We start from the raw sequence: 288,358 nt of genomic DNA, 5'->3' as shown, positions 1-288,358 counted from the left end.
AAATAATGCTATAGTAACCTGAAATGCTTGTACTTAGATAAGTATAAGTTCAATGATGGTGTATATCCATCCATGGGATTTGGTTAAGTGCTCCATATGACCCAATTTCTCTTTTGAGTGCTGGGGGATGTGAAATCTTTATGTAACTGACTTTCCGGAGGATATATCAAGAACGAAATTGATTGACACATGTGGTGCGAGCTCCTACCTTGTCTTTATTTGCAGTATGTAAGTGTAATATTAAGAAATATAACTACCATTTCATGTATTAAAGGAAGACCTTTACGAGAAATTAATGCAAGAAGAGCACATTTTTAAGTATATAACATAGAACACAATACCAAAATGTGTTGTTTTAGCGTATTGACAAAATTAAAATAAATATTTATGGTGGATTAGCTTATGAATAAATAATTAAATAAATTACCTACATACCTTGGACCAAAGATGTAAAATATATTGTTATATCAATCAACTCGACCTATGAAATTAGAACTAATAACGTAAAGGAGTAAAATAGCCCAATTGTTTTACGATGAAAATAGAGGATTTATATGTCAAAACATCCAATATACATTCTAATCGTGGTATTAATTATGCTTCATCAACCGACCGTCACTAATCCCTCATTATCTGTGAGGTTATTTCCAGCATCAATATTTCTGACTGCTTCATTATTCCAAGCGTTTAGTCAATACCGCTGTGATAACAGATCATATAAACCTCAATATAGATTCACCTAAAATACTCCGTTGTATCGACTCCAAAGTATCGTTGTAATAGTAATCTATGGGTCGCCATTACAGAACTGCCTATTTTCATAGATAAAATTGTTCTGTTAAAAATATCACAATGAGTTGATTTACATTTCTCTTGACAAACCAATACATTATCAGGATCTTTAAGTTAGGAAACTTACTTAGTGTTCATAAATATATCTTTACTAATATTAAGTTTATTACCTTTTCAAGTTCCGCTGGCACAATAAATTACGTAGACTTTAAAGTTCCCTACTCCGTTAGTTGCCACTGAAGCTCTAGCAGGCTTTCATTCAAGGCTAGAAATACTAATGTAGCTTGAAACAACAAGATGCTGCCTTACAGAAAGAATGCTTTAAGGCAATTAGTTCTTACGATTTTAACAACACGATTGGCCAGTATTTTGAAAATCTTTACTGGTTCTTATTGGTCCACTTAATTTTCTAAATGTATGAAAATCTCATGATCAGTACAGTTTGAATTATTCTAATAAACACTCTTGGATTTTCCATATTGCAAAATGCTACTTCACTGAACCATATTATCCATGCTAATGAACTTATCCAAGGAATGGACTGGAACTATTTTTAGAATTTAAATTGATTTTTTATGCTATATAAGTATACGTGTGAAATTAATTAAATCCAGTTGCAATTGACGAATCATTTCTTAACTAACCTAATAGGAACTTGAGATACTATCTGATAAATTCAGATTTTTCTTTTTATTTATCTGATACTATTCTAACTGTCGTTGATTGTATTTTATGTTTACGCATGTCACTTACTATTTATCTTTTTTGCATGTTGCTGGTTAAATATTCTAATTTTTGCATATGGTTATTCATAAAAATTTGTTATCACTTTTATGATATTTGTTTCTAATCACAAATGTATTACTGTGTCTCGTTTTTATATTTAACTATCTGTTAATGTCTTTGCCTTTTTTGCCTTTTTTGATTGACGAAAAAACTTATATTTCTTACTTATTCATTGTTTTGATGATTATTTATTTTTAACATTGTTTGTTATTCAATTATATAAGTAAATATTATTGGTGTTATTAATCGTCGTTACTCTTTTTTAAACTTATTATTGTACTAATGGTGTAGTTCCATTGGAAGAATTAATAAATAAATTGCCTTGATAAATGTGTTCGTATCGTAATCCTTAAAGATACAGCTAAGAACGTGCAATGAGTAAATTGACCGGAAAATATTTTACCTTGACACGTTCTAACTGTGAGCCTGCGTCTTCCCCGTGTGTTGTTTTAAGCTACTTAGTATTTCTAATCTGGTATAAAAGTCTGTTAGAGCTTTAGTGGGAACCAACAGTTGGGAAATTTAAGTGCTGTATAATTGTGGCTAAAGTACTTAAAGAGTTAGTACATTCCCCAACGGTATATTTCACTAATTAAAAGTTTTTTATTACCTTTAACTGGACACAGTAGCCTTTAAATACTCTCAACTTATTGGTTAAACATGAAGCTAGAAAAAGAACTCATTGGGATATTTCTATCCTCACAAAAAATATCTTTAAAATTAGGCAGTTCCTTAAGTCTACATGCAGACTTATACAAGTATTACTGTATTGTAGGCAGGATTGTAATATTGAGGATTCAATTAAAAAAATGGTGTTGACAAACGTTTAGAATAATGAAGCAGTCACAAATGTTGACACTGAAAATTAATCTCCCAGATATTGATGAATTATTGACGGTCTGGTAATGAAGCGAATTGAAAAGAAGGATTAATATTTATACTGGATGTTTTTAAATTTTAAATCCTTTAATTGTATCGTAAAACAATAGTGCATTCAACTAAACTTACGTAATTATCTGATGATAATATAATAATTGTTTTATTATAACTTACTGGTCGAATATTTGATAAATATTCTCAACATTTGCTATTTTGTATACATTATACAGATTTTTTATAATAAATAAATAGTGTATACTGAAATAGAGTGTTAAAAATAATTTAGTAAATACTGTAATTTTGATGCCAAATTAAATATTGTATAATAGTGATTCTAGTATTCACCAATACAGCTTAACATTTGTTGTAAACAAAACAATACCAATAAAAAATAACGTACATTAAAATTTTAGTTAAAAAATATTCTTTTACATTGAAAAAACTTCAAATGTTTTCTAGCTAATATGGCAATCGACCGTATGGAAAAATATTAATTGGACAGTTACTTATTAACGTGGTATTTAAAAAGATTACCGTCATTAGTCTATAGAAAGACTATATTAGTTTGTAATTTGGCAGGTTTACACATTTTTATGTTTCATATTCACCACTTTGTCTGCAGTTTTCTGAGTTACTAGAATGTATTATAAAAAAAAGTTTTAAAGTTGGTTCGAGAAATGGTTACTAGTTTGAATAGTTTGTTATATAATAACATGTAAAAAAAGCGTAAATTTTGTAAAAGGCGGAACATATGTCGATAAAGATAATCGACAGGTAAAAGTTCTGCATGAGACCTCATTTATACATTTACAAGAATAAGTTCTATGATGGATGCACATTTATGAAATTTGGCTCAGTTTCAAAGAAGGACTTTGAAGGCTAACACTATTTCGTTTTTGTCTGCCGGGGTAGGTACAAATTTCTTTTTTTACGATGTATCTCTATCTAATCATAGGACATCTCGAGAATGACATGAGGTATAAGCTTGAAATTTTGAATGAAACCTCAGGGAAGTCTGTTATGTGACATGTGGTGTGACCTACTCCCTATCTTGTTTAATTAATTATATTTCATTTCATGGGACTTATTCGTCCTAGAGTCGGTAAGTGCACATTAGGTATTCAGTAAATAAAATGTAATTTTATTAATTAGATAATCCTATTATTTAATTCTGCTGCAAGGTGGCCTCTATGATATAAACATCGATAATATAAAAAAGTGGTAAGATGGGAGAAATTAGTAATTAAGAAAACATTCCCGTTACACTACGATTTCTCTCTAACCAGTTAGGATGTAATAGGACAGTAATGGGGAATCGTTATTAATTGATATATTACCGTTATTATATCAGTTGGGCGATAGGTGGCGCCACTGGAAAATAAGTCTGTGCCAAATCGGCTAGTGATTTTATACCAAATTTAGTAGTTAAAATTTAAAATAAAACTGTAAGTAACAAGTGAAACTTGCAGACTCGTCAAGCGCTGAGACAGTGGACAGTGAGTGACATTTTGGAACATTTGAGTGAGTAAAGGCGATAGTCGTAGATACGACATAACCTCAATACAAGCTAACCAAGGCAAGCACATGTCAATAAGCACGTCCCATCGCTCGCTGTTCGAACATCTGCGCGGCTCAAGTACCAGTGTCTTCAGTACCTCCTGCAAGCACTGATAGCTCAGTGACATCGCTTCAGATTGTGACATATCAGCAACAACGGACCTTGGATCGGATCCACGGCAGGGCGTATACTTTTTTGCTTCCGCAAGTAATAAATAAATTGATTGTTTTAAAAATAAAACAATCAAAGGAAACGTTTATTTAATCTGTTTTTAACCCGAATTTTAAACCTTGTTATATTTATTATTTTTAATAGTTGTTGACCTGAATTTTAAGTATGTTATATTATAGTTTTTAACCTGAATTTTAAATTTGTTATATTTATTATTCTTTATAGTTTTTAATCCGAATTTTTAAACACTGTAATATTTATTATTTTTAATAGTTGTTGACCTGAATTTTAATTTTGTTATATTTATAGTTTTTAACCTGAATTTTAAATTTGTTATATTTACTGTAATATATATTACTCAGAGGAGAATTGTTGTTACGATACGTCAAAGTGTTGTGTCAATACAATAAAATGGTGTTAACGCGGGGCAGGTCTAATTATGCATCCAATCAAATTGAGGAGGCGTTTGCCAACACAAACAATCTGGACGTTGACACAGAAACTCTTCTCACAAATATCTGCCTCGTTTTGAAAAAGTTAGAGGCTAATCACCCTCACATCACTTTGTCAGACCTTCAGCTAAATATCTCCAGCTTACTTCAGCGTTTGGACAACGCTTTAGCTTCTGAAAAGAATTCTGGGGCAGTTATTAAGGACCTTCAGTGCAACATCTTGACTCTCGAATCCCGACTGGAACGAGGAAAAACAACAGCGGCAATCTGATCTCAACGCTTCATTTAACGAACTGGATATCATCCGTAAAGAAAAAAGACGTTGTTTTAAAAAATAACTGTGGAATGCTCTCTAGCCTTACTGATGCAAAAAGTAAGTTAAAAAATAAGTCTGATGAATGTCTATCAATTGCAGTCTTTAGTTGGCGAGAATGATTCAATTATTGCTAAACTTAAGTCAGACCTTGCGGTTAGTAATAATCAAAAACTAGAATTGACTAGATTTGTAACTGATCTAAAATCCTCAGTTAAAAAGCTGAGGAAAAGTCCTGGCTTAAAAGTAGATGGGTGGATGACACAATTCTCGATACTTTCTTTCAGTCTTTTAGTAGTAATAACAAAAAACAGCTTATCCAGGATAATTTTTATGGGTCCCTCTGTAACTCAGGTTGTAAACCATGGTACTTGTAATGATGTAAAAGCTCTTTTAGGTGAGCTTATGTTTAACAGCTTTGATTATGCGTTTTTGTGTGTTAGTAGTAATAACACAGCTACTTTACAGCAAGATACTGGTTCGCACTTGAGCTTGCTGTTTGTTGACATTTCTAGTCACTTGGTTTACCATCTGGAATTCATTGCTTGGCATAAACTCAGTAGTTGCAAAAGCAGTAACAATTAAACTGGGCTTCAAGGCAAACAGTTTCCATGAGTTGAGTTGCACTCAACAAAACAATAGTTATGAATGTGGCCTAAGTGTACTGGTCAATGCAAAGTTTCATAAACGAGGGCTTTTGCCAAAAAAACTATGCCAAGTGCTGGGAGTTCGTTCAGTAACTGGTATGCACTGTTTGTCGATGGCCCCTAGTGGCTTTTTTTGATAAGAAATAAGTCTGAGGTAGCTCCATCTGAGCCAACCAGTGCAAGGCCCAATCATGTTCCAAATTGTTCACCATCCGCTGTCAATGTTCGTAATATAGACCAAGTTTTAAGTTCTAGCAATATCAATTGTGATGGTGCTCCACCAACTAAAAAATCAGGGAAATGGGTAAAAGTAAAACCTAAGGGTATACGTACCAAAAATACAAATGTTAATTCCCTCCCAAGTAACCACATTGTAAAATGTACAAACCGTTTTCAAGCCCTTGAGTTGGAGAGTACCTGTATTAATGATACAAAAAATTTGCAATTCATCTGGTAAATGGCAACAAAAGTCGTTCATACGACAAACAAACAAACCTAGGGTTTTCTGTAAATGTACCAAATCAAAGTAGTTCTAAAGTGGGTAAAGAAACCTTTACTCATCGCAATGTCCTGCACTTAGATGTAAGAGTAAAGGTTTCTAGTGACATAAGCGGTCCAAAGTATACAATACAAGCAAATGAGAAGATTCAGGAAACTCCTATGTCTAATGTTTTGTTGATTGGGGACTTCTGCGTTACTCAGGGAAGAGATGTGCAGATGGTGGGGCTATCGTGGATATTAACCCGGGAGCTAAAATTTCTCATATTAAAGATAAGCTTGGAAATATAAATCTGCACAACTAAAATAATATATCTACTTGTTGGTACAAACAACCTTGTTCATGGTTATAATGGGGGGCCTGGGTATAATGGTGGTTGGGGTAAGCGCACGGTGCTTCACTCTATGGCTGACCTGTTGAGTACAGCAAAACAAGAATTCCCAAACTCTATATCATAATTGTAAATAGTGTTCTGACAAGAAAGGATATCAATCAGAAAGCCCTTTTTTATTTTAAATGAGCAGCTAATGCTGATGTGCAATAATTTCAACGTAGAGTTCCTTGACACTAGCGCTGTGGTTAAATATCATTATCTAGCGCGTGATGGGACACACTTGAATCGGAAGGGAAATGACTGTTTTGGTGATCTTATTTTTCACTCATTGAAAATAATTTATGAGGCTGTGTCTTGCTGAGCCAAAAGGTGTGTGTCCCAGCCCTCAGATATCCCATACTGATGATTCAGTTTCCCCTTCTTTAATTAGTAACCTGTCGGGAAAACGGCACCGAGACTTTACCAACAGTTGTAGAGTAGCGCAAGTTAATATTAGATCACTGAATACAGGCTTTGAGGAGCTGTGTTCGGTGATTGACGACTTCCAGTTTGACCTGTTGGGAATCACAGAGTCATGGTTATCTTCGGAGACCCCCTCTCATGTTTTTTATGTCCCTTGCTATTCACTCCATCGTTGTGATAGACCCACTGGTTTGGGAGATGGTGGTGGAGGTATAGTTCTCTATGTAAAACAAGAAATTAAGTTTGTTCGTCTTTATCTTCAAAATGTTGACAACCTTATTGAATACATCAGCGGTGTGGTTAATCTTAAAGGTTTGAAGCTACTTATCTGCATTGTATACAGGCCCCCAGACGTTCCTTATTCGACCTTGAGCTCCTTAATCCACGCTCTGTACATCGACGAGTCACCAGGTGTTGATTCAATGATTTTGCTGGGTGATTTGAATGTGATCTCCTGAATCAAAAAGAGGGCAGATGTAAAATATCTCGAAAGAATTTTTCAATCAATGGCCTTTCTCAGATTATTAAGGAGCCCACACGTGTCACAGAAAGTTCATTTTCTCTTATTGATTTGATAATTGTAGACAAGACCCATTACCTTGACCGTAGGAATGGTTGATACCTCCAACATTTTTACTCACAATGGTAGACGGATCACCGACCACAGGTTGACTTACTGTGACGTGCCTTGCAAAAAATCCAAATCCAAAGAAAAGTTTATTACATATAGGAATTTTAGAGATTTTTTGACGGTGATACGTTTATTGATGTTGCTTCCAATATACACTGGGATAACATAATGACTCATCGAAACGTGGATGATATCGCTAATGTGTTAAAAACAAAAATAGTCCAAGTGTTTTATGAATGTGCACCCTTGGTGAGAAAAAGAATAACAAGAAAGAAAGCTCCTTGGAGAGATTCAAACATAGCATACCTTACAAAAAATAAGAATAATTGTAAACATACTTATTTGTCTCTGAAAACACAGGTTTCTAGGAATGCATACTGCAGGGGCTCGTAACGCACTCAATGTGGCTATACGATCAGCGAAAAGGAAGAATTTTACTGATACTTTGAATACAAAAAACTCTAAAACTTTCTGGGCTACTTTAAGAGATGATGGTTTGATGAGGTCAGTTGAAGAAAAGGACCATTCTGTTGAACTAGAAGATTTAAATCATTACTTCTCAAACTATGGGTTGTAACGGGACAGTGAGCACAGAAAAACTGAAATTCTTTAACAGTAACAAATGTGCAGGGATAGATTCTACTTTCACTTTTTCTCCTGTATCCGAAAGTAAGGTAAAGGAGTTGATGAACAGTATCACAAGTACTGCATTTGGTGTGGATGGAATAATCCATAAAAATGGTTAGAGGCCTGAGTCCCTTTTGCATTGGAGCAGTTTCTCACCTGGTCAATGTATCATTGAAAAACTGGCAACTTCCCTTCTAGTTGGAAGCAAGAGCGTGGTGGTTCCTCTGCCAAAGAATCTCAATCCTACCTTAGTTTCAGACTTTCGACCTATCTCAATCCTTACTGTCATCTCCAAAATACTGGAAAAAAAGTTGTGGCAGAACAACTAGTCTTATATTTAGAATCTGAAGGATTACTTCCTGAAATACACAGTCAGGATTTAGGCAGGGTTTTAGCACTTTCTCAATGTTATTGATGAAATTATTTCAGCTAAAGATAAGGGCCTAGAGAGTGTGATTACTTCCCTTGACTTCTCCCAAGCCTTTGACTCGGTGAATTTTGATTTGTTGCTAGCAAAGCGAAGATTTTACCAGTTTGATGATATCTCAGTTAGATGGTTTTCATCTTATTTGTCTGGCGTACGCAACGTACAAAGGTAAACAGGAAGGAAGTTATCGAAAGCACTTCCTAGGTTCGTCGGTGTTCCTCAAGGCAGTTGCTTAGGACCGATTCTCTTTCTTATATACACAGCAGATTTGAAAGATCACTTAAGTCACTGTTCTTTGCATTTCCTACGCGGATGATTCACAGCTATTGATTTCTTTTAAACCTCTGAAACGGCTGAGGCTGTCCGTCATGTCAATACTGATTTAGTGAATGTAAAGAAATGGTCAGACGATCATGGTTTGCTATTGAATTCTATTAAATGTTCTGTGATGCTTGTAGACCGGTTATCTTCGAGTAGTCAGTCTGTGAATAGCTGCGCTGAAATGTGTATATTTGTGGACGGTAAGCTTTTGATGGCAAGTAATAGTCTAAAGATTCTTGGTGTTACTATTGACCCCCAACTCGATTTTTCCAATCATGTCAAAGCTATATGTTAAAACAGTGACAATGAGATTAAAGGCCCTTTACAGATTAAGCACAATTTTGCCAGAATCTTCCAAGCTGGAAATTGTTCGGTCAACAATATTTCCTGCTATACATTATGCTCTTCCAGCTTTTGCTTGTTGTATGACTCAGGAAAACTTGATGATACTTACTCTTCTGCAGAACAGAGCACTGAGATTCGTTTACAATCTGAAAAAAATTCGACCACATCAGCGAGTACAGATTAAATTCTAAGGTGTTGTCTATCACGGATGTCTCCGACTTGTAAACCGTCAATCTGGTCCACAAAATTCTTCAGACGGGAAAACCTGAATACCTCAGGAATAAGCTGGTATTCAGGCAAGAAATTAATGTGCGTAGTACCCGTCAGAACAGCCTATTGCACCTACCAAAGACAAAGCTGGAAACGGGGAAAAAGGGTTTTAGTTTACTTTGGACCAAAGAAATACAATGCTTTGCCACCCACTTTAAAAAGTTACAGCTGTAAGAAATTTAAGGGGAGTGTGAAGGTGGTGTTTGCCTGACCCATGCATATGCATCAGGTTAGTTTAGTTTTTATAGTTTACTGTTTTACGTTTATTTTATGGTTTTACGTTATTGTTCTCCATGTATTCTATATGTCTGACAAGAGTTTTCATGAAAAAACAGTTTTTTTGTACTGATGGACGCTTGCTAAATAAAGACCTTATTTATTTATTTATTACACCACATATTATTTTACCTTATCACAAAGGTCGATGGCTTTAAGAAATTTTAATCGATATTAGTACTGTTAATCGATTAAATTTCTTTATATAACTTTCTCCTTCTTTGAAACCTAAACTCTTGAAAAAAGTGTTTTTTTTTAAATACTGATTTAAAAACCAATTTTGATAGAAACATTGATACAGAAATTTTGTAATGTCTGACTCTCCGCACGATATCTTAATAATGTCCTAAAAATTTGCATTAAGCTTCATTTTTATGTACGCAATATCGCGTTAGATGATGGTGAGCGTCATTTATAGGATTTGTCTGAGTGTCGGCGACATTTAGAGAGCCTTATTACATACATTTTTAACGTATAACGCTGGAAAACTCCGAAATCCTGTTATCCTTTTATATCATTCAATATTAAACAAAGAATCTCAGCTATAACGGATCCTGAAAGTAATAGTTGCCTTGCAGCCATAATTAATTTAATATAAGAGAGTTACAAAACATCAATTAACAGCGGGTAGAGGAGTATTGACTAACTATATCAGTGAAAGACGTGTAAATAAATTACTTACCTTCAATTAGAAGATTACTACCTCAATTTTAAAATTATTCCCCAAGAAAACTTTTTAAAAATTGTATGTTGACGATTACGGAACGTTTTATCATAGTTATGAAATCATTCATTAATAAATATGATTTAGTGTTACATTTATATATTTTAAATAAATGTTGTTGGGAAAAACTAGTATTGTAATATTTATTTATTTTTTTATTTATTTTCAATTTTACATGACAGCTACAGGACATGATATAGCACAAACAAAGTACAAAACCTTCACTTATTCCCAAAAAAGCTATCCTAACTAAAATTAATGTACTCTTAATATGAACTTTACATAACAAACTAAACTAAACTAAACTGCTGGCAGTTACACAATTTTTATTAAAAATTTCCTTACACAAACATAAATAAATGAACTCTATACAATTTAAAAAATAACACTTGCTTCATTGTACACATACACTTCTACAATGAACAATAAATTAAATCAAAATAAAAGGTTGCTGCATATCTTTAAAAATATTTTCCACAATTATCATTAAAAATATCTATGTTTGATTGGTTTAAATTAAGAAACCGTTAGAGTCTTGTACAAAGGAAAGTTATAATGAGAAACTGTTATACATGTAGGTAAAGCAAATAAATTAAATTCTCTAAATATATGATGTGGTACATGCAAACCTATGTGACTTAACAAATACGAACTATCAACTGAATTATTAAGCAACTTACATAAAAACTTATTGAGGCTAGTTCCCTTCTTATGGACAATTTTTTAATCTCAAAACATTTCCCTTAAATTAGAAGTGGACATGTCGTAAGGACATACATAATTATGTTGTTTGTAAAATAAAAATTTAAGCAATTTGTTTTGTATTATCTCTAAATTGCTATATTCTAACACATTTATTGAATTCCAGATAACAGAAACAATACTCTAATTTACTTCTTATCATATTTTTATACAAAGTCATAATTGTCTCAGTATTGCGAAAAATATCTTGAATTTCTCTTGACAAAGCCAGAAGTTTGTATGCAATCGACACCAGCATGTGGACATGATCATTAAAAACAGAATGAAGAACTAAAAATTACACCTAAATCTTTTAATTTTAGAAACATTTTTAAAGCTTTATTATTTATGAAGTAAATGTTAAAATCAGGAATCCTCCTCCGTGAGTATGGACATGGCAAAACACTTATTTACATTCAATTCCAACTTATTAGTCCAAACATACAACTGGTCTAAAGAATTTTGTAATAAGTTAACATCAAAATCATCTTTTATAGGCCTGTATAATTTAAGACCATCAGCCAATAATAGACATTTACAGTCAGAGAAGCAACGGGGGAGATCATTAATGAGAATATTAAAAACAAGAGAGGTCCTAAATTTGAGCCCTGAGGAACACCCGAGGAGCTTGTATAAACACAAGAAGATTTGTTTAACATTTACACAAACTGAGTTCGGTTTTGTAAATATGACGCCATAAATATACAAATATGTATGTTTATCATAAAAAAATTAGCTTTAATTCGTCAACTAAAAAACCACACTGCTTAGTATGTATGAAGAAATAATTTTCGACACTGTGAACTATGGCAAAAGCTACAAGGCTTTTATAATTATAATAATTACAGAGAGTAGTTTTTATCCATATTATTGATATGAAGTTTTAACATTTTTAAACAGGCTTAAATTTTCTACAATATTAGATTTTCTGTTCTATGTCATATAATTTCGAATTACAAAAGAGTAATCGGATATCAAGTAAAGGTGTTACACTCAAAAAGGTAGATTATTTTATATTATTCGTGTTATTCAGGTTTCTTTCCATTCATTGGCTGAGTGTCATTGAAGCCTATCAGTTGAGGGGTCAAAATGTTATTTCTGTCTGCCTCCCTGCACCATTACTCGAGTTTGATGATTGTGCACATGATTCCATGGGATCTGGCTACGCACTACCCTTGTATCTGTAACGTCAAATATAAAGCATATAATTATGTAAACGATCTCTTTCCTTGGGGGTAAAAAAGGTTTAATGGAAGTGAAGTAGTTAATCTTAGGCAATCTTACAATTAGTTAGCAGCAAAGTCTGTACTTTCTTATCATTATTATTTATAATGCACTATTAATATGTCGGTCAGTATGTGCGTCAATGGTAAAATCCATTTATTTCCATTCAAAATAAACTGGTAACGATAGGAACCCACGCTTAAAATAATACGAATATTGCGTTACTGAATGTACCTTTTCCCCAGTGTTCATGTGATAACGGCTTAACGGACTGAGTCAACAGCTTAAAAATAGCTGAACAAAATGTGAATCAAATTTCGGGTATTATACTTTAAATGTAAGGAAACAAATAATACTATGAAAATAAAGCTAACAAAAATATAAAATTGTACTATTTTCTTCTCATTTGCTAATGAAAATAGGTTTGTAATACTAAAATTTCGAATACATTTACAAAATATGAGGTGCGTTTTTGAATTTTCTATTGATTACCTCAAACTTGATTTTATTATTTAAGGATTTTACTTACCAAGTCCATTCAAAACACTTATTTATACAAGAACTGATTCATTTAATCATATTTAGATTATAAATATTGCCACACTCTTAAAACTGCAACAAATAACTTTGCTTAAAGGCAAACATATTTTGTAACCTAATATCATGAATTTGTTGGAGTCCTTGGGTGCAACGGTATTTAAAATCTTTTATGATTTAGATTGAATAAATATTAGTTACATAGTTACATATATTTGTATGTAAATGTTAAATATATTTTAATATATATACATTAAATATAAGCAAGTACATATTGGTTACATTTGACTACCATTAACAAATTTTAATAAATAGAATATTATACTTTGCTTGCTAATTATAAGTAAACATGGTATTATACCATAACCTTTGAATTAACTATGTAACTAATAAATCTGAACTCATATTCGTAGTTAAATTAATAAAATAAATTTGAGCCATACTTTTTGGGAAAGTTGTGAATAGGTAAAAGTAACAATGAACATGAAAATATAGTCAGGACTAAATAAATATTGCTTCGACCCTTGGCATAAAACAAGAATAATAGCTTCTAAGTTAGGAGTAGTTAAGATATTAATTACAAAGTGTGGGTCACAAAAAATAATTTGTAAGCACAACAGACGATTGAATTATAGGAACTCGTTAGCTGATCTAGATTAAAATGTTCACTGAAACATCTCCACCTAGCTTTAATTAGCAATTATCTTCACTTTCATTTTCCAGATTCTTGCTCACATTTACAGTTTTATTGCTCTTATTATTTATTATGGTTACCTGTATATTGTTTGATTTATTTTAGTTCTAAAACAAACAATAGTTTGTTTTTAACTATTGTAAAAAAATTTTTAAACCACAACACATGTTTCTAATAATAAAATATAATTTTAATCATTTATATCCAGAAAAGCAATTAATTCCTGATTAACTGGACTTGACCAATCCTCTGCCTTCAATGACAGAAATGTTTCTGCCTTCGGAGACATTAGATCAACTAGCGATAAATGTATAAGTTGCACAGTCAATTATTCCTTATGTATTTATTATGTGTTAATCACGCAAATCTATAATTTCTCTATTTAGGACCAAAAAAATTTGAAATATAAAAATCCCCCCCCCCGCTCTTTAATACTTGTGGGAAGAGAAATTCAGTGGGATACTCAATGTGCCTTTCATAAATCGTATGTTTACCTAGTATGAGTTGAAATCTCACATTAAAAAGTAAACAATTTTAACAAAACTTTTCACAATTGGAGACCTGAAAATAAGAATAATTCAAAGAACCCAGCCAATTTAGTCTCGGCAATATTGTCAGAATACAAAATATGACTATGACTATGGCAACCACGAAAACGTAAAGATGTGGACGAACGCGAGGACTATAAATATAACGGAGCTGGATATTTGCAAAAGACGAGATACATATTCATGAGTGGAAATGAGGTGAGTTACAAAGAAGAAGACTTTAGCATTTTGGGTTTATCATAAGCGAAATCAATTACTGAGCATTATCGAAGCGTATAACTTGAGAGGCTGGAGAAGGTTCATTTCTGTCTGTTTATATTTATGTCTTCTTCATTATCTTTAAAACGAAATGGCCTGTAGAGCTTTGATATATGTTGAATTTATTTCCATTTCCATACACCCAACATCAAATGAGATGATAATGCATGTCACTGTGTAGAATTTGGCTGAGCGTTACTGAACAGAGTATAACAGTATAGAATGTAACATAGTAACTATGTAGTTATGGAATTGAAAGTTTTTATATAACTTCAGTGAAATCTGTTACAAATAATGTATAAATTATTTTATTCCAACAGAATCAGGGTACTCCTACTATATTTGTCTAACACAAGTTGGTTTGGCCTTAGGCGTTAAACACATACAAGTATATACATAAAAAAGCATGGATAAATATTTTGTAGAATATGACTATTAATTTGTCTCTGATATTTCTAAAATAAAGTCTACTGTATAAAATATTCTTTATCATATTTTAAATTCTTTATCTACCTTTTACCATATAAAGGGCCTATGTATAGGTAACAAAGAAACCTTCATTTGTTGTTAATCACGTGACTAACATTATGTTGGAGTGAAAGTAATGATCTCCACCACTCTTTATGAGGGCGGTAACTATTTGTTACCTGTAACATGTCGATAAAGCACAATCTGGTGAGAGGCAATAAACCGGCACCTTTAACACTCTATACTCGTGGTTGAGTAAAACGATTTATTTAGATTTTATCCACTATATTCCACTCAAATTAATAAATGTTCCTCACAATAAACTAACGAGAATCGTTATATTTCTTAATTATGTCACCATATTCAATTTCAGTACAACTGACAGGTTAACTTCAAGAATAGACACACTACGGTTAATGAACTAGTGAGACTCATATGAAGGGTAAACAATTATTACAGAAGTAACAACAATGAATTAACACATGGTTCCTAATCGTAGTAAATATTATTTGCTAACTGTGGTATTATTTACTTTACAAATTAAAACAATTTAAATTTATTTTTATTTGGCTGTAGTTAGGTTCAAGGTGTCGCATAACACTCCTGTACCGTGGCGTCATATATTTATTTATTCTGTGTTATCTAGTTGGAACTATGGGTACATTTTAGAAATATAGGTACTATATGAAAGCTCGCCATTACGTAAGCTAATGTTTAAAAAGAATAATTTGCTTTCGACACATTTCCTGTCATCATATGCGACAATACGTTTATAGGATATGGTCTTCTTCAGGTGATAAAAACTCCAGACTGGATAGAATGAGCACAAGCGATATCACTGCACCAGGCCACGAGCACAAGTAACATGTCTAACGCTCTAACAAAGTTGGAACTCTCATGAGAAAATAAATCTTGACACTCCCTGTGCTTTCTTAGTGAGTGCGTCATCTGAAACAAAGGAGTGATTGGGAGGTTGGGGAAGGGCTAAGAACGATCAGCTTTGGCCTGAAGTTTGATTCCTGGTGTTTAATTTCCTGTTGTGAGTATAAACATTGTGTTTTAGGTTTTTATTTCATCGTTTAAATCCAGCTGCAAAGTGGTTGTAACTAAAGGAATTTTCCTAATGGTAAACTATGTAGCATTCATCTCATTGCATGTGATTATTTTCAGACAAGCAGTGTTGAACAATGTCATACTTCTCCACTAGGCGCTTTTTGAACACTTTTTTAATAAAACCCTCTACCATCAAGCTAACAGTCGTTGGAAACGATTAACGAAAGTAAAGTCATTTTGGAGAGCAAACACTATTGTGGTCTTAGATAAAGAAATTATCAGACTCTTTTGATTACGATTAAAATTCTATTAGCCTTGGATAATAGAATCTTCTTCAACAAAATGTACTACTCCCTCACTTACTCACTCCTCACTATATTCTTCCACTTATTTATATTCCAGAAAGTTTATATTAGAATACGTATGCTTCATAGGAAATAGAAGACCTGAAATAGAAAAACTAATTTTCACAAATATTAAATGCATTATGATTTTCAAAAGATTAAAAGAATAATATCTATAGGGATTGAAATGGGGTTGCAAACCCTAGAAGAACTATACTTTTCTTTTTCCAAGTCCTAAATGTTTTTGAGAGATTTTACACACGCAAAAACATTTCATTTCAAACAAAACTAAATTGAATTTCTTAACTGCCAAACGTGTTTTTTTTTTAACAACGATAAAATTTGAGATATACTCTCAAATTTAGCTCTCAAAACACAAATAAGATTTTTTTAAAGATAAATATCCCATAGGGATAGAATAAGGATTGTAATCCTTGGAAGACTACATATTATTTTAACATCGAGTTGTCCTAGTAAGGTGAAATTGGCCACGTAAGGATATTGTGCCTTCTACGGACTACTGGTACCTGAAATACCTTAAGCCGGAAATATGATATAATGGCCGGCAGTATTCAATTTTTGACCGAAGTAATTTTAGACCAAATAAATATATTTTTTTTACCAGAAAACACTATCATACCGCCGAAAATCCATTGCATCCATAGAAGATTATTTTAAATGCGTTTACTATCTTTGATGAAGAGTTTCTTTTACCTACTGTATATACCTATGAGTGTATGTATATTCTTAATCGGGACCATAACGGTAACGTTGCTACACCTAAAATACGCCTTACAGTGGAGTTAATTAAAATGACCAGAAGTAGTTGCTTTTCACAATTGTATACTTTTGAAACAAATGTATTATATTATTATTATAATATATATACAGGGTGGAAAAAAAGTATGGAAACGCTTTCACTAATTTTGTATGGCTTCACTTATACAAATTAAAATTTTGTACATCACCACTTGTATTAAGAACCTACTTTTTGAGACCAGTGGGGACATTTCATCTTTTCAGGGGGACGGCCCGTGAGGAGTCGGACGAAAATCTTAAATGTAAGCATAGGCCGAGATTTGGTATCAAAATTAAAGTCTAGTAAAGAGAAACTCATTACCGCAAACCGCACTTAAAAAGATTGACCCTATCCAGAGTACGGGCCGTTTGAATTTCATAAGTAACGTTTGATTAATTATTATTTCTCCGCAATTTCACAGTCTCAAGTAAACTGTTCTGACTGAAAATGACACTTTATGGAACACAATTATCCAAAAGAATTAAATAAAAAATTATCTATGTATTACAAAAAATATCTATACCTTTTAAATGAGGTGCTCAAACCTGCTCTCCGAACACTTGTTGGCAATGAGCTAGTCTATTATAAAAACCTACTGCAGTTCACAATTTTTGAAGCATCTCGGGTGTAATTCTTCTTGCTTCTTTCTAATAAAACGATTTGTCAGCTCCTCAATCTTGGCTGGTTTAGTTTTTATACACATTATCTTTTAAGAAGCCCCACAAAAAGAAATCTAGTGGATTAAGATCCGGTGACCTAGCCGGCCACTTAACGGTACCCCTGCGACCAATCCAACGGTTAGGAAACACTTCATCTAACAGATTGCGCACCCGCAAATAGTAATGGGGCGGTGCTCCATCTTGCTGAAACCATACTGCATTAAAATTTGCCCCAAGAAGAGCACGCACTGCTGGCAAAATGTTATTTGTCAACATATTGAAATAAATTTCACCTGTTAGAATTTCCATCTATCATAAACGGTCCTACAATGTTATTGTTTATTATTCCAGCCCACATATTCACTTTCTGAGGCCTTTGTGTGTGGCCTTCTATCATCCAGTATGGATTATGGTCGGCCCAGTAACGGCAATTATGCCTATTAAACTTGTCCATTAACAAAGAATGTAGCTTCATCTGAAAACAATATCGAACTTAAAAAATTTTGAATTTCGTCACACTTTCTCATCATAATTTCGCAAAATTCAGTCCTTCGATCAAAATCATCCTCTGCAAGTTCTTGGGTCAGGCTTACTTTAAAAGGGTCATACTTGTTTTTGTGTAAAACATTCAACACTGAGGTATGGCTCATATCAAGATCTTCTGCAGCCACTCTGGCCGAGGTGCTGGGATTTTCAACAAATGTTTGGAGTACATCCAAAGAGTTTTGTTCATTTGTTGCCGATTTAGGCCTGCCACTTCTTTCGCGATCTTTGACTGTTCTAGTTTCTTCAAATCTTTTTACTGTCTTAAACACTGTTGACTTACTAATTGGGGGTCTATCAAGAAAAGTGTCATTAAACAAATGCGTTGTTTCTTCATAGGGACGAACTAGATATCCATACCCACGGATCATAAACAGTGTGATTCTCTCAAACTCACTAAGTGACATTGCTTTTAAAACTAATAGAATAAAATGTAAACACTTAAATAAAAAAATTTATAAACTATCGCAGTACCTTCTAGTGAAGACTTTCAACTTTATGTTACGTGGACGAAATTATAACGAAATTATAACGTAGACTAAAAACCAAGCTGATATTAAAAATACAAAACTGTGGAGTTTTGCTGTGACAGTATTGTTTGTATGCCTAAACCAGTTTATGTTTGCCTGAGATAAAAGGACTGGAGGGACTGGACCCTTGACCTCATGTTGATAAGAAGTTACGTGGTATTATTGAATACTCTCAGTTTCTTGAAGACAAGACAGAAAAAACCCCATTTACTGTTATCCAACAAATGTAGAGGTAAAAAAAATAATTTTTTGTTGGAAATTGTTTTTCTAATTTACATAACCGACATAAAACATACTACTGAAAGTAAATTAGTTACTTCACAAGACAAAATTACTAAATTTTCTTTGTCATGAAATTCATACGGCCCGTACTCTGGATAGGGTCAACCTTTTTAAAGTGCGGTTTGCGGTAATGAGTTTCTCTTTACTAGACCTTTTAATTTGATACCAAACTCGGCCTATGCTTACATTTAAGATTTTCGTCCGACTCCTCACGGGCCGTCCCCCCTGAAAAGATAAAATGTCCCCACTGGTCTCAAAAACTAGGTTCTTAATACAAGTGGGTGATGTACAAAATTTAATTTGTATAAGTGAAGCCATACAAAATTAGTGAAAGCGTTTCCATACTTTTTTTTTTCCACCCTGTATATATATATATATATCGGAGAAAAAATTTAAAACCTTCACATGGCGCTAAAAATACTTTGGACTACAAGTAGATTACATTGGCCGGAAGTAGACGCTTTTTTACCGAAGTAAACTTTTCAGAATAACATGCGGATGTCCGGTAACTCTCCGGACAAAGGTATATCACAATATTGCTGAGGGCAAGAAACACACATTTCACCACATAAACTTGGGTATCAAATGCTTAGTTTCCCATCTGTATAACTGCTTACGTTTTTTATACAAATTAATGTCTTATAATTAATATATTAAATCATACCAAGTTTGGCTCAAATGTCCAAGGCCATTTACTACAAAAATATTATTATTTCCTGTTCAATATTTTCAAAATGGCAGTCATTAAAACTTTTTAACTTTAAATACCTTAAAAACTAGCAACTTTACTCAAGAATTACAAAAATAAGTCTTTTTATAGGATTTAATCAAACATCTAATAACAACAAAACTATGTAAATCCAATAATAAATTACTGATTTAGAGCAAATGTGCTATGAACAGACATAGCCTACATTGAAGTTTTCTTTCTCAAATCTGATCTGAGTTTTATTATTTAAAGCGATGACATACATACATGACCTGTTGCTAAGTAACTTTTGTTTATCAAAATAAATATTTAAAAAACCAACTATGGAATTATAAAAAAGTATTACAACCAATACTAGTTATCGTCTTTATAAACAATAATATAGAATATTAATTAATGTTCTTAGTTTTAAGATACTTTTCGGTGGCATTAGGTTTTTGATAAACATCTTATGTTCAAACTGTCACTCTCATAGCTATTGAGTAAAATTGCTGGTTTTTAAGATATTCAAAGTAAAATAAATTAATGGTCGTCATTTTACAATATTAAGGATAGAAATTTTAAAATTCCTAAAATTTGTTGTAGTAATTGGCCAGTAAAAGTGTTTTAATACAAATTTGAACCTAATTCTGAATTATTTTGTTTTATTTTTAAGATTTTTTGTATAAAAAACATATAGACAGACAGGTACCAAACTAAGCACCCATGTTCGTGTGGTGAAATGGAATTATCTTGACTTGAGAAATGATGCGATATACCTTTGTCCAGGAAGTTCAGGAATATTCCGAGTATATTTTCTTGATTGCGCCATCCAAGCAAACGTACTACAGCACGGAAAATTACAAGGGCCGGAATTACACTTTTGTGACAAACATAATGAAGAAAAACCAGAAGAACTCTAATTTAGAATGTATTTAATGTATGTTATGAGTCAAAATTCTTCAAATTTTAAATCTGTACCAATAGCCGTTAGAATTTTTTTTACCTTTTAAATCTCCTAGCATAAAAATAGAATGAATTAAAATTGTTATAGGCACCATCACACAACATTATATCTGATTCCACTAAGATTTCAACGTATTTAGTATTTCAGCATTAAGGCCTTAAATATTTCAAGTTTTACTGACATTGTTGTAACTGTCCATTCAAACATTATGAAATGTTGCAGGTAAACTTCTATATTTAATTGATAATAATAAAAATTTATTCACTCTCCGGCTTAAGGGCATTAAACATTGTTCCTTACATTTAAATTTAAGTTATTCTCTAGTTGAACAGGAATATTTTTTAATGGAATAATATCTTTCTGCCATTGATATTCCCATGACGTGTCTATTTAAACACTATATAGCTTGCACAGACACGGGTAACTGCTATTTATTCATAAAAAGTAAAAATTTCTGAAAATGGTAAGTAAGTAATACAATAGTAAAAGTACATCAGACTTCATATATTAATTGAACTTTTTTATCTAATTCGATAATTCCCTAATCTTAATGAACAACATCACTTTCAATAATAGATTTAATCATCAGAAATAAGTTAGTTTACATGCAATCATTATATTTACAAATTTTCTGATACAAGACGATTGACATGATAGCAGAATTTCTGACATTTGCCATCGTTATGGTTACAAAGGGTATAGCACAACGTTTCGAGGATTTGAATCATCTTCGTCAGGTGGGGGAGGTAATATTACATACAAAAATAAATGATAGAAAGAAAAATAGGAGGGAAGGAAAAGGTTCGAACACACCCAAAAGCTGCATGGAGTCTAGTCCAGGCGTTGTCACTACAGAGAGTGCAAGTCCCGAGACTTCCCGGGAAGTGCCCCACAGTACTCTTTTCTTGTATGTACTAACACTTCCACCACCTGAAGGAGAGAATAGATTCCAATCCTCGAAACGTTGTGTTATAAATTTTGCAACCATAACCATGGCAAATTTTAGAAATTCTGCTATCCTGTCAAACCTTCCATCGTCAACAACAAACTTAAAAAAAAAACAAGAAGATTGCTTTGACAATTTTTTACTTATGCACTATAATATCTTGTTACGATATGACTAAAAAGATATGCAATCCTGCAAGAAATATTCTTTTATAAATAAAATATGGTATGGGTATGCCTCCTAACGTGACTGGTAACAGTCATAGCTAAAGATGCATTAAACATGTTTAATATATGACTAAATTTATTGTGATTGTGAGGCTATATATGTCAAAATTAATATTATTGTGTTCGATATACTTAAATATAAATTCATTCTGTGGTTATCTCGTCACCATCATAGCTACCCTTAACACAAATATAAAAATGTCCACTAAAGCTTAGCTATGTTGCATAAGAAACATGTACCATAATTAAACAGGATGTTGCTTATATAAAAATGAAGCTTCATACAACATTTAAATTATCTATGTCAGCTCATTCTCGAGATATCGTGGGGATGGATTGACATAGAAAAAAGTAGGTAGTCAGACGAAGGAACCATTTTATGTTGGTCATATTATGAAACTAGTTTCTGTTCACAGACACGCTGAAAAGACGGAATAATTGTGACGTCATAATGATTTATTTTTAAAATATGTAAGAACTTGTCCATGTTTTGTAATCTAAATGCAAATGCTCACAACATAGGCTGGTTCAAATCACATCTCCCTCGTTATATTTCTTACATTTGTCTTTCTTAAAACTACAACCGAGATAATAACATTTATGTCTTTTTCAATAATTGGATTTGTTTGTGACATGGCCTAAGTAAGGTATCCGTCTTTTATTTATCATAAATACAATGCAAATCACTTATATATATATAATAATATAAACAAAGTTTACATATTATTGAAGGACGAGCTCCTCTTATTTGAAACAAATAATGTTCTAAAACAACACACGCACCTCGCAAATGGTTTTTAATTTATTACGCAAGACCTTTCAGCACCTTACGATGGCGTTTTGGATGTCGAAAAGCCTTTTGTAATAAATGAAAATATTAGTGAATTTTGTGTGTGTTTTTTTTATAACTTTTACATTATTAATTTTTATGTTAATACAGATTTATTCTTAGTTAATTACGTTTATGTTAAATTAATCTTATGTTCATCCAAGACATCATCACATTCTTAATTGTAATCAGTGTAATTTAAAATATAATATTTTTTTAATAAATGTATTTCCCATACCAAAAATAAGTTTCGGTTTATGAAAAATATTCAAAATTCCTTCGGAATAACTTACTCTCAAAATTTTATCTAACCAATATAATGATGAACGTTAAGACTACATATTAAAAGGCTGTAAATAAAAACATTGATGATAACTCCTCCGTTTGATTGGCTAGTAAATAGGCTTAAATTTGGGCAGTGACTTAAAATCTGCTTTACTCCCCTTAAAACTAGCGCTTAGACACCAACCGTCAAACTTTTTCTAGGCTGCAAGAGCATCAGAGTCAGTATTCCTCTATCTGAAACCACTTTTGATAAATTCTCAGCAATGAAAACCAATAATTTTTGGTGAGACTAACTAAGCCTTTACTACTTCATCAAAATTAAAAGCCATAGACTTTCAACTTTTCCAATTTTAATTTTTGATGAATGCTATCAGTGTTTAACCTACATTTTACTGTTAAAGAGATACATTTCTTAGTTATTAATTTAAAATTAATAATCTGAACATTTCAAATTTTATGAACGTTAGTAAATTTATTGGAATATACAAGATAGCCGGCAACCACCCCGTGAAGGAAGATCAAACTACTACCTACTAGCAGACATATCACCATTGAAACAATAATTTAGTTCTAAATTTATAATTTATCCTTATTTCTCTATTCCCTCATTTCAGTATTGTACCGGCAACCTCAAAATTATAATTTTAACATTTCATATTTTTTTAATTCACCATAATTAACTATAAACATTTAAATAAAATAAATATTCACCGATCATTCTATAAAAAAGAACATCTGTTTATTTCTTTAGATACGTTTTCTAGTATTTAATCTATAGTTATGTATAATATGAACCATAAATTGAACATTTTATTATCAAAAGGGTATATACATCTATTACTCAAGTGAACTACCATTTTTGTATAGGACCAACGTGTATAACTTAGTGAATACACTAGATACTAGGATGTATGTTATTAAAAGTCTGTAAACGTCAAAACCGTACGATACTCTTAATATTGTATAAGTAAAATTAGTATAAACTTATTATGTGATATACACAAATTTTAATATGTAAAGATGAAAATTTGAAAGAAACAAACATTTGAATTTGTAACTGTCATATGTTTTTTTGCAGTGTAATAATTAATACCTCTCGCTTGTTTTACCAAGTACGAGGACTGGTTGTATTGTAATATCCGTTAGGATATTATTTCCAGGTCATTAAACTGGTGAAGTAAATTAAACTTACGCATACGTGTTTGGTTTTAAATGAGACTTCTTATTATTTTAAATTCCAAAAAGATTCTAAAATTTAAAACGCGACATAAAACTACTATTTCTGAAAACACTGTAATGTAAACTACTAAGATTTAAGATTTAAATATGTCACAGATAATACGGTTTTGTATCCGTTGGAAATATTATTTATTTGTAAAATGAGGTTTTAAGCAAACTGGAGTGAATGTGTAGTTATTATACAAAGGTACAATTTTATATTAATATACAGAAAAATGAATACTGCTACATACTAATGCACGGAATTGATTATGCCGCGCTGCGTACAAGAAACACCATTGAGTGAGAAATCATGTATTGTATTTATGTGATGCGCAATCACGCAATATCTGCATCAAGCATAGTTCTTATGCGATTGAATTGACGTGTAATCGTGCAAATCGTTCTGATTTTACTATTAGACAATTTTAAAATACAAAAACGTGTAGGTTACATTATTTTGTGGCATGAAACATTTGATAAAACGTAAATTTCTGAAATATCGTTGTGCTTATAATTTATCAGCCTGGTGCAATAAATCTCTAGGTAATTCTGTTAAACATTTTAACAAGTCTAGAGCTATTTAAAACCACAAATAGCTACTGAATCCCACTTCAAAGTTTTTGGAACTCAAATAAAATCGTGATATTTGAGATGAGAATTATGTGTGCTGGGAAATGTTCAGTCTCTATCAATATTTTGTGGCTGGGAATCGTTCTGGGCGTAGCAGTGTTATTACAACACTGTTCTATATGGTCACATTATTAAAAACAGGTTTAAAATGTGTTCTTCTTTAGTTAATAAATAATGTAAAATGACAAAAATCTTATTAGGATGTTCTCTTAGGAATGCTTTTTACATTTAACTGAAGTTCCAGTACCACAAATAGGATAATTTAGTGGATAATACACGTTTTAGTCATCTTTTACTTTTTACGAAAACTTAACGTGGAGCGTCACTCACTTTTTAACCAGTGAAGAACTTCAGTATTTGTATTGTGATATTATGTAGCTATGTTTGTTAATATTTTATTGGGTAATCATGTAATAATTAAGAAATATCAGCACATTTCCTTTACGATCCTAAATATTTTACTGTATTGCATCAGATATGGTTCAATCATGAAGATCGTGTGAAAATTGCTTACCATTCTAAGTATTTTACTATAGTAAAATACTGAAATAATAATAACTGGAAAGAATAATACTGGAATAATAATAAAAGCTCGCCTGTTTAAACATTGTAAAATTAAAAGCTATAATGTCACTACAGTCCATAACCTCCACTACGTAGTCATATACATAGGACGCATGCCAGCATATCCGCTGAGGGTCACCTAGTCGTAAACAAACGTCGTGTAATCTTAGATCTTAGACTTAGGTGGTAGGTGTTAAAGCGATCTTGTAAATTTTTTGGCTCGCAACTCATACAAACAATACTAATACCATTTCCATATTGATATTAAAGTTATAAACTGAATCAGGCGAGAATTTCCTTTCAATGTTGCACATTTTAATAAACGCGGTTGTCTTTGAGATCGAAATATGTAACGATAGAAATTGTATTATAATTGATTGGAGTGGTGTGACGCGGAAAATCGTTAAAGGTAATAAAAACTTTCCGTAACTTTATTATTCAGGCAATGGAGTATCGAAGTTATTACAGAACACACGTAACTTATTCTAGGATTAGTGAACTTCCAGGACTTATATTTCCTGTCCTGTAAGTGTTGATACACGAATTATTACAAATATTTCTTAAACAAGGCGGAATCTGTGTTTCAAGTCAGTTACACTTTTATATTAAGAGTTATAGAGAAACAGACAGAAGGAATGCAGACAATTACAAAGTTTTTAGGATTGTCAGATGTTTAATAACATACAACATTTTATTGTAAAAACAATTTCCCTAACACAGAATATAAAAAACAATTTCAAAACAAACAATGTTATATTCATTTTAAATGCTTTACTAAGGAAGTAGAGAGTCGATAAAGATAACCACAATGTGACTGAAAGCAATTTTAAAATCACTATAGGCTATACATGAGTTTGGGCTGAATAAATAAACATCTTACCTACTAAAGAGGTTGCTCTTCTCCAAACTCTTAGTTTTTTTTTCTGCCAGTATAATGTATCATAGTTCTCCATCAACAAACTGTTTCATATACATATTATGTATCCATACGCCAAAACATACAAATTATTGTGAATTTATTATAATTGGTATAAATTTACAATATTAGAAGTATAATAGTTTTAAGTGTATAGTTTTATTGTTTTGGAGTTCCATAATGATAGAGAAGTAATTTGGTTTAGAATTTTATTCTTAAGTACCAATAATAATTACCCAAACACTTAGGCATGATTATACAAATGGTTCATACAACATAATTCAGAATATATCAAGCAAATTTTAAGAGAATCAAAGATTTGTAATTTTCAAGGTTTCGAATGACAAAAAATTTTAATATGAAAGATTTGTAATTATTACTAGTATTATTTTGGCCTTTCCGTTGAATTTTACATATTAATTCAAAACTCCAACAATTATTACAGATCTGACAGGCAAAACTTCTCCATGAAGGATCCCTCCGTGAGATAAATCTTCATAGAAAAGTGCTAGAGACTCTGAAATTTAAACACAGATTCCTCTTATTCTATGGAAAGTCTCTTAGTTTCAGTAAGTAAAGTTTAGAAGTGAGAGAAATCTTAATCAAAATGTATACAACTTCACTCAGAACATCTAAAATAATACTTAACATGGAAGAATGGAGAATATTGACAATATTTAGGATTTTTATTTTTAATATTATTTTCATTACTAGTATTTTAATTTTTTAATACTATTTTCATTACTAGTATTTTAATTTTATTTTAAAATCTCAATTATTTAAAATAAACTCGAAAACGTTTGTAAAATCGTTCACCCTTTCTTTATGTTAGACCATTCTAAACAAGAAAATCTTGATAGGAAGGTTCTAAAAACATGAAAGGTCCTGGTAAGTAGGATTTTTGTAGTGCAAAGAACTTGGTGGCCAAAATTTAAAATTTAAAGATTGTATTTGTAACACTGCTACGTTCAGTCTCGTTGGTAACCATGATCGCAACCAGAAAATCATATAATTAACAAAGCTGCCAACAAACTTAAGTTGAATCAAATGACATATTACAATGTGACATGGTTATTCAGGTACTTCGATACTATGCTGTATCGATTTTCTTCATTTTTCATTTTATTATATTTAAATTGTACATTTTTGTTCTACGTGGCCAATGTCATCTCATTTTTGGTGTTGATATTTTTCTACATACATCCAATATTTTCACTTCTGATTTTGTGGCACTGTTATTTTCACAGTTAGATAGGTGACAACTCATCTATAGTTGAAATAATTATGTATTTAAATATTAATAACATTCAAACTTCCGCGTAATGCTGAACACAGTTGTATTAATGTACTGTAAAGAACACTGGACTCCCTTTGTATGTATGCCACAGGAACAGTGTTCCGGACATGTTTATAACTCAACACTCACCCTCGCGACTTTACTTTGGGAACTACTATAAATTAGTTACTTTCGTGCATTTAGAAAATATAATAATATTTTTAAATGTGAAAATTGTTTTTTAATTCTCGTACTCTATGCTTAATGGTCATAACTATTAAATTTTAAATATATTCTTTATTCGTTCGAACTGCTGTTTTTAAGATAAGTTACATGACAACATTTAAGCAATCACAATTTCATGATTTTAGAGCCGTTCACAACTCTAATCCTACACAAAGTGACACCCTTTTAATGGAATTATCGAAAAACTAAGTGTATAAAACAGCCTTATTTTCAAAACAATTGTACATTAAAAATAGCCTCTTTTAACTGACTGCGAGAATAGGTTTTACAGTAACGCCTCAGAAATGATAACTCTATTCAGCTCAGGAAACGTCTGTACTATCTTCAATAGGAGCTTTTACAAGTTGGTATTCTTTCATAACCAATTCATTCGTTTTTGGATACATTACATAATCTGTATCTCGCCGGGTAAAGTTAATGTAAAATCTCACTTAAGAGTAGGTATTTACCAACTGTTTTATACACATTAAAAGACCAAAATAAAGAAAAGTTCTTTCCAATGCCTAGTTTTCATAACGTACTTAATAATGATGCGCTTAAAATAAATTGATCGTAATATTACAAAACGGCATTTCAAAATTTCAGAACTTCTTAGTTATAAATACATTTCGTGATTGTTTAAAACTTTAAAATCGAACCACTTTTTTACTTCAGTTATGTGGGTCTGATAATGTTTTCCTTAAAGATGAAAGGCATCACAAAAATAAAATTCAATATTTACATAGAATACCTAAGAATTTCAGGAATATTAGAAGTATTAAATGTAAAATACATTAAATACAACACTTTTTTATACATTTAATCAATTATTTAATGGGTTCAATTTACATTAAATTTATGGAGTTGTTTACATTTAATTTCTCATAGATTAACATGTCCCGAGAGAATTATTTCTGAAATGTTTATAACTGTGGACTGTCACAATTTTTAAACTTTAAGAGTGGTTGATATTTGCTTATGAACTATTTTAAATAATGTGTAATCATCTCATAACTATCCAGGTTTGAATTATTCCCTAAAACTCGGTGACATTTTGAAAAATATTAAACGAACCCTATTTTAGTGGTTCATAAAATGGCTAATACAACTAATTAAGCAATCTTATGATACATATGAACATATTCTGTTCCGACATAACATAAACAATCTTTCAGATTTTATTTCATTATAACAAATTAATTAGTCTAATAGTTTTTGTTAAACCACCTAATAAGAGTATACTGTTATAAGTGCACGGTTTAATAATAAGTATTTCATAAAGTAAAAGACCGTTAGATGTTAGCTTATACTTACCAGGATCAGTGTGATGGTATCGTGATGTACAAAAAGCTGCTGAGTGTGCAAAATGAGTAAACTTTCTGGAACTAATTCCCTTGACACGTTCTACTTGTAAGAGAGCGTCTTGCCCGTTTCTTGTTTTAAACTGCAATATCCTGTCTGACTTTCTAAGTCACCTATAGCTTCATTGGGAATCAAAAAGTTCGGGATAAGTTCCATAATAGTAATTTGCACTGATTGTAAATTTTACAGTTTATTGGTTATGAGACATACATCATCAACTCACTGTGATATTTGCAACCACACATCAAATATCTGTAAAAGAGTTCAATAATGTGGTTTTGTAATATAACGATTACCGTATTTTAGACTAATCTCCATTGAGGTTACTATGAACACACATTTTTGACATAGCCTTTAAAATAAATAAGAAACTAGAAATGATGCTGAAAATTAATGTCTCGGATATTGAACGATCAATTTTGGTCGGTTAATCAATCGTAGTTAAGACCATGAATATAATTTACATTAGATCTTTTGACGTATTGAATTATGTTCTTCTCTTCTAAAAATACTCCTTTATATCACATTTACGTAATTATTTTGTTATATCACGATTTTTTAATACACAAAGATCGAGCAGACGATTACAGTTATTATTACTTTTAGTTGACTTTATTTTAAATATTGGAAAATCTTTTTGAATAAAAAATATTCTACATTGAAATATATTGCTAACAATAAGTTCCGTACATGATTTTATTATTTTTCTACATTTATTAATATAACATATGTTATATTGTAGTGTCTAGTATTACTAATGCAAATAAACATTTATAGAAAAGCAATACTAAACTGAACATATAATATTTATATGATAATATTTAGTTAAAATTATAATTTTTGTGTGGAAAAAGGTAACTTATGGGTACATATGGACAGACAGTTAGATATATAGTTGGTTTAAATAGATAGACAGACAAATTAAAATTTTCCAACTTGTCGAGTGATAGGCTTTGCCAACACTCAGCTAAAAATATGTTTACGTTAAAAAGTTGTTACATTTAATTTAAGCGTATAAACTATTGTAGAAACATTGTTAGGTATAATTATTTATATTACTTGTTATTATGTACAGGTGCTTAAAAACTGATGTAAATTTGGGGAACATTTATGATGTAGAAATGATTTCCTTTTAAAACATTTTAAAACTTTCATATCTTAAGCAATCTAAATGCAAATGCTTACAAGGCAGGCTGGTTCAGATTCACTTGTCTTATGTTTATTTGTGTGCAGCACAATTCTTAAAATAGTATTTCAATATTTATCAATACTTTTATTTCTTATCCACAAAATGTATTGTGTATTTATTACTCACCAGAAAACCCATCATCATTTTAGACCAACTAATACATCCCAGTGAATACACGAGATTCATGGATTTCTTAGATTCTCGTATTTATTGATAATTAAATTTACAAAGCCGATAAATTATTAATCTGTTAGATGTTAAATTAAAAAAAATAAAAATAATATGTACAAATTTTAGTATGTATAAAATTTGAATTTGTACAATATGTAAATTTATAATAAGCAATAAATATTTTATGTTAGTTTCTTTTTATGTTTTGTTTATCAAACACAATTTCAAACCCTTTTCAAAGCCGTTTAATCTTTAAGCAATCATCCGTAGTCGCTGGATGATATACGTTTATTAATAAAATGTACGCAAAAGTAAATTTACAGTGCCACTTTGCTCTTAGTATTTTCAATTATGAAATTATTATCACATTAAAAAATAATTAAAAAATAACCTTCCAAAAGACTGTGTAACGTGAGCCCCTGGTTTTAACAGATTGAATAAAGCAAAAACTATATAGTATTGATTTTTATCACATGTTATTGATTACTTTAATATTCCATTTCACCTAAATTAGAATTTGTTAAAGTACATTCGGGAGCAACTATTGTTTTTACATACATTTATTAATGCATTTTAAAAGTACGAAAAACAAACACAGTCATATACAGATGGGAATAATTGAGTATTCCGTGTTATTCGAAGAATATAGGTAGTGGGAAATCATGTATTATTTTCATTTCTGTACACGCGATTGCATAAGGCATAATTTCTGTAAAATTTAAATTACATGTCATAATGGATATTGTCCTGAAAATATCATCACACAATTATCATAACTTTTTAATATTTCATAATACTGAAAAGCGGCTAAAACGTACATTTCTGAGAAATTCTACAATATTTTACTAAAATATGAAAGTTTATGAATTTATCATAATCATATTTATAATTTAAAATTAAATTTCTTTTGTTTTCACGTGTAAACTATTAATCCGATCGCATTGAAATTTAATGTAGACATTCTTAGGATCTCTGGTAGAAGTGTAAACTCTTTATTAATCCGCAAGTCATCCCGCATCGCCTCAAAGATCTCAAAAATTGCAAAAACGCCATCTTGGCCTCCAAAGCTGCAAAATGTTTAATTAATTATAAACTGAAAGAACAAGTTTAATTAATTTAACTACAATTTTTAATTTGTTTACATTTATAAAAAGCATAGAGTAAGCTTGTAATAAGAACATGTCTTATGTTAACCTTTTCTGAAACCACTTTTAAGGAAAGTGTAAGATAAGAAAATTAAAAGTTTAATTCAAATATAATTTTAAATGTACATTTTCAGCAAATATTATGTATTACGTAGGTATAGAAGGCAATTTTACTACCAAACTGTTACTATAAATTTTAGAGACTGTAATGAAACCCATTTTAGCTGTATTTTGACAGAAGTAAGCTTCTCATACCAGTGCATTTATCTATATTTTGTCGATTGAGACATTTTTTTAACGGGGAGAAAAGATGTTAAAATTCAATGAGAAAGTATGTATGAAGACGCAAATTGTCAGAACTGTAAGACTCTTTTACAGGAACAAGTATTTTAATATAATTTATAGCAAGATCATTTTCTGAAGGTTGTCAGCAAAGTCTGCCATGTTTTTGTTTGGTAATATCAGAGTTTGTTTTTTGCCTATTTTTCCGTACTAGAATACCAAAACGGATAGCTCTCCAGACTTGCAAGTTAACACTTAAGTTCCTAGGCGGCACAATGTCTAATAGTTTACTAGGCATAAACGTCATACGGTTTTGATTACTTTTGCTGAAAAGGAAGGTATAATTTTTACAGTGAAAACCTTTAAAATAGAACAGACCAAATTTCGAAATTTATACTGTCACTGCGACACTACTCGGTTACCGGCTTGAGCTCATTAGGAATACGGGTCTGCGGTAGTCATTGTGTAACTGAATTTATCTATGTAAAAATATTAAGTGGAACAATGAACTGCAATATTATAAATAGCAATTAAATTCGTTATTATTATGTATAAATGCAGGATAGACTATCCAAGAAAGTAAGTTATAATATAGTGATTTGTAAATTTAAAAAATATTTTTTATACTTCAAATAGGTAGGAAACCGTAAATTTCATGCTCTTCTAATATTTGCAGATTTAATATTGGTTTTAACGGTTAGTGTTATAACGTAAATATACTTAAAAATATACTTTGTAAGTTTTAGCTCCTTATAACACAAAGCTATATTTTAAATAGAGACAAGTAGTTAATATGACAAATTTAACTAAAGCCCAATTTAGTCTTGTTTCATCGTAGTCTAAAGTTTATAAGCACAGCACGAGTGAATAAAGGTTGTAAAAGTTATAAGCTATATTGTCTACTTCACGTCATGAGCTCCACTACGCAGCTATAAACTCAGGAGGCGTGCCAGCAGTTGAGGACGAGCTGGTCGTAAATAAACTTACATCTTAAACTACGGCAGTAAGTGCACTGACCATCTTGTAAGTTTTGTAGCTCACCCGGCAAAAACAATACTAATACCATTACCATGTTGAAATGACGGTACTGAACACTTTGAAAATATTTCAATGTAGCACTTGTAAATTACTAATGTTTTCCACTAAAGTGATCGAAATATCTCAAGATAACAATTATATTACAAATATTTTGGCGTTTTGAGAACCGGAAAATTTAGACGTCAACTTTCCATCAATTTTTTTAAAACAAAGGAGTATAGATGAACCTGCCAGAAAGTAACAAAGTTTTGACCGAATTGATTGTAAATATCTTTCAGTATAAGTGTTTTACCCGGCCTTGAACTTATCTGCCATTTAAATTTTAACCCAAAAATTAAAGAATCGTTCCATGAAGAAGAAGAAATATTTGTTTTAAAGTATTAAGACTTTTCTATTAAGAGTTGTATTAAAGTACAAACAGACGAAGAAACACAGGGAAAACAAAAATAAAAGACACAATTTTGTAAGATATGTTGTTAAGATTTTCTTAGAATCAGTCAGGTCCTTCGATACTATGTTGTAACGGTTTCTTCGTTTTATTATTTTTGTATTCTATTTTTATATTATGGTATGTGGCAAAAGTATGGTGTTGAAATTTGTCTACATGCATCCACTATTTTCGCCAAAGCTTTTGCGGCACTATAATTTTAACAGTTAGATAGATGACAATACGGATATTTAGGTTTTATATATTTCGTAATCCATATTATTTTACGCGGGTAGTATTATTTTCCGTAAAATACACGGGGATGCCTTTGTATGTATGCCTCAGGGACAGTGTTTTTTATATCTCAGAAATTGTCTTTCACACTACATCTCTCAATATCTCAATCTCATTTCGATTTTACTTTCGGAACTTCAACGACTTTATTTATACACAATTTTAATTGAGATATAAGTTATTTTCCATTCATTTGGAACAATTGATAAAATTTTAACTCTTAAATTCCTTTGCTACTGTTTATACTGTATAATTTTTCACCTTAAACCAAAATAAACAGTAAGAACTATTATATTTTAAATGTATTCTATGAATTATATATTCAGTGTAAAATATTTCAAGGGGAATAAGAGATAATGTTCAATGAAAATGGTAACTGATAATTACTTATTAAATAGAGAACAAAAATTAAAATACTTTTTTAACCGCAATTTAAAATAGGTATCATTAAATTTGTTCGAAAATGGATGTAAAATCGTTCTACTGTAAACTAACATACTTAAAGAGTAGGCTAATTATCTTAGTATTGATGGCCAACTTTCAGTATCAGATTAAAAATACAATAGAGACAATTTACACTTAATGTCTTTCTAAATAATAGACTAATAATTATGTCACGTGTGCCAACTTTACACGTTTAATTTGAACTTAAAAACGTTCGTCTTTATAAGAGGTTTCTTATTTAAACTGCCTCAAATTTTGCAGTGACAATAAGTCTCGTTTTAACACATATGAATTGAATCTATGACTGCTATCCACTATTTAGATTTCACCAGATTCGCAGTTCCTTTTCTGGACAAAGGGAACAGAGCCAATATAATTCTAAAACTCGTTCTACAAAGGAAAAATAATTAATGGAGCCAGGATAGAATTTCTTTCAACGTGCTATGTCACTTATAAACATCTGTGAACTTTTCTATTAATAACCTTAACTTGTAGAGCATTGTACATAGAGTATCATACCCAGTATATTAAAACATGACTTGCTGAACCAAATCAGAAGTAAAAGCAGAAAAGAATTATTAATTGAAATTCAATTACTAATGTTATTTTTAATTTCAGATAATCCTACGAACTGCAGCGTTTCTGGTAAGTTTGATGTTTTAAAAATTAACCTATGTTAATTTCATCATTTTACATTGTGGTGTTTCTTTTTATAACAACTCCACCTTAGTCTTAAACGTTTCTAATTGATTATTAAAAATAAGCCCTAAAGTTAGCTGAACGTGAGCATACGTCTGTTCTACTTTTTTCAGCTGAGCAGACTTGTATACTGTTTTATAGAAGTTTTCGTTTGCTGTATTTGTATAACTTCTTTCCGTATTCCTGATAACATTATGTAATCTGTACCTCTTCATCCGATAAAATCTAAAAGTTCGTACAATATTCCGTTTAAACAACTTTGCTATTCAAATTAAAAGACCAAAATCACATGTCCTTTCTTAATAACTGCTTAAAGACCTTTACATAACGGAATTTTCAACGTCTTAGAACGTCTGTGAACTTCTCTGAACGTGCTAATTCAAACTGCATGTGAACGGATGTGTAGTTTTTGTGCTGATTTCCATTTCCATTTCCCCCTAGGTGATCCATTTAATGTGGACTGGAAAGATGTCCGCGGATTTTACCCGACGTCTATTAACGTAAGTATGGCTGGTTCTATTAAAATACACGCTGCTTTCTATTATATTCGTAGACTTACATGGATGGCGGTATGAAATAACATGGAGTAATAAACACAAAAATAATAGATTGTTAACTATTTAATATAGAAAATGTATCAATTTAGTATCACAAAAAAAATTAGTAATGTATTTTGAGGATCTAAACCTCTAAATAATATAAACCTCTTTATTTGAGGATCTAAACCATACTACTTCACCGACTCGATTTTTTAGTTTAAGACACTTAAATCTACCATAGTACATTGGTACCATCAGATAGTAGACTATGTGTAGTATAATTGGCATAGAATGTCATGGCAGAAATGGAGGATTCAACATGTCTAAAGATCCAATATAAATTAAAATCTTCCTTTTAATTATTCTTCAAATGACTGACATTAATCGTTCAATGTCCGTTGGATTAATTTCCAGCACCATCATATGTGGCTGCTTCATTATTCAAAACGTTTTGTTAATACAGTGTTTTAATAGTATCATTAATAGTAATTACACATTTACATGTTGACTTTACAGAACTGCCTATATATACAGAAATTTCTTTGTCATCAAACTATTATATTAAGTTGTTGTTGAAGATTCGTGTTAAATCGATAAGCTGTAAGGATATCTTAAGCAATAGAGTGCTAATTTGTCCCCAATTTAAAAAGATAGTTGTAAATAGTGTCGAAAAATACATAAAAAATGTTTAATTCTGTCAAGAAAATGGAATTTTATTGAACGTCGTTTACCCATTTCACACTCCGAGCAGGTTCTTTGTAGATAACGGTACAAAAAATAGGTCATCCAACTTTCTTTTACCATATGAAACTTAAACTTATAATAAAACTGTTTACCATTGTTGAAGTTCATATTTTGGTACTTTTTAAGAAATTATTCGTCTATTGTAATTGTTATCACAACAAAATTTCCGAAAGAGTGTTGACGTTATCACAGATTAGAATCTCTTGATTACAAAATTTTGCCAATACCTACGATTCCTCAGATATGCCCGTATCAGCCAATGTAATATGGTTCAAGGTAGTTGCCTTTAATATTTAAAAAAATTTCATGATTTTTAATTGGATCATCCAAACCAATTATGTCCAGATATGCTTTGCGTATTCGTTACGAGAGCTCGTAAGCCAATATCAACTACTAATAAACAGGTTCAAAATTGAGGCCATCCAGAAAGAGACAGATTAAGACAAATGCAGCAACAATCACATACAACCTAACAAAAGTCTTTATTGAAACAATTTAACTTAATCTTAAAGCTAGTAATAGCTTTAGCTATAACATAAAAGTTGATAAATTAAGAGTCTCCATAAATGTGGCAGAGGTATTTGGAGGCTTAATAAATTCCATAGGTGTAAATTTAACAGATTGCAAGCTATAAATTTTAAAATTTATTGGTTACAGTACATTAGACCTACAAAACAAATTATTAAGATATTTTTTACTACACGAAACATATCTGTAAAAATATGCTGTTATGTGCTATAAACAGTTAGATTAGTACTATTATGATTACTGTATTCTAGGCCCTAGTGAATATGTCTTGAAATCACGCCGTTGACAAAACATATGAATAATAAAGCAGTCGGAAATGAAATGATCAAAATTAATCTCACGGATATTGAACGAATAATTACGGGATCGGTTGATGAAGCATAATTAATAGCAGGATTATAATTTATGTATGGGATGTTTTGACACGTTAGGTCCTCTTTTTCCATCGTAAAACAATAGCTCCACTGTACTTCATTTAACTTATCATTTAATGTTTATTATAACCTTTATTGTTATTTTTTATACTCACAGGTACTGTAGGTGGTCACGATTACTTGTCTTTCTCAATATTTTTCTCCATTCAAAGTAATGAACTCGTACACTATTTAAAGAGTAATGTATATTGAAATAGGTTGCTTACAACAATTATACATGCTGTCATAATATTGCCACACTGTATAATGTATACGTAAGTGATTGTTATAGTGTCAAGTAAGCTTATATTTAAAACAGTTAAATATTTGTTGGCTGAGCGTTAGCGAAGCCTATTATTCGTAGGAATGGAAAATTTAATTTCTCTGTCTGTCTATCTGTCTTTCAGTCTTATCTCAAATATATCGAAAACTAACAGGCATAAAACACTTGAAAGTGTGCACGAAGCTTAATTTCGATTTAAGGAACATTGAGTTTGATTATGGTGAATGCCACTCTTCGAAATTAGCTTACCCTTAGCAAATATTTATGCTGAGAGTTATGGGCAACCAGGATGATAACGATAAAATATCAGGATAAGTAAAATTGTAAACAAACTGAGTACAGTAACATGAGGTTCTATTATTTGCATATTAAAACATGTAGTTTAACTAGTCTGACACATACAATTACATTTATGGTGATTTTGTGTCGATACCTATTTGCTATTTAAAGACTGCTATCAAAATCAACCAAATGAAAAATGTGAATGCATAATGTGGCTAGATATCTTGGGAAATATTTCATCTTCAGTTTTACATTTTGTATGAGAGTTCATTTCTACATGGAAATGATGAACTCTATGATTGTGTTTATTCACCGAGGAATTTGACTGAGCGTCACCACGCATTAAGTGGTAACCTACGTTGTTTACTTTGACTGAGCGTCACCACGCATTAAGTGGTAACCTACGTTGTTTACTTTGACTGAGCGTCACCACGCATTAAGTGGTAACCTACGTTGTTTACTTTGACTGAGCGTCACCACGCATTAAGTGGTAACCTACGTTGTTTACTTTGACTGAGCGTCACCACGCATTAAGTGGTAACCTACGTTGTTCACTCTAAGTATTAAGTACAATTGTAATATTCTTGACACAATAGAACAGAATAAGTCGACAGGTATTTTAAAGGATCGTCGCCATTAGTCATATTAAAAGACTTTTAATCTGAGATTTGCAAATTGTTTTGCATGGGCAATACTTAGCTCTTTGTCTGTAGATGTACGATTTATTATGTGAATATGTTATACAATGGAAAACATTTTTTATTTGTGATTATATTAGTCACACTTGAGATTGACTCGTCGTTGATTTTAAATATAGCAATAGTAGTCTAAAAAAGTACAACGGAATAACATTTTAACAATATTCCAAAAAATATTATTGATTTTAATTATTTAAAAATACTCTTGCAGCATAAGTTTCTAGAAAAATATCTCATTGTCTATTAGATACCCTTTAGTGCCCACCACTTCCATCAAAAACACGTTAGAGTTATAGTTTGTTTCCTGATGGTTTACCAATAATTACTGTACTCCTGACCAAAACCAATATTACACTTGCGCCAGGTGCAAGAAATTACCGTTAATATCTAATCGCCGAAAGGCTGAAACTTTGAGTTTGTTAATTACTACTAAAGTTCTAATCGTTAAACAACTCTGGGTTCATGAATTAGATAATATCAGTTATGAGTCTCCGATTTGCTTGTTAACATTATAAAACTGCATTTCAGTGCTGTTTAATTACGGTAATGTTTCTAATCAATGGGTCCAAATAGCCTATGCTTCGTAGTTATCACTCTGTACGGGGCATTACAAGTTATCTTTATGTAGACAATCTTTGTTTATAATTAAAATTTCATTCAGTAGAACTTTTCAGTAATTTATATCGTTGTTGCCTAATGGATAAGATAAGGATAAAATTTCCCTTTAAAGAACCTTAATCAATACAGAAATACTGGTATACGGTAGAGTACCTGAAAAGTATAGTGATAAAATTATTATTAGTTATTGATTTTTAAACATCTGGCACATGATTTGTACTTTTTTAAACTTGTAATTGCCGATGGAGAAGAATTGGTGAAGGAATCTCGATTTTGGTGTTTTGATCTAACGACTTTTTCTTTTTTATCCAATTTATTTAGATGTGGTGCTGCAAATTTGCAAATTAAGTTGCAAATTTGAGAAAATCGTCGAAAATAGTTACAACATTTCGTAATATTGTCATTGATCCTACGGATTATGGAAGAACCTGCAAGAACTTGACAAAGATTTTACCGAACTGACTGTATCATCTTCAAGGATAAACGAGTTTTCTTCACTTTAACATTTTTCTAGATTTTTTTAACAAACCATTAATAGGTTTGTCTCTTTAACGAGGAAAAATCTACGTTTTTAATATTTTAGCGTTTTAAATTAAGAGTTAGTATATTAAAGAAAAGGCAGAGGTAAAATAGACGTTTAACGACACAATGTTTTGAATTTCTGAAATGTAATTAAATGCATTTTTTATATAATATAAATGATGTTGAACAAACTATAAACTAAAATGGGATACAAAATATCACATGTAGAACAAACATTGAACACTATCCGTCAAAATACAACTTATTTCAACTTTATATTTATGTTCAATTGATTTTTAACTGAAGGAGCGGAGAGCCAATAAAGATAAACGCAATGTAACTCAAAGCCGCTGAGATCCCCTTCTACAGAGGCTTGGGCTGAATAAATAAACATCTGTCCTACTAAAGTAGTGACCTCTTTCCCAACCGTAGTATTTTACACCAGTATACCCTGTTGTCGTTACCGGTTAGTTAATTTACATTGTATATATATATATATATATATATAAAAGATCTGCTAGTGAGACCACATGTAGTGAGAGGCTAGCAGTAAATGCAAATCTACAAATAAACAACAGGCGTGAAAGGATGGACTTTGTTATGGGAGGAAACATGCACGAATGTACATAACACACACCATTACACGAGTATTGAAGCATGAGCCACACCCTGCTAACTCTGGCCTTGTTGTCCCTTTCATACTGTTACACTAATTACAAGTTCATTCCAAACATAACAGGTACGCACTCTAAAATAACTAAATGGATTGGAAAATTACGCATAGCTGTTAATTTATTGTAAGTTAAGCTTCTGTTTTCGTACAACTCTATTCATAATACAAGTGTGTGAAAATATAGAATGTAATATTAGTGCTTCTTATTGGATACGCTCTCAGTCACTAGAAGGTAACGGCTTAATGGACTGAGTCAACAGCTTCGTGTTTAACAAAAATCTTTTCTTTACGAAAAAGTTAATGATTTTCGTTTTTGGAAATCAAAGAAAGGACCATAGTTATATCAAATGAATAAAATACTACGAAAACAATTATTTAAATATTCCTTGTATTTACCAAAATATAATATTTGTGTTGGTAATGAAATGATTACATTAATTCTTGATAAACGTTTTAAACCTCATGTATCACTACCTACACCACCACTTTCTTCAACACATTTATTTACATACGCAATATTCACATTTTACTAAAACTTCAACAAATTATATAACAGACATTGATATGCCCTTACTATTAACAATTATGTCACCACAATCTCTAAAAGAAGGGCAGCGACATTTTATTGTTCGTACACAAAATGTGCAGTCCACACGTTTAAGAATTTTTGTGCGGATTTACAGTCACTAGGTAAGAGAATTGTCAAATTCCAGTAAATAAGACATTATGTGATCCTTACTGAATATAGGTCGATATCGACACATAACTGCTTCTGAAAAGTGTAAATAGGTACAGGTAAGAATAAATAATAATAAAAAAGTAATTATTTCTTCGGTCCATGTCAAAAAATAAAAACAATACCCTCTGTGTGATGAGAAGTTTGAAATTACAAAGAACGTTTCTCTCAAAGCAATTAGTACAACAAACGTTTGGAACAAAGGAAACCTTTAGGTAGGCAAGATTAAAATATTCACTGAAACATCGCCGCCCTACATTAACCACCAATTATAAAGTTTCATTTTCCGGCCTCTGCCTTATTTATATTGTTTTATGATAAATGGTACCTCGTAAGTCAATATCATTGTACGTGTTAGTAGAAGTCTTGTAATTAAAAAGTAGGTTTTTTACCTAGTATTGAATTGTTAAGTAGTTTTTTCTAAAACATTACGACAGCTTGAAGGTTTATTTTTTTTAACTCATTTGTATCCATTCATAGTTCCAATATTAGCACAGCAGGGTACTCCAAAAAGTGATTCATCGCCGGTAAAGTTCTTTAGGTCTCATATAAGATGGTATAAAAAGAGTGTTATAATTTGTTTCTAACTAATTTGTAAATACTATATTTAATCTACTTTGAACGGATCTAAAAGACTTTCAGATTGAAAACTATGACCTTCATCCTGAAAAATAATGAGATTTTACTTGTAGGGGTCATTATAGGGGCTATAAAAATACAGAGACCTGGAGATGTGGGACTGTGTGGGAATCATATATACCTTTATAAAAGAGGAAATGTAACAAAACTCGTATATCATGGATTGATGAAAAGTGTGATGAGCTTTAGATTAGCGTATGTAGCGTATGTACCTATTGATTTGAACATTTTTATAAATCCTCAGTGAAGCCTGGGCCACGACACTAATGTATCGTTCTTGTACTTGTAAGTATTTGACTATAACATAATCCGGGGCTCAAGCTAAATTGTCTAATCCGTCTGTAACTTTTTTCCCGGGCGTTATACATCCAAAAATATATAAATACACAAGTAAGTTTTGGTATGTTCTATAAAATCACAATTATTGTCGTTGGTGGTTCCTAAATAGTCGTTTCTCTGAAGTACACGATGTAATTATTTTGCCATAGAAAACACGTTCTTATACATCACATGTAGGTAAAGAAGAAAACGTCAGACATTTAGTGTTAATCACGTGACTAACATTATTTTGGTGTGAAAGTAATGATCTGCACCACTCTTTATGAGGGCGGTAACTATTTGTTACCTGTAACATGTCGATAAAGCACAATCTGGTGAGAGGCAATGAACCGGCACCTTTAACACTCTATAAAGGGGATAGAGTAAAACGATTTATTTAGATAATAGTGATCATATGAATTTCAGTTTATACGTGTTCTTGTGGTTAAATATAGGTAACAATTAAATTTCTGAATCACGTAATCATATTCAATTTCAATTTAAACAACAGGGTTAATTCAAGAATCCACATACTACATGTACGGAGCTGGAACTTATCACATGTGTGGTAGACAATTATTATAGATATAATTAATACTAACATAGAAAACAGACGATTACACCACGTGTTTTTGTTATTGTCTGTTCTGTGGTAGCACTTTACAAATTTAAACAATGCACATTTAGTAGTATATATCTAATTTCAGTAGGCTAGATGTGTTACTATAGAGCATGTTCAAATGTGATATGATTTTACTCAGTTTGTTTTCAAACATGTTTATTCTACAATGTTGCAGTTGCAAGTAAGAACAAACATGACTTAAAAAAATACAAATTTAATCTTTAATTTATCGATATATGTGGAAAAAAAGTACTTAAAAGCTCTGTAATGCATAAATACGTGGTACGCAATACAATTGGTACACTACACAACTTATAGCACCTTATTTCGATGATAGACGGTCCGTTTCAGGACAAATAATCTTAATATGTATCGAAATAACTTATCATTAAAGGAGCAACTATAGACTGCCATAATTTAACTTAGCTTATTTACGATATAGCAGAGTTAAAAATAGTTAATATGTAAATTTAATCATTAATATATATCTTAATCGAAATATATTTGTTTGTTTTTAAAATTCGTCATATGAGTATAAAGTAAGGAAATCATTGTCGTGCCATATCACAATGATGAGCTATTACAATCTGTAAGGTGTTTTTTTCCATATTTTACAATCTAAATGCAAATGCTTAAAACAGAAGTTGGTTCAGTATCACCTGTTCCTCGTGCCCTTCCTCATACATATTTGTCATCCTTAAAGTACAGTAGGCATACTAATATTCATGTGCTTATTAATACCTGGTTTTATAATTACTAAATATATATATATATATACAAGTGTATATATATATATATATATATAAATATATATATATATATATATACTAAAAATTCATTTTTTATTTTATTAATGTTATATGCTTTTGTACATTTTACGTGCAAGAAATATCAAAATCTTTGTTTTTGCCAGGCGCAAGTTCTGGTTGTATTTTAAATTAACTCCTAGAATATTATTATTATTATTAGTGTTTTGAAACTTGAACACTATCGACGAAACTAGTTGGAAGCTAAAAGTTTCTTCGATGGTTTCTTCGATTTACAAAACAACTTCGATTTTAAATTGAGACTTCCTTATATAATTTTAACAGATTCAAAAAAAGATTAAACCAATAGGAAGAATAGGTTATTATATTATATAGTTATATTCGATGGAACTAATTCCTTAAAAATTTAATATTACATCAGAAAGGATTAACACCAACTGCGTTAAAGTATTAATTTTAGTTATCAAATATACGTAAACATAACGAAAAAACAAATATAGTCATATATAAATGCGATTGTTTTAATATCCTGTGCTTCATACAGGAAATACCAGTGAGTGAAAAATCGTGTATTGTTTTTATGCTATACACAATCACGCAATATGTGCATTAAATAGAATAATCGTATCATGACGGATATCGTTCTGGAATTATCATAAGATAACTGTCCGGCATAAACAACTATAGACGGTTTTAAATGTATCTTAACAGTAAAATTTTGATAAACCATAAATATCTGGAAAACTCTAAATAATATTTCCGGAAATATGCTCATTTTTTGAAATTGTATCTAAACACATTTAAATAATTGAATTAGACATTTTAATAATTCGAGAGATATTACCAACCATAAATAATTTATATGATCCGTTTTAAATGTTTACGAAACACAAAAGCAATCGTGCTGATCAAGATGTTGTGATGAGGATTATCCGCGCTGATTAATTTACAGTTTCCATCAATATTTGATGGTTAATAATTTACACTGGGGGCAGCACTGTCATTAGCGAACTCCTCTGCATGGTCTCGTCTGCGTTTCTTTGTAAAAACCAGACAGAAAATATGTTATGCTTTCGTCAATAAGTTATGCTTTCGTCAAGGGATTACGTAACATGACAAAAATGTTATGCTAGGGTAAAAATATTTATTAAAGGCACCTGAATTTTTAGTAAGCAACGACATAACTTATCGAATGATTCTCAGCAGACTAGATACGATTTCTTGTTAGGCAAGACCAGCGTTTGTTTCCATGTCCCATATTCGTATGAGAATAGGAAAAAACGGATCGCTTTGGAGGCTTTTAAGTAAAAAGTTTGATTCCCAGACACCACAAAATTCTAATTGTGTACTAACCAAAAGACAGTATGGTTAAACTCTGGACTTCAATGTGTAAAGAATTATGTTTGACAGAAAAGAATCGAAATTTTCTTTTATAAATTTGTTGAAGGGAAGAGGTAGGTATTTATAAGGAAATTGCCGTTTATTTTAAATTTAAAATAAAATTAAAATTTCTTAATGTTGTAAACATATAACATTTCAAGGTTGGGTGAATTTCTTTATACGTAAAATATTAATAAAATATATTATTCCTCGTGAAAATATAATTTAGCTATGGAATAAAAGTAATTTGATTGTCTAAGGGAAGTGTGGACTAAGCAAGAAAATATGCTCTGGTACAACAAGCTGTAAATTTGAATCATCCTTTATTTTTAATAAAAAAGAGAATAAACTGTTACTGTTTTGTTCTTGTAATGTAGTTTTTTTGTGAAGGATTACGTAGTAATAGTTAGACTTATCATTTAAATAAATAAAAATATTCGTACGTTAAAAAAAAATAATTCGTTTAAATAGTATGGCTGTTCATAACTGAAAGGTGTATTTTAGTTAAAAACAATAAAAGTCACAAAACATTCTTCATTCAAAAAAATTCAAACTGTGTCTTGGAAGCAAAATTTGCACTGCATATGTTCCCAACCTTATTTTTCTTGAAATCGATAGACGAATTTTCCATATGACAGAAATAGATAGTTAGCCATGTTAGTATCGTTGGAAGGTGAAATCGGAGGGTATAGAAACGGTCAAAAATATTACACGATAATTTTCTCAGCTTTATTTTTTTAGCTTAACTTTGAAACCAACCATTATACACATAAATAATAACAACATCACTCTCAGAATACAAAACAAACGTAAAATCTAATGGGAAGTTGCCTGTCTAAAGATTATTATACAGTATAGTTACCTGACGTTGATATATTATTTATTTAATAACATAACTAACGGTTGGTTTTAGCTGTGGGTGAGGAAAAAACATGATCAGAGAATAAATTATCAGTTAATACTTTTCAATCTTACGATACCCCTACCGAAAATAGTGCGGCTGAAAATCTGTTTCTTTCTAAGGAGAACTGTATATATATATATAAAAACAATAAAAACGGCGTTTTAAATGAACGGGGTCTCGTCTCCGATTAATCTTCTTTTATATCATTTCAAGTAAATTAAAATTGTGCTTAACGTGGATGTGGAACATCTGTTGTAGAAATTATTAAAACATTAGTTTTACCATACGGCAACAAGGTTTTACAATTTTTAAGTACTATTGTTTATTAAGGCAAGTCCTAAACTCCTCTATGCAGCTTTACACATAAGAGGCGTGGTACCAGATATAAGAGGGTGAGCTGGTCGTAAATAAACTTCGTGTAATCTTAGATCTTAGACTTTAAGTGGTAGGTGTAAAGCCCATCTTGTAAGTTATTTTTAGCTCATACCTCATATAGGCTAGACTAATATTATTACCATATTAAATAATAAACCATTTTGAAAATGGTTTAGTATAACACCTCTGAAATGAATATTATTTTGAGATCAAAATATTAAAAGATAGTAATTATGTTGAAATTTGAGAGAATCGTCGAAAATAATTAACTCTATTAGTAATATTATCATTGAGCCTACGGATTATCGAAGACCCTACAAGAACTTGACGAAGATTTTACCGAACTGACTGTAACATCTACAAGGATAAATGAATTCTCTGTACTTTAACTTTGCTTTCTCTAGAATTGTTTAAGAAATCACTAATATTTTTCTCTCTCTTATCAAGGAAAAGTCTAAGTTTTAACATTTTACTGTTTTTAAATAAAGAGTTAGTATATACAAGAGCAGACATACGAAAAAATTAACACTTTATGACACGGTTTTAGGAATTTCGGAAGTGTGATAAAATGCAGTCTTTTGTATAATATAAAAGATGTTGAAACAATCTATAAACTAAAATAAGATACAAAACATCACATCAAGAACAAAAATTGAACACGATCCGTAAAAAGAAAATTGATTTCAAATTTATATTTATGTTCAATATATTTTTAACTGAAGGAGCGGAGAGCCAATAAAGATAAACGCAATGTAACTCAAAGCCGTTGAGATCCCCTTCTACAGAGGCTTGGGCTGAATAAATAAACATCTGTCCTACTAAAGTAGTGACCTCTCTTCCAAACGAAGTACTTTATACCAGTATAACCTGTTGCCGTTACCGGTTAGTTAATCATTTAATATGCATTAATAAACTTTTACGTATGTACACACACACACACACATTTAAGTTTTTAGCTATATATTTTATATTCATATCATTGAAATTTTTTTTTAATATATATGTTTATACCGATTTTTTGCAATGTAAGTTTCCAAGAGCTTACGTATGAGTTTTAAAAATAGTTGAAAGTTTCACTATTATTTTTACATGCCAACGTTGGGAGTTGTTTTACAAAGAGTGGTGTAAAATGAAACTTTTAAATCAATAATGCATGAAATGTTTTCAAGACGACCTTTTTGCGACAGACCAGGCTCTTCCTGGCTCCTTAATAAATATAACAAAGTTGCAGTTGGAATTGTATAATTTGACCGTTTGGGAGTTTCTAATAGAGAAGTACTTTAAATTCAAAATATTCTTTAAATCTTCAAACGCCCAAACACTGAGAAATTGTTTTATAAATCTTGATTCTTAAAATCTAAATCAACGCTTTAGAAGCCTAAAAGACAAATCAGTCAATCCTAAAGGACCGTTTTCAGTTGGTTGCGATATCTCTTGTCGTTTAAAAGTTATAAAGTCGTCCTAAGACTTAATTGTCACCCTGTATAAGGTTTAAATAAAGTTCTTATGTTGGATTTGATTTATCAAGAACTCGATTGAGAGGTTTTTGGTTAATAAGGACTGTTTATATAATTTGTACCTAAATGAGAACAAACCTCATAAGTATGTATTACAATTGCAATTCTTTTATGGAAAAATTTATGTAATAAATCATTTGCTGTGAGTTTTTGAAAGACTATCGCCCAGAAGGCTTGAAAAAATTTATTTCTGTCTGGTTGACCGTCGGTAAATTTGTTTTTGAGAACGAAGTGACTTATAGACTTGATATTTTGCATTAAACTTAATTTTTATGAAAGCAACATCGAGTTCGATTATGGCCAGTGCCCCTCCATGGGATTTGGTTAAAATTTTAGTGATCATTTTTACATAGGTCTGGAATCATTATAGTAACGATAAAATTACAGAATAAATACATTTGTCGAAACAATGAGTACACTTGACACATTAAAACTGAAATAGTAACATTAATAACATATTTAGTCTAATAAAATGAGCTGTAGACTTAACATTTTGCACGTAACTTTAACGAAATCTATTAAGCATGCTGTGGCGTATTCCTACCTTGTAATAATAAGTAAGTTCAAAACCAAAAACGCTTACTTTTCGTAATATAAACTTAAAATTGGCATTTTAGGTTTTTATTGACGTGTATTCAAACTATCGTTAAACACATTTAACCCTATTTCTTTCAGTCAGATGAGAATGTGATAAAAATAGTTTCATAGCAGCAAATTCTCTACAAACCGTAAGCAATTTCCAATTACAACAGCAGGAAAAATTGTTAAAACAGGGTATATTCTAGTAAATAAATTTAATTTCATTACACTAATCAACACACATGTTGATACATCCAAATACACTTATTAATTGGATAAACACATTATATTTTTAAATAAAAACGTATTCTAATGTGCAGAGTATAACGTAGTCCACTATACGTTTAGAGGTTTTGCACATTTTCAAGTTCAAACCGGTGGGTGAGATTTATGTCGGGGGATGACAAATAAAGCCTATAGTGGACTACGGTTAACAGAGAGTTATTGTGCTATACTCTAGAGAATGTACACAACAACAACTGTGATAAAAAATTTACGTTTTACATATTGTCTGTATTTTATATAATTCTTAGCATGGGTAATCTACCATAGGTTACTAGTGTAATATTACCACTGATTACACTAGTAACCTATCCAATTGTTTAAATTGAGGCACGGAAATTTGAGCGCTCTATAACGTGATACTTCCTTTTGTGGTTGTGATGTGACGGTAGTATCGTAGCGCACTCAGGCTGCCATGAAGTGAAAGTATCGTCTTTCGGACCCGTTCCTTTAATGAGTTCATTTATCTGTTCGTGTCGACTCAGTAGTCATAAATACAGCACACTTTCCGCTGATAGTGCTGGTGACGACTGCAGAGCAATGGAGGGATTAATCACTATGGTAGCTCTGTCACTCTGTATAACTATAAACAGAATGGTGGTAGGGTGGTAAGACTTGGAATATCTTGGAAGGATTTAAAAGAATTTGCAACTGGTCATAACGTCCCGTACCATAGCACACACCACACATGTATGAATTATTTACATCCTCTATAGTTAATACAATCAAATTTATCATACAATCAGTTATTCTAGAAACAAGTTTATTAAAATGTGTACAGCGTTCATAAATATGATAAAAAAAGTACCAAACGCTATTTTCTTTGCCAATATTTTGCCAAGGCAAACGTATACACAATGATACATGTCATAGATAAAATTAAATATTTTTATGTATTACAGCGTTGGTGGTAGTGCATTACTATCTTATCTTTTGCTTTATTGATATACTCAGAAGTATCATTAGTTGGGGAGGACTTAGTGAGTAGACGGTGAAACAAAGACGAGTCAGTGTTTTACAGAGATCTTACGATTAGTATGGACAGTGAAGAGGAATCGTAATTTTCTTGGAACCAGATGTTGAAGTTGTTGTAACTATAGTGTATTATTTTAATTATTTTTATTAATGGCGACACTCCTTGTTAGTTGTGGCGATGGTAATAATTCAAGTTTTGAATTAAGTTAAATACATATATTGTATGTCCGACTTTCTAAACATCTGCCGGATACAATGCTCGGGCACCTGTATTGTGGGTAACGTATTTATCGTACAAATCAAACAATGATTGTGGTTTTATTCAAACGAAGATTAAATTTTGTATGGACACTCTACCCTAATGCACAATAATGCAGCTGTCAGTTCACATGATGGTGAAAACTAAGTTACAATACGTTATGAGTGTTATACCCATCTAAATTACTCTATGTGTCTTTACATAAAATGAAAAATATTCCTTCCCTCCGATAATAACAAGGTTATATTAGAAGTACTTTTCTGTTTTCCAAGCTGTATTTTTTACTTTTAACTTTGGATACATGCATTTATATTCCATTATATTAATCATATTCTGTTTTTATTTGTGGACTTTATATTTCATTTATATATATATATATAATATAATATATATATATATTATATATATATACATATTATATTTCATTGAGATATTGAGATATATATATATATATATATATATATCTCAACTAAATTTAAGTACACAAATAAAAACAGAATAAGGTTAATGTAATGGAATATAAATTCATGTATCCAAAGTATATATATATATATATATATATATATATATATATATATATAATCTCCTGGTGGACGATTATTTATCTAGGTTTATATTTGGTAAACTAATTAAATTATTCTAATATTTTAGCATAGTCTAACTTCTGTTTAAAGATACTAATTCCAATTTTCTTTAACTATCGCAACTTACCACGTAATTAATAAACTTATTATCAAATTAAAAACAGTAATGATATGCTTTTTGCAAATATAAAACTAATGTTCTAAACCATCAGTCAGCCAAATTTTGTATATGATGATTGAAAATCTAATACTATCTTTCCTATTCATGAAGGGTGTGAAAACATTACGAAACTTACCGATAAATTGAAAACATAACTTCATCAGTATGTTACCATGTCAGATTTTGAAAAATTCAAATTACTGAAATCAACTTGTTAACAGATTTATTCATTGATTTCTATAATTTTTACTCGATATATAAAAGGAAATATGTTATGACTATATTAAAGTGTTACTTATTAAAACAGTTCAAGTATATAGGCAATATCGGTATCTCTATATAGAGTATACTGATACATACAGATATGAAACTATACAAGCCCTCTGAACTTCAGGCTTAGTTAACGCTCAGCTAATGACAAAAGTGAAGTTATATTTATAATAAAATGTTCAATATTCTATTACTTGCATATAACATTTATATTAAAGATTAGCTTCAGTGCTTGTAAAACTCACAAACAGATCTGGAGACAAGGAGTTCAACTGTGGCAACCCGCAGCTCGATTTCCACAGTGGTGATGTGTTTAGTTTGCCGCTCTGATACTCTCTGAAATAAGAGAGCCACTGCTATCTACTTCCAAAGAGTATTACATTTCATCTATGGCTTAACTAAATAGTTAGTAGAATAACATGGCATTAATCTTGAAACTATTTTTTTAATCCTGGTTGGTGTTTCACATATAGAAGAGACGTTTCGGTTATTTCTTCTAAAACGCTACTGTTATTAGTTAATTTCAATCCACGGTACTAACGACCTTAAACTTAGATTCAAAGCTATAAATATCGTACAGGGCTACATGCTTACTAAAATAAAAAAATACATTAGCTAATTTATTAAATTATTTCCAAAAGCGCATTTATTCACAAGAAGAGTAAAATTATTAACCTATTATTACTTTCGGAAAAACCTAAATACATAGGTACGAAATAGGTAAAGGACCATGTGCACCCATATGATTTTAGCAACTTAAGTACACAAGAGTTTTTTGTGAACATTACATATCTTTTTAAAATAGAAATCTGTTAGAAATATTAAATGATAATTGCAAATAAATGTGGAAGTACGATTGTATATAAAATTTATAAGATTAGATGTTAAAAGGCAGTAAGTCTATAAATATTGTACCATAGGTTAGAGGAAAATATGTTCATATAATTATTGTTACAAAACATTAATTATTAAAGTTGAAACTAAGTATGATTACGATTAGTTTCTAACATGGAATAAGCCTTATTATCAACACCTATAAAATCATTAAACTTCGGTTATATATTTAAAACTGTAGGTATTACCAGTTCTTGATGAATAAAAATATGCCAGGAACTAGAACTGTCTTTGTAGGAGGTTTTGGTGATTTAAGTTAAATTCCAATATTTAAATTACGGTTAATCCAGTAGGAGTTTTACATTTTAGTAGGACAGATGTTTATTTATTCAGGTTAAGGTATTACCGAAGGGGATTGTGGAGGCTTTGGGTTACATTGCGTTGACCTTTACTTATTGACCTGGTTAAACTTCACTCTATCATCTATAGTAGCAAAATTAAGTATATACGTGTAATGTAGAATACAAATAATGGTAATTTTAGTTTCTCACTGGATCCATAACTGCCAATGTTTGTGCCTCCAACGGCCGTATAATTAAAAAACCTTGCAGTACCTGCAAAACCAGCATAACAGGCTTCACTGAATTAATTTTATACAGATTGAAGTACAGCTTTTACCTGTTACGTTTCCATATGTTAAACGTCATATGATCGTACTCAGTTCCTTTACAGGTTTATTTATCCTGCTATGTCCTCCTTTCTGTTATTGTTAGATATAACAAAAATATATCATTTTTAATAACGTTGAGTCAAATCCCGTCAAATTTCGTGCTCCATAATCATATTCAGAGTTGCCTATATAAAGATGAACCAAAAGTTTCAGCCTATAAGTTACTTTCGTTTTCCAGACATTGTGCTGACAGAAAGGTATAAATTAATATTTCCAGCTCTTCCATTGAGAAGCTTCGTAATGCCTAGCCAATTATATTTTTATATTTAATTTTTTTGTAAGTATTTTCAGACTTGTTACAGTATATAAAAATAATTCAAATGTCTGTCGGAATTTCAAAATTTAATACAAGTTCGACCTTGCACTAAAGGATAATGCACTAATTATAGAGTTAAAACTCAAGACAATACCAAATGATCACATGTTAATAGACTGCCTTATTAATGTAAATTGATCAGCATACGTAATTCGAATGGCAAATATCTTGATTGGTACATTACAAGGGTCAATTACGTTACATAGGACAGTATATACCACAATACGTAATAAATGTAATGGTAAATGTACTGAACAGTCTGTGTTAAATTATAACCCACCCACAACTTACACCCACCCACCCACCCACTTACAACTTTGAATTTCTTAACTCTAAGCATAATGTAACAGTTTAAGGAGTTTCAAGGGACCACGTAAATTCAAACTTTTAGGGACTATAACATAATATATATGTTTTGTTTTATTGATTGTAAACCATCAAAATAATACATGTATTACACTTTATTTAATTGGATGAAGAAGATAAAAGCCAATTATTCGTAAATACAGCATATTTCAATACTCAGAATACTTTAATGTACGGATATAGATTGACTTTGAACTCTTTGTCATGTAAACAGCTTTTTACTATGGTGAGCATTTAACTAATTAAAAACAAGTATTTTGAAAAGACTTTAAAGGAATAAGTAAATCAAGTTAAAAATAACCTAAATATTGTATCTTTTGTGTATGTATCAAACGCGCTCGTTAACCACTCGAGCCAGTTTCCCAGTGCAACAATTAGATAACAGTATATTAACTATCAATAATGATTAGTGGCTCCTGTAACTATGGAGAGCATGTCCTAAACTTACAAAACTTACAATAATATATATGTATATATATATTGCAATAAATAGTTATTTCCAAACATAAAAATACACAACGGGTTTACTTGAAACGCTTTCTACTTGAAAAAATAACCTCAATTCCGTTAATATTTTACGGTTGTGATATTTCTCTATTCCTTGTACCGTTTTATAGCAATATTTAATAAATGCACGGGTAACATGTACACCATGGTATAGTAATCCTGTTATTTAGCATTTTCAAAACAGCATATTTTATTAAAAAAAAAACAACCTATGTAAATCTCAGCAATAGTATTTAGGTTGGTTTTAACACACATTTTCAGCTTAAAATCTGTTTTCATTATAATCCCTTTAAATTTTTTTACATAAACCTTTTACTTGGCAAAATTTTGAGTGTCACTCTATAACCTCCTGTGTTTTTATACACAGTGAATTTTAAACGCAGGCCGTGGGTTCTATCATTTTGATAGAAAAAAAACTCACATTGTTTTTGCATTTTCACCAATCCTCCAGTTCTCATTAAATAGCATGCATTGTCAGGAAGAGTACAATAATGAAATTTTTTAATAAAATTAAATTAAGATGGTAACATTGGGCACCGTATAATAATTTTATATTAGATGGTTATATCTTGGTTGTATTATTATTGAAGTAAAGATCAGTTGTTATGGAATAAAAATTTTAATCATCAATTAATTGTAAAGAAAATAACTAAAACTGACCAAATGACCAGACATGCTTTATTGTTGATAGCCACGAGTTTATTGTTTAACACAAATCCAACACATAATATTTTCTGGTTTTTTAACAATTTTACTATTTCAACCTAGAAAAAAGTATTCCCAGGAATCGAATCGTGGCAACACAAAACTGCATTGTTAGAGCGTGAGATTTTGAGTTTCATTAAGGCGAATTTTAAAATCCAGCGCCTGTCTGCGCCAAACCATATCTAAAAAATCAATCTTTTTCACCTGATCAGTTGGCACATTTTATAAACAGCTTGTGTAATTTGCTATATAAAAGTGTAACTTGATCTTTGTGCTCAACCTCTTTAAGCTCTTTATAAATTCAATACCCAAGAACCTTTTCTCATTAAAAAGAAAAGCACACCGTTAGAATTGTACAAGTAATTAAAGTTGTGCAATGTACAATATTCCTTTTAAATACTTGGTTGTTACTGTTTTCGGTGAAATACCCGCAAACCTAAAGGTTTCGAGGAGAGATTCTAATACGGACAAATGATTATGAATAGTCAGAAGTGGTGAGTAAATAATGAAAGGTTTTCAATTAATTGAAAATTTCGTATTTGTGTAAGTTTTATAGTCGCTTTAAAAAACATTTTTTAAGTAATAACACGCTTATTGGCTAAAATTTAACAAAACCAATCATCTCTCGCGGAAATATATCTTTAATATCTTTAATATATCTTAAATATCTTTCTATGTATATGTATGTCTGTCCAATCGATAACTCTAAAAGGACCAGTTATAGGTAATACTGAGTTTGATGATAATGCTCTCATTCCATGGAATTTGACTGAGGGTTAGTAAAAAAATTACATGTAACTTAAGGATAACCGTGACGCAAAGAAATTGCAGGATAAATAAAATTGTATAACAGCCCAAAGTGCAATCATATAACATTTTAACGTGTAATGTAGTAACACATGTAGCCTAATGAAATAAGATGTTAGCGAAGCCTGATACGTGGCACGTGGTGCGCATACTCTTATAGCAATGGTTGAAGTCATATAAAATTAACTCCAGGGAAATACTGTATATCATATAAAAAGATTAAACGAGGTCTTATTTCGAATAAAGAGAGAACTTATTGGCTTCCAAAATAATTGGGCAAATCAACTAATATAGCAATGCTTTACAAAATTTAATAAAAACTTAATCCAAAAGTATACTTTAAGCATAAACAAACAAATAGTACAGTTCAAAAGGCTAATAACACCACTACTCCCAAGCTTTATAATTACGAAACCTAACGCATTACTTAAACATATGGATATTTAAATTTTTAACTCGAGACTTCTGAGGCTTTTAAATGTATGTAATTTATTTTTGATAGGTAGAAAGATGGAACCTGTCAACCTTCTCTTCTTGGATCTAATTGTGAACCTGGTAGGGGACAGCTTCCTAGAATAGAAGTAGTGGATGTGAGAGATCTGTTATGTATATTTTTGGCAGCTCTCTGAGTCTCAATCAACTACAGCAAGTAAACTGTTATTGCACACATCATTGTTTAAACAATGCTATTGAGAAAGAGCAAGAATCAGATCAGGTGAGATTGAGAGTCAAGTTGGGACTGACCCTTTGTTGAAGGGCTGAAGTCAACACAAAGAATTCATTAATATTTATAAAATATTTCCAGAAATGAAACTAGGCCACTTACATCGATTAAATGTTTAAAGTTATCAATACGAGTAACATGTAGTTCGTTAAATCAAAGCTAGATATTTTCCTTTAGGTTTTAAGGTAACATAAACATTTATTTCTCGGTTGCTTGATGCAATTCAATCATATAAGCAATTTTATATCATATTGAATAAATAATAATGAGCAAAATCAGGGCCATATACGGTCCGATCCACTTTTATATTTAACCTGAAACATAACATTTTTGTATGTAAGTTTATGGGTTAAGTAAAACTTGATTCTTATTCTTAAAACCTTCACTAATACTCATATTTAATCCCTTTGATAGTTTATAGGAAAAAAGTTACTATTAAACACATATGTTAAGTACATTAAACTTAATACTATATAATAAAATTGCTGTTTACAGTATACATATTGTGTCAATAACTTTATACTTTCCGATGTGTAAGTAATATATCAAAAGAATATGCGTTTGAGAATAAACAAAATTTAACAGTATTTATTCCATTGACAGTAAATAACTTTTTAATTGTTTATATAAGTGTACTAAAACTAAATACACCGTTACAATAATTTACACTAGAAGTATTGTAGAAAATAACATTAACATTCTACATAATAATTAATAATAAGTAATGTCAAAAGTATATTTAATGTATATTAAAATGAAAATGAAATTGCATCAAGTTAAAATGAACTTGTATAGTGTAGTTTATTCTTCAAAGATATTATTTAGAAAATCTCTTAAAGCAAACTCTCACCTTTACAGAAGTTGTACATTTTCTGAACAGTGGGCTAAGAAACAAAGGATAACTCAGTAACTTTTTCGTCAAAGGATATTCTTATTCTTCACTACTGTTTTCAAGCTACAACAATGCAGATTGTGAGTGAAATGTTTTACCAATGACACGGTAAGACATTATATTTACTTGCACAATAGATTATATTATATTAATTCAATCACATATGGATTATTATATATAATTTTAGGGATATGTATTATATAAAATTTGATTGAACGAGACCCCTGTTACCAACACTGAGATATTTTTATTGTTTTTACCAAATAAATAAAATAAATTACCATTATAGGAGCAATATTTTCACAAAATTTATCAAGAAAATTCAAAACAATGTTTTTAAAACATTTAAATAATTACTATAAAATTTAAATTCTTTAACACCACTAACCCTAATCGACCTTGTTGTCTAAAATGTACCTCTATCATAATCTGCAACTTATTCCAATTAAACCTCGAATCGAACTATCAGAATTTATACATACTTTAAAATAAGATTTACATCAATAAGTATTCTAGATGGCTGGCGAAACACATTTGTAACATTTTGAATCGCAGAATTTAGATGCCCTACTTGAATAACATTCGTGAATTAACTTTATAAATATAAATTTCTTTTGGAATTCGACAGTAAGGAAAAAAATTCCCAGAAACCACAATAAGCAGAAGAACACATAGGTCATATCATACTCCTAACTGAAGTCATGATAAAATAAATAAGTTTCTCATATACATTATCTCAGAAGTAAAATCAGGTGAACTTTAATATAAATCTCGTTATTTCCTCTCTTTTGAATAGTTTCAAATTATTTTCAAATTTGGGTATATAAAATTCTGTAGTTTGCTACTAGAGTTTAATGTAATAAATCGATTTGTAAAATTTAAATCAGGAAAATTTATTTGTCTTTGACATTACCCGCCCCCTTGAAGATAGAAAGGTTTTATTACTGTTTTTCGATATCTCTTTACAATTCGAGGATTTATAGGCATTTAAAGAAGGAATATTTCGGCTATCTTGTGGTTACTAGTTTAGGGCATGCCGTGAGTAAAATAATTTGTTATGGAATTTAGCTATGTTCATAAAATGTAATAGATTTTTTATTCGTATATTTTATTTATGTGATAAACAAATTATATATAATGGTTATTTTTTTACACACATATATATATATATAAAACATAGAGTATAATATATATATATATATATTCACAGTCTTTAAGAGCTAAAAAAAATACCTAATAACACACAAACACATTGGGGTGGGGGGGGGGGGGGGTGGGGGGGGGGGGGGGTGGGGGGGGGGGGGGGTGGGGGGGGGGGGGGGTGGGGGGGGGGGGGGGTGGGGGGGGGGGGGGAAAGAAATATCCACTGCAAAGGTATTGTATTAGGGTTTTACGATAATAAGAAAAATAAAAAAAAAATCCATCGATTATCTGATTATGACGTGGATCTTGGATTATTGAAGCCTTCATCCACAAGTCCTGTAGGTCACTTTGTTTTTTGAGATGATATCTGGTATAGTAGTTATACAGGACAGGACTTACAAGGAGGAAGAATGACATTTTTTTCAGTCGCCAGTAATAGTTTGTTATTGGTCTTTGCTAACACCTCCAGCCAATCAAGTAGAAACCTTATAACCAAGTGTAGCTTACTCCTAAAGAAATATCCACTTTGCAAAGTTGTATGGTTTTTACGATAATAAAGATTCATCATTATCTGATATGACGTGATCTGATATAAAGCTTATCATCCGAGCAAGCCTGTAGGTCACTTGTTGTTTTTCGAGATTGATATCTGTATATAGATACTACAGACCAGACATACAAAGAGTACAATGAACGTTTTTTTCCAGCGCAGTATTGGTTTGTGATTGGCTTTGCTAAACCTCAGCCAATACAAGGTTGAACCTTTTAACCAAGTGTAGGCTTACTCCTTAAAATGAAAATATCCAACCTGCAAAGTTGTATGGGGTTTTACGAATAAAAATGATTCATCATTATCTGATAATGAAGTAATCTGATATGAAGCTTCATCCCAACAAGACTCCTGTAAGGGTCTTTGGTCACTTTGGTTGTTCGATGATGGATATCTGTATATAGAATACAACAGACACACAACCGACATTACAAGGAGAAATTGACCGTTTTTTTCACAGCGCACGTATAGTTTTGTGATTGGCCTTTGCTAAACCTCAGCCAATCAAGTTGAACTTTTAACAAGTGTTAGGCTTGACTCTAAAAGAAATATCCACTTGCAAAAGTTGTATGGGTTTTTACGAATAAAAAGGATTCATAATTAATCTGATATGAAGCTTCATCCCACAAGCCTGTAGGTCACTTTGTTTTCCGAGATGATATCTTGTAAGTATAGTATATAACAGACAGGGGTCATACAAAGAGAAATGCGACAATTTTTTTCCATGCGCAGTATAAGTATTGTGATTGGCTTTGCTAAACCTCAGCCATTTAAGTTGAACTTTTAAACCAAGTGTAACTTACTGTCAACGTGCGAAGTAAATATCCACTGCGGCGTGAAGTTGTATGAGGTTTATAGCCTGCGATAATAAGCGAGTGAGTTCATCATTAATCTGTGATATGACGTTGATCTGTATATATGAAGCTTCATCCACAAGCCTGTAGGTCACTTTGTTTTTGAGATAGATATCATGTATTATAGATATACAGACAGTAGCTTACAAGGAGAAATGAGTCCATTTTTTTCAAGACGCAAGTCAGTTAGTTTTGTCTATTGGCTTTGCTAAACCTCAGCCAATCAAGTTGAACTTTTAACAAGTGTGTAGCTTAACTCTAAAGAAATATCGCACTGACAATAGATTTGGTTATGGGTTTTTAACGTATAATAAGAGTTTCATCATTATCTTGATATGACGTGTATTCTGATATAAAGCTTCATCCACAAGCCTGTAAGTCACTTTGTTTTCGAGATGATATCTGTATATAGATACACAGACAGACATACAAGGAGAAATGACATTTTTTTCAGCGCAGTATAGTTTGTGATTGGCTTTGCTAAACCTCAGCCAATTAAGTTGAACTTTTAACAAGTGTAACTTTACTCAAAAGAAATATCCACTGCAAAGTTGTATGGGTTTTACGATAATAAGATTCATCATTTATCTGATATGACGTGATCTGATATAAAGCTTCATCCACAAGCCTGTAGGTCACTTTGTTTTCGAGATGATATCTGTATATAGATATACAGACAGACTTACAAGGAGAAATGACATTTTTTCCAGCGCAGTATAGTTTTTGATTGGCTTTGCTAAACCTCAGCCAATCAAGTTGAAACTTTTAACAAGTGTAGCTTACTCTAAAGAAATATCCACTGCCAAAGTTGTATGGGTTTTTACGATAATAAGATTCATCATTATCTGATATGACGTGATCTGATATGAAGCTTCATCCACAAGCCTGTAGGTCACTTTGTTTTCGAAATGATATCTGTATATAGTTATACAGACAGACTTACAAGGAGAAATGACGTTTTTTTCCAGCGCAGTATAGTTTTGTGAATGGCTTTGCTAAACCTCAGCCAATCAAGTTGAACTTTTAACAAGTGTAGCTTACTCTAAAGAAATATCCACTGCAAAGTTGTAAGGGTTTTACGATAAAAAGATTCATCATTATCTGATATGAAGTGATCTGATATGAAGCTTCATCCACAAGCCTGTAGGTCACTTTGTTTTCGAGATGATATCTGTATATAGATATACAGACAGACTTACAAGGAGAAATGACATTTTTTTCCAGCGCAGTATTGTTTGTGATTGGCTTTGCTAAAACCTCAAGCCAATCAAGTTGACCTTTTAACAAGTGTAGCTTACTCTAAAGAAATATCCACTGCAAAGTTGTATGGGTTTTTACGATAATAAGATTCATCATTATCTGATATGACGTGATCTGATATGAAGCTTCATCCACAAGCCTGTAGGTCACTTTGTTTTCGAGATGATATCTGTATATAGATATACAGACAGACATACAAGGAGAAATGACGTTTTTTTCAGCGCAGTAATATAGTTTTGTGATTAGGCTTTGCTAAACCTCAGCCAATCAAGTTGAACTTTTAACAAGTGTAGCTTACTCTAAAGAAATATCCACTGCAAAGTTGTATGGGTTTTACGATAAAAAGATTCATCATTATCTGATATGAAGCTTCATCCACAAGCCTGTAGGTCACTTTGTTTTCGAGATGATATCTGTATATAGATATACAGACAGACATACAAAGAGAAATGACGTTTTTTCCAGCGCAGTATAGTTTGTGATTGGCTTTGCTAAACCTCAGCCAATCAAGTTGAACTTTTAACAAGTGTAACTTACTCAAAAGAAATATCCACTGCAAAGTTGTATGGGTTTTACGATAATAAGATTCATCATTATCTGATATGACGTGATCTGATATAAAGCTTCATCCACAAGCCTGTAGGTCACTTTGTTTTCGAGATGATATCTGTATATAGATATACAGACAGACTTACAAGGAGAAATGACATTTTTTTCAGCGCAGTATAGTTTGTTATTGGCTTTGCTAAACCTCAGCCAATCAAGTTGAACTTTTAACAAGTGTAGCTTACTCTAAAGAAATATCCACTGCAAAGTTGTATGGGTTTTACGATAATAAGATTCATCATTATCTGATATGACGTGATCTGATATGAAGCTTCATCCACAAGCCTGTAGGTCACTTTGTTTTCGAGATGATATCTGTATATAGATATACAGACAGACTTACAAGGAGAAATGACATTTTTTTCAGCGCAGTATAGTTTGTTATTGGCTTTGCTAAACCTCAGCCAATCAAGTTGAACTTTTAACAAGTGTAGCTTACTCTAAAGAAATATCCACTGCAAAGTTGTATGGGTTTTTACGATAATAAGATTCATCATTATCTGATATGACGTGATCTGATATAAAGCTTCATCCACAAGCCTGTAGGTCACATTGTTTTCGAGATGATATCTCGTGATATGACGTGATTTGCTTTTTGCAGATGGTGAAATAAAAAGTCTCATAAGTTTATTCAGTGCTAGATTAAGTAAATTTAATGAACTGCATTTACTGATTACGAGTGTACGTTTGAATTTGAATAATATACTCCCAGAATAATTATATTTCATTGTAATGGAATACAAAAAAAAAAGGTTTAGCTTCAGACGTCACCTCATATACCAAAGAATTAAAATTTGAAAGTCTCCAATTAACAATAATATATTTGCAAACGCCAACGATACTCTACTATAAAGTGAAGTAGTTAGTGTCAGTATATATTAGAGACACATTGAAATCTCTGCCGTGTTATCCGAAATAGATTTCTGCATTATTTCCATCTTATACCTTAATGCGACCACTCAGCTAATGCTTTGTCAATTGTTTTAGATAAGGCTTGATGAGTATGGGTTTCACGTATTTTACAGATAAGCATATTGACACGAATCTCAATTATTTCTAGGAAATCCTGATACTACGCTTCGATAAAATGTTCCTTGTGTAGAAAAGCAAAATTGTAAAAGCAACTTAAAACTTTTACTGCATGGTTAAAATTATGTTCATGTGTTAACAATGAATGCAGTACGTATAATAACAAATCTACTCTCAAATTGAAATATGTGTATAAAATGTAGAGTCAACAAAATCACTAATCTGCGTGGACCACTTTAGCTGCCATAACGTTTTTCAAAATTATATAACCTGTAAATAACTAGTATACATGGGGTTTTGCGAATTTTGGAACACTTCCGGATCGAAGGAATCATATTTCCGTTGTACGTTGAGTTTTCTTTGTCGCCCCATTCAAGATCATGTATATATAGATCTCGGAAACCTACTTTGGCCAAAAGAATCTACCTCCGTGGATTGTAATCTACTTTGGGTGTAAGGAGAAGATTAGGAAATTAGTTACTAACCTCGTACAAGTTTAAGTCCAAAAATACTGTTTATAACAGATTTTGAGTGATATAAGACTTTAATTTTTTCGAAAAGACAGGCTCATTGTGGCATCTAATATACTATACAGTCGCATGTGAAACTGACTGACTGACTGATATATGTATACAAATTCTAACCTACTTCTAGAAGTGCTAGAAACTTGAAATTTTCCACGCAGGTACCTTTTGCCGCATAACCAACAGGAACAGATTGCACTTGCTTTGCTAGTTTGACGAGTGAATACAATCCCACATTAGAAATTGGCTGAGCGTTAGTTAAGCGTCAATAGTAGATAGGGATAGAGTGAATTTTGATTATATTCACAGAATAAACACCCTCTACAATAGGCCCAAGTGTGTCATTAACACCCGGTACTATTAACCCCCCCCCCCCGGGAATTTCCCGGTTTGACCAGATAACCTCCTGAGTAAATTAAACCCTCTGATGTGTTAACCCCCCCAGGGAATTTCCTGGCACGACCTCATGTCCGATTTTTACCAATCACCAAATCTCTTAAACCCCCCTAGGGAAGTTCCTGGTATGACCAGATAACCCCCTGATGTCTAACCCCTGGTAACATTAAACCCCCCCCCCAGGGAATTTCCTTGCATGACCTCATGTTCGAATTTTACCAATCACCAAATCTCTCTTACCCCGTATTTGCAAGGGTACACTATGGGGGCCTGGGGGCGTAGCCCCCAGCGAGTCGAAGGCGAGTCCTATTGTTACGAAAGCGAAATCATGCCACATCACAATTTCAAGACAGACAGCAGTTCCGAGTATCTAGTGTGCAAACATTCACAGCTTTGTTTGCTGGGTTTTTAAGCGGTGTTGCAATAGTGTTTTCAATGTACTAAGTGGTTTAAATTAGCCATTATTTCAATCAGGAGTAAAAGGAGGATATTAACTTTTACTACTTTTCTACCTGCATTATATTACTGATCATCTATCGTATTGTATAAAACTCTAATTTATATCTTTTGCTGTGGGTGTGTGTTATTTGATCACGTAAAAAATAATTGAGCGATTGTAATAACATTTTACTTGAGTATACTTAGGGTCTCTGGTTAGCATATAGTCTTATTCATATTTTAAACATCCCAATGGACTACGCCCTCTTACCCTTCAAAACCCCCAATCTTGGTGTCTGAAGATGCAATACTGCAGACAATTATTATGAATTAAAAAGCATGTGTTTTTATGTTTTATGAAAACACTGCTATATGTTTAATTACTAAATGTTCAATATTTTGTTAACATTTACAGTCTTTAAAGCATGGAGTAAGCTTTATAGTAACAAAACTCCATATTTCAACGTTATCTGCAACCACTGTTGAACATAGAGTATGAGAATGTCCAGATAAGAAAATTAAGTTTTAATAAAAACATACTATTAGCTGTATATTTCAGGAAATATTAAGTATGCTGTGCTTGGTCAGTAATGTGTAGTAAAGTACATTCTTTGAAATACTTTCTTTATCGTGGCAAACAAGACAAACTAAACATTAGCATTGGAAATATAATTCACTCGAACCGGAAGTGCCCATACATGTACAAAGCCTACGAAATCACTCGAAGAGCAGCGGGTAACTGCTAGTGTTTTATAAAACTAAAATATAAACAGATGATTCAGCCTCTCAGCCAGCGTCTGCTAAAAGTATCGAGGGCTGTTTTAAGGCAAGGTAAATTCATCTCTCAACGATACTGTGTCATAAAAATTTCAATTTTGTGTCTAGTGTATTGCTTTGTTATTCCACTTGCTATAATCACGGTCTCACTGTGCCTGTAGCGAATGGTTGAAGACAATAATACCCTACGTTTTTGTTCTTTCAGCTACTGTAAATATGCCGTCCCACAACGGAACCCAGATTCAATACCTTACATGTACACATTCACAATTTTGTTCATTGAGTAAACTGCAGAATAAGCTAATTGGTTCCATCTCGCTACTGCTGCCCTGTGCAATAAATATTAGATAATACTATTTGTCCTTACTTATACACATCACACAACGGAACCCAGATTCAATACCTTACATGTACACATTCACAATTTTGTTCATTGAGTAAACTGCAGAATAAGCTAATTGGTTCCATCTCGCTACTGCTGCCCTGTATAATAAAAGTTAGATAATACTATTTGTCCTTACTTATACACATCACACAACGGAACCCAGATTCAATACCTTACATGTACACATTCACAATTTTGTTCATTGAGTAAACTGCAGAATAAGCTGATTGGTTCCATCTCGCTACTGCTGCCCTGTATAATAAAAGTTAGATAATACTATTTGTCCTTACTTATACACATCACACAACGGAACCCAGATTCAATACCTTATATGTACACATTCACAATTTTGTTCATTGAGTAAACTGCAGAATAAGCTAATTGGTTCCATCTCGCTACTGCTGCCCTGTATAATAATAAAAGTTAGATAATACTATTTGTCCTTACTTATACACATCACACAACGGAACCCAGATTCAATACCTTACATGTACACATTCACAATTTTGTTCATTGAGTAAACTGCAGAATAAGCTAATTGGTTCCATCTCGCTACTGCTGCCCTGTATAATAAAAGTTAGATAATACTATTTGTCCTTACTTATACACATCACACAACGGAACCCAGATTCAATACCTTACATGTACACATTCACAATTTTGTTCATTGAGTAAACTGCAGAATAAGCTAATTGGTTCCATCTCGCTACTGCTGCCCTGTATAATAAAAGTTAGATAATACTATTTGTCCTTACTTATACACATCACACAACGGAACCCAGATTCAATACCTTACATGTACACATTCACAATTTTGTTCATTGAGTAAACTGCAGAATAAGCTAATTGGTTCCATCTCGCTACTGCTGCCCTGTATAATAATAAAAGTTAGATAATACTATTTGTCCTTACTTATACACATCACACAATGGAACCCAAATTCAATACCTTACATGTACACATTCACAATTTTGTTCATTGAGTAAACTGCAGAATAAGCTAATTGGTTTTATCTCGCTACTGCTGCCCTGTATAATAATAAAAGTTAGATAATACTATTTGTCCTTACTTATACACATCACACAATGGAACCCAAATTCAATACCTTACATGTACACATTCACAATTTTGTTCATTGAGTAAACTGCAGAATAAGCTGATTGGTTCCATCTCGCTACTGCTGCCCTGTATAATAATAAAAGTTAGATAATACTATTTGTCCTTACTTATACACATCACACAACGGAACCCAGATTCAATACCTTACATGTACACATTCACAATTTTGTTCATTGAGTAAACTGCAGAATAAGCTGATTGGTTCCATCTCGCTACTGCTGCCCTGTATAATAATAAAAGTTAGATAATTTACTATTTATTTGTCCTTACTTATACGCATCACACAACGGCAGCTGTTGTTTATTCATGCAAATAAAAAACATTGCGTAACGCGACATTGGATGTTCGTGAATGGATATTTTTCACAGCTGATGTGGATCAGCTGTCAAGAATTTCTTCTAACACTTACAATAAATGGTTTTGAAAACAAAGTGAAACAGGTGACGTGTGGTGTTCATTTAAAAAATTAATATTATTTTTGTTCAGACAATAAATTATAGCTCATCGTTGAACTAGCATAATATGGGTTATGTGTAAGATATAAGATCGACGTTTGTGTTAGTGAGATTAACTTGTGGTTGCCAACTATCGTTATCCATACCTAACCTCACAGACCGTTATCCAAATATTTATATTTCTAGTATTTTAGTTTTATGTTTACATTGTAACTTTCTTCTTCCATAGTTTACTTTCGTTAACCTTCTTTCATTATTTTAGAAACATTGTTATAATCTAATCCTGTCCACCCAAATTTAACCTATAGAATAGTTTATTCCGCGCACGTTTAGGCTGGACCTGAGATGTCCGAATCAGGTCCAGCCAATCCAAGCCAAATGGCTACTAATGATTTGGAGCTTGAAAAAGCCGTGGAATCTATTATGAATCCAAATGACCCCATTAATATGGATTTAGATCACACTTATTGTAGTAATGCTAACATTGACAGTAAAGAGTTAAAACGGAAAAGAGATCAGGCCAATGAAGAGTATAATTCTAATAAAAATGGGTTAGCTGCCAAAACTAATGCTAAAAAAAGTTTTATCAAAAGGTACTATACAGCTAAAAATAAAGGACCATATGAAATAATTATTCAACATAAAGATAAACACAAACTAAATCCATTTCAAGAGGGAAAAATAATCAAACAACACCACAATGATATAGATTTTATTACACGTGCTGGTAATAATCTATCAGTCATTTGCAAAAATTACACTGCTGCAAATAACTTAATTGATTCACATCAATTAATGAACTACAATGTTTTTTGTACCCACCATCAGAATTTATTCTGTAGGAGTTGTATATGTAGAACCTGAAGTAAGCGAGGATGAAATACTAAATGAATCTGTAAGTGAACACCCTCTAATTCAAGTTCATAGAATTAAAAGAAGGGTAAACAATAATTTGGTTGATACAAACTTTGTAAAAATAACATTTGAATCAGATAATCTTCCAGATTTTATTAAACTTAATTATGTTCGTATGAAGGTTGAAACTTTTGTTATTCCTGTTAAACAGTGCTACAGATGCTTTTCATACGGACACGTGGCTAATTCACCATGTAAAAATGAAAGATTATGCAGAGATTGTGGAGACAAATTCCATTCGGAATCTGAACCTTGTTCACAACCTAAGAAATGTGTACATTGTTATGGTCCACATAGTAGTTCATCGAAGTTTTGTCCGGAGTTCAAAAGGCAGAAACTTATTAAAAACAGAATGAGCGTCAATAGGGAAGATTATTTTACTGCTAGTGCACACTATCCTATAACCTATAAAATAACAAGAGATAACCGTTTTATAAAACAATCTTATGCAGAAAAAATTAAAACAAACAATGATTCGGATTATCCAGAACTACCTGTAACTGGCAATAACAAACCATCTTACTACCATCCTAATAATAGATTTTCACCTCTGAGTAATTTAGTTGAAAATGATAATAGTGCTAGTTATAGTGCCTACACATACAGAAAACCTAAATCTAAAGTAAATACCTTCAGTTACAGTAGTAACATGAACTCCAGACAAATCCCTTCAAATAGATTTGGTAACACAAACAAGCCAAATCAAGGTACAGGTTCAGACAACATCGAAGAAACATACTCTACGCTATCAACAGACAATGAAAGTAATAGAGAGCAATTAAAAACCCTTTTGCAGGATAAAATTTACGAGTTAAGGGGTAAATGCCTTAAAATTAACCTATCAAATACTAACACAGCAAAAAAAACAAATTGAAGAGATCTTTTCTTCTTACCTTATAGGCATAAATAAAGATAACACAAGCAAAGGTGAAAATGTAAGACCTCCTGAAAAACCGAACAAATTAGGTATAAATAGTAAAGGCAATAGCTTTACTAAAAATAAATAATGTCATCCTTACTTAACCTTCATCAATCTATTTTGAGATCACTGAAACTAAATTATTAAAACTAACAATATTAGCAACAATGGAAATACATAATTTAAAAGTATTTCAGTGGAATGCCTGGTCATTGAAACATAAATGGCCTGAGGTAATGCAATTCTTTTCCAATCAGGGCATTCATATTGGTGCGGTACAAGAAACTTGGCTAACCAATCATGACAAGTTGATTGACAACAATTATTATCTACTAAGACTAGACAGATTTGATGGATATGGTGGCATAGCACTAATAGTACACAAAGCCATAACTACTCAAGTAGTTAGAGAAATTAATACAGAATCTACCCAACTCCTTAGTATTACCACCACCAATTTGAAGTATCCAATTAAAATCATAAACTTGTATAGCACCAAGAAGAAAATAAACAAGGAATTTTGGTTTGAAAATTTATTTTCTGATGATAAAGGGTATACTCTAGTGTGCGGTGATTTCAATGCCCACCACCCTTTTTGGGGTTGCAATAAAGCTAACAGTAGAGGTAATGATATATACAACCATTACAATAACTCCCTATTCATACTTGCAAACTCAAATAATCCAACCACAGCTCCAGCTTTATACCATCAACAGTCTATAATAGATTTAACATTTGTTTCACCTAAGTTATACTCAACGATGCTCAGTTGGGATGTATTGCATGATCCAATGGGGAGTGAACATTTTCCAATTACAATCAGCTTTCAAATTAGTCAATTGTATTCTAACATAAATCTAAACAAGAATTATACTAGAAATGTTAAGAGAGCTAATTGGGAAGTGTATACAAACTACATAGAGCAGGTGTTAGCAGATATCCCTGACCATTCATCGGTAGATTTAAATAAATTTTATAACTTAATGACGGAGGCAATAAATATGGCAACTCCTTGTGCAAGAAAGGCAAACATTGCTGAAAAGTTAGGTTTTGTTCCTAAAACTTGGTGGACTGAACAGTGTTCTCTGGCAGTTGCTCAGAGGAGGCTGTCTTTTAAAATATTTAAACAAAATATGACTGCACTTACATATAGAAATTATCAAATTGCTCAACACAAAGCTCAGGTAGTAATTCAACAAGCGAAAAAACAGGGTTGGTCTAATCTATGCAATCAGATTAGTGACAGAAAGTCATCAACCTATGCTTGGAAAATTATTAACAAACTAAGGAACAACACAATGGCCCACAATCATGAATTTGATAATAATACTGAATTGGCAGAAAATTTTATGAGTCATATTGTTCCAGATTATGTAGCTCAAGTCAATGAAATTAACTACCCCATAATCAATATTACCAGTCAAGGAAGCTTTCTTGAAGATAGTTTTAATATGAAAGAACTTCATAATGCTATTTATTCTAAGAAAAAGGATACATCCCCAGGATTAGATGGAGTCACATATAGTATGATAAAGAACCTCCCAATGAGTGCACTCTGTATTCTGCTAAATTGTTATAATAATATATGGAACTATAAAGTGGAATTACCTAAACAATGGAAAGAAATTAAAATAATAGCTATTCTTAAACCTAATAAAAATAAAGGTAATGAACAGTCATATAGGCCTATCTCATTAATCTCCTGTCTAATGAAGATCATGAATACAATGATCAAGAATAGGTTTGAGTGGCTAATTAACAAACAAAAATTAATTCCTGAAAATCAATTTGGATTTCGGAAGAAGCGTGGCTGCTCAGATTATTTACTTACCTTAACCACAGATATACAGGTTGCGCTAACTCAAAGAGAAAATGTTATTGTTGCAGCACTTGACATTTCAGGTGCTTATGATAATGTAGCTATTCCACTCCTACTGAGAAAATTATACATGCAAGGTATACCAACAAAGTTTATACATCATTTTAGTAAATGGCTCATAGGAAGAAGTCTACATCTGATTCTTCCAAATGAAACAATTACCAGACATGCCTACAAAGGTTTGCCTCAAGGAAGTGTAATAAGTCCTCTTCTTTTTTCATTGTACGTCTCTGATTTAAAGAACATCCTACCTGAAGAAATACAGACAGTACAGTTTGCTGATGATATATCTCTTTACACTTGTCATAAGAACTATGACACAGCATTCAACAATATGCAAATTGCACTCAACAACATTGTTAAAAGCTTTGATAAACTATATCTTGAGCTTAATGCCACCAAAAGTAATATTACAGTATTTTCAAGTAAAAGAAATAATGATAATGAACAGTACGGATATTTTTATGTTAATGGTCACAAAGTAACACCTAAAAATACTATCAAACTGTTAGGTGTGACAATAGATAATAAACTGTCATTTTCAGATCATATAAATAACCTATGCAACCAATGTCAAAAAGACTTAAATATCCTTAAACTGTTAGCATGTGGAAGACAGGGATCTCATCCGGACTTCATAATTAAAGTATACAGAGGTCTCATACTGGCTAAACTGGATTATTGTAGTTTTTTGTTTGGTCATGTATCTGCAAAGTTACTAAATAAACTTGAAGTTATACAAAATCAAGCCTTGAGGATAACCATGGATGCATTTAAATCTACACCTATCATAGCTTTACAAACCGAAACCTTTACATTACCATTAAGTATGAGGCGTACTGCCATTGCAGAAAGAGTCATATACAAAATAATATATGATGAAGAACATCCAGCACACCATAAAATTAATTATCTCAATCTATTAATCAGCATGTCAAGTTATTGGAAGAATAGGAAAATCCCTCTGTATATAAAAGCCATACATAAGATTGGTGAAGTGGATCATAATTACTTTGACCATAAACTTAAAATACCAAACCACTGGGATTTGGACTGTCCAATTTTATTGACTAATCCAAATGTAGTATTTAATACATTCAAATCAAATCAAATCAAATCAAATATCCTTTATTTCCATCAGACATGTAACATGCATTGGATTGCGTCATAAATATAAAAAAAAAAAAAAAACACATGTACAGTTTTGTATCTATAAAACTATTATTAATCAATTATTAATATTTATATATTATAAATAATCAATTATTAAAACTAATTAATTTTACATCATACAGACTATTTATTTCCAATAAATTCACTGAGGGTGTAGAAACATTTTTCTATTAAAAAAGCCTTCAGTGTTCTCTCTTAAAGACCATTATATCATTTACATTCTTTAGGTCCACAGGAAGAGAATTATAAAAAATTACGGCATTATAAAAACAGTGATGTTTGAAAAAAGAGGTTGCATGGGGGGGAATATTTAATTTGTTGCTATTTCTGAGACAGTGTCCGGACTGCGGAATTAGTGACTCGAAAATGCCCTGGTTTTGCTTAAAAAAGACCAATGTGTGGTAAATATATATACTTGGAAAAGTAAGCAGATTGAAGTTCTTAAAGTGTGATTTGCAGGATTCTGATTGACGGATGCCAGCAATAGCTCTCACCGCTTTCTTCTGCAAAAGAAAGACATGGTTTGTTCTGCAATTTTCAAAACCCCAAATTTCAACAGCGTATCAAAGGTAGGGATAAACTAATGCAAAATATGAAGTTAGAAGCACATCGGTGCCCGTGAAAGATGAAAGTCTACGAAGAACAAAAATACCAGCACAGACTTTACGTGCGACATGATTTACATGAAAGGAGAAGCTAAGATTCCTATCGACAATTAGGCCTAAAAACTTGACCATTTGCTCAGAACAAACCTCTGTATCGCCAACCCAAACACTCAAAGAGTCATTGCGTCTTGATGAAATTGAAAAATCTAGCAATGTAGTTTTATCAGTATTCACGGCCAAACCATTACTCTGAAACCACTGGACTATTGAATTACACTGAACAAACGTATTTATCTCCATATTGAAACGACAAGACTCATCAATTACAAGTGATGTGTCGTCAGCAAACAAACACAACAAGCCCCTCGAAACACAACTGCTGAGGTCATTCACATACAAAATAAAGAGGAAGGGTCCAAGTATGGAGCCCTGTGGCACACCCGTCTTGACAATCTGCTCGTCAGAAAAGCATCTTTTCCTAGTATTTACGTCAACGTATGGAATTTCCACAACTTGTCTACGCTGACTCAAGAAAGATGACAGCCATTGATTTGCCAAGCCACGCACACCCACTCTGTCAAGCTTTTGCAAAAGAAGTTCATGCGAAACCATGTCAAATGCTTTTCTCAAATCAAAAAAGATACCAGTAGAAAACTGTCCTTAATAGATAATGAAAGTTACAGTAAAAAGACCTGTAATGCGGCGGTAATCCATCAGGGAATAAATAGAATGTTTGTAACAAAATATAAAGATTGTTTGGCAGTTTTCACAGATGGTTCAAAATGCAATGAAAAGGTTGGAGCTGCTGTTTATATTCCATCACTACAAATAGAACACAAATTTAAGCTAAGCCAGTATATGTCGAGTTACTCTGCAGAAATATATGCAATTTATTTAGCAGTTGAGTTTGTTCTACCATTAAATGAAGTCAGCATAGTTATATGCACTGACTCTTTATCAGCCATCATGGCATTGGAAAACTGCAGTAAGGGACATAAAGAAAATGGTATTATCATGATGATTTTTAAACTGTTGGTGGAAACACAGAAAAGAATATATATTCAGTGGATACCTGGACATATAGGAATCCATTATAATGAAAGGGTGGATAAATTAGCTAAGGAAGCAGCTAATGATGGAGTGGAAACACAATACCTGCCAGTACCTATTGATGATTTTAAAGCCTTCCAGAAAAAATTTTATGGTTTACAATTTACAAACCTCTTACAACAATCCTCAAAAGCTGGGTGGTTTAAACAGATACAGAGCCAATTTACAAAATACCCATGGTTTAAATCATGTAATTTTAGCAGGTGGGAAATCATTAATATCAGTAGATTGAGGCTTGGTCATGGCAATGTAAATTCATGTCTATACAGAATAAAAAAATACTTCACTCCGCTATGCCTAAACTGCACAATGGCTAAGATAGAGACAATGGAACATGTTTTGCTGGAATGTCCCAAGTACTCTTATGCCAGGCAACTTAGTTACAAGAAAGTAAATCAATCAAGATACAAAGCCAATCAACAGAATTCGAATATTATATTAATCGATTTGCTGCGAAAAGCAGACACTCAAATTTATAAAGAAATTAATGATTTTAAAAAAAATAGTAAGTAGAACCATGTAAATTTGATTAGGTTGTGGAACACTTAGAATACATGCAGTGGCAGTGAAAAATATCAAAATCACTATCATATAATCCAATCAAAGAGATTTCCTTAGTTTTTCCTTCTCCTAACTAACCATAAAATTACACAGAACATGTTAGAAATTATGGTTCTAGGGTATGGATTTTACTCTACATAACCTTCATAGAAAACAAACAAAATGAAATAAACATCTGATAAGCTAATAGCAATATAGTAAATTACAAAAAAAGAAGAAAAAAAAACACATGAATTGGAAAATGCAAAGACTAACTAATTGTTCATAGCTTGGCCGGCAACCACAAGGTTCATATGTAAAAAGTGAATACGGCAAATAACTAGAAAGAAGACATAACAAGTGTACTACGAGGCCGCATTATAAGATTATAAAGGCCAGCCAACAGGCAAAAAAAAAAAAAAAAAAAAAGAAAAAAAAAATCAATTTTTTCAAAGATTTCAAAACATATGTGGAGAGTATTTAGAAATACAAATATTGGTGCATGTGAGGGTACGGTCCAATAAGCGGACCCGGTTTTTTTATATCGAAATTGGCAAACGATATTACTTAATCATAACCATCGATATAATCAATCGATACTGATGAATTATTTTTAACAACTTAAATAATCTATATGAACAGCTGTAAACACTTTCAAATAATACAAGGTAATTTTTTTAATTTCACGTAACATTGTGTATTAATATGGCCGTCAATCTTAGGAAGCTTCACTAAATTGCTTTAAAAGACGATAAAATATGTTTTTTATGGCTTCAGGATGTTGGGTTAGTACCTAAGAATCCATTATGTGATATTTGTGGAAAGGTAACAAATGTAACTGTCAGAGGAGCTAACATGGTCGTCTTCAGATGCAAAAAAAGAAGGTAATGGTGGACACAACTTTAGTAAAAACGTTTTCGTTCTGTTTCATTTAGTTAAAGTTATGAGTTTCCCTGATGATTTTGGTTATGTTCATTTATTATTTGTTATCATTAAATTCACATTTTAATATTTAAACATATGATTGTTATTACTTTTATATCGATTGATAGTCTATGATTCGATATGCGAATATTAGGTATCGATGATTATATTCTTCGATATAAAAAACCGGGTCCGCTTATTGGACCCTACCCCATGTGATTCCTTTGTGTAAGTAATACTGATGGCATATGCCCGCCGTTGTAGCAAAAAGTAAGTCTAGAAGACATGAATTTGAATTAGTAGGCCTACTGGAAGTACTCGAAGAAGTACTTCAGGACTAATTTATGCATGTACATTCGAAGTAAGACTGAAACTGGCGGGCAACGCGCGCCAGGTCTTCCTCAGCAACTAATTGGTCAGCTAAAAAGTCCAAGAGAAAAAGATTACTACGCGTGCCAATTACTAACGCCAAGAATTTAGTTCCAAAAACATCGGAAGAAAATAATACTAACCCGTAACTTGTACTGGGGTTGCGAAATTATATATAATACAACTAAATAAAGATACAGTATTAATAACACAAAGTTTTGCATAAGAAATAAAACTTTACTTAATCTCACCTTGTTATTTTTAATTATTATTTGTGTACTTTACTATTTATTCCTTTAGTCTGTACTTGTTCATGAAATGTATGGGCTACTGGGCCTCAGAAGTAACTTTCCCGATTACTTATACGTAACCGTATAATGTAGAGATGGTAAGTCCACTCACTCTAAGAGACAGCAGTGGCAGCAGTTTTGTTTGAGATCTTCGATTGCCGTCTCCTCCTTTTGAACTGCATATAACGTGTATATGTGTCTCTTTAGAGGAAAACACAAGGTTTTATTTTTCAAATTCAAGTTCTCATAAAGACGTGTTGAAAAATAACAATTATTGGCCCAAGAAGAGGTTAAGTAATTAAACCAGATGTAAATAACTTCAGTACAGTTAATTACCTATTACTAAACGTCCAGATTTGGCTCGGGCGTTAAGGAAACCAAATTCAATACCTTACATGTAAACATTCATAATTTTGTTCATTTAGGAAATTCAGAATAAGCTAATTGGTTTTACGTCGCTACTGCGGCCGTCTATAATAAATGTCTCTATAATTTGTACAGTTATTAGGTACTTCACGAAGAAATATTTTGGTTGATTAGCCCCGTGTTTTTGTCACGCTCCACGCAAGAATGGCCCCTAATGGGGAAGTTGATTGCCATTCTGTATAGCTTCAGAAATCATTGTGGAGCATTCAAATCTTTTGCATGACTCACCTGTAACTAAACACTGATTTCTGATACGTTTACTTGCATCAGTCACTTGTTATGTTGTTTTAACCTCTTGGCCAACTTGGATGACACATTGTAATCTTCTTGGAAATCACTTGACCTATTGGATAGAACCTAAAACAACTCAACACAAACTCATCTCCAGATTACGCTCAGGAATAAACCGACCCTGAGTTTATTTGATCGTTCTTTCTCGGTTAAACATGGGCTATACTCTCTCTCCTTCGATATAAAGCTTATTCATGAAATTTTAAGAGACTTTGATCGGCTTTTTCCTGTTTTAATACTGTTGTGACATTAAATAATCAGCATACCAAAATTTATATTTTTTCTACTCATTCTCTGTACCCTTATATTGTGCTTTATAATTGAGTTATAAAAAGTATACGTTTTTCATGTACGAGAGGCTCTTTTTTTCCTTAGAATACTGCTAACTGGGTTGCGTATTTACAATAAATTATTATAAATTTATTAATTATCGGCTGAAATACTGGCATGCACCATTTCACCTTCAAAAAACTCCGTTGTATTATGCGTTTGTAAACAAAAAGGTATTTAATTAGGAGAACCAATTGCTAAATTAATAATTTCCGGTATGAAATTAGTTTCTATTCTACAACTTTAGGGGGGGGGGGTAACTTCAAGACTGTCAAGATAGCTGTTTATGTTATTTCAAACAGTATCTCTCACCTAATACCCAGTTTTCCTTGGTTCAATGGGATCCTCAACTCCTCAAAAGATATCAAAGAATTTGGGTTCATACTTAGAGCAATTCAAATAGTTTTCCAAAGTGAATCCATTATATATTCAGGCTAATGTTTAGTACAGAAAATGCAACATTAATTGCAACAATACAACATTAGATTTTATGTAGTGAATTAATAATAAAACTTAATGAGGGTTAACCTAGAATATTCAGTGTAAAATTCTGTTAACTAAGTCAGTTTGATTTCTAACCACTAATCATAACTAATAATAATAAATGTTCTTCATCGTTCTGTTATATATCTTGGAGTAATATTGCAAGTCGTAACAAAGTAATGGTAATGGTAATGGAAAAATATTTTATTTTTACTGCCTTGACAAGACAGGAAAGTATGTCCCTTCAATTCTTGTTGAGTTTATGATAAAAGGTAAACAATCACAAAGTGCACATGCAAGCTCTTGTGAAATAGTTGTGCTTCAAAGAGAAATGCAGCAGGAATTTCCTAAATAAATTTAACATTTCTATGAAGCAACTTCAGATGTATGCATTAATATTATTGCATGAGTCCCATGAGCGCGTTAAATTCCACTACAGTTCACTATTTTTCTAAATCTAGTGGTTGACTATTTCAGGAATAATTTGGAGTTATTGCTTTCTATTTATAAATGTTGTGTTCTACTTATTTGTTTTTCCTCATTTTAACCAAAGACATTTCCACGGTGTTTTTTTAGTTATATCCATGAGCCAAGGGTCAATTTGTGTTCGATAGGTACACAACCTAGTTTTTAATTCAATATGTTGAAGAATTTCCTTAATAATGAAATGGAACCTCAGTCGCATTATTATTGGTAGGGGTGGAATCGGTAGATTAGCGTAATTGGTAACATATCTAATACCACGTATAAGGTAGGAGGATTTCGCTGTCGTTGAATACAGAATTTCCCAAAATTCCGGCAGCGGAATTCCAAATAACCAAGAAATAATCGATTACGGGAAGGAAGTAAGACAAATCTAAACTTATCTGTTAAAAATACTCAACGCAGATAAATACATACATTTTCGAATACAAGGGTGCTTTTGAATACACCGTATTCGATTCTTTTAGTATTAAATTTTCCTATCACTTACTCGTTGCGGGAACTAAAATTTCAGCAGTTATACCTAGCGCCCCATACGGCGCTCGCTGAAACTAATGTCCAACACACTGTATAGAAAAGTCTAGTGTATGCTGCTACTTACTGAGTTTTGTGCCCGAGAGACCCCTATTGTATTAAAGAAACCTTTTTATTCGATACATTCTTATCTTTAGATGAACTCAAAAGTATTGATTTTTATAATTTTGACTATAGAGTTCTGAATATAATTCTTTACTAGTATAGTACTAACGGTACTTTACTTTCTGATTAAACGGAGGCCACCGATAATAAACGGGAATTAGCAACTTTGGGTGGGCAGTTACACAATAAATACTGTGGAACGTATTTATCATCCGTACACAATTATCACTTTATAGGAATTGTTATCTGCTCGGACAGTCAAATCAGTGAAAGTATGTCAAGTCGAAGGTCATTAACTGCATTGCTCTTATCAGATTCGTGTCTCGATTTTATCATACATAACCTAACTCTGTAGCTCATTGTTGTCTTTGTTTTCCTATTGTACACTTGTTCTAGTAATTTGTAGATAGTACAATGAAAGATGTTGTTTTAATTTGGAATTTTCCAAAAAGCGAGGAAGATTCCGTATCGTATACAGTAAAGGAGTTTGCCGTCGCTGAAACAATGTGTAAATGGTCGTAACATGAAATTGTATTGTACTGTTAATAATCCATTTTGGCAATTTAACACTAGACCGTGCTGAAAAAATCGAACTTCATTGGTATTTAGACTTAGTAGGCTGCCATTTGTCACAATGGTCAGATTTCTATGTTGTTGGTGCGAGCAACAGCGCTTTCGTCACACTTTTCGTCGACATTGCCGAGTTTTTGAATACTCAAATATAAATTTTGTAAAGTCCTTAATAAAGGTATAGTCTTTATATTCATAATAGAATTCTACTTATATACGTACTTTTTTGTCGTTAAACAGGTGGCCTCCTTTTAATTAGAAAGTACCGTTTTAACTAGGAACTCACTGTTCAGAGAACAGGACTGGATGTATCCTATAGTCATGTTTTCTAATACTAAAGTATTAAACACGTTGACTCTTAATGTCATCAATGTAGAGAGGAAGGATGAATGCGTATCTTCATGTGTTAGTAGACGAAGCCTCAGGTTGAATGCATATCTTCATGTGGTAGTGAACGAAGCCTCGGGTGAATGCATATCTTCATGTGATAGTGGACGAAGCCTCGGGTTGAATCCATACCTACTTGTGGTAGTGGACGAAGCCTCGGGTTGAATGCATATCTTCATGTGGTAGTGGACGAAGCCTCGGGTTCAATCCATATCTTCTTGTGGTAGTGGACGAAGCCTCGGGTTGAATGCATATCTTTATGTGGTAACGAACGAAGCCTCGGGTTGAATGCATATCTTCTTGTGGTAGTGGACGAAGCCTCGGATTAAATGCATATCTTCATGTGGTAGTGGACGAAGCCTCGGGTTGAATGCATATCTTCATGTGGTAGTAGACGAAGCCTCGGGTTGAATGCATATCTTCATGTGATAGTGGACGAAGCCTCGGGTTGAATGCATATATTCATGTGGTAGTGGACGAAGCCTCGGTTTGAATGCATATCTTCAAGTGATAGTGGACGAAGCTTTGGGTTGAATCCATATCTTTTTGTGGTAGTGGACGAAGCCTCGGGTTGAATGCATATCTTCATGTGATAGTGGACGAAGCCTCGGGTTGAATGCATATCTTCATGTGGTAGTGGACGAAGCCTCGGGTGAATGCATATCTTCATGTGATAGTGAACGAAGCCTCGGGTTGAATCCATATCTTCTTGTGGTAGTGGACGAAGCCTTGGGTGAATGCATATCTTCATGTGATAGTGAACGAAGCCTCGGGTTGAATCCATATCTTCTTGTGGTAGTGGACGAAGGCTCGGGTTGAATGCATATCTTCATGTGATAGTGGACGAAGTCTCGGGTTGAATGCATATATTCATGTGGTAGTGGACGAAGCCTCGGGTTGAATGCATATCTTCATGTGGTAGTAGACGAAGCCTCGGGTTGAATGCATATCTTCATGTGGTAGTGGACGAAGCCTCGGGTTGAATGCATATCTTCATGTGGTAGTAGACGAAGCCTCGGGTTGAATGCATATCTTCATGTGGTAGTGGACGAAGCCTCGGGTTGAATGCATATCTTCATGTGGTAGTGGACGAAGCCTCGGGTTGAATGCATATCTTCATGTGGTAGTGGACGAAGCCTCGGGTTGAATGCATATCTTCATGTGGTAGTGGACGAAGCCTCGGGTTGAATGCATATCTTCATGTGGTAGTGGACGAAGCCTCGGGTTGAATGCATATCTTCATGTGGTAGTGGACGAAGCCTCGGGTTGAATGCATATCTTCATGTGGTAGTGGACGAAGCCTCGGGTTGAATGCATATCTTCATGTGGTAGTGGACGAAGCCTCGGGTTGAATGCATATCTTCATGTGGTAGTGGACGAAGCCTCGGGTTGAATGCATATCTTCATGTGGTAGTGGACGAAGCCTCGGTTTGAATGCATATCTTCTTGTGGTAGTGGACGAAGCCTCGGGTTGAATGCATATCTTCATGTGATAGTGGACGAAGCCTCGGGTTGAATGCATATCTTCTTGTGGTAGTGGACGAAGCCTCGGGTTGAATGCATATCTTCATGTGATAGTGGACGAAGCCTCGGGTTGAATGCATATCTTCATGTGGTAGTGGACGAAGCCTCGGGTTGAATGCATATCTTCATGTGGTAGTGGACGAAGCCTCGGGTTGAATGCATATCTTCATGTGGTAGTGGACGAAGCCTCGGGTTGAATGCATATCTTCATGTGATAGTGGACGAAGCCTCGGGTTGAATGCATATATTCATGTGGTAGTGGACGAAGCCTCGGGTTGAATGAGTATCTTCATGTGGTAGTGGACTAAGGATCGGGTTGAATGCATATCTTCATGTGGTAGTGGATTAAGCCTCGGGTTGAATGCATATCTTCATGTGGTAGTGGACCAACCCTCGGTTTGAATGCATATCTTCTTGTGGTAGTGGACGAAGCCTCGGGTTGAATGCATATCTTCATGTGATAGTGGACGAAGCCTCGGGTTGAATCCATATCTTCTTGTGGTAGTGGACGAAGCCTCGGGTTCAATGCATATCTTCATGTGATAGTGAGCGAAGCCTCGGGTTGAATGCATATCTTCATGTTGTAGTGGACGAAGCCTCGGGTTGAATCCATATCTTCATGTGGTAGTGGACGAAGGCTCGGGTTGAATGGATATCATCATGTGGTAGTGGACGAAGCCTTGGGTTGAATGCATATCCTCAAGTGGTAGTGGATTGATTGCCTCGGATTGATCCTTCAGTGCCGTACGCAATCATCGAGTTCACCTGAATTTTTGCACTTCATAGCGATCATGGGAGTAGCATACTCACAGTCACTAAAAGAGCAGATTACTCCATTTCAATAATTACATGCCTTCAATTAAAAAATTTACAAACCCTAACGTTGTACATAAAACTTCGAAGAAATCTTTGTCACATATCATAATAAAATAATAGTTACATTTTTATCATCAACAGAACAAATATCAGAAGTTATCGTCAGTATTGTCGACAGGTAAATTTTAAGCCGTTGTGCTTTCTCTTCTTTGTGATTATATAATACTAATAAAACTAAAATTCCATACCTCGTCCAAATCTAATGGGCAATTAATAACACTCCAAAGTGCCTTCTCAACGAAACAGCTGTGTGAAACAAATTGATGAGCGTAACAATACGATTGTAATTTACATGTATGTCAGTGTTGACTTTCAAAAACGTTTAACTAATAAACAGTACGTTTTATCATCTTGATAAGTTCTTGCTTACAGAAGTTTGAAATGATTAGGTTTAAAAAGACATTTAATTCCAGTTTACTATTTTTAATCATGTTCTTAGTTTATGCTATAAATGGATCAAATGGTGTAAAACAAGACTGTCCTGGAGACGGTCTTTGTGATCTGACTTGTGCCGCATGTGTAGAGAATACGGCTACAGGAGGAGGTATCTGCTATAACATGTTTCCTTTCAAGTATGTATCAAATAGAGATTGCAAATTAAATGAAAAGTGCAAGGACACCTGCAGTGGTCGCGGCACTTGTGAATCCAATGAAGCGATTGTTCCAAGTTGTTCGTGTAAATCACCTTACCATGACGTAACTTGTAACAAGAGATACGAAGGCGTTGAAAAAGATATAGTATTCGCAGTTCAATATACTTTCCGTAGAGATATGCCCTTGAATACTAACGATTTCATTTTCGTTGAGACGTTTACAAGGAACCTGCGTTATACGCTTAAACAAAAACATTATGTAACATTAGAGGTTGGAGATGACTGGTTTTATAAAGCACATTCCGGAATTCGTCATATAGGACAGAACTCTTCCATTAGGTTTAGAATTCCAGTTCGTTTTCATTACATACCACACTACAAATCTACGGATGTATTTGTATATAAGGATACTGTATTGGGGTATCTGGGAAAATTCAAAATTACAGTTGGTACGAGGGATTACAAATTTTATCAAAACAACTTCACCGTTTTTGTACCGTATGAACACAATTATAGATCCCAGTGTGTTCCAGTATTTAACCTGAAAAACTGTGGTGGAAGTCCAGAATACCCAGTAACATATCATCGTTCAGCAAACATTGTGATTTTAAATTACGTCACCTTTATAAAGGATGGATCCTACGTATCTACTTCTGTCAAGGCAAATGCTGAATGTGAAAAGTTTTCTGATATGTTCTGGCATATTTATAAATTCCCCATCGGCTTTTATGACAACAACCTTTATGACCCTTTAGGTAATATCGTAACTTCCTCCGGAGACGTCAGCTATAAGAGAACACTCAGTATTCAACCGTTTACTCTTGAATTAGGGAAGTACAGAATTGTAAGTAATTTAGGTTTTATCATTTCAAGAACAAATTTCCGAGTTACTGACAGTAGATGTTACTTTGACGTAAAAGGTTTACCATTAGTTGCTATCATTGACGGGGGTAGTGAAAGAAAAATTCGGAAACAGCACGGTATAAATCTGATCGCTCGTAGATCACACGATCCCAATATGCATCCAGAGTCCCAAAGTCACGTGTATATTGTATGGAAGTGTGAGAATTTAATCATAAAAACACCAAAAGATGAATTTTGTCTTCCTAAGCGAATGAGACCCTCCGATGAGTACTACATCCCTGCGATCAGTTTGAGTTATGGGGCGATATATTTGTTCACTTTGGAAGTCCACGCGGATATGTATCTCAATTGCGATGACTGTTCAGAAGTCACCACTCCTAAACTTGCACAGGTAAAGATAAGTGTAAAAAATGAAACGGGCGATCCCTACGGTATAATATTTTCTTGTATTAAAAACTGCAGAGAAAAGGTTTTAACAAATAATGTAATGTTATTAAAAGTTAGACTCGAGGGTTTTACAAAACAAGATAATGTGTTTGTGTGGTTATATAATAAACTCGGAGAACCCGAGCAACCAGTAGATGCTATCGCAGAGAACGAACTTCCGCATACCATGCTCATCGTCAAAGAAAACAGTTTAACTCCTGGAACCAAGTACACAATTAAATATGAAATAAGTGCAAATGACATAAAATATTTTTTTAATACGTATGTAATCGAAACTGAAAAAAATGATTATCATGGTTCTTGTTCCGTAGTTCCGGATTCTGGTGTAAAAGGAAAAACAGAGTTCCATATTAACTGCACATACGATTCACTATCAACATTCATATATGAGTTTTATGATAAAAACTCAGATGAAGCTGCTGCTAAGGATGTCATGTTTAGTGGTAGAATGTTAGGAACTTCATACGACGGAGAGTTGGAGAATATTATGTTATCAAGAGGAAATGTGTTTGTTTACATCCTGAACTATCATGGTCTAGCAGTCAGCAAAACAATTGCTGTAAAACTATCAGATTGGAATATTAATGATACACTTTTGGAGGAAAGGTATTTGTATATAGAGGAAGAAATTGTATCGGGGAACATTCCAAGTGCTTTGCAGATGATATCAGTTATCCCGGATATTTTACTGCCTGATTCGTCTAAAAATATCGTTTTTAGGAAACTGCTTCATTATATAACTCAGGTTCATATTGAAACTCTTCCCCTTGTAAAATTGTCTATTTCGACTCTCTATAATGTGTTAACGAATCTTAACAAAGATATCCAACTAACGGTCGATTTATACATGATGGTGGAAGTCGTAGCTTTTCTGAAACATCAAGCATTTATTTTCAAGAAGAATTTATTGAGAAGAGAATCTTCATTGTGGATGTCTCCCAGTGACGCGAGACAGTTGTCTTCATGTATATTAACATGTCTAGATGTTATATTGATGTGCAGGGACCCGAATTTACAAAATAAACAAACGGATGATTACAAGTTATTAATCCTAAATCAATTTAAACGAATATCAGTACACTCTGAGAACGTAATACAATTCATCAGTGAGGGATTAAGCTACTTACAAGTTCAGGGACAATCGCCGACCAAGGTTTCGTCCGTGAATAATTCATTTATTTTGTGGGTTATTAAAAATGACGATGATTATCCTTTGCATGTGCAATTACAAAAACATGTAAACATTCCAGTCAATATTTCAAATAATTTATACGAAAAACTACATAGACAACTGGCACCAACAACCAAAGGAGACGAAACAAACACCAATATAGGACTTCAGGTGGTTGAAATAAGTAAGAACATATTCTGGTGGTGTACCTCCGACATACGGTCAAATTTAGTTTCAGTATCTCTATATCATGGCGAAACTAAAGGATATTATTACCTTATATCAGAATTGCCATGGCCAATTGACATTTATGCGAAACTAATAAACACTTCTAATATAATAACTTTTAATGACACGACAGTTCAGCCACACTCCAATGTCAGTGAACTGGAGCTTGATTTAAGTATAAAAATCCATAGAATAGATTGTGCTCCTAGGAGCCATACAACTTTCACTTTCACTTTACCTACTGCAAGTGATACTTTACGAGTTCTTATCAAAACAAATTTCAGGCCTGATTATAAAATGATGATGCAATATGCTGTAAATATATCTCAACAATCCCCGAATTATTATCTAGATAATGATGTTGACGATTACAAAATTTTCCTCATGGGAGTACTTCCAGGCCTCGAAGTTGACGTCAATCAAAGCATCACGTACTCGTTTCAAGTTAGTTCTGTAGTTTGCAAGTTTTGGAGAAAGAATCAGTGGAACTCTTACGGTTGTACCGTCAAAGCTCACAGTGAAGATGACGGAATCCACTGTCAATGTGAACACATCTCAACATTCGCTGCAGCGTTCTCAGTGCCACCTCTTAAGGTGGACCACTTCGCTGACATTGACTTGTTTCTTACCGTTCAAAACAATCCACTTGTTCTCTGTATAATCATATTTTTGATCATACTGTATTTATTGCTTGGTGTTCTACTGTGGTATCTGGACCGAAGAGACAAGAAATTTACAACTGTCATCGTGTTGGATGACAATATGCCAGGGAACCGTTATCCTTACCTGTTGGCGGTATACACGAGTTCTCGACTCAATGCGGGCACTACCGCTCACGTGGGGCTGAAACTTATTGGAACATTAGGAAGTAGTCATATCCATATACTAACAAAAGAAAACGCTAAGGTATTAAGAAGGAATAGTGATGATTGGTTCCTGCTGTACTGCGCTGAACCACTGGGACTTCTTGACAGCATTCACATTTGGCACGACAACCACGGATCTAGCCCTGAGTGGTATTGTGACAAGATACACGTTTTTGATTTAAAATTTGGGATTGAAACAATTTTTATAGTCGCACAGTGGATGGCTCTTAATCTGAAGTATTACCCAGAAGCAATGTACAATCCCACAAATGAAGAAGAACTATTAGGTAAGAGACAAATATTGGCCGATAACTGTTTCCTCGGATTAAGAGAAGGACATATATTTTTAGCAGTCTTATTGAGGCACCCGAGAAACCCAATAAGCAGGGTCCAAAGATTGACTGTGCTTTGGTGTTCTATTTTTTCCGTCATGTTATGTACCCTTTTGTACTTTTTGCCTGAAGACAGATTGTTGAGTACGGACGAATTTCAATACACATTTGGAACAAGAGAGTGTTACGCTATCCTGCTATCAACTTTAGTAATTTTCATTGTTTCTAACATACTGTTAGCCTGTTTTAGAAGGAGCAATGAGTATATACACAGAAGACATGACAGTTTACTTTACTTGAGAGGTGGTTCACGTTATGGATCACACCGCCAGTCTACATCTAGTGTGACTAGTCAAGGTTCTACATACTCGTACATACAAGATTCTCCATCTAGACTATCTATGAGAAGTGATGTATTTAGATTTACCTTAGATGAAAGTAGAAAGCTTCCTCCGTATCAAAAGATTTATAAGTTAGTTGTAAGGAAACTGAGAACACAGCCACTACTCCCTGTTCAACTTTCTCCGCCCGTAATACAGACAAAGTTGAATTGGAATTGGTTTGCTATCGCTTGGGGACTATCTATAATTTTATTTATTATATCTTGCTATTTCTGTATACTTTATGGGTCAAAGCTAGGCATGGTGAACAGTAAAGAGTGGCTGTCTACATTTCTGGCCTCGTTACTAGGGGAAGCATTTATATTCGGACCTATAAAAATAACCCTAGTCGCCATTGTACTGGCATCGGCTTCCCAGAGATTGTACGACTTGGATACTCACACGGTCGACTACAAAAAAGCACGACGTATACGTATTCCAAAAGATGAAAAATACTTGATAGACCTAATAACCAAAAGACAGCAAGCCATGTACACCCCTCTTTCTTACGACACGAGGCTAACAATGTTTATGAAGAAAGTGTCAAGACACAATTGGTTCAATCTACTGGACTTTATAACCACGGCTTTTTTTGTTTTGGCAATAAGTTTAGTCATCTCTCGGTTATGGGTCTCTTATTACGACATCAACAGTCAAGTGAAGAAGTTACTCACATTATCTCATCTTCCTTACATGGGAGCTGTCGACTTCTATAAAATAAGCAGTGTCAACGAGATGGAGAACTATTTGGAATATTCATTGGAATCCGCTTTGTACAATAACAGATGGTACAACGACTTTGAAATTGTAAGAGAGGGAACTACGAACGATACTAGAGGAGGTCACGAAATGGACCGATCGTACTGGACAGCAGATCTCAGCAACAAAGTTCTGGGTCTTCCACAATTGAGGCAATTCCGCGTAATACCCGTAGACTGTACACTCATTGGCGACGAACACGACAAGTGCATTCCCGGTTTGACAGAAAAATATCGAGACACCGCTACTTACGAGGTCGGTTGGAACCTTGCGCCTTGGTCTAAATCGGAGAGAAAGAATTCACCTTGGATTTTCACAGAAGATGACTACAATTCTCAATTCCTCTTGTTCAGGCTATACGGTGAATCCGGTAAATTGTACGAGCGAGGAGGGTATTCTGTGACCCTGGGACCGGCAAGGAGTGATGCAGACGCGGTCATCGTGGAGCTGAGAGAACACAAATGGCAAGACAAATTGACGCGTGTTGTCGTTTTAGAGTTGACTCTGTACAACACCAACTTGGACGTAATCAGTCAAATCACGCTTATTGTGGAACACGTCGAAACTGGCAACATCCTTCTCAGAGCGATGGTTCTCACTGTGGAACACTATTGGAAATTCAATGTTTGGATCGTTTTAGTTGTTCTTTACATCTTCTATCTCCTTTATAATTGTCTATACGAAATCAATCAAGAAGGTCTTATTGAATACATTTCCGGCATTGGAAATAGCATTAAGTTATTAATAGTTGGCATGGGCTTAGTTACTTTTATAACATACATTTTATACTATTATAATCTAAAAAATTATTTGGAAGAGTTTGAGAAAGAAGGCGCTGTCAATACTTATTTTGATTTTGACCACTTCACATATTACTTAATGGAGTTAAAAATATCATTTACACTGTTATTTTGTCTAGCAATTGCCCGTTTGATCATGTTATTACGTTTAGGAAGAACGGTATTAACGTACTACTACACATTTATAGTTTCAATGAATTGGATATTTTGGCTGACACTGCTGTTGACTTTATTCTTCATTTTACTTTATGTACTGATTTATTGCTTAAACCTGTTTTTGATTTACGATGCCCAAGGTCTAGCACAAGAATACAGAACGATGAACCTATTTAGAACTACTGACCTTGAATACATCCGCACGAAGATTTTTATAATCCTGAAGTTTGTGTTATTCTACATGTTTATGTTTTCTTTTGTTATTCTGTTTATTAATTATACTAAGATTGCACGCGTATACAAGCAAAACCCTGCTGACAAATTCATTTTCTTTGGTTTTCTTTTCAATAAGTTTAGAAGAAAGAAGACAATTATAGAAGAACGTAAACAATAGATGAGTAATTTTGTTACAGAATTTATTCTGGTACTAGCTCATTATTTAATAATAATTAAAGTGGGACATTAATAAATGTGTCTTATTATACATGGATATTATAACATGGATCGTTAGATATGTTGCTAAGCGCTGGGATCTGTAGAACGGCTGGACCGATAATAGAGTACCTAAACAATAGCGCAGTGTTCCTTTTTAAGTTATTCTGCTTAACCCTGTTATTAGCTTATTTTTCAATAATAATTTGACTGAGAGATTAAACATGTTGTATTTATTGGTTGAATTGGAGATAATAAAGCATATCTACCATATAATAAAATAAACTATGTCCGCTGTCCGTATATAGAGTGTACAATAACGTACATAAACTTTTATTACAAAATGTAACTCGTATTACATGTATAGGTGTGGTTAATTCAATTCTACTTCCAGTTGGCCCAAACATTACTAAGTAATTGACATTACTAGAATTGAAATAATAAATATTTTACTGACAAATAATGGAGTAGATACAGAGACTGTAAGACGCCAATATAAAGATGTGGTTAGCCGACGCCTATTTAACTTTTTATAATTTTTTCTTACGCTCCAATTCTAAGTGTATCAAGCAAGGAAAACTGTAATCCAAGAAAACGTCGTTTCATATTTTAGAATTACATATCTCAGTTGGTAAGATAGGCTAAGATTTTACATTCTATAATGATGTGTGGACCTCATTGCGGTCGTAGGTAATTTTACCATAAGAGATAGTGTCGGTTGTAGTATGGAAGAATTATTGACTCGTCCCCCTCCCCACCCCGGGGCACATTTGAGCCATCCTTTTTTGGGGGGGGGGGGTAGCTGGTTTGCGGCAGGCGTTAGGCAATGACTCACCGGATACACAAACGATTAGTCTATCTGTCAGCTCTCCTAAGGTCGCAGATAGTTTTTACCTTGAAATCTCACTGTTATTGTTTGTGTCGGTGAATCGTTGAAATTTCCTGCTAGCACGTTGATGATTTATTTGGATATTGCTGATCAAATGAGGTGTATTGGGCTACCTGAACGAATTTGAGGTAAGTTGTATAATACGATAATCATTATCATTATTGCATTAAAAAAGCCTCCATCTGGGATTTAGGAGGAGAGCTAAAATTAAATATGATAAGGTCAAAAAGAGCAGTGGAATTTTGAAAAACTTTTTATCACCACGAGAGGAGAAACCTAAAACAGATGATTAATCTGTGCAAGTATTAATTATTATATAAGTATTATACCGATGAACTCTCCTCCCCCTTGTAACTATTGATCAAGAAATTAGTTACTTGAAAATGATACTGCAAAGAGTGGTCGTTATGGTAAAGGCTTTCGCTTCTCGTGGGTTGTCGTTTTGGGAGTCAGAGTAAGTATTTGCTTCCAATTCAAATGGGCACTACATGATGATGTTTGAAGGTTTTTGCTAGGTTTGACCCTTTGTGGCGGACCATATTAGTAAATATGGAAATCCTGGGAGAGAAACACCTTTAAACTACTGTGTTCGATGTATTCATTGACTTACTTGGAAAAAAAGTACTAACCTACAATTATTTAAATTAGGCTAGCTCTCAATACTTTTCCGCTGTTTGAATTCTACTCCGGACATTTCGCAAGTGAATCAGGTGTCATTCGTAGTAAGCTATGCTCACCAAAGTGGAGAGCCAGTCGAGAGAGTCCTTAGGCTCTTGCCAGTTGGACAAGGCTTTTGATATGTTTACAGGCGTAACCGAGGCTATGTAAAATGTTGGATTATACATATTAAAGTTCCGTCGGCAATCTTACAACGCTTCAAACATGTCTGAGATTTATTCTGGTCTACAAGCAAGAATGCTTGAAAGTCAGTCCTCTTCCATCATATGTCCTTTGTGCAGCCCATTATTTATACTTGGTACTCACGCAGTAGATTCCTGACTGAAGTGGTACAGTTCTTTAACCTCCTTCATGATTATATAACTATGTTTGTAGCTCAACTTATAGATGGACAATATTAGATAAGTACAAAGACACTAAATTAATAACAAAAAGCCTTTCCACGACAAAGTGGTCTGCTGTATATGACGCAGTGAGGGTTTTTACAAGAAGAATGATCTGCAGTCATTAAAGCACAGATCAACGACGCAACAGACGCTACGTAATTCTCTGCTTTCCTGTGCATCGGTGCGATGTTACAAAAAGTGTTGACTTCAATCAAAACTGTTGACTTATTTGCGTGGCCCAAAGCACGGAAGAAGAAATTTAAAAACTCCACACAACGTGGTTTGAGTTTGTAATTGTCTTTGTATTATTGTAAAGTGTAATTATTATCATGTAAAATATTATTGTACTGTAAATAATACAATATGCTTTATAGTGTATTGTATCGTTATTATAACCCTTCGCGTCTCGCGTATTTTTTTAAAACGCTTTCACTGCCAGTAGTAGTAGTACATTACTGTAACCTTCCTATGGCATCTGAAGGCCGAAAGTTGGTACAGTTCGAGGACTTTAGCTGTGCGCGTGACCTGGAGTGTGTGGTGATGGGCGGGAGGGGTGGCGGGGTAGCATTATGCGCTGCGTCCCGAAAACATTTCCTTTGGCTCATGGTTAAAATCCTCCGTTCAGGAATCGTATTAGCCCAAATAAAAACTCATCGCACTCGCCACAATCAGTCTGTTTTGTGACAGTGCTGAGTGTAGCTTGTGCTTCGCTTTTTACCGATAATGTCTGTTGAGTTAAAGTCAAAAGCCTATTCAGAGTCAGGCTCGCGAAATTGTGAGTAATGTTTATACATTTAATGAAGGAAGAGGCAGACCATCAAACTGTTAAAATTCCGTTGTCAAAGGCTCGCCAAAGAACTGCTGCAGCAACTGGAGTGTCAGAGCGAGTTGTGACTAAAATAAACAGTTAACTTAACAAGTATGAAGGTTAGTAACATAAGGTGAGGCAATTTTTACTACACCATAATAAACAAAAACCGTCAACGACGTAGAATAGTTTGACAATTTCCATGTTGAAGAACATCGAATACCGACTGCAAAACCTTTGAGGGAGGCGCAAAGGGACAAAATATAATTTCCAGGGTTGTGAGAAAAGTTTTTAGGTGAGTATTAAAGGACCTGGAATTTACTTGGAGAAGGACGGCAAACAATAGGAAATTATTAATTGAAATGCCAGAAATCCGAGAGAAGAGGATAACATACTTGAGAGCGTTTGAAAAATTACAGGGAGCAAGGACGCCCCATAATTTAATTTAGACGAATCTTATATACTATCGTCTCACGTATCTAACCAAACTTGGTCAAATGGCTCAAATGAAGGGTTACACGTGCCGATTTCCAAGGGCGAGAGACTAATAATTTTATCCATGCGGATGGAGAGAAAGGTTCTTCCCCAAAGCTTTTACATGTTGGAAAGCAAACAACCATAGTGGAGACTACCACGACAATGTGAATGGGGACATTTTTATGAAGTGGATAAAAGAAAAAGTGTTACCGAATTTAGAACCAAATTCAGTACTAGTATTCGATAACGCGCCCTAACCATAACATACAAATTTGATAAAGCTTCTTACTTCAAAAAGTAGGAAGCAAGATATGAAGGTGTGGCTTTCAAAAAACGGAATACCATTCTGCGACGATATCCTTTTATCCTGAACTCTACAAACTTGTGCAGCTATATAAACCAAGGCATGTCCGGTACGCCTTGGACGAAACTGTTCAACTACAGGATCATGACATCTTACACTTCCGCCCTACCACCCAGAACCTCAATCCCATTGAGTTAATTTGGGCCGAAGTCAACATCATGTGGTTATGAGAAATACATCTTTCACTATGTATCAAGCTAAAGCTCTTTGCGAAGACAAGATATCAAGTATGGGCGCAGAAGAGAGTGGTCATAAAGTGCAAAGCACGTAGAGAAAATCGAAAGGGACTATGCAGCCGCAAAACCCCAGATTGACAATATTATAGAATCCCTTATTATATCAGTTGGTTCGGATACAGACAGCAGTGACAGTGACCCAGAAGAGGAGGACAACTTGAGTGGAATTGAAGAACTCCAATGAAAAAACAATCATTGTAAGTAACATTTGTTATTAGAAAACTAATATTCTAAGCATTAAATATTATTGAAGTGATTGTAAATTAAATAATAAGAGAATACCAAATAATAACAATAATAGGACTTATCCTTGTTTTTCAGTTGTTATATTGTTGTTTAACGTGTTTTTGAAAATAACGTATGTGTGAATAATAATCGGCAAATCGAAATCGTGAGTTTAAAAAGTCGTAAGAGATTCTTGCGCCTTCATCTCAGCGGCTAGCACGTAAACGCAACCCGCCACACAGATAGCGTTCGTTTTTTTGAAAGGGTAGTATTAGGCTGCACGAGCACAGCTAAATTCCTCCAACTGTACAGTGAGGGTTAATAATAACTTAGTATTCAAGAAATACTTAGTAACTATTTTTTTCTCCCAATGTAAAATATTATCACAATACACGTTTTAAAGCTCAAAGGAGAAGAACGAGGTTTTATTTTTAGCGTGGTTTCTCAGTGATCTATAGGGAGGGGCGCGATAGAAGTTGACTTAAAGGGGGCGTAATTAAAAGTGTGGCATAGGGCACAACAATTGTTAATCCGGGCCTGATTATAAGGTAGTAATTGTTTAATAATTTTGTATTTTATTCCATTCGGCACTAAATACTTAATGCTTGTTAAGTTTTATCAGTGTCTCTTTTTCGGTGGCGTTTCCAAAGGAAACGAATTGAATATTTATTCATCCTAATAATAATATAAATACGAAAGTGGCTTTGATACATTTTGTTATAATTGCTCCTATAAATACTAACCAAGAAATGTGCTTATTAAATTTTATAATATCCTGCCTATCCTAGGCGATATTGTTACTTTATACAGCTGATTTTATTTACTACTAGATACATTGTATTGTTTAAAATTACTGCAGCGTGTAAAGGTTTAGTACAATGAATTTGTAGACGTTTTATTTCTCTTAATAGTATTCACAATTAACTCTGTCTAATCAGACCGCATGAAATTTACAAAGTATGTATTTAAGTTGTACTTCCTTTTATAAATTTGTATAATCAGTATAACAAAAGTTTACACTCTTTTATTCTAAAACATTATATAAAGCCCACCTAATTACGTAAGATATCAATATTTTAATTGGACTCTTATAGCTTATTACAAGGCTAATTAACTACTATATTAATGTTTTAATTGTAACAGTGTTCCATCGTATTTTCACGCAAGCTACTGAGGAATACTTTTTGCTGTTTTTAATTACCATAATCAAGTTGAAAATAATTCTTACAATTTATTAGCCTACTAATAGACATTTACTTACCTTTTTGGTATTTTATATTACAATAAGTCCTTTGTAGCATGTCCTGCATTTTCCTTAAGCAACTAGGTCACGGTGAGCACACCTTTTTTGGTGTTCAGGAAGCATGGTGCATAGTCCAAATCAAATCAAATCTTTTTTATTGCGAAGACAATATTTACATTGTAATGGCAAACGTCATGGGGTTTTTTTAAAATTTCTAACATTCATTACAACAATACACACTCACACCATACAATTTTGCAGTTACGCCTCTTTCATCCATCGCCAATGCTACCCACTTAGTACAGCGGAGTCAGTCTTCTAATTGGGCGGTCTCCCAGTCGAATGCCAAAAAACTCACCTGCATTATAGTCATAGCTAATAACTGTTACACTTCATGTCTAGGCACTCACATTCTCCTTCAATGAAATTTCAAACACCTCTCGTGTCACATGTCTCAAAATTATCGAACTCTACTTCATTTCCAGACCTAATGATCCTCAAGATTAAAGGTAGCAAGACCTACTATTGCACAGGCCAAATCCTCATAGTGACGTATACCTCTTAATGTAAAGAGATACCTTTTCTTTATAAAAATGGCCACCATGCGTCTGCAGTCCTGAACACTACGCTCGTCAAATTTCCGACTCGTAAACATTCTCCTTGAACAGGAATACCATAGTCCTGGTGGTACCCTTTCTGGACCTGCAGTCAAGGTTTATCATAGTCCTGGTGGTACCCTTACTGGAGTTGCAGTCAGGTTTACCATAGTAGTGGTGGTACCCTTGTTGGACCTGCAGTCAGGTTTACCATATTCCTGGTGGTACTCATGCTTGTACCTGCATTCAAGGTTTACCACAGTCCTGGTGGTACCCTTGCTGGATCTGCAGTCAAGGTTTACCTCAGTCCTGGTGGTACCCTTGCTGGATCTGCAGTCAAGGTTTTACCACAGTCCTGATGGTACCCTTGCTGGATCTGCAGTCAAGGTTTACCACAGTCCTGGTGGTACCCTTGCTGGATCTGCAGTCAAGGTTTACCACAGTCCTGGTGGTACCCTTACTGGATTTACAGTTAAGGTTTACCACAGTCCTGGTGGTACCCTTGCTGGATCTGCAGTCAAAGTTTACCACAGTCCTGGTGGTACCCTTGCTGGATCTGCAGTCAAGGTTTACCAAGTCCTGGTGGTACCCTTGCTGGATCTACAGTCAAGGTTTATCATAGTAATGGTTCTATGCTTGCTGAATATCCTGGGCACTGCGCTCGTCCTTTCTTAAAGTATTGTAAAGTGGCTTTAAGTGTGTTTGAATTTGTTTTGTTTAACTCCTACATGAGCTTAAGGGCGCCGATATATACTATTTACAAACACTGTTTCTTTGTAGTATAAAATATAATTGATTTGTTACAATGATTTGATTTATATTTGTGTGTTTTATCAGTAACACTCATTGGGCTGTCTTCACAGTCGTAGACGATGATGTACAATGGGACTGCTCTTTGTATAAGGCCGATATTCGACCGATCCCTCTAGCTGTTAATGACATTACGTGAGCTGTCGTTTGGCATCGTGTCGCTCCCTCTGCCGGTTTCCTTTAATGTGAATTAGGGATTGCAAAGGGGTTCTCGATCTCGTTGATTTTTTTTTTGGGGGGGGGGGGAGGCACACTTCACTGATAACTCACTGTGATCGTATTAGATGTGTAGCGTAAAGTAATTGCGTAAGTGTACATATAGAGAGTGTATCGAACAAGTGGCTGTCTTTTGGGAGTACGGGATATCTCATCTATACTGTGTTGTGCGTGTAGCAGGTGAAAACGACTGATATATACTATCTATTATATATAAATAGACAGTTTACTGCCACTCCTAGAGCACTTTCGGAGTTCGGAGTCATTCAGACTTTAAATGTAAATAATGTCTAAAATTCCGTTAACTCATCCATAAAATCATTATAAATCATCCTTCAACTTGTTGGGAGACGTCAGCAAAATGAATGAAATATATATAATGTACCAAACATTAATCTTAAAAATCAAACAGAAACATTTCAGAACAGAGAATATGCATGCTCTGTGGGGGCTAGACTTTGCAGTTAATGGATATAATTTTGCAGAGGAACATTATTTTTTGGTCGAGAAATAAGAGAAAATAAACATTTAAAACACTCAAGATAACTTTGTCTGGGACTGGTGAGGGCTGCTTGGCAAAGTCCAACTTTTTCACATTACGCCACATGACTGATGAATTCTGTTTCCTGTTGACAAATAACGGTTTGACGTATCTCCACCTATAACTATGAGTAACTGTTTCGGAGTCGGCGATACCGATCCATGGCCACCGCATCGCCAGTCCGATAGACTGCGTCTCGTTGAGCCATCAAACTAAAAATATCTTGAGTGAACCAATGCACTGGGCACATTTTATACCCTCCCCTTTTAACAATTAAAAACAGGTTTGTTGAAATGTTACAGAATCAGTGAACTTAATACTCGTCTGCCCATTTCATTAATGGTCGTCTGAGTTGCAACAGTGCCATCGTGTTTGAAGTACATCTTCTAGGAAAGAATTGTCATCCAAATACCTAAATTCCTTATATATATATATATATATAAATTATCAGTACACTTAGGCTTTTTATAGGAAAGCACACAGAAAATAAGATCGTGTTTTGAAACTGAATGAATTTTAAGTTGTCCTTCGTGAACGATATCATTAAGATCGTTCACTGCAATAATGTTTAAGAGGGTGTGGGATTCAGCAGTGTACTGTGTAGAGTCTAGTAGTTGAATATACATCTTGCAACAATTGAACACAGAAGTCAGTTGTCTATAATCACTGTTCGGTGCTTTCATGTGTAAATCAGTGTTCATGTCAGCCATGATCAGGACACGAATTTAGCTCGGCATCAGGCGTAAGAGAAAAATCTCAAAGTTGGTTAGACGCCCAGTCTTGGCGTTCTTGTTATCCCAGTAGGCGATAATAATTCTAAGAAGTAGGGCATCCGAACCAGACAATACAATTTCTAAGAATAGATATTCAGGTTAAGCTGCTCCAGATATTCATACTCCAGAGGCGAAGAGTCTAGTACTTTAACCCTTACCTTTTTGTCTGGTGTATACCGCAACACCTACGCTCCTTTTATTGAACCTGTCATTTCTGCGGAGGACGTATCCACATATTTATACCTCACCACTGAATGCTTTAGCCATGACTCTGATACTAAAATAATATGAAAAGTTTGATGCCGAAATATAGCACTGATATCGTTCACGTGTCCCCTCAGTGACTGAGCATTAATATGAACAGCTTTTAGTTTAACTTTAGCAGACATTTTAAAGATAGTCAGGAGTAATCAAGCACAGGGTAAACATTAAAAAGTAGGTAAAAAAAAGTAGGTCTATCTAACTTTTTGTGAAAACTAACGTTTAATGTTGAACAAGAATTTTCGTTTGCTTCATCATTGTAAAAACAAAGTCATGTATTTTTTACTACATTAAAACGCGTGTTTAATGTATTTTGAATTTATTTTATTTTATTCATTGATAGGATGAACGGCTCAGAGTGAAAATAGCCTTGTGTGGAGCTTGATATAAGCTATTCTTTTTCTAAACAGTTCTTACATACCGACATACTTATATTTACTTGGTTTGGTTTTTGTTTTTAAGTACAGTGTGAATATTTTATTTTATTTTGTTATTATAAAATCCATATAGTAAATTTTACAATATTCAAATGTCAATTTTTTAACTATGAACAAACGAGCAATAGGACTCAGCACAAATACTTGATCTTATTGTGCTTAATCAATTATAAGTAGTGTGTTTTGTAACACTCATTACACATATTTTATTTTTTCCAGGAATATTTTTGTTTACTTTATAATCATAAACTAAATTAGCCAGCTGTTTTACAGAATTTCACAGCTTATTTTAAAGGGGCGTCCGGGGTCCATTTTGGGTCAAAATTTCAATTTTTATTTTTTGACATTTTTGTATTCTTTGGAATCTTACGAGTAATTTGACATATCATACATACAATTTGGACGAGTGCAACCTTATGTAATTAATTTATTTGTAATGGTCTGCACTGTGTTTTTCGCTGACAGGGCGAGGGACGTATGTTTATACATAATACAGTTGTAATAATATAAGCTACACATACTTGTTGTGTTGGTAACACTGTTTGTTCTTTACTGTCATATATGGTTCTTTCTAATTTGTTGCCATCTGTTGTAACCAAAGTTTCTGTGTTATTTGCTTTGTGAATTGTGTTGTTTACACTTCCTGATGATGATAAAACTATTGGGGGGAAAGGTAGGCTGACTCTTGAGGCTATAAATTAAATTCAATTATACTATGGGCTGGCCATTAGAAGAAATGCTGACAGTCTGGTAAATATGAAGAGGGCTGTTTGGGCGGAGTATTTCCATCTCATTTCAACAAATAAAGAACCAGCGCTCAGTTTGTGTCCGAAAACTGCTGATACGTGGTGCAAATACCAACAAGCTATCCAGAAGAAAGCAGCATATGACCATAATGAACACTTCCACATTGCCCCTGTAGTATTGGAACAGGTTAAACAAATTTTCAAGGACTTAGCTAACTCCACGCTGCTGGCGAAATGTCTTCATGGACAGACCCAAAATCCGGTCGAGTCGCTAAACAGTGTGGTGTGGTCGCGTATTCCAAAATCGACTTTAGTTACGAAAAAGACCCTTGAGTTTGTGTTTACGAAGCCATTGCCTGTTTCAACAAAGGAAACATTGTTCAATGTGAAGTACTCAAGAAAGTAGGTATAATGCCAGGCAAAAACTGTGTTGAGGTTATGAAGCGATTCGACAGGATGCGCATAAGGAAGGCGCAAAAGACGGTGGAATAGATTGAAAAGAAGTGTCGCCAGAAGCGGGAGGCAGCTAAAAGACGTCTGTAGGATATATATGAGCAGCAGGAGGATCCAGATAACCCAGCCTATGCAGCAGGAATGCACTGAGATACATGAGTCACTATTGTTTAGGTTATAGCCTAGAAAAAATGGAATTCCCGAAAAACTTGTTTTTTTACACTTCGGTACCCATATCTTCCAAACTACTCGAGATATTAGTATATTTTTTGTTTTGTGCTTTGCAGATGATATCAGTTATCCCGGATATTTTACTGCCCGATTCGCCCAAAAGTTTAGTTTTTAGGAAACTGCTTCATTGTATAACTCAGGTTCATATTGAAACTCTTTCCCTCGTAAAATTGTCTATTTCGAATCTCTATAAATAATGGTGGTAATGAATCTTAACAAAGATATCCAACTAACGGTCGATTTAGACATGATGGTGGATGTCGTAGCTTTTCTGAAACATCAAGCATTTATTTTCAAGACAAATTTATTGAGAAGGGAATCTTCATTGTGGATGTCTCCCAAAGACGCGAGACAATTGTCTTCATGTATGTTAACATGTCTAGATGTTATCTTGATGTGTAGGGACCCGAATTTACAAAATAAACCAACGGATGACTACAAGTTAATAATCCTAAATCAGTTGAAACGAATTTCTGTACTCACCGAGAACGTAATACAATTCATCAGTGAAGGATTGAGCTACTTACAAGTTCAGGGACAATCGCCGACCAAGGTTTCGTCCGTGAATTATGCTCATTTCTTCTTTTTGCATGTTTTTACAAACGTACAACTATTACAAAATATACAATTTTCTTCAAAATATGATCTGTCGAGAAAGCCAAAAGGTTTTTTACTGTACAAAGTTACGCGTATTTACAAGCAGTGCTACCATGTTAAAATAACATTACTGAATTCCCTCCTATTGTTTTGAAATGTAAAGTTTATCAGTATTTCCTTTAAAATTCGAAACTAAAAACTACTTAACCACTTTTGAAAAGAAATTCATACACATATAGCAAATACTTAACGTATCTATGAGGGTTAAATCATCCCCTATTCCTTAATATTCATAGAAAAATAAAACATTTTATTGAAAAATTGAACTTCAAAAACAAAGCGTGTTGTATTTAAAATTTTATGAAAATAAAGTTTTATAAATATACCCTAATCATATCTTTTTCCCAAAGCTCACATTTCGAGAACTATATAGAATTTTGAAAATTGATATACAGCGTCAATTAAAGAATTTTCTTTAATCATATCTTCCAGTAAATGATTTTGATATTAATTTTTCATAGTATCATCCATATTTTTAGATATTAAAAAATTAAAAATCAATTGTTCTATAATTGTTTTAACATTTTTGTACAATTATTAAATTGTACAAACATATTAAATTATCAGCTTATAAAATATTATAAAAACTTTATTTGAATTTCTTTAATATCATTTTTAATTACATGAAATGCTAAAATCTTCTCTGAAACAAGATAGGCAAAAATAGTTTAAATTTGGTAATTGTTTGAAAACCCATATTAATTTATTTGATTCATTTAAAGAGAAATATTTGTAAACAGTTTCGTTATATCATTAACATAAATTGGTTTATTTTCCATAAATTCTTGAGGATTGTATAATACATTTCCAATTTTTTCTGTAAAATTTCTTTAAGTCTTGATACATTTGATAAATAACTGTAAAAAGACCTAGGAAATTTTTAAATTTTGTAATTCATCTGGATAATAAGAACCATTCAATTGTATTGCAATATTTATTGCATTCAAAATATCGAATTGTTCTTGATTATCCTTTCTTTATTTTCAACACTAGCTATAACAAACTTAGGATTTAATATATTTCTGTAAATACTTATAATATAGAATAAATACGTTTTTCCAGTAATTCCTTTTTTTAATACATTGCCAACATAGAAAATTAAACAAAATTTTGACTTTCTGAAAATTCACCAATCAATCGAATTTTACTCGTCCTTTTATAATCTATTGGAACTGTAACAAAAAGAATCGTTAATTGTTACTTTACATTAACTGTCATATCTTTCTGGTTTTTCTTTTCGCATCATCTTCTTCAGTTTTTATAAAATAAAACTAACTTGAAATTCGATTCTAACGTAGAATCTATCAAAATTTCACTAAGTCTTTCCTTTTTTGATATGGACAGTGCAGCAGTCTATACGTGTTCTTCACTGACAGGATCTGCAATCGAGTTTTCTTCATCCACTGGTTTAAAATAATTCTCGAAAGACTCCTTAAGGTTTGTTAAGTGTGAAACTATTTCATGATAAACTCAGCAGATAAGATCGTATTATTTACTATTATGAAACTATGCAGTGTTTCAAAAATCTCAGTTTGTATTTTTCAATACAAAATTTCCATCAATCAGTTTTTTATAAGATGGACTCAATTTTATTTGCAACTTCAAATATGGTAATTGAGCTGTTCTGATGTTCCTAGTTGAGTTAATTTATTTTTGAAACATTTCCTCCACGTTAGTAAGCTTTTCAAACCGGTCACTGTCACACTTTGAAGCCAGGTGAAAAGGGTTTTCTTAAAAAAACATGACTTTTCCATTAAGTAACGAGTGTGTGACACTTTCGAGTGTAAAGGTAGTGTGGGGTGTATTTTACCCACCACAACGCACTTTAAATAATCTATAGTTTGTTGAGTTTGATTTTACAGCTACCATTTTGTTTTAATGAGCTTCTGGATGCTAGGCTCTGCCTGTGGAAGAAGAAAGGTCGATGCTGTATGGGGAGCAACTTCTTACCAACCCACGAAGGCCAACGTACCAGCCAGACATGGATTTCCTCCATCTGTACATTTGTCACACAATTTGGCTAAATCTATATCTTTTTCAAAAAATCAACCATAAATTACATTGGATAAGTGGGCTTTCTTTTAATTCTTCGTTTGAAGTTTATTTTTGAATCGCACTTAACAAAGTGGTAACCAATTATGTAAGAATTGCCTTAACATTTTAATTTTACCTGACACTAAGATAAAACAGTACAATTTATTTCATAACTCTTTTTCTGGGTGTTTTTTGGAAGTCTTTCAAAATAGCCAACTTTTTTTTGTCCTGGGAGTCTAAACACTCCCTTTAAGTAAGGAATGTTTCATGCTATCATCGCTTAAAACATCTCCACATATAGTAACACATATTGGAATTAATTTTCCCAGTCTCCAATAAATGAAAAACTATATTTCAAATATTCAATTGATTATTTTCGTTTCTTTGGACAAGACCCATTAGAGTATTTACCTTAGGTGTATTATAATTGTTACTCACGAGAGTATAAACAGCTCTCAAGCCTAAGGATGATCTAGGAATTGTTATGTACCTTACTTGGTGCATGGTGCTTGTTTTTTACTGATGGAGTTTTCAAACACTTACCCAGAATGCACTATATTTGTGTACTGTAGAACTCGCTCAAACAAACACTCTTTGACCATTACAGTACTACCATTTGCTGTTGAGTTCAGTAGGTAAAGAACACGCCATATACGTACAATAAACCGACCAGCAGTAGTCGCTTCAGTATTGACACACGCTCAGACCAACAAAGGACACCGTCACACAGTAGAAAGTTTGTCCCAGGGAAGCTCGACTGATAGCTACCAACAGGCACTGACACGTTTGGCAAAAGTAGATAAATCAAGACAATAGCGGTGCAGCGATGTCAGTGACTGGTGATGACATGATTTTGACGTGGACGAGTGACAGGGTAAAGTAGAAAACTTGCTCCTGTTCTTGTATCCTGCTACCTATGCCTGCGTCAGTACTTACAAATTCCTTGTAGGCCTAACTTATGAGCATAGCATATGCCATTACTTTATTTTGAAGAACCCCAACCAGTCCGTGACTTTATCGTACGCGTACCCCAGGTTAGGAAACACTGACGTAGGGGATGACGTATAATCAGGATTGCTTTTTTCATTAGGGAACGTATTTGAACACCCCCTCTACTTACTAATGACAGAAGGCACCACAGTGTGTTTTACTTCAGAGGTGATTCACTTTTCGGGTCGAGGCACCAGTCTAAACTAGCAGTTCTAGTCAGTAGTCCATATAAATTCAAGATTCTCCTTCCAGACCAAGTGATGTATTCACACTTGCCTAGCAAGAAATTAGAAAACTTCCTGCGTATCAAAAGATTTATAAATTAGTTGTAAGGAAACTGAGAACACAGCCACTACTCCCTGTTCAACTTTCTCCGCCCGTAATACAGACAAAGTTAAAGTGGAATTGGTTTACTATCACTTGGAGACTTATACATTTATGCCTTACATCTTGCTATTATTCTTTATGGATTAAAGTTAATCGTTGTGGACAAGAGTGGATGTCTACATTTCTGGCCTCTTCAGTAAGGGAAGCATTTATATTCGATCCCATTAAAACAACCTTAGCTGCCATTGTACTGGCATCGGCTTCCCAGAGATTGTACGACTTGGATACTCACACTGTCGACTACAAAAAAGCACGTCGCGTACGTATTCCAAGAGATGAAAAATACTTGATAGACCTAATAACCAAAAGACAACAAGCCATGTACATCCCTCTTTCTTACGACATGAGGCTAACAATGTTTATGAAGAAAGTGTCAAGGTGTTTTACAAGGGTCGTTGGTTCAATCTTTTGGACTTCATAACCACGGCTTGTTTTGTTTTGGCAATACACAGTCAAGTAAAGTTACTCACATTTTCACATCTTCCTTACATGGGAGCTGTCGAATTCTATAAAATAACCAGTGATAAGGAGGTGGAGAGCTATTTGGAATATTCATTGGAATCCGCTTTGTACAATAACAGATGGTACAACGACTTTGAAATTGTAAAATAGGGAACTACGAACGATACTAGAGGAGGTCACGAAATGGACCGATCGTACTGGACAGCAGATCTCAGCAACAAAGTTCTGGGTCTTCCACAATTGAGGCAATTCCGCGTAATATCCATAGACTGTACACTCATTGGCGACGAACACGACAAGTGCGTTCCCGGATTGACAGAAAAGTATCGAGACACCGCTACTTACGAGATCGGTTGGAAGCTTGCGCCTTGGTCTGAATCGGAGAGAAAGAATTCACCTTGGATTTTTACAAAAGATAACTACAATTCTCAATTCTTCTTGTTCAGGTTATGCGGTGAATCCGGTAAATTGTACGTGCGAGGAGGGTATTCTGTGACCCTGGGACCGGCAAGGAGTGATGCAGACGCGGTCATCGTGGAGCTGAGAGAACACAAATGGCAAGACAAATTGACCCGTGTTGTCGTTGTAGAGTTGACTCTGTACAACATCAACTTGGACGTAATCAGTCAAATCACGCTTATTGTCGAACACGTCGAAACTGGCAACATCCTTCTCAGGGCGATGGTTCTCACTGTGGAACACTATTGGAAATTCAATGTTTGGATCGTTTTAGTTGTTCTTTACATATTTTATCACCTCTATTATTGTCTATACGAAATCAATCAAGAAGGTCTTATTGAATACATTTCCGGCATTGGAAATAGCATTAAGTTATTAATAGTTGGCATGGGCTTAGTTACTTTAATAACATACATTTTATACTATTATAATCTAAAAAATTATTTGGAAGAGTTCGAGAAGGAAGGCGTTGTCAATACTTATTTTGATTTTGATCACTTCACATATTACTTAATGGAGTTAAAAATATCATTTACACTGTTATTTTGTCTAGCAATTGCCCGTTTGATCATGTTATTACGTTTAGGAAGAACGGTATTAACGTACTACTACACATTTATAGTTTCAATGAATTGGATATTTTGGCTGACACTGGTGTTGACTTTATTCTTCATTTTACTTTATGTACTGATTTATTGCTTAAACCTGTTTTTGATTTACGATGCCCAAGGTCTAGCACAAGAATACAGAACGATGAACCAATTTAGGTCTACGGACCTTGAATACATCCGCACGAAGATTTTTGTGATTGTGAAGTTTCTTTTATTGTACATGTTTATGTTTTCTTTTGTTATTCTGTTTATGGATTATACAAATATTGCACGCAGACACCCCAGCAAAACCCAGCTGATTTAATTTGATTTACTTTGGTTTTCTTTTTATTACGTTTAGAAATAGAAAGAATAATACAACCAAAAGTATATTTCTTTTTTTTTTTGAGTGGCAGTTTTCTTTTGTACAAAGCTTAAAGTGAGAAATTTGAAAAATTCTTATAATTTATATTATGTGTATGAGAGTTACAGTTAGTTGCATGTGTATTACAATTAATTAAATTTTTAAAGTTAATGATTTTTGAGGACATTCAATATACTACAGCACGATTCTATGATGTTTTGGAATTCTTAAGTTCTTAAAGTGTTTCATAGCACACTAAGATCTTTTTTTAACCCAGAAATATTATTAATAGTGCGCTTATTCTTACTGTAGCATGTTGAGTGATTGCACTGTAAACAGCAAACACAAAGCAAATTTACAAAGGTATTCAATAAGATTTGTCTGCTAGGTTATATTGACCTCTTACTCATAATTATTGTTACTCATATTACATTAATACGAGTTTTACTCCCAGTTGATCCAGATGAAATTAATACAATCCCTATAATGGATATGTAACAGTTAAATAAACTAGATAAACATACTGCAAGTCTTGCCTGATAAAATGCACTCAGTATGTGGTTACAAAGTGAGTTTGCTGACGCCAATTTAACTATTATTGGTATGTCTAAAGGTCGGCATTAAAGGTATCAAGCTAGGTAAAACATCTGAGAAAAAACATTTTCATTTTTAAGCCTCCTGAAACCCTCCTATTTCAGCCTCCACGAAAATGATCGACTGAAGATAGAGTTCGTTATTAAAGGAAAATTTGCTAACGATTTCAAGACAAATTAGCTTGAGATTATAAAGTGAAAGTTGCTATACGCTCCTGGACTAAGTGTCCTTTACAAAATTTAACACCTCCCATGCAAACACAGCAAATACTGGCCATATAGACTTGTTTTTTATTTCAAACCACAGTTAATAGTATAATGTAGAGGCTAATTACTGAGTAGGCTAGAGAATCAAATCAGGCACGGAGGACAATAAATAGTGTCTGGTTATATATTTGACGATAAAAGTAAAAATTTAAATCAGTGTAAAAGAGACGGAGAGACTGGAAAGTACGTTGGTCAAAATATTGAAATCTCAACACTTCGTGGGTAGGAGAGGAGAATGTACACAAATGGAGTATAAAAAAGTTATCTTCATATGGAGCAGAACACAGCACACGGGAAAAGTCACGTCCTCGCGTTTGGCTCTTACAAGGTCGAAACACTGAGGTATATTTCATTGTAGAGTGCACAAAATTGAGTACGATTACAGTTCACAGAGTCACTTAGCCAGCGGTGTGGCGGACGAGGGAGAGCGAAACTGGGAATTTCCCGTAAATTAAATTACATTTGAACAGTGTTCGAGGAGGGCCAAGCCATGCACGTCCTTGACAAACTACAATTTAGTTTATCAGTTCGTGAGAGGGGTGGTAAGTGATGCGATGAGTTTAGCCCATACGAGTGGGTCCACGCATGACGTTATCTTCTGCGCGATTCATAGGATGAAAGGGACCCCCGCCAAAACTTCGTTATCCCCAATTCTGCCCATGGTACATACTGGATTACACTATCCAATTAGAGACAAAACGAGGGATCATAGATTATACCATCATCCACTGTCTGAATGCAGCCAACTTCAATGTTGCGCAGTGACATATCATATACAAAACTGCAAATGCACTTGCAAGTACGTTAACACTTATTTTACCAAAACTTTGAATTTTATAGCACCAAGAGTATTTATTTAATAAATTACCAAATGATATCAAGCAATCTTATTGTGGCAGGATGTTTTTGAAAGGACTTGGAGAATAGTTGTTGACACTGGATAACCTTGATTCATTGATTAAAATTCAACATTAGTAATTTGATCATGATTTGTAGTATTCGTAAACTATTTATACACTTTGATATAATATTAACTATAATTATTATCATACATTATTATAGTTAATACTACTTTATAGTTAATGAATTAACTACTTGTTCCTAAGAGAATTTCTTCTTGCACATTTAAACTCTAGATTTTGAAGCAATTATAAAAACAAATTTGATCATTGGACGATAAAAAATATAAATAATAAAATGTTATTATTTTATCGCTGTTATACATTTTAACTGCGTAAAATGTAAGTAATAGGAACCTTCTATTAGGCAAAGTCCCTTGAAGGCCATACATTTTCTTATTTGCTTCTCTATTTAAGGATATAAGTAAACAATTCCATTAATTTTTGTGTAAGTATATATATATATATATATATATATATATATATATATTTCTTTTAATAATCTGTGTATATTTAAGATTAATATATAGTTTGTATGTATTTAGACTTTTGCTTTTCCTTTGATCAGACTTGGCATGGACATTTTATTTATCAAAGTTTTTTTTTCATGTAAAAGAGTCTTATTTATTTATTGAATGATTACATTAAAGAAATTGCTAAAGTATTTTTCAATTTGAGAAATTAAAGAAATTATTATTATTATTAGAAAAAACTGGAAATATTAGTGGTCATATTTTTAATTTTTGCCCTCTCAGAAACCTTCTTCAAAAGTCCACATTTAAAAAAACACATTAACAATTAGTTTCTTGTCAGCTGTGAATATAATAGAATATTTGTAAATTGTGACTCAGTGCTAAAAGAAGTAAAATATATTAGGTTCACCCTCCACGTTGTCTTGATTTTAAAATGAATTAGTGAGGGATTTCAATTTTTCTTAAATTAAGCAGATTAGTAGTGAGTTTTGGATTTGGCTCTAATTGAAATTCCTTTTACGTTGAAGTAATTTTCTAGTTTACTTTGATTGTGTTGAATCGCATGTGAAGTTAATGGTCTCTCAGAATTTTGATGAACAACATCAAACCGGTCTAACTTAATGGAGTGATTGTTTTGCCAATCTAATCTTTGGAACCATATTTACAGGTTAGTTGATAGATTACTCTTTTGTGATGAGATTAATGTTTACTTTAATGGAATATTTTTTCCGTTGTACTACTTTTAAAAGATTTAGCATTGCTTAACGTATTACAATGCTGCATCTTGTCTTGTTACAGGAATTGCATAAATTGCACTTAAAGGATTTATTAATCCAACGTATAGTCTAAGTGAAGATTTAAAAATGGGAAAATACACCTTTACAGTTTTGATATTTTTATAAAGGAAACTAATAAGTAATAATAAATTTAGAGTCATTAAGACTAGTAACACTGGAATTGTTTTTAGGTGCTTTGATTTATTTATTTACAAGAAGTTTTGTATACCCCCTTCACAAAAGGACACTGTAAATTCTATTAATATAGTTAAGAAAATCAGATTGATCGCTAAAGGATTTTTTGCCCTTATTGGTAGACTGGATTTATTTTATGTGAATTAGATAGCAGCTGGTAAAATGCAGATACTGCAATTTTTGGCTTTCTGATATGATTTTTAGTTTTCAAGTTATAAGTTTCAATAAATACATTAGTATCAGAGTTGAAAATTCATAAATTTATTGAGATTCAATAGAAATTAGTTTATTTTTTGATACCAAATTTAAAAAAAATATATCTATGTACCTGATCTAAATTAGAGGTGTTTCAATATGAGCTTAAAAAAAAAGTTTCGAATATTTTCATGAAAATATATTGTACTAAAGAGGCATCCGAGGTGCCCATAGGCAATTCCTTTAGTTTGACGGTAATTTCGGTCTCAGCAGTTTAGGAAATAAATTAGTACTAGGTTTAATATTCTTTGGTTGCAAGGTAATTCTGGGCAACGCTGAGACCATCTATAGGAATATTTGTATACAAAGGCAACTGATATTTTCCCGTTGTGGTCAGAGAATAAGGCTAATTTTGTTCCTTAAAAGGTTCTTGACCCGTTTCTTTGTTGGGAACGATCTTTCGGCAGTAAAAGTTAGTAATACTGAATTATTTAAATAGTAATAATCGTTCATATAAAAATTAATTTGTAAAATTAAAAATAAATTTTGGGGGTTTCGGACCCCTTGGAACCCCTCGTTGGCTACGTCCTTGAACGGCTACAAGATGTCAATATAAGCAGATATCCTTTCCGTAGGACATCCATAGCTGGATATAATAGTTCTACCAGGAGATGGTATTGTAAATGTTTGGTGTTTTCGGTAAAGTGTGACAAAGTAGACAATCCTCCTTGAAGACGATCTTATATAAGATAATTCTAGATATTTTTATTATGTTGATAGATCTTCCACTTGCCTTTATTATTCACTAATATAAGCTAAAGCATTCATCAGAACGATAGAGTTACCCTATTCGCTTAGTAAAATAGCTCCGTCCTTGTTTTCGCGTAGTGATTTAATTTAAAAATGCAGAATTTGATAAACTGGCTAAGACGACACTTATGAATTCTTCTTAGTCAATAAATGTGGGAGTTCCCAACCTAGATAAGTTTTGAATTTTGTTAGGCAGTCAGGAATCTCTCTATTGCAGCGAATTTTGCAATATCGCTGGAGAGAAAAATAATCTCTCTAGAGAGAGAAAAATAGTCTCTCCGAACGCTTAACGGAAAATAGTCAAAGGACTAACAGACTTGAACGTAAGTATCCATACTTACCAGTTACAGCAAGAACGAGCATATAGGGTTGTGCTGAAGAATATACATTACTCTATTTCTATTGAAGACCTAAAAATATCGATTGAAGAAAACTGCCACAAATTAAGAAATCTGATCAATGTAAGAAATAGAATCAAAAAGAAACCAATGTCTCTGTTTTTTATTGATTTGGAGCCTTTTGATCGTAATAAAGTAATATTTCAAATTCAGTATTTACTACACGCTAAAGTTTTCTCTGAACCACCTAATAAAAAGAATGAAGTTGTTCAGCGCAAACGTCGCCAAACGTTAAAGACATACTAAATCATATTGTCAAAATACATTTCGTTGCGTTAAATGTTCCCAGGATCATGATATAAAGGTATGCAGTAAGCCTTCAACAGTACCCGCTTCTTGCGTTTTGTGCTCTGGTGAGAATCCGGCTAACTGCAAAGGTTGTCCTCTATATAAAAAAATACAAAACAAACCATTCCCTCCACTTAGAAAGAAGACTTTTGAAACCAACCAGGATCATTTTAGACGAAACAACCCAACTAATGTTAAAGAAACCCAGTCCTCTCAAAATAGTTTGGTAACTTTCGCTCAAGCTGTACAGAATAATCACAGAAATGACAGTTTTCCTTGTAGGGAACAAGAATCTAACGGACTCATAAATCTAAAAGTTCTTTTAACGTAGTTCACAAATCTTTTGAACGATTTGAAAATATTTTACAAGCAGAACAGATTAGTACGTTACTTATTCTGCTGACTACTATTGTTTCTGGTCTAAAATGAATATTATTCTCAAAATCTCTTTATGGAATGCCAACGGTTTGACTCAGCATAATCAAGAAGTCCTGGATACGACTCTATTACTGGACAAATACTGAAAGAACTTCCAAGAAAAGCTTAACATTCTTATTTAACGTCATACTGAGACTAGAACACATACCGTTCAATTTAAAAGGTCCCAGCTAATTGTCATTCCAAAGTCAGGGAAGCCCCTCACCCAGCTGACCTCATACAGACCAATAAGCCTCTTACCTATTATTTCAAAACTTTTTGAAAAGCTTCTTCTGAGAAGACTACAATCATTAATTGATGAAGGTTCTGTAGTACCTGCTCATCAATTTGGGTTTAGGCGAAAACATGGCACAATACAACAAGTCCATAGAATAGTTGAAATGATACGGGAGTGCTTAGAAAATAAAAGTTATTGTTCGGCTACCTTTTTAGATGTCAGTCAAGCGTTTGATAAGGATAATATTATATAAAACTATCCTAAAACCTGTGTGGACATATGGTGTGCAGTTATGGGGTACAGCAAGCAACTCAAATCTGGAGATACTACAACGGTATCAATCAAAATTGTTAAGAAAAAAATGCAAAAGCTCCATGGTATGTATCCAATAAAACGTTACATCAAGATTTGAACATCCCAACAGTCAAAGAAGAAATAACCAAATTCAGTCAAATTTATCATTCAAGATTAGAAGATCATCCAAACCACCTTGCTGTAAATCTACTTGATAATTCTAAAAATGTGTACAGGCTGCACCTAACTGTCATCCTGGATCTACCTTTTAGGTTCTTGAAAATTAATTATGTTAGTGTTAATAATGGTTAACATATATCTAAATTTTAATTGTCAATGTTGCTTCTGTATATAATATTTAGATTTTGTTCTTCTCAAATTGAACAGATTGTAAATAAATAAATTGTTGTTAAAAAACCCATTTCCTTTGCTGCAGTTTTATGGCGGAGTGCTGCGGAAACGTATGTTCATGAAATAATGCGTCTTATTAATTTTAGTGCTAGATAGTTAACAATTTGCGTGTTTTACTCATGATAGTTGACACTATATTATATCGTGGCCTAAACAAATGTCCTGAAGCTGACACATGTTATTTGTTATTCACTGATGACTTGGCTAAGATTACCGCTGGTTTGATACAGGCAATAATAATAATAATGCTAATAATATATTTATAACATGTGTAAAAACAAGTTTGTTTCGATCATAACATTGTTATTGTCACTACAAAAATATTGTTACGTAATAAAGAACATAATACCTTACACCAATTGATTTTTTTTTACCAGATGTACCTTTAACTTTATTAACTATCTTAAATTATACTTTTTGTTTCTGGACTCTTGTAAGAAATTAATTTTTGCCCAAGTAGCGTAATGGTTTTTATAAATGCGCTTCTGTGTACCTGGATATAACAAAAGTGCCTGATCGAGTACTTATGCCTGCCCAATGAAACATTATAGGTACCTATATAAGCAAGCGGAGAATGTTGATTGAAGTATATCTCATTATAAAACCTTCCACCTACGATTTAGTCTTCGTTCGCAATGAGCCAAGCTCATTCTTTCTGTAACAGGCTGAGTGTGCAAAACTTCAGTAACTTTGTTGTTTATGAATTGTATAAACATTGTGATTGTGTGATAAGTGATTGTTCAAGCATAACACATATTTTTTTAATGTAAGCTCATTCTTCCTGTATTAGGCGGAGTACGTAAAAGTACAGAAACTTTGGTGTTTATGAATTGTAGATAAGTGATTTTTCAACCATAACACTTATACTTTTAATGTAAGCTCATTCTTCCTGTATTAGGCGGAATGCGCAAAAGTACAGCAACTTTGTTATTCATGAATTGTAGATAAGTGATTTTTTCAACCATAACACATATTTTTTATGTAAGCTCATTCTTCCTGTATTAGGCGGAGTGCGCAAAAGTACAGAAACTTTGTTATTCATGAATTGTAGATAAGTGATTTTTTCAACCATAACACATATTTTTTTATGTAAGCTCATTCTTCCTGTATTAGGCGGAGTGCGCAAAAGTACAGAAACTTTGTTATTCATGAATTGTAGATAAGTGATTTTTCAACCATAACACACAAATGCGCAAAAGTACAGCAACTTTGTATTCATGAATTGTAGATAAGTGATTCATCATAACACATATTTTTTATGTAAGCTCATTCTTCCTGTATTAGGCGGAGTGCGCAAAAGTACAGAAACTTTGTTATTCATGAATTGTAGATAAGTGATTTTTTCAACCATAACACATATTTTTATGTAAGCTCATTCTTCCTGTATTAGGCGGAGTGCGCAAAAGTACAGAAACTTTGTTATTCATGAATTGTAGATAAGTGATTTTTTCAACCATAACACATATTTTTTATGTAAGCTCATTCTTCCTGTATTAGGCGGAGTGCGCAAAAGTACAGAAACTTTGTTATTCATGAATTGTAGATAAGTAATTTTTCAACGATAACAGTTATATTTTTAATGTAAGCTCATTCTTCCTGTAACACGCTGAGTGTGCAAAACTTCAGTAACTTTGTTATTCATGAATTGTACATAGGTGGTTTTCAACGATAACAGTTTTATTATTGATATAATCTCATCCTCCACGTAACTGGCTGAGTGTTCAAAAGTACAGAAACTTTGCTATTTATGCATTGCATAGATTCGTAACTTCAATAAAACCATAAAATTTTAAAAATATAAAATACGAAACATTGATACAATTTAAAAAAGTCGGACTAACGAATTGAGAATTTGGTTTTCATGTGGTTCTCTGCGTTATATTACTAGTTTTTAAAGATAAAATAATATATTTTTATATTTTGTTTTATAAATATAATAGTACTTGCATGATCCTCAAAATATCGCTTATTTCGCGTTTCTGTTTAGATCGGAATCACAGGTAATACATGTTGTGGTAACCATGACTGGATTATAAGTAGACATATTGCCTGTGCGTTTTAAGCAAAATGATGAAGCAACCGCAATGCTCATACAGCAGGTAAGTGGAGGAATGATAACAGCTGTTTAAAATAACAGCTGGCAGTACCGGTTCGGTTATCAGCTGATAGTGCAATGCCATCTACATCTGCAGGAAGTGAGGCGTGGGAACTGAATAATTATTACGCCATTAGCTGCTGTTATTGGAGACCACGCTTTTACATTAAGTACCAACATGTAGTAAAACTAGACCTCCGCCTTTTTCGATGGAATGCCTCTCGTAATTGGCTAAAAACAGTACAAAATAGTAGAAACGTCTCAACTGTACGGTATTTACTCACGGAACGTTCGCTCATTCTTCCTGTATTTTGCGATGTAAACCAAGTTGTGTTAACCCCTTGTTTTTACCATATATGAAACCAAATATCAACCCAAACCACCACCATGTTTCCTGCATGTTCCAAATATATTAACGATAAGCAGGACTTATAACTCAATTTTGTGTGAATGTTTTTATGAATTTTACTGAAGTATAAACGCTACGCTAATACATAGCTAGTGCCGCCCACAGTGATACAGTGTTTCAACCTTGACACAGGTAGAAATAAAAGTGCTCAACATGTTTTGTGCATCAGTCATGTACTTATATTCTCACCTAGAAGATAATGTAATACGCATTATCAATGTTTTTGTTTTTCAAAACAATAAATTAATTTTTTAATAAATTAATGTATAGTCATAGAATACGCATTTTTGGCCCATCGGCTGAGCAAATAAACTGAAATTGTGGGTCAGATTCCGTTATATGCCCCCAACGCTTAAACTTTTTTCACTAAACTTAGAACGTTATAAAACGATGTAGTTGAGTAACAGAACTAACGTTATGCCCCTAACGCTAATTTTTCATTTACGTATGATTATAATGAATTAAAATTGGTTACTAGCTAAGAAAAAAGGGTACTTACGTATTATGTCGACCACACCCCTACATTTATCCAAACACAAAATTCAACAAAAAAACATTACCAAACAAAAAATAAACTCTTTATTGAAATAAACACACAAAACTTGTTTTTATTCTTGATCACACTCCGCCACCCAAAATGGGAGTGCCTCCGGCCATCAGCACGGGCTTCGGCAGCAGGTGCTGCCGAAGCCTGCGCTGATGTCAAGGAAAGAAAAACATCCCTCGAGATAGTACCTATCAGTAAAATATCAAATTCTAGAGGGGCTGATCAGAAATATAAATTGAATTGTACTGGAAAGGCAATTATGTACCGTGTAAAAAACTTAAATAATCATGTGATGCCGCGCGGCCTGTAATCGGGATTCTCGACAAAGATAAGATAACAGCGACAACAATACCGACCGCAATACCTGGAAATGCTTGTTGATTGATGGAATTTTAGTTCTGTTACTCAACTAAAACCTTTTTTAATAACGTTCTAAGTTCATTGAAAAAAGTTTAAGCGTTGGGGGCTTATAACGGAATCTGACCCATTATCTTTCGTCATATGTCAGTTTTCTGAGTGATAGGATAGTCAATCGGACTGATAAAGTTCAAATTCCAAAATAATCTAACAAAATTTGAGTGTTGCAAACTATACACATGTACTGTAACTACTCAAGTACTATAGTTACTTATGGATTGGACAATGAATCACTAGACCTTTACAACGTGAGAAGCAGTGAAGAAGTCATAGTTTTCCATCCATAACTGCAAGAAGACCCATATCTTCTTATCTGATACTGTACAATATAAACGGAACTAAATGTGAACTATTCACATGTTGAAATACAGGTTAATTATGCCCACGAAAGACTTTATTTTGTTAACCAGTTATAACTAGCAAGAATGTTATGAAGAAATTACTAAGCAACTCTACTAACCCGTGTACAAACTCCTGAAGAAACTTCAAAAAGTTATCTTCTGTCCACAACAGCTGTCGGTCTTAACAAAGCCTCTCCTTGAACTCTGCCTCAGGGACAACCTCCAGCCAATGTCCTGGTACGTCCGTCCATTTCCACACCTGATCATGTTGGCGATAGGGGCACTGCTACAAGGAGGCGAAGACGTACCGGAAATATTCCTCCAGACACCTGTGCTCCCTTCCTTCCACCTGTGGTTGCCTTTTTACATTCCTTTATTGTAAGTTGTCGACCCTATTTGTCCGCTTTGAAGACTTAAATTATTTATTCTCTAATAAGATTCGTGTTAGATCGGGTTGTACAACATGTAATGCTATAAAATGGTGTATGTATATACCTAGTTAAGCAATGTATCTTTATTGTTGAACAATCATCAGTATTCGGTTAGTTTTAAATTTCATACTCTGAGCTGGTTAGGTAGTGTAAGAAATTTTGGTTTCAAACATATTTTCAATTTTAAATTCATAGCTGTTCCCTGAGTACAGAAAAACTAGAAAACCTTTGATCACTAAACGTCAAATTACAGAGTGGGAAATTTAGGCAATTTCGTAATCAGGGCCGAATAAAGTTTTATACTCTTTTTTTCTGTTGGTTATCTTAAAGAGCTACAAGTTTAACATGAACAGATATTTTCCAAACCTAAACTAGAATACACCACCTAAAAATTTTTTTCTTTAAGAGAGATTTTTCAAACGGAATTGTAGTCCTTAACACTCACACTTCCTTTAAATATTTACAATATGGAAAATAACTAGCTAATAAAGATACTGAAGACGAAATTCTATTTATGCCTGTCTGTACGCACGATAAGTATCCAAAAAGGTCGCCTAAAGGGGTGGAACTTGGTGTAAAACTACCTTTACTATATCGGTATTGAAAATGGTGAACATCAATCTTTCGAGAGTCCTGGATACATTGGTGTGGGTAACCATGTTAGCAAACAGAAAAACGTGGATTGAACTAATAGTAAACACAAATAATACACATACAGCAGCTATGGTGGGAAAAGTTGATTGAATAATACTCTTAATGCAACATCTGAAATCTGATGCTATCGCAGACTTGACTACTGAAATCTGGAGTCTTGTTTGTCTAAAGAGATCAAAAATCAGTCAGCGACGAAGAAGCTCAAAACGACCCTCTGCATCGTTTCGACATCAGAGACACCTAGACTATAGAATGTAGTGCAATCTAGGTAAAGAGGCATTCTTATCGTCTCGTCAGGTGCACAACTAAGTACACTACTACGATGTTAACTAACACGATCCCAAAGCACGGTGGAGCAACTGAGTATTCTACACATAACATAAGTCTGCGACAACATCAGATTTCAGATGTCACACGTAAGAGGAAGGTGAACTGGAGCTAAACTCAAAAATAATACGTATTGAAGGTTAATCCAATGATTTTCCATAGTTCAACCCATGTGACGAATTATTTGCTTGAATTGGTATATTTTATATAAAGTTTTAATATTTGATTTTTCACTTTTTTGTTGAGTGTGGTTGCTGAAGAAAAATGGAATGACCTACCACTGATCTCATGTATGATAGTTTGAAAGTTTCTATCTACTCACATCCTTGTCAAGTTTGTGCAAACGTAGAGTTTTAAAATTGAAACAAAACTCAGAACTGGGAAGAAATGTTAGAGTATGCAATTTATTATTTAGATAATTAAACACTCATACGCGTTTGCACATGCCCAGGAACAGTGCCCTAGACATAAAGCATACGTTCTGTGACCTTGAAATGAATGAATGTTTGTCATAGAATAATGCAGTGATCAGATAATGAGAATGCCTCTTAAACAAGATTACACTATATTTTTATATATGGTCTACGTATCTCTGATGTTGAAAAGATGTAGAGTTCGTTTTGAGCTTCTTTGTCGCTGACTTTGATTGGATCTCTTCAGACAAAGATGACTTCAAATTCCAAGAGTCAAGTCTGAGGTCTGAGGCAGTGGCAAGCATGAGATTCCAACACTGCACTAAGAGGAAGGTGAACTGGAGCTAAACTCAACATTCACATTAAATTGACCCTTCCCATCAAAGCTACTACATCTGTTATAATTTCACGACCGAAAATAGTTGTTTAAAAGTATTTTATAATTGAAAACAATAATATAGCAATAAAATATTTTATTGCAAATAAACGCCCGCCCAGTGCCGCGCAAAGTGAAGGAAATGAGAAGATTTTACAATAATTTCCTCACATATATATCTCATTAATACATAAACTTTTACATTCACCCTGATTCTCATTATTTATTCCGAGTTTTTGTCACTATTGATCCATTGTCAGTCAGTCAATCAGGTGGTTTCCGAATGTGTGTAATTAATTCGGCCGCACTGTAATTTTGAAATCAATAAATTTTTCAGACGAATTTAAATGCAGAGAATGTTTTTTATTGATTAGGCAGTTAATTGATAAATTTACTCCTACCTAAGAAGGCAAACGTTCATAAACTATGTAATTTTCAGCATTCTACAATTTATGGGATTGCAATTTTAATTGAGAATATGGACGTTTCCATAGAAGCAGGTTAGTGTCAAAAGTTTCGGATTTTTGTATGCTGATCTGCACTACTCTCTTCACCGAAATTTTGAGATTTTCAGATTTTTAAAACAAATACAGGAGAAACTTGTGCTTGCGTTTCATACCGCTTCAAGACTACCCTGTAGGTCAGGTATGGTTGCCCATAAACGCCGTCATCAATACCTGGGTTGGGTAGTAATAGGATGTTAGTATTTATTGCTTCACTAGGTAGATGCCTCAGGACAACTCAACTTTTTATTAAAGTTCATTCCCAGATGTAAATACATCAAATGCTTAAAACGCAATGTGAATTTATTATCCATTATCAAACCATTTCGTAAAATCTGATCATCATGGTCATCATGGCGCTTTTCATAAAATATTGAATACCGTAGGCCTAATCAAACCACTACATTGGTATTTATTACTCGTTTAGTATCAGGGTTAGAACTCTGATGTCGAACGATGTAAATTGTTGGATTTGAGCTTCTTTGACGTCGACTTTAGTAGATCTGTTGGATGCACGTGGCTCCAGAGTCCAGGAGTCAAAGTCTGAAAAAACATCAGATTCCAAATGCTGCATTACGAGGATGGTGAACTGGAGCTAAACTCAACTCTCATATCAGATTTAAACTAGTTTTAAAATGAATTTCTGAACTCTACATTCATTTGGTACTGTAAATGTGCGATATCATTATGTGTCACAGTAACAACTTGTGATGACTTATTAGTGTAACAAGGACGTAACTCATGCTCGTTCATGAGAGCATTCGCATCTCAAATCCTAGACTATCAATCTATATAAAAGTATCTATAGTCCTCAATAACAATCATATGTGTTACATTAAAATATGAATTTAATATTTACAGTGATCAAACAAATTATTATAACCAAAATTAGGAAAACTGAAGACGACCATATTTGCTCCTCTCACAGTTAAAGTTGTTGCTTTCCCACAAATTTCGCATTTCGGTACGAGTCCAACATGTTGAAGCTACGAAAAACATGTCCTATCATTTTTCAAAGCAATGTCGTGTATTTTCTAAAATTGACTGCGATTTTTAATAATCAAATGTTACTTATGTAAAATTGAAATATCACCCTACGTGTATTATTTGAAAGGTTTACACCTGTTGATATAGATTATTTAGGTTAATTGTTAAAAATAATTAATCAGTATCGATTGATTATATCGATGGTTATGATTAAGTAACATCGTTTGCCAATTTCGATATAAAAAACCGGGTCCGCTTATCGTACCCTACCAAGATCGAGCGTACTCCTAACCGATATGGGGAGTCCGATTACAAACTGGGATAGGCCATTGTTTCTGTGGTGCATGTGGGAGCGGGCAGCTCCGCGCCGCACGGAGGCGGTTGGTCTCAAGGGACGGGGGCGGCAGAGCGTGTCGCCCCCAGGCTCCCACGGGTACAGGTGCAGTGGAGGCGGTACCGTACCGTGACTGAGCGGACACGCCACTGTTACTGGCTGGCGATTCGGACGTAGCATCCGAGAGATTCATTTGGATCGACAGTGGTAACATGATGAGAGAATGAATTGTCAACGTTGAACACGATTAGGAATTCGAACAATGTGGCACCCTAAACGAAGCCAACATGTTACCGAACATTTTCTTGACGTAGGACACGCAATTGTCCCAAAATGTCATCTGCGATTTCAAGGTAATGTTCTTAGCATAAAGATCGCAGTCTTATCTTCACTGTAAAACCCTTTTGTGGGTTTAATGCATTAAGAGGTCTACTCAACGAAATTCCGTGGAATACATCTAGATCGGGGGTTGACATGGGGTTTCCATGTAGACAGTGTTTGCTCAAAGTTATCCTCAGGAATCTATATATTGAAACAACTATCCAAATATTGCCCAGCCCGGGTGCTGATGACGGCAAATTATGGAGTAATCTACCCACACCTGTCCTACGGATTGGTTTTGTGGGGAGGTTGCACAAACGCAAACTTTTTCAGATTGTTTTCACTTAAAAAAGAGCAGTCAGAAAAATTGCAAAATTGCAATGGAGAGAGTCGTGTAGGCCAGCATTTAAAAATTTGCAGCCGTTGACACTACCCTACCTCTATATTTTAGAAGTGTCTCTTTTTTAAGTATAAATGCGAACATTTAAGAGGTAGTAATGTACACTCTTATGAAACCAGAGGCAGGGATAATTACCGCACTGCGAGACACAGGACGGTAGTTCATGAACGCTTGCCTTCACAGGCAGGCGCTCAATTTGTCAACAGACTGCCAAATTCCATTAAAAGTGCAAATATGCCTAATGCATTTAAAGCTCGTCTGAAATCAGCAATAATCCGTGCAGCATTTTATAATACAGACGAGTTTTTAACACACGATTGGGAGACCGCTGAATTGGCTGACTGGCACTGCGGCTAGAGTGGACAAATTCGAATGAACAAGATTAAGAATGGAAACTATTGTATGTATGAATGAGTCCAATTGTCGTGAATGAATGGTAAATTTTCGTTAACATATAAAACTGACAATTGAAATACAATTTTGTACATTGTTTACGTAATAAAATATTTATTATTATGAAGAGGTTTCAGTAACTACATGTGTAAGTTGATTCATTTAGGTGAAGAAGCAACTTTTCAAAGTATAGAATTAACATGTCGGAAATTCAGACATATTGTACACCAATGATGGAAACCGTAGCTAAATAAAATGACAATAGTAGGATTAATAAATATGGTATATTTCAATTAAGATATACAGGGGTACGTTTCCTAATCCTAGAAATAGCAACCATCGGATTTCCATTGTGTTTCCCTTATTCGTGATATAGCAGAAAGAAGATTTCCTTCGATCTTGTACTGCTATTTACGTTAACTAGGGATTTAATGTTTAAAACTATTTGAACCCTAACATAGCATATATCAATGAGAAGGCAAGCGTCTGAACTTTCATTTTCATTTATAAAATATAACTGACGGTTCTTTTTAGGCTACGAATAGTAAAATAAAAACTACAATAATTTGTATATATCAAATTCAGACAGTTTTGGAAAGATAAACTGATATTACTTTTCATATAATCTGCTGTACATAATTGTACGATCCACTCGTATTTCAAAAAATAATTACTTTACAATATTAGAACATTTTACTTTCTGATATATAAAATTGATATGAGTTAAAAATAATAAATCTGAAATTTTAACCATTTTACTTCTTGATTCTTATGTCCCATTTTTAAGAATGTTTGACCATTAGTTCCTTGTGAAGTATTGTCCCTGACACATCAGGGAAAGACGTAAACCCTCCCTAGCGAATTGCCCCATAAGAAAGGGAACATGACACATCCTTCAAAATAGATCGTGTTATAGAGATGCGCTGAAAACAGCAGCTGTAAGGTTTGGTCTCAAGTCACCGTGGGATGGACAGATGGACAGACAGTCGTGTAGACAGGGGATACTTGGGCACAATGACAAAGCAGAGCAATAATTGGTCAGTTGTCAAAACGGCTCAAGATGTCCCAAAACAGAATTACAGGGGCAAGCACGGTACAATGGGTGGGAGATATGAATCTAGTGTTTGATTGGAGGAGAATGGACTGCCTCAGGGTTGCGTCTTGGGACCTTTGTTATTTTGTCAGTGAGTCCGCATAAAACATAAATCTCTGGTTTTCTTGTAGGAGTGGTAAGGGACAGGGCGACCCCAATATTTAAGCGAAGTGGGTCTTTAGAGGGTTTTGTAAAACCATAAGATGAGTACAAGTCCAGTGATTAACACAATTTTTGTAACTGTAAATTCCAAAAAATATTTACAATTACTACATATATAATAGCTAGGCAGTTATTTTACAGTAGTTCAATAAACCATATAAAATACGTACGTATGTCTTAAAATTGAAACCTGTTAATATATTACTTCAGGCATTATTAAAAATTCAAGTGTGACTTAACTTAAAAAGCTAATTTATACAAATATGTACGTACCTTGCTCACGTACGTTTTCAATGTAACTGAAATGTTGGAAAATGTTCTCAAATAATATAACTAGTGAACTAAAATAATAAGGTTATTAATTTTATAGAAATATACGAAGTTAGGCAAATTATTTATGAATGAAACAGTCATAGGGTTGGTGCGGAGTGAAAATATCTTAACAATAAGTCTTTATTTGCAATTAAATAATATTGTTTTCAACCACAAAATACTGAGTTTTTTAGTGCAATTCCTATCGACATCCTCAGATTGCATTGCAAGGAAGGGTGAAGAAATAATTACAAGTAATTACAAATAATTAAATAATTATATTATTAGGCATTCATTTTTGGATTTTAGAAAAACGTGTAACTTGTTAAGGAACAAGTACAGTTCTGATGTATTTTGTGTTTATGTTTTCAACGACAAATATACAAAGAATTCTGATAATGCTAATGAATGATTCAAAAGACTGTACACTCAAGAGAGTCTTGTCGAGAATCAGTAGTGAAGGATTGAGATGTCTATGAGAGAAATCCCTATCTTCACATCTCAATGTCTTGGACGATGCTATAGTTTTCGTAATCTTCAACAATATTTTTATCAGACCTTTTTAATTTTCTTATGATAATGTTATAACCTAAGAGTACCAACCTAATTCCAAGAACAGACAACAAAAAAAGATAGGGAATGGTTGGGAATGCATACTTTTTCTGCGTGCTTTACTTTTACACGCCAGGTGGCAACATTAAAGTTCAACTAATGGACACGTTTTACCAGTGGGACAAGAACGTAGCCAGGAAAATACTTAGGGGGAGGGGTGATATTCTCCCTTAGTGGACAGAGAATAAGTCCTCATTTTATCTGTGAAAAGTTCTTGACCCGTTTCTCTGTTGAGAACGATCTTTCAGCAGTACGTGTCAGCATTACTGAAAATTTGTGGGGAGGTCCGGACCCCTTGGATTTCCTCGTTACGTCCTTGCAGTGGGAAAAAAATTCAAGTTCAGTTAATACTACGTATCTACGTTCCACCTATGATTCTACGTTGCCCAAAAATAAGGAAAGCTTATTATAAATTTCTTTTTGGAATATACTGTTAGTAAGTACTGTAATTTTAGAGTGAAAGTAGTGACACTGCTTTCCCACCTGGAGGAGACATTAAATGTAATCACCGTTCTTTATACATGCGGTTTACAATGTAAATGAAACATGAAAACATTAAGAAGTTAATTTTCAAATTCAATTCAATTCCTTTTATTGCGGTACACAGAAGTACACCGCAGTCGTCAATATAGAATAAATCTAAACATAAACATAAAAGTGCTATCAACAAAATGAAATTTCATAGTACTCGAAAAAAAGAAATAAGCACGTAAAAACAATAATTTACATTACAATTTCAAAGCCACTGTCAGAGAGGAATTCATTTACATTATAAAATTATTAAATGTACCGTGTTATAATCAGGTGTTGTGCACAAGAACTTAGATCATGTGGACGATATAAATTTATTATCACTTAAGCGAACACGACTTGACGTCAGTCGCCTTAAAAATGAATCAATAAACTTAAATTGTGTATTAACGATAAAAACGTTTAATTTGGTGTTTGGATCATTTGTCTGTCCCCTTTCGTACTTGCTTTTCGCAGATAATATGGACATTATACAAAAAGCAAATTACAACAATGTTTTTAAAATTAAATAAGCCGCTATTTGGTTTAGGGTTAGTGTTTTGAGGTCAGGTTCATGCTGTTGTATTCTGTTAATAAAGACCTTAAATTTCATACGCTATTCAACCTTTGCCGGTTTTAAAACTTATGCGTTGAGCCCTTGCAGGCCGTCTCCCTGGAAGCGTAGAGGTCCACTGAATACTTATTAAAATAGTTTTTTATGTGCACTATCAACGTGTAAAGTTCTGCAGCTCAATTTGTAATGGTTGAAATAATGTTAAGCCATCTCCATTGACAACCTTTGTAATAAAGCGCTGCATTTTGTAATAAAAGCCTTGAAAAAAATAGGTTAAGACAGTGTTTATTTTTAAAAAAAGCTTACAAAATAATCTGTACATATTAAAAATGTGAGCATTTCATATATTTTTATTCTGATCTTAAGTACTTTTCTCTTTAGATTTTTATTTGGTCTGCTAGGTATTGTTTTTGTACTTATATGATACACAATCAAGTATTTTTAGTGGTAAAGTGCAATTCTTTATATTTGCAAACCGCTTCATTAAGATTTCTTAAATTTTTCCTCTTTATATTCTGAAAAAATTTGTAGTATTATAAAAATTTAGATAGCATATTGTTATATTTAAATAATACAACAGAATTACTAATATAGTATTTACTTTAGAGTATAAACAATTCTGTAACAGTTTCCACATAAATAAAATTGTTTTGAGTTTGTTTACAAAACGTGATCATTCTCGCTGATAAACAACCCACATTGAGTGCTACATTGAAGGCTTTATAACCTTAAACCATTAGAAGGTTTGATAATGAAGGCTTTCTAACCTTAAACCATTAGAAGGTTTGATAATGAAGGCTTTATAACCTTAAACCATTAGAAGGTTTGATAATGAAGGCTTCTACTCAGAAAATAAATTATAATGTCCAAGACGTTTAAGGAAACCTTTAAACGTTTTATAGCCTTCTCATTTTTCCAAATTTATAATAGAAGCGCAAAAATTATGTATCATTATTTACATTATTAATTTTGTTTTTAACTATACTCATAATATATGTACAACATTTCAAATAATGCATAACCATTAAATAAATATGTAAGCAGTTACTGGCAGACTAAAATTGGTGAGCCATTCAAGAAATACATCACGAGTTGTAGAGAATTTCCATATACAATTACCTCTTAGACTTCCAGAGGGTTTATAACATCCCAGGAACCGGCAGAGAGTTGTAATTGTAGTTGACAATCGGGTTTTTATCCACAGAGACATTTTCTTCCGGAAAGAAATTTATCTTCAGTAGCAGTGATCTTAGTTTTGGTGGAGGGTAAATCAAATATAAACAGTAATTTTACTATTGTTCTTAGAATTGCAGATCGCAACTAGATAATGCTGTGTAGACTAGATGTTTGGTTTATGAGGATTGGGGAACCGTTATTTTTAGTGTTCAGTTCGGAATAGCCTTCTGTACAGCCATAACCTAAGAAGAAGCCCCTTCGTATGTTGGGCTACGGATTATCATAAAGTTTGACCACTGAAGGGGTTAAACCGTCTAAAATTTTAACTCGTTTGCGGGGACAGTACACTGTCTTAGAATCGTATGTTTACTTGGGCAAGAGGATTTAAGGGTAGACCAGAACGGGTTGAAAACGAAAATCATGATCGAAGCCTAAAGGTCCCCAGATCTGATTGTCGCCTTTCAGATGACAATATTCGTGCCGTTCGGATTCTGCTGGAAAAGTTCTTGCAAGGATTTTTTTTGATTATAGGGGCATTTTGCTTGTCGATTTTCTGCATGATCAACGTACAGTGAATGCGGCTTACAACTGTCAGTTGTTGCGATCGGCGAAGCCGCATATCGAAACAAAAGAAGAGAGATACCCACCAGAGATGCCATTCTTCTCCATAACAACGACAGGCCTCACATCGCGGATTTGTATAGGGAAACGGTGGAAGAAATGGGCTAGAAAACCCTTGAGCACCCTCCTTATAGCCATGACTTTTCCTCCTGTGACTCTTACTTGTTCGCGCCTTTAAAGGAATCACTTGGAGGAAAACGATTTGAAAGGAATGACGAAGTTTAGGAGCACTTGGGCAATTGGCTTACAACTTGCCCTCAAACTTTCTATGACCAGGGAATACTGAAACTTCCAAATCGGTGGCAAAAGTGTGTAGATCACGCAGGAGAGTATATTGAAAAATATGAAATGAATAATAAGTTTATAAGGTTCTCAAATAAGGGTAAAAAATAATAAATTACCGTTTATATTTGATTTACTCTCGTATGAAATGATACACTTACAACCAACCGCCATAAATAAATGTTAAATCAGCGTCAGCTACCATCTACACATCCTCGAATAGGCTGACTCTCTGTGGATAGCCAAAGATAAGAAGAACCTTTACAAGTAACCTTATCTCTATCTGCCGATTAACAGAGCATTAAAGGCAACTAGATTAGATGATAAGCAGACTGAGGCTTATTGAAAGGTAGACACAGAGTAAAAAAATTGGAAAGGTAGTGGAGAATTCAAGTGAAACATTTAATCATTATTGATTCTAAAATACGGTTTCTCTATTGACTATGGTTTATAGACTTTCGCTTCATTCGTTCAATTCTCTTAGAAATAACTAGGCCAATATCATTATATTATATATCCCATTAATTAGATCAGACGGATGTGGCACGAAGCTTGTGAAACATATACAAACAGTTTCCAATGCATTAAATAAAATTATTAATCAATACTTGTGGTAATGTTAACAAATTATGCTACTAGTTTTCCCATAACATGAGCTGTGTATTAATTTACAACTCATACTTACAAATTATGGCAGTTCAATCAATTAATTGTGAACCTTTCGGTGGCGCTGTTTACATTTTAGTCCTCGAGTAAAGCTCTTAATAGAAAACTCATTGGGACCGTTATTGCAGTTAATTTGACCTAATGGTAGGTCTACTCCTGTTGAACAAAGAAATATGGGGGCGATCGTCCCAAGCATTATAGGCAAAAATACTTGCCACCAACTAAATAAACAAAAACGTGATTCAAATGAATATTAATAAACGTGTTTTGGACTAGTTTTACTAAAAAATTTTAAATTGATAAAACCTCATGTACTCCTATTCTCACATTAGAATTACAATCTCACAAGTCTAAGATTTAAGAGAGCTTTGCTTATTTTTCTGAGAGGCTTTTAAATGTCAAGGTAACTATAGTAACAGAATTTTAACTCAAGAATTAGTATACCATTAAAAATAAAATGGGGAACAGTTAAAAATGCCTGTTAGGAAATAACTGAAGAGTGGTGGCAGCATTCATCTCCGTTTATAATGTAAAACTTTGAAATCACCTGAAAATCCCCATTTTAAGACACTATCTGAGATAACTGTAATTGCTATTCCATGCGGTTTATTTTAAGTGCGACAAGGTATAAAATATTCACTAGATATTTTAATTTTCATTTGGACCATCGTCTTGAAATATCACCAAAACTAGCGCTACTAATTATGTAACACGATACAAAATTATTTAGTAGATATTTTTATTAGTTTCCACAAAAAGCTAGGTTGTGTTCTTACGCAGTGTATAAAGTAAATGTGCTCTTTAAGTGAGGAACTAAAGTGACATAAATTAGGATTTGATCAAGATGATCAGCTGACGTAATCCACTACGACAGAAGGTCGAGTTAGAGAACGTGCTTTGTTTAGCGATAACCTCGTCGCAGTTGTGCCAGTTGTCCACGGGCGGCGCTAGTTGTCACGTCTGACGTTCCGTCTAGTGTTTGTGTTTATATTACACTACGTGTTCTATTGTCTTCCCTCGGTAAGTGTATTTTCTTTATTTTGCTTTGTCATTTAACTATGAGTTAAACCATTAATTTTATATTGTTTTCAGTGTGCAATGATAGTTACAACATCAAATGTTGCATCGTTAAATGACTTACAATTTAACAAACATGTAAATCAAGAATTTAATACTCTTGAGGGATGCAAATACTCAGCTGCAACTTCATCTGAATTTTAAGATGTGCGAATTTTGGAATTACTACTAAGGAAATTTCCATAATTCTTGCACTTCGGTAGTACAAAATTTCGAAGTAATATTTTAAATATTTAAATTTGCCTCATGAATCACTCTTTTTTATAATTCATGGTTTCTAAATTATATATGTTCTTCGAGTTCAAAGGAATGAACAATCGTCCTTGTAAGTTTCTCTTAAAACAGAATAAATCAATGTTTTTTTATCAAATATAAGGCGTTTCGCTTCTAAATTGAACCACCTCTTCAATAGCCTAACAAGTGCTCCAATAGCGGAGTCTGTAGACAGATCTCAGCGAGGCTTTGAGTTTGGAATTTAGATGGTTCAACGCTTGTGTACGAGTCAAACAATATGTAGAACGATCATCACCAGATTGTTTAGCATCTAAAACTGCATTAGTATTGTTTTTACAAGTAACAGATTCAATCTTTACACATACCAACACTAGAATGACTGAAACCCAGACTAGTCAAAATTTGAACGAATGCTGTAGCCGACCACAGCTTCTTTTCAATACCAAGAGGATCTATTGTTTGCTAATAATTGCTTTAACCCCATGGTTATCCCATTATCCATCACAGCGATTCCTTAACCAAAACATTTTTCCTTTTACTATGTTCAGACCACTTCCTGCAATCGTAAAAATCCCTAGTGGCTTTGTGGTTTCCTGTCATCTTCACGCATGCTGGTACTCAAATGAATGTACATCTTATTGAAAAATGAGAACGATAATGTTTTTGATTGCCCTATCACCGCTTCTTTTCTTCAAGTGCAAGAGGATCTACTGTTTGCTAAAGGTTGATTTATAACATCATTAACCAACACAGTGATATCTTAACCAAGACATTTATCCTTTTGATGACATCTACTGGAAATTTGAAAACGATAACGGTTTTGAATGATCTACCGCCGCTTCTTTTCTTCAGGTCCAAGAAGATCAAGTATTTGCTAGAGTTGCTTTATAACCCCATTAACCAACACAATGATTTCTTAACAGACATTTATCATTTTACTGACATCTAGTCGAAATTTGAGAACAATGATGATTATGGACCCAACAGTGTTTAATCGTGTTTTATTGTGTGCCTCTCTGCAACAACTCTTGATGGAAATGTTCTAGAGTCTTGAAACTTTGTATATAAGGTCATTTCGGTCCAAGAATTGGGTTTGGCTTCAAAAGTCCAAAGGGCTGTAAAGTTGGTTAAATAATTTTGTGATGTTCTGTTAGGTTATTTTATACTCTGTTCAATCGTTTATTCATTTTTTCATATTCACCTTATAATATGTACTTTGTTATATCAGTGCTAAATTTTATAAGAGAAGGCTTCAACATGAAAAACGGTTATTATTCGGTGTATCCGAGAAGATATCTTTTATTCATCATTTACATAATACCCAACCAATAATCAAACTGATTATTTGTACGTCCTGATAACCAACAGACATTATCTGTAAAATTTATGTTGGACATAAAAATGATTATTCTGATGCAAATTTTAGAAGGATTTCGTCTCTGAACATTGTTAAACTATGAAATATACAGCTTGTCACAGATAAATTGTGTTATAATTATTAATGACTCAGTTCGTTAATTAATCTGGTGATTAGCTTAACTATTTAAAATAGTACTATATTAAAATAGTATAAATAAATACAGAGACATCCAAACAGAACTGACACATTTTAACATCAATTTGTATTAACAAAATTTAAACTATATGGTAACACTTATGCATGTACAAATAGAAAAGCACAAAACTTTTTTAGTCCAACTTAGTAAAATATCGATATGTCCACCGTTTTTGGCTCTTCAAACGTGAATACGAAATTCAGCACACCTGATGATTTCTTTAAAATAACTTAAAGTATTTTCAGACGAAGCAAATTTCACATGTCAATTTCAATCGTCATTACTGAAGAAATTGTGAGTCAAAACCACCACATTCACTCCAGAAGTCATATGCCTCCAGAAGTCAGAAGTGGTATGCCTTAACGCACGATAGGTGATTGAAGTAGTTTTTCTTTACAGAGAATTTTGTAACCGGTTTTGTAATTTATTGTGATATGCTAGAAATGTTTGGTAAAAATAGTGGAAATTGGAACTGCGAAAGGCCCAATTTACTTTGAGCAGGATAGTGCTCCACCAAATGTTCATGTTCTGGATGACAAGTTCTCGATGGATTGGTAGGGTAGGTCGGATACAATGGCCACCAAGGAGTCCAGACTTAACTCCAATGGCCCTTTTCTGGTCCTATTTCCAAAAATTGTGTATTCAGAGAAACTTGAACCACCTACGAGACTGTATAACGAATGCTACTGTAAGCGTTACTCAATGATGAAAATGTTTGGTGGAAGATTGATACCAACAGAGCTACCACCGTTCTTACGGTGGCCATATCTAGACTTATTGAGTATCAACAAAAACACTTTTTGAATTGTTCTATCTGAACATTTTTTAGTTAAAATGTTGTGAATAAAATTGATTTTATAATGTGTCAGTTCCTTTTGGATCTCCCAGTATAGGAAAACAGACATGAGGATATTAACATCCTCAAGGGTCTTCCAATTCAGTTTTACACGTAACCTACGACATTTGAAACTTTTGTCTATCCAAGCAACTATATCTGTGTTTTAGCATCTGGAAAATCTGTACAGGGTAGAAGGTCTATAAACACAATCTAAAAGTTGAAAATTTGCACGTAACTGCATTTCAACATTAGGCAAAGTAGTGTTTGATGAAGGGCATATCTCTGTAGCGGTTATGGATATGCGTTTACGCAGCCTACCTGTCCACAGGATAACTTGAGAACAATTTAATCTGTAGTCGTTAAATTTGTCATGAAACTTCATTTCTACTAAACAAGTGTGTTCTATGACGGTGCCTGTCATCCCTGAGATTTGGCTATACGCCATTGAAGCCGAAGTGGAATGAAAGGAAATATTTCTATGCCTCCTATACTCAGAAAAGGGATTTTATAGGGTTTTTTTTCATATTTTTATTCCAAAAACAATCCCAACAGAAAAATTATTGCACTACCTTACGTTAAACTAAAACTAAAAAAAATTGTTTTAGAGCTCATAATGTGCCTTAAATATGCGGTAATTATTGAAACATAGTGAATAACTCGATCAAACTTTATGCAATTCAAAAGCTTGGCCTTTTTACTTATGCAGACTGCTTTTAACTATAATTTTTACAAATTAGGCTTTCAAACATGTATTTTAAAAATTACTTTAAGATACAGGTATACTTTCACTTAAAAAATGCACCTACATTAATTAATACTATTTTTAAGTCCTCTTTTAAAGTTTAGTATGCTATTAAATAATTTTCAAAAGGTAACTTCTAAGAATACACATTCCAATTCCTTGACTATTTGCAGGTACAATATAATAAATTATTATAATCATGCAATAAGGTGAAATATGAGCTAGCAATGCATAAATAGAAATTTCGTAAGTAAACGACGTTTCATGAAGTTGAGGATCGCTTTAACCACAAATAATAGTCTCTTCCATGAGAGTATGATTTCATTACTAGAGTAAATAGTATTATTTCCAGTTTCTCCTGCAGCCTTATGTAATTTATTGTTATTTAATGCACACATGGAAATAACTACCTCGGATTCCAACGCAAATCTCCGACCCACGCTCCAGGCGCTTTTGAACTGTGTTACGTTGTGTATTTATAGGTGCCATTCGGTAGCTTGGTTATTTATAGGCCAACCCTTCCCTTCATCCCTACATATGATATATTGTGCAGTCAATCTCCACTGCCCACAGCCACAGGTGCTATGCAGGTGAATCACAAATTATTTTTAAATTAAAATATACGCTTCTGGTGTGTGTTAGACCAGCTTTGAATACAAGAGGGAAATTTCGGTTTAAAGTTATGATCCTGTACAGAAAACAAAATATATTTTATTGCAGTGTATATATCCATTAAATATGTAGAAAATAATGTTACTTTGTCAGCAGAGCTGGAAATTTCACGTGAGAAGGTAGAAATAAAAATTATTCTACTTATTTTATTTATTACAAAAGCGACATTTGAACCAGATCAAGAACCCTGTACTAATCCACCTAAACTAATTTGGCAAACGTTTCAGATTCCCCAGTTTACTGTCTCTGTTTGTACAAATTACGAACCAATCACAAAGATCGAATCGCATCCCAGTCAAACGAACGACTGACACTCCGAAACGGCCCAGCAATAAGACCAATTGATTGACGTAAACAAGACTGGCCTCAGTCCAAAACCTTGTGGTACTCCCTAGCGGCTAATTGGGCGGAACTCTTCCAGCGCAAAACAAACACCGCGATTCCGCCTACAACTGGAATAAGGAAATAAAAGAAACAATTAAAGAGGAACAAATCTTTTAACAACCAATAAAGCGGTGCTGCCACCATACCGACATAAAAGAACGCTTAATAACTAACAAGATTCGTTCTCAGAGACATTAACTATGGGATCGAGCTGTTTTCGGAGGTCATTAGAATGGAAACAGACCAATTCCCGTGTTGGGCTGGACCCTAATGGACCCGTTTTTGACAATTAAACGGCCCAGACGAATTAATAGCCCTCAATTAAAAGACTGGACCCATTTGTAATGTCTTGTCTCTATTAAAACCTGTAAATTGATTTTTTCCCTTTTAACAAATTTAACGACAAGCCCACTGTAATTTATCTGGTAATTTCGGTGAATCGTTTTGGTTTAGACATTTGATTTAGCATCGCCAGCGAGAACATAATTTGATGTTGATGCAGTCTGGTTTAATAATACATTTGTGATTGATGTCTAAAATTTATTCCACGCTGCACTGAGTTAGGACTCAAATTAATTAATAAAATTAATTTATAATTCCATGGTTGTAATCGTTTTGATGCGAAATTTAAATAAACTTATCTTTATGTTGTTTGATACTCAAAATTACTAAAAAATACATATAAGTGAAGCTAGAAAACTAATTTTTAATTTATATTGTAAAATATCATTATACAATATACAAAACAATATTTTATATAAATTATATATATATTATATATATATATATATATATATATATAATGTTTGGTTTTTAAAATTTACATTTGTAGAATAAGAACATTGTTGCCAAAAATTAAATTACATACTTTTCATGCGTTTATAGTTATATTTTATCGCTATTCAACAATGACTCAATTATTTGCAAGAAAATGAATTAAAGTCTTACTAAAATATCTTGCACCGATTACAAGTTATTAATTTAGATTCTTTTATGTTTCATGTATTCAATTTAGAATTTTTCAACAAATAATATAAGCTTGTAACATTAGCGTTAAAATAACTGTACTAAACACAGATTAATTTATATACAAAGCCGAGAAGTGTATAGTGTCAATGTATAAAATACAATAAAATGAGTATAAAACAAAACAAGTTTGTATTAATAAACAGAAATACAAATTAATAACACAGCTAGTTACGAACATACATAATGTCTGTCTTTTTCTAAACAGATAATTTGTTTAAATTTTATTATAGTCAATGAATGACCATCGAATGTTCACCATCTTTCTTTATTAGTACAACATAAACACGGCGTTTCTAAAACAGGTATCTACCCTCTTTTTCAGGTGCCACAATCTAATATTGCAGTTCCTCCTCGTGCTATATCTCACCATCACCCTTACTGGCCAGGGTCGCACGCCCAGTTAAACTCCCTCCTACAACATTCCTTTTTCCATTATATGGTGTGGCTATCTTAGCTAAATAATGCACACATTGTTCTTCCTAGAACATTCTTCAGCTCCCAACTCCCTTGATCCTTTCTGAACTATATATTGCTCCTATAATAGTAATCTTTTTATTTGCATTATTTCAACAGTTTTTACATCGTATAGCAATCGTCTAATTTCAGTCAATTTACAGGGTTTCATCTATACATTCACACATCTTCATACTCACAATTCGGACACGATCACATTAACCTCAAATCCAGCACTCTCAAATATCCCAGCGGTGTATCATGAATTCATCAACAGACTAGAAAGCCTTGGACACAAAAAGGACTTTGAGACGCGTTTTAAATTGATTTTGATTATTGGAAATTTTGATTTCTTCATGGTGTTGATTAATCTGACACCAACTTCTTGCGGTAGATGTTGCGCTAATTTCAGTCTGCGTTGATGAGTTCAAAGTTGTCCCTGCCTCTAGTTTAATATTGATGAACGTTCCTGCCACCTTGATTTGCAGTACATGATCACCTCCGAAATATAGAGGTAGGGCAAAGTCAGCTATCTCAATTCCCCGAAAGATTCCCTACACAACTCTCTGTAATTCAAATTTCAAATGATTCTGACAGCCTTTTTTCGGAGTCTAAGGACGCGTTCTATTTTTTTTTTTTTTTTTTTTTTTTTTTTTTTTTTTTTTTTTTTTTGACGTGACAACGTCTTAAATTAGGTTGCGGCTCGGAGTCACTCATGAAAAAGTGTAACGCCCGGTAACGTTACGATGCCCGTCCAGTGGGTCCGCCGCCGCACGGGATCCGCACGGGATAAAGCAGATAACTGTGGGTCCGCCGCACGGGATAAAGCAGATAACTATGTTTATTCGTGAAAATGTGGAGTGCTTAGATTCGTCATTTACAACAACTACAACAATAAAGGTAAATAATTGTACACTGATATTTCATTATCGTAAACTATGATTGATTGATTAATTGTTAGATTGACACAAAAGTTGAGAAACTGAGTTTATAGGTTATGTCATACTATTGACAAATGTTGATAGTGTTAAGTAAATTATTAGTTTAAATCACTCTGCAATCAATCGTAATTCAGTCGATTGAGAAGAAACAGCGCGTATTGCTAGTCAAACATTTTAAATAACAAATTATAACCTCTAACCTGTCATAACAGTGCGACCAAACAAACGAACTAAACCGACCAATCACCACGCGCGGAGTTAGAATTTAACTGTGTTTAGCAAGAATTTCAAATTCCAATTTTAGTAAATGTTTTATTCAACTTTACCATTTACAATAACAAATTTTAATTAATTTCAAATTATGTACAATGTTTTAGTAAACAAAATATATTTCTATAGTTAAAATTTGTACAATTCTTATTTTCATTCAATTCCTTGTTCCTATTGTGCAATTTAATAATATTCATATCAATAAATATTCTACCGAGAAAAAGACGTTGTCACGTAAAATCTTCGCCCGTAAAACCGACTTTACAGGCAACCATAATTTTTTGCTCACCTTTCCCAAATTCTTATTTAATATGCAAAATGGGGATGGATTAGGCCATAGTAAGCCATGACTACTTGGACAGATCTCCTAGATCCCAATCTGAATTCCTCACAGTCATGAATTCTAGTCTAATGTTGTTATATAGCAGTTTAAAATCGAACTCGTTAAACTCGTTAAGACCGTAATAATATATCCTCTCAGAATATTATGAATCTTGAATGACCTTGACCAAATCTTCTACGAAGAATATCATACCCCAACTCACGTCTCGCTGGGAAGTACATGCTAAACAGTCACAGCTCCGCTGACATCAGAATGTGGCCACCAAAACACACTGGACTAACATAGAGATCTAATTTTAACTGACGAATATAAACCGGTGCCAAAAATACACGCAGAGAGTTTTCCGTTCTACTGTGTTCTACCGTTCTAAAGAGCAATTCATCTCTACAAGTCAATTTTTATTATCTAGTCCAAAACAGGGAAAACATATCAATCACAAATACGACCTTCTGCCTGGTCGTCACTCCCGGACACTTCTTATAATTACAATAATTTATAACGAAACTAATCAATATGTTAATTAAATATATTAATTTTAACTTTGGAGATTTAAATAGGCTCTAAACATTACGAGTAAATGCAATTAAAAGGAAGGAAAAAGATATATTTTAGTTATCAAGTACATATACTTAAAGTATAAAATGCATGTTTTTAAATTTACAAGTTTTAAACCAGGTATAAATGTTATGCTAAGAAATGGGAAATACATTTCTATTTTTACAAGATCCTTTATCAGCGGGAAAAGATGAAAGTTGCTGATATATTTCGATTTATTTTACGTAGCAAAAGGACAAAAGACTAAGATCTCTAATTGAGAGGTCATACATGGGTTAAATTTTCATAGTTGATTCCAAGATTTGATAATGAATTCAGACCGTGTTCCCTCAAAACGTTTAGTATTATCATTTAAAATGATATTGGCGTAGAAAGAATCCTTTTCAAAACGTTCGAAACCATTACACTGTAATCATCATTAATGAAGTTTTATATTCTGTAGAAGTATACTTTACCAAGAACGTTTCTTTGGTAACTTTCCTCTCTTATCTTATCTACCAAAGACGCCAATGGCCATGGAGCACGAAACAGGAACATCATTCCTGGAGATAGTGCTTGTCACGGAACCAAACAATCTTCTAGACGGTCACAAAAGCTTGAGAGAATCCAATAAATTATTAGATTGTTTACAAACCTATAGAAAAGTTTGAGTAGTTTTATGTAGCATAACTAAAAGACTCCGATATTTTACAAACTGTGTTCTCGGGTCTAATACAAAAACAAGAGTGGTACATGTGTATGTTCAAGCCCTTCGGTACTGATAATTGTAGACGGAATTTTTAAATAAACATTGAACATTCATAAACCCATTACTACTACTGATTTAATATAGAGGTGATATATGTCTGTCTATCGGAATAAAATATGGGGGGTCAGATTCCGTTATATGCCCCCAACGCTTAAACTTTTTCAATGTACTTAGAACGTTATAAAACGATGTAGTTGAGTAACAGAACTAACATTATGCTCCCAACGCTAATTTTTCATTTACGGATGATTATAATGAATTACGATTGGTTACTAGCTAAGAAAAAAGGGTACTTACGTATTATATCGACCACACCCCTACATTTCTCCAAACACAACAATTCAACAAAAACAAACATTACCAAACAAAAACTAAACTCTTTATTGAAAAACACACAAAACTTGTTTTTTATTCTTGATCACACTCCGCCACCCAAAATGCGAGTGCCTCCGGCCATGTCAACGAAAAAAAAGTGTGTCCGGCGCTGATGTCAACGAAAGAAAAGCATCCCTCGAGATAGTACCTATCAGTAAAATATCAAATTCTAGAGGGGCTGATCATAAATATAAATTGAATTGTAACAGACAGGCAATTATGTACCGTGCAAAAAACTTAAATAATCATGTGATGCCGCGCGGCCTGCCGTAATCCGGATTCTCGAGAAAGATAAGATAACAGCGACAACAATACCGATCGCAATACCTGGAAATGCTTGTTGATTGATGGAATGTTAGTTCTGTTACTCAAATACATCGTTTTATAACGTTCTAATTTCATTGAAAAAGGTTTAAGCGTTGGGGGCATATAACGGAATCTGACCAACTTGGGGTATTACAGACAACGTTCCTGCATGGCATGCAATTGATAGTTATTAATAAAGTATTGATTAATCAGTTTATTGTATTTGATAAAATATTGCAAATGGATACCTAGTAAAAATAATGCATGCTAATGAAAATGCTACAAATGACAAAAATTCATACTGACAAAATGTTTTATGAAAGAAGTGTGTAGCCAGCTTTAGAAAATGCAATTTGAATGAGAGGGTTGAGGTACATTTCGATTTAACCTCAAGATATTTTTAAGTAATAAGTTTTACTCGTAACGTAGCTATGGCGAGAAGGGTTGATTCGATGCGAATATTGAGTTCAGCCCCATTTTAACTTCCACTTAGTGCGGCGTTTGAAACCTGACGCTGTCACTCCTGAACTCTGGAGGCAAAAGTCCGTCTGAAGAGATAACTGTGCATAGGTTCGATATTAGAGACACACAGAGTACAAAATCAAGTGCAATCCATAAATAGGTATGTCAGGTACACAATTCAGTATGTGTAAGATCATAGACTAGCTTGGTATTTCGTTTCGTTATGTAAATGTTAAACCATTTAAAAATAAGTCTATTTTGAGCTTCATCGTAGCTGAACTTTTTTCAGACGGACTCTAGATTCCAGGGGTCAAGTTTAAGGGGAAGGTGAAAAATAAATGGGGCTGACTCATACACTTTTTTCTATTGAATACATGTTGCTCTTCTTGATTATGTTGGATTTTTGTAGATTTAAAAGATTGCTCAATTTATTCAACATTTTTGTCTAATGCACTCTTAATATAATCAATTATCACGTAGTTTACATAAAAATAACATTGTAAGGGCCATATGGCAAGTAATTGCTGTTGGCGGCGAAAACTGGGTGCTCGCCAGTGGCTGCATATTAATTTAATGGGTGTTATCGTAGGGTAATATATTAGGGGCGGTGGAATGCGCAGGGGTAGCTGCCGGCTCCCGGTCTCCAGACTATGGATCTATGACTGCCCCACGGGGCAGCATTTGTAACATGTCGGGGGCAGGAGCGTAATAGTGAGCATATCATTAACTTCTGGTGGTGGTGGCTGTGGTGGCGTCGGCATTTTTCACCCTTAGGCTCTGTGGAGGGCGCGTCCTTTGTTGCGGTCTGTCATTGGAGTCCATCGATGTTTCAGAAGATTAACAGCACATGAAAGTCGATGCAAGATAAAATTAGAACTACAAATAAAGAAAATACAATAAATAATACGACTCTACCAAAAGGTTAATTAAATGTGTGAGATTTCACAAAAATCAACAAATATAAGAATTCTTTGTTTGAAATTTATTTTTGACGACCGAAGGATTGTGAAGGAAACAGAATGTTTCCGGACATTTGCCATCGTTTAGTGAAAGAAAAATCAGTAACACTAAGTTTCGAGATCTGCAATCTGATCCCTTCTTCAGGTAAATAACTAACCTAATACATAATTACAAACTAGGTTAAAATAAACAAATCATACCGAAGCGTTGTGGCACACCTAAGTCAGGAATCACAACCACCATGTTGTGTGTCAACTTGACTAACTCTAAAACATGCACTTGATAAATGTTTATAAATGTATTAGGTTAGTTATTTACCTGAAGAAGAAATTAGATTGCAGATCTCGAAACGTAGTGTTACTGATTATTTTTGTTTCACTGAACAATGGCAAATGTCCGGAAACATCCTGTTTCCTTCAAAATATGAGAAATGCGGCGATTTTTAACACTGAATAGACTGTCTAAAGCTAACGTAATATTATAGCAATACAGCCATAAATCTTATAAAACGTAGAACTAAAAATTCTCGCCAGTAAAAGGTGTTCTATAGTTAGACGGCAAATTTATAGCTTACTTTAGGATAGTTTCCACACTAATATTTCTCTGAATAAACACTTTGTAACTGAGTTAGAAACTCTATAACCACACTACAAATATTAGCAATCCAGATTCAGTTTCTACTATTTAAGTAGTGGTTATATAAGAACCATTATAAAATTACTACGTAAAAATGTTTAAGCAACGTAAGGGCTGTCAAATCTGAATACATTAAAAGCTTTCGTTATTGTTTTTGGGGAATTATTTTCAACAAATTTATTTAGAGTTTAGCTATTGTATAGAGTATGGGTACAAATTCATTAAAACGTCTAGGCTGAGAACGTTATTTTCACATCATACCAGCAGTTAACCTTGGCTTCGCTCGCAATTTCGTAGGTTTTGCACCTGTATCAGCACTTCTGGTTCGAGTGAACTATATTTCCGACACCAATGTTGATTTTGCCTTCCCCACGAGCAAGAAAATATGTTATAAAGTGTATATTTATAGCCATTGTATTTTACTCCGATTTTTGTTTTTTTTTCTTCCATAACTGAGTTTGCCTCTTTTCCAATTAAGAAAATATGTATACACACATCTCGGAGAAGCCTATTTTAGTCAAAAGACAACTAGTTAAGGTTTCATAACAGTCATTAAATGCAAAGTAAAAATTAGACCACATTGCCTATTATACCTGCACTGCTAGCAGTTACCCTCTCCTTTACACGCAGTTCAGTAAGAGTTGCACGTGTATGGCCCATTGCTGGCTCGAGTGAATTATATTCCTTACGCCAACGATGAGTTTTCCCTGTTGCCACGATCAAGAAGGTACATCAATAAATTTATATTATGGCCATTGCAATTTACTTTGTTCTTAGTATGGTCTTTCTATACTTGATTTTGCCTTGTTTCCTGATCAAGAAAATATATATCACAGATCAAAGAAACTTACTTCTGTCAAAAGTAAACTAAGATGTTTTTAATATCAGTCTTTAAATTTATAGTAAAGGTTAGATAGTAACATTTCTTCTAGGTATAATATATAATAGTATTTGATAAAAATGTGCAGTTAAAAGTATATTAACAATGGCACTACAAGTTGGTGTCTATATAAACTGATAAATATTGTTAATATTTTAAAACAGAGCGGGAATTGTCACATTAATTCTAAAGCACAGTCCAGCGACTTTCTCCTAGTATAATTCTTATTGAATTCTTCAAAGGGAAAGGGTAAATTCCGACCTTATGTTTTAGGAATTTTTCTAAGGCAGAAGAGAACTCTCCTAATCGCTGAAATTTAAACGGCGTTAAAAAGTAATGGTTATGCTTTTGAGAATGTACTCACTATAAATGTGAAACATTTGAAAATAATAAACAATGTTTACACAGACCAGTTTATTACATTAGACTTGCTGTTTGACTGAATATTTTACAACTTTAGACCAAGATAGAATTTTTCGATAGGCCCAGAGGGATTTTTAAAATACAACTAGGCCTATTCATCCCAGAGACCGTAAGAGTGCCCATGTAAAAGTTCAGTACAATTGGTTGACTAGTTGACGCGTTAAAAGCTAAACAAAGAAACAAACAAAGGCATTTTCGCATTTGTATACCGGAGTAATAACAATACGGTACTCAACGATCAGCTTGAAAGCCAATTAATAAAATTGTGAGTTATACTCAAACTCCTAAAAGGCTAATAACCGGTCAGGAGAGTCCTGGACAGGGATCGAGTTAAATTATGTCGAAATTCAAGTTATGAATGGAAGTTTTAACCGTGTATCCATACATTGAGAAACCACTTGTCTAAGAGTGCATATTTCATCACCTTTAGTCATGTCCCCTACACATATTTTTGTATGACACTACGCGGTGCCGATGAAAGAGCCGACATCGACATTCTTTATTAGTATCCCAGATACTACACTGTAGCCTGTGCTAGTGTGATGTGTGATTGTGATCCTCGTACTTGTGATCTGTGCTCAGGACATCCTGTGCAGTGAACAACGCTTGGATTGCACTCCAAGCACCTTTTTGGTACGTTTAAACCATTTTCTTTCCATTCTTTAATTCTTTTTGTTCTTTATCTTTGTATGTATTAATACCTCCCCCACCTGACAAAGAGGATAGATTCCAATCCTCGAAACGTTGTGTTATGTCTTTTATAACCTATAACGATGGCAAAATTCCTGTTATCCTTTCCTCACAAAACACTGTATTTCCAAAAGTGTGGACTGTCGTCATTACTGGATAACGGAAGACAAGTCTCCATCAGAGGGCGGATTGAAATTTCCATATTTTTCTAACGGTGCGAATTTGACTTTATAAAGGGTCGTTAGTTGAAATTTATGTTTGGCGAATTTTGATGGGTCATCCGAAATGTCGAGTGGTGCGGGCCGTAGATAGCTTGCTGGCGAGGGGTCTTAACTCACAGTTAACTGGTTTAAATTGCATTAATATTAAATAAAACAGCGCATTAGCCGGTTTGGTCGGGATTTACGACGTAATTAGTTACGGAGTCGGCCGTTTGGTGCGCTGCTGGTGTAAATCAGATATGTTAATTTAGATCAAACTAGTCTTCATATTTTGTCAAGCTGTTTCCCAACATTTACAATCAGGTGGAACATTATGTAGACTAATGTTTAGTGGGTAAATAGTAGAAGAGCGATAAGTTGTGCCAATTAAAAAAATATATCTAATATATGGTATATATATCTAATATATGGTATATATATATATATATATATATATATATATAATTTCAATAAACGACAATAATTTTGTCTTCCGATCATATGTTAGTTTGCTTATTTAAACGCATACGTGACAGATACGGCCAAATACAAAATAATTGAATCGGAAAAAGTAAGCGCTCTGTGGTGTAATAGTAGCACATTCACCCGGCAAGTGAGAGATCCGGGTTCGAGTCCCGGCGGAGCAAGTACTTTTTGCGATTCAATGTTTATTGAAATTAAAAATAAGGCTATTGCCATTTATACATTTTAATATATATATATATATATATATATATATATATATATATATATATATATATATATATATACATATCTACATGGATAGTGGTCAAAAATGTGATTTACGAATAGCAATTTTTAGTGTGTCCGAGGACGTATTGTGGTGATGTAGTTAACAGATTTTGAGAATTTTGTAGACATAGAGGTACCCCTGTTTGAAAGTATTAAAATTACATCCTTACATTTCCTCATGGACACAGCAACCACAAAGATGTTCCGATATCTACGTAATTTTACATCTATATCGGAATTTGAGCGGACACGATGATCGGCATAATCGAGTTATCGATACTTCTATCGATGTCTAGATGGCTGTCCGTAAATGCGATGATATTTCAATCCTCCCTGATAGCGCCAGATAAGATGTTCCGATGATTTGTCACGTCTGTATCTGAGTGCTCTATCGCAGTATCTCTACCTCTGTCAAACTTTAAGGAATGTATATCTAAAAGTCGAGGGTTAATGTGTACCATATCTCAGATATGTGAGGATGGCAGAGTTTCGGCCACTATGAAACGTTTATAACGACAATTTTGATACGTTGATAAAACTCTTTAATTTTCGCACTTGTTTAATTTATTACATCCGACATCTATCCCTTCGGACATTGCTCAGTTACGAATTAGGAGCGGTTTAAAAATAAAAAAATGTGTCCCATTTGTTAAACTGATTTAATATTTTAATCGGATTGAAGGGGTGCTGCCGTGCCGGGTCGGGGTTGTAGGGGCTTATAACGCCTCATAGATCAGTGCAGGGGTTAAATGACCGGATAGGATTATAACATTGGACGTGCGGACAGCTCTGTGGGGAATATCAACCGAGAAAATAAGAGTAAAAGAAAAATAAGTAATGAAAAGGAGCGGTCCCAAACACGACCCTTGAGGTACTCCTCGGCTCTCGACAAGTCTTTATTAATGTGGACGGTTGGATTGCAGGTGCTGGTGATGCCCTGAGGCCAAAAGAGTAAGGCGCGCGGTTGGAACTCTCATCCAGATAGAGAATGCTTTAATATAAACATACCAAATGTACTTTTCTATTTTTACTATTTTGTTAATGGAGACGAATAACAAGTTTATATTCTAATACCACAGTATAATATATTTTCATGTTATAAAAATTATACTTGTTTACATACTTGAAGCCACTTTTTTTCAGCGAATGCAACGATAGTATTTTTTAAATTAAACAAAGTTTATATATATTTGAAATTATTTCTTTTCACCAATGTTTTTGATTTTTTTTACTAAATTCAAAAAAAGCAGAGCTACAGAACGGAATTTCAAATACATAGTTTCCATCTGTATAAAAATTAATATTTTGGTGTGGTAAAATTTGAAAAGTTTAAAACCCTCTATATCCGTCCTAAAATGGCCAACTATAATTATGTAAGGAATCGTTCTTTTCGTTAGGTTAGTAGTATAATTATTTCATCCGATAATTTATGATTCATATGCAATAAATTGTAATTACAAAACCTGGAGAGGTCATAATGTACACCTGATGATGGTTAAAAACCGAAACACGTGTATGTAATAAAAAGTTTTAATTTAAAGGGTTTTAGTTATTTTAATTACATTAATTTATAAATGATTAATATTTCATTGACCTTAGCCTACCATCGATCAGAATTTTCAATAATCTTTATCCCACTAAAAGTATGTATTTATTTATCATTAAGTATTTTAATTTTTATGTACATATACCTTTCCCTTAATTTTTACGCTTCAGTTAGATGCATAATTCATTCTCAAGCTTTGTGGAAGTTGTTTCTGTGCACAGTATATCTTTTAATGCCCAAGATTAATGATTATATCGGAATTCCAAATTAATAAAGTCATTCACTATAGTCCTGGCCCGCAATGTGCAGTGGTATTGTGGCAAAAAAGTCATTTTATGGTACCTTTGTTACCAAACTGTTTCGTTAAACTTACTGACCTATTTCTTCTACATTATCTCTACATTGATAGAACCCTTTTATAGCTGAGCGTTAGCACTCAAGAGACTAGAAAAATGTTATCTTTGTCTGCCTGTAGGCACGATATATCGAAAACAAACTGACCTATAGTCTTGAAAGTTTCTTGGAAAATTCATTCATGAATCACTGTAACTCGATGATGTGCCGTGTCACTCCATGGGATCTGGATGGGTGGTAGTGAACAAATTCTAATAGTCGTATGGGCAACTCCACAATGGCATTGACAATTCATAAAACAAAGAAATGTATAAAAAAACTGAGTGCAATATATGACTTTTTTCGTAAATCCTTAGCGAAGCCTGTTACCAAACATGTGGTGTGTAAAATTGCTGTGGCCCACCTTGTTAATTATAGACGTTTGGGTATAGAAAAATTTTATTTTAATTGGCCCAAATAAAAATTTAGGTATGGAAAAGTAACCAAAATTACTATTATCTTACTGCCACGAAAATTAACAAACAACCCGTTAACTAGCCTAACTTATTCGTGATGAAGACATCAGTAAAGTGACATAAAATGTAAGCCTAATAATTACGAGATCAAGAGAAATATTCTACAATCACTGCTAACTCAACATGAACTAATTTATTGACTGTTATTAGGCTTTATTTGAAAGTTTCTGAAATCTGAATAAGTTAATAGTAATCACCTAATCCGCTTTACAACATCTCTGAACTTTCTTTTGTGAAATCTTTGTGGACACTATTTGAACTTTAATATTCATTTATTAAAAATCAATCGATTTGGTAACGTGCATGTGATTTTAAGTGATATTGCTGTATAAATGTGATCGGCATGATTAAATCCAATAAAGAATTATTTGAGATCATCTGAAGAACTTTCTGAATCATTTGATATCTCCCTAAAATCCGGAAAATTTTTAATCGCTGAAAATTTCCTGAATAAATTCACCTCTATCTTAGAAACACATAAATAATTTGAGATCCTATAAAGACTGGACATTTGAGATCTCTGCTCTTATCCATCCAAACCAAGAATAATTCATTAAATGTGTAATAATGATCTATTTTAAATCTCACATAAAACTTGCCCCAATTCATTGTAATTCTCTAAACTACAAACATTTGACTTAATATACACTCCTCCATATATATATATATATATATATATATATATTATATATTTATACTGCTGAAATTAATAATGAGTATAATATTAACGGGTAAGCGTAAGTGTGAAATATTTAGTTAATTTTAATTTTGAATTATGTTCTTCCTTGTTTATAGGAGCAGTATTTTAATACTCTAGTTGTGTAAATTCTTAAAGATTTTAGAAACGTATATAATAGTTCATTACAAAATTAGACATTATTTTATGCACACCTTAATTTTATTCAGTACATGGGCGTAATTCGTGAGTAAAGGTTACTAGATCAGAAATAGTATTAGTTGAGAATTGGAGTTAATAGCTCAATGAGCAAAGACATACAATGGAGTTTTACATCTGCAAACTAAAGTACGTTTACACTACGGGATAGCGGTTTTAGCTTATAATTATGTTACTGAAATCCAATTTCAAGTTTTCATTCAAATATCCAGTGTTATACGATTTAGGTATCAGTATACTATTAGTCAATTTAAGTATATTTATATTGAACATTAATACTTATTTTAGGCTACTTTATATGATGCACATATTTCGTTATATTATTCACTGATGCTTTAATAAATAAAACAACGTGTAATCCAAGTAGCATATTTATAAAAAAATGTATGGTAAGAGTAACATACATTCAGAAGTTGTTAAAAAACGAACTCGATATAAATCTTCAACGTCGAGGAGGTAATTATATTGTTTTTATAGTTATTGCCAGTTAATATTGAAACATAAAATAAACAAGAGACCAATAAAATACTTATATTTATGAAGTAACTAGCTGTTTCCCGCGGCTTTGCACGCTTTTCGTAAGCTTTGTCCGTGTAAGAGCATTTCTGGTTCAAGTAAATTATATTTCCATCGCCAATGTAGAGTTTGCCTTGATGTCACGATCATGAAAATCGATCAAAAGTGTATTGTACACGTACATGTCCTTTATTATAAAGTGACCTAACACTCAACCTTTAAGTTCAACCAGAAACTTATTTTAAAGACAAATATACATCATAACTTAGCGCCTTCAAATAGTATTTGGCAGTTAAATATACGTAAATGCCTTGCAATTGCAGTTTATAATGTGTAGGCGATTTGAAAACTTTTATCTTTTGCAGCGCCGTCTGGTGGCGAGTTACATCAATGGGCGTAGCATATAAACCTTCTCCGTGGAAAAATACATATACGTACAAATTTTCATCATGATCGGTCCAATAGTTCACGATTCCATAAAGGACAAACATACAAACATTCATTTTTATATATATAGATTAACTATTATAGACGTTCATAAACTCCTTAGGAATTTACCTAGCTAGAGTATTGAAATGCTGCTCCTATAAATATGAAAAACCTGAATTCAAAATGAATATTATGAAGGCTTAAAAGACGTCGAAACACAAGTTTGCGTAAAGATAAGTTTACAAAAACAGTTGGAATGTCTCTTTAATTAATTGCAGTTATAAATACGTAAAAGGTATTGTGTTCTTCAACTTGCAAAGTTTAGAAAGATAAGAACTCAAAGCGGCTGGTGAATGCTTTCAGTTGTAGTTAGTTGGCTTATCTAAACAGGTGCCCGTCCTGTCAGCATCGTGGTGGTCACATTTGTGTATTCGTACATACGCAGAAACAGCCGCGCCTGCGACTAGATAACATAAACATGAATGGATCTAAGGATGAAACTTGTGGCACACCTTTTCAGGGTCCTTGACCTAACGTTATTATCATTTTTTGAAAAAGGAATTTACTTTTAAAGAGACTTAACACATTTTCAGAGTAGATTTATAAACACTTTTACGGCTAATCATTTGAAACACTAATATTACATCACAGAAAATCATTTCTATCTCTTTAATTTTCCTGTACTAGGTATCATGATTATATCGAGCATAATAATCTTGATGTTTGAATTTGTTACATAAAATTAATATTGTAACGATACAGAAAAAGAAATTAGGCCATCCACGCTTGAAAATTAATCGTTTTGCTTTTTGCAATGATTCCATTTATCGTTCCAGCAAACACAATCCCGTTTCTAGATACCAGGTCAGTAAACAGCTTGGTCTCCGATTTATCTACCCGCATTTCCGTCCAGTTGGATACTTAGCGGCATCGAAGTGACATTCTGCGAAAAAAACATGGACACTGTGTACCAATTAAAGGCGAAGGGCCACCTTGTCAATTAAATACAATATTTACAAACAGGAAGATTCGTTTAAATTGGTTGGGCAATGTGTTGATTTGTAACAATTTCGATCAAACGTTTATTCATTCAGATTAAAAGTGTGCGGACAAATTGCTTCTTTTAATTAACAATATTTTTAAAATTTCCTTCTTTAAGTAGGACTGTTTAGTGGAAGCATGGTTGGTGGCAATAATTTATATCTCGTGGTTAATTATTATTGGGAAAACTAAGTATCGATACTTGAAACCTGGTATGAAGTATGTAATTATTGAAACGCTGTGACACGCCAAAGATAATAGCTAAAACTATTAAGTTATAAAGAACCATGAAGCAAACTATTGTAAACGTACAAGGTCGTCCTCGCATGACAACTACTGAGTGCATACTAACCTTTCATCGTATATCGTTTGTCAATATCTGGAAATATTCTATTATACATACAAGTTAGGTTGTGTTTAGTTGTTAATTTCAAGCTGCTAATGAAAATATGTTTATACACAAGGCACAAATTAAACAGAACATAACATAATTAGTTTAACTTTAATACTTTTGGCATCTGTCAACAACAAACAGCTGTTCCTTTAAATTACTTAAAATTACTTAGAGTACAGAATATTTAATATCAAGTACTGTTTGATGCAACAGAAAAATGTTCCGGATCCATCCCTTTGTAGCTAGTGATAGTGTTGGAGTCTACCAGAAGTATCCAGCAGTTTTGTTAATATCTAGGTTATTAACTACTTTACAATAAAAAGATTCAAGATTTTTCCTTTTCACGGAGGACATTTTTAGATAATTTCAAGGTAGTCCATGTTTGTCGGTATCCAATTTTATTCTGACACGAAAATAAGGTGACGTTATTGAATTCTATGATTATCCAAATCAGTACTTAATTTTATCACGTGATTAGAAAACTAAGTCCATCCATATATTTGTTCTGTTGGACAAATGACATTGTTGATCAAACCATCCAACTTAGCCAATATTCCAGATAGGTATACTACATGGGAATTTTGGCAATCATGTGAAAACGTCCAATTTTGTCTGTGACAGGAAAAGACACCATCCTTAAATTTCACGAAAGAACATAGGGGTGAGGGCGACTGAGAAAAAAGTAGTATGACTATCATTATCTTGTGTGTCTCTTTGCAATTGAGATAGACCCTTGTAAGGTAGACTCCTCAAATTTACGTGATATAACACACTATCATTCTCTTGTGTATGTCTTTGCAATTGAGATAGACTCTTGCAAGATTTGTTTTTCCTCACATTTACATGACATACAATACTATCAGTCTCTTGTCTCTTTGCGGTTGAGATAGACTCTTTTAAGATAGATTCCAATCGTGTCGGAGTGATTAAATACCAGAATCTACCAAGCATTCATGTTTGTACACTGAGCTGATGGACTTGTGTAAAAGACTCTTCTTCATCAATAACTCATAAAAATAGAACCAATTAAAATGTTGGAGGGCATAGGGAAGTGTTTATTTAAGATTATGTGGTAGTGTAAATCTTATTATCTATCAATGTTATCTACCCTGTTTGAATATCGTTTCGGGCATGGTATTTTATTACGCTAACAAATTATCACCCAAGATGGCATGAAGTAATATGTTAAATGGTTCCTGGTTAAAGTTTCGGGTTAGTCTTAAAAAAGAAATAAAATAAAAACATTAATAAAATTAATACATTTGTTTAAATCATCTACTTATCAAACGGAGTCAGTAAGTTTTATTCTTTGGAAAGCGCTGCAAGGACAGTTATAATTCAATAAAACACGCATTGTATACTTATTTTATTGGTAGACAAGTTAATGCAATACAATTAATTATGTATGCTTCTACAAACAAAAATATATTGCTGCAAAGAGATTTATTTGTGTTAATTATAAAGATTAATGTTGAATGTTATACTATAACATACACAGGAAGAGATGCTCTTTTACTATCATGGCCCTATTACTAATATATGTGTTTTTGCACGCTAAAAACTCGTAACAATTTATAAATATTTAAGTAATTGTTTATTGAAAACTGAGCCTATTCTTCATATACAACATTTCATTGCATCCTCTCTTCGATAATGTACAATTCCTATCCAATGTTCTTCATTCCACACCCACAAAATCATTCCTCTCTTTCCTGTATCCTTATTCGCATTGTACAACTTGCACTTTCTTTTTTTAGATTTGATAAGTATATACATTTAACATACAATGTTTTTATTTTTATATAAAAAAATAATACTTCATCTATCGTGAAGAAATGTCGACCTCTTACGACATCTTGATTTATAGGAATTTATCTCAAACTCTTTTCAAAAGGTCATCTCTCCTGCATACCATCTGTGGGGTTTCGCATTCCAGTTTCTGTGGTCCTTTTCTCTGAAACGGTTTGTCAGGATGATCGTTCACACGTCCCGGTTCCGCGGCAATATTTACCCGCTCCTCTCCGCTATCATCTGGAGAGAGGGTCTGGGAGCACGTCCTTGCCCACGTGACCACACACCTCCGGAGTAAACAAAGACCAACAAACAAACAGCCAGCTGTGGCTTGACTGCACTTGGAGCTCGGTGGTGTTTTGGAAACAGTTCGAGAAAGATGGACGGTGACGGCGAAGTAAGCTTTGTTGTTACGGCTCAACACGTTTGCCCTTGGAAAATACTGCCTACCCATAAATCTGTCCGCAGTCGATCGACGTCACTATTGCTTTGTCTATTGTAAAAATGTCTGATCATATTTGCATCGAGCTGTTAAATACATTTGATTAGAGTCATAACACTTCTAGGGAATGTGAGCACATTCGATGATTTCCAGAAGTTGAATTCAGAATCGATTCGATTAGTCTCAACTCTAACTCTACAACCTAGAGTTAATTTAAAAATAAACGTAATGGTTTTAAAATATTTAACTCCTAACCAAGTTTTGAATAAGTTTTACGTAATTCATAATTAAGGATCTGACAAGTCCTTTTTAAAATCATGTCGTTATTTATCAGATAACTGTTGATAGAAGTTGTAGAGATTTGAAACTAGGTATATACCTTCCTCTTAGGCAAAGAAAGAACTCTTGTTAGAAAAGTTGTAGAGATTTCAAACTTTGAATATACCTTCCTCTTGGCCAAAGAAAGAACTCTTGTTAGAAAAGTTGTAGAGATTTCAAACTTTGAATATACCTTCCTCTTGGCCAAAGAAAGAACTCTTGATAGAAAAGTTGTAGAGATTTGAAACTAGGTATATACCTTCCTCTTGGTCAAAGAAAGAACTCTTGATAGAAAAGTTGTAGAGATTTGAAACTAGGTATATACCTTCCTCTTGGTCAAAGAAAGAACTCTTGATAGAAAAGTTGTAGAGATTTGAAACTAGGTATATAACTTCCTCTTGGTTAAAGAAAGAACTCTTGATAGAAACGTTGTAGAGATTTGAAACTAGGTATATACCTTCCTCTTGGTCAAAGAAAGAACTCTTGATAGAAAAGTTGTAAAGATTTGAAACTAGGTATATAACTTCCTCTTGGTCAAAGAAAGAACTCTTGATAGAAAAGTTGTTGAGATTTGAAACTAGGTATATACCTTCCTCTTGGTCAAAGAAAGAACTTTATTGATTTCAGTATTTAAAGGTCAAACTTAAATATAAAAAAATTCTAACATTTTTACGTTGGTCTTATGTGTAATCATGATAAGAACGAGAAAATCGCAGAGTAAATAAATGTGCACACAAGTTGAGTACAATGATATGAAATTTTATCAATGGACGTACTAACACATCTGACGAAGTTTACTTTGTAAGACTTAGGTTGATTGGTAAGAGTTTTGTGACATTCAGAGGGTCATGCGATATTCCGTTCTTTCAGTTCATGTACAAAGTTGAGTTTACAGATCATAAATATTGGGGAGAAAATAACTATGTCTTACGTTCTAAATATAGAAGATATTCAAAACTGTGGGGGAAATATTTTGGTCAAATAGGTGAAAGTTCATAAAATGTTCCTATAACACTATGGTACATTTTGCTTAGTTTGTATGTCTGTCTATCTACTGTATGTTTTAACTTGTAATGTAATGGTATGTAAATGGTTTCACTTAATTTACATGATACTTACATTACATGTGAATTAATATCTTAAGCAGATTACAACAAGAAACTAACAATAAATGAATAAAACCAGAACAAATACTTAGAAAATCCCGTGATATTCTCAAATTAGCTGTAGTGTTTTAGTGTGTAGTAGTTACAAATACCAACACTGAATTATCATATACAAATATATTATATTAACTACAATGTGGTTTCATTAAATAATTTTATTCTTAAGTTAAACATTAAAGCCAGAAATAAAAGTGACTTATACCTTTCTTTGCTGGATAAACTAAATATGCGAATCTGGTGGTGGCGGAACCCTTAACCAACCTCTGAACGCCAAATTCAATTTCTAATGATAATAAACACCAGCGGAAGGGAAGGACCACCCATATTGAGACCACAACACTGACCTAAACTATTTCTGCACAGCTGTGTTTTCACAAGTGGCCGGCAGTCAGGTGGTGGTTTTCGCGATATGGGTTGGACAGCTGATAGGCCGACATCGCGAAAACCTAACCTCAAAACGATCTCTCTGAATCCCTTTCCGTAGCCGGTTTTCTGATTGAGTGCTGCGAAAAAGTATTAAGTCACGAAATAATGGTAGCCTGATAACTTTTTGTGCAAATTAGTTAACAATTTGCGTGTTTTATTTATGATAAATGACGCTACATTATTACTGCCAAGTTTGTTTCAACCAAGGTCATAACAATGTCATTGTAGCTAAAAAATATTGTTCCATAATAACGAACAAAATAAAATGTACGAATAAACTTTTATTGGGGTATAAAATAAAACGCAATTTTAATCAGATTTACGTTTAAATTTAATTAATTAAATCTTGGATTATATTTAATTGTTTCTGAACTTGTTTGAAATTGATTTTGGCCCATGGGAGGTAATAGTGTTTCTAAATACGTTTACCTAGAAATAATTTTTTTTTAACGAAGTACCGGTACCTATATCGGAATTTTTACATTCCTCAGCTGACAGTAGAGATACTGTGCCAGCCTACTGAATGACGCGATGCTCAGGCGAATTCTTATTTACGTAGCATAAAGTTCATGCAAAACTTAAAAAGTCTACAGATGAATTATTTACCGAGATGTCTTGTGGACAGTTATGCTATATGTGTTATACTACGTTACATGTTAAAGATACTGTGCCAGCCTACTGAATGGCGCGATGCTCAGGCGAATTCTTATTTACGTAGCATAAAGTTCATGCAAAACTTAAAAAGTCTACAGATGAATTATTTACCGAGATGTCTTGTGGACAGTTGTGCTATATGTGTTATACTACGTTACATGTTAAAGATACTGTGCCAGCCTACTGAATGACGCGATGCTCAGGCGAATTCTTATTTACGTAGCATAAAGTTCATGCAAAACTTAAAAAGTCTACAGATGAATTATTTACCGAGATGTCTTGTGGACAGTTGTGCTATATGTGTTATACTACGTTACATGTTAAAGATACTGTGCCAGCCTACTGAATGGCGCGATGCTCAGGCGAATTCTTATTTACGTAGCATAAAGTTCATGCAAAACTTAAAAAGTCTACAGATGAATTATTTACCGAGATGTCTTGTGGACAGTTGTGCTATATGTGTTATACTACGTTACATGTTAAAGATACTGTGCCAGCCTACTGAATGGCGCGATGCTCAGGCGAATTCTTATTTACGTAGCATAAAGTTCATGCAAAACTTAAAAAGTCTACAGATGAATTATTTACCGAGATGTCTTGTGGACAGTTGTGCTATATGTGTTATACTACGTTACATGTTAAAGATACTGTGCCAGCCTACTGAATGGCGCGATGCTCAGGCGAATTCTTATTTACGTAGCATAAAGTTCATGCAAAACTTAAAAAGTCTACAGATGAATTATTTACCGAGATGTCTTGTGGACAGTTGTGCTATATGTGTTATACTACGTTACATGTTAAAGATACTGTGCCAGCCTACTGAATGGCGCGATGCTCAGGCGAATTCTTATTTACGTAGCATAAAGTTCATGCAAAACTTAAAAAGTCTACAGATGAATTATTTACCGAGATGTCTTGTGGACAGTTATGCTAAATGTGTTATACGAGTACTACGTTACATGTTAAAATGCCATATGGTTGCGCTCAGCTTGTTTACAACTATATTTATTTTGCGATTTTCCCGCTTCCCCTGTGAACACTTAATGTACAAAATGAACGTTAAAATTCAGTTTCGTAATACAGTTATTCAAATTAACGATGGTACAGGGATAAATGATGGGTCACAATTATATTCCTACGTGCCCAGACTGATAATTATAGACTATCGGATGCGAGCGTTCAGTAATATTCATCAATACCTTAGTACTAGTTAACTTCTAATTACCTTGTTGAATCTTTTTTACTCACCAATTACATTCCAGATTGTAACTGTCCATATGAATGAAAGATTATACGAATTACCGTATTAATGCTCATTGATATGTCAACATCTCTGGAGTAATCGATAGCAATGAATTTCACTCGTTTAATCGATATTATACCAACTGTTTGATTGTGTGCATCTTATCTAGCATAAGCTCTTACTTTAATAGCTTCTCTATTTTCAAAATGTTTTAATTACCATTTCTCAGACGGCAGTGTATGGGAGTGTTAGCAGGAATTCTTTGTGGAAAGTTTAGCCAAAAAATTCAAGTCAACTCTTACCTCCAAAATATTGAATGATCAATTGTAAATTTTGAGTCTTAGCGTTCCCATATGTCCCACAAGTCACTTTCTCACGCTGAAATCTCTTCTGAAAATCAGATAAAATAATCTATCTGTCAGTTTTTCTGAAATTATATTGGTTGTTGAAATTATAGTATTTCAAGTTAAATTAGACGTGGTGTTGATTTTCCCAGAGATAAATCACAAGAAAATGCAACGTAAGGATGTTTTGCGGTTACAAACTTTAAAACCGTGATGAATTTATTGAAAAATGTTCACGCTTGAATACAAGTCTGTTATTGATCAGTGTATTAAACCGTAGGCTGACAATATACATGACCGTATGTTGGCAATTTACTGAAGAGTGTGCTGATAAATGAACTGACGAAAAAAGAGCTGAACAACGTATTAAACAGTGATTAGTCTACTTAACTATGTACGAAAGAGTGTGTTAATCTGTATACTGGAGAATGTACTGAACAGTGTACCGAAAATGGTACTGGACAGTGGCCTGAACATATGCTGAACATTGTACTGAACATTGTACTGAACAGTGTCCGGAACCATATAGTAGAGCAATGTACTGAACATAGTGGTGAGGAGTGTGCAGAACAGTGCACTGAACAGTGTACTGAACAATGTACTGGACAGTGTCCTGAACTGTATACTGAGCAATGCACTGAACATAGTGCTGAAGTGTGCTGAACAGTGCCCTGAACAGTGCCCTGAACAGTGTACTGAACAGTGCCCTGAACAGTGTCCTGAACTGTATACTGAGCAATGTACTGAACATAGTGCTGAAGAGTGTGCAGAACAGTGCACTGAACAGTGTACTGAACAATGTACTGGACAGTGTCCTGAACCATATACTAGAGCAATGTACTGAACATAGTGCTGAAGAGTGTGCAGAACAGTGCCCTGAACAGTGTACTGAACAATGTACTGAACATAGTGCTGAAGAGTGTGCTGAACAGTGCCCTGAACACTGTACTGAACAATGTACTGAACATAGTGCTGAAGTGTGCTGAACAGTGCCCTGAACAGTGTCCTGAACTGTATACTGAGCAATGTACTGAACATAGTGCTGAAGTGTGCTGAACAGTGTCCCTGAACTGTATACTGAACAATGTACTGAACATAGTGCTGAAGAGTGTGCTGAACAGTGCCCTGAACACTGTACTGAACAATGTACTGAACATAGTGCTGAAGAGTGTGCTGAACAGTGCCCTGAACACTGTACTGAACAATGTACTGAACATAGTGCTGAAGTGTGCTGAACAGTGCCCTGAACAGTGTCCTGAACTGTATACTGAACAATGTACTGAACATAGTGCTGAAGAGAGTGCTGAACAGTGCACTGAACAGTGTACTGAACAATGTACGGAACAGTGTCTTGAACTATATACTGAGCAATGCACTAAACATAGTGCTGAAGTGTGCTGAACAGTGCCCTGAACAGTGTCCTGAACTGTATCCTGAGCAATGTACTGAACATAGTGCTGAAGAGTGTGCTGAACAGTGCCCTGAACAGTGTACTGAAAAATGTACTGAACATAGTGCTGAAGAGTGTGCTGAACAGTGCCCTGAACAGTGTACTGAACAATGTACTGAACATAGTGCTGAAGAGTGTGCTGAACAGTGCCCTGAACAGTGTACTGAGTAAAGTACTGAACATAGTACTGAAGTGTGTGCTGAACAGTATATTGAACAATGTACTGAAAAGTTCCCTGAACAATGTGCTGAACAGTGAGTCACAGTGTGAACACTGTGAACACATATTGATAGTCGCATGAATAAACGTAAATTTGCTAAGATGGACTACGGATGATGCCGAACTTGATAAAATAATTGTTTGCTCAGTAACAAAAGCAAAGGTAGGAATGTAGGTGTCTAAGGCAGGTGGTCGGAACCTCGCGGACTGAGAAAGATTAGAAGCCTGAATGCCCGGGCACGCGCCAAAATATATTTAGGCACCGCTGACACCTTTCCTTCTCACCCCAACTCTAACAGCCCAACTGTGCCGTGTAGGGTTGTAATTTGCTCATTAACACAATGGACGCATTTAATTCATGTAGAAGCTACCATAACTATTTGTAAGTAGTTACTTAACATGTATAGCAGTAATGGTGTAAGATGTTCTGATCACGTCCCCGGCACAGATCTTCATTATTTAAATACTACTCTTCGATGAATAAACGCTTAAATGGAACTAAAAAAGGTAAAAAAATGCTCATCATTGTTGGTTTGAAGATCATCGTACGAATCACAATGGGGAATAATACATTGGGAATTTGATATAATTATAACTGTTTTAAAGATCGCATACTAAAAGCGGTCACTTGAAATTAAGATAGTTGCCAATACTGAAAAACGAACTAAAAATGAAACATAAGAGAGAGTTCAAGTTAATTCACGTCAAGTCACAATACGGTTTTAAGAAGGTCGTCTAGAACGACCAAATTAAGATAGTTGCCAATACTGAAAAACGAACTAAAAATGAAACATAAGAGAGAGTTCAAATTAATTCACGTCAAGTCACAATACGGTTTTAAGAAGGTCGTCTAGAACGACCAAATTCTCAATCCGTTTTCTGATTTGCGACCATTTTGTTTCTGCCGCGACGATCATTAATTATTGCCCACTGGTCGTTCCTTTGATTCGTTATTCCGAAGATACGAATTGCAGCATATGTATTTATTTTAGTTCAGTTTATAATAATTATCGCTACAGTGTTTAGAGATTGTATATAAGAAGTCGAACCTAACAGTCCATTTTTATACGCGTTCAAATTGCAAAAGAAAGCGATTCGAATAATCACTAAATGAATTCCAGAGAATCCTGCAAAGTAGTTTTCAAACAATTGCATTTTAGCGTCAAATTTATTTTGTAATGTCGGTGAATTTATGGCACACAACTGGGAGACCGATCATTTTACAAGATCTGAACAAATGTAAAAACTGTCTGAATGCATATCTATATGTATATAAAAGAAAGTCGTGTTAGTTACACTATTTATAAGTCAAGAACGGCTGATCCGATTTGGCTGAAAATTGGTAGGGAGGTAGCTAAGAACTGGGAGAAGGACATAGGATACTTTTTATCCCGTTCCCGATTCAGGATTCCGCCCCACTGGTCTCTAAAAGTTACAGAAATACCCGTAAGAAATGCATTGCAGCAAACATATGTTATTAAGTGAAAGAGCCTTTTCAAATTTAATCAGCTGTTCTTTGTAAACGTATATAATACGACAAAAGAAATATATGTTTATATCATTTAATTACTATTTTAAATTTCTTTACACTTATAGTTTGAAAGCATAGAGTAAGCTTAAGAGAAACAGCAAATTTTGTTTCAACTGTTCCAGCAATCACTGTTAAACATAGACTTTACTATCCAGATAATAAAATTCAAATTTAACGTAAAAATTCACCTTTAACTGCAATATTTATCTAATATAAACCATGCTCGTGCTTGATCAGAAGAGTAATGCAGATATCATAATTACTATCTTACGTTGGCTACAAATATAAAGAATGTTATAAAACCAACCTTAGTTGTTTTTTTTTGACAGAAGTATGGTTCTCAAAACTCCGTGTGTACATATTCTCTCAATCGAGACAACAAAGCAAGCTCAATCATGGCATCGGAGATATAACTAATTTTATCCAGAAGTGATACACGCGCAAAGCCTAAAATAAAAACCATACGCAATTTCGCTTAACATCTGAAGCTCATAATCATTAGACTGTAATAATATGTACCTAAAATATGCCTATTTTCGTTTCAAAATTACATTGAGCGCCATCATGTATTACATTGTATGTGCGCTAATGAATTCCGACTTTTTGACTCCCGTCCACGATGGTCTAATATAGTTCAATTGTATACAAAAATCATGGGATATTGGAGAAAAATTCCAGTTATTTCACAGGTGCATATTGAGACTGTTTTAAAATTTAAATCTTAAATAGATCATGAGCTTGGAGTATCTTTCAGTGACTATCATTTATCTCAGAAGGGCAATAACGACATTCAAAAGAAATATGCCTCTTATGTCCCAATTTTTCTGTAGGAAATCGTGTGCGAAGCCGTGGGTATTTGGTTGTAATTGGTGTTTTATTGAAAATGAAGAGTTTTCGTCTAAAATACTACGAATTTATTGACGAACTAGCTGTTACCCGCAACCAATCGCGCATAATTGCTTTTACTAAGTAATATAAGGACTTCGGTTCTTAAGATTTGCGTGCGAAGCCGTGGGTAACAGCTAGTTGTTGTATAAATGACAAAATAGTTTCAATTTAAATTCTGAGACGTTTGCTATAAATGGCAACATGTTTTTGCAATAAACGATTTTACTATGACCAACTTATACTTGTCAGAACGTTTTGTAATGATTTGTTTATTTTAGCCTAGATTTTAGTTATTTGTTAAGTTAGTGGTGGGTTGTAGATCACGAAACGCAGTGTCGCTAATTTTTTAAACCACTGAACGATGGCAAATGTGCGGAAAAATCCTTATACGACGTTCATGTTCTAGGGAATATGAACGCTTTCTCTGCTTCATCCTGTACAGTTTCCATACTTTATAAAATAGCACTCTACTGATTGTGGGCTTACTTTTAGAAGATCTGCAGTTCTATCGCAGAATCATTGGTCATAATACTTCAAGTTTCGCTCAAGTAATGCATATTCGCGTGCAAAAACCTGTACCTAAACTGGGATTCGAACCAGGGTCCCTCTTACGAGAAGCCGAGACGCTAACCACTAAGTTACGAAAGACGGCTATATAACATCACATTGTACTGGTCCTTATAAACAAGGAGTCGAAAACCCCATCTGGTGATCCTTGTCACAGCGTACGACAGCTGTTCGCTGCTAATAACCTTTAGTGCCATAAGAAGCCGAGACGTTAACCACTAAGTTACGAAAGACGGCTATATAACATCACATTGTACTGGTCCTTATAAACAAGGAGTCGAAAACCCCATCTGGTGATCCTTGTCACAGCGTACGACAGCAGTTCGCTACTAATAACCTTTAGTGCCATAAGAAGCCGAGACGTTAACCACTAAGTTACGAAAGACGGCTATATAACATCACATTGTACTGGTCCTTATAAACAAGGAGTCGAAAACCCCATCTGGTGATCCTTGTCACAGCGTACAACAGCTGTTCGCTACTAATAACCTTTAGTGCCATAAGAAGCCGAGACGTTAACCACTAAGTTACGAGAGACGGCTATATAACATCACATTGTACTGGTCCTTATAAACAAGGAGTCGAAAACCCCATCTGGTGAACCTTGTCACAGCGTACGACAGCAGTTCGCTACTAATAACCTTTAGTGCCATAAGAAGCCGAGACGTTAACCACTAAGTTACGAGAGATGGCTATATAACATCACATTGTACTGGTCCTTATAAACAAGGAGTCGAAAACCCCATCTGATGATCCTTGTCACAGCGTACAACAGCAGTTCGCTACTAATAACCTTTAGTGCCATAAGAAGCCGAGACGTTAACCACTAAGTTACGAGAGACGGCTATATAACATCACATTGTACTGGTCCTTATAAACAAGGAGTCGAAAACCCCATCTGGTGATCCTTGTCACAGCGTACAACAGCAGTTCGCTACTAATAACCTTTAGTGCCATAAGAAGCCGAGACGTTAACCACTAAGTTACGAAAGACGGCTATATAACATCACATTGTACTGGTCCTTATAAACAAGGAGTCGAAAACCCCATCTGGTGATCCTTGTCACAGCGTACGACAGCTGTTCGCTGCTAATAACCTTTAGTGCCATAAGAAGCCGAGACGTTAACCACTAAGTTACGAAAGACGGCTATATAACATCACATTGTACTGGTCCTTATAAACAAGGAGTCGAAAACCCCATCTGGTGATCCTTGTCACAGCGTACAACAGCAGTTCGCTACTAATAACCTTTAGTGCCATAAGAAGCCGAGACGTTAACCACTAAGTTACGAAAGACGGCTATATAACATCACATTGTACTGGTCCTTATAAACAAGGAGTCGAAAACCCCATCTGGTGATCCTTGTCACAGCGTACGACAGCAGTTCGCTACTAATAACCTTTAGTGCCATAAGAAGCCGAGACGTTAACCACTAAGTTACGAGAGATGGCTATATAACATCACATTGTACTGGTCCTTATAAACAAGGAGTCGAAAACCCCATCTGGTGATCCTTGTCACAGCGTACAACAGCAGTTCGCTACTAATAACCTTTAGTGCCATAAGAAGCCGAGACGTTAACCACTAAGTTACGAGAGACGGCTATATAACATCACATTGTACTGGTCCTTATAAACAAGGAGTCGAAAACCCCATCTGGTGATCCTTGTCACAGCGTACAACAGCAGTTCGCTACTAATAACCTTTAGTGCCATAAGAAGCCGAGACGTTAACCACTAAGTTACGAAAGACGGCTATAAAACATCACATTGTACTGGTCCTTATAAACAAGGAGTCGAAAACCCCATCTGGTGATCCTTGTCACAGCGTACGACAGCTGTTCGCTGCTAATAACCTTTAGTGCCATAAGAAGCCGAGACGTTAACCACTAAGTTACGAAAGACGGCTATATAACATCACATTGTACTGGTCCTTATAAACAAGGAGTCGAAAACCCCATCTGGTGATCCTTGTCACAGCGTACAACAGCTGTTCGCTACTAATAACCTTTAGTGCCATAAGAAGCCGAGACGTTAACCACTAAGTTACGAAAGACGGCTATATAACATCACATTGTACTGGTCCTTATAAACAAGGAGTCGAAAACCCCATCTGGTGATCCTTGTCACAGCGTACAACAGCTGTTCGCTACTAATAACCTTTAGTGCCATAAGAAGCCGAGACGTTAACCACTAAGTTACGAGAGACGGCTATATAACATCACATTGTACTGGTCCTTATAAACAAGGAGTCGAAAACCCCATCTGGTGATCCTTGTCACAGCGTACGACAGCTGTTCGCTGCTAATAACCTTTAGTGCCATAAGAAGCCGAGACGTTAACCACTAAGTTACGAAAGACGGCTATATAACATCACATTGTACTGGTCCTTATAAACAAGGAGTCGAAAACCCCATCTGGTGATCCTTGTCACAGCGTACGACAGCTGTTCGCTGCTAATAACCTTTAGTGCCATAAGAAGCCGAGACGTTAACCACTAAGTTACGAGAGACGGCTATATAACATCACATTGTACTGGTCCTTATAAACAAGGAGTCGAAAACCCCATCTGGTGATCCTTGTCACAGCGTACGACAGCAGTTCGCTACTAATAACCTTTAGTGCCATAAGAAGCCGAGACGTTAACCACTAAGTTACGAGAGACGGCTATATAACATCACATTGTACTGGTCCTTATAAACAAGGAGTCGAAAACCCCATCTGGTGATCCTTGTCACAGCGTACGACAGCTGTTCGCTGCTAATAACCTTTAGTGCCATAAGAAGCCGAGACGTTAACCACTAAGTTACGAAAGACGGCTATATAACATCACATTGTACTGGTCCTTATAAACAAGGAGTCGAAAACCCCATCTGGTGATCCTTGTCACAGCGTACGACAGCTGTTCGCTGCTAATAACCTTTAGTGCCATAAGAAGCCGAGACGTTAACCACTAAGTTACGAGAGACGGCTATATAACATCACATTGTACTGGTCCTTATAAACAAGGAGTCGAAAACCCCATCTGGTGATCCTTGTCACAGCGTACGACAGCTGTTCGCTGCTAATAACCTTTAGTGCCATAAGAAGCCGAGACGTTAACCACTAAGTTACGAAAGACGGCTATATAACATCACATTGTACTGGTCCTTATAAACAAGGAGTCGAAAACCCCATCTGGTGATCCTTGTCACAGCGTACGACAGCAGTTCGCTACTAATAACCTTTAGTGCCATAAGAAGCCGAGACGTTAACCACTAAGTTACGAGAGACGGCTATATAACATCACATTGTACTGGTCCTTATAAACAAGGAGTCGAAAACCCCATCTGGTGATCCTTGTCACAGCGTACGACAGCAGTTCGCTACTAATAACCTTTAGTGCCATAAGAAGCCGAGACGTTAACCACTAAGTTACGAAAGACGGCTATATAACATCACATTGTACTGGTCCTTATAAACAAGGAGTCGAAAACCCCATCTGGTGATCCTTGTCACAGCGTACAACAGCAGTTCGCTACTAATAACCTTTAGTGCCATAAGAAGCCGAGACGTTAACCACTAAGTTACGAGAGACGGCTATATAACATCACATTGTACTGGTCCTTATAAACAAGGAGTCGAAAACCCCATCTGGTGATCCTTGTCACAGCGTACAACAGCTGTTCGCTACTAATAACCTTTAGTGCCATAAGAAGCCGAGACGTTAACCACTAAGTTACGAAAGACGGCTATATAACATCACATTGTACTGGTCCTTATAAACAAGGAGTCGAAAACCCCATCTGGTGATCCTTGTCACAGCGTACAACAGCAGTTCGCTACTAATAACCTTTAGTGCCATAAGAAGCCGAGACGTTAACCACTAAGTTACGAAAGACGGCTATATAACATCACATTGTACTGGTCCTTATAAACAAGGAGTCGAAAACCCCATCTGGTGATCCTTGTCACAGCGTACAACAGCAGTTCGCTACTAATAACCTTTAGTGCCATAAGAAGCCGAGACGTTAACCACTAAGTTACGAGAGACGGCTATATAACATCACATTGTACTGGTCCTTATAAACAAGGAGTCGAAAACCCCATCTGGTGATCCTTGTCACAGCGTACAACAGCAGTTCGCTACTAATAACCTTTAGTGCCATAAGAAGCCGAGACGCTAACCACTAAGTTACGAGAGACGGCTATATAACATCACATTGTACTGGTCCTTATAAACAAGGAGTCGAAAACCCCATCTGGTGATCCTTGTCACAGCGTACAACAGCTGTTCGCTGCTAATAACCTTTAGTGCCATAAGAATCCGAGTACGATTTAACATAAAACATGTACTCCTGAAAGAATATGACCGAATTAGTCGCAGTAAAATTTTTGGAAAAACATTAACATAATCTTTATTGTTTTCGAGCCCGATACAGCTGCGGGCTTGGACCATTAAGTCATTAAAGTAATGATAAACATAAATCGCGGTAAGCTGGTAGTAAATACCACCCAGATTCCCGAACTTAACTCGTGGCGACTTGGTTTAATTTCTAGGACAAACTGTAATTTAAACTGTCCAAGCCACCTCAGCGCCGGAGTGGGTGGTCTTATCGCCGGAGGAGTCTGTAATCGGCCATTAAATTGATTTCTGTGGTTTTTAAGGATTTAAAAGCTTCCGCGGCCGAACTGGTTTGTGCGGCGTGCGCGGCGGCGGACATACAGCGCAAATCCTGTGGCAGAAGAAAGTAGAGTATCTGGGTCGGACGGATTTAGACGGTGTAAACAGAAACCAGAGTTTCACGCATCAACGCTGGTTGTCCTTTTGAGAAATATAATTTAAATTGCTCCAACAACAAAGGATTAACGGTTACAAAAAAATAAAATAAAAAACCATTGCAAGAATGGAATTAAATTAAGCTTTTTTATTTTATCAAAGAGAGCCCGGTGTGCTTTAAGCCCTGTTATTAAGCCTGTGTGAGGATCTTATCATACAGAATAAGGAGGTCTAAAGTCCAACGCCTTAGAACGCTTGGCCCTCAGCAATCCCTAAAAAACCACCACATGGTTTATCTGATTCAAAATAAGAATACAGCAGTCCCTTAAAAATAATAATAAACTCTTGTTTTAGTCGTCATTATTGATTCCAGATCCCAGACAAACAGATTGGACTTTGCTGCTGACAAAAAAGACATTTTCGAAGTTTTTCAAGTTTAATACCTCTGCCCCACCCAAAAAAAAAAACAAAATTTACTTGGTAGATTTATCAGGTATTCTATTACTTACTTACAATTTACAACAAAATACGATCAATTATAATATATGTCAACCGAGTGTTCCTTTATCCAAACACCATTCGTGGAGCAGGAACAATGCTACTAAGGACAGATGCCAAGGTTGGAGGGGGGGAGGGGAGTCACATCGACCGTAGGCTAGGGGTCAAGCATTCTATAATTACCGGTCAATTAACTAATAGACAGCCTCTGCTACAGGGTGGTCTGGGTCTGGAGCCGGCCCCACCTGCGGCTAACCTAGAACTGTTATAATGTAAGGGTAACAAAATGTAAATCCCAGTCTGTAAGGTATACTTCGGATAATTTGGAGTCCAGACAATTATACTATTGATTCCAAGTTCAACAGTTGGTAATTAAGGATTATTTTGCTGCATTGAAACATATTTTTTAACTATTTTAAAGTTCATTTAAAATTCCCTGTTGTCTTTGTCTGAAAACTCGACATCTTAGTAATGTCTAATCAATTACTGTTAATTATACTGTGTATTAGTGAATACTTAAAAAGTAATTTAATATTTAAATAATTCTTAATTATTAAAACACACGCAAACTTGCAGTTTATTGATATTTTTAATTGCTGTTGTCTTTTATATTGTTAACATTTCCGAAGAAACTTTGCTGTAGTATGGTACGTAGGGTGGCACGCGTAGATCATTTTTATTTTTTAAAGGGACTGCTTCTTAAACCCGCAGGCTTTAAGTTAATACACCTTTACTTCCAGGAAATAGCAGTCTACTTCCAGAACAGTAAAATCAGCTCATTGTCCATTTGCTGAAGTATGTTTTTGAGATGGGTAGCGTTCTAAACACAATCAATGTCCTTAAATGTCAGAGTGTTGTATAAGCATCTCTTTGAAATAGCAGGGGTGCTAATTCAGCGCCTTTTGTACAATCCTATACAGAAAGAAACTCTCTTAACGTTTCCTGAATTCAAATATTTTTTCATAAAATTAATGCTAATATTAATAATAATGTAATATATAATTAACAATTACTCACTTTGCAAATCAGGTTGGAGCACTGACTTACTCGGAAGAACTGGTATCTAGAATGAAAATTACTCTTTTTGTATTATATAAAAAGAGTAATTAGCGTGCCAGGTGCCAGTTCTTCCGAATCCGAACGAGCCAGAGCTCCAAGGCCACTGCTAATAGGGAAAAGGCTCTCTCACTCAACATATAATGTAATCTACAAAGGTCATAACATAAAATGTAGCAAAGATATCCATATAATAGAAATATTCAAAAATTAAATAAGCTAACGAACAATTTATAAGTAAAACTAGAGTAATTCAGGATCAAGAAACAAATAGTGGCTTCAAAAGGCAAACATCAACACTGTTATAAAAATATAATGAAACCACAAACATTTTCTACTAGCTGTTACCTGCGGTTTCGTAAGCAATTTCGTATGCTTTCCTTGCGTAATGGGTACTTCTGGTTCGAACGCATTATATATCCGAAGCCAATGATGAGTTTGCCTTTTTGCCACGATCAAGGACATATATCAAAAAGTGTATATTTATGGCCATTTTAATTATACTGCGGTCTTATATTTTTGTTCCATAGTTGATTTTACCTTTATTCCCGATTAAGAATAATATACTGTATGTATATACAGGGTGTAAAAAGTCCCGCAAGGGCTTGATAGTTTCCGAATTATTACAGGTAACGCAATAAACCTTGGTACACCCTTAGTGCACCTATAAATCCACTTTTTGAAGAAATTATAATTTTTTGTCATGTCAAGGGGATGGCCCGCAAGGAGTCAGTAGGAAATCTTAAATTAAAGCATAGGTCGAGTAGTAGATGAAATTGAAGGTCTATATTAGTAAAGTACAATGCCGCAATTCCGACCTGAAACGGTTCACTCTTTAAAATGTGATATATAAAACGTTTTAAAGACGCCCCTGGATAGTATTTTATGTATATATAAATAAATAAATATATATAATGCATTATTAAAATATTATATATATATATATATATATATATATATATATATATATATATATATATATATAAAATACTATCCAGAGGTGTCGCCAGTCGATGGCCCGGGGGGGGGGGGGGGGCAAGGTGATATGGAAAATGAAAAAAATGTGGTAGTGGGCATCAGATTCTTTTTTGTTTCGGAAAGTTAAAAGATAATTTTCAATGGTTTTTTGTAAACTTCTCAACCACCAGACTAAGAGCTTTGGTTGCTTTACTTTTAGTAACTTTTTCAAATGTCAAGGGAAGGGGCAGCTGCCCATCCCTGTCCCCCTTTGGCGACGCCCTTGATACTATCGTCTATGGTTTCCGGCCCATACTCACGGCCCCATCTTGGTGTTAGTTCTGTAAGAACAATGTTACTCTTCACACACTTTTACGACCTATTTTTAATCACGTCTATGTAAGAAGTGTCTCATTTTAAATGCTCGTATATTACTGATAAGTATACAAAATTTATTTTATCCATTATTTTTATTGTTTATTAAAGAATCCCAATTTTTTTTTGGATTGCATCCTTTAAATACTCAAAAGTATTACGTTATTATACTTACGCTACGATGAAAATAAGGCCGCAAATCTGTATGAGGTTCAACATTTTTATGGGGGAAAAATTTAAGGTTGTTTCTATACAGCCGGCTTCCGGGTTCTGTCTTATTTTAAAGATATACGCTTCCATATACCATTTTGTGAAGGAAAAATTATTTTTCCGGACATTTGCCATCGTTTAGTGAAACAAAAAATCAGTAACATCAAAATCAGTGATTTTTTGTTTCACTGAGCGCTGGCAAATGTCCGGAATACTCCATTTTCCTTTAAAATCCTTCCATCGTCAAATATAAACTTCAAACAAAGAATACCATTTTTTTTTCTAAATAACCCGTTAAAATATTTAAAAAAATCAAAACTAATTTATCAGCTTACTAATTATATTTTTTAATTACAACATCTCGCATGAATATATGACTAACAAAAACTGAATTTGGTTTAATATTGTGTTTTTGGAGAATAACTCAAGGTCATTTTCTACTGGCGGCTCTTTAACTCGCCAATTTCCTTATTCCTTATTTAGATTTTAGCTGGATGCAAATGTTAGGGTTTGCGTATCGTAATTAAAGAATACAAGCAGTTTTTTTTAAATAACTACACGAAACCCAGACCTACAGCAGGCCAGTGTTCCCAAAACAGGTTGCGGCGGTCGGCAATTTCCGCGCGCGACGGTGGTCCGGCGAACAGCCTAAATCAAATTAACAATGGTCCTTAACGATGTGCAATTTTAAATTCAAAGTAAATTGAATATAACCTGCCTAAACTGGGCGATTGGCCGCAGTTTATGTGCAGTCGAACTGAATACGCAGTTGCTGGAACTGGTCTAATTGGTGTTTTAAGTTGGCAATAAACATAACGATAAATAAACAGCTGATTACAAGTCCAACATTGTTATAGCCGGCCACTTATATTACCCGACGCTTTGTGTAACGTAATTGCTGCATACGGCTGCTTCATGTGGTCTTTTGTTAGACATTTTTGTTGTTGTATAACTACATCGTTTTAAAACTTTGCTGCCAGTTATAATGTGTTGGATTGGCTCCTTTTGGAAATAATATAATTGATTTTCGTTTTTACTTTATTTTGAACCGGCTCGTAGGTAACTGATGAAATTTACGAAAAACAGACCATAAATATACGGCAGTAAAATAGGCTCGTAAGGGGCGAATATACGCTAATTGACACTCGCGAATATGAAACAAAGCGCGAATACGAATTAGGGATGTTTTCTTTGTTTTCTTAGGACAAGAAGCTTAAAAATTGCACTTAGTCCTATAAGAACCTTAGTGCTTCTTTCTTAGTGACAGGATATTCAGGATGGGTAAGGTTAGGGGATAGGGGCCGCCTCCTATCGAGATCCATTAGCAAGAATTAGGGCACTAATCTCAAAGTCATGACCCCCGGAAGAAGGAGAGGCCATCTCTGAACCAGCCTCTCCAGTCAAAGCAGGCAGGGGTGGCATACCCATATGTTGAGGCTAGCAAGAACCTCTGATAGTTAGGGAACTATCCTCACCAACTCCAACAGTCATCTCCCGCAGAAGACTAGACCTATCGAATTACCCTTGCACCCCAGAATCTCGACATTTGCGGTGAGTGATGTGCCGCTCCTGGATATCCGAAAGGATGCCCAGATTTAAGTGACACATCGGTTTTTGCTGTGTCCAGTGATAGGTTCAACTGGAAGGTATAAACCAGCCAGAAAAGATCCCTGATGGGTACTTGGGAGGGTTACATAAATATGAAATTGGGTTTGTGGAGAGCAAAAATAAGATAATTGCTGTGTGACTTACGGTCTTCACCCCTACATGGCACAACACAACACAGTTTGGTCCAGGGAACTGCCTCGGGTTAATCTTGAACTACAGTCTTGAGTATTCGTCAGTCATCACACCATTACGACTGGGCAAACGGCAGTATATAAAGGAGTGTTTACAAGAAAACGCACTCTTGACCCAATGCAACTTAACTGCAGAAGAGGCCGCTACTAAAAAGGGTTACCACCAAACTAGTGCATACGATAAAAAACGTTGTAAGCGAACGTGGACCACGTTAATATATATACTATGTTACTATATGTCACACATTACAAATCGTATGATTGTTTACAAATTTATTTGTTCTGCATTTTTTCGTACAATAAGGCCAGTATAAAATGTTCACTGGGGCTAAGCCAAATCCTAAGAATTGACATACACCATCATCGAACCTGATCTTGCTAAGTTTGAAATTAAACATCAAGAAGAAGCAAGATTCCAAGGTTAGTTCATTCTTGAGATACCGCTCGACCAGACAGAAAGAAGTGCAATTTTTGTAGTCCCTCGAATACTAGGCTTCGCTAACGCTCAGCTAACAATGTTACTTATCCATCATATTTAAGAGGTTCCCCATGCTTAATTTATGAACAAACACTCCAATAACTAAGAAAATCTAATTAAATATTAATATTTACATATACAGAACACATACTTCCTGGTCTTTAAAATCGTATCTCTTTGTATTTTTAAAGACGTGTTTTAATTTAAGTCTAAATTTGTTTGTACTGTGACTTTACTTTTATTTCAGTTATGTGGGTCTGATGATGTGTTCATTGAACACGAAAGGCCTCACAAAAATAAAATTTCTTAATTATTTGAGTGTTTGTTCATAAATTAAGCATTTGATTCCAATAATAAGAAGCTGGTAGAATGTAGGGTTTCCCATGTTTTTTTTTAAGATTGGTATGGAAAATCTACTGTGCCACCTAGATCACCCCGATTACCACCTTCTGCACTCGGCTTTTCTCCAAATTCCCATTGGTACATCCTTGGCGCGAAGGTGAACCGCGCAAAAAAAGGCCCGGTGCACGTGGCCTGTCAAGGTCGTGCAACTGATGCAAGACGAGGTCCAGTACTGGTGTTGCAACTGACATTACCGTAGCCCACCTGCCAGGCCAGACGTGACAATTAGAGCTATCACCGGTGACTTATGTAGACCCGTATTGCACAGGAGTCCACCAGGCTACATATCGTCCACTGCAACACCACTTAGCGTCTGCAACCTTCAGAGGAATGTCTTCAGATGGCTGCCGCCTGGGTGGCCTACATTTACCATACGGGAATTTTCCTCTTTCCACTATATGCGCGAAGAGTTGACGTTTCACTGCCAAATGCGTGCTTTATAATTAATTTATACATCTCCTTTTGCCTCTTGGAGTGCTGTAATGTTTTCAAACGTGGAGCATAATTTACAAAGTATAAACGAAACCTGCAAGAATTATTGAAGACCACAAATGCAGCAAACAAGATCCACACTTTTATTTTGATCACTTATCCATATATTATCTCCAAAGTATGCGTGATCACGCTGTGCTAAACAAATTTCCAACACAGTTTCTTGACATATTTCGGCCTTGCTGTGAAGACATAACTTCAGTCCAGAGGCGGTACACTGAATTATCCCTCAACCGTGTGCATAATATATTATTAACGAAATTGTTCGGCCTTTCAAACTGGCATGACTTTAAAACGCAATGTGTATGTTTAGCGGTGGCCAGCCATCATCTGGCTTTGGAAGTTTCATGTTGAAATTACATCCTTTGTAGGAACGCCTTAAGTGCTACAGATCGTTCATTGTAATTGTAAGTAGTTTTATGATGTCACAGATCCAAATACTGCTTATAGCGCTATTCATGTTATTGACCTTTTAGTTAAAGATGTCAAAATCATTGTTTATTGCCACGACAAGCGAAATTAAATATGGGGTTTCCTTGAAATTGGAATTCATGTACAGTAGTTTTATATTGTTTGCCTTGTTAATAAAACCGTAAAATTACTTTAATATTTTGAATAAATATTATAGTTACATTTTTAATAATATTAGGAAGTTTTGGAAGCTTGGGCAAAACTTAGATTGTGGCATTTCATTTGAAAACAAAGTTTTGTTTCAAATTAACATCATTACTTGTTTAAAATTGTTGTTCTTCCAATCAACAAGTTTGTTTATGATTTTGACATTTTTATTGAAATTCGGTCTGACTCAAGACTCACTTTAAAATCCTAGTGGCATGTATTTGACAGTTCTATGGAAACATAGATTATTTTATGTACTAAGAATCAATGATTAAATTTCATCTTTAGTGTTCGAAATCATCTGGGTATAAACATAAACGTTAAAACGAAGTTTATGGTTGTTTATTATGTTTATCAATAAGCCTGTATTGATAATTTAGATAATCCAGAGCTTCCTAGTTCTATTACTGTGCTCATTATTACATTCTTTAGTTAGTCAGCACTGTTGTGTAACAATGACTAAAGAGATGTTATTGTTAAATTAAAACATGCATTCGTCATGTCTTGTAGTGGTGATTACAATTCAATGAATCTTTTATAATATAAAATTAATGTGAAATATTGCGATAAAAGACTATTTTTTTAATATTCGTTAGTATTTTCAGTGCCACACCTGTAATGAACTTTAATGTTGAATCAAAATCGTGCAATTTAATATTAAAGTGCTTCCGTAAATATTTGTAAACTTTTATTAACTTAGAAATTTGCTTTAGATTTATATTGCAAATGCCACATGTGATAAGAATGAAGAAAAACATATCTCCATTACAGGAAATACCCTCATCAAATTTAATTCTTAGTCTTAGGATTGTGTTGCTGTAGCTATGTTGGAAACATCATCACGCCAAAATCCTTTACGATTATTTTGTAGTAGCTACGTTTGGAATATCATTACACAAAATTGAATCCTTCAATCCTTAGGACAAGAACGTAGCCAGCGGGGGGCACTAAGGGTCCGGACCTCCCAAATTTTAAATTTTCTTCAATTACTTTTTTAGCAAACTATTATTGCAGACATGAGCTGCTGAAAGATCGTTCTCAACATAGAAATGGGTCAAGAACTGTGTAAGGAACAAAATGAGGAATGAGCACTTACCTTACTACGGAAAAATATCAGTCGTCTTGACCCCCCCCCACCCAAAAAAAAAACAAATTTCTGGCTGCGTACTTGCCTTAGGATTATTTTCTTGTATATCATTACGCAAAAATTGAATCCTTGAATTGTAGCTTGCTTAGTTATTACAAATCGAGTCTAATATTTCTGGTTTAGTTAAACGCTTAAACAAAAATAGAGCATAAATTATTACCAATTTGAATACCACACAATTTTTGTGTGTTTATGAAAGTGCTACGTTATAAATGACGGTACGTAGTATAATCAAGGTAAGAGTACGTCAGACCATGTGTTGTGTAAAAGGCTTCCTTAAGTTTCGAGGCCACTGGTGTTATCTTACCAACGTGGTGGGTTATAGGTTATTCTATTATCCGACTAGCTGCCTTAACGTAACTACCAACAAAAAGTACTAAGTAACCTTTTATCCTGCCAGAAGGGTTGTTCTCTCTCTGGACCCTCGCTGTTCGAAGACAATTGGCGGCTCTTTGGCCAGATGAGTCCTCAAGGAACATACCCCATCACTGAACTCGATTTTGCCTATGTATATGTGAAGGTTCATGCAAAATTTGAGGTGTGTAGCTTAATCCGTTCTCGAGATATCCTGTGAAAACAAACAGACAAAAAGGCATGTTCCAACCCCTGCATGCTTATAATTCATGCAACGTTCTATATGAATTATAATTCTATAATTCAATCTTGCGATATCCTGTGGGCAGTTAAAGCTCGCTAAAGCTCAACCAAATTCCAAGGAGAGGCATATACCATCATCGAATCGATATTGCCTCTATAGATATAAAGGTCAGTACCTTGAAAAAAAGTCAGTAGGCCAATTCGTTCTCGAACGAACAGATATAAAAGACACTTTGCCAGTCTCTCTAGTCATAGGCTTCGCTAACCCTCAGCCAATAAAATATAGGTTATAATGTGAAAAAATATGTAATTTATTGACAATTCATAGTTCATTAACGAACCTAATTTTGTTTATTATTTAAAAGAATAAATTATGTCAAATAACATTTACAAAAATATTACAGCTGATTATATAGGATAGTTTTAAAGCTTTAAGTATGGAACATGGTATAGTTGTATATTATCTCTCTCTTACATTACTTTTATGCTTTGACATTTTCGAAGTATGGCGTTTCCTATTTTTCCAGTAAATCTGGAACATTATCAATACGACTATGTTGAACTATACTATATAAAATAGCTATTAATAAATATTTATTTTATAGCTAATGACTTTTACAAAAATATTACAGCTGTCATTACAAAAAGTCATTAGACATAATTTGTTTTGTTTGAATAGACAATACAAGGTAAGTTCATTAATGAACTATGAATTGCCAATAAATTATATATTCCAACATTAACATGATTGGAACCAAGGAATGTTAGAGAGCCTTAACCTATCTATACAAAAAAGGGGTCGTAATATTTTGTTCCGATGTTTGAAACCAATAGAATTATTAATGTAAACGCAGTAAAATGTGCAAAAACCATCCATGGCAGCATATTTTAGTATTTGATTATAAAGTTTAATATCAACATCTTAGAATAAATTCAATTCTGACTTTAAGTTCGTTATTCTTTATTTGCTTTCGTAAAATTATATTCATTCCGTTAATTTTGAAATGAATCCTTCATCAGTGTACTACGATTCTGTAAAAAAACTATTTTTAAAAATATTGTTTTAATTAATAAAATTTAACTAATTGTATCCCATCTAATAAGTTAAAAATATGTAAACCGTCACCAATTATTACAGATACTAAACAGTTAAAAACAGGTCCTATTTAGCGAAAAGTACATTTTAAAACCAACAAGTTGATAAGTATCAATTTGATATTTCAATTTCATACCGAGAGTAAAGATGATTAGTAAAAACACAAAAAAACAAACAATAAACTAAACAATCTAAGAATATACATTAGTTTGCTAATATTGCTTGTCTTGATGGGCGTAATAATTTGGTTTGATTTGGGGCAGTAGCTTCGGAAAACCATTTGTAATATTTATTCTTATTCCTACGTTGTTATCGCCTTATTACCTAATTGAAGGAATATTATTGCGTATGCGAATTGTTAAATATAAAATGGTCTTAAAAATTAAATCAATCGCCTTTTTTAACAAAGGTTTTCCGTAATTATATGGTAGTCCACTTCACCACACCTGTTTTAATTAAAACACAGACTGATTAATACACGTTTTTAAGTTAAACAAAAACAACAATGTTAAGAGTGTTTGCATTACACACAAGTACAGTCATGTATGAGTCGACTAGTCTAGCAATGCTGACTAACACCAGGTGACATCCTTATGCCGACCTTCACCCAAGGTCATTTAGTGACGCCATGACCTTTCTGAAAACATCAGTACCCGACGTGACGCAGGAGCAGAGCTGGTATCCACAGTCAGAAGTTATCTAACTTCTTCTTACCACCCAGTAGAGATCACTTCTGGCTGGTTTATACCTACCAGTTGAACCCACCACTGGGCACAGCAAAAACCGATGTGCCACTTCAATCTGGGCCACCTTATGGATGTCCAGTAGCGGCACATCACTAACCGCAAATGTTGAGATTCTGGGGTTCATGGGCAATTCGATAGGTCTAATCTACTGTGGAAGATGACTGTTGGAGTTGGTGGGATTTGTTCCCTTACCTCAGAGGTTCTTGTTAACCTCAACAAGGGTGTGCCACCCCCTGCCTACTTTGACTGTAGAGGCTCGTTCAGAGCTGGCCTCCCCTTCTTCCAGGATGACTTTGAGATGTAGTGCCCTAATTCTTCCTCATGGATCTCGATAGGAGGCGGTCCCTACTCCATAACCTTACCCATCTTGAATATCCTATCACTCCGGAAGCAGCGCAAAGGTTCTTACAGGACTAAGTGCAATTTATAAGCTTCTTGTCCTAAGAGAAAAAAAAAAACAAAAAAAAAAAAAAAAAAAAAAACTTCTTAGGTCAGAGCAAAAATTGTTACCTGCCAAATTAATATGAGTCCACTAAATTCGCAATTAACCACGTAATCATAAGTGTAAACTGTCATCATTCAGAAATCGTATAAAACACGAGAACGAATTACTACCATGACGTAGTGCACTTGCCACTTGCAAAACTACACTGACACTAGAGGTGAGGGTATTTCAGTAATCATTACTTTGTAACGGGTACTTTTTTACATTATCTGAGAACCAAAAATACTGATGACAGATACTTTCTATCTAGTACTCCATATGGTCATAAGATACAGATATTTTCTCGTACTGATTAGATTACTTTAATAGGCCTGTAGTACTCATATCCGGTATTACTGATACCGAATATTTGAATACTAACTTGAGGCTCACAAATACGAAATAAATACCGCGACCGTAACGCTCCAACTGGAAAATATTGCTAGTTCCCACTATAAATCACTTACCAACCCCGGTGTCAGTGTGATATTCTTGAATTAGTTATTGAGTAATAAATATATTGTTTTAAAGAAAACTCAACAGTTCATATAATGCAGTGAGTTAAGTGTGTAATTACGTAAATTATGATTAGATACAGCATTTTATGTTTTTACTTCAAATGAGAGTTCATTTGTTTTTTTCATAATACAAAACTGTGTTAATATACCAAAAATGCACTGAAGAAAATTAAACTTACTTATATAAAATAGAATTTTATTTTCATAACCTTATAGAATACCCAGTGTAACAGTCCACAGCACTCTATTCAAACAAGCAGAGGTTCAATCCATCGTACAATTCACTAATTACATCTCAAAAAGTATAAACGTTTTAATAATAATACAATTTGTTAATACATTTCTTCGTCCTAGTTTAGTTTTTTAATCTTGAGTTTTATCCTAAGATAGTGTTCAGAGCTTTCTGAAAATAAATCAAATATTGTCTTCCGCTGTGAGTGTCTAACGACAGAATTTCATTATAAAACTGTTATTGTATGGAGATTTTAGGCTCCTAAAACTACATATTTTCTGTACATATTTGGTATCAATCAAAAGCTCAACACTTGAAAACTCTGCCTTTTGTGGACTTGAAATACTTCCCAACAGGACGGGCTAATTTGCCCCTAACGAACTTCCAAAGCCCCAGATTAAATCTTAAAGAATATTCTTTATTATATTTGTTAAGGAGATTTTAGGCCTCTAACCTAAAACTACATATTTTCTGTACATATTGGTATCAATCGAAAGCTCAAACACTTGAAAACATGCCTTTTGTGGGACTTAAAAATACATCCACGGGGGCTATGCCCCACGAACTTCCAAAGCCCCAAGATTAATCTTAAGAGAATATTCTTGATTATATTTTGTATGAGATTTTGCGCCTCTAAAAAAACTACATATTTTCTGTACATATTTGAGTATCAATCGAAGCTCAAAACACTTGAAAATGTCCTTTCTGTGGCCTTAAAAATACATTCCATACAGGAGGGCTAAGCCCCACGAACTTCCAAAGCCCCAAGATTAATCTTAAGGGATTATTCTTTATAATATTTTTACTGGAGGGTTTAGGCCTCTAAAAATACATGATTTTCTGTACAAATTTGGAATCAATCGAAAGCTCATAAACACTTGAAACATGCCTTTGTGGGACTCCTTAAAAAATACATCCAAACAGGAGGGCTGTGCCCCACGGGAAACTTCAAAAAGCCCCCCCAAGATTATTTCTTAAGAGAATATTCTTGATATATTTGTCATGGAGATTTTAGGCCTCGTAAAAACTACATATTTTTCTGTACATATTTGGTTATCAAATCGAAAGCTCAACCCTTGAAACATGCCTTTTGTGGACCTTAAAATACAATCCAACGGACGGGCTATGCCCCACGCAACTTCCAAGCCCCCAAGATTAATTCTTAAGAGAATATTCTTGATTGTTATTAGTATGGAGTTTTTAGGCCTCTAAAAACTACATATTTTCTTACATATTTGGTTAATTAATCGAAAGCTCAAAAACTTGAAACATGGCTTTTGTGGACTTAAAATACATCCAAACAGGAGGGCTATGCCCCACGAATTCCAAAGACCCAACGCCAAAAACCACCAAAATAAAAAAAAAAAACAAAAAAAAAAAAAGATTAATCTTAAGAGAATATTCTTGATTGTATTTGTAATGGAAGATTTTTATTCCTCTAAAACTACATATTTTCTGTTACATATTTGGTATCAATCGAAAGCTAAAACATTGTAAAACATGCCTTTTGTAGACTTAAAATACATTCAAACAGGAGGGCTATGCCCCACGAACTTCCAAAGACCCATTATTATTTCTTAAGAGAATATTCTTGATTATATTTGTATGGGATGATTTTAGCCTTCTAAAACTACATATTTTTGTAAACATATTTGGTTATCAAACCGGAAAGCTCAAAACATTGAAACTATGCCTTTGTGGACTCTCCTAAATTATATCAATACGAGGCTATGCCCCACGAACTTCCAAAGCCCCAAGGATTAATCTTAAGCAGAAATATTCGTGATTATATTTGTATGGAGGATTTTAGGCTTCTAAAAACTACATATTTTTCCTGTACCTATATGGTATCAATCGAAAAGCTCATACACTCTTGAAACATTGCAATTTTTGTGGACTTAAAAATATATCCAAACAGGAAGGGCTGTGCCCCCACGAATTTCCAAAGCCCAAGATTAATCTTAAGAGAATATTCTTGATTTGATATTTGTATGGAGATTTTAGGCGCCTCTAAAACTACATATTTTCAGTACATATTTGGTATTAATCGAAACGCTAAACATTTGAAAAACATGGCCTTTTGTGGGGACTTACAATACATCCAACAGTGAGGGGCCTATGCCCCTCGAACTTCCAAAGCCCCAAGATAATCTTAGAGAATATTCTTGATTGTATTTGTATGGAGATTTTATTCCTTCTAAAACTACATATTTTCTGTACATATTTTGGAATCAATCGAAAGCTCAAATACACTGGAAACATGCCTTTTGTGGACTTAAAATACATTCAACAGGAGGCTTTTGCCCCACGAACTTCCAAAGCCCATATTATTTCTTGAAGGAATATTCTTGATTTATATTTGTTTGGAGATTTTGTAGGCATCTAAAAAACTACATATTTTCTGACATATTGGGTAATTCAACCGAAAGCTCAAACACTTGTAAACATGCCTTTTGTGGACTTAATTTATATCAAATACGGAGGCTATGCCCAACGAACTTCCAAAGCCCCAAAGATTAAGCTTAAGAGATATTCGTGGATTCTATATTTGTATGGCAGATTTTAGGCCTCTAATATACATATTTTCTGTACATATTTGGTATCAATCGAAAGCTTAAAACTCTCTGTATAACATGCTTTTGTGGACTTAAAATATATCCAAACAGGAGGCTGGGGCCCCACGAATTTCCAAAGCGCCCAAGATTTAATCATAAGAGAATATCTTTGATTAATTTGTCTTGGAGATTTTAGGGGCTCTAAAACTAATACTTTTCTGTACCATATTTGGTATCAAATCGAGAAGCTCAAAACTTGAAAATTGCCTTTTTGTGGACTTAAAAATACATCCACAGGAGGGCTGTGCCCCACGACTTCCAAAGCCCTAGATTATTCTTAAGAGGAATATTCTTGATTATATTTGTATGGAGATTTTTAGGGACTCTAAAAACTACTTTATTTTCTGTACATATTTGGTATCAATCGAAAAGCCTCAAACACTTGAAATACATGCCTTTTGTGGATTAAAATAATCCCAACAGGAGGGCTATGCCCTCGTACTTCCAAAGCCCCAGATTAATCTTAAGGAGAATTTTCATTGATTGTATTTGTATGGAGATGTTAAGGGCTCTAAAACCTACATATTTTCTGTCTATTGGTATTAATCGAAAGTCTCCGAAGATGCATAAACACTCCTGAGAAACATGCCTTTTGTGGACTTAAAATACATTCCATTGGAAGACAGCCCCGAGGGCTATTGCCCCACGGTACTTCCAAAGCCAAGATTAATCTTAAGAGAATATTCTTGATTGTATTTGTTGTGATTTTTATTCCTCTAAAACTACGTTATTTTCTGTACATATTTTGGTATCAATCGGAAAGCTCAAACACTTGGAAACCATGCCTTTTGTGGACTTAAAATACATTTCAACAGGAGGGCTATGCCCCACGAAACTTCCAAAAGCCCCCAATACTTATTCTTAAGGGAGAATATTCTTGATTATATTTTTGTATGGATATTTTAGGCTTTCTAAAACTACATATTTTCTGTACATATTTGTATCAACCGAAAGCTCAAACACTTGAAAACATGCTTTTGTGGACTTAAATTACTATCAAATAGACGGGCTATGCCCACGAACTTCCAAAGCACCAAGATTAATTCTTAAGAGAATATTCGTGATTATTTTTGTATGGACGATTTTAGGCCTCTTAAAAAAACTAACATATTTGTCTGTACATATTTGGTATCAATTCGAAAAAGCTAAACACTCTTGAAACATTGCCTTTTGCTGGGCTTAAACAAATACTAAATAACAGGAGGGCTGTTGCCCCCCACGAATTTCCAAAGCCCCAAGATTAATCTTTAGAGGAATATTCTTGATTATATTTGTATGGATATTTTAGGCCTCTAAAACTACATTATTTTCTGTACATATTTGGTATTAATTTGAAAGCTCAAACACTTGAAACATGTCCTTTTGTGGATTAAAATACATTCCAACAGGAGGGCTAATGCCCCACGAACTCTCCAAAGCCCCAAGATTATTCTTAAGAGAATATTTCTTGATGTATTTGTATGGAGATTTTAGGCCTCTAAAACTACATATTTTCTGTACATATTTGGTATCAATCGAAAGCTCAAACACTTGAAACATGCCTTTTGTGGACTTAAAATACATCCAACAGGAGGGCTGTGCCCCACGAACTTCCAAAGTCCCAATATTAATCTTAAGAGAATATTCTTGATTATATTTGTATGGAGATTTTAGGCCTCTAAAACTACATATTTTCTGTACATATTTGGTATCAATCGAAAGCTCAAACACTTGAAACATGCCTTTTGTGGACTTAAAATACATTCAACAGGAGGGTTATGCCCCACGAACTTCCAAAGCCCCAAGATTAATCTTAAGAGAATATTCTTTATTATATTTGTATGGAGATTTTAGGCCTCTAAAACTACATATTTTCTGTACATATTTGGTATCAATCGAAAGCTCAAACACTTGAAACGTGCCTTTTGTGGACTTAAAATACATCCAACAGGAGGGCTGTGCCCCACGAACTTCCAAAGTCCCAATATTAATCTTAAGAGAATATGCTTGATTAGTTTAAAACAGCCGATAGCTAAATACGAGATATTTCTCTGCAGTTATTCTCAATCCAAAAATAAAATTACAGATGTTCGAGGGTGTTGTTACCGCAGTTTAATAACTAAAAAACATGGGCTGTGCGGAAAAAATTAACGGGTGTCGACGTTTTTTTTTTTTGTTAAATGGACAATATCAAGGCTGTTATGTTGATCGCTAATCTGGCACAATATTTGATCAGAGAACCATCAATTTACCCCCATGAAGAGTACTAGCAACAAAACTTTACCTTACTCTTCTATTATTAAACATTAAACTTTCCAAATTCGTCCATTACTCTAAATATAGTAATTTACTCTAAAAATAAGCAAAACAATACTGTAACGACCTCCTGTTTGCACCAAACTGTTTGGTTAATGTTCCCTTTGAAATTAAGTTTCAATAAATATTGAAAAATATATAAAATTTTATATACCGAATTAGAATTTAAGTAGCCTTGAGCAAATATCAATGAAAAATAATTTTTTTTCGATCTAAAAATTTACTGAATGATATATGTTTGTGCACTCTTTGTAAAACGACAATACACATTACAGCCGAGATAAATACAGCGAAACCTTTTAAGTAGTAAGAGACCAGGAAATCAAAATTATTTTGAACCAAAAAAAATCTTACTTTGGTTTCAAAACAACATTAAAATTTCTGCAAATTTTGCAATTGCTAAAAAATGGTTTAAGAAGCGTTAAGTGCCGCTTTCCCCTCCCCCCACCACTCGGCAATCTCGTATTCCTCGCGTGTTCCGAGGCCGTGTGTCGGACCGTTATGCAAGGCGTATAAATCCGCCGCAAGATTGCAGGTGTGCAGGTGCATCTAGCTAATGGAGCCTTTAATTGGTCGCGAGTGTCACCCAGCGACCGGTGATATTCGGCAGCCACGGCTCGGCCGATAGCGGCGCAGTTGCCGGGACGTGACATTCCTGGCCGCCATTTCTGGGAGCCTGGCCTAACGACACCGACACCGGTTAATATTTCTTTTATGACCCCTCACCTAAGTAAAAGTCGATGTAACACCTCAACTGAGTTGTCCTGAGTGTATTCCTTCGGCTCGTCAATACAATGGTGCCGCCAGTAGATCAAAAGTGCTCTCGAAATTCCTTGTCTGAACATTTCTTCGCAGGCTGTTTCCTTACCTAGATCCTTCGTTGTAACACAGGTTAAGGGCATATTCAAGTTCCTTTTCGGAGTTATGAAATGATTGTATCTGATCATGCCAGTTACACACGAAATACGGTGAGATGTAAGAAAGTGCTACCAAAAGTGCAAATTCACGTATTTTACCATTTTACACTACTTTGAGGAACATTTTTCTGCATTCATGAGTAAACTTATTCATATATTTAATTCATTTTTTTCTATTCATAATCGATTAAAAAGTCCTCAGGACAGTTGATTATGGAGAAAAGTATTGTCAATGAGGAAAATTCACGTATTGTATTTTCTTTTAAGATGCCGCACTTGCACTATTTATCATCAACTTTACAAGGCCAAAAGAAAGAAATCATGATCTTATCTGCAGTACAAAGTCTCAGTTTTGCGAGGGCCGGTAAATGATGCCAAGGAGACTTGGCAAAGTATTGCTGAGATAACAGCCAAAACCGGTTCCATATATATCTGAACTGGAATAAGTTCCGCATTAACAAATTGAAATCAATTGTCTCAATATTCATTATTGTTTTATTGACGAGAATGCTTTATACTAGCCAACCATTGCTGCGGGTTCAAGTACATCCTTTATCAATGTGTCCTTCTAACCACCTTTCTTAAGTCCTGCTACTTCTTCAGACGTCCATCGAGCTAAATTTCTATGAACAGTGTGGCTGAGGCCGCCTATGACATGAGTTGATCAAGATTCAAGTTTATAGCGTTACCATTGTCGGTGCCTCTAACAGTGTTATTCAATAAATCCATATATCTGAGGATGTTTCCTCAAAAAACTTTGGACCTATATCTATTCTACCAATAATTAGTAAGGTTTTTGAGAGATTAAATCACGATAAGCTAACAGATTTCCTAGAAAAACACAATATAATTCCGAACAAGCAATTATCGAGTTCTTGGGTATCACACTCATATAATTCAAAAACAGGAACTGCGCAGCTGGTATATTCTTGCGATACAAGCAGAGATTTTGACACTGTATCACGGGCTTCTTCTCAATAGGAGGTTTGTGGTGTCCGTGGCATCGTTTTGCAATGGGTTGAGTCCTTTCTCCTAAATCGTTATCATGTGCACAGTTATCGGCGCTCATGGGAAAGCACAATCTGAGTATCGTTTTTAAAGGTGTGCCTCAAGGTTCTATTTTGGGCCCGCTTTTTTGTTTGTTTATGTTAATGAGTGACAGGCGCGTGTAATTGAATATATAATGCAAAACGCTGACAATACTAACATGGTCGTCAGGGCAACTTTCACCTTTAACCTTAGCCTTAAAAATCCTGTTAAATGGTTTTGCATTACTACTAACCTTTACCTAAATCTCGCTCACACTAAAATTATCCACTTCACCTCTCGAAGGACCGATTTTGGTGTGGCTGTAGAGAGAACATTCGTAAGGAAGATATTTTAACATTAGCGTCTTTTATCATTTTTAGCAGCTGGCCCCCTTACTTTTAGTCATAGTTATAATTCATGACAGTGGGTAATTTAGTTGTGCTAATACATTACAACAATTTCTTTCGTAAGCCACTTTCATATTTTGGTCCCAAATATATTTTAATACACTTACTGGAAATATAAAAACATTTCAATTCGTCACAAAGTTTTAAAATAGTTCTTCGTGTTTTGTTTTAGGTAAACAATTTTATTTCGTTGACGAGTTTTTCCTTGATACGTCTTATATCAGCAATAAATTAAAGTTTCACTGCCTGGTTTCTAATCACGTGTATTACCAGTGTTAAAAGTTTTAAACTTTAGTGCATGTATAGTATGTATCTTTTTATGCATTGTGTATAAATGGACTTATGCCTTTAAATTACAATTTTATTAATGACTAAGTTCCAAGGACGTGTTGTCAATGACCAATAAAGATTTTTATAGACACTGTTATAATCTAAGGAAAATTATTTACATATTTCATCAATTAACCAAAATATTAAATCGCAAAGATCGTAAACCTATTTATTACGCCTATGCACAATCGATTTTTCAATATAGTATTATAGTATGGGGAGGTACTTACAGGTCTATTTGAGATCAGTTAATTTTAGATTGTTCAAAATTTAGTTATTAAGGCAGCATTCAAAAAACACAATAGATAACCAACTACCTTGCGTTATACAGAAGCACAATTTTTATCAATTCGGCAGTTATAAATCAAAAGCTTACTGGTTTTCGCAAGGAGTCACAGGCAGGAGAACGTCACCCCTGTCACACATAGATTTTTTTTCCAAGGAATGCCGTTAGCGTAGGCTTGCAGGCTCCCAGAGTAATAAAATCGTATGAATATTACATTGCAAATTTCCTACTCAGAAATATCCCGCAACACATAGGGCCGCTGTCCGCATACAAAAATCATGTCTCCGTTTGGCTGTTGGAGGTCGGCGATGAACGCGCTGAGTCGCTTCTCTCATCTATACTAGACTAATAAATATGATCACATATATTTACTAGACCAACTTACATTATTACACGTAACAAACTGTTCTACTGTTTTACTATGGCCGCCTTACGCCGTTTTGCCTCCCATCTCCGATGGTTCTTAACACCTCTAATAACCTAAATTTAACTTTAATTAACCGTAGTAATTAATTTTGTTCACTTCAATGATTTATTTTATAACAAATACCATACATTATTTAGTTTTTTATGAATTGATACTAAAATGATTAGATTATTCAGTATTGTGCATTAATTTATGAGGTCTGTGGCCAATAAATTACAGTTGTTTATGTTTATTTTAGATTTGAGATACAGCACTTGTTATAACAATATAAAAAATTGTTTATTATTATTAATATGTTAATTATTATAATACCGATGTGCATAGCAACAAGAAATTGACTCGTCACTACGCACAAGCCTCTGTGGCCCATTTTAGAGAATTTCCTGTATATAAAGTGTATTATGTTTTTTAGTTCTAAAATAAATTTAATTTTAATTTGATTTGATTTGATGCTCCTTAAAAGCTTCGAGGCGATCCTCATCACCGAGGAACAACTTTTCTCACACTCCAGTCCACCACAAATTCAACTTATTGGCCAATACGGATGATTTTTTATTTAAAGAGAATATATTGAATATTACAAGACACCTGAGGTTCCTTCTACTTTAAAAGTATTAATCTCCACCTTGTCATGCTCCTTACGTAGGACAAGTCATCACAGGTTCACCATTCCCATGAAAACGATGACCTCAGTCATCTACATAGGTCCATACAAGTTTTGTATACGTGCTGTGTTTATTTATAGACATAGATATGTATCTGAAGTACATACGTAACAATCACAGGTCCCTATTTAGTGCACTCATCCTGTTGCAGGCCTACCCTGTTATCGGTGTCTTATCTAATTTTCACAATTGTCACAATTTTCACAATTATCTAATTTTCACTTCTACGTTTCGAATGTGATTATGGGTTAAAAACTAACTTAAAATTCAAAAGTATTAATGTTAGTGATTACTGCCTTTTTCTTAAGATGAGAACTGATAGCTACCTATGGTATGGTATGGATACGATGAATCTCATGAAAAAACAGGATTAGCTTGAAAAATGTTATTGAAGATATAAAAAGGCTTGATAGAAGACGGTGGTTTACGAGTAAATTTTAAAGGTGAATACCGTCGCCGTAACCGTCTCATCTCTGGAGGCCAGAAATCTAATAAGTGTAAATCGACCGGGACGAGAGTGTTTTGACACGCTTGGCGGGGGGCGCTTCGCCGCTCAGGCTCTTTCAAAATATTTCCTGTTTAACAGGCAATTTGCTGAAATGTCCAGATTCCCGATTCCCATCGGTTTACGTATTATAGGACCACCCAAGGGAGGGATTTTATTAACCATCTGTGTTCGCTGGAAAGGTACAGTTTTTGCCGGTGCCTTGCCATTTTGTTAATCCCAGTTTTGTGATAATGTTGTTTTTGTGTGTTTTCCAACTAAGTGTTTCCTTTATTCATAGTTATTTATGGAAATATATGTTGAAAGTAATAGTCACATAAATCATTGGCGTTTACAGATGACAATCTAGTGAAAAGACCTAAAATCTCCAAAAGTTATTCAAATTGTTGAATGACACTTTTTACACAAACCCTGTGACAGAGCGGTCTTCCCTTGCTTTTTACGAGTATTTCAAAATGTACAAAGTCAAACAAACCATTCATAAGTTTTTTACAAATTTGGATTTAACAAGGTTTAAATTAAAATCTTTATACTTTAAATTACATTTAAATCCAAATTGTTTATTTTTTCATGTTGACTGAATACAAAATATTTCAATGAGATAAATTTATTAAATCAAATCAGTTGCTTTAGTCAAGTGTGGTTGGACTGTAAAACTCTTATAAACCAATACTGTATATATATATATATATATATATATATATATATATATATATATATATATATATATATATATATATATGTTTATGTTGTATATATATGGCGTATATATATATATATGTTGTATACATATGTTTATGTTGTATATATATGGCGTTTATATATATGTGTGTGTGTGTGTGTGTGTGTGTGTGTGTGTGTGTGTGTGTGTGTGTGTGTGTGTGTGTGTGTGTGTGTGTGTGTTTCAATTAATTATATTCTTCATTGCTGTTCATGTTTTCCCATCTAACATATAGTTATGTAGTAGGAGCTCAAGGTTCTAGTAGAACTCAAAGTCACACACAGAATTCGTTCCATGTGGCACGTTATTCATATTATTGAGTGATTTAATAAAATAAAGATTTCTGATTTCCGTGAAATCATATGTTACGTTTCTGAGTATCAATGTGATAATCTAATGCATTTCAACATTAAGGGGAGGTATCTTAATGTCCTTTAAAAAACTTGTAATGCCAGATAAAATTCAGAATCATCTGAACGTTTAATAATTCGCTATTTTGAAAATTGATTTTTTAAATGTGCCAGGCTGTTTGGAACTAAAAGTAGACGCTAATTGCAGCGTTCGAACAATTCAAATCCAGGCGTATCGGCAAAGAGGAAACAAAGAATACTCGAGTAATTATCGACCGGCACGATTACGGGGTTGAGTTTGAGAACCGTACGAAATTGGGGGAAAAAGTCCCGTGCTCGAATGCAGTCGGAAGCGCGAGGTAGGATAATTGCAGCCTAGCGGTCTGTGAAAACTGGTTTCGCTTGGCGTGATTGGTCGATCCTCAACGCCACCTTGACCAATCATAACAAACTGAGATTTATAGCCGATCTGACGCCTGCTCTTCGCTGCTTCTAGGCTCAAATTTGAAGTTTTGCCACAAGTGGGGCCCATTAAAATAGATGCATGAGCTGAAGATTGTGGGAAGGAAGGCTAGATTTGTTCCTGCTCTTAAAGATCATAAAGGTCTTCATGGTGTGGAACTCATAAAATACAGTGATGAAGTGATATTCTCTAGAAGATCTAACCATAAGTAAGGTTATTGTTGCTATAACCAACAGCAGAATTTAGACGAACGGCGGCGTAGAGGTCCATAAGATTGTTTAATATACAGTGTGTCCAGAAAGTCTGGATCCTAACTTTAAACTTTCTACCATTCTAAAATCGTTAATGTTATTACCGTAAGTGTATTGTTTTGGAAAATGTTATTATACACAAAATGAAGGATTTTCAGGAAGTTCAAAATATAAACTCTCTTTACATAACCATTCACTGAGCTTTAAAAAATAAATGCATGGTGAAATTTGAAGATATCTTCTCTAAATAAAATTGTTATGGCCATTAAAAACTCTAATTTACCTTTATGACGGTAAAAACTCAGATATATTAGGAGATTATTGGATTGGTAGGCGTGATATCTGATAGAATGACTTGCATGCTCTCCAGGCGTGCATGATTTCTTTGGTGTTTTACAATATCTAAAATATATGATATCTGAAAAAATATTGAAGATTTATTGAATATAACTTTTGAAACATGCAAAGTATGACACTTCAAACGTTTGAAAACTCGAGGGTATAGATCACACTACTTACACCTATAACGCTACCAAGAATCATTACGCCTTTGCTTTAAACATTTAGTTTTAATTTCTCCTATTTGCAGTGTGAATGAGATGTTACGTTAAAACCTATTTATTAAAGCAACAAAATAAATAATATTTAAATGTAACGTTAAAATAGATGAAATTTTTATCCACGTCTTAATTTCTGACAGTCATTTATTTGGTACCAACTGTTTGTCTACTATATAATACTATATAATTTTAATTATTAGCAATACTAATAACAAATAAACAAACATTTAAAACAGGTTTTAACAACCCAAAACCAAAGTGGTAAGACACACACGTTTCCTGGACTCTTAACAACTTTATTACTGATCTTTCAACATTGTTATATACATTTAAATGAATACAATAAATGTTATATGCCAATTAACTGTGTGATGTTGAAGATAAACTGTTTGACAATTCCCGTAGTTTTCTCGTAAATTCCTAATAAGAACTTTGATTGACCTCCAATTTGATTAGGAAAGAGTTAGTGCTATTAAGGCATTTTAAGTGCGTCTATTTTTTAAAGTTCTTTTTTAAGATAAGGGGTATCTTAAAAATTTCGATTTGCCCCGAAATCTCATATTTTTAGGGATTTTCTACATTTAATATATATAAAAAATTTCGCCTTCGATGATTCAACAATCTGAAGAAGTGTTGCAAGCTTTAAAGTGGTGCAATATGAGAGGGGACTAGGACTTATGTTTATATACTCGTACTTATTTATTAGTGAAAACTTATGCAGGCTAAAACTGCGCGTGTACCAGATTTGCCACACCACCTTAGTTATTTGCTCCTAGTGATATATTAACGTACTTATATAACTATAATAGTATTAGAGTTTTTGTAGCAACATATTTTTTATGTTTATATTACAAATACTGAACTCAAGAAAAGTGTCGTGTATGTTATTCGTGTGTAGAATATTAGTGTGTTTGAATTGTATGTTAGCTTGGTTCATAAAAATCTATTCCGTTTAATTTAAAGTATTGTTTTCTTGGTTAAAAAGGTTTTGTGTATTAACATCTCGAATTTTCACTGTTAATAATTCATTTTTCCGAGTGAAGATCTTCTTCTAGACCAGACTCTTTTGTTTTTCCCTTTTTAGTTGTTCCACAAAAACCCTCGGAAAATTAATACTTCCTGTTTGTGTTGTAAGTTGGACAAAAATAAGCGTTATTGATAAACCAACCGAGACCGGTCGGACAAGACGCTAGATCCGTAATCGCTGTTCGTGCGATAACTTCGTGAGTGAAGACAGCGAAGAGCGAGTGCGGCTGCGCAGCGATTAGTTCCCGTACAAGATAGAGAGGAGATCCGCGCCTGCGCTGTGCTGCACTGCTGCACCTGCGCATGCGCGGTAGATCAGCTGATCTGGCGGGTAATCATTATGTTCCAGTGGGGAGGGCAAGGATTACTACATCTTGTAGACGACTTCCTTGCTCATTCAGTCGCGGGATCATAAGGTCAACAGTTTTATAGGAGCGGAATCCGATGGCATTCGAAGCGGTAGGTGAGAGAGGTCATAGCGTAAGTCACGTGGTACACTCTCTACAATTTGATTCTTAGAGATGCCTGCATCGAGATATGATTTTATATATTGAATGACAAGGGATTGGATTTTTAAAAGTCCTTCCTCAAACAACCCTGTAATAAAAGGAAAAAAGAGCGATAGTGTATGAGTTTCATATTTAGATTAGTAATCCAGTTGAAAAATGCAACTTGTTTCTTGACGAAAACTTTGTGGGACAGTGATGGAAGAAGTATTCTCTGGAATCATTGATAATCGTGGGTAAAAATAGTATCTGCAATCCGTTTTATCTCACTGTACCCACGATAGAAAGCTGTGGTTTCCAATGCGACTATCATTGGAAAAGTTTGCTTTTTACATGAGAGTGATACGTTCTTAAACCTTCGTGGGTAATAGTGGGCATTGTAAAAAGATTCTCAGCTCCATACTCTGTTACGTCTCTATACGTCTGGCAGTTTTAATGCAAACATACAAACATAGTTTTATTGATAATCCCAAACCACTTGAAAGTCCAGTGATTCACTCAGTGAGAAAGTCCTGTTACAGTACAAACTCGAGTGTTATAACCAGAGTCGCGTTTCTTCTGTGCGTCACTGTTGGAAATCTTTAGTTCCACTAGAAATCTAGTTCCACTCGCTGTTTGCAGGACTTTTTTGGTCTGCAGCAGAGGGGATAAAGTATGGCACGTTAAAATTCCATCAAGATTCATCGCGATCAATGATGGTCCATAGAAGAAAGCATGATCTATGCACCAAATTCCATCTCACAGCATACTTTGAGGGCTCCAACATGTTCTCCTAAATGCCATGAGAACTTCAGTGTTTGCAATTAAGAGTTCTGCAAGATTTCTGAGAACTCGTTGTCTGCAATTAAGATATCATTTAAAATTTTTAATGGTATAGTTTAATGATGTAGCTCATACAAAAATCAATAAAGTAATTCGATTAAATGCTCAAAACTCAATCATGATTCGTTACGTCTGACGAACTTCATAAAAAGGTTGAATTCGGATAATGAACTCCAACTTTCCTTTAATAAAACTTTTTATTAAACACTAGAACTATGAGAACACTTACACACATAAAAAGAAGAAATTAAAACAACGAAAATTCAAGACATAAAGACGTTGGGGAAAAGACTCATCCTTTTACACCTTCATGTTTCTTTCGTTGCAATCATAGAAGCTTGTATTGTCCTCCAAAAATAGTCATGGAGATCTAAGGTGTGGATTATGTAATGTTCACCAAGGGTATAGTCATCGAAATCTCTTGGTAGGAATATGAGGTGTTCTCCAACAGAATTGAGTTAATTGAAATTAAATTAATTTTAGGCAAATTGAGCTTTTTTGTTCTGCACGAGAGCTGCATTACTTTCTTCCTCAAATCCTCTTTGTTCAGATAAATTATTCTAATTTATGTTATCAGATTTAGATTCTAATTAATTCAAGTTCAAAGTGGAACTCATAACGTGCGTATGAACGTATCGAACTTTGTGGTATTCTTGGTTCTTGAGAAATAATGTTAATCTAGACATATAATTACAGCAGTAGTACGTCTTACTTACTTAGTATAACCTATCCATTGATTGTAGTGGCTTTATCTTGAACATGTGATTGGTCCGATTCATTCCAAACGCCAACTCAGCTGATAGTGTTGGACCATTATATTTAAGTAGCTATTGGACGTTCAAAATAGTAAACAGAATTAAAGTTTGAAATTGTAAGCTGTAAGATGAAAGTTGAACTAACCATATCAATACCTTAATTTTTATTTGGAAGAGAGTCAATTGAATGTTAATCATCAGTTCATCAGATTAGAAGTAAATTCGTGAACCGGCGAATCAGTAAATCAAATAATTACGTAATGTACAGAGATAGTAAGACAATGCTTTTTTCTCTGAAGCTAATCGGTCTTTCAAGTCTTCAGCGAATGTTTACTGAGTAATTTTTTAGAAGTTACTGCACATGTGCACAGGTATTCTGAGTAACCATATTTATCAAGTAAATTGTTAGGCATTAAAAACTAATATATAAATTAGAAATATTCCATAGACATACTCGTACTAGCTAATTATTATTATAAGTAATGAAAACGAAGTTGTGGAATCCAATCGTTCATTATGGAAAGTTAGAAGTGAAAAAATGCGTCACTAAGTCCGTTTTCAAGACCCCATTCAAACTGTAAAATTTCAATTTAGCTCGGTCTTAACTTAAAATTCATAAATTTAAAATGGGTGGCTACAATTTCTCCGTCTCTACTAATTTGAGTTACCCTTTTATCGTCTTACACCCGAACAAACCAACATTTTAAAATCAGACTCAAAGAAATTTTAATTTCTGCTAGTTTTAATTACTACCGGATTCAAGTATCTCAAATAGGCTCAATTATAAAATTAAGAATGAGTATTATTTAGCCTTATTTGTTGAAGCGTGCGATTACTGAGTGTTAAAATTAATTGAATATTGTCATCGTAGTTAATATTTAGTGAAGACCTAATTACATTCCGGAACAATGTACTATATTGAAGTCATTCCTGGTGACCGATTAGAATTGTTCAAAGGAAAATAAAGTAAAGCATATAAGAATCACTGAACAATGGCAAATGTCCGGAAATATCCTATTTCCTCCACAATACTCCCATCGTCAAAAACAAAGTTCAAACCAAGAATGTTCAAATGTTATCTTTGGCTACAAACTGTACATTTATTATATGGAGAAGATTTAGACCATTATCGAGAAGTATTAGTAAGTGATGCAAAAAAGCTCGAATTGACTAGATGTGACGAGAACGAGTCACAGATGATGAATGTCTCTGACGTAACAGTTATCTCAGAAATGAGGAGATAAGAAAACCCTATATCAGTCTGACGCGAGATTAAAAGTCGGTGACTCGGAGTGTTCAGTTCGCTGGTGTTTCTAGCCCAGTAACCGGACCATGTGTTACACCGCCTCCTCAGTCTCCGTTCCTTGAAAGGTTTGTTGTGTTTTAGATTGTAAATCTCGGATAAACCGGCTAAACAATTTAGAAAGGGGTAGACGGGGCCGAGGGGTGCCTGCTGCCAGCCCTAACCAGCGTGTGGTGAGATAGAGATCGTGTCTTTGTTTTGACTGGGCTCACAGCGGAGGGTTTGGAAAACACTGATAGACACGCTCCATAGTTTGACAACTCGATCCGAAATCGTGCAACCCTTGATCGAATCGAGGGATTCTCATTTTGAGGAAACTCGGTTTCGATTTCTGTCATAGATAATGGGAGCGGTTCCATTTAACCCGAGGGTTTTTTACGCCTCGCCCGGTTATTGGGGTGGCTGACCGGCCCAGGCAAAAAGAGGGGAGCCTCAGTTTTGATTCATCCTCTTTTAAAAAGAAGGGTGGGAACTGAGCGCGGGGGTGAAACCCGAGTCGTGCGCCGCATGCGGTCCCGTGATTTCCAAAAATCTGGAGAAAAGGCATCAATAGAGCGATCCTGCCGCGGCCGTCCCAGCGCAGGACGCAGGATGCCGTAATCCTCCGTGGATAAACGGATTGAAGACAGATGTAACCCTGTGCCGGGACAATGCGGCGGAAACCCCTTGTCCTTGTGCCGGGACGGTTTCACGTGTTCAGCAATATTTTTAACTCAGAATATTGTAAGAAGAAAACAAAATTATGTCACTAGATTTACGTGTTCAGCCATATGTTTAAATAGTAATATTGTAAGAAGAAAACGAAATTATGTCACTGGATTTACGTGTTCAGCCATATGTTTAAATAGTAATATTGTAAGAAGAAAACGAAATTATGTCTTCGGATTCATGTGTTCATCAATATGTTATACTTCAAAATTATGTGATCGGATTTACTGTTCACCAATGTTATTAACTAGGGATATTGTTAGAAGCAAACATGATATTTTTATTGGTTTTACGTTTTCCGCAATATTTTAAACTCGAAATATTGAAAGAAAAATCATCGGATTTACGTGTTCAGAATACTTTTAACTCGGTACATTGTTATAAGAAGTCAAAATAATTTCATTTTCAGTCTGAACTAATACTCATCATGAGATAGATGGTAACAAAATTAATAACTTGGATTAGTAATATTATTTAAATCATGTTGAAACATAATTCATTGAAAAAGTAAAGTATTTGTTAATTTTGAATGAAATGAAATGTAAATTATTTGCCAAATGATTTTTAATTACTATTGAGGCAATACTGTGTGTATATACTGTATATATATTGTAATTTTCAAAGTTTGATTTTTTTTTCTTTTTTACCTCATTCACATTTTCAATGTAAGCTACTTTTTATCGTTGTAAAACGTGTTAAAACAAACACGATTAGAGAAATCAAGCTATTGCAGTCGTGTATAAATTGTCAAACTTGTCAATAAGCACGCGCTAAGGATTTATTTTGGGTGTCGAAGTATGAAAACTATCACTATCACGCATTGACTTCGTTTAAAATGAAATATTTTACTATTATTTTCAAAAAAAGACGCAATCCCCGTGACCCAGACGACGATAATAGTTGGTGAGGGTAAATGCTGTGCTAATCACAGCGGCCAGTAGTATTCCTGATTTTCGAAAAAATTCTCGACTTATAACCTGATTCTTATTGCACGGTCAACTGTTGAAATAAAAATTGAGAGTTGAATGTGGCTCAACTGTCAAACATATTCAGTGGCGGTCAGAAAATTCTGAGGGTGTACTATTATCTGTATCTATTATAGTTTTGTGAACTGTGCATATTACCTTTTAGTGATAACGAGTTTCTTGGAAAGTTAAATTTAATCGTTAAAAAATTTCGATTTTTAATCGGCTGGTTTCGTGGTTAAAAATTGCATACCAGCTCTGGATTTGTCAAATAATGCATACGTCCAATGTGCTTAAAACCATAGAAGATAGGTGGAACAGAACTAAGAAATGTTAAGAACATTTTAACGCCGTTTGTTTGGAAACCTTATTTTTCATCTTACATTATTGTAAAAAAAGGACTGCTTCCAATTTTTCTAATATACCTAATAGGTAATAGACTAATTGGCGATTACAGAATTGAGGTAATGTTCATGTATGTATCAAGAATGCAATTTGAACTCTTTCCGATATGTTGATGGAAGAGAGAAACACACAATATTCTATGATGTTCACAAAGTATAACAATATTCGAAAGGTGGAAAAGATTATTTTCAAAGTAGATATATAGAACTAGTTATGGTTTGTGTTTTACACTATTCTGAAAAAATCTTGTTTTTCAATAATATTTTACCTTGTCAAGGAAAAGGTTTGTATCCGATATTCCTGTCAGACTATTTTGGAAATGCGGATTATCGCTAGGTATTATATTAGGTCCAGTGATTTTCTTTGCCAATTTTAGCCTATAATCCAATATCCAAGGTTCATATGGGTGTTTGCATGTCTGTAGGGTGCCGCTGCCGGATGTAGCTGATGTCGACAGGGCGGGGGCGGCTATCGGCATCTTTGTAGTGATGCAACCCCCGACAGCGAGCGTCCCGTAAAATCTATAATAACGGCGGAAGATTGGGCAGTAAACATGATCGCAGGGCTGAACAGCAGATCAAATTTAAGGCGGTTTGATGACTTCCTTCATCTTTTAAATTTTTTGCTTCGGTTATTTTCACCCAGAGTTCGTGAAGACAGCCCAAAACTTTGAATCATCGTGTTATACATATTAAATATAAGTTTGAAAATACACATTTCGCTGTCGATCAATCACTGGCAATCTTCCATCAGGTTTTCATTTCTGGAAGACTATTTTTGAACAATCTAATATATAAAAATGAAACTGTTCGTGTGTAACAGCATCACTCACAAACGGCTGGACGGATTCGCCTAATTTTTTTTTTAATTTGTTCGTCTTGATCTGTAGAAGGTTATAGGATACTTTTTATCCCTTTCCCGATTCAGGATTCCGCCCCACTGGTTAATTATAAATCGTTGTTGATGTTAGAGTGTTTTATATTGGATCCGACAGACTGCGCTACGACACATAATACAAAGTGAACTGATACTTAACAGCTGTTAATACTTTCAGCTGAAGTTCATCAAAGAGGCAGAAACATTTGTTTACATTTGTGCTTGATCAGTAGTGTAATGCAGGTTGCATAGAAGACGTCATTGCCTAATTTTAAATTCAGATTGCACCGATGATCAATAATAATATATAAAAATGAATGTTTGTTTGTTTGTCCTTTATAGACTCAGAAACTATTGGACCGATCACTATGAAAATTTGTATTTATTTGTATTTTTCTATGTAGAAGTTTTATATGCAATGCCCATTGATGTAACTCACCACCAGGCTGTACTGCAAGATATAAAAGTTATCAAAGCGCCTGCAGATTATAAACTGCAATTACCACACACAGTTACGTATATTAAATAGCCAAACACTATTTGAAGGCAAAGAAATATACTAGCAAAGCTTAAGAGACGCGTGCGAAGCCGCGGGAAACAGCTAGTAAATACTAGAAATATAAACTGCTATAATACTAATTATTATGCCCTATACCCTACGGTTTTATGAAAAAGTATTCTTCGTTATAAATATATAGAAAAATTGTGCTTTGAAATTTATATGGTTATGAGAAAATAAAACGTAGACACTGATATAGCTATTGCGAATCAGATTGCATTTTTTTTAATATGATAAAATAAAGTAGTACTGCTAGTTCAATTAGACAAAGTAGGTACATTTTGTGAAAATATTTTTTTTTTAATTTTTATCATGATTTATAAATAAATTGGAACGAAATAGCGTACCAAGCTAGCCAATCTAAACATAACGTAGCCTAGATATATATAGTGGGAAGGGTTGGTTCAATGTAAAAAATTCTAGTAATTGTTTAATTATAGTTTAATTCTTGTAACAAAATAGGTCAGAGAGTCAGCGACTATTAAATAAATAAATAAATAAATAAATAATGTCTTTATTTGGCAAGCGTTCATCAAAGTTGCAACTTTGCTTTTCATGACAACTCCTGTTAAATATACAAATTCAGGATATTAAAATTAGAAAATTTAATACATTTACAAATCAAAATGATTAAAATTTACCTAGACAAACATTTTAAAACACTTTTTTAAACCTAACAAGGCTGAGATTTTTCAACTCAGAGGGCAAAGCATTGTACTTAGCAGGTCCAAAATATCTAAACGCTTTTTTTCCCCGTCTCCAATCTTGTCCTTGGCAGGTGCAGTAGGCCATCCTGTCGAGTACTGCGCTTATTATTGAATGTTACAAAAATGATATTCATTGCAATTTAAGTATGGCATAATTCTATAGATATTGGACATATAATAGTGTGATCTTAACTAAATACACGAATTTAAAAATAGACTAACTGAGTGAAAAACAGTCTTTTGAACTATTGTATAAGTCTAAAGGCTTACTCCTCACATCCAACATGCAAAGGTACAGAATGGGAAAATTGTCATAGTCTCTGGAGTGTGAGGCAAAGTGAAAGAACATCTTCACCCTCCCTTTCTTAGTCTCAGACTTTATAGTCCTCCAGCCACTAGCCATTGGTAATACGATGTGCTCTGATGTGTCAATGAACAACGTTGAAAATCTGAACTACCCTGTTTCCAGGGAATACTTCCTCGATTACAAGCGAGATGCCTTTCTGCAGGGTTTCCACTGGAGGTGTGGTGAGCGACACCAAAGATGCTCTCCGTGATGGGCGAGTCCAAGGGGACAGACAGACCAATCGTAGGGGTGCTCTCTCAGGAACTGGGGGAGGAGGCGAAGTCTAAGTATCCTGGAAAAACCAGCTTCATCCCAGCAAGCTATGTGAAGGCGTTGGAAGCGTCTGGAGCCAGAGTGGTGCCGATCTTAATACAACAGTCTGAGGATTACTACAAGTGAGTATTTTTCAAAGTACGAGTATCTTGACTGGTATCATAGATTTTGACTTCCAAATCGCATTTTGTGAGGAAAGCCACAATGATCACGAAAACCGTAGTTTTTCTGTTGCAGACACATTATGTCTTCTATAAACGGAGTGGTATTTCCTGGCGGTGGAGTCCACTTTGCAGATCCAGACGGCTATGCGGCAGCTGGAAAGATAATTATTGATATTGCTGAACAGGTAGGAAAAATGAGAATATAATTGTTTCAGGCTTAAATACCGGGTGTCTCAAAATTCTTCCCCGCACTTTAACTTTTGAACGGTCAAGAATTTTCAAATATCTTTGTTAACATCACCTAAAGACGTTTTGATGGTTATTATAATCTCTCTTATCTCTTGCAAAATGGGAGGGACAACTTAACGATTTTAATGGATGCCATTGGAATAGTAATCCAATTCAAAAGTCTTGATGAGGAAAAACCAATGAGAAATTTCAGACTGTTTTATCAACAATAAAAGGTAAAACTCAATTTCTAACTGAAGTCCAGCGGGCGAAGTGAGCACTTCTAAAATTTTGAATAAAAGACGTTTTTATAATGAAACATTCATCAATTTCACATTGTAAACATAAAAACTTAACATATTAGAGTATGATAAATGACTTTTTAATATTTAAATTTTTGTCGTATGGAAATGAAAAATCTTCTGTTACAGTAATTGTTGTACAATGGCAAACAAAAATCAAGAAGGTCCCTCCCGAAAATCATACTGGATCCGCCCTTGAATTGGAAGCTATTTTAAATGGTCGACTTTTACCATTATTTTTATTTTATCAAGAGTTTTAAATAAGAATTTACACGATGGTGTTACTTTACAACATTTTTACTTGTTCTTACAAACCTTTTTTGAAAGGATAAACAACCTTAAAGCCGTAATCCTTTTGGTTGTCACTTCATTTGAAATTAAAAAAAAATAGATTAACAGAAACAATTAGAGATCTCTAAGTTGGCGCCATCTATCATATTGTCCAATTGAAGTAAAAGTTGTGCCTCCGTTCAAACTTTAGTTTGGTTTTATAAAGGCATTTGATTTGCGATATTTTTGACAGCTCATCTCATTTAAAATATTTACTTGCGCCCTCCACGCGCATCTACTTTTATAAAAAAGGTGTCATTTGAAATCCAAAAATAACGTCCAATGGAGATTTTAAAATTCTTTACATTTTAAAAGTTATATTAGGTTGGGAGAGGACTTTTAGATTTCCGGTTTAACACAACTGAGGCCTATTTAGTTGAAGTCTGATTAAAAAAAAATGTGTTTCAGCTTCAAGATTCAGGTGTCTCGTTCCCTATCCTGGGCGTGTGTCAGGGTTACCAACTGCTCATGTATATAGCCTCCAACAGTACGGCTGAGGAGGAGATCCTGGTCAGCTGTGATACCGCGAACATAGCCCTTCCTCTGGACTTCAAGCCAGGGTTCCAGCAGAGTCGCTTGTACGAACATGCCTCCAAGGATATCATCGATACTTTGAAGACACTTCCGGTCACCTCCAACCATCATGTGTAAGATTGCCAGTCACAATGGTGAACATGAATAATACAGTGATGTATTTATATGATTTACATCATTAAAATGGAATACTGTAAATTTTATGGGAGCTTCTATAGTTGTGCATAAAATATCTAGATAACTTAGGCATGAAAATGGACATAGCTTGTTACTCATTTCGTTTCAATGTGGCAATTGTTGAAACTATTGAAAATTTCCAAAAATATACTCTATTACTTATGAAACTAGAGAATTAACATATGGCATGCTCGTGAAGTTTACTAAACATTTTGTAACTAACAATGTTTTGGAGTCTCGAACTGTTTTCGAGATATCAATTACATCTAAGTCCCATACGAATATTTCTGTCACCGTGACTGCAATTCGAAATGCTGGCTGGCTCAAGTTCAAATTTGGTACAAAATTATTGTTCTTATAAATGTCTCGATCTAGTTCGTTACCTAGCTTTGTACGCCATTTTATTCTATCATAGCGGTCGTTACATTAAAGCAATTCACAAATCCATTATTTTTAAAGATACTGAAGAAATAACAAGTGTTTTGAAGAATGGTATGTACAAATGTCTGAATACAAAATGTCCTAGACATTTAGTTATAAATAATAGTCTTTTTTTATCTCGAACGGGGTTCGAAATATTGATGAGTAAATATGAATCCCATAAGAAATTTAATAATATTTAAGTGCCGGAAGGACTTTTTATTATTGTAATAGAGTTTTTACACTCAAATTTTAATTTACAATTAGTACCATAAATAATATCAGTTCGCAAGATGTCTAGTCAAGATAATAATTGAAAGCTAACGATTTGGCCAATCTTATTGAAATGCTTAAATAAGGCCAACCAGTAGTGAAAATGAATTACAATATTATTTGTATTAATATAATTGTTATGTACGCACTATCAGTGTCCTCAATAGTATCACTATTTCTAGGCTGTGTGTGACGGAGGATATGCTGAGGACTCATAACCTTGAACATTCCTGGAGAGTGCTGTCCACGAATAAGGATAGCCAGGGGTTGGAGTTCATCTCGAGCAGTGAGCACTTCCATCGACCCATCGTCGGCCTCCAGTTCCACCCGGAGAAGAACATGTTCGAATGGAAACCTGGACAGGTTGGTGTCGATTGTCTGAATTAGATTAGTTATTTATATGCCCCTGAAATAAAATATTTTTCCATTTCACTAGTACCCGAATTTTAATAATTTAACTTAAAATATTTGTGGAAACTATCTTGATAATCCTTGTGAATGTGAAAAAATAGATCAAGTAAATACGCATAAATATTCGGCCATAAAAATAGTCGGCCCATGTAATAGATTACTCTAAAAGTTTTAAGAAATAATATTTTGTTTTCATACAAAAAAACTAATAATACTAGTTTTAGTATTCATTGAATACCCTTTAACAATTTCAACGTTTTTAGGCTAAGACAACTTTACATTAATACATTGATGAAGGAAAATAAGTTTTTCCGACATCTGCCATCGTTTAGTGATACAAGATTTTAGTAAAACACTACCTTTCAAGATTTTCAATCTGATTTCTTCCTCAGGTAGATAACTAAAATAAGACAAACGCAATCTAGGTTAAAACAAACAAATCATGACAGAATGTTGTGACATGATCTGATAGTTAAAATGTAGTTATTGTTATCATAGTTATCCACTCGAAAAAAGGATTGGACGTAATGTTACTGATTCCATGGGAAATGTTAAAAAATCATGCTTCTTTCACAAATCCTTCCATAGACAAAAGCAAACTTTAAACATGACATTATTTATCCTCATGCACACAAAACTCGGTGTTTAGTTCCAAACTATTCATCACTCGCATTTCTCAAGAAGCTCAGTCTATATTGGCATACAGTCCTCCCAGTTAATGTGAATTTTCCATACACACTCGCACTGTATTTTCCATATTAGTATTCGTAGCACCACAATCCACTTAAAGAAAGCTCTGGGTAGTCTCCTGTTGGTGCGTTCCTAAAGCAGGTTTCAGCTTGGTTGGCGAATGCTAAAAGTAATGCCGAGCTGTCGAACCGGCTATTGGATCGATCTACAGATAATTCAGCACCTTTGCCTTTTCTGTTACTGCCACCTACTGAACATTAACCAACTTTTCCTTTTCTGTCCTGCTGACGCAGGGTTCGTCGTCACTCTTAGTCAACCACTGCTTCTCAACTGTATAATTGTACGAGTAACCTAATTAATAATATACATTAGCCATAGTGTCTTCTCTCTTTTTATATTCTCCTCTCCCTTATTTATTGTATCATCTGGTCTATAAAACGCACTGTACCGTACAGGGAATAAATTAAATTAGTCCCACGCTAAAATATAAAAACAACTTGTACTCGCCGAAAGACTTGTGTGGGCACACTTTCGACAAAATTGGCTAATGTTGAATACCGTAATATTTGTTGACAAGGATATAGTTTGTGTTAGTGACTTTGATCTTTTTAAATTGATTTAATTTTATAAAGGTATAATCTGATACAAATATTATGTCCTCCAGTGACGTCACCCATCCCATTCTGAAAGTTCTACTTACTGATTATTAGTTTACTTACTCATTCCCCGTCTCCTCTGTATTGTACTCCTCCGACTATTTTTCCACAGTTATCTTCAATTTTGCCTTCCCTTCTTTAGCTCCTTAACTTTTTTTTCTTTTTCTTGAAGTGTGAAATGATAAGCTGTTGCATTCTACCATTGACTTTACCCTAAATACTACCAAATCCTGGTTTATATGTTTTATTACTGATTTTCCTGGGATTGTATTAAATGGGACATTGTGTTATATGATCTAATCAAAATCACGAATTTCCGATAGTAATAATTACGAAATTCCCGAACTTTTTTAGTACCCCTGAAATAACTTTATTGTGCTTAAAAAAGAAATTCCTCTGTTGAGAGTTTTAACAGTGCTTTTTCCGACTGGATTTCTATAGTACTAACAAATATAGATTGCTACTGGAGCCCAGGTTTTTACACCAACACGCACACTGACCCTACACAAGTACCGGAGATGAGAACCGACCGCATTTTCTCCCTATTAGTAGTAACCTAGTGTACTTCGCTATCAAACCTAGATTTTTGTTGTTTATGATTTTACCCTAAAGTGATTATTGTATATATATATATATATATATATATATATATATATATATATATATATTACTAGTACTACCCAGCCCTTGATCCGCAACCCTTAATTAGTAATACTATAGTGGTTGATTCTTTCTTGTCTCCAGGCCAACCCTCACTCCCACAAGGCCATCCTCAGCGCCCGCCACTTCTACGACTGGGTGGTGGCGGAGAGTAGAGCCAACAACCAGAACTTCTCCAGCGTCCAGGAAGAAATCGACAGTTTGATGTACAACTACAGTCCCGTCTACACGGGCAGGATAGGAGGATACGTCGAGCAGATTTACTACTTTTGATTCTAAGGAATGTGAGTGGAGGAAAGAAATACTCTGTGTTGACTAAGTTTATTTTGCATTGTAACTAAGCATTTTTTAAAGAAACTTGTTTTTCCATGAACACCCAAGAACCATATAATAGTTTTAAGGCATATTTTTAACACTACCAAGAAACAGCTGTGATTTCGGTTTAATGCCTATTGCCATTGAGTCGTTAGCCATTTTTAACGTATATATGAAATAAATTTATTTCAACATGTCAATGATCTGATCAATGATTTCCCTCAATATCAGTTCAAATTAACAATTACCCGATGTCAACTAAAAGAAGATACATAAGAGGTGGTTTTTTATATTTCTTATTCCATTTTTAAATTACACCAACCATTCTTATGCTACATTTACTATTTTCTTTCCTTCTTTAAAAACACATGTGACGGTGAAAAATCATGAATATATTTTGAGAGCCTTCCGAATCATTGGAATAGACTTTGAGTAAACCCACATCCTTGTTTGGAACGTCAGAAATTAAATACGTCTTTGATCCTATCCCTTTCCTCCCTATTAGGCGGCGTTTTGACAAGCAGTGATAAACAGAGATAAATCAAAGGGGTGGGTCTTTTGGCCGCGGAAGGGATGTTTGGTGGAGCGCCAGCCGCCAGAACACACGCCTGCCACCCCCAGGACCGGCTGCAGGTGGTGTTTGGTGAAACGATTAAACTATTCCTGGAGTATGGGATCATCCCTCGACAAGTGGCATAAACAAGTGCCGACTTCCGCCCTCCACATGCAGACGTGTCGCTAAACAATCCTGGCTCTGGCCCAAGCGATATCATACTGGCTGGGAGGAGCATCGTCTAGAGCCCAATCCATCCCTCTGGAAAGAAACCAACAGCTGGTGACTGCTTAGGGGTAAAATGGTGAGTACATGTTGGGTATTGTTTGTTTAAATTGATTCTGTCCCGATTGTAATGACGATTTCATACTAGGTGTAGGTAGTCTTAAAGGAGCGACTGAAAAGTTGGAATCCAAACTCAAAGGTAACGTTATTATGCCAAAGCCTAAAGCATAGCAGTTTGAGACCTCTTTTACCAGGAAATGTGGGATTTTTTAATGGATGATGATATACTAATTTCAATAAATCGTGTAATTCCTTCTACCACGATAGTTCCTTGTCAATTACTACGGGCTAAATGATCGGCTTTTGGTTAGGTTGGGTTTTTAATGTATTGTCAAAGCTCTTTGAGAGGAATTTGAATACATTTGTAGACTAATTTTCTATCCTTAAATACACAAATAACAGTCATACGAAACAATGTTTTAAATAAAGTTCACACAACATTCTTTAGAAATGTTTGCTGCCTGACTACGCACAGCTGATAACACAGAATATGAACATGACCAACGCACACATTCAAGGTCACACTCAATCAAACACCCGAATTTATGTTAGCGTAGAAGTTATAGATCTTGCTGAGTTATTAAGAAAGTGCCTGGAAGGAAACATCCAAATCAAAATATCTATTTGAAGAGTTCCAAAAAGAACCCTTATGAACCTAAATGCACTGAAATTTGGTTCAATGAATCTTGTCTTGTAATTCACTGGGAGGTATGTAACGTTATTATGAAGTGCATAGCCAAATTGAGGAAGCTAATGAAAAATTTGGAAATAAGATCAACCGCATTCATTAATAATAAATATTATTAGTGACTTCAAACCAAATAAGACTAATGGGAAGGGGCAGATGGTCTAAATAATCTTTAAAATGGTTTGGAGGGTCTTTTTGGGCCCCTAGACAACGCAATTTACATGAAATCCCTGTGTTATATTTTGTCAATAACACACGCAATGTACAAGTACTTTAAATTAGAAGATAGTGCATCTGTAAATATCTTTTGATGAAGAATGGGAAGACTACTGAATAATAATTGGCCTAAACTGGATGCTCCTTTTTCATCCAAAAAATGAACGAGTATATTATATTGAAAACTCTGTTAACTTCCTGTCAAAGAAATAGTCCTTGACTATTACAACTTTGTAAAAAGCTCACACCAAATCGGAATACCTGTAGTAGTTCGTGAGTCGAGAGTCATTTGCATTATATACGATCATAACTTGGTTTTTCTTAAAAGCAATAGTCAATTTCTTCTAAGAATGAAATCGAGCCTTGGTAGTTTTGGTGGAGACCAAAATGGAAAGGAATCAAAAGGGTTCTTAATATGAAACCGGTGTTTTTTTTCTCAGACCGTATTTTTCTTCTTTTGGCAAATTTAAACCCAACCGTCTGATACGTAAATAGCTGTTAAATAACAGCCAGCCTCTTTATCTATTTGTCAGACTGTGATATAATTGTTCTTTACGTCCTTACGGTCGTTAAGTGTATGAAGGTAGGAAACTATAACATGAGAGCTAGCGTGTGTGGCAATAGAGTTCTTTCTTAGGAGATATTCCTCTATCAAATTTAATAAAACTAGACTATAGTGACTGTTTCTCCAAAATTTGAACAGTTCTTTATAATACGGTATGGTAAGATATGCATGCATATGACTTGCAGCGGCAGTGTCCATGTTCCACGAAAATCATCACCTCGGAAACGTCTGGAACAAAATGTGTACTACATTTTAGGATGCATCGAATCCGTAAGTTTTACATATGGCCATAGAACCCTAATACTCGGGTTGAATAGCCAAGTGTTGCATAGTCAAAAATCCACAATTCTTTTGATACCCCCACAGGGTGAATACAATGTCAGGACCCCCTCTGTTTCTTCTAAAGTTTATATTAGGAGATATCCTTTGGGTATTGGTGCAATTTGGAAAGGAAGTTTAATTTGATGATTTTGAAACTTTTTGTATCCCACAAAAATGCGGGATTTGGGGGGCAACTTAAAAATTTCAAATGTGACCCCCCTCTCAAGTGAACACTAATTTTGAAGAGCATAAAGAAACTAGAGATCTATCTCTTTCACATCCAAAGTAATATCCAGTATTTCCAGAACAATGTGTTTAATAACTCACCACGTTGCCTAGTCAAAACAAACTAAAGCGCCCCTATTATTTGGCAGTGAGACAAACGTGGGATGAGCTCTCCCCTCACGTTTTGATAAGTCTGAAGTGATTTGGTTATAGGCCTCAACAATCCTGTTCCTTAAATCTTAAACGTTTTCTACTGGTGTTTTGTAAATGTAAGTGTAAAGAATTCATTACAATTTTGACGAAATATTATTTTGGACGAGAATGAGATAGCGATCTTTGGTTTACACCATTCTTCAAATTCGTTAAACTATTCACAATGACGGGTTTCCATTTGAAATTTTTTATGGTCCTCATAATTCCGCATTTTTGAGGGAGACAAAACATGTTCAAAACCGTCAACTAAAACTTCCTTTCCACATTAAACCACTACCCAAAAGCTATCTCTTTATGTAAACTTTCTAAAAAACATAAGCAGGTCCTGAATACCTTATTCACCCTTATAAGTATAAGTCTTGAATGAACAAGGTCAACTTAGTGTAACAAATATGGTACATGTTGCAAACTGTGTATTTTCAATATTTTTGAGGTTTCAATATATTGGGTACTGAAAATATTATGGCTATCGATCCATGTGTTACTATTTATTTATCACTACTTATGATTGAATTTGATTGGAAAATTAACTTTACACTTCTACATAATTTGATGTAAATATACAGTTAACAGTAAACATAAAACCAATGTTCTTGTCTGCAAGCCAAAATTTACTTTAGAAATATGATATATTTACTTTAAAAAAGTTTCACTAGAAGCTATGATCGCTCACATGACTCCGCTAAAGAGTGGTTGTCTCTAAATACTCTACAGTTTAAATTTGTTCTTTTCTGTTTTAAAAATTGAAATATTGACACAGTTTCACTAAATGGGGATGAAAGGATTTGGGACATTTGCCATCGTTATATAAGTGTTACACACAAAATCACCGCTGATTTAAACTATGACACTACCTCCAACTAAAATAGTCCAAATGAACTTGGAAATTTATGCGTAATGTGTTTGTATGCGTTAATGGTTTTAAAGTCGAGAACAAAAGCATAACAATAAACTTACACCACAGGACCTGTTCGATTCATGTAACCTTTAGGAAAATATTTTGTACACGGACAAGAGCATTTTTTGGTAATTCTAAGCAATATATGGGTCAACCTCGATTTTTCTCATATTACAATATAATGTTCCAATAGTCAATTAGAAAAAGAAATGACTAGAATTTCTTGCCGGAAAGCAGTTCTAGGGAGCAGGCAACTCATATTACAATATAATGTTCTAATAGTCAATTAGAAAAGGAAATGACTAGAATTTCTTGCTGGAAAGCAGTTATAGGGAGCAGGCAACCGCGAGAGAATTACCTATTAGTGATCAGGTGCACTGACGTGATCTGGGCTTCAAATTTGGAACTACTCGAGTTAATTTTTTTTTTTTTTTAAGAGCAAGCAGCGCTAAGCGCTGCGCAGCGGGCAAGCATCGTGCGTGATCTTCGTCTATACTGAATTGATTCAGGCCAAACGAATGACACAGATTCCTTTACCAGATTTTTACGGAGATTTTGTATTGGGCGGATTATATTGGTTTACTTTGCTTTCCAGCATGTAATTATGTGTTTAAAATTGTTTTACATACAGTACATTACCTACATTATATTGTAATATGTAATAACAATTTATCAGAAATTTTTAATAAAAAAAAGGATCACGCACGATGCCTGCCCGCTGCGCAGCGCTTCGCGCTGCTTGCTCTTTTAGAAAAAAAAAATTAACTCGAGTAGTTCCAAATTTGAAGCCCAGATCACGTCAGTGCCCCTGATCACTAATAGGTAACTCTAAGCAATATATGTCCGTCTGGCGGTTGCCTGCTCCCTATAACTGCTTTCCGGCAAGAAATTGTAGTCATTTCCTTTTCTAATTGACTATTGGAACATTATATTGTAATATGAGAAAAATCGAGGTTGACCCATATATTGCTTAGAATTACCCATTTTTTTTTTTTTTTTTTTTTTTTTAATAAGAACCTACTTGGATCTTAAAATAAAAAAAGTTTAATATCTTGGGTCTTATTGTGGTTTATTGGTTATTGAGGTCTATAAATGGATTTGTATACCTCAACTTATAAATTGCAAATGAAATTCAAGTTTGTAACTCTGTAGTTACAAATGTCAGTATCTGTGTTACACAGGTGAAGACTGCAGTCACCTTGAGAAGTTGAGAGGAAGGCACAATAACCTTGTCAAACGAAAGATCTCTCTTTCATTAAGTTGTAATTACAGAGAGCCAGGTCACGAATCTTTGTATTCTACTTAAAATAACTAACTAGATTTATTTTCCGACGAATACGGTTTATTTCATAACACACGTGTGCACTTTTACGACCACAACCTTTAAAAATGAGCTCCACTTCGTATTAAATTGATTTTCCATGCGTCCATACTCTACCGGAACATTAATATTTTCGTGGTAAAATATCACTCGTAAACAAGCGCGTAAATCATGGGCGCTGTGCTGCTCTTAGTAGCTGCGTTAATAGTTCCCAGAGTGGCCACCCGTAGCGCTATAGCACCTCGCGGGAAGTCGCAATCGCCGTACCTCTCAAACAATGTAAACCAAGTAAAGTTTACAAAGTATCATCATTTCACGATCCGTGTAGTACATTTATAAATAAGTTTTTTTCAGGCTTGGCATTTGAACATTTATAACAAGACAACTCCTTCATTTGATTTACTGCAACTGGTAGTTTAAACAGGTAATCTTTTGTTCGTTACTAACATAACCTAAAAGTGCTGCGTAATCTGCGCATAATGGCATAGCCTAGTAATTATTGACCATGACTCTAAACTATTTATTATTAACGCATGTAGTGTGGCTACACTTATTTTCTAGAACTGTGTCTAGTTTAGATCTAACGATCGTTTAAGACTTGCATGTGTTTTATGGGTACTCAAAAGTAAAATTTGCTATATTTGAGGCATAATAGTTCACGGTACTCTGAAAAATGAAAATTCAAAATTATTAGTTAAATAACGAGTGATACACGATGAATTATAATGCATGTTTGTGTAGAAAGTTCGAGAGGGCAGGCTAAATCGTATTGATTTACTTTCACATGATGAGACAGCTTATTTGATTATTATATATCACTCAAATCTTCAAAATGTTACTCAGAATTACAAATTTAGTATCGAAAATGCGTCTTAAGTACGGAATGCACAGTTATTTTCAAATTTTATTACTTTTTGTTGATACTGTAATGTCAAATTTTGTAATGCTCATTTTAAATTAGTAGGCGAATAGGATATTCATATATGATTCTACTGATAACACAATGTTATCAGTGGATTGCCAGTCACTTGTGATGGCGTGTGGTGTAATCTAATTTGGAGGTCACACGTTTAGTTGAACAAAGGCCAGGGACTAGGTCGAAGGCGATCTTGAGATTGAAATTTCGGCCACTGATGTGCTTTACTAGGAAGCCACACACGTTTCATATGTTTATCATTCGTGTTTTAATTTCATACAAGTTCGTTGTTTACTATCTAAACGAACTGATGTTTGGTACTAATAACTTAATAAATATGTGTGTATTCATTTAAAAAAAAAGCGTAGACAATCGCGGGACGGACTGACATAAGTGACTACTTATAACGGGCTGTGAATACATATCTTGAAAAAGTACGTTTGCTAATTATTAAATGGTTATTTTTGATATATTAAAATTATAATATGAGACACTTCATGCTTTAAGTTTTATTTCTTCTATTAATTTTATAGCCTACTTTTTGTAATATTATGTGATTAAATTTGTGAAGTAGTGTTTTGTTTATCAGATTTAGAAATATAATATTCCTTTTAACTGTTATCCTGAGAAATTTCAAAATTAATATTGACATTTTCTTGTCCAACTATTAATAAATTATCTACATCGAATGTGAGTTTGAATTTGAATGAAATTTTCTGGTGGACATATGTGATTTTCTATTGTATGCGCGCCAGTGTTTTAGTTTGCACAAATGGAATAGTAATTTAACCAGGATGGGCCTGCTGTTTGCGAATGAATAACTTTTATTTTCAACGTCTTATTTGAATTTTTTTTATGTACGTAAAGTTTTTATGCATTTTTTTTATTTGTAGGATTACCAACACTGTTCAAACTGTCTTTAGATCTTTCCGAACGTTTCTTGAAAGTTCTTTTGAACGTAATTTTAGCCAATGTTTTTGGCCTTGCTTGCTTCAATTTATCAGTCGTATTTTCATTTACACTTACTTCTGTTTTCAGCCTTTTGTAAATTCTGCTTCGCTGTTTTCACAGCTTTCATCTCCACTTTTTTATTTGGTTTTGTGGATGAATCGGAATAATTGTCTTCGTGTTCCTCCATTAAAATGATTACCTGAAAAATAAATAAACAAATATTTAGTATCTTTAAATTTTAATAATAATAATATGTACGGTCCGTCACAGCTGATTACAGACATCATTCTCATTGCCTAGTTGTTGACTGCTGGTAGTTTCAGTAAAACATGCTTTAACTGGCATATTAGTTCACATCATGTGTTTATATAACGGTTTGTGTACGGTTCGGTAAAGCTGTCATTCTAATCTACAAGTGTGCGGAAACATAAACATGCGAAATGTTCCGTGACGCGACACGAACGTTTTCCTCGTGCGAAACGTACATCAATAGCCTACCAAAAAGTAGTTAATAAAATAAACCTATTTGAAAATTATCAGTTTGTTTTACACGAGTAAAATGTTTATTACTAGCAATCTTCTAAAAGTAAAATGTTCTACTTGATTATTAAATTCCAGGACAGCCGGAGGAAAGGTAGCTTCCATTTATTTTTATTTCGTATCATATAAGAAAAATGGGTTTGAATGTCTCATTACAATTTGAAATACAATGTTGAATTTATACAATACCGATGCAGTAACAAATTGACAAGATGAAAGAACGTTTGAAGTACAACTGTCAATTGTTTACTGCAATAAAGGATAAAGAAGAAAAGTGCCTTTTGAGTATGGGATAAGTTAATATCTTAACCACATAATTGTTATACAAAACACCAAAGTGGTACCGGCAGATGACATTTTGACTGGGGACTGGGAAACTCTAACTCTTTTCATCAATTTTAATGTACTCTTCTAGATCACTAACATAGAGTAGTACATTGCTTTTTTAAGATTATACCATGTGGGCGCCTCTGAATCAGGTAAGTCTGGATAGAAATCATGAAAATGTTAATGGCTTTTGATAACGAACATATCTAAGACATCTAGTTACACATATTGTGATACCAATTGTAATCTGAATCAGTAACGAATTACAGAGCCATCTCGTTCACCTGTATTGGTGATATAAGGTGATGCGAATGAACCAAGAATTCAAACTATGTTTTAAATGTTGTTTATTGATGCTATGAGATACTATTACCTTTCTGAATGAAGGATAACTACGATCTTAAAAGCCCTTAGATAATAGTATGAAAAACAAAATGTATTGTAGGTTATATTATTTTGTACCTACATAGTTGTAGGTACAATAATTGTAATAAATAGTTCAATTGGATGGAAATCGTTACAAACTTAACATTTACTAGGCTGCATTAATACAACTCATAATTTCTTTTATACGAAGATTTCCTCTGCTTTTTTTCAAACTTAAGAATGTGTCTTTCGGAATAACGAAAAAGAATTCTCTTCCCAACGTTATGGATGTTTGTCAATTGGGCGATATATTGAATTCGACAATTTCTTTAAAACTGTATGTGCTTCCTTTCAACCAACCCAGGGTTGAAAAATATTGTTTAGTTTAGCAATAGATTGCGACTTGCCAATAAAATCCATCCCAGTGGAAAGGAAAGTCCTTGATGAATTTCACCATCCCTAATAGAGAGACCTTTCCTAGTACTGAATCAGTGGGAATTACTTATGATTCTTATAAAGGATTGACAAACTTGCCTGACTCATTCCTCCTGCAGTAGTAAATTAGTATCGTTTTACAAAGATGGTTCTGATAACCACAATGATATTTATACCACGATATCTAAGGAAAGAGTAAATTCCTGGTTGGAATAAAAATGTTCATCGCCAATACATTAAACTCAATTATATTCGTTCGTACCGTATCAAACAATACTTACCCGTGAAGAACGTTTAGAAAAAAATGTATTTCATAGAAAGACCAGTGTAAGTCTCTGAAATTGGAGTTGTATTTATATTTAGGGCATTCTTTGAGTATATGGTTGGATGTCTGCAGAGGCGCACCACACATTGGGACCTCGCATTGGGAGACTCAATATAGCCCTACTTAAGCTTCATGTACCCGCACCTGACATAACCTATTCGAAAATTGTTTTACCTGAACCACGCCTTTCACGGGATACCAATCCGTAAGGGTTTACGAATAGGCTAAATTCAAACACATCATTCATTGCCGAAGTATTGACCCATTTTGCGGCCCAGGCCTCAACTACACTAAGGCTGTTGCTAGGTTCCTGAGAGTGGTAATAAGGGGGTTACTGAGTTTAAGAACTTTCCAAAATCAGTGGTGTATCTGTTGATGGGCAAGTCCGGGATTGATGAAAGTGCTTTTAACATCACATATAGTTTTCTCCTCAAATATGCTGGAGAGATTCTGCTGACTGCTAGCAACCACCATGTTTGATTGGGTCTGATAGTGCCGGATATTATCCCATTACGCTGTTCAGTTTTGTATCCTAACTATGGTGTAGCAGCTGTTGAGCCACACCGGAGAGGCATATTTGGTTCCTGAGTAAACAAGGGCTAGTGATGAGGTTTTTAAAACCTCCGCACACGCCCCCCAACATATGCCTGTCAGCTTACAGATGATATTAATCCGAGATTGAACGTTACCAGTGCACTTATTCAGGTGGTTGTTGAATGAGAGTGTTCTATACAAGGTGATGCCCAAGTACTTAGGTGTTGTTCTGAACTCTTTATTACGATATTTAACTATGATCCTGGTCCTAGCCATTCTCGTGTTCAAATGGATGGTGGTTGTCTTTGTCTTTTTAGTCCTTGGTTGGAGGCTCCAGAGAACAAGTCGATGGTCCATAGATTAGACGTCAAAACCTCTTCCGTTGTCTGAAGAGATCTATGCTGGTAGCTCAGGACTAAGTCGTCAGCGATGACTTTTCCGACACCATTCCAGACAGAGAGATGTAATGTAGAGATTGAACAATGTGAGTGTGAAGACGTGCCCTGCGGAGGCCATTTCTCAGTCTTCTCCAACTACTCTTTTTTCCTCCAATGGCAGTGCAATAAGGCTCTAGGGAAGGTATGATTTCCCCAGTTTTAGGATGGCGATGATCTTAGCTCTTCAAAAATACCCAGGAAGATGTCTCGATGATATTATTGAAGAATTTGCAGAGCCAGCTCCTGGTCCGAAAAATTGTCCTGGCCTGGCGGGTAAAATGCGTGAAGTCAAGTTTCTCCACACTTGACATCCATATTTCCCTGCGGCCCCTCTCCAACAAGCAGATTATCCCTGTTGGGTCTTCTTGTTCCCCAGTCAATTTATACCTTTCAACAATGTCCCCAGATTCCTCAGTCCCGCCTTGGATATGTTGCTTGCAGAAACAACAAGAAATGCACTTCTTCGCCGCTGCTAAGACGACTCCGAGAAACATGTCGTATTTCCTTGCAATTGGCGATATCCACGTAATTTTTGAGACCAGTTTCGAGAACATTGAGCCCAGTTAACGTGGCAAACTTCGACCTGAGCACGTTTTCAGCACTAATAAGAGGTATTAAAGTGCCCATTTATATAAAAATAGGACTGGTCGTGTGGAAAATATATCAATGTTTTCTTGGGTAGTTGTAGAGGCATACTATTCTTGTCCAATGATACAAAACTCAAGTCCGGCGAGTATTCATCTGAAAACTCCCTGTCTATTAGGTAACATTACCTCCACTCACACCAACTTAGCACAATCCGTCAGCCGCAGCCCATTTGTATCACGCGATGGATAGTTTCAGTCAACATGGTGGTTGTTGAAATGACCACAGTAGATCACAGTGGGAGGAAACTGGGGAAACACAGTCGGGGGCCAAGGCACTGACGGATGTTAACTATCGTCAGGCTATTGAACTTCATGGCAGACACAAAGTATTGTTATCTGATTTGTAGCTGACGATCTGAATGTGTTTGGATTCCAGATTTTGCATAGGTGGTTACGCCGCCGTACGTTTTATGACAAATGGTTTTTAAAAATGGTTATAACCAGGGATTTTTCAAATACGAGATAAAGATTATCTCTGTTCCAATCCATGAATGAAATCACTAGTATAGTGAAATTAGGAATGATATTAAAATTCTAAAAGATATATTCCTTTGGACGTAATAGTAGTGCCAAGAACGCTAGAGCCAGTGAGTAAACTCGAAGTGCTATACCCAATAACTCTACAAAGGTCTGTTGATGGTTTCCGGTGTGCCATAAACAAGAAAATGGAGCTATTAAAACAATCGAGCCACAATGGTACACACTTGGGAAACTTCTTTGTCATGTGAATATGGCTGGCTCCCACTGCGTTGTAATAATGTTCTTCCTGCATTTTTACGAAGAAACTTAATCAATGGAATTTTGAGAATAAAATCCCTAATTTGTCCCTCTTGCAGGATCTTTCACCACAGAGAAATTGATTACGGATCCGGAAATCACTCTTGCAGTTAGAATCCTTCATACTGGAAAGGTACTCTCTTTAGAAACAGCTTGGACTGAATCCTAGTAACGGTTGAAGGCAAAATGTTGAGCTATGTGCTTCACCTAACAAAATCAGACAAGATTATCCCACAAAGGTAAACCGTACTACATCTATATATATATACAGGGTGTATATTATGTCTGGAAACACACCAAATATATCCTTTAATCATTTAAATATAAATTTGAAACCTCTTACAATCGTGATAGAGATTGGGCATCTACTTTTTGGAACAATGTTTTTGTTATGTCACACCAACGGGGGACGTCCTGCCGAGGGTATCGTTTTTTAAAGGTAATAGCTTACTGAATTGAATGCCACAAACCGCATCTCAAGGGAATTATTTCTATCAGAAAATAGAGCATTTTTTAGTATTGAAAATTTACTGATGTTCAACAATGTAATTTTAACATGGTTCTTGCCACAAAATGTGTTACACTAATTTTTTAGCATTTTTTTAAATGTTCAATTAAATAAAACAAAAATTTTCATTTTAAGCTGGTTCTATTAGCACAAATTTGCCAGTTTTTATTACAGTACAATTATGGAAATACTTATGTTATTGATTTCTTTATTACAAATAAAAAATAATGTATGCTGTTAGAAAAGTCTTACAACAAACGTTTTACCTGCATTTGGTGTCAAAGCAATTGTTCGAACTGTGTTCCTTCTACGGTTTGACAATGAGCCAATCTTGTGTAAAATGATTCGACAGAGTTGCCTAACATTTCTTCAGTTATCAAAGCAATCTCCTCTATAATCCTGTTTCTTAGGTCTTCCAAATTATGAGGCTTTCTTCTATAAACATTGGATTTTAAATGACCCCATAGGAAATAATCGATTGGTGACAAATCCGGAGATCTTGGAGGCCATTCGATTTCTCCTCTTCGGCCAATCCATTTATGAGGAAACCTTAAATCCAAATACTCTCCTTACCTGTCTCCCATAATGGGGTGGAGCACCATCCTGCTGAAACCATACATTATCAAAGTATTCTCCTGATGCAATTTGAATAGCTGGGATTATTTCATTTTGGAGCATATTGTAGTAAAGTTCGGCATTTAAATTTCCATTGATGAAAAAGGGTCCAACAATTTTGTTACCTAAAATTCCACACCATACGTTCAGTTTTTGTGGTTGCTGTGAATGGGACTCAGTAATCCCAATGTGGGTTTTCACTAGCCAGTAACGGCAATTGTGCCTGTTAACATTGCCATTTAGGAAAAAAGTTGCCTCATCAGAAAATAGTATGTTGGTCAGAAAATCTCTATTGTCATCACATTTGCGCATCACAAGTTCACAAAACTCAACTCTTCTGTCGTAATCATCCTCACTTAACTGTTGGACTAAATGAACTTTAAATGGTTTGTATTTATTAATTTTCAAAATCTTACTCACAGACATAGGGTGCATATCATGTTGCTGTGCAGCTTTCTGAGCGATGTATGTGGGTCTTCAATAAATGTTTGCAAAACATCTAGTGCATGTTCTTCATCTGTTGCAGATTGTATCCTACCCGACTTTGGCCGATTACGTACACTCCCTGTCATTTCAAAACGCTCAATAGTTTTTGATATTGTTGAAACACTTATGGGATTCCTTTCTGGGAAAGTGTCATTAAACAAATTACAAACTTCCCGATAAGACCTTTGACGATCGCCATATCCTTGCATCATCAACAGAGTAATTCGTTCTCTTTCAGACAATTCCATTAAAATGCCAAATAAAAACTGAAACTACTGTAATTAGATAACTTGTTGACAGCAATGCTTCAGAGACACTGATTAACTCGACAGGAATGATATGACCTTTGTCCATTTGTAATTCCCAAGCTTAGACCTGTCTAGTGAAAGCTCCATGCTCAACAAACTGAAACCTGTAGACCAGATGATTAATAACACAATAATGTTTCTCATAGGCTAGTGACCTTTGTCTCTTTAAACCTTCCTGCTGACTGGAAAACACCAAGTACAGATTCATAAGTAATCAGAGAAAGTGACTCATAAGTTTTATTCATTGTAATAAAAACTGGTAAATTTGTACTAATGAAACCAGCTTAAAAAATAAATTGTTTATTTTATTTTAATTGAACATTTAAAAAATGCTAAAAAAATTAGTGTAACACATTTTGTGGCAAGAACCATGTTAAAAATTACATTGTTGAACATCAGTAAATTTTCAATACTAAAAATGCTCTATTTTCTGATAGAATTAATTCCTTTGAGATGCGGTTTGTGGCATTCAATTCAGTAAGCTATTACCTTTAAAATTATGTATCACAAGGTATAGGCTTCCATTAAGAATATTCACGATACCCTCGGCAGGACGTCCCCCGTTGGTGTGACATAACAAAACATTGTTCCAAAAAGTAGATGCCCAATCTCTATCACGATTGTAAGAGGTTTCAAATTTATATTTAAATTATTAAAGGATATATTTGGGTGTTTCCAGACATAATATACACCCTGTATATAAATGCGAATGTTTGTTTGTATGTTCCGTTATAACTTTGGAACCAATGCACGAAACATCGTGAAATTTTGTAGAGTGATTCTACACGTTCCTAGAAGTAACATAGGCATACATACTAGAGTAAATTTGGTCCAATTTAAATAGTTTATTTAATTAATTTTTTAATTATAAATCGTTGTTGATGTTATAGTGTTTTATATTGGATCCGACAGACTGCGCTACGACACATAATACAAAGCGAACTTATACTTAACAGCTGTTAATACTTTCAGCTGAAGTTCATTAAAGAGGCAAAAACATTTGTTTACATTTAAAATTTAGAAAATTTTTATTGTAAGGTGCTTGATCAGTAGTGTAATGCAGGTTGCATAGAAGACGTCATTGCCTAATTTTAAATTCAGATTGCACCAATGATCAATCTATATATATAAAAATGAATGTTTGTATGTTTGTCCTTTATGGAATCGTGAACTATTGGACCGATCATGATGAAAATTTGTACGTATATGTATTTTTCCACGGAGAAGGTTTATAAGCTATGCCCATCCCTTTCCCGATTCAGGATTCCGCCCCACTGGTTACAGAAATACCCATAAGAAATGCATTGCAGCAAACATATGTTAACGTCTTTTCAAATTTTTAATCAGCTGTTCTTTGTAAACATATATTACACTTATAGTTTTAAAGCATAGAGTAAGCTTAAGAGAAACGACAAATTTTGTTTAAACTGTTTTTGCAATCACTGTTAAACATAGACTTTACTATCCAGATAATACAATTCAAATTTGACGTAAAAATTCACCTTTAACTGCAATATTTATTTAATATAAACCATGCTCATGCTTGATCAGAAGAGTAATGCAGATATCATAATTACTATCTTACGTTGGCTACAAATATAAAGAATGTTATAAAATCAACCTTAGTTGTTTTTTTTGACAGAAGTATGGTTCTCAAAACTCCGTGTGTACATATTCTCTCGATCGAGACAACAAAGCAAGCTCAATCGTGGCATCGGAGATATAACTAATTTAATCTAAAATTTATTATAGTAAAAAAAAAATTTACTAAGTAATATAAGGACTTCGGTTCTTAAGATTTGCGTGCGAAGCCGTGGGTAACAGCTAGATAGAGGCAGGAATATGGTACATACCTTCATAATACGCCCAAGAGGCTCACGATGGAACGACTATCAATTATCTCAGCAATGTTTAGAATGTGATAGAAAAAGAATAAGTGAATATAGTGTACTGTTTTCAACGGGAAATTGCGTGCGAAGCCGCGGGCAACTTTTGCAAAAAAATTATTGAAATGCGCAGCAAAGCGCGCCGGGCCCGCTAGTAATAATATAAAAATGAATGTTTGTGTGTTTGTCCTTTATAGACTCAGAAACTATTGGACCGATCACTATGAAAATTTGTATTTATTTGTATTTTTCTATGTAGAAGGTTTATATGCAATGCCCATTGATGTAACTCACCACCAGGCTGTACTGCAAGATATAAAAGTTACCAAAGCGCCTGCACATTATAAACTGCAATTACGACACAGTTACGTATATTAAATAGCCAAACATTATTTGAAGGCAAAGAAATATACGGGCAAAGCTTAAGAGACGCGTGCGAAGCCGCGGGAAACAGCTAGTATAATTGTATTGCATGAAAATATGCTGGGAAAGTAATGTTGGGTAATCATATTCTGATATGTTTTATCCATCCAACTTCAACACGTGAAATGGGTGAAAGCCCACCTGATGCTGTGCAACTTGGTGATCATTTTGTTCCACCTTGAAAATACATCAATAGCTGCTTCAAGGTTTAGCTACTCATAGTGATCATTCCCCCAAGTATCCAAGACGTGATCCTAGATACACAAGTATCACTTGTGATACTTTATCGTGATGGATTAAACGAAATTCTATCTTTTTAAGAGACCGTGCTTAGTGAAAAGATTATTATATTATCGTCATTACTGTACCTTTGGATGGAGTGCATCTGAATATCTACCTTAAGGCAGATGTATTGTTTTTCCGTAGGCATTCTATCCGGTTGTTTGCATTCGATATTCCCCTAGAAATAAATTTTTATACAACGGAAAATACCAGATTTCCAGACTTTTTATCAAATTTTCAGTTGGACAGTTCCAAAGGAAAAGGAAGAAAATGAAGCCACCAATCGTACTGAAAGTAACTGAGTAAAAAACTTCAATCGTACGTTTCCACTTTGAATTAAATTATTTACGATGGAAAATATGAAAGGAAACTGGATTTCGGACATTTGTTACAAAAATTGAACATTTTCGAGAACTGATATGAACACCCCTCCCTGAGAGCAAGCAATTTGTGCATGCATAACCTTAAAACAAAGACATACGTTTTTAGATCTCAAGGAAGGACATATTCCAGTTTTTGAAATGCAGTGTTCTGTTTTTGTAACGACTGCAAATGCCAGAAATCATGTTATATGTTCATAGCTTGTAAAAAATTAGTAGAAGTTCACGTGGAAATTTTATTATATAATCATGCTTGGCATGACTTTTGTGTGTTACAACAATATCTTCATGGATGTCTCTGTAACATCCGGCCAATACATTAGTTGGATCGCACTTCCGCCCGGCGTCCCCTCGCACTCCCAACACCCGCATCAGTCTTCGTTTATAAAGCCATAGGGGTCGATAATGCTGCATGCTTCAACCTTCCAGCCAAAGGGTTACACGTGAGTAAATTGTGCACTTCCTATATTTACGACTATATTTGTACACTTGCACACTTTCGAGATTCGGGTTTTAGACGTGGTAAATATTTGTATTCGGGCTTTTGCTTTGTTTACCACGTTTTTACAAAGTAGGAGAACACCGCACCACATGAAACAGGCTTTGCTACGGTTGCATGCACAATTCTAGTCTACAGTCCATTTCATTAGACTATATGTGTTAAATGTCACTTGTTAAAATGACATATGTTTGTACTGAGTTTGTTTACAACTTTATTTATTCTGGTATATTCTCGTTACCATCGTGCTTGTCGATAAGACCAATGCAAAAATGTTTGCTAACGCTCAGCCAAGTGCCATGGAGCGATATACACCATCGTCAAACTCGATGTTGCTTGTATAATAGGTCAGTTCGCTCTCGAGATACCTACCATCCGGACAAGCAAACGGAAATAAACTTTATCCAGCCACTGCATTGGTAGGCATCGTCAAACTCGATGTTGCTTGTATAATAGGTCAGTTCGCTCTCGAGATACCTACCATCCGGACAAGCAAACGGAAATAAACTTTATCCAGCCACTGCATTGGTAGGCATCGTCAAACTCGATGTTGCTTGTATAATAGGTCAGTTCGCTCTCGAGATACCTACCATCCGGACAAGCAAACGGAAATAAACTTTATCCAGCCACTGCATTGGTAGGCATCGTCAAACTCGATGTTGCTTGTATAATAGGTCAGCTCGCTCTCGAGATACCTACCATCCGGACAAGCAAACGGAAATAAACTTTATCCAGCCACTGCATTGGTTGGCGTCGCTAACTTCCAGCCAATAACATCTATGAAAACAAAATTGCTATTTAACAAAGCATACAGTATTAGGTAAACCTGCTTGTATAGTGACATTGAAATGAACCACATTCTTTATACTTCTTTTGCAGAAGGTTTGGAAATTACATTGTATGTCCGTTTAAGAAATTCTTAATTTAAGTGCATATTACTCTGTCATTTGTTGGATTTTAAGAATGAGAGGTATACAATTTTTTTAATATGTCTTCTGTACGAAAATAAGGTCGTTTTGTGTGGCTTTGATCTTTGAATATAACATTAAAATTACACATTAATTAATTAATTATGAGTGTGAATTTGTACAAAGATCAATTGCAATACTTTCCTTTTTATGGGAACATAATCTAGTAAACATGTTGTGTAACTGTAATAACTGTCCATTTTAGAACAAATAATTGAATAGTGTTTATTGTGAAATAATGGAGAAAGTATATCACAGATCAATAAAGATAAATATACGTTATTAGAAGTTTGATTGAACGGATATGAATCATACAAGACCTATTGATTACAGTTATGTCATTTGATAAATAATTATTAACAAATTTGTGTTAATATTACTGCTATTTTCATATATGTGTCAAATCTTTGTACGGTGAATATTTTAAAACCTTACGATATATTGTAAAATGCACTAGAACAAAAGGTATTGTAAATTACTTTGGAATTTAAACACTTTTCCGAAATGTGCCTTATTACACCTAAAAGTTAAGATATATAAGAAACTGTTCGCTTCGTGACCAAAATCTAGATACTTAACGAGGTATCGATAATATGTATATTAATAACTGTAGTTTATGTTATTGAAATCTTAATTTTTGTACATTGTGTATAGCCTACTACTAGTATAACAGATGTAAATACACAATATAAATCTGCATAGCTTGAACAGAGCTTTCGTTAGATGTAAACTGCTGACATATGAACCGTTTATAGAAATTAATTTACGATGGTTTGAAATCTACCGAAATCGTTTGCTTAAAACGATAAATTATTTACAATATTATTTTCATTTCATAGTATTAAATACATTCCTTCATTAGCTACTAATAAATGTATTTCTACACTTTCACTATCGGTGGCCCAAATAAAAAATATTTGTTTTACTTATACACAAAATACGGTTGAAAATTACAAGAATATATACCGATCATTTTGGTATATTATACCAAAGTACAGTGGAGGGGGGTATCTACCTAATTAAATATAAGACGAAACATTGATAAAAAAATAAAAAAACCGCTTCACCAGAAGGTTTGGAAGAGGAGGGAACCTTCTATATTAAATAACTTAAAGCTGGCTTCAACTTGTTTCCGAAACAGGGTTGAAGACATTTGAGCAGTTCAAACACACTAGGTTATTTCATTATCAATTTTTAAGATTTTGACATTTCGGTGTGATGTTTTTAATTACATTATTGAAGTAACTACTTCTTTTAGTGAACTACGGGTGTATGTTTTAAGGATTACAAATAAATCGATTAAATCTTTTCTAGCTAACAAAGGTGTAGTGTAATTTAATCATGGAAGAAAATTAGTCTTTTTGTTGATTATTATTTTAACCTTTACTCAATTACATTGGGCCTTTCCTTACACCCGCTTAAAATAAATTACGTAAAACAGATTTGAATACAAGTTTTTCTGAAAAAAAACGTCAAAAACATTAGTTGGATTTTTTTAAAGATAAATTAAATATAACAATGCTAAACAATAAAGACATAAGAATAACAACAGATGCTGTGTTTACAAGATATTTAATAAGATTTTATTTAAGTTATCATAGACCCATAATTTCATTTTTAGAATTATTAAATGACAATAAAAATTAAGTAATTATTTCGGAAATACAAGATTATAGTGAAAATGATACTGTCCACATTATAGAAACTAATGTAAGCAATAGTAAGGAAAAGGTATCACTCTGTATCAATCATATGTATTACTCTGATATTTAAAAGTCGGTGATCATTGTAATATATGAAATGTAAAAATATTACAAAAATATGTATCAAAATAATAGAATTATAGAAAATATAAAACTGTTTATGTTAAAGTAATTAGTGTCTCATATTATTTGAAAAGATGAAAAATAACTATTTAATAATTAGGTAACGTACACTTTGAAGATATGTACTTACAGCCCCTTATAATAAATAGTCACATCTGTTGGTGAGTCCTGCGACTGTTTTTTTATCATAACTTTTGTAACAATTATTCTACTTAAGTTATCAGATCATCTTAGTAATACATTACTTGCTGCTTGTTATACTGTGCTGTGTTATACATAGTGCTATTGTTGTATTTTGTGTTTGGTGATACCTTTAATTGCATTAGTTACATAGCAAAAATCATTTATACGGACGAGGAGTGTAGAGGTATGGGAAATTATTTCAGTTAGTACTGAGATCTGTCACCAGGGCTGCGCCACGTAACTTGTTCCAATATTTACTAACTGAGCCTCTTTAGTCCACAGTGCATTTGTAGCATTGGACGCATTATATATTGTGTACCTAATATAATGGAAGGCGTCTTATTGTAGGTGGATATGGCACATGTAGATCATCCCACCAAAACAAAAGATAACGTGTGGCGGCCTAAAATAGATCTTTATCAACTTGAAAACTCACAAATCCTATTTTAACAATGATAAGTGGTGCTGTAAAGCACAGTGCAAGCTTATCTTAAGAAGTAATTCAAGGTTGAGAATATCATGCTATTACTATCTTTGAGTAAGAGTGTATTGATGCATTTTTGAAGAATGGATTTGCTATCTTATAAAATCTTGTTTATAAACAAAAATACAAAGAATAAAAAGTAAACATATAACTATTATGAGCTGAATGATTCTAATCTAAATTTAAATTCAAATATATACTGTAATTTTTATACTACTTAAGTGCTTTAAATATAAAAATAACAAATTATTAACAAATGTTTTCTACTCTAGTTAAATTTATCTATAAATCAATTTCTGTAGTTTTTGAAATGTATTTACATTTTATTTTACATGATTTAAATAATTAATTGTAAACAGCTTATCTCTCTCTTATTTGTGCATAAGGTAATTAGGATTTAGGGGCTAACTGATAAGCTTGTTCTAAATGATCTAATTGGATTTTGGAGGAATCTTCTAGTACTCTACAAATAATCTCTTTTAACTTTTGCATGTTTGCTTTGATATTTATTTTAAGAATAGCTAACTGGTACATCACCGTTATTAGGTTTTTACAAGTCTTTGCACTGTCTTAGCAGCTGTCTTGAATCTTTTTGTTACTTACTGTAAATGGTTGTCGTTGATAGATACATAAATGAGATCAGGCTTCCAGAAAAAGTGAGCAACTCCAGATTTTATCGCCATATATCAATTGTTATTGTGCTCGTTGAACCTTGTGGTGTTGTGTGACGCTTGAATGGAAGAGTAGATTATAATCTCAATATAGTGTTCCATTATTTCAATCTATCCATCGAAGATTTAACTGTAACAAAGGGTAACTAACAAACTTTTTTGGCAACTATACAAATAAATGATTTGTTGTTCTAATGCGAAACTTTTTTTTTCAGGATGATCCACGCGTCACTGGCAGTTATGGCACTGGCCCTGCTCCCTATGCCGAGTTGGGCCGAATTCTATGTTCGTGGCACGAGCCGTCCCATAATTGGGGTACTTGCCCAAGAAATACCTAAAGCGGAATTGCTGAGATATCCCGACAAGAGTTCCTACATACCAGCCAGCTACGTGAAAGCAATTGAGTCTTCGGGAGCGAGAGTGGTGCCGATCTTTATCAGGAGATCACAGGAATACTATGAGTAAGAATATTCATGATAGATATTAAACGTCACTGAGTATAAAAGAACTCCCCAGACTAGATGATGCAGTATTTACTTTTTGAATGCTTGTGTCAGTTACAGATTTGGATGGCAAGTATTCCATGGCAGGCCTGAATTTTACAGAGTTTTCTAGAATTACTGGAATTGCTAATAGTCCAGTCAATGACCATTGCCCGTATATTTATCCCATACAGCACCGATTTTCATAAAAATTTGGGTTTAGGTTCTACTTGTCCTCTATTTTAAAGTCTACCCTGTGCCAGGTATTGCTTTCTCCTTAGGGGTGGATGGTACCCCTTCTCGGGGGTGAGCAGTTTTTCATTTAAAGTAAGTATGGAAATCGAGAAATTGACTAAGCATCTTTTATCCTATGAAGGTTTTTCTGAAAGTCAATACTTTTTTACTTATTCGCGAATGAAATGATCGGTTTTCAGGCAAAAAAACACATTTCAGAATGTTTTTCGCAAATAACTGGAAAAATACGCATTTAATCGTAAAATCTGTAGAGAGCAAAATTATTGCTTATAAAAAATTGTTTATTTATGATATATGCAGACCCAATGCAAACAGAATTATTTCATATTCTCAGGGTGTTTGAGGCTTTCTTGAGTAACGATAGACCACCACTTGGAAGAAGGAAAGGTTTCTTAGAAGTATGTCACTGACATTCTCGTTCTTTGAAGTTTGATCAGCCTTTGAAACCCCATTTTTTATTAGATAAATTCTTTCCTTCGTGTTGAACGCAGATTTTTTTCTGCGCCACATTTTCTCATAAATGTTACTTAACACGATGTAAAAATGACAAGTTAAGAGTTGAAGGTAACTGTTAATTATGTTACAGACGTATCTTGAAGTCCGTGAATGGGATGGTGTTCCCAGGAGGAGCAGTCAAATTCGAAGATCCCAACGGATATGCAGCCGCCGGAAGAATGATCTTGAACATTGTTCAACAGGTTAGAGCTTACAAGAAACGCTAAATGAATTTGTCAAAGTGATAAAAGTGTTCCGGGATTCCTTTCAATATTTCTTCTGTTACAGCTCCAAGACTCTGGAGTCAATTTCCCCATCTTGGGCGTCTGCCAGGGATACGAACTGCTCATGTACCTCACCTCCAACAGCACGGCTGAAGAAGACATTCTAGTCAAATGCAACAGCAGTAATGAGGCTCTTCCTCTGATGTTCAAGGTTGGCTATCATCAAAGTCGACTGTACAGATTCGCCTCCAAGGAGATAGTGGAAATTTTGATGACACAGCCGGTTACGTCGAACCATCATGGGTAAGTAACGTAGATCGTATTGCAGTGGTCTTATTATAAGGAATGTGACTGTTTCTGCAACTGTGGTGCATGAACGCTTAGAAAAGAAGTCAATTTTCCTTTTGTTAACACCATTAGATTGAAATAAAATGTTTGGCGATAAGACTGGAACAAATGTTACGTTATATAATAGGGCAACATGAGTTCACAGAAACGTTGATTAGAAAAGAAAATACTATCAAATTTTTACAAAATCTTGTTGAGTGTAAAATGTGTTAAAAAAAATATTCAAGATATTGAGAAAAGTTTGGCGATAGATTGGAAAAATCTTGTGTTATATAATAGGGTAACATGGGTTCACAGAAACAATGATTTGAGAGACTATCAAAAGTTTACAAAATCTTTTTGAGTGTGAAATTTAGTAAAAGATCAATATTGAAGAAATCGAGAATAGTTTCCTTCTCTGTATTGCTAATTTAATATGATGAAACTGTCACGTCCATATAGAGTAAAACAGTTAGCAACGAGGATCGCATCTTCTATTACATATAATATCCCCGGAGGTCTGATTGCTGGAGAGACAATTAGGAAAATACTTAGGATCACATTATTGCAAGATCCAGAAGTTTAAATGACAATACCAGGCTTGTTCAAATATACAAGGCTCTGAGGGATCCAGTACTTTATAAGATCCTTCATATTACCGACAAATTTAGATGTTAACATTCTCGCCATCAAGTGACGACTTGCGGGACATCTGTAATAAAATTTTACTGTTGAGCACGAGTTGTCGCACGACTGGACGTGGTTGGTTTTTGTAGCCTGTACTTTCTCCAGTGTGAGTTCTGTTACTGAGGTAAAATAGGAATTAAACTCATTAGATATTTTTACTGGGTCACTGGTTTTTTTGCTGCCAATGTTCAAATACATAATCGTCGAGGGTTCTCTCTTTTGTTGTCTTTCGCTATTGATTACATTTCAGACAGCTCTGCACTTGTTGTTAGACTCTGAAATGTAAGTGGCACTGGCACTTTTGCTCAGCGCTCTCAGTTTTAAGTCATAAGACTTCTTCATGTCATTAGCTTTTTGCTTATTTTCTAAACTTCCACTAATGATATAGCTATCATTGGCTTCGAGAAATTGTGCTCGCAGGTAAGTGGCTTCTTCATTGTAGATTTGCTTGATAGGGTTATGAGATTTTTATCGGGATTTCTTGACAGGGCAAGCGGAGTTCAAGGCAAGTGTTACGATCATGATGAATTTATTGTAGGCTTCCTCAGCATTTTCACATTCCAAGATCTCCTCCCAGGTCTGTTCAGCGAGGATTGTCCTTAGATTTCTCAGGCTGTTGTTATTAACATGTCTTCGGGCTGTTGTTATGGACACATTTTTTCTTAATTGTGACGATAAGCTAAATAACTAACCTGTATGATCCGAAATGCCTGTGTGGGAAACTTGAAACTCCACCTCATCCTTGCAGTCGGAAGTACCGTAACGCAGAACATATCAATAGACGAAAAACTGTCACTTGTGATACGAGTGGGTGGAAGGTCTAACCTTTGAATATTGTAGGTCGCTAAAAATTCACTGAGTTGTAAACTCTCATTGGATGGTACGATCTCTCGCCACGATTTAATTCGTGATTCTCATCTACGTTAAAATCTCCGACAATGACAATAGTATGCTGATTATTGGATGAAGTCTACGGATCCAATATAGCTGACAGTGTCTGTAAAGCCATTGCAAAAGATTCTTTATCTCGTTTTGGGGGGCGGTAGACTCCTAAGATGTACGGTACAGGTTTGGCTTGTTGTTTATGTTGACAGAAACGGCGGACCCTTCACAAATTAAAGGAATACTTCAATTCTCAATCTATAGTGGTACTACTTCATTGCTTAGGGTGTTCCGCTTGTAAATTGCAACCCCTCCTTTAGTTGTATTATCTCTACTAAATGCAGAAACCAAGCTGAAATTAGTGAGCCTTGTATTAACTATTGTGCTCTCATTCTGACCATGTTCAGTGACTATCAAAATGTTCGGTCTGACTAGATGTAGTAGGCGGTTCAGACTGTCGATTTTATTGTTAATGCGGTCAGTATTGTTATAGTTAGATTCTCCGATGCATTCTGTTTGAATTGATGAAATGTCTTTTGTACCCCAATAACTTCTTCATTTTGTTTTTCTTCTCGTGTCCCTCTTCTAACAAATTGTGGGAAGTTTCATCAATGTTCATCATATGTTCAGGCTGTCCGTTGGTGCTCGAAGTTTCAGTTATTTCAAAAGATTGTAACGATACATGACCTTTCGTTTTCCGTTTTGAGCATTGTGTTAATTCTTGATTCTTTCTTTCTTGGTTATGTGTTTTGTTGTCCTTAATTTCCTGATCCTGCGTTTCTTCCACACGAATCTCAGTAATTTGTAAGGAAGAGGGTGTGGATATCTTATTTTTATTTAGGAACTCTTCAACGTTATTAACATAGAATTCTTCAAATGTCTCACCCTCTCGAAGAAGTTTAGCACTTGCTGGTGGCAATCTTTTAGTTTTACTTATATTATTATTTTTAGATATCGATGGGCATAACATTTCCAAGCTTCGTGAAGAGTCGTTTACTTCGATAACCATCGGAATATTTCGACATTCTTCAAAGAAGGCTAATATTTTTTCGATTTTAATCTGGCTATTAGTAATGTTGTTTATTTATTTCATCAATTCTTCCAGGACACCACCCTCAACATCTTTTGATTCAGCAGATCCACCTGTGGTTACTATAATTGGCTTATCTTCTACATAAACAACTTTAGAGTCTTCTAGGATGCGTACTTTCTGCTGGAGGCAACGTATTGTGACTTCTTGCTCCCTTATTTCTTTAATTTGTTCATAGTCATGATCTTCATAAAATTTGCGCAGTGTTGCCTTTTCTTCTTTTATTTTTTCGATTTGTATATCTCTCATATTTGTATATTTGTATTATGTATGATAGGTATGAAATAAATCCCCAAACAGATTTGGAAAAACTATTCCCCCTATGATAAAATAAATTATATATGAATCTGCATCCATGTTTTTATAAATGATATATTTTTACATTCAACTATAAAATTATGATATAAACACGTTATATTCACCGCAATTTGGTTTACCGCGGAACATAGACAAAGCTGGCACGGGGACAGATACTGTGTATGAAATTGACATTTTGTTATTATTGTTAATTACCTACGGGCTTTCATACACAACAAAGCCGTAGATAATACCAAAAAAATAAACATAATACGCTTTAACCCACAACCTTTTATTTACTACCGAGCGATAAATTTTCGAAGGTGGACGAATTGGATACGAGGTTACATTCGATTGTGTTGATCACAGTATACTGCTAGACAAACTGGAATCTCATTGCATTCTAGGAATTCCTCACAGGTGATTGACATCATTTCTCAGTCACAGAAAGCAAACAGTCCAAATGGCAAAAAATTAATTTGCGTTAAGGGGTCCCTCAAGGATCTATTCTCAGTCCAGTCCTCTTTTTGATATATGGCAATGACAAAGGATCATCACTACAGTACGGGCGAATCGTACAATATGGTGATGACATGAATCTCTGATTCAGCACAAAAGTCAATTTTGGAACTTAAAAACTTTATAGAACTAAACAATTGTGTTAAAAATTTCCACAATTTCAATCTCACTACAAATTCATCTGTTGTATATTTCTCCCTCTTTAGACTCACCGAGTGATAACACCTTGAAGTTAGAAGAAACCTTATTGGAAGAAGTCTATTCAACAAAATTCTTTGGAATATACCTATTCTGCATGAACGCTTAGAAAGGAAGTCAATTTTCCTTTTTTTAACACCATTATATTGAAATAAAATGTTGGGAGATAAGATTGGAAAAATGCTATGTCATATAATAGAGTAACTTAAGTTCACAGAAACGTTGATTTAAAAGATTATCAAAGGTTTATAAAAAATATACATATATATATAAAAATGTTTATAAAATGGAATGATCACATGGATTCTGTATGTGCCTAACTATTCTCAGGCATCTTTATGTTGAGGTCTTTAGCAAAATACTGTCCGACTTAGATTCTGATGATGGCATATTTTGGCTTAATTTACGCACATCTCTCTTATGAAATAGTGCTTTAGGGAGCATGTGCAAACACAGACTTTATAAGAGCTTTCAGACTAAAAAAACTGTTAAAATCATTGCAAAATTGTAACCCGGAGAGTCGTGTAAAGAGGTTTTCAAATGTTTACAACTATTGATGCTGCCTAGTCTATATATTTGGGACACAGCAATGTTCTGTTGTCTAAATGCGCCTTAACGAGGGGCCAAGACATACACAGGTATGATACTAGAATGGGCTTGTCAAAACTAATAACTAGTACCCTGACTTTTGCAATGCAGTATATATTACTGTCAACTGTAATGAAGATATTTAAATTTGAATTACAAATGTGATCGATGGATGTACCAATATAGACGTGGTAAATATAAACTAGTAAACATCGATATTTGTTACGTTAGTATATGCCTACGGAATTCACCGAATATTTAGTCAAAATACTTAATAAAATGTGATCGATGGATGTACCAATATAGACGTGGTAAATATAAACTAGTAAACCTCGATATTTGTTACGTTAGTATATGCCTACGGAATTCACCGAATATTTAGTCAAAATACTTAATAAAATGTGATCGATGGATGTACCAATATAGACGTGGTAAATATAAACTAGTAAACCTCGATATTTGTTACGTTAGTATATGCCTACGGAATTCACCGAATATTTAGTCAAAATACTTAATAAAATGTGATCGATGGATGTACCAATATAGACGTGGTAAATATAAACTAGTAAACCTCGATATTTGTTACGTTAGTATATGCCTACGGAATTCACCGAATATTTAGTCAAAATACTTAATAAAATGTGATCGATGGATGTACCAATATAGACGTGGTAAATATAAACTAGTAAACCTCGATATTTGTTACGTTAGTATATGCCTACGGAATTCACCGAATATTTAGTCAAAATACTTAATAAAATGTGATCGATGGATGTACCAATATAGACGTGGTAAATATAAACTAGTAAACCTCGATATTTGTTACGTTAGTATATGCCTACGGAATTCACCGAATATTTAGTCAAAATACTTAATAAAATGTGATCGATGGATGTACCAATATAGACGTGGTAAATATAAAACTAGTAAACCTCGATATTTGTTACGTTAGTATATGCCTATGGAATTCACCGAATATTTAGTCAAAATACTTAATAAAATGTGATCGATGGATGTACCAATATAGACGTGGTAAATATAAACTAGTAAACCTCGATATTTGTTACGTTAGTATATGCCTACGGAATTCACCGAATATTTAGTCAAAATACTTAATAAAATGTGATCGATGGATGTACCAATATAGACGTGGTAAATATAAACTAGTAAACCTCGACATTTTTTACGTTAGTATATGCCTACGGAATTCACCGAATATTTAGTCAAAATACTTAATAAAATGGGAGTTCGTCTCTGAAGAAACAGTATTTTTCGACGTTTCTTTACTCAGAAGCTTAACAGTAAAATGTTATTACAGATGTCCCGCAGATCGTCACTTGATGGCGAGAATGTTAACATCTAAATTTGTACAGTCGGTAATATGAGGGATCTTATAAAGTACTGGATCCCTCAGGGACTTGTATATTTGAACAAGCTAGGTAATGTCGTTTAAACCTCTGGATCTTACAATAATGTGATCCTAAGTATAGTCTCTCCTATGATAGTCTCTCAAATCATTGTTTCTGTGAACCCATGTTACCCTATTATATGACAACATTTTTCCAATCTTATCTTCTAACTTTCCCTGATTTCTTTAATATTTAATCTTTGACTAAATTTTACAAAAGATTTTTATAAACATTTGACAGATGGAAGGGATTTTTAAGGAAATCAACGATATCTCCTCCAGTGCAATGGGCAATGATGGAATTTCCTAAAACTACTTTATAATGAAATAAAGCATGTTCTATGTTTTATTTTTAATTTTTCACTCACCAGTGGTATATATCCGAGTCGTTGGAAGAGATCATTGATTTTACCTTTGCCTAAGATTCATAATCCTTTAGAATGTATACACTACAGGTCCATAAATATATTGTGCGTTTTAGCAAAAGTACTTGATAAGATAGTTTATAAGCAGGTCAGTGCATATGTTGGTGAAAATAATATTTTGTATAAATTCCAATCAGGTTACAGACCCTATTTCAGTACTCAGACTGCCTTGTTGAGAGTAACAGATGATATTAGACACGCCATAGATAAGAGAAAATTAACAATATTGATGCTCTTGGATTTTAGTAGAGCTTTTGAGTATTTAAACCATAAACTCTTTAACTTTAACTCATCATTATTAAAACAATAATCACAGAAAAATTCTATATACAGCATTTCTCGTATGTGTCTTGAAGAAAAGCATGTTAAAATAAAGAATTCTAAATAAATAATAAAGGACTTAATTATTTCTTTGTCAATCCGTTTTTAGCTATTTATTATTTTGAGATTTTTAAAATACTGTGTAATACGTTACGTACTGGTTGAGAATACTGATTAGGATTTGTACTCATTAAATTTTACACCATCCTACAAATTAAAGATATCTAAAATGAGCTTTTGGTGATTAAAATGGGTGAGCAGTGGCTGCTTCCTGGGCCGGAAGTATAGTCTGTGTCTTCATGCGACAATTGTGGCCGAGCGTCATCGTTGTCCATAGGTCTGAGAAGTTGACATAACTAAAATAGCTTCCACGGTTTTTCAAATAGATCGTTAGTTCCTGTTTGTTCTCATGAAAAGTTCATTAGTTCAAAATTATTCATTATTTCAAAGCCCTGATTGAATGGGAGTAGGTCAACTTCGCATCATAACATGTGGCTTAGCCACATTAAAATATGATACTAAGGTTTTTCACATACATAAAAGTACACATATTTGTATAGGTGCGTCCTCCGTGTGTCAATCATTTACTGTCATACTACATGTCACATTCACTGTTCACAAATTTACTTATTCTGCGTTTCTCTCGTTGCCAAAATGGTTACAATTAAGACCAATGTAACCAAAGTTACTTTTTGACTAATATAAATCAAAACTCCTGATTAGAATTAATCAGAACTTCCAATTTGATTAATATCAATGTAAAGAGGTAGAGATGGAGTTTCACACCAAATTTAAACTATCTAAGTCAACTCGTCCGAAAATTATCGTGCGTACAGATATACAGAAATTTGATTTCGTTCACCAGAAACTGTTTAACAACCGTATATACAATTATCACGCTCTTTACGATAAGTCAAAGGTTCGTTACGTAATTTATCACTTCAATGCCGTGTTTTATCTTATGGCTGTGTTACTTGACCGTTGCTACTCTGTACACGATAACATTTTTTGGTTGCCTGGCTCATACAATTCCGATAAAATACTATAACGTCGTTATCGCCGGCAAGAGCAACACAGCAACAATGTTCGACAGACTCATTAGTTTAATTTGACGATCCTCTTACTTATGATTCATTTCTGAGATCATTTAGACAGTTTCACAACCACACTTCGTCTCAGTATCTCTGCTCCAATGTCTATACTAAACGTGCCTTTCAGAACACAGAAAGGGTTGTTCATACTGTTTAATTACCTAATGTATTGTGCGGCAGTGATTTATATCTTTCTGTTATAATACAAATAATGTTCTTTATAATATTATACGTGCTTTTTAGTCCGAACCAGAAGTGGACTGCGGCTGAATCCAGTTGCCCAGATATTGTATAAGAACTGGTAGTAATTTATTATGTGAGTATGAAACCTTTATATTTTTTATCTTATTGACCGATATTACAATGAAAACCTTAGTGTTTTATTACACCAACAACTACTTTTGGATACAAATTGAGGTAATGTAACCATGTGATGGAGTTTTCAACGTTTCCTTGTTGGTTCTCAAGCATTTACGTCGATATTGTACGAACCAGTGGATGAAGAATTTAATTTTTTCAAAATCCAGGAATCCAAAAACGTACATAAACAAACATATTTGTGAACCAGTGGAGAGTACAAAAAGGTGGGTACCTTATTAAATGCAATTTTTAATTGAATAATCTGTTTCATTTGTAACTACTTTTAGGTACTGTGTGACAGAGGACATGCTTAAGTTCCATAAGCTGGAGAAGGTCTGGAGAGTGCTGTCCACCAACAAGGATATGGACGGGCTGGAATTTATCTCCAGCAGTGAACAATTCCAGAGACCAATCGTAGGAGTCCAGTTCCATCCGGAGAAGAATATGTTCGAATGGAACCCTAAACAGGTACTTTATTTGCAATTCTAGAGTTAAAGCTCACCAATTTCTATGTAATTTTAACTTAAGACTGAATTTTAATTCGCTGAATTTTCCACTTTGCGCCTTGTCCAGTTTAGTTTTTATCAGTTCTCTAACATAAAACTAAAATATACCGTTAACACATCTTGTTTTATTTTATGTTGGCATTGATATTGATGGTCCTCTAATGCTCTCCTCTTGATGAGGGATTACTCATCTAATGCTTTCATTAGAAAGTAAGTGTGACGTTATACTCTCTCTTTCCCATATATAAAATAAATCTAGATTGATAAAAATAATGAAGAAACATTGCAGTGATGTGATGAAACCTTACGATCATCTTCCTTAAAATCTCCCGTTATTCTTATAACCATCTCTCCTCAGAAATGAGCTATAAACAGAGAACAGTCGTTTTGAAATCTTTGACAAGACTCATGGTTAAACTTCTGTACTTGTAAATCTGAATCTTCATTCAAGAAAATCTTGACAGAAACTGCAATGCAGAAAGGTATTACCAAAAGTGAAGCAAAATTACTGTTACTCTGTAGAATCTTTATATGGAAAAAAACTTGTGACGCGTCACGTGGTGTGGCTTACTCTCAACTTGTAATATTAACTAGGAAGATCACCTGGACTCTTCCTAACCAGGAGCGGCAAGTGCACGAAATTCCAAGGCTCAAAAGCCTTGTGGGTTTGTAATGGTATTTGACTGTTAGCATTCATATTACAAGATCTTTCACAGTAAAACTAATGGTTTTAAATACAGGAAAAAGTGTCGCGTAACACTAAATCTAAAATAAGAACTGTGGTCAAGGGCATTTGAATCTGATGAGTTTTCGTTGGGCCCGCTGAAATGACATACAAACAATGCAAAGTATTCATTTTCCACTCACTCCCTTACCGGTATGCAAAGAACAGTCGAGGTTTGACAATGTGTAACGCTAGATTGATGTTTCTTTATTTGCTTAAAATTGTGTTTTATGTAGTTGAGGCCTCTTGTTTTTAAATTACACTAGCAATTGTGCACTGTGATTTACACCACAGTCGACCATTGGTACCATATTTAACTGTAAACTATTTTTGTTTTCCTTTACAGCTGGAATTCTAAATAAAAAGATTTTGGAAAAGTATACATTAGTATACCAAATACCAAAACCGCGCCCCAGGGGGTTAACTTCTGCTTGGTTTATTTCCAATTTAACCTACTGTACACTTGGTCTAGTCTACTGCAGGAGATGACTGTTGGGAGTTGGTGGGGCACTTTCCTTAAGTGTCAGAGGTTCTTGCTAGTCTCAACATAGGAGTGTGCCATCCCCTGTCTTCTTTGACTCTAGACTCTGGTACAGAGCTGGTTTCCCCTTCTTCCAAGGAGAGACTGAGATTAATGTTCAAAATCCTCCTCAGGATCTCGACAGGACGCAGCCCATTCTCCCATTCTTACTCATCCAGAATATTCTGTCACTCCGGAAGCAGCTATATCCTTTTAGAACTGTGCAATTTCTCAGCTCCTTTCCTAAGAGTTCAAAAACCCATTTACCGTTGTGAGATACAATTTGGATTTTGTTCGAAAAATGTCACAAAGCTTCCGTCTCTGCTTGAAGAAATTCTTTATGTTTAATTTTCATTAAAGGTCTAGTACATATAAACACAGTACATTGATTTATGATTGTTGTCGCAGGCCAACCCACACTCCCGCAAGGCAATACTCAGTGCTCGCCACTTCTACGATTGGTTGGTGATGGAGAGCAGAGCCAACGACCAGACCTTCTCCTCCGAACAAGAGGAAGACAATAATCTCATATATAATTACTGCCCAGTGTTCACGGGCAGGAAGGGGGGATACGACGAGCAGGTCTACATTTTCTAGAGGATGTACAATTTTATAATTAAATAAATAAATATTGTTTAGTCTTGAAGTGCCCGCCCATAATATTAATGAAATGAATACACATAAAAGCTGAAAATACTGAAAATTGTCTACCTAATTGTTAAAAATTTATTAGAAATAATATAGAGCACCTAAACTGGGTTTCTTATTAGTTGTGGATAAAATAGCATATAAAATGTGTTTTCTTGTTAATAAAACCATGTTCAAGTAGATTTGCATCCATTATTTTTATTCCTATGATGCTGAGTTTCGGTCTGTCTAGAGCCAAGCAAATCTTATACTTTTCATTTCTATCTGTTCGACTTCTTTTGTCATTAAACTATCAATTTTAGGAGCGATCGACGTCAGCTGAAATCAAATCTATCCATATGGTCAATATCATCTTTCCGGAACGGAGGAATTCTTCTCTGGAAAGGTCTGATTAAGAGGCAACTAATCGATACAAAGGCCTGTGCTGCCCTGATAAACTTCTTCGATTGCTAGGTCGTAGTGGAGTTCCCAGACAATCCACTCTGAACATAGAGTTGAAAAGAGGTTTGCTTGTAATACACCGAAATGCAATAATTTATGTCTTGTCATCATCGATGATTTGAAGATGATCACGCTACTTAGAGTTACCACGTTCATATGGGAACAAGTGCAATATCACTTTGATGTATGCTTCTGAGGAAGGGATTTCCAAATAATGTGAAAAGGGGCGTTTCACTTTTATATTTGCTGTATAAAGAAATTTTTGAAATACAGCAGTTCTTACTGTGTGTGCAAATTAATAAAACTCGAGTGAATATAATATGTGAAATAATACAGTGCATCTAAACTGTTTATTCGTTGTGGGTAAAAAACCCTCTGACATGCAAAATCCTTGACAAATACTTGGTACGTGACAACTTTGTAACCTGTTACGATCCTAGAGATAGTAACTTTAGTATTCCAGAAGCGAATATCCCTGACTTCAATTCTGTTTCTCGTGTCGAGAGAGAGTAGTTATTTATAAAGTATCTGCAAGATAACTAATGCTAGAGCACTTTACAGTTCAACAGGCTTTGTGAACTATTACATAGTCCAAATATGACATATGGCATCGGTATTTATTGTGTTTTATTTATTTTGTTATACATTTATGACATAATTTGCTAATTAAAAAAGTTAGTGAAAACACATTGGTTAGTAGAGTGAAACGCCGCCTACCCCATCAGAATACGACGATCCAGTCAGAAATGGCAGCGCATAATGTACTTCACAATGTGTACCTAAAACAACCCGCCATTTCTGATTGGATAAACCTTTTGAGATGCGGTTTGCGGCATTCAACTCTACTAAGTGAGCTCTTTCAAATGAGGTATCACTCGACCCATGCTTCAATTTAAGATTTCCTTGTTTTCCTCTGTGGGCCGTCCCCCCATGGTTGGCATGTCATGGTAATAGCAAGAAAAAATAATTTACATAGTTATATGACACTGTGCAAAGTTTATAGATGTTTATAGTCCATTTATAGTGCAAAGTCCATTTTGTTTATAGATGTCCCTCAGAGTTTTAAAAATGGCCTATTTCGGTTTAATCCACCCACACTTTGCGTATGGAGTGAGACTCTGGGGAGGTTGTGCCAGAAACAAAATGGAAAGAGTTTTCAAGCTCCAAAAAAAAAGCAATCAGAATCATTGCAAAGCTGAATTATAGAGAGTCGTGTAGGGAATCTTTCAGGGAGCTGGGGTTGCTGACTTTGCCCTGCCTCTACATTCTTGAGGTGATCACGTACTGCAAATCAAAGTGTGATTTGGTTCGTGGCGGTGACGTTCACCAATATGGGACAAGAGGCAGGGACAATTTTCGAACTAGTCAATACAGATTGACGTTATCACAACACCTCCCGCAACAAGTTGGTGTCAGACTCATCAACAAGCTCCCTGAGAGTATAAAAAATTCCATCAATCAAAATCAATTAAAAACTCGTCTCAAATGCCTTTTGGTGTCAAAAGCGTTTTATTCTGTCGATGAATTCATGATGAGCCGCTGGGAGGTCTAAATTTGCACAGTATTTAAATAATCAGTTTGTATGTGTTTGCTCTGGATCTGGAGTCGGTATGTATATGTTTGCTTTGGATCTGGAGTCAGTTTGAATGTGCCTGAGCGAATGTATGAATTGTAAGTGTGAATGTGTATGAAGGTATAGTTGGGACTATTTATTTTTGTTTATGACGATTGCGATACAATGTTAAATTGTTTTAAAATGCAATAAAGAGATTACTATTACTATTACTACTATTACTATAGATGTTATCTCCTATGGTTTTTAAAATATTAAGCCGTACCCATACTTTTCAAACACCCTGTATAGTGTAATAGAGCACTCGTGTGGCACTGGACTAGACAACAGTCCCATAAGCAGGGACTAGAGCACAAATAATTGTTTACCCTACTGCACCTATCCGGTAACTGGTTGTCCCTTATCTTAGTTGAAGTTGATAACGGAATTCGGGGTTTTCCGGCGTTGCCGGTTTTCTCGAGTTGCAGGGTTGCCATTTACTACTGGAGGGTCTTATAAGTAATAATAAAATTACTGGATGAATATAAAGACAGACAGCATTTAGTAGTAGGGAAATATATTTTTAGTGTATTCTGTGTTGCGCTCATGCAGGCGCACGGAGAGTGGCATAGACTGTTCTTAAACATTTCAAATACTGAACTGACTTTTTAATATAATCAGCTAACAACGTTACTATCAACGTACTTAGCTTAGTCCTTAAAATGTAAAACAAAATCATAACCGAGGAATAAAATCATTATCATAATTGTCGTTCAGTATTACACAATACAAGAATGACGAAGTTCGATCCTTAGTTATTGCTGTTATATTATTTTATTGCTTCCCGGTGGTCTGTGATAACCCGTTATCGTTTACACACACATCAGATTAACTGTTCAATAAAATCTGAGTCAAATATTACACGATATCGTGATGTCATTTCAAGGTTGGCTATACATTCGACCACAGTCCACAATGCCCGCGCTAAGTCAAGGCTCCGTGTTCGAGTTTGTAATCTTTGTTATTCTAATTATTGGACTGTTCATTGTTCATTACGAAGAACCATGATATTTTTGTAATATTCCGATAATTATGGAATGGGTTACCGTGAGTATTCATTATGGTGAGTATAAACTTTCTCTAACACGTTGACCAGTTAAGTACGTTTTCTAAATTGTTATATAATTAATACTAACAATTGTGCACTGAACTAACTACACTGTGTACTTTGAAAATATATCTCAATCCCTACAGAGATTTAGAATGTCGAGGCAGTTAATGTGTAGAAACAGCATTTTTTAAATCTTAAAATGATAGTAAATTTTCCGATTTCGTAAGGGTTTACAAAAATAATTAATTACGCCTTTAATTATTTACTTATAACTTATAAGTGCTGCGTAAGAATGTATTTACTGTCATTATCTTTTTAATAATACATTTAAAGTGGAGAAAGCTTAAATTTTAAACAGAAAACTGTTATGTTTTCCATATTTTTGGCTATTACAGTCAACAAAAAAATATTTTTCATTCCCTCTAATACGTGGGTTAATACTACCCAAATAGTAAAAAAAATTTCTGATTTAATTTAGGTGCATATTTTAATTAAAGTGTCAGACGTATGAAATGACATGTTTAGCTTGCGAGAGAGGTCGCCGGGACCCGGCTCAGTCAGGGATCTTCTTTTGAAAAACAAACAATTATAGGTGACATAAGGGTATATTGTAAGTGTGCATTTGCCTACAGCGGTTGTCCACCAATGTCCTTAGCCTCTGTAGTGACCATGGCGATTCTCTGACGAGTCCTATTCTGACTCCTCCACCGCAGATTAGATCTGCACGATGTGGTCGTGGATAGTAGGAAAACATCTACCTTGGTTAGATGCAAAGACGTAGAGTTGCCCTATCTGAACCCGTACTGCTCACTAAGGGTGGAGAGATGCAAGTCGTGCAGAAATATGGAAAGTAAAAGATTTTCCGGGACCTTGGGAGTGCGATGATAAGGGAAATCAGTCGGTATGTCTCGGACAGCGTGAGGTTTTACAGCGGCTTGGCTAGAAGTGCGACCAGGGAAGTGATGGACGTTGTTGTAAAAGACCATCACCCAACAGATGAGCCTTAAGATATCTAAGAGATTTTGTCCTGCTGGCATTTTTTAGATTTTAAAGGGCCAAAACACACATTAAAATAAGGTGTATTGTTAAATTATAAAGCGTATCTTGTGAGGAATTTCCTAACTTTCCTGGTCTGCTCTCAAACACTGACGTTCATGTACAAATGAACTATACAGAATGGATTCTTCGTCAGCTCCTCATAATCTGTTCCTTTAAAGATGTGATTTTTATTTTCCCCACTCATTGAGTCTTCTATTGTGCATGGTTTCATTAAGAAAACAACGCAATTTTCTAAAATAAAATTGTGTACTTCAACCTGTGAAGTATTGCTATATAACACTTTCAGCTCCAGGCGGCTATGTTATTTTGAAAGTGTGTGATTATCATAGCCATATTTTTATTCTTCATTACATATAAAAATAAAATGTTATCCATAGAAGGATAAACTGTATTGTTACACCGTGTCATGAAACAGAGAGTATTTAATTATTACTGTAGATAGTTTTATTATTATTATGTTTACTATATATTTATGACGATACGGTTTATGCCTGTTCAAACCAATCTGGGCTCTCAGGTATGTATTTATACTTTATACGTCCAACTTGTTATATTACAACTTCGATTTTGTTCTACAATATTAAGTGAATAATTTTTCTATTATTCCTTAAGGAGATCAGACCACACAATTATTTTTTATTCTTAACTTTTGCAGCTTTTCAATAGCCTGAAATGTCCTCTATACGATGATATATAACGTGTATATGTTTTCTTATGGTAAGTTAGCTTAAAACAATATTCTCTGACGGCTTGCACGTATATTTCATCCCTGAACTGAGAGCGACGCAAACGAGCGTGCGTTTCTCTTACAAAAATGTACCAGTACTAACTACTTTAGTAATGGCACTACATCTCAGTCATGTCTTCCCGGAAGAAGGGGAGGCCAGCTCTGAACCAGCCTCTCCAGTCATAGTAGGTAGGAGTAGGGATGTTGCGATATTATCGATATCAATATATATCGATATTATCGTTTCGATATTGCCTATATTGGTATCGATATAAGTTATCCGATATTATCGTGATATCAGAAGAAATATACAAATATCGGAGTTTTGATATCATATTGAATAAAAAGTTGTATTTACTTATTATTTTGGCTTTATTAGTTTTACAAAAGCAAAACTCAAACAACTTGCTTTGTCAGTTGTTAAATGCAACGCCAGCAAAGAAATTAACTTTACAGATTAAGCTAAAAGTAACCAGACGATGCTTGGTTCAAGTTAAGCATATATATTATAGTTGCTTTTTAAAATGTAATTGTTGTTCTTAAAACTCAATTTAGATTCTTATCGATTTATATTGAAATGTAAAATTGTAATTTATATTCTTTCTTTGACAATTGTTTTTTTTTAATAATTGTGCTTCAAATGGTTCTTAGTTAAAAAATGTTAGATAGAATAATTTAAGAAATTTCTTTTTTATCTTTAAATAATGGTTTATTTTTTAATGTATTAAGTTATACTTGTGTTAAAAACATTATTTTGGAAAATAAACTCGTAAGTTGTATCTTTGATTATACTAGTTACACACACTCATAATCAAAGGTTGTATACACAAATTTAATCATTACCCTTCCCTTATTTATCGATATCGGTCGATATTAAGGATATCGATATTTGGATTCGATAATATCGGTATATCGATATCCAAGCGTGATATTGATATCGATAGCAAATATCGGAACTAGCCTCATATTGCAACAACCCTAGGTAGGAGGTGGCATACCCTTGTTAGGGAACAAACCCCATCAACTCCAACAGCCATCTCCCACAGTAGACTAGACCTGTCGAATTGCCCATGAACCCCAGAATCTCGACATTTGCGGTTAGTGATGTGGCGTTCCTGGACATCCATAAGGTTGCCCAGATTTAAGTGACACATCGGTTTTTGCTGTGCCCAGTGGTGGGTTCAACTGGGAGGTATAAACCAGCCAGAAGTGATCCCTGCCGGATCCCAGCGGTGGCTTGGAAGTAGAGAAAGTGACATAAGTGTTTAAACGTTCAGAAACAAATTACTTCAGGTAAGGTAAAAATATTACTTGGAGGGATTGATGCGTGGTAATTGATGCCATACAAATTTACTATGACCTAGCAATCAGGCAGAAAGCAGAAAAGGCACATAAGCTATGAAGACTGCTATATGGTCTTAGTATCTTTAGTCTATCATAACATAACTTTATAAATATTATTTACGAAAAAGTGTTTAATGTAATATTTTAGGCTTTTTAACATTATAAAAAATCATAAATACAAAACTAAAGTATATTTTACAAAATCCTCTGGGGTAAAGATGTATAAAGGACCAATGTTCATAAATGCAAAGTTTCAATCCTGTATCTTTCGTAGTTTTTTAGTAGTGGGTACATAAGTTAACATGGCATAGATGACATAGGGATATTAAACGTGGCCTGCTTCCCTTAAGGTTTTGGTACCTACTTAAAGAAAAGTATATATTTCAATCTCCGAAACAAAGTGTTTTATTTTGTAACATATAACGATGGCAAACATTCTAAAACGGGTTTGGTAGTTTCACTGCAATATCCAAAGAAGGGTTTTCATCAATATCTGCCTCGTATTTTCTCTAAATTTTATTTTTACATTAGGAACCTTAAACAAACTACCATTTTCTTAAAGCAAAGACAATTAGATATAATTCTATGTATGATCTACATTTCACGTTTATAAGTCAATGGGAAGAGTTCAGTAAAGACTGATTCAGGCAGTAAGACCGTTCTCTTTTGCTTTAATTTTAAGTCTACCTGTACTTCATTATTGACAAATAGAAATACAGTATACAGATGAACTCTTTCACGTGATATTTCTCCACATGGTGGATTCTCATTTTTGCTCATTAAATTGAGTCTCATATCAGTATTTAATAATACAATTTTACACACCCAGTAACTATAAATGAAGTTAGATGTTTGAATCATTTGGCTGAATGTGTTAATACATCGCATGTAAAAATCTTTTTATGAGTATACAAATGTAAACAAATTTACTTATTGTGCTATTTTCTCGTTGCTATTATGCTCACCCGTAAAACCAATGTAAAACTGCTCGCTAACGCTCAGCCAAAACCTAATGAAAAGACATGCATTACATACAAAATCAAAGGTTTCCAAAAAACAATTAAGATTCATGCAACATTTATTTTCAGCCTACAGGTCAGTATGTTTTTGAGACATCTTGCGGCCGGATAAACATACAGAGAGACTGACATAAATGAAATCTTTCCAACCCCACGAGTGATAGATAGGCTTCGCTGACGCTCAGCCAATACTATTGGGAAGGCAGCAATCTACAGCTTGTGATGTTTGGCAGCGGTCTACGATTACCCGTTATAGCGTAATAGAGACATTAGATTAACTTTATGATCGGTTCAATGAAATCCGAATCAAACATTACAAGATATCACAATAGTTTCCGAAGTTTCGTTATAGACTCGTCCACAGTTCATCATGTCTTTCTCACGTTTAAACGCAGTGTGTGAAGTTGTATTCCATGTTATGTTGGTCGTTGGAATTGTATTTTTTATGCGATTATGGAATTAATTTTTATGTAATAACGATAATGTACAGTCTGGTTCAATAGTTATATAAGTATATAATTCGCTGCAGTCAGTAGGCTACTCATGGTGAGTTTATATTCACTTTTATCAGTGTTTTTAATCTTAACTGGTTGTAATTGGTTAATAACATTCTATTTTTCTTTACTTTGACTACTACAGTCTGAAAGTAGTTTACACATACACCAGTAACGATGTGTAAGAAATAAAATTGTAATTAATTACACAGAAATCTAGATATTTTACTTTAGCTTGTGGCAATCCTATGTAACTTGTATTTGATAGTAACACATGAGTTTGAAGGCAGTAGTATTAGCCTCATAATAATAGTCAAGTTTATTATTTTGGGTTTGACATAACAAAACAATGGACTGTCGTTTTCAAACTCTTAACCTCACTTATTTCTTGTTTGTTTACCAGCTGGATTGTTATTTACTAGCACGTTATTTATTCTGTATTTTACGTGTTTATTATTTTGGGTTTGACATAACAAAACAATGGACTGTCGTTTTCAAACTCTTAACCTCACTTATTTCTTGTTTGTTTACCAGCTGGATTGTTATTTACTAGCACGTTATTTATTCTGTATTTTACGTGTTTATTATTTTGGGTTTGACATAACAAAACAATGGACTGTCGTTTTCAAACTCTTAACCTCACTTATTTCTTGTTTGTTTACCAGCTGGATTGTTATTTACTAGCACGTTATTTATTCTGTATTTTACGTGTTTATTATTTTGGGTTTGACATAACAAAACAATGGACTGTCGTTTTCAAACTCTTAACCTCACTTATTTCTTGTTTGTTTACCAGCTGGATTGTTATTTACTAGCACGTTATTTATTCTGTATTTTACGTGTTTATTATTTTGGGTTTGACATAACAAAACAATGGACTGTCGTTTTCAAACTCTTAACCTCACTTATTTCTTGTTTGTTTACCAGCTGGATTGTTATTTACTAGCATGTTATTTATTCTGTATTTTACGTGTTTATTGTTATGTATATTTATACGATAGCCTAGTTATATATCGTGTCAAAAAATATCTTAACAACTAGGTAATTCCAACAGAATAATCGTAAGTAAGTTGTATTAATCATCTCATTTATTTAACAATTCATCAGAAACAGATAGTTTTTTATATATTTTGATGACAAAATATGTAACATCCACTAGTACTTACATTATCGGTTTATTGTAGTTAACATTAATTTTAATAAAATCACAATAAAGAAATGGCCTTTAAATTTGCTCCAATGCTGTTTCATTACGATTTTATGGTTTGTTACTTTCCTTTCGACTTGTCACCCCCCTCAGTCGCTGCTGCCAACTTGAGCGCACTAAATTACGTTACCAACCTATACCAGCTGAGCGTTTTGAACTGATTGTCCGTGGACTAATCCTCTGCTTATCTTCGGTCAGTTTGTTAATTTTTGTGGGCTTTCAGTCTGTTCCCTAGAATCACTTAAACATTTATCGCAATCTGTTGTGGGACTAAATTATTACCAAACTTTCTCCCCAGACATTCAAGCATGCTACAAAGTTCTGTGAGGTGTTACAATTTTGTGCGACGTTATTGCTTCATTGATCTTTAAAGTTGAAGTTATTGGCTTCATACGTAGCCATTCTTCTATTTTTTGCGTGAGTAATTGATCAAAGACACTGGGACTTTGACTACTAAGTCTGAAATCAGTGCTCATGCTTCTGCTCAAGTGACATCGTGCGTGTTTCCCCAATATTTATTTTTGAAAAATAAAAAAAAGTCTCTTGCAGAGTGAATTTGTTAACTGTCGTTTGGTGAGTCGAAGGTTGAATACTTGCTAAACTAAACAGCAATTTTTAGAAATTTTATTGTGAGTTTTGATTATACTCTAGACTCATATATGTTAACGCGATTGAAGAGGAATCGTGTTAAACAGGGTTAGATTATTGAACAGATTTTTCTCTGTGCATGTAAATTATAATTTGAGCTTAAGTAGTCTGTTGCTGTTAAAACTATTCATGGCATATTATCTGTTATATTTATTTATATTGTATTAGTGCACTTTACATACAGGTATTAAGATTATCGATTATTAAGATCGATAAAATAGATATCAGTTATAAGATTATCGATATTAAGATTTTTTCGGCACGGTTGAACATTTATGTGTGTACTTTTCTCCCCTTAACCTCTGTCTGCTTGGTTGCTTTGTGAATTTGATTTATTAGTTCATTAATATCTTTTTTACGTAACCATGTGCATCTCTTATTAATTTTTGGGCAATTATTTACTGATGCTTGTGGAATGCCTTCATTTATGTGTCCAATTTATTATTGATCTTATTGGTTATTACCAGTATGTTGATTAAAAATATATTATACTTTACTGATTGCGTGTTCTTTGGGAGGAAGCATGTCATTACAAGTGACCCGTGTTTATGGGAAATCATATGATTTTTAACCTGGGCCACGGCCTCTACCAAGCTAACCAGTGGGGTGAAACCAACTTGTCAATCTCCTTTTCGTGTGTGCAAAATCGAAAGGATATCTGTGGCCATCTAGCCTGGCACTTGAAAATCCTGGCATTATTTTAGATTTAGTAAGATTTAGATTTGCAAGCTATAAGATGATTGTTTGGATTCTGAACTTGATTGTGACCTGCTACGTTTTGTCCCCAGGCTTACACACACTTTCACCATGCAACGCCGAGTCATTTCTCACAAATATGGCCACTGGTACAAATCAAGCAACCTCTGGCAGATGACAAACCTTCTGCATCCAAGAAGAATTCAGCAAACGCATAAATGACTGACTACTCACTTGTATACATAGTTATGAAAGAGGAGGCATAATGAGCAGACAGTTCAATGTAATACCATAATAAATTATATTATTTTCTAGTGGAAGTGTATGCACTAGTTCACATCATTTCTTACTTCCATTATCTGCCGTTACCACGAAGTAGTACACCTAGATTTACAAATAAGCAAAGGTGCATAGTGGTATGAATTTACAAATTTTATTTCATGTGTGTTAAAATAATCCAAACCAATTAAGTAGATTAAATAGTGTTATCTGTGATGCAACTTATATAGACATGCTAACTGTAACTAGCTATATCACCAGCTATAGGTTTACTGTAACAGTGTAACAGATTACTGTAGCAGAGAGGCCAAAAGGCGACAGTTCCACCTTCGTGAACTTGCTGAGCATCTGTTAGTACTTCATTGCTTAAAGTAATGTATTCATAGAGCATCTGCACCATCAATGATGAAATTATTGTATGCCCCGAAACCCCATTCCTTTGTCCATAAGATCATATTTACTTTCGTTAATTTATTGAGCTGTGTAGTTTCAAAATCAGATATATCAATCTTAATACATTCTCTTTAAATAAAGAGACTTTTGTGCATATGTATCTATCTACACATCTTATAATATTTCGGTGCTTTCATCAAAGCCGAATGTATGTTACTTCCAAATTTATTATATTTTTTTAAGTAAGAAAAGTATTTTTTATACAATATTTGTTACACAAAATAGTAATGGTTATGAACTAGTTAAATTTTACTAGAAACAAAAAAACTAGTACAAAAAAGTATACTTACCAAGTAAATTAATGTTTTAATTCCAATAAGAATTTGTAAATCAAAATAACACGTATTTCCTAAACAAAAGGTATTTTCAAAGACTTCTTTCCAATTGTAGTTCTCTCTGGAAAATGGAAATAACGATCCATATGAATCTCCACGTACGGTATCAAATCAACAACCTAGTGGCAGAAACACTAAATAACCACGAGTTATTTAGTTTTGAGGCTGTGTTTATGGGTATTTAGATTTGTATGCTAACCCCTTATCCTTTTCAATATCTAAATTAAGGAAATATACCAGATTTTTGTCATTAATCACGTATATGTTAATTCAGAAAAGCGGAAAATGTGACCTTTAAATCATAAAAGTGATTTATCTGGCTTTAAAACCAGATCACTCATGTGTTGTTCAATCTAATTGACGGTACTTACATGCTTATGAAGTTCGGGAAACCCCACCCCCCTTTCTCTTTTGATTAATTATAACCTATATTTCTATATTTCTACTCTACTGACCTCAAGTACATTGATTACAATGGCTGGAATTAGATGCTTTTTAGACCGGTTTATTTATCTTTGTCGATCGGTGCAACAAAGAAAACGCTATTAGGGCACTGGGGATAATTTAGAACAATATTTTACTAAAATAGTCTTCTCTTACCGAGTAATTATGCTTTTTTTATCGTGATAACGAGGCCAATTTTGCCATTGTGTATGAAATATATCGATTTTAACCAGACATACCGCTTCACACAGTAAACTCGTAATAACAGACTCGCAAATTGGTTTGACTTTTGAACTTTTTGGAAATGAACACTAAATAACCTGTACCTTGTCTATTTCCCATTCAAAATTACCATAGAACTCCGTCACATTAAATCATAAGTGCTTTCTCCAAGATTACTATGGACTCATTATTCCTCCACAGTAGCCTAAAATAGTTCACCTGTTACTAAAATTGTTAAGCAATTTATTTAAATATTATGGAATATTGCAAACAAATTTATTTCAATATTTATGTATGAACTCATCATAAAAGTGAGTACTAAAATAGGCCCGCACGTGCAACAAATAATTGACAAGATCAAATCAGGTATAAAAAGAACAAACCTCAGTCCAATACCTTTTTCTACACAATCGCTCTAGATGGATTATGTCTGATATATTTGCATAAGTGGTATAACCATTCTACGAGAATATTTATCAGATGATAGTTCGTGAGGGAACAAGGACGTGTCTCCCTAGAGCTAACAACAATCCTGAGCCTTCCATTGACCCTAAGATTCAAATTTAAATTGGTATAGCCAGTCTGTGGAATAAATGTTTCCCCAATATTTCTTTATTGCCTTATGAGCCAAGAGCTTGGGTTCAAAGGTCATAGACATTTCCACATTACTATCCTACATCTTTTTTGGATGCATGAAAACACGTGACTCCAGGTGCATGAATGATACATGAGCCTCCATATGTCCACATGATAGGAAATCAGAATTTCTCGATCTACATGAGTTTCCTATTTCTGGGAGCACCTGATCTCTGGAAGATCCTACCTTCTAGAAGCTTAAGGGCTAAGAGAGAGGCCAGTTAAAGCCTCTGCGAATAAACAAATAAACCAGTCTCTGGAAGACTCCTGGTCTGCTCTCGGGGAGCTTGGAAGCCGTTTATCACGTGGTATCTCAGAAACATTGGACCAGAGATCTTCACTGCTTGTAGCAAAGTACTCATAAGAGTCCCAAACCAGTTGTGATATTTTGCATGCCTTGAAATTCTCTCCCCTATCATCAAAAGGGGCATGTTTATTTTCATTGGTGTATATTTGTTCCAAAATACGGTTTAAAAAAGAGACCCAAAAAAGGGCTGTACTTCTGATACACCTCTTTTTACTTTTTAAATATCAAAATAGCTTCCACAATTTAATTATTTTTGTAGGTTAGTTACTTAATTTGTTAATAAACCATGAATTTTAAAACTTGCATAACGATTAGATATTGCATGGTAAAACGCTCTCCCAAGGAAAAGTACCGCAATCACTAAAAATATTTTGGTGTAACTTCTTATAAAATTTTAAGAATTTCAAAGACACCCTTGCTAATACTGCCACTTCCCTAGCAGCAGCATGGTCTCAGCTGCTTATAGTCACGAAGTTCCAACTTTGGTATAGAACTTGATGTTTTCAAACATTTGAACTTTTACAATTACTATCATACCGGGTGCTTGACAGAGCTCAAATAAAAAATAGCTCATGTTGAAGATAAACCGTTTGAAGAGGGTTTAACGAACGAATTCAAATAGTGATTCAATTAGGTTTAATTAATAATAAATGTCTCGTCTTAATGAATTGTCTACTTTGCGATTCAACCTAAGCGGAGATAATGAGGGAGTAATTCGAGATAAAACGTAAAGAATTTTTACAGTTTTCTTCTACAGTAAGACCCACATTTTATTTCAGGTGTAATTCTTAAAGACCAGTGTAAAGTATTTTAAATCGAAGTAAAAGATGACATTTTCTATTACTTTAATCAACACACGTTTGGAAAAATTGGGCATGGAGCCGATAAACATAAACAATCACTGAAATATTAAAAACTGAACTACATTAACTGCCCTTTTAACCGCTTTGACTGGTGTTTTCAAAACAAAGAGGAGATCATTTTAACCGGCCACTTTTTAATAAGACATCGTCTTAACCAGCCGTGATCAGCCGGAAATGAACGGCATCGTCTTAACGAGCCGTGATCGGCCGGAAATGAACGCCATCGTTTTAACCAGCCGTGATCGGCCAGAAATGAACGGCATCGTGTTAACCAGCCGTGATCGGCCGGAAATGAACGGCATCGTCTTAACCAGCCGTGATCAGCCGGAAATGAACGGCATCGTCTTAACCAGCCGTGATCAGCCGGAAATGAACGGCATCGTCTTAACCAGCCGTCATCAGCCGGAAATGAACGACGATGTCTTAACTAAATTCTATGACTCATACAGACCTCTTGCAACGTGATTTTGTTTTATCAGTCTTGAATTCTTCTAGAGGTTTTGTGGTGTGTTGATGTTAGAGCACATCGGTTTATCCGGTCGGACCTTCAGTCCTAAAGTAGCCGGACAAAAGTGAGGATATTGCATGAAGATTTTTACTGAGGGCAATTGGATTTTAAAAAAATAAGATATGGTCATTTCATAGTAGATCTAGAGTCGTTTTATGACCATCGATACCTGAAAATTTCCCACCTTAAATCACGTCTCCTCACACATCATATTTTTACATAATAATTGTTGTTACTTTTGCAAGGATCTACAAAATTTTAGATCAGAGTGTGATATATACTGGAATTTCCGTATGTAATAGAAATTACATTACGGCGCTTTAGCTTATAAAGGCCAAATAGAATCACCAAGATACAGATGTCACCTTAAGTATGAGTGAAATTAATTTAGCCTCTGATCCATAATTTTATTTAACTATCGTATTTCAATAAAATAAACGAACACGCAATGGCAAAAAACGACGAATTGTTGCATGACATACATTGTATCCCTTTGTGGTATTAGAATGATTGATTCCTTCTATATAAATTCTTTATCACATTTCTATTCTCACTTGCCATTATGGCAGATTTATTTATCATAGAGTAAAATAAAATATTTATCCTGTAATCATTATGCTCCAAAATGATTATTTTCAAAATACCTCCTCAACTGGGACACTATGTTTTATTGATCCCTGAATGTTTCTGTGTCTGTGAAGATTTTATCGTCTGGATTAATCATAAAGTGTATTGATTTATTTTATAACATACAATATTGTATTTTTAGATTAAAAACATGTGAGGGAGTTTGTGTAAAAATCGGGTATGTTGCACCAGCAGCTATTACTGATACAGATAATGTTCAGCGGAAACATTAGTTTGACTTTACAATCTACTGATTCTAAATTATTGTCTGAGGGCATAGATTTACTGCCTATTCACAGTTTCGCAAACACACTACAGTGGTTGTCACAAATTTGACCAGTTTATAATGCCTACTTTCTTTATACATAAAGTCGAAGTTGTAGTTTCCTATATAATCTATTTTATTGTAATGATGGTGAGCTTAATCTATCATGACTGAAATCAATTTTATGACATTCCATGTTTCGTGTCATTCAAAAACAATAGTCAGATATCCAACGATATAAATTATAGTGGTTGAGAGCTTTTTCTTGAAAGAAGATGATCGTTTTGGTAAGTATTTTGTTCTGGTTTATCTTTCTTGCTGATAAGGCTGTATTACCAAGTTACACATTTGTTTGTTTTAAAAGAGCAAATTCACTTTTATTATAACAAATTACATATACCTATCACAATTGTAGCTCTAAACATTTTGCACGAATTAACAACTTATCTTTGACGCTTCTTAGTTTTTTGATCATGAATAGGTCCACTAATGATTTTGAAGTAAACAGGATTTTTCCGGACATTTGCTATAATTTAGTGATACCATCGCAGTCGTAGGTGGTTGGTTGGCGAATGCAGACTTATTGTGACCTGTATTTTGCAGTTCAGTTTTAATTAATTAGTGTTGTGTTTTATTTTTTTATTAAGTGCATGTTTTAGAGTTAGTGAAGTTGACACACAACATGATGATTGTGATTCCTGACTTACGCGTGCCACAACGCTCTGGTATGATTTGTTTATTTTAGCCTAGTTTGTAATTATATGTTAGGTTAGTTATTTACCTGAGGAAGAGATCAGATTGCAGATCTCGAAACGTAGTGTTACAGATTTTTCGTATCACTGAACGATATCAAATGTCTGAAAAAATCATGTTTCCTTCAAACCCTTGTCAAAAACAAACTTCAAACAAAGTAATGATTTTGGAAAAAATAAAATGTGTTCGAATTCATGAAGTGCCTTTTCTCTTTAATTAGTGTTAAAAGTTGTTGTGGTTTGCTCTCTGTCATTAAATTAACAAATACATCATCTTAGTTTCACATTCTCTGAAAAATTTATAAAAAGGAATTAATTTTTAAACTTATGAAATGTATGAATTAGTAAAGTAATGCAAAAGTTGGGGTTTGTGTGTATAGGTATTTTGAAGGAAATTATTTAAAATTGTAGTAATTGTGCTGTGCCATAACCTTCTAGTCTGGCATGTTTTGGTAAGAATTTCAAGGACATTAGTTAAAGGATAATTGTTTAACTATTAATAGTACAATTATGCGTGTATTTTATTCAATCATATTTATAGAAATGTTCGTTTGTCTCAATTTTCAACTATATTCAAAACACAAACTTGTTTGCCTTGTCCGTAACATTCTTATCTTAAAAAATGTACAATTTTCATTTTAGAAATGTAACCTATATAACTGTTATTATTTATGTAATGGTTTTGATCAATTTAATTAAAAAGTTCATTTATGAATATATGAACTAATTTTTAATAATGTTACTTTTACTTTTACCAAATACCGTAAATAATCTGTTTTCTTCAATTAAATTATTTTTAATTCCTTGAAAATGTGTGCTTCTATAGATTTGTAGGCACTTTTTATCATGAACATATTGCCTAAGGTTTTAGATTACTTACTTGGATAAATCCCAAATTAGTAATATCTTACTAAAAAATTATTGTGAGTACCTACAATCTTCCTAAATCTAACAAGTTAGCTTGTACTTTTCTATTAACTTTTTAGATATTGTCTGATGTGTATCAGGCTCAAACCTCCCAAGCTGGAGAATACCTGGAGAATGTTGGCCACCATCAGTCATGAACGAGATCCTCCGCAGTAAGCAACTCCAGCAACCCATCGTCGTCGGTGTCCAGTTTCACCCGAATTCTACTGAATGGAACCTTCGAGAGGGGAGGAAACGAGCACGATATCTATCATAACCTTGCTTTAAGTTTTGCTGTATTAGTATGAATTGAAACTTTATAATAAAAAACTAAATAGTTCATTCGTCATTACGTATACTTAACTCGCTTTATAAAAGCCCTGACAGGGTCTTCTTATGAGCTGTCTGTAGAGTTACGATCTTCAGGTTTGTCCTATAAGAACAATAGTAAGCATCAAGCACTTTTACGTCCCTACTTTGGTCGTACGTAGAATGATGTGTCTCATTTTAAAATTATGATCAATACGGATCCAAACGTTCTTTGGTGTTTCGTGGAAAGTGTATACTTTTTTTGTATTAAAATGATGAAATATCCAAAATTTTGAGATTTTTGTAAATAATCAACAAATTATCAAATAAACAAAAACAATTATTTTGTGTTAAAAAAATAACGTCATAGTTAATTCTTTGTCTGAAGTTTATTTTTGACGATGAAAAGATTGTGAAGGAAACAGGATTTTTCCTGACATTTTCCATTGTTCAGTGAAACAAAAAATCAGTAACACTACGAAAAATCCTGTTTCCTTCATAGTTAATTATTGTTCTTGTAGGGCTAAAATCAGGAAGGCTGTCAGTACAGCTGTCTTTTAAAAGTTTTTTTTAGTTTCTTCGACATTTTATAGGTAATTCAGAAAAAAATGTTGTACTTCATGGTTCGAATATTCAAAAAGTATACATTTAAAAAACTAAGAAGCGTTTAGACGCGTATTAATTATATCATTAAAATTAATCATCTTCTGTAACTCTACAAAAAAGCAAGGGTTTAAAAGTATAGGTTACTACAGGCGGCTCTAAAAATCGCTGTTTCTGCGTCAGTTCATCTGTGCAATAACTCTTGATTTGGTCCTAAAAAAGGTCCTAGATATTTTAAATTTGATATTCGTCTTAGTTCAAGGAAATACGCTATTAATTTTGGCACCAAAAGACGAAGGGCAATTATTCCTTTCGTTGTGTCTGTCTGTGCGACAAGTCTTTATAGAACAGTCTTCAAGACTTGAAACTTGTTTCACAATTTTTTTGGTTCATGGAAGAACTAAATTTGTTTTGGGGCTCAAAGCACAAAGGGCAGTCAGACTGTTGTTTGTTACGATCTGTAGCGTCCTTCGATATTCCGTTACACAGGCTTATTTAATGTAATTTTGGACAGCATTGGTCTTGATATACTTATTGTTTCTCGATAAATTTTAAACTTGATTATAAATCTACGGAACCAATTATAAGTAAATTAAAGAGTAAATTCTTTGCTCGACGACAAATAAAAGAATATCAAAAGTCTGTGTGAACCTGGTGCTTTTATCTTTGCGCGATAATCACGAGAATCTCTATGATCTTGTTAGTCAAATTCTGTGTTCGCTTCTTTTGTTTTACCTAGGAAAGTAGTAAGTAGACTTTCCTGTTCTTCTACAAAGTTATTTCAAGAGAGTGACTACACAATTATTAAAACTAATAAGACTCATTAAGACACATTAAGATTCTTTGCTTCATTTCAAATTCGGAAAAGTTCGAATTTGGGTTCCACAGAAGCTCAGTACGCCCCTGATCGATTAATTTATAACAGTTATCACGATTATCACCTGAATTTATAAAATGGGAGGGGTGCTTGTAGACATTTCTCATTCACATCCAGAGAATAGCCTTGATAAAGTGCCGCTATAAACTTGTTGGCTTAACTGTTCGGGTTAGAAGATGCAAGACAATTCAAGCTTTTTTTATAATATTATTTCAGAATATCGTAAGGCAATTCCATTACTGAGCTCTTAATATTAATTTAAAAAAAAGAAATGTCATATAATTGAATCTTCTAATTGACTGATTTATTGCTGCAATCCTTTGTCCCCCAGGCCTACCAACACATCGGGACGATTATCTTCAGAGCCTGCAACTCCTCCGGTTGGTGGAGGATAGAGCCTCTGGAGCTTCCATACTTCCACGAGGAAGTCTACTATCTCTGATTAACCTCGAAAGAAAGAGAGATGTGAAGAGAAAGACATCTTCTGATGAAACCATTTTTTTAAAATTAATCATTCAATTAAATGTACATAATTCAGTTCCAAATAGTAATTGATCAATTCAATATATAGTTTCTAATGCCAATTAATGGAATGAATGTCACATATTATGTTGAGGGTTTCAAATACCAGAGGAAAATATATTTTTTTTAATAATACTGCACATCCCGTAACAACAAGAAATGTTGTTAGTAACTAATCCAGTAAAGTAATCTGTATTCATCTGAATAATTCCCATTAACGAGTCGTTTGATTAATGTTCAATTCACTTACAAATAAATTATTATTAATGCTGGAAATAATAATGAATTTAATCTTTTAACTAACTACAGTTAGTTTAAATTAATATGTAACAGTTATAAGATTGTATACGTGAATACTTAACTAGTAAATAAACCAAAGAGAAGACAAATACACAAGATTAATGTAACGTGCTTCAAAATATTAGTTTAAAGTTGGCTTTATAGATCTGAATTACCAGGTTTGCTTTTAATCAAAACCGCAAAAAGTGTGAAAGTTATAAATACACGTTCAGTACATGAATAACATTATAAGAAATAACAAGGTCTTATATAACAACAAGACTACGCTGAGTATCTCTTTTCTCGTTTTTCATCATGTACCGCAACGTATATTTGTAGTTAATTTTAGTTGTTATGCATTACACGGCGGATCCTTGGGAGCGGCTATGGGGGCCATAACCCCCCTTCGAGATTAAAAAGATGTTCTTATTTGAAAGAAAGTACTTAATCACCCTCGCATCATAACCGTTAAAATTAAAATTATTTTAATATAATGAAGTACAAAAATCATATCCTTTATTGTATCTAAATGAAAATCACATGTTATAGTATAGGCAATAGTGAACTAAACCTAAGATGGCCCCCTCCGCAAATCAATAGTGGAACTGCCCATGATTCAATATACATCAAAACAAAAATGTGCTTTCGGATTCTCTGATCATTTACAATAATGTGTGTTTTGATATCGCGTAAGTTTCCAGATAGCGGGTGTACACAGTTTTAAGCAGAATGTATTGATAATTATGAACATGATAACTGCCGTTGTTCTTATATTCAGAATAAACGTAGTACAAAGAGAATATTGACATATAACGTAGTTAAGTTCGTTAGCCAATTTTAACCAATGGAACGTTTTAAGATGGCGACCATTCCCATTTAGGCAAAATCTTTCTCTCGAGTATTTCATAACATACATCAAAATTGACATTTTGCTTAAATTGTCAAGCAACATTCTTACTTAATTTTGAGAACTGTTAAAGTTACAAGATGATGGCCGGTTAAAATTTTAGAAGTATATAACCATTATAAGTGAATATGTTTACAAACGTAATTTTTAATTGTTTGTAACTGAATTTTACACACAAATATATGCTTATAACAATTTTTGCAATCTTGGCAGGTTTCAAGATTATGGAGTTTCTAAATGTTTGAATGTGTTATAATTGAAGTAAGATGTCAAAATTGAGAGTTAATTTCACATCAGTGATGTGCAAATTAAACATCTACACTCAATATGCCTCTTCAGTTTGACATGGAGAGATAACGGTCAGATTTGAAATCCACCTTTGTTCCGACAACCAGAAGGGTTATTTAGTATTCCCCGGAAGTGAACGTTTGGAATACGTTGGTTGCTTTTATATTTTTAAGTGTATAGTTTTACTTAGCCCTGTTGACCTTGCTAGTAAAAATGTAAGTATTTGTACTATAACCAGTGAGCTTTTGGCAGTTAACCTATGTAATGGAAGATAAAAACTGACGACAGTTAACAACTTCCACAGTAGCCATTAGGCTGATGATAGGTAACAACCTATGTAACATGTTAGTGTTATACTCAGCAGGGACCACTTCTAGCTGGTTTGTAGCTTCCAGCTGAACCTACCACTGGGCATAGCAAAAACCAATGTATCACTTAAATCTGGACAAGCTTATGGATGTCCAGGAGCGGAACATCACTAACCGCAAATATGGATATTCTGGAATACAAGGGAATTCGATAGGTCTAGTCTACTACTGGAGATGACTGTTGGAGTTGGGGTTCGTTCCCTAAGTAACAGAGGTTCTTTTGGCCTCAACAAGGGTATGCCAGCCCTGCCTGCTTTAACTGGAGAGGTTGGTTCAGAGCTGGTCTCTCCTGGGGAGACATAACTTTGTGATTACTGCCCAATTCTTCTTCATGGATCTCGATATGAGGCGGCTCCTACCCCCTAACCTTACCCATCCTGAATATCCTGTCATTCCGGAAGCAGCGCTATGGTCCTTATAGGACTGAAACAAAGTTAGTGCTTATGTAGGTTAACAACCTATACAATAGCCAATAGACTGATGAAACCTAACAAGCTATATAATAATTATTGAGCTGTTGGAAGTTAACGATGTGTACAATAACTAGGATCTATTGAAAGTCACATATTTTCATATTTATAATTTCATATGTTTTCTGTCTCTGATTATTTAGACTAAAACTGACATATACATAAAAAGGGATGGATCTTTTAGCCGCGGAAGGGATGTTTGGTGGAGCGTCAGCCGCCAGCACACACGCCTGCCACCCCCAGGACCGGCTGCAGGTGGTGTTTGGTGAAACGATTAAACTATTCCTGGAGTATGGGATCATCCCTCGACAAGTGGCATAAACAAGTGCCGACTTCCGCCCTCTACACTCAGACGTGTCGCTAAACAATCCTGGCTCTAATCAGTGATGGGAGAATCGAATACGGTGTATTAAAAACTTTATATGCATTGAGTATTTCTACCAGACAAGTCTAGACTTGTCTTACTTCCTTCCCGCAATCTATTGTTTCTTGGTTACTTGGAACTGCTCATGCCCAAAAGGTGGAAATGTCCTTAGCTTTTTGTGCCTCCTACAGACATGCCATACCCATGATTATGAACTTCAGAAAATATATATTTGTTTACCTGCTTCTTCAGTCCCGTATGAAAGATTCTTCTTTACTGCAGGACTTATAATCACCAATGATCGTAGAAATAGATTGAAGCCATATGCCTGTTTTTACACTACAACAGGAAATAAAAACTCATTTTGTCTTCATTTTTGCAAACTTATTTATTTATCGAATAGTTGTACAATTATAAATTTTTCAAATTTGATGATTTGTAATTATTTATTCCAAATTATGAACCTCCCCTTAGTTATTCTTTTTAAAGTCAATATTTATTTTGGTGTTTAAAATGTATTATAGTGTTTCTTGTAATTGTAATACGATGACATCGTAATAAATTTAGAATACTTTTTTGAAGTAGCAAATTTGAGGTGAAGCAGTATTCAGTATTTCTTTTTTAAGTCCTCTCTAAAGTAGGTAATCTTGACATATATCAATGTAAAATCCACTCCCTTAATCAAAGAGAATTCTAAAGATGGTAAAGACAGTAGTTGTTTTTATATACCTATGTACACCTTTTGCCATAAACATGTGTCTGCAATTGATAGTTGCGAAGAACAATTCTTACATTAAGTTCCCGAAATATAGCTGACAGATCCAGAACCTTTATGTAATTTGAAAGACATAATTCAAAAGTTTACAGAAAAACTGTTGATAGCTCATTTTCTTGTTTGGAAAATTTAAAAATTTGAATTTTACTAAGGCTTGCCTTATAGGTACACATTCCAGCATTTTTATCAAATAACTTAACTAAAAGACTAGAACAAATATTAGCAAAACAAACAAAAGTTTTGTAGAACAAAATTTTAATTATAACTGGGTATGTGTGTATTGTCTAATTCTACAAACAATAATCACTTCCATCGAACTCGTTAACCCTAAGAAAGGCTTGTAAGAAATATCAGGAATAAATTTTTAAGGTGCGTTCATCGTTCTTTATTGTCCAGAGCTACGGAAAAGGCGTCAGCAAAGTCTTTGATTGGCAGAAGTTATCTTTGATGCAAGAAGAGGTTCCAAACAGAAGGCAAAGACAGAAAAGGAGTGCGAAACGTTTCCTAAGTGGATCATTATAGCTCGTTATATTTGAATTAAAATACAGAAGAAAGGAATGAGGTCTTCCAGATGTACTTTGTTTATTTCAGGATCGGGATAGCCTCCGGACGATCTTTTTAAAGAAGATATAGAACTATCCACAACAATTCTTCCATTGCGACTACTATTGCAATATGGTGTGATGTCGTGTAGCAATCGTGGGAGTTGTGGTGAACAGGGAGGGTTAACCGATCTCCCTGGCGCGTTGGTCGGAGCAGATAATACATCCCTAGCAATGCAATACCTTGGTTTTTATCTCCAACTGGTGTTGGATGCTTTTGATTGTGATATTCCAATGTAGGCTACGTTCGTTGAGTAAGGGTGCGCATTTGTACTCTTACGTTGAATAAAATCATCCAGCATAGCTTCTTATATAAAGGTGAATTTGACGAGGCAATAATGTAAAACCAATTTTTTTTAGTTTATTTTTGACGATGGAAGGGTTGTGAAGTAAACAGGATTTTCCGGACATTTCCCATCGTTCATTAGCCAGTCGTAGCTGGTTGGTCAATGAATGCAGACGTATTGTGGCCTGTATTCTGTAGTTCTGTTTTAATGATGTGTTGTGTTTAGTTTTTTATTAAGTGCATGTTTTAGAGTTAGTGAAGTTGACACACATCATGGTGGATGTGATTCCTGAATTAGGCGTTTCACAACGCTCTAGTATGATTTGTATATTATATCCTAGTTTGTAATTATGTTTTAGGTTAATTAGTTACCTGAAGAAGACATCAGATTGCAGATCTCGAAACGTAGTGTTACTGATTGTTTTCACTGAACGATAGCAAATGTTCGGGAAAAAACCTAAAATAAATAAACAATAAGAATTTGTAAACTTTTGATAATCAAACAAATCTCAGATTTTGTATCTCAATCTTGAGTTTTTTTGACGTGACAACGTCTTAAATTAGGTTGCGGCTCGGAGTCACTCATGAAAAAGTGTAACGCCCGGTAACGTTACGATGCCCGTCCAGTGGGTCCGCCGCACGGGATCCGCACGGGATAAAGCAGATAAATGTGGGTTCGCCGCACGGGATAAAGCAGATAACTATGTTTATTCGTGAAAATGTGGAGTGCTTAGATTCGTCATTTACAACAACTACAACAATAAAGGTAAATAATTGTACACTGATATTTCATTATCGTAAACTATGATTGATTGATTAATTGTTAGATTGACACAAAAGTTGAGAAACTGAGTTTATAGGTTATGTCATACTATTGACAAATGTTGATAGTGTTAAGTAAATTATTAGTTTAAATCACTCTGCAATCAATCGTAATTCAGTCGATTGAGAAGAAACAGCGCGTATTGCTAGTCAAACATTTAAAATAACAAATTATAACCTCTAACCTGTCATAACAGTGCGACCAAACAAACGAACTAAACCGACCAATCACCACGCGCGGAGTTAGAATTTAACTGTGTTTAGCAAGAATTTCAAATTCCAATTTTAGTAAATGTTTTATTCAACTTTACCATTTACAATAACAAATTTTAATTAATTTCAAATTATGTACAATGTTTTAGTAAACAAAATATATTTCTATAGTTAAAATTTGTGCAATTCTTATTTTCATTCAATTCCTTGTTCCTATTGTGCAATTTAATAATAATCATATCAATAAATATTCTACCGAGAAAAAGACGTTGTCACGTAAAATCTTCGCCCGTAAAACCGACTTTACAGGGAACCATAATTTTTTTTTTTTTTTATTTATCAAAAATTTTACCACAGTCAGGTTCTTTTTGAAATGTTGACAGTACTATTCTTCCCTACATCACTACGTTCTCTCTGTCCAGATTTGTTAAAACTTCCGTCACTCTTATTATTCCTTATCCGATCCCAGCAGTTCGGACACGGCCCGATCACAAGGCTCTGACCCCGGGAGTGTGAAAAGATCCTCGGCCGATTTGAATATTGCCGGCGTCGAAAGCCGCTTCACCAAAATCTGATGACAGATCAGACATCCCATTAGTGCCCATAAATCTGAACTGGGGAAAGGCTCTGATGAGATCAGTTTAAGAAGATCATGTCAGCACGTTTACTTTAATCCTGTCAAATTTCGGTATTTCAGAACTTTTGGAGCGTTCGATATGGTAATTTAATGATACGGTAGGACACGTTTGAACTAATCTCTTTTTGATTTGCTCTGAACGATCCACCGAAATCCTTCCACTCCTTCCAAGTCTTCTAATCGGTTTGTTGGCCCTACATGGACATAAATTTTGGTTCTGCGGAATATGTCAAATTAAACGGGGAAAGGACGTCCAGCACCAGCCCCAGCTTTCATCTACCTCTAACCACCAGCCTAGAGATCAAGGATTAACTGATAGTAAGTGCATAACCGAACTAGAGGTGTGTTTCGTTGTTAAACTATTTCTGGCATTCAACATTCGGAGCATCTTCTCCTATATGGTACATCAAACTTTTGTTAAATTAAATGGATCTAAAATATCTAGGAAACGAAAGGAAATTAAATGTTATTGATTTAACCCTAACGTTGAACTCTTTTCTTACCACATATGTGGATCTCTATAATATCCAAACACGAATTTTCATATAAACTAGTTTGTCTCCAGTTGTAGGAGTAAAATAAATAATGCGATTACTATTTAGGAGTTATTTTTAAAATCAAAATACCAATGTTACATATATAGGGCATTTTCCATAATACATATGACAGTGGTAAATCGAAATCCTAGTTTCCTTTCATCATCCATAGTAAATTTACATCAACCAACATAAACAATAATGTAAAGGACGCACAGCAATTTTTAAACCAGACGAAATAATCAATAATGGAAACATTCTTAGACCTTGTAAACTATCAAAGCCACAAAAAAGGAGCGTGCTAAATGAGAATTGATATCTTCAGAAAGAAATCCAAGAAAGAAAACAGAAAATGATGAATAGCCGGACGGACCTCCACATCTGCCATGGTACACTGTTGGTCGGGAGGAAGCGGGTTCTAATCCCCGGACAAAACCTGTCCATTATGCTATACTAGCCCCATCTACAGACGGCTTAAATAAACACTCGCCTTTATGCTGGACACAACATGAATGTATCGCTGCCTTTTGTCCGCCTGGTTGATCTCACGTTCACAGCGTCCACCTTCACCCACAGGAAACTGTTGGTCACAGACTGAAAATCTAAACAAATATCTATTGTACAATTAATGATTGTATGAGCAATAATTGGACTACTATTGTACTCGGATGTTGAGCTATTTAACTAAGCATTGTTGACTATGATTGTGGCATTCAAGGTTTAGAGCATCTTCCGAATAATGTAAAATAAGTTCTTTCTTTAAAGTTTGTTATTGTCGATGGAAGGTTTTACAGGATAAAACGATTTCGGACATTGGCCATCGTTATCAAAAGGTACAACACAACGTTTCGAGGATTGGGATCTATCCTCTTCGTCAGGTGGGGCAGGTAATTAGTACATAGAAAATGAAGAACAGACAAAAATAAAACAAGGGTAAGAAAAGGGTTCTAACATTCCCAAAAGTTTCAAAACGAAAATCCAAGGAAATACTAACGATTTTCGTGTTAGTATCCCACTTTCATCCGTGCCGGTGTGATGTGTGATTGTGTTTCTCACACTCCTGGCTTGTGCTCGGGACTTGTATTCTCTGTAGTGACAACACCTTTCCCTTCTTATCTTCTTTCTGTACTTTATTTTTGTATGTACTAACACCTCCCCACCTGACGAAGAGGATAGATTCCAATCATCGAAACGTTGTGTCGTACCTTTTGTAACATAACGCTGGCAAATGTCCAAAATCATGTTATCCTGTCAAATATGTTGTTTCAAATTCAATGAGATGAAGAGGTTATTAAAACTAGAAGAATAAAAATAAAACGTTTAAACCTTAACATTTTGCCCATGGGATGGATAGCATGAGGTTAATTAACATCTCGGATTGCTAAGCGAAGGATAACCAGTGCGATAGAACCGTTGAATATCGCTCGGTGTTTTCTTCTTCTAGTTGTTATTTGGCTGCTGTTGGAATGGATGAAGATAAAATACAATAATAAATTGTTTCTAATCTCTGTTATTCATGTTCATTATCCCACAAGAACAGTAATATTAATGTTAATACGTTTATTGGCTGAGCGTTAGCGAAGTCAGAGGAAAATGTTCTCTTCTGTTTGCCTTCACGACACCTAGAGAACGAATTGATCTACAGACTTGAAATGTTTCTTCTGCACAGACAACATTGAGTTCGATTATTATCTAAGTACTTCTATTGGACCTGTCTACCTTGGAAATATGCATAATTCGACTTAAGCAGCATCGTGTTTGATAATGCAATTCCCCTTTGAGATTTGGATGAGGGTTGGTACAGCTTAGATAGTTGAGTTATCCACAGTTCATTTGAGAACGATTTCATCTTTAAGATTTTAAGTGAAATTCCCTTTCTGCATAGACAGATTAGTTATTGGGAAAAGCCCCCCACGGGATTTGGATGAGTAACATTGAAGCCTACTCACCACTTATCACTCAGGAAACTAGCAGAATATTTCATCACCGACGGAAAAATCTCTTTTCTATCCGATTGCCCGTTCGTTTGTTCGCGGGTTATTACGACAATGAAGTAACCTGTAGACTTTAGACTTTCCATGCAACTTTTTCGAAGCCTTTTAGGCTATATTTAGTTTAGCTGTAATATTTTTTTTAATGGTATGCTTTTCCATTCAGTCTTACGTAGGATTCCCATTCAAACAATTTCCTCAGAACTGTTATTGAAATAAGAGTATTTTTTATGGGTACAAGATATTTAGTCCGAAACAATATCAAGAAAATGTTTAACCCAAATAAGTTAGCCTAGATTTAAAACGACGCAGTTTATTTTGTATTATAAATATAAGCACACCGAAAAAGAATCATTAATTTTTATTCCCATTTAGAAGGCGATAAATATAAGTACTAGGGCCGGAAACTTAACCAGTTAAATAAACTATTGCTAAAGCGTATAACCCTGATGTAACCGAGCTTAATAGCTCTTTAAATATTCCAACAAAGTCGCCAATATGCTCTAAAATTATGTACACACTTCCTTTGTTTCATTGCTGGATTGACGTTATGAATAATATAAACGAGCTATCTTATCATTCTGTCACGTGGAAACAATTGGAATGAAAACATAGTGAATATTTCATGTTCTAGGAAAGTCAAAGTCGTACATTTCGAGATTATTATCTAGTCTTGCGACTTTCAGTGATTCCCCTCAGTGGCAAACTATTATCCTTCCGTTATCGGGCGCAACTGCGCAATTATACCACGTGACCAAGCCATCTGGCAGAACAGTCGCGGACTTCTCCCTTGTGTCATTACATAGTCACAGCTGAACTGTATTAACTGGTGTCTGGCAAAATCTTCTAAGGATTCAAAGTAAGTATACTAAATTATATGTTAAATTCAGAATTTCCTTTTAATTCAACTAACAAGGCATTATTGCACTGACTGAGAATGTCTACTTTAACGTAAAAGATGTCTAACTTTTAAAAACTTCTTGATCCTTTTTCCATACCTAAAATCCAATTGCTTTAACAAATCTAACCGTTGTTCGAAGGTCTAAACCTTAAATTGATCACAAAATTTCAGGATAAATATTAAATCTAAGACATTAATTGAAACATTTGAAACCCAGACGTTTATGGTTATGACCAACCAACAGAATTCGCTAGTGAAGCCGCTGCCGCATGTTAGTTCCTAGACAGGACGTCAGATAGCGTTGTGAACGTGTTTGATCTTTTTATCTTATATTTGCTGCGATTTAAACTGCAACAGTTTTTCTTTTAATTAAATTAAAAATATTCAGGTTGAGTATGAAATTAAAAGGCATTTATCATTACCGTACAGGAAATATGGAATTGATTTTTTGACATGACAAGAGTTCCAAAGTCTTTCAAATGGGTAAATTTAGAAATATAGTTTCTCAATCTTAGACATTTTAAAGTGAATACCACCTATATTTTGCACGCGTTTGAACCTAATAAGAACAGAACGTTAGGTTATGAGGATAACAATAAGATATAATAAGAAAGGATAAAATACTCACTGTGATTTAAAATGTGTTGCGCTCATATAATATTTTTATAAATTAAGTGGGCTTTCTTTCAAAATCTGAAAACAAATACCTTTAGTTTTTGGCAAATTAAAAATGTGTACTCGCCATGGTCCAAAAATACAAAAATTAATAAATAATTTTAGTACAGTTTATACTTTCCTCACATACATAAGTGGGTATCAATTAAGGCATGTTCTTACTGTATAAGATAATCTAATTCGATCTCGAGTTACGTAAAATTAAAAAGTACAACATTGTGATGACAGTTTTTAGACATACTATAGCATCAAAATAAGAGTTTATTTCTTCCTGTGTCTAAAGTAGCCCTTAGATTGTGATAAAGGGGTAATAAGCGCGATGTGTTATGATAAATGGTGTGTGCAGAAAACTTGTTTGTTCCACCGTGCTTTGCGATAGTGTACTCATTTAATGAGACAATGAGAACATCTCTTAGATTATACTGGATGACTGCTGGGTAATCTATACCGAATGGACAATACACATGGGGTTGGATACCGCTGAGGTCGTAGTGATGAATACTCGAAATTCGAAGTTTACATATCTGTTTAATATTGTAATATTGGCAAATAAAAATAAAAGCACCACTTCTAGTTGGTAAAATGAAATGAAATTAATGCCACGTTGCTGCCAAATAGAGTATGAATGAACTAAAATATGATACCATGGGATGGGCCTCAATATTCCAATGTTCTATGGATTGTACCTTCGAAATTAATAATTTATTAAAACTTTAAAAACAACTTCCCTTTACGATGAATTTGTCTCACAAACGCGGGCGTCAGCATTCTTGGCTCGGCAATGCGGTTGTAGACGGAAAAGGGAAGACTAGTAGACTGGAAGTCTAAAACATGAAGTAATTGGTCTTGAACTCAAGAATTGAGCTCGAAGAGCGAAAAAACCTAAAACAAAATCGCGACAGTAGATATCGAGACAACCATTTATCGAGACAACTTATAATCACGACAACGTGGTCTCGTCAGAAGGACATCGCCATACATATTATCCAATATGATCTGGCAAATAAAACACATTCAAGGCAAGTTGCTTTACAAGTTATTATTTTACTTTACATTGCATTCAAATTAGATGTTTCGTATGAAAGGGGTAACTTATGATACGAAAATGTAAATGTTTACTTACGGACAAGGCGCGCGAGGTGTTGCTACGGTAGCGACGTTCGGCAGCTACAAAGTTCCCGAGAGAAATAATTAATACGCGTGCCAATTAGGTTATCAATCCGCCGAAAATGTTGTTCCAAGAACATCGGATGTAACTTATACTAGCCAGTAACGAGTAACTGGGTTGCGAAAATATGTATTAATGAAGTAAGACTAAATAACGGTACAAATCCATTTAGAGCCGTTTTGTCGTCTGGGTATCTCCAAATGTTGAAACGATGCAAGGAGGTCGTTTTGAATGTCTTCGTTGCTGACCTATTTTGGGTCTTTTCAGAAGGACGAGGACTCCAGATTCTAGGAGTGATGTCTGTGACTGTGTCACATTTCAGACGCTGCACTAAGCAGAATGTGAAATGGAGCTAAATTCAAGTTTGGCATTGATAATCATCAAAGAACATCTCAAAAGAACAAAAGATGTCAAATACATTCAGTTTTGAAAAATTATTGTTACTAAATCATAAATCACCTCGAAATTTTGAAGTTTCGATGTACTAGCCTCAACCAAATATTTTAATCGTAGGATAAAGTTCTTCTCATTTTCTATATTCTCTCATTTTGGATAAACCAATAATTCGTAAAACATTCAGGATACTTTCAAAATTCTTACAAGGAAAACAAACGTGGCACTGCAATTCACTTCTTTAGTTCTTCTTAGATAAACTCAGCTGTCTTCGTAAAAATATGCTTTCTCACCTCCAAAGTCATTCATGAAGCCTATGATCAGTAGAATGTTCTTTCCAACATTCCTGGAGATCAGAGCAATAATAAGTCGTAAAGAGAAGTGAGATAGATAGCAATTTTATCTTTTAATAACTATCTCAGGTCAAAATTCATTCCGTAGAATTTCAATGCTAATTGCAGTTAAAATCCACATTCCCTTGGACGTCAAGGAATGTTGCCTAGAAACCCTTTTGATCTTGGGTCTTCTTGGATTATGGAAGATGGTGAAAAATGGTCTCATGATCTTATGTCCAGTTTTGGTATCATAAGGCAGATCAGGGGTGTAGAGAACGGTTTGGGTATTAGATCCAATCCTTTTGGTTTGATTGGCTCATATACTAAAAAAGGTTGCAGTCATTTCAGGTTTGTCAAACTTCATTTTTGTCTTAAAACGTCAAACGTGCAGTCAAAATAATCAGTCTTGTTGCTTAAACTCGTCATAACCAACTGCAATTCATAATTTTTAAGATTAAACCAGCCTTATCAATAAAATTTTCTTACCATTTACTGCAGAAGGTCCATTTAGATTTATTTAAGAATTCGTTGAAAAGTTTTAGCATGATAATATTCTCTGTATCAATTTAAACTGATATTTAATTTGCAATCTATTTGTTCCCATTAGTGGCAGGCATAAACCCCGTAATGCTTTAGAAAAGACTGATTTATTATCCCCCCCGGTCTAAAATACTGCAGCCAGAGCCAAATGACGTCAGGAAAAGATGATTAGGTCAGGAACTGAGTCCGGAGCCTTGGATCAAACGACACGTGTTTAGTAGTAGCGGTTCTGTTTATGGTCAGTTATGGTTTGTTTTATGGTTCGGTTCCGAGAAGCTGCCACGTGCAGTCATCTGTAGGACAGGGATTCGTTCCCGGAACTCGCAAATGTGTGAGAATGTTCCCTGAGAAGTTTGCAATTTAGCCAAGTTGTCTTCTGAAACACGGGAGAGTGTCATAAATTAGCGAAAATTTGTGGAAGTCCATATTCCTTCAAAAACTAGCTATTTTTCGGCTTCCTAGCATATTTTAATAATTAAGCTTGAAGTTACAACAATATAGCCTGTGTAAAGGTTGCCTACTGCTTCATATTTTTTCTTTTTACATTAAAAAAAAATACAGTATATACTAAATTGTTTTAGTCCTTATGTCAATTTTAAGTTTATAACATTAGAAAAATTTTAATTAAATCATAGGACTGCGACAATTCCCATCTTCCGAAAATAGGACACTACGTTTTCAGGATCGAAATCAACCCTCTTTATAACGTTTCAATTAAACTTCATGAAGTTTTTTTTTTGCTCAAGGATGGTCGCGCTCAAATCAGACCACTGAGTTATTTCAATGCTTTGACTAATTCACGTTTACATTGTCGAATTTACTTTACGGAGGTGTTACACCTATAATGGTTATCTATTCAAAACCTTTTTTTCGTTTTAGAATGGTTGTGGAAAGTCAATACTTCTCTGTGACCAGTCTACCAACTTTTGGTAGTGACATATACAGCTAAATAACAGCCATATTATGCAGAATCCCCCATCTTACCACACCTGCAGGCCAGCAACGCCAATTTGTCTTATAACTTTCAACTGTATCACTTTTAGGAAATAATTCTTGGTTGGCTTCCTCACATACGTTTTTCCACTGACAAGTCGACCCAATTTTATAGAGATCTAAATGATGACAATAGTAAATTAATGCTAGCTGTAACCTCTACAGACCTGGCACTGCAGTTCTCTAAACGAAAAATTAATCGCAGTTCAAAACCTTGATGTACCTATCTAACTATCACTACAGTTTTGGCACTACATGTTAAATGTCACTCTTGACAAGATCTATACCTTTATGACAACTTCGTTGAATAATTGACGGGTTTCGAATAGCGATACTTTGTCAATACATTCATAAACAGTAATATCCTTAAAAAAATTCGGATTGTTGTAGAGTTAGTATTGTTGCTCATGTTCAATATAAATATTAGTAATCCCATCAAAGTATCAAATCGTTTGGATATCTCAGTGAGTATTTTGTTTTGATTAATGATTTAGAAGGATGACAGAATTTCCAACCTATTCCATCGTTATATCTTATTATGTCACATGCAAGTTACGGGCATGCCTACACAAGAACGTAGCCAGGACAAAATTTGGGGAGGGGTTCAGACAACTTATATTTTCCCCTAGTAAGCGCCCATTTTGTTCCTTAGAAATTTCTTGACCCGTTTCTTTGTTGAGATCGATCTTTCAGCAGCAGTACATGTCAGTAATACTGAATTATTTAAATAATAATAATCGATTACTAAAAAGGTAATTAAAAAATTTGAAAATTTGGGTGGGTCCGGATTCCTCAGATCCCCTCGCTTCTACGTTCTTGAGCTTACACATATGATGGCAACAAATATCTGGAGTACTATTGTCACCCTAATGAGGTCAACAGAGGGAAGCCCCGCTGGAAGTGTTCTTCCTGCATGAAGATTGACAATGATAAAGATGTGCCAAAGCACTGCTGACAAATTTTAAAGGTGTTGGCGATGGGTTCTCAGACTTTCTAACTGGATTTGTCTCCTAAGGAGCTGCTAGCCTCTTGACATAACCCACTCAACTCCACAGATTCCTCCTATCCTCTCTGATCAGGGGACAAAAAGCCAACCCCGCGGGCACACCGGAAGCCACGACAATGGCAGTCGCTAACGACCTGCTGGTGGAGTCTGAGAGGCAGAAAAACCGAACCACGCCCAGTATAGAGAAGAAAGTGTCACTTTGATTCCCTCAGGATGTCACGAGTCAGTGTCCGTTTGGGCCCTTGTTCTCCCAGACACTCTGACAGTGACAACCCTTCCCCCCATTTGTCACTGCGGCTGCCCCGTGTTTGTTTAGGCCCGATTGTCCCCTTATTAGGCATTAGCGACCGCTCAACAATGCCCACGATGATTTGACGAAAGTCCATCATCATCGCCTGCGCGTCATCTGGTTGTCGTTATATGTCGCTTAGACTGCGGCTCGGCGCGGCCGTACACGTTGTTAGTGTGATTGAGTTCTTGTCCTTCTGATCCCCGCGGACAAACCACCCTGGGGATGATTTGCTTAACCTCTTCAAAATTGAGGGCTAATTGCCCCTTAGGGGTGGGCCATTAAAATGGAAACACGGCTTGTTCCACTTCCTACCGTAAACTAACTTGCCTAACGCAGGTTTACACTTATGAATAGATTCTCCTGCAGTTAATTAATTTTAATGCCTCCACCTAGTTATTACTTAGAGTATACTATTAGAGTATAGAACTATATATTAAAATAATATTAAACCGTCAAGGAGATAAAAATTAAATTTTTATTCAAGCAAGTCACTGCCAATTTAACTGTCGATAGAATTGATATTAAAATTAGAAATCAGTTGGTTAATAAGATCTCACACTATAATAACCATGTCCTGTGATATTTTCACTTATCAAAATGGATGAGGTATAAATTTGGATTACATAAATTTAAAGAAATGTTTAACTTTTAAAATCTATTAAAGATTAAAACGTGGTTGGAAGGGTTGATTCAGACAACAGTTGAGTTTTGCTCCAGTTGAAAATGGACTCTTTTCACTAGGTAAAGACACTTAGACGAGGAAAAAGCTCCGTATGGATTACCGATTACTCAGTAGCCATCCATTGTAATCTACATGAAGAGGTGTTCCATGACCAGAAGTGTGAACAATGATTTTAATTGCGATAAAAGACAAAATGAAAAAGTCAACGCAATGGATTTGATGATGAAAGTGGAAGAAAATTTAACGTTTCATTTACCACGTTTATAGTATTGGCAATTTGGGATTGCGGCTGGAACAAGGCAGGTTCACACACACACACACACACACGCGCGCACGCGCGCACGGATGGATAGAGACCATAGTGATATTAACTACTACCTCACACAGATGTTGTCAGGACAAGGATGCTTCAGGGCGTACCTTCATCGTTTCAAACACGATAACTCCGCAGCGAAAGTTCTTAAGGAGCTGCGGTCCATCGAAAGAAAGAGAGCAAAATACATGGAAGAAGTCAATTGAAGAAGTCACTACCTGAAGAAAGAGCTGCTTCTCTATATATTCTCCCCGTGAAGTAATGCCTAGCGGTGGTTTCCGCGGGGATACAGAGGCCAGAGAAAGATGAGGTTTTTAGTCGGTATTGACATCTGAGTCCAACATACCCGACTGGTCCTGCAGGATACGTAAAAGTATTTTTTCCCCAAACTGTATAAAAACACACACACACAAATGCAGGGCACTAAGACCGACTGCATTTCCGCCCTATTATTTACCTTGTGCATCTCCCCAATTAAATCCATATTGTTGTTATTTGTAATTTTATCCTAAAGTAATTATTGTACATCAATTACAAACATGATGATCAAAAAGTGATACCAAACAACGTATAATATACTGAAATTGTCTCAGAGTATTGTTTAGTCGTGTTTCTAATACTTACTGAATAATCCGGTCCGGAAAGTAGGGCGGAAAACGTCCAGTAGACCCAACCCCAACCCTTTGCGTTCGTGAGTGTAAGGGATGCTTGCATGCAAGGCGAATACCTAGCCCTTCAGCCCCAATCACAATTTGCTAATACTATAGCTCGCCTGTCTCAATTAGATATCGATGAAGATTGATTTTAAATTGATTTCTGCCGCTTGAGCAAACCAATTAAAATTTTGGAATATAGATTAGCCGCTGGAGTAAATTATTTGCTCGAAAACAACCTTAATTTCTTTAACTAAATTATTATATAAACGACGAGTGTCATAAATTGTGACTCGGCCTAAATCGGTGATTAAAGATAATAAAAATGTGGTGATAATTGGTTTCGTTCAGAGGTGTTATGTGGAACATTGAATATTACTTTATCATGAATATTTTAATATTAAATCAATATGACAGGAAATTATTAAATTAAACATAGGTTACGAGGAGAGTGAAATTGAAATATAAATTATTATTTATGCTCGTATGATAAAGTTAGAAAAATTAGAGATTCCACAGATTGTTGCAGAGTTTAATTTTTTTATTTGAATTATTTATTTGAAACGAATATACTACGAATATATTCTGTATCAAAATGAAATTGCATACGTGGTTTCTTTATTTGCAAAGTTTTGCAATATTTTTGAAGTAGGCTAATATTAAATTGAAATTTCTACTTAACAATGATAATACTTACTTTGATTGAATTTTTTATCAATAAGTCCACATTGATATTTTAATTTAGTTCTATGTGAATGTTTTAATGTGTATGTTAGTTTAATTTATGTATTACTAGCAGCTACCCGCTGCTTCGCTTGGAATTTCGTAGACTTTGCACATATAAGAGCACGTCTGATTCCAGTGAATTAGGGGAGACCGGGGCAAGTTGACGACGTTAAGGAATAAATATTTTTAATAAAATATTGTGATAAAAATAAAAGTCTTACGATACATAAGAGTTAAGTATAAGTCTTTACCTACATTTAATTTTTTTTTTAATTATAATAATATCAATTTTTGTTTGTAAATTTTAGTTCTTATGAAACAATGCAAAAAATGTCATCTTGCCCCACCCCCGGGGCAAGATGACTTTTTGCATAGGGGCAAGATGACGAATGTTATGGAGGTTTAAATAAACACGCTACTTTGTAAAAGAAAAGGCTGCTAGTCATTTTTTATTTTATGTACAAAAAAACTGACAAACTAGCAGTAGTCACAAACAAATTCCCCACCTTCGTAGCTTGTACAATTCTCGTGCCACCATTCACTGCACTTGGAACACTGGATCCACTCTTCAACTGGGTGGATCGGAGTATTTTTCTTCACACCCAGACATCTAACTTCACTGCCTTTTGAAGTAGAAGCTGTGTTCATACACCTAGGACGTTTTTTGTAGGGTCCAAACTTGAGTTTCTTTGAAACCTTTGAAGCTCGAAGCTCTTCTCTTTTTCTTTTTTAAGCGCTCTTTTTTCATCCTTCATTTCTTGCTTTACTTCCAAACACATTTTTACTGGCGTGCTTGTTATAATACTAGAACTTAACTTCTGAACTTTTCTTTTCTTATCCTTTGGTTTACCTTTAGGTAAAGGCTTAAAGTCGAAGACACTTGTATTCTTCTTTACCGGGATTGGGGCAACAGTCTACTAGGCCTACTGTTTCTTGGCGTTCACTCAGCTCAATGGTTTCTTCTTCAGGTTCACCTGGAGTTTCTGTTGTATTTGATGTTGTTGATTGGATAGTAGGATTTTCATCTTCATTATAGCTAGGGTCTAGGCCTACATCCAGGTTCTGATCAGTTGTTTGTGATGCAGCAAAGTCATGTTCGTCGAATACAAGTGGATTATAAGGTTCTATTCCTGTGGACCTGAACCCACTAACGGCATTGCCAACAGTTGCAGCCTTGAAATAAGCAATGGTCAAAAAGCTCACCAATTTTAAAGTCACTGATGGTCTGTCCTGGATTATTGACCATGAAGTTGTCACAAGCTTGACTGTAAAAGGTTTTCAGCGAACCAAAGAATGAAACGTCCAAGGGCTGAAGACGGTGTGTTGTATGAGGAGGAAATTCCAACCATAACAATATGGTTATCTCTGCATAAGTTGATTGCCTCTAGGGTTATGTGGGTTCTGTGATTATCGACAAGTAGCAGGATAGGAGAATCAACTGTGGGTTTTGCATTGAGGATAAAGTGGTTCAAAAACTTTACGAACAACTCTCCGTTGCTCCAGCCATTATCGCTGCAGTGGCCCACACTACCTGGTGAGCTCTTTTCCATGAGTTCAGGTCGCATTCGCTTTCTGGCAAATACCAAAAGAAGGGGGTAGGTAAGTTCCCGTAGCATTGATGCAACAAATAATAGTGACGTTCCAGCCTCTCTCCCCAGACACAACTTAGAAACTCTTCTACTTCCTTTTGGTGAAATTACCTTAGGTAATTTATTGGGCACAGTAGATAGTCCTGATTCATCTGCATTGTAGATATTAGCAGCGGAAAATTGTGTTTTTCTCGCACTTCCTTCAAAATGGAGAAAAATTTATCAACACTAGGTTTGTTGAAACCCATTGCTCTTGCAACAGATGTTTGCTTCTGGCTTACGCATACTAAAGTTGTGTTTTTTCATAAAGGTAGCCAGCCAATCCTCACCAGCCATTTTAGTTTCTTTATTAAACGGATGAGAAATCCCTAAGTGTTCTGCGTATTCAAAAACGAGTTTTCTGCACTGCAACTTGGTCATTCCAAAAAACATTTGGTCCATTACCGTCAAATAGTTGTGTAAATCTTGGAGCTGCTCTTCATTGAATACTTCTCTATATCTTCCTCCATGGACAGGCATATCCTAAAAAAAAAAACTTGTTTAAGGGGAGCAGGAAAGGTAAAAAAATTTATATTTATTTTATTTCATTATTTAAAGTTTGGGTACTTTTTAAGGTTTGGAAAATGTAAATAATAATCGTTGTAGGTTGCTTAGAAATGTTGTGGATGAAGTAAATGAAAATGTTATGTGTATTTGCGTAAAAAGCTGGGGTACGGATTATAGTCTTGTCTTTGTAACGTGAGAAGTTGTTATAACCAAAGTAAATTTTGTTTTAATATCAAAAAACAAGGTGGTAAATAATTTAACTTAAAACAAGTTGTAAATAAAACGTGGTGCAAGGTGTAGGTGAAAATAGTTACCGAAACGTTCTTTTTCAGTCGGCGTCGAAGTGTTGCCTCTGGAACATTGTAAGTTTCTCGCTGCTCCCAAGCAAGTCATTCTTCCCTCCTTGACCTCTGTGAAAGCAGTATCCATGTTGGTTTTTTCCCACTCTCCTCTAGAGGAAGTCTTTTTGTAGTTTCTCACCATCTCTGGAACCAAAGTAAAACTAAAAATCTGTACCCGCATATTAAATTAATAAAAATTCAATTCTAAAGTAAAATTGTTAAACAAAAGTGTAGATTAAATTTTTTTTTAAATAAGTGGTTAAGTCTCACAGTGTCGTCAGTTATTAGTTTACTTAAATCAAAATTGTATGCATAACCATACTTCTTAAAAGTTTCAGCTTTGCACCAGTAAAAAATTAACCGGGGCAAGATGACGAACACGCCATCTTGCCCCACGTCATCTTGCCCCGAGCGGCCGTAATAGAGTAGGTAAATTTTATTGGCATTAAGTTTAAGATAAATATAAACAAACATGGTATTTATGAGTCGCCTAATACATAAGGTAAATATAGGTAATATTGAAAATTAACATATCTTACCTGCGTATTCAATAAACCTTACGATGCAAAGGCCGAAAGTTACAAAAACGCACTCCAAAAAACAACAAGCCGCTGTAACAACACACACAATGGCGAACTTGTCTTCACTGCCAGTTATTTCAGAGGCCATCCGTGTGGAGCGCTACTGACATTCGACCGGTGCTACTACCTAGCAACTAATTTGAGAAACTAACCATTCGTCGTCTTGCCCCGGTCGTCAACTTGCCCCGGTCTCCCCTATATTTGGATGCTAATGTTAAATGCTTTGTTGCCACAATGAAGATAATATGTTAAAAAGTATATATTTATGGGCATTTACTCCTGTTTTAGTTTTTATGTGTACCATAGTTGATATTACCGTGTTTTCCAGATAAGGAATATATATATATATATATATATATATATATATATATATATTCATAAAATCAAAAAAATGCTAAAGATTTCTTTTCCTATTTTGGAATCTTCCCCTGAAACTAGACATTTATTTTCTAAGCCCCCCCCCCAAAGTAATTTTTAAAAAACCTCAAAATTTACAAAACATTGTCTCTAGACCGCAATTAAACTATAAGGGCAATCCAAAAAGTATAACATCAAATCTGTACCTGGGAGGCAAAGGGCACTATGTCACAAAACTGTTACTTTTCAGGAGAACAGTTTGAAAAAAATGTTTCAATATAAAAAATGTTATATCTTATCATTTATATTCAATACTAAATTGATTTTTTTATATTTGATATTTTAACTTATTGTCTATTTAAACTAACTGTTTTAAAACAAACAAAAACGGTCATTTACCTATTTTAAAATATTTTATTAAAAGACTTGTTGGACTTGGTGCTTTTTACCTCTGAGAAAGTAGCGGGTTGTTAGAAATAAAAAGGACATAGAGTTTTAATTCTTTGAATTTTTTACAGTTTTAATACTTCATAGTACTTAAACTGGTTACCATAGCAACTCAAAATTAAAATAAACACTGTATTTCCAAAATAGTGCCAACTAAATCAGAGTCTTCTTCTGGGTACATGGAGGTGTTGTTGCTTCTCGGTAGATTTTTGAAGTAGTCATGGCACACAGTTGGGAGAGTTGGGAGTATTGGCAGTAGTGCTATCAGATCATTGTATTTTGCTACATTTATTGGTAGTCTCTGGTGTGATACTAATAGAAGAGTTTCCGGGGAACGGTAGTTCTTGTCCTCTACGGGATCGAACATAACTCATTTCTGAAAAATCTCCGTCAAATGAAGTTTTGAAGAAGAGATGACCCCATGTTTTCTTGTCTGGCTTGTATGTGTATAAAATGTGACATGAGAAACAGTGTTTTTGTCAATATCATACTTTCCTGGACACAAACGGAGAATCTTTGCCTTTTAGCAAGGACTCAAAGTTTTTAAAAATCCTCTAATTCCATGTTAAAATACAGAGTATTTTGAAGAAGTTTGCCGCACCAATTGTTGCCAGTCCCCAAGGTGTCAGTATGCTCATACTGTTAGCTTTCTTTATTTTTCTCTCTATGAGAGCGTGAACAGTATCAGCCTCCATATGCGTATGACCTTTGAGCAAAAAACTTTTGATTAATGGTTTTTATCATAGATTTGTTTTGTGTGTTGACCATAACAGTTGTCAGTCCATAAAGTGATATCTTGAACAGCTGAACCTGAAATCACATTGTCAGCCCACTTCATGATAGCTGGGTAATTTCATTCCCTCCTCTTGCTCCTTTTGTTTCGTCCCACATCAAGCAGTAAAACTGTTGAGTCACAGGCATTCATGTTATAGTAAAGTCAAGAGTCCAAAGTTTTCTTTTGTAGAGGCTCAGCCCACTTGTAATTAAAGGTGTGTCGGTAAACACTTCTGTAAATCACCAGTCAAAACTTTATAAGAAGGATCCTCCTTGGCAATTTTTGAGTCTGCAGCTTTCAAATCGTAACGCTTTGATCATATATGTGATTCTTGTACTCGGCTTGTATTGCCTCTCTTTCTAACTGACTCAAATTACCTTTAAGTTTAGCTTGGTACTAATCGCATGTATCGCATGTGTCAACTTTCAGGTGGTTTGAAGGAAAGATTGAACCTTTTGTTAAAACACGTCACGATACACCCAGTTTTTACCAATATTTTCTTCAGGGATGTTATTCGATTTACAGAACTCAAGGTATATTCTCATACATTTTTTAATTAACATAATGCAAATCATGGAATTTGAGGGTTATGTTCAGTAAACATCTCAGTGGCACATGTCAAAAACACATGGTACCTAATACCAGGTCTTTTATAAAAGTTTAAAAGTAAACAGCACTATGTCCAAATGGTGCCTTTTTCCTCTACGGATTTACATTTTAATAAGAGGTATAAAGCACTATAACTAGTTGGTGCTTTTTACCTCTCAACTACTCAGTGACATAATGCCCTTTTCCACTGGCTATCTCCCTTATTAATAAACATTGGACTTAGTGCTTTCTACCCAAAAAGAAAACATACAAGTAGAAAAACTTGGTGCTGATATCCCGATTTTGGAAAAAAAATGGACATAGTGCCCTTTACCTCCCAGGTACAGAAATGTAACGTGTGCAATCCTTGTAACAAGCCAAGATTCGGCATTTGTAAGATGTTAATAAATTCTAAATCGTTTAAAAGTAGCACAACTGAAAAAGGTTATCCTATTAAAGGTAACATTGATTGCACTACAAAAAACATAATTTTTCAACTAACCTGTAAATTCTGTCCCAAAACACTATATTGGAAAAACCAACACTCCATTAAGAGTGAGAATGACCAATCATCGATTTGAAGTTGTTCATCAAAATTATGAGAGAAAAATTATTTAAATCACTCTATGAGAGGAATCACTCTTATTTCGCTTACGAGAGAAATTATTTTGTAATCTCTGCTCATGCGATTCAACACAATCAAAATAAATTAGAAAATTGCTTCAGCCTAAAAGGAATTTACCATTTAGAGCCAAATCTCAATCAAAATACTAATCTGATAAATTTAAGAAATATTGAAATCGCACATCTATTAATTTTAAAATCAAGGCAACCAGATGGGTTGAACCTAAGATAACCTCTTTTACTTCTTGTAACAAAAATTTTTAGTTCTATGTTAACATTTACAAACATTCTACACACAGCTGATTGGAATCTTGTTGTTTATGGTATTTATTTGTTAAAATGTTATTTTGATTATGTTTTTTGTTCTTGGTTTGACTTCTGTTTGTATGTTATAATTCAGTGTGGTTCTGATGAAGGGTTCTGTTAACTCGAAAATTAAACATGAGCACTGAATATTCTGTTTTTGTATAAACTTTAAAGTACTTAGAAGAGTATTAAAGCCGATTGGTATTACAGAAGATGTAATACCATATATACTTACCTTCGGCTAAATTTCTGGTTTCACAATTTTGTTTGTTTTGTTGGCCTTATCACAAGGTATATTATACATAAGCAGATCTATATCAATCAGAATAGAACTAATTTGGTTTTTATAATAATCTTTAAATTCATAGCAAATGTAAAGTAGTAATTTTGCCGTTGAAATCCGCATTACAATATTGAACAAGCACTGCATACTTCACATTCACTGAAACTTATAGTTAAAAGTATCCTTTAACAAAAAAATTTTATTTTATATCTGGATATTTTCTTACTATGTGCTCAACCGCGGTTACTTAACAGGTTGAAATAAGAAGTATTGTTGGTATCAAGCTTACTCTATGCTTTCAAGACTGTCAATGTAAACAAATAGAAAATAGTGGATAAATTAATTAAAAATATTGTGGTGTTATAAAACAATGTTTACATAGTTGACTACATATAACAGGTTCTTTCAATTCATGTTTCGCAACTTCAAAAAACCAGTGATGCGTAACCTGGAGAGATGTTGGAAATAATAATAGGCATAATATGTTAACCAGCGACTCTGAGAATGACCATGTAAATTTTCAGTACAATCGGTCGAGCAGTTTTTTACGTGACTGAGTAACAAACACGCTCAAAGAGAGAATGAGAGAGATATAATTAGATTTTTATGCAGTGTGAGTTAAAAGTATGGATACTCTCTGTTGAGTTTTTATGGACGATGATGGAGTATGTAACTCGGGACATATTTCCAGGAAATAGGAGTAAAATCTTTAGTCACTGATATAAATGTTCCCATTTCTTCAAAATTCTTTTACTAGGTTGAGATAGAAACTCCAGTTTCCACTCTTATTCTTCGTTTATGAAGACCTTTCAAATGTGAAGTCACTAAATGGACCTTTACATTCAAACATTTTAAGCCGCCTCCCCCCCCCCCACACCTCCCAAATCCCATTTTGGGGGAATGGGCAAAGTTGTAACAGTGACTAAAAAGTTCACTTCTATTTCCTAGAAAGGTGTCCCGAGTGTATCCATACTTTTAACTCACACTGTATAATAGCATAGATATTATGTATATTAACGTATATATAGCATATATATGCAGTGTGAGTTAAAATATATATATATATATATATATATATATATATATATATATATATAATTATTTTTATGTAAGTTCTTGATGAATTGATTTACAACTTTTGTATGTGCCAAATAGAATATAAAGTTCTGATTCTGAACTGCAGTGAAAAATGTATTTTGTAACAGATCTTGGTAACAGAATTGCTGTCAGTTATCATTTTCTTACTTATAAGGGTAAGATAAAATATTGTGATTTTCCACAGATATTTTAAACAAAATATAAAAATACACTAGATATGAGTATTTTATCTTCAATAAGGTGTGGCATGTTAAGACTGAGATAACCATAGTGTACAATCGGACTTCGATTATTTACTTGGAAATTGTATTAAAACTATCTTTCTTTTCTATGTATTCTTGTACCTTTATCCTGTATTTAGTTATACTGTCTTAATAGATATAAGCAATAAACTCACAGGTAAGGGATAGCACTTTGGGGATAAACTATAGAAATCTGTTTGACTTACGGAAACTTAACGTTTTAACGATTTTTATTAATACACCCTTTCCAATGCCTCGTTACATTCTCCACACATCAGTTAAGTGTTGTTGTGGAAGCTATGCTATTATTTCTCAATGGAAATGGTTTCACAAAAGTGATTAGGATCCTTAGGAAGTGACCCTAGGAGTTGACGTGAAGCATCAACCTACTTCCAGGGTCAAAGTTTAATAAGAGAAAGCACTGCAGGCTGACCCGGTGCCCGCTAGATTGTCCGGGAATTATTGAGGTTTCGGCGGAAAATCGAGTTCGACCTCGTGGAGTCTGCGGACGTGATCCGGAACCCAAATCTCTCATTTGACATTTTTGTTATGGCCTCTACCTCAATCCATCAGTGAAATGATGTAATTGGTACTTCATACACAATGAAAACCCTCTATAAATGCTGTACTCTATGGAACCATGTTACCCAGAAATACTCTAGAAGGTAGACCTCTGCAATGCATATATTTCAACGTCTTGTATTTCAAATTATTTAAAACATTGCAACAACGGAAAAAGCTTTGGATGTTCAGTATCATAAAACGTTTATTTTATCAATTGCTGGTAACAGGTTAGTAATAAATATTAAACACACAATTCTAAGTTACCAAAACAGCAAAATAAGGAAACTTTCTGCCGTAACTGCTTGCTTTAGTTGCGCGGAGTTGAATATGACTAGTGGAGAACATATTTAACAACCAATATCCTATATTATGTTTCAGTATCATTCACTGTTTAAGCAGTGACTTTGTAAAAAGGTATTTCTTCAGCGAAATTGCTCAGGTAGAAAAATGTCAATGTAAATACATCTGAGAGTATCTTCTGAAACCATCAAGCATATCGGAGCGTAGAAAATTGCGGTTGACAATTAGCCACCTGCGAGTTGAGATCTCCATCACCCTTGCTTCCGTTTCAAACCGAAACCAACGACTTGATTGGATGGGGTGGATTATTCAAGGATTAGTGTCAATCAGGCACTTGGATCGAGCCCTCGACCCCAGGAATGATTGATTGACACAGGCAGATACACGTGTTTCTGGACGGTTAGGGAAATTAGTTCTGGTTCTCAGAAATGTTCTGATTGTGTGGCACGATAACGATTGGTCGAAAGATATATAAAACGTTTTTGGTTTCTGCTTTCTTCATAAACTAATGCGTGCTCCACACTAGGGTTGCGTTACAGCCTTCGCTGGGGTTGCATGCAAAATTTCAAATTTATTATCATCACGGTTACCTATAAAACCAATGAACAAAGTTCCCTAATGCTCACCCGAATGCAATGGAATGACATGCACCATCATCGTACTCTATGTTGCTTATATAGAAATGAAGCCTGATGCACAATTCCAAGTTTATAGGTTAGCCGTTCTCTATATACCGAACGAACCAATTAAAATTTCTTTTATGAGCTATAACTTTCGCTCATTGAGGCATCCTCTAGTTGTCATTCAATAAATGTCGTATATAAATGGCTTTAAACAGTTGTCATAAACAGATTTTGAAAAATCTTTGGCAAAATTATGTAATATCGATAACAACTAGAAGATTTTCTAACAGGTGAAATCTATGCTCGGTAATAAAAATGTGGATTAATAAGGTAAGGCTAATTTATAATTATAAATAACTATTTCAAAGTCAAAAATAAATTATATTTTGTTTCTTTTTAACCAATTCATGTTAGCTTATGGCAATTATGGGAGTTATCTAATAGGACTTTGATATTTTCCTACTAACTAAAATGTCAGTTATTTTTCTGCAATCATGTGTTCCCTGGACGAATTTCATCATAGAAATTTCAATTTTAAGTTTTGGTCCCATCAGTGGATTACAGATTGAACATAAAAAATCATCATTGCCTAAAGCCAGGAGTTTCTCAGATATTATTAACCTCAGCAGAAGCACACCGCGAGCCAGATCCCGCCCAAACCACACAACGACCAACGGCTCGGCAAAGGGACAGACCGGATTGAAAAATGGATTCTTACCCTGCAAAAAAACCAACAAAGACCACTTGTAAACTATCAATAAATATAATTATGTTTGGTTTTATCAGTCGGGTGATCTCAGTGAAAGGGCGACACCCGGAAGAGAAGGGTTGAGGTCGATTAGATAGTTATCGCACCACTGCCTTCGCGGCACCTGGAACCCTAACCCTTCTGGAGGGCGAAAACCCTTCCATTACCCAGTAATTGGCGGGTTTCCAAATGTACCGAAATAATTGCCTTGATTTTCTAAAGGACGGATGGTAAAATTTTATGAGTTGAGTTTATTTAAAGAATTCTTAGGCTCCATTGATTTTTCCTGGCGATAAAACTTCTTTTCTATATTAATACGTTAGGGCATCATAAAAAAGGGTTCATAAGTGTAATTTACTTTAAGAAGGCCATGTATGAAAGAAATTTAATAATTGTGTGAGGCATTAATGTGTTGAATTATATGACTTGAAGCATACGGAATTCCAGAAATATTGTTGATTTAAATGAAATTCTTAAAACTCAAAAACAAAACGAAATAAAATCTAAAGGTTGAAAAGTTCTTCCATTTCGAAATGCTTGAGGCGGTAAGAAGTAGGTTATGTGACATAATAAATAAATATATAGACAACCTGACAGGAGCAGTTGCTTCGATGACTATCACCTACTGAATACTATTACTGTCTATTTTGTTACCAGACGCGCATCTCTGCTGTTCTATCCTTGGCTGTGCTGATGGTGATGCTCATGGGCGAGGACTATCACCTACTGAATACTATTACTGTCTATTTTGTTACCAGATGCGCATCTCTGCTGTTCTATCCTTGGCTGTGCTGATGGTGATGGTCATGGGCGAGGACTATCACCTACTGAATACTATTACTGTCTATTTTGTTACCAGATGCGCATCTCTGCTGTTCTATCCTTGGCTGTGCTGATGGTGATGCTCATGGGCGAGGACTATCACCTACTGAATACTATTACTGTCTATTTTGTTACCAGATGCGCATCTCTGCTGTTCTATCCTTGGTTGTGCTGATGGTGATGCTCATGGGCGAGGACTATCACCTTATGATTAATTTCCGGTGTTTATTTTGTTACCAGATGCGCATCTCTGTGTTCTATCCTTGACGGTGCTGATGGTGATGCTCATGGGCGAGGACTATCACCTAATAAATACTATTTCCGGTGTTTATTTTGTTACTAGATGTGCATCTCCACCGTTCTATTACTGACGGTGCCAATGGTGATGCTCATGGGCGAGGACTATCACCTACTTAAAACTATTTCCGGTGTCTATTTTGTTACCAGATGCGAATCTCCGCCGTCCTATCATTGACGATGGCGATGGTGACGCTCATGGGCGGATCGGAAGGGACAAATCGTCCCATAGTGGGCATTCTCGCCCAGGAGCTTCCCTGGATATTGAGAGTTTTCGGGAGAACCAGCTTCGTACCTGCCTCATATGTAGAAGCAGTCGAGGCTTCTGGAGCCAGGGCTGTCCCCATATTCATCAACCAAACTATGGACTACTACAGGCAAGTGCAACTAAGAAGAAGTTTTAAATAATTCCAGCACCCTGTTCAGTTTATGTGGATTTTGCTATTAACCCGACCCCGGAATGTTGCAGGCACATGATGACTTCCATAAACGGTGTCGTGTTTCCGGGGGGCGGAACAGATTTTAGTGCCCCCCACGGCTATGCAGCGGCCGGCAGGATCATCATGGATATTGCCCAACAGGTCAGGACTATAATACAGGGTGTCCCGTAACTCTCTGGTCAAAGGTATACCAAGTTATTGCTCAGGGCAAGACAAACATATGAACACGGGTCTCCGATGCTTAGTTCCCCATATGTCTGTCTGTATGTGTTTTTTTTCTATTATTAAAACACTAATATCTTAAAAACTAATTAATTAAATTATACCAAATTAGGCTCAAATGTTTATGATAAGAAGGCAAGTTGCTGAAAAATATATAATGAAAACATCTTTAGTATTTTTAAAATGGCGGCCATTAAAAATTTTAAACTTTGAATATCTTAAGAACCTGCAACTTTTCTCAAGATTTACAAGAATAACAGTTTTAGTGGATTTTATTACAAATCTCATGACATAAAAATTATTTAAATATAATAATTTAGAGCAGATTTACTGTGACAAGACATGGCTCATACTGAGAGCTGCCGTATATTCACTTTTGTATCGATGGCTATTCACTGAGATTTCAATGTAGGCCATGTCTTGTCGCAGTAAATCTGCTCTAAATCAGCTATTTATTATTCGATTTAAATAATTTACTGACATTAGATTTGTGATAAAACCCTCTAAGATCTATAATTCTTGTAATTCTTGAGGAAGAATTGCTGGATCTTAAGATATTAAAAGTTTAAAAGTATTTAATGACTATTTAAAAAGTACCAAAGATAATTTCATGATATGTTCTTCAGTAACTGGTCTTGTTATCATAAACATTTCAGGCAAATTTGGTATAATTTAATTAATTAGGTTTTGAGATATTAGTTTTTTATTAAAAAAACACATGCAGACATATAAGACATGTGGAAAACTAATAACGTGGAATACTTTTGTCCAGAAAGCTACGGCACACCCTATATAAACCGATTTGCGATATTGGACTTTTAAAACCATATCAGTAATGTTCAGTCAATTCAAAATTGTTTCCTCAAGGTTAATACAGATATTTAAGGAACAAAAACTAAAATTAACATGAACCTTTCAAAAACTGTTGTCTTTTGTTCTGAAGGGCGCGTCTAAACTACTACACAGACTATTACTATGTTTGAATGATGGTATTCTTGTTAATCTTGATTTGTTTGATCGTCAACTATAAAGTCAACAAAGACTCAATAGCCTTGAGGTAATAGCAGAAATTGTTCAGAATATGAGTCGTAACGGTCCAATGGTATATATTGGCCAAGCTCCCGACTACCGGACTTCCGGTCTCCCAAGTAAACCAGTTCGTGGACCTTCAAATAGTTAGAAATCAGTTACAAATAACATTATTTCTTCTTCAGCTACAAGACTCCGGCGTGTCCATCCCCATCCTTGGTGTCTGCCAAGGGTTCCAACTCCTCATGTACCTTTCGGCCAACAGCACATCCGAGGGCTACATCTTAGTGGGTTGTAACGCCACTGATGTTGCTCTCCCTCTGGACTTCCGGCCGGGATTCAATCGGAGTTCTCTCTTCAAACGTGCCTCCGATGAGATTATAGAGATCCTGCAAAATCTCCCCGTCACCTCAAACCACCACAGGTATATATATGCTCACAAATATTTTATTCCTATTGGTCAGTTTTACAGATCGTAATGTGTAGATAATACAATTATAGGTTTAAACCGTATCATTCTTTCGAAATATGAGTGATCTCCGCATTTTACAGCTCGTTCTCAGTAGCCACCATATAGACGAAGATACAATCAAAAAGAGTACGGTACCTATTCACAAGGCCTACTAAAAGGCAGGAGTAGCCATATACAACGTGTCGGCTGACAGGTTTCACTGAAATTGCTTGCACAATTTCTAATCTATAGTTCATTTCGTTCTCGAGGTGTCTTGCGGACGGATAGACAGAAAGTCAATCTTACAGAAAATACATGTTTACATCCCTCCGACAGTCAAAAGATAAACTTCGTCAGCTATGGGCGTCACCAGCCGATGGCCCAGGGGGGGGGCAAGCTGATATGGAGAATGAGAAAAGTACGATAGTGGTCGACAGATTCTTTTTTGATTCGGTTAATTAAAATATATAATTTTAGGGTTTTTCTAAACTTCTCGACCACTTCAAAGACCAGTCAAGTCAAATATTGAGGACTTTGGTTGCTTTACATTTGGTAACTTTTTTAGAATCTCTAGGGGGAGGAGCAGCTACCCCTCCCTGCCACCCTCGGTGACACCCTTACCAGTGGCGTAGCACACTCGGGTGGCACCCGGTGCGGAAGTTGGTGGTATCACTCAATCGAAACCAAAAAGCAATAAATTTTATATGATAAAGGTTATGGATATAATATTTTTTTTCTTTTCATTATCTATCACTATAGAATAATACACGTTTAACAATTCACGCCAACCAAACACAACATACTTCACGATACAAATGAGAAATGTTGCAACTGAAACGTCAAAGATCGCGAGTATGGGACGGGGAATCCCCCACGACAGCGTCAGGCTCCTATGCGGGAATGCCCGAATTATACATAGAGCTGAGCTATATGTAGTGGGGGAATCCCCGAAAAAAAAATTTGTGCTAGCGATTTTTTTATATTGTAATTAAATTTGAAAGACCGGGTGGGTGTCACCCCAAAAAGGTGACCGATGCGACCCGCCCCCGCCGCCCCCTTTGCTCCGCCACTGCAGCCTACGAAGAGGTAGCCTTCAATGACGCTCAGCCAAATTCTGTGGTTGGACATGCCCGTCATAGAACTCATTTTATTATACAGAAATGGATCTTTGTGTAAAATTGCAAGAGTACAGATGAAAATGAAGTATCTATTCACATTATCAATTTTCGTTTTTGTTCATTAAGTTAGGTTTGATAAAGGTGTCCAAGCACTACGACGCTAGGTGATACAAAAATATTGTCACAGACCTTTAACATTGACTTCCAACTCTATTATTTTGTCTTTTAACTACATTAATAGAGATGTCACATGTTGCAATCTTATATCGTTGTGCTCAGTTTGTTTACAAATTTATCTATCCTGATATGTTCTTGTTACCACAACAGTGACCCATAATATAGATGTAAAAATATTCTCTAACGTTTATCCAAATACCATGGAGTGACGTGCACCATTATCGAACTCAATATAACGTGTGTAATTTGATGACGCTCCGTTCAAAATCTGTGCTTCAGTTCTTTTTCGAGATATCGTGCAGACAGACATACTGACTGACAAACAGATATAACGTTTTACCCGCTATTCTAGTGAGAGGCCAATCAAGTGTTGACTTAACCACAGTAGTGTACATACTTTTTCTCTATTCTAGTATCGGTGTATTGTCAATAAATGTACCCCTCTACCATTTTTTTGCATATCCATAATTACTTTTCTAACATAATGAAGAACAAAAAATTAAAATATAGAGTATTTCTAAAATAGGCCAGAAAACTTAAAAAACGTAAAAAATAAATCAAAGGTACCTATAAATAAATGTTTCGAAAATGCTTAGTTTTCTGTCTATACGACGAAGCAACGTGAAGCTGACGTAGTTTGCGTCAAGGCATTGACGTTTTAGCACTAGCGTCGTCAAAGCAAACCAAGTCGACCAAGTTGTGTGTTTAATCCTTGTCAATTATTGTTGTTATTATTTTGTTGAAAGTTTGTTATAGTTGTATGTATATATATATTTAATGTTTTTCTTTATATATAGTTTTTTTTTTCTCTACAGTTATTATTATGTTTTAAATCATTTTGTTGAGTAATTATCATTATAGCTTTATATAGATTTTATGATGTTATAACCTTTATAGTCTATTTACCAAAGTATTATTAAATTTATAATTATTGTTAATATCTTCTTGAAAGGTTTTTGTTATATATCTTTATGCATATTTCACTCTGTTATCCGTCATTTAGTATATTTTGCCACGCACTGGTTTTGTTTTCTGATCAATAATTGCTAAACTTGTTCAATTTTTCTTTTTTTTAAACTCTGTGTTAATTTAATAGTAGATCAAGTAAGTATTGTCTAAGTCTTGAGCCATATGTTATTGGTATATTTGTGTATGAATTGGCTGCTTGCCGTTAATAAATAATAAATAAATAAATGAACCAAGTCGATTTCGTGAGCCTCTTGAAGACGACGAGCCAAGATAAAATATAAATGTAAACTGCAGATGTGATGCTGATAGATCAAAAGCGATTGGTTGGACCGTGTCTGGTGTTTTATCAATAACAAATATCCTACACTAGTGCAACCTCTAACTAACATTGCCAGGGAAGTCTCTGGAGCTAACAAAGTTACAACATATGGAAACCAATTCTCTCCCTTCCAGGATCATTCTATAGTTCAAGGTGCGGATGGGGTGGATTTCAGTGGTCAACATCTTTCCACAGTTTACCGCATCTTACAGATAGGACAACCAATCCCTTCAAGGTACGGCCAAACTTGCTGAGACATGTGGACGATGACATTTTAAAAATTTGATTCCAACGCTCCATCATCACAACTACATAAGAAATTGCCCTACATTTGGCCCCACAGGTCGTAGTTACCAGACACTTGGCAGTGCCTCTACCGCAGTGCTGATACCATGCCATGCGTGAATACGGAATGTCTTGGAGGACCTTCCTAGCCATTGGTCGACGAAAGAGAGAATAGATGATGTCTGAGATCCATAGTCATATAAGGATGTTTTGCTTAGATTCTGCGTAACCGAAAAGACGTTCAAGTCTCATGGATTGCAAAAGTCATGGCAGGTCCTTTCCACCAACCGGGACGTGAATGGCATGGAATTCATCTCCAGCGTAGAGCACTACCGGCGGCCTTTCGTGGGTCTGCAGTTCCATCCCGAGGTCAACGCTTTCAAATGGAACCCTGTACAGGTGAGAAGCCTTTATGGAGCTTTTCTTTTGACATTTGACTTTGCACGTTCAATTGCAATTCAATAGCTATTACGAAGTCAAGTATTGAGTCAAGTCATTTTTGATAATCCGCTGTTTTGATCATCCTGACAGGGTAACCCACATTCGCACAAGGCCATCCTAAGCGCCCGCCACTTCTACGACTGGTTGGTGGAGAAGAGTAGAGCCAACAACCAGAGCTTCTCCAACCTCCAGGAAGAGCACAACAGCCTATTCAGCAACTACTGTCCTGATTTAATGCACGGAAACACGGTCGACGAATACCGGGCATACTTTTTTTATTAAGTAGCCAGGAATGTAATTACCACATTCGTACAATACTCCTAGACGATTCTTGTACATAAGCGTTTTATATTTGTCACAATGATGAAGGACTATTTTTATCTACATTATTGCCCAAGAATTACAGTTCCTAAACTTCCCACCTATTGAAGAAGAGTTATTTAGTGGAAGGATCCAGATACTCACTTCCTATCCTTACTCTGTGGAAATTGAAACCTCTATGTAGTAAATACCTTGCAATAACAATAAAACTGCACTGAAATGAAACCAAACGAGATAATCAAACAATTTACACGGTTAAACTATTAAATACAATACTAATATTGGCATACAACTTTTTAAAGAACCTAATTGGTGATCGGCGGAACCGAGTCTTGCGACCCCAAACTTCAAGGCACATAGGAGTGATACACATGTAGCTAGTTTATAAAATATTACATTCTATGGATATAGTAATGTAAATCCGAGGTGAAAGCCTTCTTTATGGTACTAAATTAAATGTAAAGCGCTATATTAAATTATTTACTTATTGTTGAAAGCCTACCTAAAATTTACCCATTTTTGTAATAGCCACTAGTTTGCAAATAATAAAACTTACCAATAAGTATGGTTATAGTAAAATACTTAAACCAAACCACAGCACCATCTTTTGAGATACGAATTTTTAGACAATAATATATAGCCTGTCAGAAAAATAAAAACAAAGCACTTTGAAACTGTATTTTAGAGATACCTATTTGATCTTGTTTTCATCAAAGGAAAAACTTTAAGAATAATTTTAAACGAGTATTATATATGTTTGATATAAAAGAATAATAGATAAATGAAAACAAATACATTTTAAACCTATAAATGTAGTAGGCTTATATAATATATGAATACTTTAAGACCGCCTCAGACCGAACGTCTATCCATCCACTGGATGGATTTAGACGTCCATGTGGTACTGCCTCGCACCGCAAACGAATTGATTTACCTCTTGTCTTTCAGTTGTTGCGATCTCCGTCAGAGAAACATGGAAATAATGGATTTCTTGTACCGCACCTTGGTTTAACAATGAGTTTATAAGAAGTGTATCAGGGACAGTTTCAGCAGGCATGATGAAAATATAGCCCTGCTGTGTTCAGTTAGTAAAAGAAAACATTGGGGACATCCCATTAATAAAAAAAGAAAGGCGTTTGGTGAATCTCGCCATTTGATAGCTGATTTAGAGGGTGGTGAAGATAGAGTCAGACGCGATTTTAGATTAAATAAAGAACAATTTGAAGAGGTTTTGACATTTGTACAGAATGATATAAAAAAGGAGCACATGAATTACAGGAAATCATTCAAGCAGAGAACTGCTAGCTGTATGCTGGAGGAAGGTTTTTTTTAACTATTAAAAACCAGAAAAACCTGCAAAATCCAAAAGGTACTTTTCAGTTAATATCAACTAAAACACAATTTTATACACTAACTAAAACTCAAACTTTACATTGCATTTCCTATAATAAAAGACAAGAAATGTATTATTATATTTTTTGGTTTTGTATCTTATATCTTTTTTACCATTTACTAAAAATGAAATATGTTTCAAAACATTGTTACCAATAAGAAAAATGCAAAAAGAGTCGACAATCCGACAAGGAGC

General features: G+C 34.3%; 3 protein-coding genes and 2 long non-coding RNA genes across 10 annotated transcripts; all 5 read left to right on the top strand.

The window, feature by feature from the left end:
* The first annotated feature begins 126,284 nt into the window (after nucleotides 1-126,284).
* On the top strand, nucleotides 126,285-200,540 carry LOC124366170 (gamma-glutamyl hydrolase-like). Of its 3 annotated transcripts, none has more exons than XM_046822520.1 (6): nucleotides 126,285-126,407; nucleotides 195,071-195,302; nucleotides 195,418-195,529; nucleotides 196,613-196,851; nucleotides 197,791-197,971; nucleotides 200,110-200,540. In XM_046822520.1, exons 2-6 carry the CDS (start codon nucleotides 195,106-195,108, stop codon nucleotides 200,296-200,298), a joined length of 918 nt encoding a protein of 305 aa, XP_046678476.1. In that variant the 5' UTR covers nucleotides 126,285-126,407; nucleotides 195,071-195,105; the 3' UTR covers nucleotides 200,299-200,540. The 3 variants fall into 3 exon arrangements, with proteins under 3 accessions (XP_046678476.1, XP_046678477.1, XP_046678478.1); XM_046822521.1 differs by lacking the exon at nucleotides 126,285-126,407 and adding an exon at nucleotides 190,286-190,409; XM_046822522.1 differs by lacking the exon at nucleotides 126,285-126,407 and adding an exon at nucleotides 190,309-190,409 and having other exon boundaries at nucleotides 195,031-195,302.
* Nucleotides 200,541-205,842: 5,302 nt separating this feature from the next.
* LOC124366169 (gamma-glutamyl hydrolase-like) lies at nucleotides 205,843-233,626 on the top strand. 3 transcript variants are annotated; one of them, XM_046822518.1, is made up of 6 exons: nucleotides 205,843-206,049; nucleotides 221,615-221,860; nucleotides 222,723-222,834; nucleotides 222,920-223,158; nucleotides 231,336-231,516; nucleotides 233,207-233,626. In XM_046822518.1, the coding sequence occupies exons 2-6, from the start codon at nucleotides 221,616-221,618 to the stop codon at nucleotides 233,393-233,395; spliced, it is 966 nt and encodes a 321-aa protein (XP_046678474.1). In that variant the 5' UTR covers nucleotides 205,843-206,049; nucleotide 221,615; the 3' UTR covers nucleotides 233,396-233,626. The 3 variants fall into 3 exon arrangements, with proteins under 3 accessions (XP_046678474.1, XP_046678472.1, XP_046678475.1); XM_046822516.1 differs by lacking the exon at nucleotides 205,843-206,049 and adding an exon at nucleotides 217,073-217,211; XM_046822519.1 differs by lacking the exon at nucleotides 205,843-206,049 and adding an exon at nucleotides 218,678-218,700.
* Nucleotides 233,627-235,710: 2,084 nt separating this feature from the next.
* Nucleotides 235,711-244,069, top strand: LOC124366167. The gene is made up of 2 exons (XR_006922785.1): nucleotides 235,711-236,562; nucleotides 243,837-244,069. It is a non-coding gene; the product is annotated as an uncharacterized LOC124366167 (long non-coding RNA).
* A 3,936-nt stretch (nucleotides 244,070-248,005) lies between these two features.
* Nucleotides 248,006-255,760, top strand: LOC124366168. 2 transcript variants are annotated; one of them, XR_006922787.1, is made up of 2 exons: nucleotides 248,006-248,970; nucleotides 252,462-255,760. It is a non-coding gene; the product is annotated as an uncharacterized LOC124366168 (long non-coding RNA). The 2 variants fall into 2 exon arrangements; XR_006922786.1 differs by lacking the exon at nucleotides 252,462-255,760 and adding an exon at nucleotides 250,422-250,690.
* Nucleotides 255,761-261,716: 5,956 nt separating this feature from the next.
* On the top strand, nucleotides 261,717-287,261 carry LOC124366166 (gamma-glutamyl hydrolase A-like). The gene is made up of 6 exons (XM_046822515.1): nucleotides 261,717-262,049; nucleotides 281,149-281,375; nucleotides 281,468-281,579; nucleotides 282,875-283,113; nucleotides 286,227-286,407; nucleotides 286,540-287,261. The coding sequence occupies exons 2-6, from the start codon at nucleotides 281,149-281,151 to the stop codon at nucleotides 286,729-286,731; spliced, it is 951 nt and encodes a 316-aa protein (XP_046678471.1). The 5' UTR covers nucleotides 261,717-262,049; the 3' UTR covers nucleotides 286,732-287,261.
* The last annotated feature ends 1,097 nt before the right edge of the window (nucleotides 287,262-288,358 follow it).

Source organism: Homalodisca vitripennis, chromosome 7, assembly GCF_021130785.1.
Source record: "Homalodisca vitripennis isolate AUS2020 chromosome 7, UT_GWSS_2.1, whole genome shotgun sequence".
Lineage (NCBI taxonomy): Eukaryota > Metazoa > Arthropoda > Insecta > Hemiptera > Cicadellidae > Homalodisca > Homalodisca vitripennis.
Note: the sequence above shows the minus strand (reverse complement) of the source record. Positions and strands in the feature narration are given on the sequence as shown.

Coding starts and splice junctions, on each gene's coding strand:
- LOC124366170 (XM_046822520.1), top strand. CDS start 195,106: ATGCTCTCCGTGATGGGCGAGTCCAAGGGGACAGACAGACCAATCGTA. Junction 195,303..195,417: donor CAGTCTGAGGATTACTACAA/GTGAGTATTTTT, acceptor TTTCTGTTGCAG/ACACATTATGTCTTCTATAA. Junction 197,972..200,109: donor TCGAATGGAAACCTGGACAG/GTTGGTGTCGAT, acceptor TCTTGTCTCCAG/GCCAACCCTCACTCCCACAA.
- LOC124366169 (XM_046822516.1), top strand. CDS start 217,174: ATGCTGCATGCTTCAACCTTCCAGCCAAAGGGTTACAC. Junction 221,861..222,722: donor AGATCACAGGAATACTATGA/GTAAGAATATTC, acceptor ATTATGTTACAG/ACGTATCTTGAAGTCCGTGA. Junction 222,835..222,919: donor TCTTGAACATTGTTCAACAG/GTTAGAGCTTAC, acceptor CTTCTGTTACAG/CTCCAAGACTCTGGAGTCAA.
- LOC124366166 (XM_046822515.1), top strand. CDS start 281,149: ATGCGAATCTCCGCCGTCCTATCATTGACGATGGCGATGGTGACGCTC. Junction 281,580..282,874: donor TCATGGATATTGCCCAACAG/GTCAGGACTATA, acceptor TTTCTTCTTCAG/CTACAAGACTCCGGCGTGTC. Junction 283,114..286,226: donor GTCACCTCAAACCACCACAG/GTATATATATGC, acceptor TGTTTTGCTTAG/ATTCTGCGTAACCGAAAAGA.